The following is a 288,358-nucleotide window of genomic DNA, read 5'->3' as shown; positions in this document are numbered from 1 at the left end:
CCCTCTTCATTTAGTTGCGATAACACTGCCCCAATGCCATGTTCTGATGCATCTGTCTGGACAATGAACTCCTTGGAGAAGTCTGGGGCCCTCAGGACCGGTGCTGCACACATTGCCTGCTTCAGTTTCTCAAAAGCTTGCTGACAAGCTTTCGTCCAAACTACCCGTCGAGGTTGTTTCTTTGAGGTGAGCTCTGTGAGGGGCGCTACAATAGTGCCATATCCCTTCACAAAGCGACGGTAGTAGCCTGTGAGGCCCAGGAAAGCTCGGACCTCAGTCTGTGTCTTGGGGGGTTCCCAGGCCATGATCGCCTCAATCTTTGCCTGCAGGGGCTGCACTGACCCCCTACCCACCAAGTGTCCAAGGTACACAACCGACCCCTGCCCAATCTGGCATTTGCTGGCCTTGATTGTCAATCCAGCTTGTTTCAGGGCCTGGAGAACTGCTTGCAAATGTTGCAAATGGTCCTCCCAACTGCTACTGAAGACAGCAATGTCATCCAGGTAAGCAGCAGAGAAACTCTCCATTCCAGAGAGGACCTGGTTCACCAGCCGCTGAAATGTGGCAGGGGCATTCTTGAGCCCAAAGGGCATCACACAAAACTGGAAGTGTCCCTCAGGCGTGGAGAAGGCTGACCTTTCCTTTGCTCCATCTGTCAAGGAGATCTGCCAGTACCCCGAAGTAAGGTCAAAGGTACTCAGATATTGGGCAGCTCCTAGCCGGTCAATTAATTCATCCGCCCTGGGGATCGGATGAGCATCAGTCTTTGTCACTGAGTTCAGTCCCCGGTAATCCACACAGAACCTCAGTTCTGGTGTGGTGCTTGGTGGAGCGGCTTTTGGCACTAGCACCACCGGACTGGACCAAGGGCTGTTGGAAGGTTCTATGACTCCCAGCTCTAGCATCTTGGTAACCTCTCCATGGATGCTAGCCTTCACCTTGTCGGACAGCCGGTAGGTCTTCGACTTCACTGGTGGGCTGTCCCCTGTGTCCACATCATGGGTACACAGGTGAGTCCTTCCCGGGACAAGGGAGAACAACGTAGAGTACTGCTCCAGTATCTGGCGGCAGTCCTCCCGCTGCTCAGGAGTTAGAGTGGGAGAGAGAATCACTCCCTCCACTGACCCATCCTTCTCTTGAGACGAGAATAAGTCTGGGAGAGGTTCGCTTTCCGCTTCCTCTTCCCCATCAGTCACCATCATCAACATGACTTCGGGCCTCTCATGGTGGGGTTTGAGTCGGTTGGCATGCAGCACCCGTAGGGGCTGTCGAGGGGTCTTAAGGTCCACCAGGTATGTGGCCTTACCCTTCTTCTCCAACACTTCAAATGGGCCTGTCCAGCGATCCTGGAGGGCACTAAGCTCTCCAGGTTCCATCACCCACACTTTCTGGCCAGGCTCCAATTCCACCTGGTGAGCATTGTGGTCATACCACTCTTTCATGACTGCCCGGCTGGCCTCCAAGTTGTCAGAAGCTTGCTTCCACAACTTCGCCATTTGGCTCCTGAAGGCCAGCATGTAGCACACCACATCCTGGGGGGGTTTCCTGGGAGACTTCTCCCAACCATCCTTCACCAGGCTGAGAGGATCGCGTACAGGGTTCCCATACAGAAGTTCAAAGGGGCTGAAGCCCACTCCCTTCTGTGGCACTTCCCTGTAAGAGAATAGCAAACAGGGTAGGAGGACGTCCCATTTCCTCCGCAGGCTTTCGGGCAGACTTCTGATCATGCCCTTCAAGGTCTTGTTGAACCTCTCAACCAGTCCATTCGACTGGGGGTGATAAGGAGTGGTGAACCGGTAGGTCACTCCACACTCCTTCCACATCGCCCGCATATAAGCTGACATGAAGTTGGTCCCCCTGTCGGACACAGCTTCCTTGGGGAATCCCACTCGGGTAAAGATCCCCATCAGGGCTCTAGCCACCACAGGTGCAGTGACTGTCCTCAGAGGAATTGCCTCTGGGTACCGTGTGGCATGATCCACCAGAACCAGGATGAACCTGTGACCAGCTGTTGTTGGTGGATCTAAGGGCCCTACAATGTCGAGGCCCACCCTCTCAAAGGGTGTGCTAACGACTGGAAGTGGTTGCAGGGGAGCCTTCAGCTTCACCCCTGTTTTCCCACTGGCCTGGCAGGATACACATGTCCGACAGTAAGTGTTGGACGCCACTTTCATCTGAGGCCAGTAAAAGTGGAGGACAAGCCGAGCAAAGGTCTTGTCCTGACCTAAGTGTCCTGCCAAGGGTATAGCATGAGCCAATTCCATCAGAAAGGCTCGGTATTGTTGCGGGACTACCAAGGCCCTTGATGAACCAGGTAAGGGTACCTTGGGTTCACTGTAGAGGAGTCCATCCTCCCAGTAAATATGGTAGTGTCCCGTAACATCACCTGCTGCCTGGGCTTCAGCCTGACGCCTCAGTCCCTCAAGGGTAGGGCACTCCCTCTGCCCCTTACAGAATTCCTCTCTGGTAGGACCTCCCTCCACATGCCACTCAGCAGGGATGGGTAAATCCTCCAGAGAGTCTCCTTCCCCCTCCACGGACTCCTGGTCCACCACCGCAGGTGGCCGATCTGTCACATGGGGTGTGGAAGCCGAAGCAGGCTCTTCCTGTCTCCGGGTCTGTCCCTTTTTGGCAGCGGGTTGGGCCATTGTTCCAGGCTCCAACCCAGGCGAACTCCCTCTCCGGGCAGTCGCAGACCGTGTGCTCGCACAGGCCCAGTCAGGTGCACCCAGCATCGCAGTGTGCGTCCGGTATTCCACCTCTCTCCAAGTGTTGTGCTCCATGTCATTCCCCAGCAGACAATCAACTGGCACGGCAGGGCTTACAGCAACTCGAAGTGAACCTGTAACCCCCTCCCACTCAAAGGGAACCTCAGCCACTGGATAGTGGCCCATTCTGCCGTCAGCCATCGCGGCGGGGTGGAGTACATGGGGAACCACCTGCTCTGGAGACACCAGTTGACTTCTCACCATAGTCATACTGGCTCCTGTATCTCTCAGAGCCTCCCCTCTCTGGCCATTGATGGTGACCCACTGCCCATACTTTGTAGTATTTGGGGGCACCTGTATCTTTGGAACCATCTCCCGCTCTCCCAGGGACACTAAGGTGACACCCGCCCACTCACCCCCCTTATCTAAGGGCAACTCCTCCCCGAGCGCTACACTAGCTACTCCCGGTGGTTTTCCTCCGGTGGGAGGGGGTGGTCTCTTTGGGCATCTGACATCTCCCTTATAATGTCCAACACCACCACACTCAAAACAGTGGAGAACCCTTGGCTGCTGGCTTTGGCCAGGATTAGGGTTTCTGGGCGGGTTTACCTTAGGGGTGAATCCTGTTCCCTTTCCTTGGAAATTATTTTGGGGACCTTTAAAGAACTCCCTCCTTTTATCTCCCCCCCTCCTTCTTCTGGGGGGCGCCCTGTCCGGCCTTTTGGGAATCCCCTCCAGTCCCCTTTGAGGACACCCGGGTACTTGCCCAGATGTCCGCCTCCTCTGCAAGCTTCCGGGGATTGGTCAGCTTGCTGTCCACCAGGTGTTGGCGCAGCTCGGGAAAACATTTCTCGAGGAGGTGCTCTTTCAAAAATAGATCATACAACCCCTCATAGTCCTTCACCTCACTGCCCTTGACCCAGCCCTCCAATGCCTTATGTGCGTAGTCAAGGAAGTCCACCCAGTTCTGGGTACCCAACTTGTGGCTCCCCCTGAACTTCTGACGGTACCTTTCTGGGGTAAGCCCAAACTTCCTTACTAATGCTAGCTTCATGATGGGGTAGTTGGTTTGCTCCTCTGGTTCCAGGGCCAGCAAGGTGTCCCGACCAGCAGGAGGCATGTATCTATACAAACCACCCCCCCAGTGCTTCTCCTGCACCCCATGGGCTCTTAAGGAGACCTCATAGGCAGCCAACCACTTGGCTATGTCATCTCCCTGACTAAAGCTAGCAATAAGGTCTTTTGGCAAATAGGGTCAGGACTCCCTAGCTGTTTCTTTGGATTCGCTGCCACCATTTATTACAGGAGAGGGCCCCCGTTGCAGGGCCTGGAGTTCCAACTCTTTCAACCTGAACTCATGAACCATCCTCTTCTCTTCCTTCTCCTGCTCCAGCTTAGCCAACTCCCATTTTAATTGCCTCTTTTCCCTCCTGTCAGCGAGCTCTGCTTCGGTTAAGCCTCCCCCGGAAACACTACTGCCTTTCCTGGAGTAGGACCCTGGTCCTGGGAGTAGGTTTTCCCCCTCCGAGTGGAATAATCCATTTATCTCCACAGCCGGGTCCCTGTCTGTCCCTTCATCCTCCTCCTTCCCTTCTTTGTGTGCCTCCACCCAAGCCCTTAGACTGGTCTGGAGTTCCCCCTTCTTGGCACCATGCTTAAAAAATACCCCCATTTTCTGGCAGAAATCTTTCAGCTGAGCCACAGAATAGGTATCTAGATTTTCTAATGCAAACTCCATTTTGAAATAGGCAAAACCAGATTATACACACCAGGAAATTAGAGTTGCAAGGGCAATCTAAAGCTACCTCCACCCCACCACCAGGAACAAATTTGGAAAAACAAAAGGACAAATTAGGAGGGCCGCTAGGAGAAAACTCCTGGTGTAGGCTAGTGTATTACGTTTAATTACTACTGAGTAGCTGCAACCACAGTCAGTATCCCACCGCTAGACACCAATCTGTTGGAACCTGGGATGACAGGTCACCTAGGGTAGCCTGGCCTAGGGTAAGACATAAATACTAGAGGCACAAGTGTGAAGGTTGCAAACCACCCAGCAGTAAATTCACGCAATAGCACACAAAAATGACGCTACACCAATGTTGGAAAAATAAGTACTTGTTTATAAAAATAGAATTTGCTCTCTTATTCTTAGTATTCCCGGTTTAGTAATATACATTCCATCAGGAGAAATAGCATTAGTCTTAAGTCTTTGGAAAGCTACAGCTCAGTATATGCAGTTGACATGAAATCAGTAGTATTATTTTCAACAGGGTTAACTTGTATCAGTAATCAACATCAATAGTACATTTCATCACATTAGACTCCAAACTTTGATGACACTCAACTTCTATGAAGTGCTCTTTAACTCTCCCTCTCAGCCACTCTAACTACCACCATGGGACACTGCTACAGAAAGGTTTCAGTTGTACAGTACTGAGCAGCAGCAGTCCCTTTTAGACACCTACTTTCCTACTTAACTAGCAGGTACTCTTAGAACAGCCTCACTGGCCACTGTTTAATCCCTCAGTATCCACTTCCCAGCCTAGACTGGCTCCTCTGGAGTAATGACCTGCTATAAGCAATGAGCCAGTCTGGGGATTCCAGGTAACCAACTGTCAGTGTAGCCCCTTGCAGATATTCCTTATGGATGCTGTACACTTTAGTTTAAATTCTCAGCTATAGTGCTGACTATGTCTCACTTCCCCTGTTTAATCCTCCTTACTTGTGGTACATTTGTGAGTTGCAATCTTGAGTCACCAACGGCAGGGCAAAGGAGCTGAACGCTGAAGAGGCTCACCAACCTCCAGGGCCCCTCAGCTTCCCCCTCCTACTCGAGCCAGCTCCTCCGTGTGGCTTCTGAGCAAGGAAAGGGAGTTTTCCGCGATTCCTCTGAGCCGCTGCTGGGCTCCTCAACTCTCCCCTCCCGCTCGCGCCAGCTCCTTCGTGAGGCGCTCGAGCGGGGGAAAGACGATGCAATTCGCTTCAGGCGCTGTTGAGCTCTCGGCGCCTTCCCGCCTGGTCCCGCCTCCGCCTTCCTGAAGGGAAGCGGTGCGACCGGGCATGCGCGAGCGAGCGGCGGCTTCACTTGGAGACTGCTCGGTTCTACCTTCTCCGGCCCCGCCCACAAGCACCGGCTTACTCGCTCCTTGTGCCGGGTTAGCGCTGACAGGAGACAGCGCAGGAAAAGACGATCCTCTCCAGCAGCGACCGCCGCAGCCACCACAGAGCACACAGGCGGCCCGAACCAGCGACCGGGGCACTTTGTGGCGCCTCGTGAAAAACGCGCTACCAGCCCCACTACAATCACTAGGAGATCACTTCAGCAAAGGCAGCCCCAGGTAACAGGGAAAAGGGGGAAATAATCTTGTGACTTATGGCGATTGACTCCTCACCAGCTCACAACCCTTATAGCCACTGAAATAGTATCCTGGGGTCACTTCCCTTAAGTTCCTTTACTGGGCAGAGGACTGCACTCCGCAGCGCTGCAGTCTCCTTCTCCTTTTAACACCCCCTGTTGCTAGACTAGGGGCAACTAGGCGCCCAGGGTCTCCAATCATCCAACGCAGCAGGGATAGGACAAATAACCCAAGGGAGGAAGGGTGGTGAATCAATAGGCCAAACCTCTGACTATCCTACCCCCACCTTAAGCTACAGCCTGTCCTCTAGCTGACTCTCTCTGGAAGACAAAATGGCTGTCCAGCATTCCGCCTTTTATAGGCTGACCCTCAGGAGTCCAGAAGGGACCAGAAGGTTCTGGAACGCCCTATTCTATTCTATGGGACAGGTTCTGGGTTTGGCAGTTGGGACAGTTGGTAGCCACCATTTTGTGACTCCAACTTTATTCCTGTCAGAAAAGGCCTCTAGGCCTGAGGTGAAAAACTATGAGGGGGGAAAAGAATACCTATCCCCTTCACTAACACATAGAAAAGCTAGTGGACACAAAAATTAGTAAAAGTATGGGGGGCAAAAAGGGGACAAAATAAATAATAAATTGGAGGGACTACGCAAAAAGCCAGACAGGTCTAACACGCGTCCCCCCCAGCTGAAAGTGGGGAAAACTACCCAACCCCTTGGGAGTCCTCATCACTAAGGCGGAAATACCTGGAGAGACTGTCTGCATTGGCGTGGTCCACTCCAGGCCGATGTTCCACCCGGAAGTCCATTCCCTGTAGGGAGATGGACCACCTCAACAGCTTGGGATTCTCCCCCTTCATCTGCATTAGCCAACGAAGGGGGCGATGGTCAGTCTGAACCAGGAAGTGCGAGCCAAACAGGTATGGCCGCAGCTTCTTCAGAGCCCACACCACCGCAAAAGCTTCCCGCTCAATTGCACTCCACTTCTGTTCCCGGGGAAGCAGTCTTCTGGATAAGAAGACCACAGGCTGATCCAGGCCCTCTTCATTTAGTTGCGATAACACTGCCCCAATGCCATGTTCTGATGCATCTGTCTGGACAATGAACTCCTTGGAGAAGTCTGGGGCCCTCAGGACCGGTGCTGCACACATTGCCTGCTTCAGTTTCTCAAAAGCTTGCTGACAAGCTTTCGTCCAAACTACCCGTCGAGGTTGTTTCTTTGAGGTGAGCTCTGTGAGGGGCGCTACAATAGTGCCATATCCCTTCACAAAGCGACGGTAGTAGCCTGTGAGGCCCAGGAAAGCTCAGACCTCAGTCTGTGTCTTGGGGGGTTCCCAGGCCATGATCGCCTCAATCTTTGCCTGCAGGGGCTGCACTGACCCCCTACCCACCAAGTGTCCACGGTACACAACCGACCCCTGCCCAATCTGGCATTTGCTGGCCTTGATTGTCAATCCAGCTTGTTTCAGGGCCTGGAGAACTGCTTGCAAATGTTGCAAATGGTCCTCCCAACTGCTACTGAAGACAGCAATGTCATCCAGGTAAGCAGCAGAGAAACTCTCCATTCCAGAGAGGACCTGGTTCACCAGCCGCTGAAATGTGGCAGGGGCATTCTTGAGCCCAAAGGGCATCACACAAAACTGGAAGTGTCCCTCAGGCGTGGAGAAGGCTGACCTTTCCTTTGCTCCATCTGTCAAGGAGATCTGCCAGTACCCCGAAGTAAGGCCAAAGGTACTCAGATATTGGGCAGCTCCTAGCCGGTCAATTAATTCATCCGCCCTGGGGATCGGATGAGCATCAGTCTTTGTCACTGAGTTCAGTCCCCGGTAATCCACACAGAACCTCAGTTCTGGTGTGGTGCCTGGTGGAGCGGCTTTTGGCACTAGCACCACCGGACTGGACCAAGGGCTGTTGGAAGGTTCTATGACTCCCAGCTCTAGCATCTTGGTAACCTCTCCATGGATGCTAGCCTTTACCTTGTCGGACAGCCGGTAGGTCTTCGACTTCACTGGTGGGCTGTCCCCTGTGTCCACATCATGGGTACACAGGTGAGTCCTTCCCGGGACAAGGGAGAACAACGTAGAGTACTGCTCCAGTATCTGGCGGCAGTCCTCCCGCTGCTCAGGAGTTAGAGTGGGAGAGAGAATCACTCCCTCCACTGACCCATCCTTCTCTTGAGACGAGAATAAGTCTGGGAGAGGTTCGCTTTCCGCTTCCTCTTCCCCATCAGTCACCATCATCAACATGACTTCGGGCCTCTCATGGTGGGGTTTGAGTCGGTTGGCATGCAGCACCCGTAGGGGCTGTCGAGGGGTCTTAAGGTCCACCAGGTATGTGGCCTTACCCTTCTTCTCCAACACTTCAAATGGGCCTGTCCAGCGATCCTGGAGGGCACTAAGCTCTCCAGGTTCCATCACCCACACTTTCTGGCCAGGCTCCAATTCCACCTGGTGAGCATTGTGGTCATACCACTCTTTCATGACTGCCTGGCTGGCCTCCAAGTTGTCAGAAGCTTGCTTCCACAACTTCGCCATTTGGCTCCTGAAGGCCAGCATGTAGCTCACCACATCCTGGGGGGGTTTCCTGGGAGACTTCTCCCAACCATCCTTCACCAGGCTGAGAGGACCGCGTACAGGGTGCCCATACAGAAGCTCAAAGGGGCTGAAGCCCACTCCCTTCTGTGGCACTTCCCTGTAAGAGAATAGCAAACAGGGTAGGAGGACGTCCCATTTCCTCCGCAGGCTTTCGGGCAGACTTCTGATCATGCCCTTCAAGGTCTTGTTGAACCTCTCAACCAGTCCATTCGACTGGGGGTGATAAGGAGTGGTGAACCGGTAGGTCACTCCACACTCCTTCCACATCGCCCGCATATAAGCTGACATGAAGTTGGTCCCCCTGTCGGACACAGCTTCCTTGGGGAATCCCACTCGGGTAAAGATCCCCATCAGGGCTCTAGCCACCACAGGTGCAGTGACTGCCCTCAGAGGAATTGCCTCTGGGTACCGTGTGGCATGATCCACCAGAACCAGGATGAACCTGTGACCAGCTGTTGTTGGTGGATCTAAGGGCCCTACAATGTCGATGCCCACCCTCTCAAAGGGTGTGCTAACGACTGGAAGTGGTTGCAGGGGAGCCTTCAGCTTCACCCCTGTTTTCCCACTGGCCTGGCAGGATACACATGTCCGACAGTAAGTGTTGGACGCCACTTTCATCTGAGGCCAGTAAAAGTGGAGGACAAGCCGAGCAAAGGTCTTGTCCTGACCTAAGTGTCCTGCCAAGGGTATAGCATGAGCCAATTCCATCAGAAAGGCTCGGTATTGTTGCGGGACTACCAAGGCCCTTGATGAACCAGGTAAGGGTACCTTGGGTTCACTGTAGAGGAGTCCATCCTCCCAGTAAATATGGTAGTGTCCCGTAACATCACCTGCTGCCTGGGCTTCAGCCTGACGCCTCAGTCCCTCAAGGGTAGGGCACTCCCTCTGCCCCTTACAGAATTCCTCTCTGGTAGGACCTCCCTCCACATGCCACTCAGCAGGGATGGGTAAATCCTCCAGAGAGTCTCCTTCCCCCTCCACGGACTCCTGGTCCACCACCGCAGGTGGCCGATCTGTCACATGGGGTGTGGAAGCCGAAGCAGGCTCTTCCTGTCTCCGGGTCTGTCCCTTTTTGGCAGGGGGTTGGGCCATTGTTCCAGGCTCCAACCCAGGCGAACTCCCTCTCCGGGCAGTCGCAGACCGTGTGCTCGCACAGGCCCAGTCAGGTGCACCCAGCATCGCAGTGTGCGTCCGGTATTCCACCTCTCTCCAAGTGTTGTGCTCCATGTCATTCCCCAGCAGACAATCAACTGGCACGGCAGGGCTTACAGCAACTCGAAGTGAACCTGTAACCCCCTCCCACTCAAAGGGAACCTCAGCCACTGGATAGTGGCCCATTCTGCCGTCAGCCATCGCGGCGGGGTGGAGTACATGGGGAACCACCTGCTCTGGAGACACCAGTTGACTTCTCACCATAGTCATACTGGCTCCTGTATCTCTCAGAGCCTCCCCTCTCTGGCCATTGATGGTGACCCACTGCCCATACTTTGTAGTATTTGGGGGCACCTGTATCTTTGGAACCATCTCCCGCTCTCCCAGGGACACTAAGGTGACACCCGCCCACTCACCCCCCTTATGTAAGGGCAACTCCTCCCTGAGCGCTACACTAGCTACTCCCGGTGGTTTTCCTCCGGTGGGAGGGGGTGGTCTCTTTGGGCATCTGACATCTCCCTTATAATGTCCAACACCACCACACTCAAAACAGTGGAGAACCCTTGGCTGCTGGCTTTGGCCAGGATTAGGGTTTCTGGGCGGGTTTACCTTAGGGGTGAATCCTGTTCCCTTTCCTTGGAAATTATTTTGGGGACCTTTAAAGAACTCCCTCCTTTTATCTCCCCCCCTCCTTCTTCTGGGGGGCGCCCTGTCCGGCCTTTTGGGAATCCCCTCCAGTCCCCTTTGAGGACACCCGGGTACTTGCCCAGATGTCCGCCTCCTCTGCAAGCTTCCGGGGATTGGTCAGCTTGCTGTCCACCAGGTGTTGGCGCAGCTCGGGAAAACATTTCTCGAGGAGGTGCTCTTTCAAAAATAGATCATACAACCCCTCATAGTCCTTCACCTCACTGCCCTTGACCCAGCCCTCCAATGCCTTACGTGCGTAGTCAAGGAAGTCCACCCAGTTCTGGGTACCCAACTTGTGGCTCCCCCTGAACTTCTGACGGTACCTTTCTGGGGTAAGCCCAAACTTCCTTACTAATGCTAGCTTCATGATGGGGTAGTTGGTTTGCTCCTCTGGTTCCAGGGCCAGCAAGGTGTCCCGACCAGCAGGAGGCATGTATCTATACAAACCACCCCCCAGTGCTTCTCCTGCACCCCATGGGCTCTTAAGGAGACCTCATAGGCAGCCAACCACTTGGCTATGTCATCTCCCTGACTAAAGCTAGCAATAAGGTCTTTTGGCAAATAGGGTCTGGACTCCCTAGCTGTTTCTTTGGATTCGCTGCCACCATTTATTACAGGAGAGGGCCCCCGTTGCAGGGCCTGGAGTTCCAACTCTTTCAACCTGAACTCATGAACCATCCTCTTCTCTTCCTTCTCCTGCTCCAGCTTAGCCAACTCCCATTTTAATTGCCTCTTTTCCCTCCTGTCAGCGAGCTCTGCTTCGGTTAAGCCTCCCCCGGAAACACTACTGCCTTTCCTGGAGTAGGACCCTGGTCCTGGGAGTAGGTTTTCCCCCTCCGAGTGGAATAATCTATTTATCTCCACAACCGGGTCCCTGTCTGTCCCTTCATACTCCTCTTTCCCTTCTTTGTGTGCCTCCACCCAAGCCCTTAGACTGGTCTGGAGTTCCCCCTTCTTGGCACCATGCTTAAAAAATACCCCCATTTTCTGGCAGAAATCTTTCAGCTGAGCCACAGAATAGGTATCGAGGTTTTCTAATGCAAACTCCATTTTGAAATAGGCAAAACCAGATTATACACACCAGGAAATTAGAGTTGCAAGGGCAATCTAAAGCTACCTCCACCCCACCACCAGGAACAAATTTGGAAAAACAAAAGGACAAATTAGGAGGGCCGCTAGGAGAAAACTCCTGGTGTAGGCTAGTGTATTACGTTTAATTACTACTGAGTAGCTGCAACCACAGTCAGTATCCCACCGCTAGACACCAATCTGTTGGAACCTGGGATGACAGGTCACCTAGGGTAGCCTGGCCTAGGGTAAGACATAAATACTAGAGGCACAAGTGTGAAGGTTGCAAACCACCCAGCAGTAAATTCACGCAATAGCACACAAAAATGACGCTACACCAATGTTGGAAAAATAAGTACTTGTTTATAAAAATAGAATTTGCTCTCTTATTCTTAGTATTCCCGGTTTAGTAATATACATTCCATCAGGAGAAATAGCATTAGTCTTAAGTCTTTGGAAAGCTACAGATCAGTATATGCAGTTGACATGAAATCAGTAGTATTATTTTCAACAGGGTTAACTTGTATCAGTAATCAACATCAATAGTACATTTCATCACATTAGACTCCAAACTTTGATGACACTCAACTTCTATGAAGTGCTCTTTAACTCTCCCTCTCAGCCACTCTAACTACCACCATGGGACACTGCTACAGAAAGGTTTCAGTTGTACAGTACTGAGCAGCAGCAGTCCCTTTTAGACACCTACTTTCCTACTTAACTAGCAGGTACTCTTAGAACAGCCTCACTGGCCACTGTTTAATCCCTCAGTATCCACTTCCCAGCCTAGACTGGCTCCTCTGGAGTAATGACCTGCTATAAGCAATGAGCCAGTCTGGGGATTCCAGGTAACCAACTGTCAGTGTAGCCCCTTGCAGAGATTCCTTATGGATGCTGTACACTTTAGTTTAAATTCTCAGCTATAGTGCTGACTATGTCTCACTTCCCCTGTTTAATCCTCCTTACTTGTGGTACATTTGTGAGTTGCAATCTTGAGTCACCAACGGCAGGGCAAAGGAGCTGAACGCTGAAGAGGCTCACCAACCTCCAGGGCCCCTCAGCTTCCCCCTCCTACTCGAGCCAGCTCCTCCGTGTGGCTTCTGAGCAAGGAAAGGGAGTTTTCCGCGATTCCTCTGAGCCGCTGCTGGGCTCCTCAACTCTCCCCTCCCGCTCGCGCCAGCTCCTTCGTGAGGCGCTCGAGCGGGGGAAAGACGATGCAATTCGCTTCAGGCGCTGTTGAGCTCTCGGCGCCTTCCCGCCTGGTCCCGCCTCCGCCTTCCTGAAGGGAAGCGGTGCGACCGGGCATGCGCGAGCGAGCGGCGGCTTCACTTGGAGACTGCTCGGTTCTACCTTCTCCGGCCCCGCCCACAAGCACCGGCTTACTCGCTCCTTGTGCCGGGTTAGCGCTGACAGGAGACAGCGCAGGAAAAGACGATCCTCTCCAGCAGCGACCGCCGCAGCCACCACAGAGCACACAGGCGACCGGGGCACTATGTGGCGCCTCGTGAAAAACGCGCTACCAGCCCCACTACAGTCACTAGGAGATCACTTCAGCAAGGGCAGCCCCAAGTAACAGGGAAAAGGGGGAAATAATCTTGTGACTTATGGCGATTGACTCCTCACCAGCTCACAACCCTTATAGCCACTGAAATAGTATCCTGGGGTCACTTCCCTTAAGTTCCTTTACTGGGCAGAGGACTGCGCTCCGCAGCGCTGCAGTCTCCTTCTCCTTTTAACACCCCCTGTTGCTAGACTAGGGGCAACTAGGCGCCCAGGGTCTCCAATCATCCAACGCAGCAGGGATAGGACAAATAACCCAATGGAGGAAGGGTGGTGAATCAATAGGCCAAACCTCTGACTATCCTACCCCCACCTTAAGCTACAGCCTGTCCTCTAGCTGACTCTCTCTGGAAGACAAAATGGCTGTCCAGCATTCCGCCTTTTATAGGCTGACCCTCAGGAGTCCAGAAGGGACCAGAAGGTACTGGAACGCCCTATTCTATTCTATGGGACAGGTTCTGGGTTTGGCAGTTGGGACAGTTGGTAGCCACCATTTTGTGACTCCAACTTTATTCCTGTCAGAAAAGGCCTCTAGGCCTGAGGTGAAAAACTATGAGGGGGGAAAAGAACACCTATCCCCTTCACCAACACCTAGAAAAGCTAGTGGACACAAAAATTAGTAAAAGTATGGGGGGCAAAAAGGGGACAAAATAAATAATAAATTGGAGGGACTACGCAAAAAGCCAGACAGGTCTAACAGTGGGCTGTTACTTTCTAGTGTATCTTGATGAGGCTGTCCTCTACTCCTTCTCATTAGAGCATTTTTATTTTGCCCTTCCTTTAGACTTCTTTCCTCACACCTCATTAGTAGCTTAGTTCCCAAGTTTCCTACCCCATCCTCGCTTTCTAGGGGATTCTAAGATTCTTAATGTATAAGCTCAATTTGGTTTTCTGTGCAATTAACTGTTTTCGTTGAATTTTTCTCATGTTGTCCCTATTTCTAGTTCCCTTTTTTCCATCTTTGGAGGTTGTAGGGCTAGTTTCACTGTTGGCATTTCAAGACGGACCATCTCAGCCCCATTTGACCCAATTTTTTCGGCCATTATTGCTCCTGACCAGTTGTTTTTTTAAAAATCTGTTACCATTTTTGTGAGCACTTCTGGTAGGGTAGATAGTTTTTCTACAATTTGAGAGCAGTGACATTGATTAGTTGTAAGCCTTTTGTCAATTTTGTCTAACTTCTCGGTCATGATTACAATTCTGATGGCTATTATTTGTATTGTGTTAATTTGAATTTCACATTTATATGACTGCTAAGTGAATTTGTTTATCACAGTGGTCAAGGTAGAATTTATAGAAGTCAATACTTTATCATGATTTATTGTAAAATTGCAGTTCAATGAGTTGTTACTGTCATGCAGATTATCATGTTGTGTATCATTTGATTGTCCCTTTTTAGAGTGTACGTGGTTGAGATGATCCACCCCTTTACTGCCTGCTTTAGCAATGAGCTTCCCAAGAATCTTTCTTGTTGGCAATCCTGTATTTCTGCTAGTTGTTTTTCTATTGTTGCTTCCTCTAAGTGTTCTGTATAACTTGCACAATTGTCAAGCCCGCCTGGGAGGGCCTACTTCATTATTGAAATCATTCATTCTTAGGCCCTTTTGGGTCTGTTTCTGTTGATCTACAGATCCTGTAAGCTCCATTGAAGTTGAGGAGAGCTCAATGATTGTAGTTACTTCAACCATATTTGGGCATAATTGGGTCTGCCTCTTTTAATCCCAGTTTGGGAGCTGTTTCAAGAGCTATTTAAGTTGTTTAAATTAAGTGTTTTTATTGTTGAAGGGATAGGTGAGCTTGATGCAAATTTAATACAGTCCATGAATTGATTTCCCTTGGCTACTATGGGAAAGTACTTGGTCATGATTTTGATTTCCTGTTTAGTCCCCTGTTTGTTTTTCACTGATTGTAGTGATTTCCCTGTTCTTCTGACTTTATAAGTAGAAGCGATGGGGCTGCCCCCAGAATTTCGCTGTCTCCTTCTAATTGCTGGTTGTCATCTTCTCCACCTTTTTCGTTATCCCATTGTTCCTCATGCGAGCTTTGCTTTTGGCATCGCTGCTGTTCTTCTCTTAACAAAAATTCTGTGTGCATTTTTCCAATTTGCAGCCAAGCTATTCCCTGTCTTGCTCCGATTATATGGAGGCTTCCATCAGAGGGCCCCCATATCTCCAATGTTTTTCATCAGCCTTCCTGGTCCTAGGATATTTGATTCCGGTCCAGGGAAGAAATGGCTTGAAAGTTCCCATGAGGCACATGATCAAGACTGATTTGCATATGGCCATGTCTGAACTGGGGTGGCGTGGTGAGCAAAATAACAATGGATTAAACCCAGATCTCTGACTGGGGGTGAATGTTTTGCCAATGTGCAATATTCCGTCCATCACCTTGTGTGTTTTGCTGTTCGCCCTATGTGGGAAGGGTATGCCCAGACGTGGGTCCCATGCTCACTACGCCACTGGAGTCAAGCTATCCTGGCTGATGACGGCTGATAGCCATAAACCAGTCCTAGGATGCTTGATTCCGGTCCAGGGAAGACATGGCTTGGCAGTAGTTCGGGCTGGACTGTTCCCATGAGGCACATGGTCAAGACTAATTTGCATATGGCCATGTCTGAACTGGAGTGGCGTGGTGAGCAAAATAACGATGGATTAAGCCCAGATCTGTGACTGGGTGTGATTGTTTTGCCAATGTGCAACATTCCATCCATCACCTTGTGTGTTTAGCTGTTCACCCTATGTAAGAAGGGTATGCCCAGACCTGGGTCCTGTGCTTACTACACCACTGGAGTCAAGCTATCCTGGCTGATGACGGCTGATAGCCAGAAACCGCTCCTAGGATGCTTGATTGCGGTCCAGGGAAGACATGACTTGGCAGTTCGGGCTAGACTGTTCCCATGAGGCACAGGGTCAAGACTGATTTGCATATGGCCATGTCTGAACTAGGGTGGCGTGGTGAGCAAAATAACGATGGATTAAACCCAGATCTGTGACTGGGGGTGAATGTTTTGCCAATGTGCAACATTCCGTACATCACCTTGTGTGTTTTGCTGTTCACCCTATGTGGGAAGGGTATGCCCAGACGTGGGTCCCATGCTCACTACGCCACTGGAGTCAAGCTATCCTGGCTGATGACGCTGATAGCCAGAAACCGGTCCTAGGATGCTTGATTCCGGTCCAGGGAAGACATGGTTTGGCAGTTTGGGCTGGACTGTTCCCATGAGGCACAGGGTCAAGACTGATTTGCATATGACCTTGTCTGAACGGATGTATGACGTTACAACGCGGTCTTTACACCGCGCTACCATTACAACGCTGGTTTTACAAAGCAAGTCGTTACCACGACTTGCGCTGTAGGGTGCTGGACTTAGGAATAGTAAGATTTACTATTCCAACACCAGCCTACGTACAGTAGGGAAGGTGTTAGAAAAGTAAATCTACTATTCCTTAGCCTAGAGCGCCCTCCAGCGCAAGTTGTGGTAACGACTTGCGTTGTAAAAGCAGCGTTGTAATGGTAGTGCGGTGTAAAGACCGTGTAGTAATGGATGTTCCCCGTCTGAACTGGGGTGGCGTGGTGAGCAAAATAACGATGGATTAAACCCAGATCTGTGACTAGGGGTGAATGTTTTGCCAATGTGCAACATTCCATCCATCACCTGGTGTGTTTTGTTGTGGGGTTTAGCCATGCTATGGCAAGACGGCGCTTTGCCAATATCAGTCCCACCATTACAAACTTCCTAGTTAATTTCTTTTCTTTGGGGGTGGGTAGCAATCCTTGTAACACTGTCCGGGCCTCTCTTTTCACTCTTCATCCCATGGCACCATCTAGTTTTTCTATCACTATTTTCCAGCATTCTATTATATCTGTGCGCTCCAACACCATATGCATGAAGTCAGTGTCTTGTTCCTTACATAGGCGGAAGTCACTAAAGCGGTCTGCGTATATTTTGTTAAGAATTTTGGGGGTAAGGTAAGCTTGATGTATAAAGTTATATTGGGTCCATTTAATTTGCACATTCGAGCTCACTTTCTGAACCATTTCCCAAATTTTAATCCAATCCCGCTCTGTCAAGGGGTCCCCTAATGCTTCTTTCCATCTTGCCTGCACTTGGAGGGTCTCCCATGGAGGTCATCCCGGAGAGCCCGATATAGGTGAGATATAAATCACCTACCCTGTGCCATGTGTAACAACACTTGAGACCTTACTGGTAGGGGGCTCCTCTGGAAAGGAAGATCACCCCTCTCGAGCCACCCAGGTGATCATTTCATACTGTAGGTATTGCCCTCTATCCAGTGCAAAGGCGGTTACCGATGTTTCCCGGGTTATAAATTGCCCATTGATATCTAGATCCCCAATTGTTTAAAAAAAACCTGCTCTTCATCGCTGTATTGACATGGATTCTGCAATTTTGCAAAAGGGCTGTATAGCCCACAATGGCATGTCTGGGGCATAGGGAACACGTTGTACCACCCTCCGCACTATGGTGTCCCAGATTTGTGCCACCCGCTGTATAATGTATGGATAGGAGGATGGGACCCTGACACCAAGCATCAAGAGTTTTGACAATGTTTTTCCCTCGTGCATGCCTGCCAGTAGCTGTTTTTCCTAGTTGTCCTGGTCATCCAGCCAATAAATTGCAGGCTGGAGTTGAGCGGCCATATGGTAGTACTGCAGACATGGCACCTCTAGGCCTCCTTATTTCCATCCTCTCTGCATCATTTCAAGCTGAACCTTTTTATGTTTTGCACACCAGAGGAGGTCAATCATTAGGCCCTTCAGGATTAAAAAATAATTGCAGGGAATTTTATACAATGAGTGGTGTAGCCTATAGACGCATCGTGGTAGGATAATCATTTTGGTAATAGCAATCCTGCCCATAAGGGATAGAGGCAATTCTCTCCAGAATCGTACAGATACCAGGATCCCCTGCATCACCCATTCTATGTTGAGTTCTTTGTATAAGGCGGGCGTATGCGCTAGCCTAATCCCCAAATATCTAAGGCTCGAGGTCAAGCATGGGAACCCTACGACCGTCAGTCTGTCTTCTGGTTTCTCTGCCAATCGTCCCACCAGAACTAATTTGGACTTACCAGGATTTGCCGGATACCTCTCCAAACTGTTGTAATACCTTGAGCAAGGTGGGTATTGACTGTGCCGGTTGTCGAACATAAACTAATGCATCATCAGCATACAAGGAGATCACGTGGTTAGTAGCTCCCAATCGTACCCCCAGGTATTCAGCTGGTCCCATAGGGCCATCGCCAGCAGTTCCATGGCTATTTCAAATATCAGTGGTGATAAAGGGCACCCCTGACTGGTACCCCTTTCCATCCCGAACACTACACTAGACCCACCGAACAGACCTGAAAATGCAGGTCTGTATACAGTAATTGCTCACTTTCAGGAATCCCTGTGCCACGCCCATCTGCTGGAGGACAGACCATATATAGGGCCAGTCCAAGAATGCCAAAGCATAGTCATCCTCTTCGAGCTTCGGTGAGTGCCATACATGTGATAGACGGTGTAGATTAAGCATGGTACTTTGTTTGGGTATGAAGCCGCCTGGTCCGGGTGAATCAGGTAGGACATGTGCGGGACAAATCGGGCTGCCAGGATCCCGCTCAACAGTTTCCCATCTGGATTTAAAAGTAAGGTTGGTCAATAGGAGCTCGGTAGTAAGGGATCTCTATCCTGCTTGGGTTTCATGATTACCACTGCCTCTCTCATAGAAGTCGGCAGTGATAGGGCCTCGTTAAATACTTCTAAAAGTCGATCTACCAATAATGCCGCAAATCGTTGGTAAAATTCAGCCGGGATACCTTCGCTTCCTGGGCTTTTGCCTGTTTTAAGTCAGCTGATAGCTGCTAGTAGTTCATCTTTAGTAATGGGTGCTCTATCATGCACTGTGACTTGGGGCACTGATTCTCATAGACATTTTCTAAGTTTTGGGCTAGTATTTCAAGGATTGCTTTCTGGCTATGTACAACCTGCCCTCTGGTATCCTGTAACTGTAATTTCGGTACCCTGGCTGTCTCTCTATGCACCTATCTGGCTAGCAGAGATCCTTATTGATCTCCTTCTATATGCAAGATTCTAATAACTCTGTGCATACCACACACCACTCCTCCATGGCATGTGTGGATTTGTGGAGGTCCGCCTCTAATTTATTCAGCTTTCTTTCTTGTCTATGGATATCCTGTTCTAGCTGGTGTTTAACCCAATACGTTGTCTGCATGCACACACCTCTGAGTACTACCTTCATGGGTTTCCATTCACATGCCCTACTGGAGGCCGACTCCCAGTTTTCCTCAAAGTTTTGGGTCATCGCTTTAGAGACTGCCATAGCAAAAGGGGGATCTGATAGCACCCCCTCCTGCAACCTCCACCTCGGGATTGCCTGCCGCGGTCCTTGACCCCCAACACAAAGCAGAACCAGAGAGTGGTCTGAGAGATCTCTAGTCAGGTAGATTATTCTTTCCACTTCTGCCCCCATCTCTTCGATACAAGCCAGTAATCTAGTCGGCTAAAAGTATTTGTTGCTGGGGTTTGGCATGAAAATTACCTTTGAGTCGGGTGACGTACGCTCCAGACATCGCATAGCTGTATGTCCTGTATAGTATTCTTCAGGGACCCTGTCATCTTAGGTTTTGTGTTCAATTGAGGGACTCATGGTTTAGCCTACTGTCAAGAACACAATTTCCGTGCCCCATCATGATTGCTGCTGCTCCTAGATAGGGTGTTGCTGCCATCATAACATTTGGGAATAAATTGGCGAAGTCCACGTTTAGGGCATAAACGTTATTTATACACATTTGCTGACCCTGGAGCTTGCTGTGTAATATCACATATATATCTTCAGAGTTTACCACATGATGCAAGTATTGGAAGGGTAGCCACCCATACGAGCATCTCCCCAAGCAAATACAGAATAGGAAGTTGCATAGAACTAGCCCCTCCATCTTCGCCTGACAAACGGAAGGGCACTACCCCACAGATGTATCTCCTGCAGACAGACAATGGAGATTCTATATCTTTTAAAATATGCATATACTCTCCTACGTTTCTATATCTTTTAAAATATGCATATACTCTCCTACGTTTCTCAAGAGTGGCCACACCCTGAACATTCTAAGTGAGCATTTTCGTTATGGTAGATGCCATATCCGCCAGATTGCATGCAGTTTGATTCGACCTCCCCCTTCATCTACTGTACCCCCCGTCCAACTCCCCGATCCACCCAAGACACTGGTATGTCAGTAATGTCCATAGACATCATGTACCATCCCCCGCCATAACTCAATACAGAGAACTTTAGAAACTCCCTTGGCCTCCCACCCCTTGGGCAGTAGTGCAGGTCTCAACCCCTTCTATGGATGGGGAGTCAGGAACGGCCACTGCCGCCCCATTCCCCAGTAAACCCATAAACTGTACAACATCAGTATCTAGTGCACCATGCTCCACACTTTGTTGCATTGGTTTTGTGGCTTAGGTTGGTGCCTAGTATCCCATACTCCAATGTTTAACACCATGCAAGTGGTCGAGCAGACAGGGGAGTGTGAGGCAAAAGCCTCCAGCTCTCGTGCCTCGGCCTCTGAGAAGGAGAGGGCGAGGCCTCCCGCCGACAGCAATTTGTTTGATATCGCAGTTCCCACCTTCCCACCCAACAGTAGCTTATATAGTTTACAGTTTTAAACTTATCTTTCTCCCAGCGGAATGTTCATTGTTCCCATCTCGAGGACCCCGTGAGGGGCACCCAGTTGGAGTCTGGCTGATTAGTTTCATCCAGCCATTCACTCACCTCCACCGCTGAAAAGAAAAACAAGACCTGCCCTTTGCGTGCCATTTGAAGTTTAGCTGGATATAGGAACCAGTATTTTATTCTGATGTCTCGTAATCTTCTCTTGACTGCTAGGAAGGATTTCCTGTGCTCTTGCACTCTCTGTGTGTAATCGGGGTAGACCGCGATAGGTTAGCCTTCGTAGAATCGCGGTCATCCACTCCGGGTGGCCTGTAGAATAGTGTTCCTGTCCCTGTAGTAGAAGAGGTGGGCTACGGTCTCCATCGGTGGCGTGCCGGGTCGAGGCTGGGGAACCAGTGCTCTGTGCGCCCTTCCAACGTGAACATTTTTTAAAGGCATTTGGGGGCTAGGTTCTTAACAATCCAATTCTCCAAGAGCAGCTCTGTGGAGGGGTCTTCGGCCCGTTCTGGAAAACCAATGAATCGTAGATTATTTCTTCTGGAATGGCCCTTGCATCCTCTACTCTTTCATCCAGTTGCCCCACATGTGTTCAGCTCAAGACCTGTGTCTCTAAGAGCTTGGCCTCTTTTTGAACTATGTCCACCTTCCACTCATTTTGGTCACTCGCTCAGACACCTTGTGCAGGTCGCATCTTAACAAGTTAATGTCGATTGCCAACAAGTCGATCCTATGCACCATGTCCTCCTTCGTGGATTGGATTGCGGCCAGAATATCCGACATTGAAGGGTCTTAATAGGCAGGGTCTTGTATTACCTTCCCCTGTTTATCTGCAGGTGCTTCTTGCTGGTCTAGACCTTGCGGGCAAGGCTGTGCATAATTCAGGATTTTGTTAGTCTGTACTTTGTTATCCTTGTTCGTCACCATTGTTGGGTCCTGTAGCTCAGTTGCCTCCTATTAACTGGATGCTGCTGAGCCCTGCGAGGATCCTCACTTTCTGCCAATGATTCGTAGACCTCTCCTGGGCTCCCCTGGTGGTCACGGTCGCCCGGCTGGCCTTCTGTCTGATTTCCCAGTCCAGCTTACTTATAGGGGACAGTCCCTCAGACTTTTCCTCCGGTAGCTTTCTGTGTCCTTTTTTTGTGTCCAACACTATTAATAGTATTGCATATTCCCTCTGTCTGGCTAAGGGTTGTCTATTGGGATGTTTCTCTCTTTCTGGCTATGGGACGGCTATTAGGACAATTCCTTCTCCCTGTTTTGTTCTCCCGTTCCCCTAGATCAGTGTGCCTAGTCGCTAGTATGCACCTCACCTCCACTTTCTTGTTTTTTTATTATTCCATCCACCTTGAATGGCTTTATGGGCTCAATCCTGCTGTCCTAGGCCAGTGTGATCTCTCACTCTGGGCCTCCCGAGCAGCCTTCCCTCCACTGAGCATCGGCCACGGCCAGGCGGTCAGGCCTGTTTACCAGTAGCAGCCTCGCTATCTCAAAGTACTGCACAGGGGGCTGTGCGATCCTCACCTGATCATGCAGGTCAGCTCCACAGTCTGGGGGCCCTTGGTCTGATGCTGCCTTTGGGGGCCGCTCCCCCAATCCCTTCCAGTCTGCTCCTTCCTCTGTGGACAGTCGCACCACCTGGCCTCAGGACACATCCTGCTGGTAATCAATCGGTCCAGGTCTGAATTTACATGTTGCTCCAGGCCCTCGTGCAGCTCCAGGGCAGCCGCAAGTCTTCCGGATGTCTTCTCTGTCTGCCACTGCCGACTTTCGCTCAGAGGATAAAAGCTCTCTGCTTTTCCCTCTAGGAGCTAGTTTGTTGGTTTAGGCTCACGGCTCCTTATTCATACCCCACCAGGAAAGTCCACTGCTTGTTCCGCTACTGCCAGAGAGGTCGGCGACTCGAGTATACCTCAGGATTATGGCGTATTCAGTTTCCGTCTGCGGGGACACAAAAGGATGCATCAATCCGGCCATGTTAGTTGTGCCATGCCCACGATAGGTGAGGCTTATTTCTCCAGAAAAATTGGGTCTGGTTTCATAGCCTAGGGTAGCCAACACAGAACATCACTTTGCCCTAAATAATTGTGTTTGGTTGGGTTAACTATTGTTGTGGTAAGTCACCTGTTCCTCTATATCTCTCACTTTGATTATATAAGAATGACAAAGGTCACAAACCTAGAGTTCCGCCCATGACAGTGATAAAGTATGGGACAGGGTATAAATTGACTTTGTAGGACCATTCCAATCCCTTCCTGTACATCACATATTTGCAAATGTTCTTTTGGATTGTATGTCTAAGGGGTTAGAAGTAAGATTTGTGCAAGAACATGGCACGAGAAGTGTTATCACATTTATGATGTATTTGATAGCGAGGCTTTTCCCTCTGAATAGATATTGAACAATAGAGTGCGATTTATTTTGTTAGAGATGATGGAATTATTGGATGAAACAGCTATTAAACACAAACATTGTGGTTATACCACCATCAAAGTAATGGCCTTGTTGAAAGTTTGAACAGAGTACTGGGTGAATGCATCAGAGGTGCTCTTTTGGGTGGCGCAGATGTGGCAGATGCTGTGAGAGCTATGCTGAGGGTTCACCACAATACACCACATAATTTCACAGGAATTAGTTCTTTCAGTGTGTTGAGAGGTAGGAAATGTGTGTCCAGCATGGTTATGTAGGTTGAAGGGAGTGTTTGGTGCCTAGTGTGAGAGTCATCATGAGGTGAGAAATGCAGAAGAAAGGATTCTTAAGAGTCAACACAAAAGTAAAATCTGATTCGATTCAATGAAAATAATGTAGTGTTATGGAGTTTAATAAAGGGGATCTGGTGCATGAGAAGTTACCTAAAACAAAAGTGAGAAAAGGAGAAGTGAGATTGAGGGCCTGATTACAAGTGGCTCGGTGAATTCCGACCTATTTGTAAAACCCTGTTTATGCTTGAGCCAGAATTACTAGTTTGGTTTTATTTAACGCATCTAATACTCATCGGACGCATTAAAAAACTCAACATTCGTTAAATTTCCACAGGTCAAACCTATTGAAATTTAAAGGGGGAAAGTATATGACATTTACTGTCTCATACGGATTTTGATGCATTAAACACCAAAATCCACATACTATTCACCAGAAACTCATATTAGGTGCTATTTACCACACTTGATAAATAAAGACCCAGTGGTTTCATTATTTACAAGGTGTGATAAATAGCACCTACGCTTTTAATCAGGTCCTTTGTCTTCCACAGATGGCGAGAGAAGTGAGTGGGAAGCAAATACAGTCAAGTTGTCGGTTGTCCAGTGGTGGAATTGTCTGAGGCTGGTGAAAGTGACAGATTTTGACAAAAAGAAGGACATGGATGATGACTTCCAGTCATGTTCAAGCAAGGTGACATGATTGAGGTGAGACAATGTATACATCTAAAGTATGGATGGAACAGGTTGCTGCCTTCAAGATTTAAATATTTTACCATAACATAAATAGTCATGTTTACCCTCTGTTCTTAGTTATTTACAAAAATGTTTTAAAATTTCGACTGTATTGATGTATCTTTCTATTTTGGTTATGTGTTAGAATTATGTCTGTTTACTTGTTCGCTCTTGTTGTTGAAAGGTAGAAGATGTGTTATGTCCCAGGAGTTCTAGAAGCTTCTGGTCTACAAATTGAGCAAAATGTGCATTGTACCTATCGGCCAGAAGCTTCTGGAATAGTGGACAGAACAATGGCACTATAAAATCTTGACTGAGAAAAGTATGTGCAAATACATTACTGAAATGGACAGATGCTTTACCTCTAGTATTGATGGGTCTTAGAACCATTCCTGATAAAAAAAAAGACTGGATTGAGTCCTCATGAAGTCCTAATGGGAAGAACAATGAGACAAGCAATTGTACCAGCAGACAAACTGATTAATATTTCTGATAATCTAGTGCTTGATTATTGCAAAGGATTGGCTGATCTGGTACATGCGTGTCTCATCAGGTTGTAGAAATTGCAACCACAACACAGCCGAAACAAGATCATACTTTTGACTCCTTGTGAGTGGGTTCTCATCAAGAAACACGTGAGGAAGTCGTGTTTAGAACCCAGGTGGCACAGTCCATGTCGGTTTATTCTGTGACTACCCCAGCAGTGAAGTGTGGTGGCTTGCCAAAGTGGACTCATGCGAGCCATACAAGAAGAGTCCCATGTCCACTTGAAGAAGGTGAGCAGCAACTGGTGAACAAAAGCAAGAAACCAGAAGCTAGAAGTTGCAAAGCTAAAGAATCTAGAGTGACAAATTTGGATGCGCCTGTGAATGATGAACAACCTAGCACAAGCCAAGTAAAGTCGGCACCAGCTACTGGGTCTCGAAAGACTGCTGTTGAGCAAGAAAAAGAGAAATTTACAGAAAACAAAGAAAAAGTACAAGAAAGAGAAGGGCCGGATAAAAGAACTTCTCGGAAGGTGAAGAAGAGGTTCAAACAAAGAGAGCAAGAAAAGGAGACAATTGGCCAAATGGAGTGAAAAGATTTGAATACACTCTTGAAAAGAGAAGGCCAGAGCAAATATATGAAGTCACAAGTCAAACTGAACAAGAAGAATCAGAAAAAGAATTAGTGAGAAAAACAAAAAGAATAAGAATTCCAAGCAAGAGATATACAGCCCCAGAATGGATTTACGTGATATTGGAAGGGATTGAGAGCATTGATCAAATAAAGAGAGAACCTGGCAATGGCACTGAGAAAGTTGAAGCAAGCAAATTGAAACCTCCTTAAAGAGAACTGTAAAAAGATTAAGGTGAATCAACTCCAGTTGAAATAAGCTGAAAAATAAAGAAGAATTGAAGACTTGAAAAAGACTTGAAAAGACTCTGATAAAAAAAGGGGGGAAAGAAGAAAGCCTTGAAGTGTTTGGATACACTAGAAGAGGGATTTTGGTTTGGATACAGTAGAACAGTTTTTTTTAATTTTTCCAGACATTTTTGAGCTTTTTAGAAAGTTATTAGAGATTTTTCGAGATTTTTTCTTGTTTTTATTTTGTTATAGTATATACAATGGCAGCAGCTACAGTGACTGGACATCCAAAATCTAGTCTAAATCGTAGGTGTATTAAAGCTTGCTTATGTAGTGTCTTATTACCAATGTTGACGTGGTTAATATTAACTGTTATCGTGCCTGTCCTAATGGTGACTAATAATAAAAATAATACTAATAATGTAATAAGTGAAATAGTGAATACTGTGACTAAAGAAACACATAATACTAATATAGAACAGAAAGATGAATTATTTCATTGGTACTAGCGAATGTGAACATACTTTCTTAATAACCGGAGGATGGGGATTAAAAGGGGGAACTGATCCAGTTTTCCAGGAATTTATTATGTGTGTGGGAAAAGTGCCTACTATAGGTTGCCTGCACACTGGCAGGGCAGTTGCTATTTTGGGAATGTTTTTCCTAAAGTCTATCATGTTGATAGACATAACAAAATTAATTAAATAAAACATGGGCTAATACGCAAAAGGAGAGAACGTTTTTCAGAAATAGTAGGTGATATTTTTGGTGTACTGATACCTTCATTTGGGGTCGTTCTAAATTCACATAAAAATTCGAAAATTGTCTACAGTGGTTGATCGTTTATCTACAGATACCGCTTACGGGTTCTTAATGATAAATCTGAAATGGTTGCAATTAGATCAATGGTTTTTCTAAATCAACCTGCTCTTGATATTTTATTGGCAAAAGAGGGTGGAATCTGTGGCATGTTGAAAATTCAACACTGCAGTACTTATATCCCTCATGAGAGTAAAAGTCTTGAGCGGTCTATTAAGAATATTACGGAATTACATGAAGATTTAACCCAACTCGAGGTTGATGGTGCTTGGGAGAAACTTGGTAAAAGTGTTTCCTCTATAAGTAAATGGTTTTCTACATTTGGAAATAGTTTACTAGGAAAATTACCAATACCAGTTGTTTCAATAGCTATAGTCACCTTAATAATAATGATGACATATAAATGTTGCAAGTGTAAATGTGGGAAGAAAATGACAGAGTCAGATAATAAACATAGAATTAGAAGACATGAAGAGAAACAATTATGAAATAATGAAAGATTTGCATGAAAGAATGATGAAGAGAAAAAAGACTACAGACCTTTAGATATAATAAAGGTGGCAATTGGTATGATGGGTATTTTGTGATGGCTCAAAAATGCCATAAAAGGGGGGAATTGATGGAGCAGGGTTTTCAGATAATAAAACCTGCATGAATTAACGCCCCAGTTACATTTGCTAACAGTGTGCTGTATGTTTAATATGCACCAACACGAACACAATAGGAAAATGCTTTGCACATGCGTGCAATAATACGAGACTAATGCATGTCAGACTAGGCTGCACTTTTGTGTTCTGCTTCTAAAGGAAAATAAAATAATGCTGCTTGTGCACCTTAATGCTTTTGTTAGAGATTCAACATGGGATAGTGCAATGGTGGGTAGTAAACAGTGAAAAATAAATTTTGTGAAATGAATAAATGTCTGCGTTCTATTCATTATAGAGAAACGCATGGGCCTATAATTCTGCATGATAATAACGGGTTACGGGAGAAATACATTACAATGCAGAAAATCGAGTTTTGAGAACAAAATCTCGGTGGCTGAAGCTAGTAACCTTCGCAAGGCTTTTGTATGACTGCCAAGAGACAGAAGAATGGCCATGAGAAGCAAAATAAATGTACAAACCTCTTCCGTAAAATGCGTCTACAGAGAACAATTAATGTGTATTACACTGAAACATGTTGTTTTCTAAGAGGAAATATGAAATCATCGGAAATGGATAAAGTAGTGTAACTTGTGTAAAACAAAGAACGTTAGAAAAATATGATTGTGACTATGGTGGTGTGATAGAAACCCCCCCAAATCAACCAATGAGACACAGAGTTTTTGCAAATTTGGGTTGGACATGTAGGTTTTAGGGTATAACTGGGGTGCTCTAGAGAGTGTGGTTAGATGGCGTTGGGAGATTGTCGTTGATTTGCTGCGGCCTACCTGTTTTCCTGTTCCAATCCTGCGTCAGTATTCCTTTTATCTTTGTTCCCTGAATCTATCTCGAGGAACCTCCTACTATCCCCGTGGCCAGGGGGTGGTATTTCATTATTTCCTTAGGTTAGTATTTAGCTAAATGATCTGAATTATTTGCAAATGTATTTTGTCTCTGAAACTTTTGTCTCTTCGCCTATCCACTCCTTCACATGCATTTTGTTCATTTGATATACGATTGATACTGTTTGCATTGATAAATGTTTTCTCTCTCTCTCTGTGATTAATGCACTATTTGCTTTGTAAATCTGTACATGTCGGGTTCTTATTCACTGCATTATTTGGTGATAAACTTTATTAACTTTACATCTAGATTCAGTGGTTATTTAGTAATAAGGATAGTTAAACAGTTAGTTATTATTATTACCATCAACTTCTCAACCTTTGGTCCCTCGACCAGAGGAAAGAAGTTGGTATGCAGACTCAGTTATGTATTTAGTGCGTAAGATACGAGTCTGTATAATGAACAGCTGATTTGAGTGTTCATTGATCTTGAAAGTCATCCCAGCGTCAATTCAGTGGATGTTGTGTTGAGTAAGTTTGTTTTATGGGCATGTGTGTATTATGTTTATCGATTATCGATCCCTGATTGGCGTTGGATCAGAACATGGCTGAAGTGTGAGGTCATAGGCAGGGAGAAGGGCAGAGGAGGGAGATGACATTTGGTGTAGCAGCAATGTTTGTACAGCTGTCCCCTTTATTGTGACTTATTTCGAATACTGTTTTGAACAAAACAGCAGCGTTCCTCCACACTTACCTGAGCTCACAGCATCGATCCCTGACCAAACAGCCGCCTTTCCTGCCAGTTGCCCAACTCCTATCACCAGCAGAACCCTCCATTAACATTTGACATTCGACATTCCCTAGCATGAGCTGAAGCTAGAGCAGGCGGCAATGACCCCACGTAACAATCTCATACCCAAGAATATAACAAGATCAGCTTCTACTCCCAGACAGTTAAGAAGGAAGCTGAAGAGACACCACTTCAAACAGCACTATACCTGATTCAACAGCCTACTTTTGACCTTCCTCAGTTATTGTAGCTCCATGGGGCCACTCTTCCTGTTCAGCACTCATTAGCTCTCGAGCTAGGTTTGTGTTGTCCAAATGCAAACACATACATACATACACCCATACATACACACATACATACACATGCATGCAGAGAAACATACATTCATACATGCATACATCCATGCATACATACATACACATGCATGCATGCAGAGAAACACAAACATACATACATGCATTCATACATGCATACATACACATGCATGCAGAGAAACACACACACACATACATACACACATACATACACATGCATGCAGAGAAATACATACATACATGCATACATACACATGCATGTAGAGAAACACACACATACATACATGTCTGCATACACATGCATGCAGAGAAACACACACACATACATACATATGCATGCAGAGAAACCCACACATACATACATACATGCATACATACACACATACATACAAATGCATGCAGAGAAACACACACAAACATATATGCATACATACATACATACATATATCAAAAGTCAGCAAGGACTTGCAGAAGTCTTTTCCAGAGGTAAGTTGTTTTGAGCTCCTTTAACTGACTTCTCGAAGACCTTGTGCAGTGATTCCATTTTATGGCGTCGGCAGTGCCCTCTAAAATATGTCTTAAAGTTTTAAACAATTACCGAGATGTATTAGCCTATCTTTAAATTTAATTACTAGAGGGTCTGAATTATTTTTCTTCAATTTCTCTTCAGACATTTTATTTTAAATGGTTTGCTTCAAAGTTGCTGTTAAACCATGAATTGGTTTCCCTGCCTGACATTTTTAATTAAAGTGACTCTAACGTTATCAAATGATTCCATCACTTTGTTGTATATGCTATTAATGAACGCATGAACACACTCACTGCAGGCTGTTTGTTATCATGTTTTCCTTCAGAAAGGGTGCAGTTAAATTCCGAAAACTGCTCTAGTCAGCTACTTACATTAAATGAATCAGTTAAGCACCTGCTACTTTGGAAAACGATAATCATATGAGCCAAGCAACCCAAACACTGGACACTAAAATTAAGCTTACAGTTTTCTGATCTAGAATCCAATCTAGCATGTTTTCCCTTGGCGTTGGTGGGTGGGCGCAAGTTAAATCGGACTAAACCCGAGACCATCCATTAGAGTCAAAATTGGTTCAGCATGCACCGCGAACAACATGACGAAACCACCTAAAACTTAACTCATTGTGCAAGGTCACAGTAATTAGGTCGTGTTGCCTCAAGCAGGTCAGCGGTAAATGAGCATGGGGCTTTTGGTGGACTGTATGCCACAGCAAAGCATTCGACTTTAACACTTTTTTAAATCAAGGCTGTCTTTTAAATATCCAGTTTTTTAAATTCAAATGGCACCATGAATATTAGACACTGTAGTGTACTTAACTTTTTGATCTTGGAACTTTAATATCTCGTGTCATACAGTGCCAAACTATGCCAGGAAAGCTGAATCTCAGCTGTGTTGTATCAGACACGTCTGTTGTGTTAGTGTTTTTCTCAGTTTGAAGTATATGGTGGCCCTTACAGCAGGAATATAAATACATTGCACTACCATACCCACCCATGCCTTCCATCCTGGCAGTCTGACACTCTCCTTTGTATGGCATACTACCAATAAAGGTCTCTTTGCAATGAGTTGCTATAAATAAAGATGTCTGGAATATAGTGCTTCCTAAACACAACACAGATTAAAAAATAAATACATAAATAAATAAATAAGTACCACTTCTCTCATAAATATTTAAGAAAAATCTGAGAAACTCTTTTAAGAACACTCTGCAGCAAGAGACTCTGCCACACAACGTGACAGCAAGCACAGAACTTTCCTATAAATAGATAAGTGATATCAAAGACTCAAGTATAGGTTATTCACAGAAAATTACACGAACAAATTAACAACTCATCTAGGCTAGTATAGGGCTGACTCAGTTATGCTTTACGTGACAGGACAGTGCCATTCCACTGGACTACTAACAAACCCTGGAGTTTGTTTTCTTGCTCTGGAATGGCACTACCCATGAAAAACTTTGCTCATGATTGTGAAGCAGAAATAGTACAAAATTCTACTTCATTTGCTCCAGTCCCTTTCTGCCGACTGAAGAGGCAGCCCACATTCTCCGGCCCTTCTCTCAGTAACTCGCTGTATTCTTAAAAGAAGACCTGTGAGCAAGTCATTCGTTTGAAAATTGGGCGTAAAAACTTATGTCGCAGATTATTAAATTTTGGGCAGAGCATGACAATGTGTAATGTGTTCACTGCAAGGTGTAGTGGGCCCCTACCCTAGAACAGCAGACAGGACACCAGAACCCAAAGAAGCCTGTAAGTTAGCCCCTTCACCTACCAGTGAAGATATAAGAGGCGAAAAGCGGAACTGTCTTGCTGCCGACTGGCATTTAATAACTTCCCAAGACTCCTCTTTCAGCTTGGCTTTGCAATCCTTGTAGGCCTTTCTAAGTGCAGCCCTTGCCCTTTTGACCTTCTCTTGGCCGCGAGGCCTCGCATGGAGAATGTTCCAGAGGTCCTTGTGGGTTTTAGAACACAGTACGTCAAACCATCTTTCTACAAGTGTTACGGGGGATGGGGCATTTCTACAAAGCGCGGATTTGATAAATCTCCTAATGTTAAAAAAGTATGCCAGGATTCTCTGTGGTGACACTTCTTCAGACACACAAGAAAGAAAATCAGATTGACAAGAGATAATCAAGTTTTGGACATAAACTGAGGCAACAATACTTGTTCAGCAATCATCAAACCATGAAAGGACTGACTGTTTAATATGCGCTAACAGAGATTAAATCAACACCCAAATCTGAAAAAATATTTTTTCCTCGCATTAAAATCAATGTCAACTTTCACTGCCATTCCGCATACTTTCAGATATCAAGGATGACATGCTAGGATTATTAATGCAGTTGTCACACATCTTTTATTTCAGCAGAAAACTGTAATGAGGTCTCATTCCACTACTAAGGGCCTTATTATGATGTCAGCCAGCCTGACCCCGTCACGGATATGAGTCCGCCCGACCTGCATTAAGTGGCAGTCCAGACCACTTAATTTTTGATGCAACTGCACATGGTGCAGTCACAAGCTCCCTTTTCTGCATGGGAGATTGTGCTGCAGTCAGAAACCTGCTGCAGCACAAGCTCCTATACAGAAAAGGGAGTTAGTGTTCATTCCTGCACCGCGTGGTAGGCACCTCAGGTGCCTGTCCACGGTGCAGGGATCAACACCAGAGGCCGCAGTAAGAAGGGGGCCCTGCTAGGGGGCCCTAAACTTGCTTTCTGTCAGGCTTTCCATGTCAGAGAGCCCAGTATGGAAAGCCTGTCGGAAACTGAGCTTCGTAATCCAGATGGTGTGAAACGGCGTCCATGTGGATTAAATACCAGTTCCACCCAACCGGAATGTCTGGCCGGTTTCATAACTGACAGCCTCCATTGTAATGAGGCTGTTGGTTTTGAAACTGTGATGAGGCTCGGAAAGCCTCCAAACTGTGTTCAGAGGCTGCCCGAGCCTCATCGTAATCAGCCCCTTAGCATTAGGAGGTACGTTCCTGTGGCGCATTAATCCATGGAGTCTTTTGTAGTTTAATGTTTTAGATAGAAAAGACTTTGGCTGTCATACCAAACATTACCTATATTTGATCATGTCTCCTTATGAAAGCAAAATGCTTCTGAGGAAATATAAATATACAGATGTGTTTGGTAGAACAATAATGCACAGTAGAGGTGCTGGATATGGAGAGTATTAAATGCATTTAAATTGTTGGTAGCAGATCTGCCTTTAAAACAGTCCCTGATAGGTCGTGAAAAGCAAGTAGGTAAGGGGTGTCATCTAGATAAGACTCTCAGGGGTATTTTAACTACAACGTAGCAAAGTAACCAAAGTTGCTTATTGCATTGCTTTAGAAAGCAGGATATTGCCATATCTATAGAGATATAGCACTGTGCTGCTCTCTCCGAACTGGCGAACATTCAGGCAGTCTACTGACATGCACATACCTTTGCACCATATTGCAAGGGTGTCTGTGCCATGTCTACCATAGGTTTTGTAGTGGAAGGGTACCCTTCCAGTAGAAAATACTATGATTTCCAAACTTTTAAACTTTTTCAAATTTGGATGTGTGCCGTAGAGTGGAGCAGGCATGCAAAGTCTGAAAATATCACAGACATAAAAGCAGTTTTGCTCAATAACGTCCCAGTCACAACTCCCACGTACCACCCATGGTATGACCCCAATGCAATAAATGCAAAGCAGAACTAGATTTCTTTGTGTATTAATTTCAGGTGACTTTCCAATTTTTGTGCTCGAAGTAAATTTAAAATGAAGATTTTGCGCTAATTTGCCTCAGTTTCTTTACTCAAAGCTGGCGTAAAATGTTAGAAAAATATCTGAGATGGCTGACCTGTAATTGTTTCTGATGATTTATTATCAACACCAAGCCATAATTTCAGTTCAGATAGTACTCATTACAAATGAGCATACACCATTATACCAGCACATTTTAACCACATATTTAAGAACATTGCTTCATAATGCTTATTTGAACCTCATTTTACTATAAAGTTACATACAGAACCAGTTCATCTACTCCCTTCCCTCCCACACACACAAATGCAAGCTACACACGTGTTTGTTTTTTACACAATTGCTGCATATGCTCATTCAGTAATATCTGGATTTATTAGAGCACCTATCATTTTAGTAAGGTAAATGTCGATGTAAATAAAATGTAAAATGTAAATAGGTAAAGCCAGTGGTCAGCAACGCACCAGAAAATTGTTCCTGCACCAGTGATCTGGGCTGTTTAATTCTGAACTCTTTGCCGAAATATATTTTTATTGTGGCTTTTAGTTAAATCCTTGTCTAAACGTTACTTGTGAGTAATATACCCATGTAATTTACTCTTACACGTTTGAATAACTTTACTACTTTTGGCCATTGCCAAATTAACTTAGCAAGGCTATTTGTTCTACATTTTAGATAAATATATACAATTAACTTACATTCATATTTAACATAGAAATATTAGTATCAATTTATCATAAAAATTAATGAAAAAAATTATTTCCCCCTATGCTGTACTATAGGGCGATCTCCATCCCGACTGTAGAGTCTCCCTATGGTAATAATAGGGAAAAAAATGTTACAGCACTATTAACTTAATATAGAATTAATTTACATATGCTAAATTAAATACAAATTATTTTTGCTGAAGTTTAAATTAAAAAATCTAGTTTCTACCTGAAGTAAAAGAAAATTTTATGTATTAATAATGACTAAAACTGATGTATAGAAACTATTTAAAATAGTTTATTTTTAATAAAATATACTGTTGTTAAATAGTTTCTAATTAAATAATAAATATATTTTGTCTTTAGATATTTTTGACATTTATTTATATTTATTTATATTTGTAACTATTTGAAGTACTTTGTATTTAATATTTTTTCCTATGGGGTTTTATTTTAATTACCTACCTCCGTTATTTAATATGGGAAGGTGTTGCAGTACCAATGGTTAGCTATGTGTGAAGCTGGACCTACTCCAGCTTTGAGATTGAGCTCTTTACCACTGTTGTGGGTCGTTTTGTGGCTATAGTAACTTTAGAAGTGCTGTTTGTTAACAGCAATAAGCTTAGTCTTTTGTGGGTTGGTTAATCTCCCTCCCTTAGCCCCTCCCTACAGCTCCCTAAACCCCTCCCTAAAGTTCCCTAAACATCACCTTACTTCTCCCTAAACCCCATCCTTTTAGTAATAAGTACAACCCCTTTCCATCCACTCGCCTTGGTCCCTCCCACATTTACTACTAAGGGCCCGATTACAAGTATAGGTGCTATTTTTATTGAACCTGATAAATAACGATAACACGGCTACGTTATTTATCAACTCTGATGACTGGCATCTATTGCGAGTTTGTCGGGAATAACATACAAATTTTGATTTTTAAAGCACCAAAATCTGAATGATATGTTAAATACTGTATGCTTTTCCCCCATTAATGTTTGCCAGACTTGACAGGCCTAAATTTAACGATGGTAGAGTTATTTAACACATTCGATAATTATAAGATGTGTTAAATATCGTTAAACTCTTAATACCAACCCCTGCATAAACAAAAGTTTATGAATGGGTTAGAATTAACCGATTCACTTGTGGTCAGGCCCTCAGTAGTAAACTTACATGTGTGAGGATCTCCCAATAGAAAAGCTAGGAGAGGTGGAAATGTACTGTCATAGGTTTGTGAATAGTACTACTAAATGGGCTAAATACACTGAAGCAGATCGTCAACACCTCCACTCACAGAGCAGGACACACCATTGACCCCATCTTTGCAGGAGGGACCAACATCCACGTTAGCCACAACTTCCAGTCCCTCTGGACGGACCACCACTGTGTACACTTCACCTTCAACACCACCACCGCACCCAAAAACGCCTTGCGCAAGCCATGAAGGAACTGGAGCAAGATCACAGAGGAGCACTTGAACACCACCCTCCTCCTAGACCCCCATACCACGACTGACGCTAACTCCACAGCCAAAGAACTTCACCGCTGGATCTCCAACTGCGCCAACAAACTCGCACCCTTCTGCCCCGGCAAATAACGCCCCCTGAAGGCTGCCTGGTTCACCACCGAACTCCAAGAAGCAAGGCGGTCCTGCAGACACCTTGAGAAAACCTGGCGAAATCGGAAAACCACAGATGACCTTAACAGCTATAGGAGCGCCTTGAAGGAATACCACCAGATCATAAGAAACACCAAGCGGACTTTCATAAAGAACAAGATCCACAATAACGCAACCAAGACTAAAGAGCTTTTCAACGTCATACAGCAACTCACCAAACCACCCAGGGAAGCCACGGACGTCACACCATCCCAGGGACTCTGCAACAAGCTCAACTCCTACTTCCATCTGAAAATCAAGGCCCTCTATGACAACTTCAGTGACCGACGCCAGACAACACCCCCCCACCACCACCAACAACGAGCCGATCATCGTAACCTGGAATCCCGCCACCACCGAACACACCACCGCGACAATGAAGAACACCCACTCAGGAACCCCCACGGACCCCTGCCCTCGCACATCTACCACAGGGCCACCACCGCCATTGCACCCAAATTGGGACTGACCATCATTAAGAAACCCACGGCTGACCCGACCGGACCTGAAGAACTACCAGCCCATCTCTTTCCTCCTTTTCCCCACCAAAGTCACAGAGAGACTCGTAAACGCTCAGCTGTCCACCTTCATCGAAGAGAACTCCATCCTAGACCCCTCCTTGTCCGGATTCTGCAGAAATCACAGCACCGAGACATCCACATGTTACTCGACCAGGGCCACTTTGCAGCCCACATCCTACTAGACCACTCTGCACCCAGCAACACCGTCTCACATCGCACTCTCACAGCCAGACTCCACTATACCAGGATATGAGGAACCGCCCTCAACTGGATCCAATCCTTTCTCTCCAGCAGAATCCAGAGGATCAGACTCCCTCCCTTCCTCTCTGAACCCACTGAGATCAACTGCGGAGTACCCCAGGGATCATCACTCAGCCCCAAGCTCTTCAACATCTACATGGCCCCCCTCGCCGCCAGGCAACATGGGCTCAGCATAGCGTCATATGCCCACGATACCCAGCTCATCCTCTCCCTCACGAAGAACCCCCAGGACACCAGACTCTGCTTCCAGGAAGGAATGAAGGACATTGCTGCCTGGATGAAAAATAGCTGCCTGAAGGTCAACTCTGAGAAGACTGAGGCCCTCATCCTCGCCTGGAACAACAACTGGTGGCCCTCTGCCCTCAGGAGTCCACCCACCCCTACAGACCACGCACGAAACCTCAGCATCATCCTTGACTCCTCCCTCACCATGACCCGCCAGATCAACTCCGTCGCCTCCACCAGTTTCAACTGCTTTCGCATCCTCCGCAAGACTTTCAAATGGATACCCCCCGAATGCTGAAAAAACGTCACTCACGCACTCATAACCAGCAGACTGGACTACGGCAACGCCCTCTATGCCGGAATCAACAGAACCCTCCTACACAAGCTCCAAACCATCCATAACTCCGCAGCCAGACTCATTCTCGGGACCCCACGGCACAAACATGTGACCCACCACCTACGTGCCCTGCACTGGCTCCCCGCCGAGAAGAGTGTAACCTTCAGAAGCAGAGCAGGCGGAAGAGCCTGCTCCTACATCGCAGCCAAGGCCTGGAATGAGCTCCCAGTCAGCATCAGATGCTCCCCTACCCTGCGCACCTTCAGGAAGAATCTTAAGACCTGGCTCTTCTACTGACCTGAGCTGCTCTACCCCCTCCCCCCAGCACCTTGAGACCCTCGCGGGTGAGTAGCGCACTCTATAAATTCCCTGATTGATTGACTATAAAATGAAGAGTGAAAATAGGCCCCTATGTTTTTGGTTCTCTTCACTCAGCCCAATTTGTGAATATTGATTGCAACTTTGCCCTTTAGGCTGGGCAGTCATGTCTGTTAATTTTGGACGTCTTAACTTTTCACTGCTTATACTTTTCTGCTAGGTCAAGTGCTTTAGTTCTTTTTTCTGTGTTCTGCTTAATCAGGTAGAACCTCTGGAGATTAAGTGTTACTGGTGGCATTAGTATTTTGATTCTCATTTGTAACTCTACTTGTACATCTGGTAAGGCCACATGTTAACTGTAGTCAGCAATTCCATCTGCACCTTTCAATTTGTGAATACGTTTCTCCATTTTCACCCATTGTCTCTGTACTTCTGCTGTTATTCTTTTATGTTGCACAAAGCTATTTGTCTCTGTTTTGCTTTCTTACCCTACCTCCATAGTGTGTGAAAGAAGATAATCGTTCAAGATTGTTTAATCACTTCTATCTTATGTTTCTTTACATCATTTTGGGTTCTCGTCCTTTGTATGTGTCAGAAATATTATTTGCGATTCAAAGTTTTTGCTTGTGATACTTCCAACTCTCAGGTTTATTTCTGTTGAGAAATCCCCTCATCATCTGTCCAGTAACCTGTGTATAATACCACAAACGGTCAGGTGTAACTTGCTCAATCAACTGTTGAATTCGCCGCAATCATGCAAGACATTCTTTTTATATTCTTGTACAAAATCAAATGCCACATCAGCAGCTATGTTGGAAGTCTGATCCTGGACCTCAACCATGGTGCAGATTAATGCTACACATATTTCTGTGACAGGTTCTATACACAACCGACTTGAATTTTATGACATTCATCATAGCAGAGCTCCCATCACCTCTGGTTCAATTTGCTCAGATCAGTTGAAACAATGGCTGGGGAGACAAATCATGAGAACAAATATGACAGAACGCGTAATGCAGAGGTGGAGAAGGGTGCACTTCCTCTAACAAAAAAAAAACACTTTATATGAAAAATGCCCTGAAATTCATATGTAATAAAATCAAGGCCCTGTAGACATTCTCTAGGTATCATAACAGATGCTTACTCAGTCTTGCAGAGTCAAAGGGAAAGGGCTATTTATCAAAAGATTTTTCACTGATCATTTTCCATCAGTATCCATAGTACAGACGTTTCCTCGTAGTCTTGCATTGAGGCCACCCCCACAGTTTCTCCAAGACCTATCACTGCATGTCTTCTAAATTCTGAGATTATGACACCATTCCTCAGTTGCCAGGAAAAAACGAGATGTACAATTTCCAGGAATCAAAATATCCTTTTACGCTGACTTCACTCCCATAGTGCAGGCTGACAATAATGTGCTCAATGCAACGTTATATATTGCCTCACTGAAAGAGCTCTGGGAGGAGCACCTTTGGGACACCAGATGAGGACATGAAATACTTTTAAAAAAGTATATCAAGAGGGGCAGGAGGTGAGGCCTGCCAGGAAAGACAAAGAATTGCAAGATGAGCCCACCAGTTGAAATGCCAGATCAGTGATAATAAAAGAAAAGGCCTAGCTACCATGCCCAGAACTGAACAAACAGCTTACCCAGGTGTTTGATCTGTCAGCCTTAGGGGGTCTTCCCCCAATCTTTTTCATGTTTGCCTCCATGTTTTGCTGAATCTTTTTGTTGGCCCTAGGACTCTGAGCCCTTTAACACTGCTAATCAGAGCTAAAGTGCATGTGCTTCTTCTCTAAACATGTGTGTATACTTGACTGACTTAATTAATTTACTTGTAAGTCCTTTGTAAGGTGGCTTACCATATTCCCCCGGGCCTTTAAATTAAATGCTACTAGTGGGCCTGCAGCATTGATTATATCACCACCAGAAGTAGTCTTTCAAACCTGCCTCAGGCTGTCACTGCAGGGCCTGTGTGTGCAGTTTGCTGCCACCATGACTCGGCATTTCAAACTACTTGCCAAGCTTAAAACTCCTCTTTTATTACACATACGTCACCCCTAAGGTAGGCCCAAGTAACCCTAAGAGTAGGATCCCATGTAAGTAAAAGGTAGGACATGTGTGTTTAATCTTTACATATCCTGGTAGTGACAAACCTCCAAATTCGTATTTCACTACTGTGAGGCCTACTCCTCTCATAGGTTAACATTGTGAATTTATTAATACACTTTTAAGCTGTACTTTCCGATCAGAGAGGAGTAGCTCTTTCATGTTTCACATTTCATATCTTTGGAACAGTAATGTTAAATCCTTCTTACTAGTGAAGTTGGATTTAACATTATTGCTTTAGAAATGTGACTTATAGCACTTGGACATTTACCTGCACTTACTGCTCTGCATACCTGACAGTCTGTTTCCAATACACATCAGGGTTGGATGACAGCTGCACTTTGTGCATTCCCTCTAGACAGCCACCACACAGGAAGAAAAGGTGTGTCTAAGTACTCATCTACATACATCTGCATTCTGCTGGCCTTGCCTGGGCGGAATGGAAGGGAGGGGCTAACACTTCTCTTAAATAGGTAGTGTCCTTTCCTCACACAAAGGGCTGACTTACCCTCCATAGATAGCCGGGCAGACAGAACTGGGCTGAAAGGGGAACCTGTGCACTTCAGAGAGCTGTTTTGAAGTCACCCCTATATCAAAGGCACTGTTTGGTAGAAGTACTGGGTCTCTGACACTTTAAAATCATACTGTTCTGGATCTTGAATCCCTCTGTCAGAAGGATTGCTGTGCTGCTTAAAGAACTCATCTTTGGACTGCAGACTTGAAAGGCTTGCTTTTCTCTTGTGTTGCCCTGCTGCCTGCTGCTCTCTGATTCTGCTGAAGGATAGCTGAACTCTGCCTTCTCTCCATGTGATCTCAAAGGGCTTTTTGGCTTTCCTCCTGTTGCTTGAGACTCTGGAAAATCGAAGTCTATACTCCTGCTCATGTGCCGGGCTCCCTGGAAGTGGCCCAGATACTTGCAACCTGGATTTCAATAAATCTCCTGTCTGCGTGCAGCAGAATTGGTGCATCAACCCGGTTGCAGAAGTAAAATAATCGAATCATGACCTCGCTTTGCCTCCCAAGATCGACACATCGGACATTGGATGGCCACCGCTGCAACTTGGTGAGATCAACACATCCCCTCAACTGTGAGGCAAAATCCAGCATATTGCTCAACGCCTCTCGACTCTGGCACCCGTCTTCGGAACTGATGCATTGCCTTTACTGCATGAAGAAGATCGACGCATTTAGCTGCTTGCAACCAGGAAAGGTACTTTGCTCAAAGGGCCCTGCGTGGGTCCTGTAGGCAGCCTATGCTTCCACAAGGTCAGCCTGAACTTTGACTTTGCCCAGGTCCAGCGTGACCTATTGTAACCTTTTTGACGCTACTTGCTTTTAAGCACTTTATTGCATTTCAACTTCTATACATTGGATTTTTGTCATTTTGATCTTCTTTTCTTTCTTTATAATCATTGTAAACTGATCGACCCATTGTCTTGGAACGTGAGGGGATTAAATACTCCCCAAAATCCAAACTGGTCATGTCATACCTGGTCAGGCATGAGGGGGGCATGTTTTTACGGCAAGAAACCCACAAACCACAAGACAAACCCCATGCAAATTGCTGCTAAATGGGTAGTAATACATAATTTGCATCTACAGTTTATATTTATGCTGAACGACTATCATTATTTGCAAATCCATAGATTTTTTGGTGTAGAAAAGTTGTATCCATCGCAGCAGGGAAGTATCTGGTGGTTGGCCACATATTATTTGACATTCCCATCACATTGATCAACGCTAATGATCATAACTCTTAATCTCTTGAAACATTTGAAGATTTACATGATGCATGTAGTCACCTATAAGAGTAAAACATCCAAAGAAGAAGCAACTTAAACCTAGGGGCATATTTACAAGCCCCTAACGCCACCACAATGTCCCTTCATGTGACATTGTGATAGCGATAGGGGCTTCACCTTATTTACAAGGCAGCATTAAGCCACTTAACATGGCTTAACGCTGCCTTGTAAATAGGACACCCTTTCACGCTGTACTTAACGTGAATGGAGAGGGCAATTGGTGTTGTGGTGGGTGTTCCACTGCAACACCCATTGATTTTTACGCTGCCCCCTATGTACATGGGTGGTGTAAATAGGAGGCAGCACCAAAATCAAGATCAGGGAAAACCGAGGGGCATATTATCAAGGCAGGCAAAATGAAATTATCGCCGCTTTAGCAGCCGTTTTCGGCCGCTAAGCGGCAATAATTTCATCGCCCTATTAGCAAGCTGTCGCTAACATCAGTTAGCGACAGCTTTCAGGTGATAGCAAGCGGTTTGGGGCCCGCTTTGCATGTCTGCAATATTTATCGCTGATGACATGCAAAGTGGGCGTACCCAACCTGTTAGCAACTAAAAATAGTCGCTAACATCGCTATCGCCTATTATCAACTCAGGCGTAGCGATGGAAATATTCACGCTAGGCGCGAATATCTCCAAAAGCTAATGCCTGCTCAGACTAGTTCTTAGCCATTATATCCAATAGAAGGTGGATATTATGGCTAAGATCTATTGGCGTTAATGTGTGAATATCGCTGTATTCTCAGCGATATTCACGCATTTCGCCACCCTCTCCGGATATTTTATCGCTTTAGAGATAAACGTTGCTAACAGCACGTTATCTCTGCAATAATATCCGGCGATGCTTGGCGATAAAAAAAAACTTGCTAAGCCCATTTAGAGATAAATATCGCTAGTTGTTTGTAATATGCCCCCTAATTTTTGCTGTTTCCATGTGTGCTTCGTTTTTCAGCACACATAGAAACAGCAAATTGCCATTTATTGTTTATGAGCAGGAAGGTGTCCCTTCCTGCACATAAACAATAAAAAAAAAGAAATTACATTTTGCAATTCCTATGTGTGCTGCATTAAGCAGCACACATCAAAGTTACAAAACGTCATTTAAAGATTGTTTATATGCAGGAAGGAAGCCCTTCCTGCATATAAAGAATCTTTCTCTGAATGCAGATACCCTTGCACTATGGTGCAAGGGTGCCTGCGTTGGTGCTTAGCTGCTACATTTAGTGCCAGCGCGGGGCAAACGCAGAGCTGTACCATATTGTTGTAAATATGGTGCAGCCCTGCGTTTCTGAAGTGGCGTTTCAGAAAGGCTAACGCCCCACTCTGTTACTTCATTGTAATAATGCCTCATAATGCTTAACTCTACAAAAGACAGAATGCATCAATCCCACATTCCCCCAACCAAAGTGTAAAGGATGTAAAATATTATTATCTATGAAAAGGTAAACATGACATGGAGCAAACATCTTTTTATTATTCTACTGTGCACAGCCGATGATCTGCTCCAAGAATAAAAATTCAGCTGTGCTCTAGAAGCGTGTTGCCCTTGGGATCTGAGATGCAACATCTGATTTGCACACTATCCGACCATTTCTCAATTAAACTTCACCTTGTTCTCCCTACCACAGCCCCGAACCAATGGCTCTTGGAGGTATCCAATAGAGGCCCAGTGACACTTGGTAGGCATAGGATGCCTGCTGCTGGCAAAGAATACTTTGATATTAAGGAGGTTTCGGTTCCATATTACTCTTATGGTTGGCATTTATGGTTGTCCTTTTGGCTGTGGGAATCTCCAAGCAGCCCAGCATACCAAAATCATTGCAAGGTCAGATTGAGCAGGCAAGAAAGTAAATCACTGAATTAAAAAAGAAAATCACAACCGGCGGGGAAGGACAGACTCTTGAGGAATCAAATCTTCCCATTATGGAATTCAGGGAAATGGCTAACACAGAGGTGGCCTTTTTCGGTTAAGATGCCCAGGCAAGTTGATATGAGGTGTAGATCCTATTGGCTCATGTGGGAGCCGAGTAAACTTGATACAGAAGTTGCTATCAATAATGAGATAGAGCAAAGTAACCATCTCTGAAGATATACTGACTACATGCACAGGATAATATTAAAGACTAGGCAGTTTTCAAACAAAGGCTACTTGCTCACAAATCTCTTAATACCTTGAGGAGCTGGCCATGACATGGGTGGAAAATAATGACCGACAGGTCCTGTGATACACCTTAATATAGAGGAAATTAGCAAAGCCGTAGATGGCATGGCTACAAATATGGCCCCATGACAGATGGGGTCACTTCTGAGTTCTACAAAGCATATACTTAATAGAGCGCCATGGAATGTTTGACGGTACAACGCGTGCTTTCACAGCGCGTACCGTTACCACGCAGGTTTTACAACGCAAGTCGTTACAACGACTTGCATTAGGGGGCGCTGGATAGTGAATAGTTTAATTTACTATTCCAACTCCAGTCCCCGTGGATAGTAGGGAAGGTGTTGAATAGTAAATTAAACTATTCCCTATCCTACAGCGCCCTCCAGCGCAAGTCGTTGTAACGACTTGCATTGTAAAACCTGCGTGGTAATGGTACCGCGTTGTGAAAGTTTTGTTCTAAAGGATGTTTCCCGCACCATGTTATTCTGAAAATTGTAGGGGTGTGTCATAATCATGGGTAGTCTGCACCCGCATATTTAGAGGACTGTATTAACGTGTGAATATTAGAAATGTAGTACTAAATCGAGTTATAGTGCAATATGTAGGAGTGTGTTTATATCATTTACAGACAAATGTAGTGCTTTAGCCGAGAAAATGCCTTAAGTAACACAGAAATTATTGCTTCACGCATAAAATGATGCATTAGGATTAAACGGGCACCATATAAAAATTGCACATGTAGGTTGCTTATTAATTAAATGAATTGTAATGCTTTAAACGATATTCAATGTAATGCTCATAGTGTAGTGTTAGAAATGTGTTTAATTGTGTAAAGGCCTAGTCATATGAAACTGTCAGTAGAGGCCTAACTGTGTTTTAGGTTGTCTGAAAATTGTAGGCCCGAAATGTAGTTTCCTTGGGAAGGCTCCTTTTCCCTGTCGAATATTGGATTGTAGACCTGTGTGTGTGCAAGGTTGATTTGTTCACAGGCTTTCTGTTGCAGGTGCAAGGACGCACATCTCATTAGGCAGAATAACCTTTTGTTTTAGGAGTTAGGATGGTAGAAGCGAGCACCAGGGGAGTGAACAAGAATTTTAAAACGATACTTTTAGCGGAGAAGGTGCATGGGACACAAGGACACAGCAACAGTTTTTGGATGAAGTTGAAGTTTCAACGGAAAAGTACAGGAGAGAAGACTTGCCTGAAGGGGTGTGTTTAGGGCGTGTTTACTGTTTTGGGGATTTTGTATTAGGGACAGTACCCCCGAGGGTGGAGCAGAAGAGGAGCAGATGAGGACTAGGGCAGAGAGAGAGAGGAGGACTAGAGGGGAAGCAGGAAGGAGCATCTTAGAATGAGCTCTGTAGCTTAGGCTACTTACCTATGCAAAGTGAGTGTACTTCTTAGGAAGTCTTCACTGCTGACACCTTTTCTCTTGCCTGGGAGGGAGGCTAAGTAGGAATGCCACTTTAGAGTTAGTGTAGGGACAGACTAACATTCTTTTCCCTTTGGAGTAGATGCGGTCCACTTTTCAAGTAGGGACTGTCATTGTTTGCCTGATGCTTTTAGAAATCGTTTTGATAATAGTCTTGAGTCGTTTGAGACTTCTGCGTAGGATTATGTTTGTTCTAGTGCCCATTTATTTTCTTAACCTCTTGCTGAGGAGCCTGTATGTTCAGTTATTTTTGACTTTGTAATAAACCTTTAAAATGTATTCCGTAGTCAGTGGTCCTTTAAGTTGGATTGATTTGGTCAATTGAAAAGTTATTATGAATTTGGTGTTCTTCCCTTTACACTTCTTAGCAGACAAAAAAGATTGGTAAGGTAAAATCATGATAAGAATCCAGCTCCAACAATTGCAATTTGCATTTGCAACAAATGGTATCTACCGAGGATGGTTTGTCTCTAGAGTAAGGGGAGATCGAGGATGGTTGTCTCTAGAGTAAGGGGAGATCTAGATTAGGATAAGCATTTCGCGAGCCCCATAGAATTCAGTTGATGATTGCCCAGCAGATTGGCAGCGGAAGACAGCGTTTCATGGAAACTGACGGAGAGTGACGGTGCGGCGAAAGCAGCAGTTCGTGGGAGAGTGAGTATGAACAGGATTATGTGTTGTTAGATTGCAGTGTTGTTTAATGTTGTAATGTCTTGCGGAGTTGGAGTGACTGTTGTGTGATTGTGAGATCATGCTGTGAGCACGCGCAGCCCGGGAAAATCTTATGGTCGACGAGTAGCTTAAGTGGTTTGGGTGGTTAGAGTAATTGTCGACAATTGTGAAGGGACTCGTGAGGTACCAACGACTGCCTGGACCGAGATAGGGGGAGCAAATGTGTGAGTGTGTGAGTAACTGACGCTGGTCGTGGGTTGCTGTATGTGGGACATCGAGCAATTGTAACCTATCAGCTGAGGTGATTGTCCATTCATTTCGTGGACAGACAGTTGCCAGATTGAGGTAGACAATTACATGAGACTGTGGACGTACAGTCAGAGAAGTGATTGCTTGGACGTACAAGCAATTATTTCAGCGTATGAATGGGACGTGTGAATGGGTGAGAGAGAACTGTAAAGGAGGGGAACTGCTGCGAGTGGAGGAAAAGTGACATCAGAAGTGCCGCGCTGTGATAGGGCGGTTGGTGTGAAGGCGCGCTGGTATTGGTGGATTATCATCAGGAAGCAAAAGAGCGCTGCGAAAAGTTGGTTTCATCTTGAAATGTTTTAACGTTTTGTGAGATTTGTGTAGGAGAGAAAAGAAGGTGGCTACTCGGGGAGGAGAAGAGGCTCCTCCCGAGGATACCCAAGCTCATTACATGACCACAAATGTGGGTTTGCATACTATACTGTGGCTTGAAAACTGGTGCAAAATGACAGAAGGAAATGAGGAGTTTACCTTTCCCCGATATGGGACCTTTAGATTGGAAGTGTTATATCAGTTGAAAACGATTATGGCTTCTTTGTAACCTTTTCCCAGACCAACACAGTTTGAAGCGTTACATGCATGAATTAGGGCAGCACACGAACGAAATCAAGAAAGGAGTCAGGAAAGAGTGAAAAGGTTGGTTAGGGCATTCCAAGATGCAATGTGGGATGCATTGGAGAAGAGATGGAGAGTATAGACATTTGAGGGAGATAAGTTGTTCCCATTGATAGTCAAGGAAGGGAGCACCCAAAAGAAGAATGAAGAGGAAGATGACAGTGATACCGATGATAGCTTGATAGAAAGGCTGCTATCTGAAAGACCACCTCCATACAACCCAGAGTCAGAGGGGGATAAATCAGCTCCAACTGAGGGAGCTATAGAACCGCAGGAATAGTGGGAAAACTCTCGACAGAAGGGATGGGAATGCAGGGCCCAGAGAACACAGATACTAGGAGCTTACCAGATGCCCTTTCGGTGTGGTTACCATTGGTTCTATAGTGTTGATGTATGATCCAGATCAGGTGAGGAGTGGAAATTCACCACAGGCAGGAGCGGAAGGGAGAACTAGCTTCGGAGGAAATGGTGTAGTGAGCAGATTGGTTCACATGCCGAGGCCTGTGGAATTGAGCACGCCGTTGCCAGCTACGGCAGACTCGTCGAGAGGACCGATGGATTTGAGGGGGCCGAGACCAAAATCCTTTGCAGAGTTAAGGTCAGATTTCAGGACATGAGACCAGTCAGAGGAAAATCGGAGTGTCAGGATGACAGGAGATTGGGACAATGGGAGTACCGAGAACAGGATGGTTGTCAGGGATACACCTGAAGCGAATAGGTGTACAGAACAGGACAGTGATTCCAGGGAGATCTTGAAAAAGAACCTTGAGAGTCTTGTACTGCCGCAGAACTCCGTTCTCGTACAGTATATAGACGACCTCCTTGTAGCGTCTAGAACTGAGGATGCGTGCAGGATTTACACCATTGCCTTATTGAATCATTTGGCAGAGAATGGACACAGGGTGTCACCAAATAAGCTACAGTATTGCTTGAGTGAGGTGCAATACTTGGGTCACTGAATTGAAAAAGGCAAGAAGGTGTCACCTGACAGGATTGGGGCAATCATGAGCATGACTGTACCTTACACACAGAGGGAAGTCAGAATGTTCCTAGGGATGGTTGGCTACTGTCGTCAGTGGGTTCCCAACTTTTAATTAAAGGCGAAACCTTTACAGAGACTGATGCACAAGGATGTGAGTGATCAGGTACCATGGGACAATAACTGTATGAAGGCGCTCCTGTAGTTGCGAGATGACCTTTGTTGTGCTCCGGCACTGGGGTTGCCTGACTACAACAAGCCTGTTTTATTATTCTTTAGTGAACGAGAAGGTTGTGCATTATCAGTCATAACTCACGATCATGGAGATGTCCGTATACCAGTTGCCTACTTCTCAGCTACTTTAGATCCAGTAGCTTCAGCGTTGCCCAGATGTCTCAAATCCGGTGCTACAACGGGTGTCAGCATTGAGAGACGTGAAAGTATTGTCATGGGTCATTCTTTGATTGCATTCTGTTGAACTGTTGATGACAAGGACCAAGACACAGCATCTGACCAACAATAGGCTCACACGGTACGAGCAAGTTATTCTTGCTGCGGAGAATGTGACCCTTAGAAGGTGTTCTGTTTTGAATCCTGCCACCTTGATGCCGTTACCAAACACCCTTGATGAAGATTGTGAGGACCATGACTGTCTCGATGTGACTGAGCTTTGCACCAAGCCAAGACCTGACATTGTTGATGAACCATTGTCAGACCCTGATGAGATTTTCTTTGTTGATGATTCATGCTTAAGAGACAGTGTCGGTCAGTTGAGAGCAGCGTTTGCTGTATGCACCATTACGGGAGTGGTTGAAGCGGCTTGCCTAGAAGGAGTATACTCCACTCAGGTAGCTGAAATCATTGCTTTGACTCGTGCCTGTTTGGCAGCTGACCAGATTCGAATCACCATTTACAACGACAGCCAGTACGGATTTGTTGTGGTTCATGACTTCGGACAGCTATGGTCCCAGAGAGGTTACATGACATCGTCCGGATCACCAATTCGGAATGGGGAGTTCGTAAGGTTGTTCTTAGAGGCCTTACAGTGTCCAAAGGATATTGCTGTCATCAAATGCACCGCTCACATGCAGGGGACAGATTTTGTCTCACTCGGAAACAGATACGCAGATGAAGTTGCGCGTTTCTGTGCCGAACAAGGTTGCACTTTTAGTGAGCGACATATAGGAGAGAGCCAAGAAAGAATCGCGTTCAACATGATGTTGTCAATGGCAGATACTTGGAACGAACTCAAGTGCCTGCAGGAACAGGTTTCGGAACAAGAGAAAAGTGTGTGGATCAAGTCAGGTTGTGTAAAAGGAGATGTCGACATTTGGGTTTCAAGTGATGGGAGAGTGGTGTTGCCAGATGACTTGTTGAGCCCGATGGCAAGACAAATTCATGGTGCGGTGCATCTGGGAAGAGATGCGATGTTGCAAGTGTTCAGACAGATGTGGTATAATCCACAAGTGCATGCAGTGGCTGAGGCTGTGTGTCAGAGGTGTGTTACTTGTCAACAGATACATGCTGGAAAGAAGACTGTGGTTACATTGAGTCACATTGGGAGGTCGGGGGACCTTTCAATAGGATGCAGTTGGATTTCAATGAGATGCCAAGGTGCAACAGGTTGAGGTACATCTTGGTAGTGGTATGTGTGTTCTCAAGGTGGGTGGAGGATTACCCCACACGAACGTTTGACACACTTACAGTAGCTAAGTTGCTGTTGAGGGAACTTATACCTAGATTTGGCATTCGGAGCTCTTTGGAATTGGACAGAGGAACACATTTCCATAGTGAAATCATGAAGATGCTTTGCACAGCATTGAATGTTGACCAGAGACTCCATTGTAGGTACGGTCCAGAGGCTTCTGGAAAAGTGGAGCAGGTTAATGGCACTCTGAAAGCTCGAATGGCAAAGGTGTGTTCGTCCACGTCTCTGAAGTGGCCTGATGATCTGCCTCTGGTGTTGATAAGTATCCGCAGAACCCCAGATAGGAGAACAGGTCTTTCACCTCATGAAGTATTGATGGGGAGGGCTATGAGATTACCAGCAGTGCCATCAACAGCCTCGATAAACATCACAGATGATCTGTTCCTTGATTATTGCAAGGGATTCACTGATGTAGTCCGTTCTGTGTCTCATCGCGTGCAGGCTGCAGTGGTTCCAGCTTCAAGTGATCTCTGTCACGACCTGAGCGTGGGGCACTGGGTGCTGGTGCGGAAGCACGTGAGAAAGAGCTGCTTGGAAGTTCGTTGGAGGGGCCCTTATCAAGTCATACTAGTGACGAACACTGCCGTGAAGTGCGGAGGATTGCCAAACTGGGTACATGCTTCAGTTCTCACATCCGAAGAGTCTCAGCACCCTAGGAAGAAACAGCTCCTCTCCCGAATGAAAATCCAGCTGTGGTAGCAAGGCCACAGGAGGGGACAAGCCAAGTTGTGAGGGTGGCTGACGAAGCTGGTTGCTCACCAGATCGAGCTGAGGAGGGTCACAACAACAGCGACACTGAGACTGCATCAGAAATCGGAAGTTGCTGTGAAAGTGGTCCATAATCAGACTCGGTAGAGAGAGGTTGTGAGCAGGGTGAGCAAGAAGAGAGCAGGAGAGCAGGCAGAGCAGAAGAACCGTGGCCTGAGAGACAGAGGCAGTTGAATCTGCGACTGGTCTCCGAGAGGGATCTTGCTCCAGTGTTTGAAAACTCTGAATCAGAAGAAGGTGAAGAAGGGCAAGCTTGTGGAGGTCTGAGAAGATCAAGACGAATGAGAGTGCCTTGCAAGAAATACGCATCACCAGAGTGGTCATACGTTGTGACTGATGCCAGGATAGCTGAGATCGGGGAGGCTAAGCGCAGTGACATTGGTCAGTAACAGCCCAAACGTGAAATTGGACGTGGTGTTGTTGGTGCCAGGACTTGAAATAGAAGGAGTACTGACCATCACAGTTCCGAATCCCCGATACTGAGCAGAGTTCGAGATTTGATCCTAAATAGACTGATATTTCCTACGTTTGGAGTTGAGGTGCCATCTCATGTCCTTCGTCTTGAACTTTTGCAGCATGTTTTAGAGGCGATTGGAGCAAATCTTTTTCTGGATTAAAGAGACTTTGTTGTAAATAGGCTGAAATAGATAACCTAGGTCCGAGTGGAAGAAGAAGAAATTTAGGGACTGTCCACAGAGGACAGAGAAGGGTTAAAGTTTTATTTTGCATGGTGTAAATAAGGAACTGAAATCAACAAGTGGACTTCCAGCTTTCCGAGATGTTGTCGAGTTGGCTCACAAGCAACTGAAAGTGGAGAAAAAAGACTCTTGAGCATTTATTGCCGAACAAAGAATTTGAAGACCTTCCTGAGACCATGGAGGCTGGAAATCCAAATCGTAGGTATATGTGTATAGTGGGTACACTTGTAGGTGGAGTGATACTCTTCATAATTCTAGTAGTTGTAGTTTCATATTTAGCACCACATCAGCAGACAGTGGCGGTACAGGAAACACCTACACCTACCACTCCTAGCAAGAAAGAGGTCAAAATAGGAGATGAAAGAGCTTGATGCGTATGCTAACTTTTTGTATGAGTATATTGATGCTATGGATGCGAAGGATTGCTATGTGTGCATGCGGTTACCCGCTTCAGTGGATGAGGGTATTAGATATCACCACCTTCCACTAACGTATAATATTTCGTGTAGTTTGTTGCTTAGCATTTATTATGGACGAAATCACTTTGAGTATTTCTTTTCCAATTATGATGCAGTGCTTCCTGAAGTGCCAGCTTACAAGCATATGAATAAGTATGATTATTTCAGAAGATAGACTTAGAAAATATTTCATACCTACTTTAGAGTTAGATACAGCTCATGATGATCACCATAATTTGACGTGTTTGTTGTCATATGTAGAGAAAAAGTTCATAGATCAAGTAGAAGGTAGATACAGAAAACAATTACGAGATTTAGGAGAAGTTAGAGTGGCTTGGACGGATGAGGACAAGTTGCACAAGTCGAAAGGGAGTTATGGTTCGATAGCACTAGATGAAGAACAGAAAGGAAAGCAATGCATAAGGCGTCACCAGACATATTATGAGAATGTGGCAGTGGGACAGACCACGTGTGATCATGTCTTCACTTTAGAAGATTCAGCAAAGGACTTTCTGCAAGGTACGGTGCAAATGATACCGACTGTGCATTATGTCTGCGGAAGGAATGCCTATGTGAGGTTGCCTGCGAAATGGTATGGTACATGTTATTTAGTGATCATTTTCCCTAAGATTTATCATGCGGAAGATTTTGAGTTTTTGGAAGGAGGACAGCATGTAGGAGTAAAATGGGGTGAAAGTGCAGCAGCAATAGTTGGAGATATTTTTGGACCAGTGATACCAGGATTGGGAGTGATTTTGAATGATGTGAAGATCAGAAGGTTGGTGATTGTTGTTGATGAATTGTCGATGAATACAGCTAAATCGTTGGTGTTGGTTGAAGGAGATATGTTGTCGATAAGGACCATGGTTTTATAGAATCGCCTTGCTTTAGATATCCTTTTGGCAAAAGAGGGAGGAGTCTGTAAACTTTTGACGGTCCAAGAGTGCTGTACTTATATACCAGACAATAGCAAGAAAGTGTTTGGGAGAAAGTGGGTAAAGGATTTAGTAAGGTGGGAAGTTGGTTTGCGAACCTGGGAAAAGAGTTCATTGGCTATGTTTTAAAATCTCCCATTATAGTTGTGGCATGTGTGATTGGATTGTGGGGTTTGATTAGGGCTTACAAGTGGTATAAGTCCAACAGGATTGAGAGATCACTGAGAGTGCAAGAGAAGCGAATGGAAAGGCTGCAGGGCAGTCAATATCAGAATCTTCAGAACATGGAGTTGCTCAGAAGAGGGAGAATGGCAACAAGTTCTATTTAAGTTGGTTCTTTCCCCAAGGATGGTGTAGTTGGTGATGACACAGGTCATCAAAGGGGGGGACTGATAGAGCGCCATGTTATTCTGAAAATTCTACGGGTGCGTCATAATCATGGGTAGTCTGCACCCGCATATTTAGAGGACTGTAATAACGTGTGAACATTAGAAATGTAGTACTAAATGGAGTTATATTGCAATATGTAGGAGTGTGTTTATATCATTTACAGACTAATGTAGTGCTTTAGACGAGAAAATGCCTTAAGTAACACAGAAATTATTTCTTCACATACAAAATGATGCATTAGGTTTAAACGTGCACCATATAAAAGTTGCACATGTAGGTTGCTTATTAATTAAATGAATAGTAATGCTTTAAACGATATTGAATGTAATGCTCATGATGTAGTGTTAGAAATGTGTTTAATTGTGTAAAGGCCTAGTCATATGAAACTGTCAGTAGAGGCCTAGCTGTGTTTTAGGTTGTCTGAAAATTGTAGGCCTGAAATGTATTTTCCTTGGGAAGGCTTCTTTTCTCAGTCGAAATTTGGATTGTAGACCTGTGTGCGTGCAAGGTTGATTTGTTTGCAGGCTTTCTGTTGCAGGTGCAAGGATGCACGTCTCGTTAGGCAGAATAACCTTTTGTTTTAGGAGTTAGGATGGTAGAAGCGAGCACCGTGGGAGTGAACAAGAATTTTAAAATGATACTTTTAGCAGAGAAGGTGCCTTGGACCCAAGGACACAGCAACGGTTTTTGGATGAAGTTGAAGTTTAAACGGAAAAGTACAGGAGAGAAGACCTGCCTAAAGGGGTGTGTTTAGGGCGTGTTTACTGTTTTTGGGATTTTGTATTAGGGACAGTACCCCTGAGGGTGGAGCAGAAGAGGAGCAGTCGAGGACTAGGGCAGAGAGAGAGAGAGGAGGACTAGAGGGGAAGCAGGAAGGAGCATCTTAGAACGAGCTCTGTAGCTTAGGCTACTTACCTATGCAAAGTGAGTGTACTTCTTAGATAGTCTTCACTGCTGACACCTTTTCTCTTGCCTGGGAGGGATGCTAAGAAGGGATGCCACTTTATAGTTAGTGTAGGGCAGACTAACATTCTTTTTCCTTTGTTGTAGATGCGGTATACTCTTCAAGTAGGGACCGTGATTGTTTGCCTGATGCTTTTGGAAATCGTTTTGATAATAATCTTGAGTCGCTTGAGACTTCTGCGTAGGATTAAGTTTGTATTAGTGCTCATTTATTTTTTTTAACTCTTGCTGAGGTGCCTGTATGTTCAGTTATTTTTTGCTTTGTAATAAACCTTTAAAATGTATTCCGTAGTCAGTGGTCCTTTAAATTGGATTGATTTGGTCAATTGTAAAGTTATTATGAATTTGGTGTTCTTCCCTTTACACTTCTTAGCAGACAAAAACGGTCCAGTTGACCAAGGATTCTAAAGATTGCTAAGGTAGAAATCGTGATAGAATCCAGCTGCAACATACTGAATTGCTTAGCCCACATCTGGTAGCTATGTTTAATGAGTCACTGAAAAGGTGCTCCCTGCTCCCTTCCTCTTGGAATAGGATATTAATAAACTTTTTGATTACCACCCATGCTGGCATTTCAACCACTATACCTCATGACTCTGAACAGTAAAATCCTTGCCCAAGATTTTCCTTCTCGGCTCAACCCCTTGAGGAGTTTGCCTGCCCAACTAAACAAATTTTGTCCAAAGCTGAATTGTGTTACACAGCTACTGCTCCCCCATCTCAATTATAAATCATATAAAGACAAATCTACCCATGATTTCTGTTTCTGGAGGCAGAGAAAACATTTGATTCCTCCACTAGCTCTATATGAAGGTAGTTCTTGAAAGACTGGGGATAAAAACTACCTGATCAGTCTCATACATTTATTATGCTCTTCACAGATGTGCAAGTAAGAATTATTGGTCACCCATCTAATCTCTATATATAACAAAATAGTTCTCAGAGACAACTTTGAGTATGCAGTTGAAATACTCTAACCCCTGTTGTGAAGCATTTTAGAATCATGCTTAAGTTACAGATTCATGTCCTTATATAGGTACAATTCACATTGCCCTTATATAGACATATAAATGCTGCCCATATTTAGACATAATCCATCCAGTCCAAATACAGGCATGGCTACTTCCACTAGTTCCAAAAGGCCACACCGATTTCTTGGAAAACTCTGCTTTAGCAGTCAGGGACATCCCCTTACTTGAATGTTGATTTGTCCTAGAAATCATGGCGTTTTCAAAGAACTACCATTCCCTTGGGGTTCGTTGGTGGCGTTATTATGTCCGACTTTACGTCAAACTAGACACCTTCAAGGTATAAATATGCCTACACTTGCCCTAGCAAACACATGGTGGTTCGGAGCGGCTCGACTATCTACTTGCCCGACGCAGCAAGTGCCGAAGGAAGCCGACCCTCCAGCTGACGCACTGACAGAGAGGCTGCCTCTCTCTCGTGTAGAATACAGCTCCAGTATTTTCAAGCTCCCCTCGCGGGGTGTTGGGAAATCGAGTCCCGAGTTAGAGATACCAGACCTCCTTCATACAGAGATGATTAGACCCTAAGAGAAATCTTGGTTAGATTCTTGGCAAAAACAGACTAAACCTATGCTACAACTCACTTACTTCTTCCCTCGTACTAGACTTAAGTTAGGTGCATTTGGAGTAGGCGTATTTTAGAAGCACCAGTTGAGTACTTATACCCTTTGTTATTTATGTATGTATTTATCTATGGTCTAGGAGCCATACCATGCTTTTACAGTATTATTTTATAATACTCTTCTTACTGTACGCATTATACATTGCAACCAGTATATCAATTGTAGCAGTTCATTTCTTTTGCATGAGAAAGAAGACTGTTCAATAAATCTTTTATTGAAAACGCCCGTCTCTCTATTTCTCTGCACCTCTGATGAAACAAAGCATGTACGATTGACTGAGTGAAATATCTATCTATTGTTTCCATGACTCTGAAGATCAGTTTTATTCTTGGGGAAACAAAGTTGTCATGTTGATGTGGTTGTCAGAAACAAATCCCTTTTTGTGTATTCGAGAAAGTTTCTAGTGACCTCTGAGCTAACTGGCACTCACAATTAAGTCTAATATATTCGATAGAGACCTAGTCGACTTAAGTCCTACGTCAAATCTATAGGATATATTATTCCAATGCGCAGAGCCTATTGGAAAAATAGGAACTACACTACACCCCAATTTGACAGATAGATACGCGCACCCCTATTGATAGCTGTCAGAATTGCCATAATTCAATTCCTTTATTTATTCATGAATACAGCAATGCCTCGCTCAAAAACCTACTCAGTCTGTTCCAACAAACAAATTCCAAATGAGTCTAACTCAATTAATGTGGGCTAGGGAAAAAGTGAGATTAAAGTGGGATTTTATGTCATTACCTTATGAAAATGGGGACTTCCAGCAATAGACCTGGAATGTTATGTCCTCGCTGCTCGTGTTACCTTTGAAATATACAATTCTCTCCACTGTCCCTCGTGCCTCATATTATAGCAGAAACGTATTTGATCGCTTAGGGCTCCCTATGCACTACACTATCCACATGACTACCCAACCCCAAAGATTACTTCAATACAATCATCTTCACCAACAAGGCTTGATATATGTCCTGGGCAAATATTCAGGTGTTACTCATCTATGTTTACCCCTTACCCATCTTCTAGACTGGCCTTCAATCCTGCTATCATTGAGTGATACTCCTTGGAGTGAAAGAAGCGCTATAGAAGTGTTCCTTACATTACATTACATTAGAAACACTGAACTGCTGGGGATTGACACAGATGGGACACATGTACCATAGCACAATCTTCTTGTATCTGGAACAATTCAAGGAGAAGGAGGCATTTCCAACTAGTCGTCTTTATTTATTTTAGATTAAATTAAAATACACCATTGAGTCTCAATGTTAATTAATTTTTCATGCAGAACCTCCCAAACTCGTCGACTAAAGTCGTCCAATTTAAAAAAAATTGGGGTCGATTAGCTCAACTTTACAATGCATTTAATACCACTGGGACGGATTCCAGCCAGGAGACACTGGTAGACGCATGTCAGGGACCAGTGAACAGAAGAAAGATGGGCATTGCTGTTCTGAAACGGCCACAATATCTTTAAACTGTAGCCAAGCTTATACATAGTAAATGTTTACACAGATTATACTTTTCACCAGCACTACTGCTTTGATTGGATTCTTGTGCCGGCCAAACCTGTTGCAGCTGTAAGGCTCCATATGCAGATGTTATCCAACTTGCATGGTCCTGTCCAGACATCTACAACTAATAGAAGAAATCCGAAACAATGATATCTAAGATCATAGATTTAATATTCAGACTACCCAGCTGGTGGCTTCACTAGAATGCGTCGCAGAGCTCCTTACAACGATAAGGTGATTGGCCGCTATCTCAATATTAAAAGGCAAGCGCTCTGTGGCAACGCCCTAGTTGAACGCCCGACCTCTAAAATGACTGGATGGCTTCACAATGTAAAATATGAATACTGGAACATATACACACGACAACCTGATGTGGCTAGTACCTCTCACATATGGGTCCATACTTACATAACAGGGCAGACTGGTCAATATATCAGTGAATCACACCTAAGGTAGCGCAACTGAGAATGGAGGTGGCAGGTAGACAGGTGAGAGGAGAGGAGGGATAATCTGACTGATCATACCATAAACAGCTGTAATCGATTACAGGTGCTTGAGCTAAACCTTTTTCCTGTGCTGTGGTTTCTCCATGATCATCCATATGTACAAGCATCAAGGCTGATGTTACTGCCGTCTGTTCATGTTGTTATGTTACAGTATCCTGCTGGAATGTGCTGAAACTGATGGGTTTTTTTAATAGTTAGGGTAAGCATATCAACGATGATTTTCCTTGCTCATAGCAGGCACGAAACCTATTGGGACCCTATAGAAATGTAAATGTCTGTGAGTTGAAGGGGGAAAATTCCTTGCACATCGGAGGCATTTGTTTATTGTGTTGTTTGGGGAGGTTCTTCTTGTTGATAACCTAGCAACAACCCCAGCATTACAGATCAGTAGTGAACTCCCACTTTGGTGGTTAGACTGCGACTGTGCTGGTGGGCGCTAGCATCTGCTGCCATAGAGTTTGTCGTTTTCATGTTGCAAAAAATCATCTTCGTACCCAGTGCAAACATGAGGACTATCTGTTTGGAATCCGATTCCTTCAATCAAGTCGAGTTAGTACTGAAATATATGCTTAAAACAACAGAAGTGAAATTCCAGAGAAGGTATATATATCTAAAAATGGATATGTCTACAAGTTGGTTGCAGAATTCTTTTGACATTATGCAATTAAAAAACGTGTGCCCTTTTTCCCACCACTTTGTTGCAATTCCAGCAAATACTTTGCCCCATAAACTGCAATTTCTGTAAACAACTAGCTGTCCAGAATGCTCTCCGTAAAATAATAAGTTTATTCTGTACTAGGAAGAGGGTTATTTATTTTTAAACAACGTTTTCTTAATCGGAAACCAATCAATATGTGAAACATTTCCTAAATAAGCAGAGGATCTGTCGGTGTAATAGTCAGAAGTTTTGCAGTTTTGAGTTTGAACATCTATATATATAAAAAAATATATTATATGATATTTGATAGCCAGTCACCGGTTTGGTAAAAATATGGATCTTCCTAATTACTATTATTTAGGCAGGTCGCTCTGTGACTTTCTGAGAATGGGAATGTTGTGATGCAATCTATTAGTACATAGGTTTCTTTAAAAAAAATAAAAAAGGTTTTCTGTTTATGAATGCAAGTGCAAGGATTGTGCTCTGTTGATCCTTGACGGCCCACTTCCCGGTGTTCATAGCCAAACACGGGAAACTGAAAATAGCTATCTGCAATTCTATGACAATGGGAATTATTAGCATATCGGATGGACAGTAAAATTACTGGCAGCTTGCAAAAAGTTGATGCGCTGTTTGCACCCACCATTTGCGACAGGCAGAAGCAGGTATTTGAGTCTCATTTATCAATTTCCTCTTGAATTTCGGTTGGTGCAGGTCAAAGTCATACTGTATGCCATGTGGAAGTAACAGCAGACCATCATTTTTTATATATTTATTATTTAACTGTTTATTTCACTTAACATGACATAAGACAAGTCAAATTAAATGAAGATTTTTAAAAAACAGTTTGCATCACTTTTCTATGGTTCAAGTATTTAACCCTTCTGATTTAATTGTGACGGCGTAGTCAGAAACGGTATGGAAGTCACAGAACACAATAATATACCATAGAGCAAAATAACAACAGAATGAAAACATAACAGGAAGTGAACAACAAAACTGTCAAAATAGGACAGACCCAACAACCACAGTAACACAATCCAATAATGCGTCACAAAAATATATCAGCACAAAAACAAGGCAACACACCACCACCAAATCAAAATGCAACAAAACAAGTGTGCAAAAATACTTTTATCAGCATTATCACCACCACAAATCTGCTTCATATCAGAGTGGCAATAGGTGTTTGCACCAAGCACTGTCTCACTTACCAACATGGAAATGTAACTGCGCCAGTCGAAAGGTTTTGTAATCCATCCTAATATCTTTAATTTTAGTGCAACTTTTTACTGTCCGGTGTCCATATTTAGAGATTATATTATATTTTAAAGGACTGCTTTTCAGCATTTTTGAAAATATTATTTCCTGGCAAAGTATGTTCATCTTATAATTCGCCAGCAGGTGTACAAAGGAATATATGCTTGTGCCTGAATGCTGTTATGTCTGCAGTGTATCAATGAGTCTTCTCTTGGTTCTTACTTGTTCGGAGATCATTAATCAATCACCCCTATATATTTCCCAGAAAACCTAAATGTAGTTGGCACATTGTCTATATGTATATTTAGCAAATTTGCCTTTTCTGCATTGTTGTCTCAGATTTCATACCTTTTCATGGGCCATATTTATGCTTTTATTGGACTCAGTTCAACACAGCTAATCAGTACCACAGTGTGTGTTCTGTGTCACAAAAATTGGTATTGGTAAAATTGGTTTCATCTATGTGATCCATTTAACTTGACTGTGTTAGATTCATACCAAAAGCACCAGTGGCATGGGAGCTAAATGTAGTAGTAATGGCTGCAGTTTGGGTTTACCGCACTCACATATATGCAAAAAATATATCGTTGCCTCATATATAAGACAAAAATATATGGAGGCTAGGAAGACCACTGTACTCTAACTGGCCTGCAGTTTAAAGCAATACAGTACTGCATGGCAGGGTAAAGTGTCTTTGTCATGGAGGAAAACCTTTTTGTACATTAATACGTCAACCCTAAACTGTACCTTGCAAACACAGAAGGCAGGGTAACTATTATCTAAAAAAGTGTCACTCCATATTTAAAAAGTGGGACCTCACAGTGACTTAAGGTGAAAAAGTTATTTCACTGTGTATGTCCAGCTGTATTTTCTATAAGATCAGCCTAGGCTTGATTAAAATATTTCATTTTGTATTTTTGACTAGGAAAATGCTAGTAAAGTGCTGTAAATTAAGTTCAGTTTTCAAAATCTGATTTAATGGTGAAATCAGATGTTTGATAACTGGCGGGGAAAAGTACAATTATAAAAACTGGCTTAAAACCAGTTCTGCTACACATCTTACCACCAGATCTAGAATACACTTCATTGGCTGGGAGAGGTTACAATCATGGCTTAGAAGACATTGGCATGTCTCTGAGCCCAGGAAGGACAGGGAGGTGTTAACTTCTGACAGCTTAGTAGGGATAGTTAGAAGTGGACAGGATGAGTTGGCAGAACAAAGGACCAACCTAGCACTACCTCTTTTGACTTAGAGGTGGTAGGGATGGCTTCTCATATTAATTCCTAGAACCCACTTAAACAGCCAGGCTCCAGTCCCAGTGGGCAAGATAATCAGTTTCGACCCTGTCAAATGGGAGGAGAGTTCATTGTAAAAAGGGGAGTTGCCAACAAGCTAGAGTCAGACCTGCCTAGTGGCAGAAGGGTTCCGTAGTTTTGAAAATGGAGCCCCTAGGCATTTTTATAGTACGGAAAAGAGGAAGTGCTGCAGAAGGAGGTGGAGGGATGCAAGGTAATAGTTCGGATTGAGTTTAAGAATTTCTCCAGTCACCGGCTAGTGCACAGGATAAATCTGGAACCACAACCAACATTCCTGACCTGGGCAGTCTCCACCTGAAGAAGATGGCCCTGCAGAAAGAAGGCCTCTGTTCGCTGCTGGAAAAAGAGGTCTCACTCATTGACTCAAGGACTCCTGTAAGTACCCATGTTATGCATGAAATTCTGCTTTGCCATGCTCGTAGCTTCTGGTGACAAACCCTAAGCTTCAGCAAGAGCTCGAAGACAATGTATACAACTTTGAGGGACCTCCATTTTAGAGATTATGTCTGATGGTAAGGGGCGACCCCTTGGTGTAGGTGACCCTTGCTCCATCATAGACAACTAGCGTAAGAAATTAGACTACCCCTCAAATGAAATTAACCTGAGTTCAATCCCCTGGTAGCTATGGGGCTTTCTGGGACATGCAGAGTCCTCTTTCTTGTGCGCCAACTTTCATAACACCAGGGCTGGTGAACGGGTCCTTGGGCTTCAGCTCATTAAAACCTTTCTGGCCTTAATTATGAAGGCCTTGCAACACTTTTACACCACCGTTGTGTTACTTTTCATGATGCAGCGACGGTGTAAACAATGTGCTACATTGTGCCATATTTACAAGGTAACGAATCTTGGCAGATGAGTCACCTTGTTAAGCCCTGTGCCACATTATATCTGCATCAGGGTGGGCATTCCCATGTAAAAAGGGTCATAGAAGTGTCACAGTGAATCACAGTGAAATCTATGAGATTTCACTGCAACACTTCTAGGATGCCACTGCGTCAAAACCTTATGGCTGCCTCATGGTAGGCATGAGGGTGGTACAGTGCCATAGGCACAGGCCTATGCCATGGATTGCTGGAGTTGCGTCATGCATGCGACACAACTACAGCTATGCGTGATTTTTGAGCCGACAGGTACGTCAGGATTCCTGACGTATCTGTCGTTCCTTGTGGCATGGAGCGCAGTACATTAAATATGGTGCATGCATCGTGTTGCAAGGAGGGCACAGTGAAAACTGTTGCATCACTGTTTTAGCGCAGCGATGCAACAGTTTTCATAAATGAGGCCATTCATCCTTTGCTTTGAATATGAATGGGTATCCTTCCCTTTAGAACCCTTTAGGGCCTTGCCCTTCCCTCTGTGGAAGGAAACTTAAGACACGCCCTCTGTGGTCACTCCAGGGTAACTTATTGGACACTCTAGTGCAGATCCAGAGTTCAGCTTCCTCCCCAAGTTCAATGGGCATAGGGAACTTGGGGGGATATTTACAACAAAATGTCTGAGCATGGTGTTACGCCAAAATTGATAACACTGAGCTACGACATTTTTAAAATGCAGGGATGTGCCCTATTTACAAAAATACGGCGCACCCTGTGTATCCCCTAGAGCTGGCGCTAATAAAGCCGTCTAGTTGCAGTGCATGGAGGCACTCTTGCGCCATGTTGCATGGGGTGCCTGCGCCAATCGGGTGCTTGTTTATGTGCAGGAAGGGAAGGGAAAGGAAAGGCGATTTGCGATTGCAAAATGCAGCGCACATGGAAAGAGCAAAACATGGGGAGAAATGAATAATTTCAACTGATATCACTAGTTTAAGACCAAGTATTCCCTGGTCTTCATTTCTGGCGCTGCCCCAGCCTTGTAAATATGAGGCAGCATCAAAAAGCAATCTGTGTTACTGCGAAACGCCCAAATGCAATCCCCATTGCACTCCCCTTTCATGCTAAGTGAAGTGTGAAAAAGGGCTTCATTTACAAGGTGGCGTTAACACTGCTTTGTAAATAAAGAGAAGGGGATATCCCCACCAGAACGTCGCTAAAAGTGATGATCAGCTGGCGATGTCCCCTTGTAAATATGCCCCTTGGTATCTATCAAGTGCTGACACAACACTGTAAAACAATTGTTTACTTTGCTGCCCTTCACCGAATGAGTGAAAGAATCCATAGATCATGACCATTACTGGCACAACTGCTTCTGACAATCTCTGAACTTCAGGCACTACTTCTCATGGGTCAGACCAAACTTAGCGAGAAGCGCTTCCTTCATGAAGGCATACTTCATTTGGTCAGCTACTTCTGGAATCAATATGGTATCCCTTCCCCAGTGGGCACGTGCTTCCAATGATGGCCCCACTCTCCCCTCCAGTCCGCCTCTGGGATTATATGCATAAATATGGCACCTCGTATGACATAAAACTCTCATCTCAGTCGCCCTCAACACAGTGCCATGCACCAGCTTTTTGGGGATGCGGACTGGTTTACCTCCCCTAAGCCCTCTTCTGTCGCTGCCACCATCTTCACTGGACTCAAAGGCACTCTTGGCTCTCAGGTCCATATGTTGCTGGCATCTCTCAGGGGCCAGCAGCATTTTCTTTGCTTCCAGAGCTAACTTGTTATTCTCCTGGCCCAAGGCTCCTGCTGCCATTTTATCCTTAATGGCAAGAGAAGCCAACTGCAATTTCTGAGCCCCCTCTGCTTGTCTGTCCCTCAGTTCTGATTAGGGCAAACTATGGACTGACAATCTGCACCCTGCTCTGAACAATGCAGGTGAGGCTACTTTTTGGGACACACACTACGTTGGCACTGAAACCGCCTCAATGTCATGTTCCTTTTCCTCCTTCATCTTCATGCTCCTGTAAGGTGGATTGTAAAATGCGTGCCTCCTCCTAAGCTCTGAGTGCAGTGTGGTAGTCCTCCTTCCTGGACTCCCTGCTCAGCCTTAACCTTCTGTACTTGCACATCTACCTCATGTCTGCCATGCTGAGGCTCTCAATTTTACACAGGTCTACCTCCATGCTTGCAGACAGCATAGGTGCAAAAATTAAGGACAGGAATGAATTTAGGAAAAATCAAAAATGCCCATTGACAAACCAAAATCCCAAAAAAAATCCCAAAAGTATATTTTTGCTGTCAATTTAAAAAGGGATTTTTAATTTCAACTTAAACCACTGCTTGGTTCAGTGAAACACACGTCCTGGATCCCACTGCTAAACACAATTGCAAGAAATAATATTACTATTTGGGGTGGGTGACTACTGACCTCAAGGAACAATCACAACCCTTGTCAGGTTTAAGTCTCAAAGTCACCAAATTAACCTCAGATCAACCCCCTGATTGCTGTGGCACAGAGCAGAGAGGCTTAACTTATTAGGTAATGTATAAAATATTAGTGGTTGTTTAAAAAAATGAAAAATGGTTGTTTCATGACCAAGGTAAACACTGATTTACAATGATGCTAGAGGGATCATTCTGTTGTGGCTTCTTATCCCAGTCATATTTCCTCTTAGTGATATCTTGAACAGGTTCTCCACTTACCCTACGAGAGGTTCCACCCAACCCTAAATGAAAAATTTACAGCCACGTGCTGGCTCTCCTTATCTGAGAATGCAACTGAAGCGTTAGGCATCCCTTTGGGGTCTGCAATGGCCTTGCCCAGGGTAGACAATGCAACTCAAGTCTTTAGATAATAACCTCAGGGAAAAACATGGTAATGTTTCAGAGGCAAGAGACCATGGACACCTTATGCTAACACTGATTAGTCACTTATCAGCATCAGCATTCCTAATATCCACACAGCCCGGCACTAGTTCCTTTGACCTGTGTGAAAGACCGCATAGTAGAGAAACTTCCCACATTTGAAAGTACCATATTTAAAAAGGTTCTTCACTTACGACAAAAACGAATTATATAGTTTCTCCTGGCCCTCTGTAGAAACTTCTCCCTTAACATATATTTTGCTCACTTTGTTTCACCCGAAAGCACGTTTTGAAAGCATATCTGCTTGTTGCTTATTCAGTTTAATGAGAGAACTGGTTAAGAAAAATGGCTTCGGCTCAGTCATATGCTCAAACTTGTCACCTTTTTAGGGAAAACCTATTTAGTATACCTCTTTCTAAGCATGCCATTTACCCTATGTCAAATGATTTTTCACTGAATGCAGATGTAAAAACAAAAACTATAAACGTTTAGGCATTTTGATGTAGCCAGAAGTTTTTATTTTATTTTCTGCCTTTTTCGTACTTGCATGCTTAAAAGGAAACGTCATTCACATTTGCAATTAAATCTAAGACATGCATTATTCTTTTGTAATAATAAAAAAAAATACGTTTGAAATGAGAAGCCAAAGATCCCTATTGTGCTTCAGATATCATTAGCACACTGCCCTGAGCTTTATTAGTGCAATTACAACTTTTCAATGTCTCTACAAGAAATAGGAATGCATATATTATTTATATAAACAACTCAAACGTTTAAGAACACTTTTATCTAAAGGATGTGGAAGCTCTGGGCACTGACCATGAAGATGAATCGATTATTTTGCAGACTAGCTGACCGCATATTGTTTGCTATCTGTAGACTGTATGGATTCCTTTATTTCTTGTACGAAGCACCACTTGCGGCCATTGCGCCCACTGTTGGCCGCAAGGGAGGCATGCATACATGATGAGATGGAGTAGAAAGAGACGGAAGCACAATTGGGACACAGAGAAAACACCCATGAATTGAGTGCTAGCCTTTACTTTAACTGGATGTTCTACTTCAACCCACAGCAGCTTTGTAAGCAGCGGCTTTTAGTCCAATGTAGAGCAATTGTGTTATGTGGCTTATTCTTATGTACAGTGCGTATTGTAATCAAATATACATTTCAGGGTCTGCAACAAAACAGATGCTGTTTCTAAATCTCCTAGCCATTGAAGCTTATTGACTTACACAACCTGCAAGGGCAATCTCCAGCTTGGGACTTGTCTAGGAACGCGACGCGCGACCTCACCGCTGTTCTTGGACGAAGATGTGGCCTATGTTTTGTTGATCCTTGGAACGCCCCATTGGCAATGCATCTGGTCATCATCCGCCTACATGTGAACGAAACCTGAAACCTGTCCCCTACATGACGCCATCCAAATGTTAATACTGCAGATACTCTTTCTTTTTAATACCACCTGACGTTATAATGAAGTCTCACTCTATTGTTGTGTTTAGTTTTAATATGTGTGACCTATCTACATATATCCATTGTCTGCACTTATATATATTTATGCCTATTTATTTTGCGTACTCTGAAAAGCAGAAGTTGTAGCTAGTATTTTTCCCAATTAATTTAAGTGCTGCAGGTACACTTGTTCTTCTATGTCTGTTGGGTTTCAATGCTGAAGCATAGTGTTACAATGCTACAAGCAGGATTACAAAATAGACACAAAGCGTCAGCTATATAAATGTCATACTCTCCCATACTTTGTTTTAACTCTTTTCTGTCAATCTGCACTGCTTCTGGCCGGGGAGTCATGGGAAGAGAGACTGGGTAGCAGTAAAATACAAGGGGGCAGATTTACAATAAACTAACGCAGCGCAGTGCAGCACATCATTTTGCTGCGCACAATATGTCACATCTCTGTGCTCCCCCCTGCACTGGTGCACAAACTGCTGCCATGCGCTGACGCAGGCAACCTTGCACTAAATTTTCAGATTTTGGAATTGGTCTGATATCGACCTTTAAAGAATGAATGTTGATACTAAATATGTTGGGCGCAATTCAAAAACATTTTGCTTTGACTTACTCTTTTAGTAATCAAGGCATTCAGATTTAAGCCAAGTGTTAACCATACCAATATCTTTGAAAAAGAAAATGAGGCTTTCAAGGAAATGTCATGCTGATTGGTGTGAGGGCACACCTATTGTATGTGTGTGGCAACAATTACGCAGTCATCTAATGTTATTGCCCCAGGGAAACATTTCATTCGGTTTCTGCTTTTTTGCTAACTTACTTTACCATAAGCAAGTGCTCCATAGGAGAAACATTGTCACTTTTAGCAAAGCTACTTGACATTGAATACCAAATGATGGCATCCCCTTTGAAAATAGGTTGTTGGAACCCAAGCTCAAAAACTTGTGATAGAGCTGAGGTGCTAGAGAGCAAGTACTTCCACTGAGAATTTATTAAAGCCACCTAAGAAATACACAACTGTCCATGGCTGAATTAGCAATGGCGTGGGGATATATTTTTGCTGGACCTCCTACAGTGTAGGGAATGTAGGGGCCCACGCTGAAGCCAAATACAGCCCACATTTTTGTAAGTGTAATGGGGAACAGTGCCCATTCCACTGTATGTTTGTTTCCTCTAAATATCCTCTTCAAACAAGCATTGGAAATGCAATAGGTCTCGCAGCATTAGAGTTAGTGCTTTTAGAATTGTTTATGGGTTTTTTTTGTAAATCTTTAGCATTTTTGTTTCCTGTAGCCAATGCTAAAGAATTACAAATAAAAAAAGCCATAAACAATTCTAAAAGCTCTAACTCAAATGCTCCGAGACCTATTGCACTGTGTGAGGGTGAGTGAGGGTGAGTGAGGGTGGGTGAGGATGAGTGAGGGTGAGGATGAGTGAGGGTGAGGATGAGGAGTTGAGGGTGAGGAGTTGAGGGTGAGGATGAGTTGAGGGTGAGGATGAGTGAGGGTGAGGATGAGTGAGGGTGAGGGTGAGGAGTTGAGGGTGAGGATGAGTGAAGGTGAGGATGAGTGAGGGTGAGGATGAGGAGTTGAGGGTGAGGATGAGTGAGGGTGAGGATGAGTGAGGGTGAGGGTGAGGAGTTGAGGGTGAGGATGAGTGAGGGTGAGGATGAGTGAGGGTGAGGGTGAGGAGTTGAGGGTGAGGATGAGTGAGGGTGAGGATGAGTGAGGGTGAGGATGAGTGAGGGTGAGGATGAGTGAGGGTGAGGGTGAGTGAGGGTGAGTGAGGGTGGGTGAGGATGAGTGAGGGTGAGGATGAGGAGTTGAGGGTGAGGATGAGTGAGGGTGAGGATGAGTGAGGGTGAGTGAGGGTGGGTGAGGATGAGTGAGGGTGAGGATGAGGAGTTGAGGGTGAGGATGAGTGAGGGTGAGGATGAGTGAGGGTGAGGAGAGGAGTGGAGGGTGAGGAGTGGAGGGTGAGGAGTGGAGGGTGAGGATGAGTGAGGGTGAGGAGAGGAGTGGAGGGTGAGGAGTGGAGGGTGAGGAGTGGAGGGTGAGGAGTGGAGGGTGAGGATGAGTGAGGGTGAGGAGAGGAGTGGAGGGTGAGGAGTGGAGGGTGAGGAGTGGAGGGTGAGGAGTGGAGGGTGAGGAGTGGAGGGTGAGGATGGATTCGCCATTGGTGTGACGGTCAAGAAGGGTTGCCCTAAATTCAATCAAGAAATTGTACTTGCATACCTCAGATGTGCCAGGGCGCAGGTAGCTTGAAGTACACGCAGCCGCCAGGGCCTAGTAACACCACACACGCAGGAGATATAAACACAGAAACAGACGGATTCGGGAAGGGCTTGTGCTGACACCAGTCACGCAGGGGCACTTCCAGGGCTAGATGATTGCGAGCGTCAGTCACAAACACGTGCTTACGTTCAAATGCAAAATGCGCACTCACAAATAAAGTATATTGAGACGCCCGCGCATAAGGAGCGCACGCACAGATTGGGGCACAGCCAACATGTACAAGTGCACTTAATGCACACCCAGAACACACCATTCGAGTCAAAAACTGACAAGCACACACAATGTACACGGACGGGGTCTGACAGGCATCTATGCACAGTTCCTCCACAGTGGCACCTACTGATACCTATGTGGAGTAAACGCACGCACTGAAAGAGAAAGCTCAGTTTTATGCAATTTACAAAGAATAGCCTCGTTCAATAGCATAGGGTGACCAGGCGTCGCGGATTTGCCCGGACAGTCCCGGTTTTTCTCCAGCCTTCCCTGCAGATTTCAGGAAATTAAGGTCATGTCCCGGTTTTTAGAGACGGTCGGCTGAACTAACAGTGGGAGGTACCTTTTAATGTTTTGCAAAGCATGGATAGTTAGCAGCTGTTATAAGAAAGCAATCTAATTAACAGGCAAGCTGCTGTGTTTATGGCTTTTTATGAATGTTCTTACTGTCTCTTCTGTAATTCTCTGCTGAGGAGCGCTGTCATCGGTGCGCTGGGTTGAATTACAATACTATTACGAATGGTTGTTCTTCTTTAAGGCACTTGTAGCGTACGATACACTCCGGGCGGTGTCAGGGTGCTAGTCCGGGCTTTGCCTTGCTTTGCTCCGTTCTTCTGTCATGTACCAGTTTGTCCGACATGGAGTATGTTTATTTAGGCATTAATACATAGTGCGAGTTGTTTATAAGTTTATGCATGTATGCATTTTTATATAGTGCGGACATTAGCCAAAGGTTCCAAAGCGCTTTACAGAAGACATACATATTACATATTCCTAAAATGTTCCTACATATAAATAAAGTAAAGACAGTAGAGTGTGGTATAAATTGCAGCAGTCATAATATTTGTAGAATGTACCATGTACCTGGATGCAGGGGCTATATGTGTAACACAGAGATCAATAGTTCCACAGCCATTAAACACAGGACGTGTTCAGCCGGTTGGGGATGCTCTACAGCCATTAAACACAGGACGGGTCAGCAAGTTGGGGATGCGCAATATTATATTTGAATGAATGAATAAATGAGATTGCTTGTATTACCCACGCTAACAGCAATAGATACCTTGGCATACATTTACAATTCCAAAGGTCACTAAGAAAGAGGAGAAGCTACTATTAAAAGGAAAGAATCGTACAAAACAATTACAGCTCAAACAGAAGATGAATGAGCGCGTTTTACAGAAAGATAAAGCGGGTCCTTTAAACCTCGCAGCTCCCCTCGAGATTTCACACGGGTTTGTGAAGATTAGGCCATGGGGAGAGAATGTGACATCAGTCTGGGCTAACCACTTCTGAGCGGGGGAACCAGGTTCTAATCTTGGGGTTGGCTCGACATCCAGTGATCCTGGGGAAATCGCATCATTATCCGTACCTACAAAAACCAAATTTGTCCTTGTGCAATGTAACGGGTACCATGTTAACCGTTCCAATCAATAGCTTAGAGTTGAATTTGCGCTATATCAAAACTGCAACAAAAAAAAAACCTGCAAAATACAAGTGTGCAAGATAGGATCCTTCGGTTTGCTGAGCAGCTGAACTGCAGTATAGTCCGGAAAACGGGAACGCTTCAAGACTTGTATGTTAGTTTGTTGCGTTAGGGCCCGGACAGAGTAAGTCACGTCAGTCTCATGTCTCCATGGGGCTTGAGGGGCTGTGGGGAAGGTAGTCTCATGACTGACATCTCAATGGAGGTTCTGGCCTGGAGCATAAACAGTCACGGGTCAGGTTGGTGTCTCTATGAGGCTTAATGGACTGGGGCAGAGGCTCTGCCGCAGAGCCAGTCACATTTCTTGATGCTGAAGGGCTGCATGTAGTTAAGTATACTGCCGGATGTAAATTGCTACAATAACTCCTCAAGTGTATTAAGTGTCACATAAACGTTGCTGAGCACCGCGCTGAGAGTAAAAGTGTGTTTGAAGGCAAGCCTCGATGTCCATGACAAAAGAAAGGCGCGCTGCCATACTTGAAGAAGGTGGGCCTCTTCCAGCAGAGAATGGACCCCGGGGCGGGCCAAGTACGCCTCTCATAAAAGAAATGGCGGGGATGGTGGAGAGTCAACCGCACAGCATTTTTATATAGCGCGGACATTAGCCAAAGGTTCCAAAGCGCTTTACAGAAGACATACATATTACATATTCCTAAAATGTTCCTACATATAAATAAAGTAAAGACAGTAGAGTGTGGTATAAATTGCAGCAGTCATAATATTTGTAGAACAGGACGAGGACTGGCGCCAAATTTAAGACATGAGGTAGAGAGGGGCGCCTCGAAGCATGATCAGTGTAAAGACTAATCCAGCGAGGTAACATCCTAAAAGAGACGCCAGGGCCGCGAGGGCAGAGACCAGTTTAGGCACACCGTGTGTGTGCGCCCTTCTCTTCTGACAGTCACTTTAATTAAACCAATACACTGCAAATTAAATTAAATATAACTCGCATTCAATCAAGGTTCATTTAACAAATGCGTCACGCGTTGGGCAGCAGCCTCAGCATTAAGCCGGAATCAAAGTGACAACAAGCTCTCGGCATTGCGTGGCGGGAGGGGGCGGGGGGAACGTCGAGGGCAGGCAGGATGACTCAGGGGAGGGGGCGGAGCGGGGCAGAGCGGCATGTGGGTGTGAACAAGCCGGGCCTTTGAAGTGAAGCTAAGCTTCACTTCAAAGGTGTCGGAGGAATGCGGGCGGCTGTGCACGCGCTTTTAAGCTCAATGCACATGCGCATTGAGCTTAAAAGTCACGGGCACTGCAAGGAATCGCCACGATTCCTTGCAAGTTAGATAAAGTGTGGATGAGCCCCTATAGTCTCGCTTGCTCGATGCGCATGCGCATCGACAGGCGAGACCTAAAAATTAAATGGGCCTCAAAGTATTCTCAGTAATACTGCTTAGAGAGATTCTCCTTCTCTTGTCCACCTAACTTTCAGATTTTGTTAAATTTGGAGCCTATTACTTCAAAAAACCTGAGCTTTACAACACCTTATGGTGTTCATTGCATGGACATGGAATATAGTCTCAACCCCCATTATAGTTACATTTGAAGGAATGCTTTTTCTTCAAAAAAATTAATGATAATTTTTGTGACTTAATTTAGTCAAGAATCCTTGACTGCTCCTATTAACATTAATGATCATTTTTGTGAATGTATGTAGTTAAGAACCTTTAACTACTCTTTTTAACCTAAAAGTGTTTTGGTTTTCTTATTTGATAGGTTACCATGTTTTAAAATGCACCATTGTGCTTGATTTTGTATGTTTTACTTTAAAAACAACTGTCTTCTGTGACCCATATCCCACCTCCTCGAGTCTTATTTTGTTAGACTGCCCACATTGCTATTCGTACGGTGTGAGCTCTCCACAGCCATACTGTAAAAATATGAAAATGTGGTCCACAGATTCAGAATACAATGTTTTGTTTTACATAAGATATCATTTAGATGTTACGATTTGGTTTATTAGTTGAAAAGAAGGAGAAGTGGAGAAGTGTGGCTCACTGGTTAGAGGAGGCAGACCTGGAAGCAGAGGTCAGCCCGGGACCAGGGTTCAATTCCCGGCGCGGTGGGGTCTTGAGTCCTAAAATGTCCATGGACTCGACAATGCTCGCTCTGGTGCCTACTCGATTCACAGGTTCACACTCTGCGACTCTGGGCAATAGCTTGCTTAATCTCCACAAAGGCCCCTCGCGGCGGGATGCCTGGCTTTCACCTTGCGGATACCCTGCCGGGGTTATCTCACAGGGGAATACCAGGACGGGTTCCCTAAGCAAGCGCTTAGAAACCGCTTGGTGATTACCGCTATATAAATTCATTTACATTTACAAAAAAGAGGTTTAATATGGGTTTGAATTGCATCACTGCTCCTTCACTGGCTTTCATAACCAATATTGTGGTTTGGAATGGAGGACAGTCAACAGCAAGAAGTCAAACTATGCACAGTAACTCCTAAAAACAGTATTTTTGTTGGACATGGAATAAAATGCATAGTTTGCTGGCTAAAATGTAAATTAATGTTGTCAGCATTAATATATTATTTATCACATATCAGTTTGGAAAGTGTATTCATACATTAAATAGCTGCATCCGTGGGCATGTAAAAATCCCAGAAGATACATTGAGAGGCATTTCAAAAGTTGATACCCCTGAAGTTTGACCAATGACCACAAATAATAGTTCAACAAACAGTGAAGCATCGATGATCCTCACTGTTTCGTACTCTTTTGATCTTTGTTTGCTTTTAGGAAGTCATGGATGGCTGTTGTAAGACCCCATGTCACACAGGATCTCAGGATTATGAGGGAGCCCCCCTGGTAAAGGAGTGATATCTTCCTTCCTCTTGACTCCCAAATGGTCTTCATACACTGGCGTAGGCTGACGGAATACTGCCCAGTCTGTGACTGCATGTTAGCAATGAGCACACTAAGAGGGTATAGCATCAAACAGGTCACCATACCATTGATGCTGCCAGACACAAATGCAGGCAGCCAGCTAGGTAAGCCTCTTTCTGATAGGCTATCACGTAATGGGTCCTTGAAAGAGAAATACAGGGCGCTTCCCAGACCATTTCTTAGAAGAACTGGAAATAACCCGCGATAGTAGCCCATGGTCAAGCTTTCTTTCAGACCATAGGAATTAAATTCTCGTAAAATACTGTGGATATTTGGAAAACTGGTAACCTTCCTCCCATCTTGCATAATATTTTGGACTCGTTCAAAAGGGCTGAGGACGAAAGCCTCGACAGATCCAGAAAAGAAGCCTGCAGTCCAACGGTCTTTGAGTGTGTAAGGCCCAGAGGGATTTCCTGAGAACAAGTTTAGGAAGCTATCATGTGTGCCAAATAGCAAGGTCCCTTGGATTGTCTTTGCCACTAGTGGTGGGTATATCCCCCTGTAGAAATTGCGAAGGCCTTCCTGTCGGAGCTGTCGCATGGCCGCCCTCATGGCAAATGCATGGATCTGCTGTCGAAAGATGGTTTTGTAGATGGGAAAGGTCACAATGGTTGACAAGAAGCTGGAGACAGCTCCAATAGTGTAGCTCCTTTTGCTCCATGTCAAATGTGTCCTGTTTGAGTTACCACTTACATCTGCCTTCATTATTTATACAGCCTGAGTCTGAAATAAAAAAAAGATATGGATGTATAAAACAGTTTCCACGTTTTAAAACACATATTTTAACTAATTAAGCACACAGTTGTAGACTAACGAAAAATAACCTATCTTTCACCTTTATAAATATTTCAGTTATAGAATTAGCCCACCATTTGAACAGAAAAACATCATAAAAACAAATGATGGTTAGTAACAGTTTGACCAGAGGATAGGCATTACATTTCTTTTCATTTAATTTAATTAGCAAATATAAATATGGCAAGGCTCCTAAAATCTAATCAAGCAACCAATGTGAAATATTCATTTGCAGCTTTATACCAAAAGCCATTTTCCTTTGTAAACCTTCTTTACATACACAAACGGCGTGATTAGTTCGTAATATAGACTCTTTCATAAAGCCTTTAACTCATGAGTCACATTACTCCACTCTGGTGTTATATGAATTTAAGAAATATGTTTATTGGTTGAGTGGTTTGGAAGCCACACTCAGGCAACAACCACAATCCTTGTCAAGGTGAACCACAAAAGTCACTAAATTAATCTGTACTTAACCCTCTGCTAGCTGGCCACAAATAAGTCAGGCAATGTGTTAAGTATTTACAAAATACAACAGGTATTAAAGTGAAAACACAACACAAGAAAAATCCAAATTAAACTTTAATAAATAAAATGCAATCAGACCAACAAAAATCCAATTAAGAGAACCAGAGCTATTCAGTTTATAGTCTTTGGTAAAAATTAGCAAATAAATTTACAATGCACCACTCGCAGTCATCTAGTTGCACTAGACCAGGGGAAAGTCAAGGGTTCAGGCTGACAGGAATGTAGCGTGGGTCAGATACAAGGGCCAGGTGAGTCAGGCTGAAAAGTTACCCTAAAAGTCCAGCACGTAGAATTCCTTTCACGGTAGTCGTCGCTACAGTAGGGGAATTGAAGTTCGGGGGGGGGGTTACATTTTTTTCCCCGGAGTTTTATATAGCGCATACTTAACCCAAAGATATCAGGTATCAGAGTGCTTTACATGAGCACCATTTGCGTTACACAAGGACACATTAATTTTTGTTACACACAGGGAGATTAAGTGATTTGCCCAGAATCACAGGATGTTGATCAACTACTCTAGCCGTTAGACCACAACCTCTCCCCATTTACTATTCTCACTCCAAACGGGACAACAGTAGGGAAAGCGTTGGATTTCGGAGGGGAAGAATTTACACTATTCTCATTTCAAACACTGCAACAGTAGGGAAAGTGTTGGATTGTGCAGCTTGAGTGACTATATGAAACCCCAAATACCCCAACCAGAAGAAACTGAGATACAGCCACAAGTAACGACACAGATTACACGGAGTCATTTTGCACTGAAGATAATCCCTTGATAATACAGGGATTTTAAACGCGTCTGCGCTTTTCTATATAAGATCCCATGAGGGCCATACAAGAAAAGTAGCCCTAGGGCAAGATAGGATAATGTACTAAAATGATATCCCATAAAGACCTTGAGCTTAGCCCCATGGTACAAGGAACTCTAATGAAGCCAGTCAAATAGTTGTTAAAAATAGAGTTCCTGTAAGACATGGATCTTGACAAATTGTAGGTGTAATGTGATTATTGCACTTTAGATTAATGTAATTCATGCACTTGTTTACAATCTCTCCTGTTAGCAATGCACTTATTGTTAAGCCTTAAAAATAATTATTTTTTAAAATAATTGTTTTCACTTCATTTGATGTGTTATGACTATCAAGTGTATCGTTCTATGTTTTGGAATGCATTTAAATGTTATGAAACATGTGCAAAAAAAATGTAAGTAATGGCAAAGTAATAGCCAGGACCAAGAGAAGGAAATATTTCAATTGGTCCTCAATCTGCTAAAATAAATAGCAGGAACCAAAATAAGGTGGTCAAATCTTTTTTCAAAAAAAGTTTAGAAAGTTGGCATTTACTTGCCTTAGCCATTTGGTGCCTGCAGCCGGTCTCTGGGTCACATCACTGTGTTTGGGTGACAGTTGGGCTTTATGTACTCCTCCTAGACAGCCACACACAATGGGAGTTTAAGTGTGACTGCATGGGCCATCACTGGCAGGATGGAAGGGAGGAGCTGGGCACAGCCCCATTAACACTTGAATGGGCTGTGTCCTGTCTCCACACACAAGGATATGAACCCCACTGTAGTTGGTCTGGAGCCAAGGCAGGTAAGGCAGGGAATAGGTGCACTTCCAAGGCATGCCTCTAGAAGCTACTTCCTACTTCAAAGGCACAACTGTGTATATAAGAAGGACCTCAGACTCCACCACTTCACTACACTTCTGGAACCGTGGAAGCTCTGCCAGGAAGAAGGACTGCTGTGCTACTAGAAGGTCTGCCACGCTATTGGACTGCTGCGCCAAAGGAACTGCTGCCCTGCTGTGCTGACCTGCTGCATGCTGCATTCTTGCCTATGTAAGAAGAACTGGACACTTAACTTTATCTTGAACCCAGGACCTCAGAGTGACTCAAAGGGCTAGTCTGCTGGCCTCCTTGTCTGAGCCTCAAGGACACAAAAGGCTCCACAACAGCCCATGGACCTGTCTTCAGTGAGATCCTGACCCTAAGTGGTGCCTCCCAACTCCTGGACCCTTGCTGTGGCTCTCGAGCTCTTGAAATCAAGCTTTTGAGCTCTTCGCAACCACAAATGGGCCCATTCACACTGAAACTACACCACTCCCTCGGATAATCAGCATGCACTGGTGCTAGCCATCTCTTCCCATAGCAGCATCGATACCTCACGAGGGACCTCCAACGCAAAGCTCCAGCTTGGCCATCTGCGATGTCTAATCTGTTCTTCGTATGCAATGCTTTCAGTGCTTAGAAGAAGGGCTGACAAAAAGCTCCCAGGAAGGCCCCCAGGACATGGGGAACTACATGCATGCACTTCACAACTAGATGAAACACTTCTGGAAGAAAGCGCAGAAAAATCTAGAAGGCAGCCAGGAGGACATGAAATGGCAGTATGACCAGAATACAACTCTGGTTGAGTTTCAGTCTGGCTCAAATGTTCGGGTTATGAAGCCTATGGAGCACAGAGCCATAAAGACTGCTGGTCTGGGCCTTATGAGGTGTAAAATCCCAACAGTGATGTTACCTACTTGGTGGACCTCAAGACGGGTTCCTACATGTCAGTGCCTCAAACCCCACTTCAGAGGTCCTAGTCACAGATGATGAGATAGAAGAGGAGAGTTAACCTCTCCCCAACCTCTTTTCGTCTAAGGAGCAGGATAGGTCAGTGGAAGGAGTCAGCCGCTCCCCTAATCTGACCATAGACAAAGTGAGAGACTGCAGCTAGTTTTTGGTTCTCCCTTAACCTAGGACTTACTCCATGGTGTACCCATTATTTTGATACTGGGGACAGCACACCTGTGAAGAGCAACATTTACAGGTGGTCTGATAAGGTGAGAGCCAGCATTAAAGAGGAGGTCTCCAAGATGCTGGTGTTAGGGGTTACTGGATCCTCAAACAGCCCTTCGTCCAGTCCAGTGTTGCTGGTTCCCAAGGCTGCCCCTCCTGGTTTCACTCCAGAATTTAGGTTCTATGTAGATTACCGAGGCTCATTGCACTAACCAAGACTGACGCACACCGCTTCCCCAGGGCCGAAGAGCTCATAGATCAGCTGGGGGCTGGGAAATTCCTCAGCACATTTGATGTAATGCCTGGGTACTCACAGATTGCCTTGACTGAGGGGACCAAAGAGAGCTCTGGGTTCTCTACCACCGATAGGCACGTCCAGTTCAAAGTAATGCCCTTTGGGTTGAAGAAAGCCTCTGCCACCTTCAAGAGGTTGGTCAACCAGGTCCTGAATGGGTTGGAGTAATTCAGTACCACCTATTTGTACAACACTGGGGTCTTCAGTTATAACTGGGAGCACCACCTGTGCCACCTCAGTGAAGTCCTTCAGACTCTGCAGAGGGCATCCTGACTCTCAAGGCCAATAAGGGTTTAGTGGTAGACTTGGGTCATCAAGTGGGAGGAGGCAAGGTGCACCCCCTCCAGGCCAAGATTGAAACCATTCTGGCTTGAGATCCCCCAGGACCCACACAGAGGTGAGAGTCTTCTTAGGGCTCACTAGCTACTACAGGAGATTTGTCAAAGGGTATGGCACCTTTATTCCCCCCTTGACAGAGCTGAATTCCTATACGCAGCCATGTCAGGTGATCTGGATGGAGGAGTGCCAGAAAACGTTTGACACCCTAAAGGAGACCATGTGCAGAGCACCCATGCTCAAGGCTCTTGACTTCCCCAAAAATTTAATTGTGCAGACAGACACTTCAGAGCATGGCATAGGGGGCAGTGCTCTCACAGCTAAACAAAGAGGGCCTGGATCAACCTGTTACTTCCCTGGGAACAGAGATGGAGAGCCTTTGCTGTGGTCCGGGCACTGGAGAAGCTGAGACCATACCTGTTTGGTGCTCACTTCCTGGTTCAGACAGAGCAAAGACTCCCTTAGATGGTTTTTGCAGATAAGGGTTGAGAATCCCAATCTGTCGGGGTAGTCCATCACCCTACAGGGAATGGAATTTACGGTGGAACGCCTTCCTAGAACAGACCACACCAATTCTGATGATCTCTCCAGGTTTGTTCGCCTTAGTGAAGAGAGGGTTTAGGTAGGTCTCCCCCCTTTTCAGCTGGGAGAGGACACATGTTAGACCTGGTATCCTTGGCACCTTTCCCCAAAACTTTTTTCCTACAGATGACCTGTTTTTGCTTACTTCATTTTTGCTGGCCTTAGGACTACTACAGATTTTTTGCCAGTTCCCAACCTTCCTTTTTATATACGCGAAACGCGTCAGGGAGGGCAGCTGCCCGTAATTGCACTGAATAAAGAACAATGACTGCTTGCACTCTACGGTGTTGGATGGCCTGTTATTGAGCACTTTGCATTTTCTTGGGGAAGAGGTCGTTACCTGCTTGAGTGCCGCCTGGGATTTAGCGGCTCAGGATTTCTCTTGGATATATATGTATATATATATGTTCCAACAAAGGCCCGAAAGCATTCGAGCTCGCACTCCCAGCCAATGTTACCTTCCGGCATTAACATAGAGAAACCAGCTTCTGCATACCAGGAAATCCTTTATTACTTATGCCGACGCGTTTCAAGGCAACAGCCTCTTTTTCTCAGGCAACTGCAAAAACGTCAAAACGGGTTTCCTCTTTGCTTGCACTATTGTATACTGCCCCCAGTGGGCCACACCCATTGCGGTGAATTTGTGTTGCATGCAGGGACTTGTGTTGCAGGAATATATTAGTTACCCACAGTGGGTTCTGTCTTTCACATTAAAAGTTCATGCAGCATTGTCTTTATATTTAAAAAGCCCACAGTGGGCCCCACGATGCCTAGCTGGTTGAATTGATCCCCATTAGCTGTGCTAGTCGCAATGTGACTCAGTTCGTTATTGCGCAGCTTCTCTTCAAGTCCCTGCATGCAACACAAATTCACCGCAATGGGTGTGGCCCACTGGGGGCGGTATAAAATAGTGCAAGCAAAGAGGAAGCCCGTTTTCAAGTTTTTGCAGTTGCCTGAAAAAAGAGGCTGTTGCCTTGAAACGCGTCTGCATAAGTAATAAAGGATTTCCTGGTATGCAGAGGCTGGTTTCTCTATGTTAATGCCGGAAGGTAACATTGGCTGGGAGTGCGAGCTCGAATGCTTTCGGGCCTTTGTTGAACTATATATATATATATATATATATATATATATATATATATTACCTACTGGCGGTCGCCAGTAGGTATATATAGTTAGGATTTTTTCTCTATGGGTTTTTTGAAAATTCTATGTCTAATAACTTTGGCGTTTGTGGACGGAATCGGCTGAAATTTTCAGGAAAATGGCACGTTTTGTTTCTGAGCAGCCCTTGAAAATTTGGGGGGGGTTCGTCCAGTGGGGGCCGAGAAAAAAGGGGGGTCCCAAAACGTGTTTTTAACATTGAGTTTTCCATAGGGCGGTTGGCCTCACTTTTAGCCCGAACGGCTGAATGGATTTGCACGAAACTTGGCAAAATTGTAGGGACTGGTAGCCCGATGTGCCTTTTGTAGGTCTCAATATATGTGCTCCAGTGGATTTTGAGAAATTAACGTTTAAAAAAAGATATATATCTGTAACAGCGGACCGGTTAGCGCTCTGGTTCGCGGACTTTTCGCGCAACGGAGCTTTGTGAAGCGAAGCTGATTGGTTCTCCGGCGTCTGTCAACATTCCAAACAGTCCGTAGCAGCCGCCATCTTGTCTCTCGGTAGGATCGAGAGACAAGAGGAGGTCAAAACAAAGGGGGAAATAACTATAAGGGGGCATAGTAGATCCTCGCTGACCCCCTAGGTTTGATGTGGAGGTTTTAAAAGGGCCCCGCGGGGCAAAAAAAAATAATAATAATAATAATCGAACGGCTGAATGGATTTGCACGAAACTTGGCAAAATTGTAGGGACTGGTAGCCCGATGTGCCTTTGCTAGGTCTCAATATATGTGCTTCAGTGGATTTTGAGAAATTAACGTTCAAAAAAAGATATATATCTGTAACAGCGCACCGCTTCGCGTACTTTTCGCGTTACGGAGCTTTGCGAAGCGAAGCTGATTGGCTCTCCGGTGTCTGTAAACATTCCAAACAGTACGTAGCGGCCGCCATCTTGTCTCTCGGTAGGATCGAGAGACAAGAGGAGGCCAAAGCGAAGGGGCAAATGACCATAAGGGGGCATAGTAGATCCTCGCTGACCCCCTAGGTTTGATGTGGAGGTTTTAAAAGGGCCCCGCGGGGCAAAAAAAAAAAATAATAATAATAATCGAACGGCTGATGACCATAAGGGGGCATAGTAGATCCTCGCTGACCCCCTAGGTTTGATGTGGAGGTTTTAAAAGGGCCCCGCGGGGCAAAAAAAAAAAATAATAATAATAATCGAACGGCTGAATGGATTTGCACGAAACTTGGTAAAATATTAGGGACTGGTAGCCCGATGTGCCTTTGCTATGTCTCAATATATGTGCTTCAGTGCATTTTGAGAAATTAACGTTCAAAAACAAGATATATATCTGTAACAGCGCTCCGCTTCGCGGAGATAAAATTATATCTGTATTACCTAGCTGTTGCTAACACCAGTTAGCGACGGCTAGTAGGAGATAGCGACCATCTTGGGTCCCACTTTGCATGTGAGTGATATTTATCACTAATGACATGCAAAGTGGGCATGCCAAGATGTTAGCGACTGGAAACAGTCGCTAACATCGCTATCTCCTATTATCAACTTTTGGAAATATTCGAGATAAGCGCGAATATCTCCAAAAAGTAACAGCTGCCCTGAGCAGTTCTTAGCCATGTTATCCAATGGGAGGTGGATAACATGGCTAAGAGCATTAGCTCGGTAATGCATGAATATCGCGGAGTTTTCAGCGATATTAATGCATTGCGCTCGTTTTTTATCGTATTTGCGATAAACCTTGATAATAGCAAGGTTTATCTGCGATAATTTCTGACGGTAAAAAAATCTTTGCAATGCATCGTTAGGGATAAATATCGCTTAACTTTGGTAATATGCCCCAACGTCTGTTAACGTTCGATTCGAAGGAAATCAGGAATTGTTGAAAAACATTGTGTGCGCCATCTTGTCTTTTTTCAAATGCCACACTTTTGTCGTGCACGGCAGCCATTTTAGATGCCTTGACCAGATCCACTCTGTGCACGCTGTCGATCCTTAGCATGGCTCCCCACCCTCGCAAGCATCTCCCCCAGGCAGTGGTCACCCCCGCTCTCTGTTTTATGCATGGGTAATAAACCTCCCCCCATCTGCGCTGTTCTTCCCTGAGAATCACACCCTGTGCCCGCCCGACACCTCCCTTTCGCCCTATTCACTACCGCACCCTCTGACACTCCTTTTCCTCTGTGTCCGATTGTCCAGGCCGGTCCTAGGCTATCAGCTAGCCCTGCAGATGTAGTTTATGGCCACAGCTGTAAAGAATCACCCGTCTTCAAAGGAGTTATAGTAGATCAAGGCCCACACTCGATGAGATCCGTCACAGCAGAAGCGTTGCTATTATCTGAAAACCATCCTGTATTGTGATTGGGGAGGGGACCGAGCGTGAAGCGGAAGATTCCAGGGATGACTCTTTGTACATCAAAGTTTTTACAATTATGTGTCACATTAAAAATATATAGCACTCCGACAAAGTAGTAAGATTATAAAACTTTAATAATTTATAAATATATACAAGAAAACAAAAATAGTAATAACATATAAACATTTTTAGAGAAAAACAACGAAGTAGCGGTCGGCTGTGCGAATAGTCCCAACGCAGCACAACGTCCAGATTTCCGGCGTGGGGCGTCGCGGGGGGTGGGTCATCAGTAGCAAACTGTTGTGCGAATAGTTCCAAGGCAGCAGAACGCGCCGAAATCTAGATGACACGAAAGTGATGTCTAGTAAGTTGCCACCCAGCAAATAACGGCGTGGGGCGTCGCGGGGGGTGGGTCATCAGTAGCAAACTGTTGTGCGAATAGTTCCAAGGCAGCAGAACGATGGCACCAAGGTGATGTCCAGTAAGTTGCCGCACTGGTTTTGGTATCCTACAATGCTGCTCCGAATAACGGCGTGGAGCGCCCCGGGGGAGGCGGCGTGAACGGGCCTCTCCAGGTGGAGTCTCATCTGTTTTAGTGGGGCGCCCCTTTACCGTTTCAGTTGCCATTCCGTCCGCTTTTGGTCCACTGTGTCAAAATCCGCCATTCAGCTGAGTTGCGCCCACTCTTGCGGTGCAGCGATAGGCGGCTGTCACAGGACTCTCAAAATGGCGGCAGGCTGTTTCCTTTTTGGGCCTGGTCCACTGAAATGGCCCTGGGACACCTTGGAAATCGGACGCTTGTCTGCTAGGTCTTGGACCCCATTCTCGAAAGCGTCCCCTCCGCCTTGAGAATTCATCAAAAGTTTTGGGGGCTCCGACTCCTGCAGGCTTCTGGTGGGGAGCGGCTGCCATGATTGCTCGCGGAATGACCACGACTGAGCTACGAGATGGTGGTGCTTTCATGCTGACGCCAGCTTCAGTCTGAAACATCCAGAAACAAGGTGGGGCTTTCATCGTTTGGGGGAAAAAAAAAGTTTTCATCCAATGAAAAGTGTTGTTTTTAGGTCATATGATCAAGCCTTCCATCATTAGGAAACCAAAAGTAAAATGAACCAATGAAAAGTTTTATAAACAAGTCACATGACCTGTTATGCGGCATAGGGTATAAAATGCGGAGAAAATACGTTGGCACGTGAGGCGGCGTCAGTAGCGGACCGATGTGCGAATAGGCCGAAGGCAATACAACGCGCCAAGATCCGGATGGCACCGAGGTGGTGTCATAGTTGAGAGTTCTGAGCAGCGGTTGTAACACTGTCTGAAGCTTATTTGCAGCTGCTGCAGCTTCACTACGCGCCAAGATCCGGATGGCACCGAGGTGGTGTGTAGGAAGTTGCCGCACTGGTGTGGCCATCCTACAATGCTGAAAGTCGGCGTGGGGCGCCCCGTTGGCCTGTGAGTTTGCGTCAGTAGCGGACCGATGTGCGAATAGGCCGAAGGCAGCACAACGCGCCAAGATCCGGATGGCACCGAGGTGGTGTCTAGTAAGTTGTCGCACTTCTGTGGCCATCCTACAATGTTGAAAGTCGGCGTGGGGCGCCCCGTTGGCCTGTGAGATGGTGTCAGTAGCGGACTGATGTGTGAATGGGGCCAAAGGCAGCGCAACAATATTTTCTACTATATTTCCGGTGTAGAAGACACCACAAGGCGCTGAGATGCCAAGATCCGGATGGCACCGAGGTGGTGTGTAGCAAGTTGCCGCACTGGTGTGGCCATCCTACAATGCTGAAAGTCGGCGTGGGGCGCCCCGTTGGCCTGTGAGATGGCGTCAGTAGCGGACCGATGTGCGAATAGGCCGAAGGCAGCACAACAATATTTTCTGACTGACACCACAAGGCGCTGAGATGCCAAGATCCGGATGGCACCGAGGTGATGTCTAAGTTGCGGACTGATGTGCGAATGGGGCCAAAGGCAGCGTAACAATATTTTTTGTATGGAAGATACCACTAGGCGTTGAGATGCCAAGATTCGGATGGCACTGAGGTGATGTCTAGCAAGTTGGTGTGGTCATCCTACAATGCTGAAACTCGGCGTGGGTCACCCCATTAGCCTGTGAGATGGCGTCAGTAGCGGACCGATGTGCGAATAGGCCGAAGGCAGCACAACGCGCCAAGATCCGGATGTCACCGTGGTGGTTTCATAGTTGAGAGGCACTTCATCTGCAGTGGGGCGCCGAGATCCGGATGGCACCGAGGTGATGTCTAGCAAGTTGCTGTACTGGTGTGGTCATCCTACAATGCTGAAACTCGGCGTGGGTCGCCCCATTAGCCTGTGAGATGGCGTCAGTAGCGGACCGATGTGCGAATAGGCCGAAGGCAGCACAACGCGCCAAGATCCGGATGTCACCGTGGTGGTTTCATAGTTGAGAGGCACTTCATCTGCAGTGGGGCGCCGAGATCCGGATGGCACCGAGGTGATGTCTAGCAAGTTGCTGTACTGGTGTGGTCATCCTACAATGCTGAAACTCGGCGTGGGTCGCCCCATTAGCCTGTGAGATGGCGTCAGTAGCGGACCGATGTGCGAATAGGCCGAAGGCAGCACAACGCGCCAAGATCCGGATGTCACCGTGGTGGTTTCATAGTTGAGAGGCACTTCATCTGCAGTGGGGCGCCGAGATCCGGATGGCACCGAGGTGATGTCTAGCAAGTTGTTGTACTTGTGTGGTCATCCTACAATGCTGAAACTCGGCGTGGGTCGCCCCATTAGCCTGTGAGATAGCTGTTCTTTGGATTTGGGCCTGGTCCACCAAAATGGCCCTGGGACACCTTAGAACTCGGACGCTCGATTTTTTTTTCCTTTCCTGTACATGCAAAAAAAGGTAAATGCCCGGTACGTTACACGCTTCATCTGCCACGATGAACTCTCCAGAGGAACCGAAAAAAAATATAGTTGTGGTAACTATACCATGCATCGTCATATGGAGAGGTGGCACCAATTAATTATAGTGCTGCATAAAAGAGAGATTTGGAGGAGAACCCCTGACCTGCTAGTACATTCATCAAAGAAGTGGCACTGAGAGCTTCAGAGGCAAGGGAAACGGTCCCAAATATTTAGAAGAACTTTGGAAAGATTAAAATGACATGTTTAGATTGTGGCAAATTAATTTCATGTGGACAGATGAGTGTTACTCTAATAAATACAGCATATGAACATCATCATAGTCGATGGTTGGTAGAGACATTTTGACTATATCCTGGACCTGCCCGTCCTCGCCCAAAATGGCGCCAGAATAAATGGGACTCGTAACTCCTTGTTGTGTACTGGTTGCAGAACCTTGAAATCACGAGATACGTATGCAGTTTTGAAGCACATGGCGGGCGGGGACGAGAATTGATTGAATATTTCGACATCCCTATTGATATTAAGTTCTGATGTGTTATTGATTACTGTACTGTTGAAAGTTCGAATTAACGTCACCCATGGTACTTGCCCGCAAATGTATATCTAGATAATTTTATTGTAACTGGCCCTGTCGTATTTTAATTATAAAATGTACGTCCACCGATTCCGTAACTGTTAGACACCTTAGTTCTTGCAACCTAATGGCCCGCCCGTTACGTTCCTCTACAGTGTAAATGTCTATTCATCATATACGATTACAGTTTGCTCCGTGGCCGGCCCACGTGGTTATAGGCTCGTATTTGTATAATGAAATTTTCACAATAAAGGTTTTTAAAAGAAAACATGGTAGTAGTATATACATTGGTAAAGTTTTTAATAATAGTCACTGTTTTAGAATCATTAAAAGGCAAGTGAAATAAAGCAGACCAATTACATGAAGGGTAAAAGGTATAATACGAAGGAACGCAGTAAAGATAAATGGTCAAGGGCTGTTGTGTTTTCTATTCCTGCAACATAAAGTGATCGATAAGAATCTCATATTCAGGCGTATCGGCGACTAAGACAGCAGGTCGACCCTCTTTTGCTCAACGGCTCCGTCATGGGACGAAGAAACGCTCTTTTTCTCGAAAAAAGAATATATTTTACTTGCAGGACAGTTGTAAAATTTCCGGGAAAGTACATTAGCCTGGAACATTATAACATATATTTAAGAAAAAATAATGTTCGGAAGTAATGAAAAGCGTAATTTTTAGGTCATATGACCAAGCCTTTCATCATTACAATAAGAAAAGTAAAATGAACCAATGAAAAGTTTTATTAACAAGTCACATGACTTGTTATGCTTACGTTACGCGCTGCGCGCCCCGGATGACTTCCGGATGCGCTAACGCGGCGCGTCATATGACGCATTACGCGACAACGCAGGTACAGAATATAGTCAAAATGTCTCCACCAACCAGCGGTCGGAACACAACCCCTTTCAGCAGGCTAAATAGTTCTGTTAAATGACAACAGAAGGGACAGGCAACAAGAACCATCAGTCAAAGAGGGGAGGGCTAGTTCTTCTCTACCGGGTTACATTGGGGCGCTACCGGAACTGATCGAATTGGTAGTCTACAGTGTTTCTGGATGTTTCAGACTGAAGCTGGGGTTAGCATGAGAGCAGCACCATTTCGTAGCTCCGTCGTGGTCATTCCGCAACCAATCATGGCAGCCGTTCTTTATCGTTATTTTGGGCGGGGTGGGTGGCGGAGCCGAGCTGTTTTGCAGCCATCATTGTGTGGAGTTCAGTTCATCTCACTAGTTTTGTATTTGTCATGAGGGGTTGTTCCTAATGTTTCTATTTTAGCGAGGTCAAAAAGAGATCCCATTAGTGGCCTACTGATTTTGCTCGATTCCTTTTCTTTTTTTTTACACGATTTTTCGTTATCTGCAAAGACTAAACAGAGTATTGCGACTCTGTGTTTGTTTGTAAATAGAGAATGAACCAAAGAGAACTAATTCTAAAACAGTAAATACTTGGATAACAATGAATCAAATGGAGAGAGAAGCAGGCACGACGGATTACAATGGGGGCAAAGACCTGCGTTAACTACCTTTCACTATCTGCAAAGAGAGAGTACTCCTAATAGAAATGAGGGGGGGGGGCACCATTCAAAGCAGATCAGTGTGCATAAACACGAAAATGTTTTCACTTACCACGTACTTGACATTCGACAGCTTATGATATTTGCTATTAAAAAACCATTGAAATTCACTGAAAAAACCATAGGTTATAGACCATATATAGTTAGGAATTAGCATTTACAAAACCTTGAAAATTCACTGAAAAAACCATAGGTTATAGACCATATATAGTTAGGAATTAGCATTTAAAAAACCTTATTTTACTCACACAAAACCATTGAAATTCCATATATAGTTAGTTGCACTAACTATATATCGCGCACCTGCAATCCACTGCTGATGATGTCACATATTACATCATTCATGACATGGTCAGTGACATCACTGATGACATCACTGATGACATCTCAAATGACATCACTGATGACATCACTAATGACATCTCATTTGACATCATTCTTGTGCTAATACGATAAACCTCTTCAGACTCTAATATAATCTTAGATACACTCAGTGTATACAGACACTCACACACTTCCACTCATCCATGGAGTTACTCACACACCCAGTCAGTCATGCAAAGAAACAATCTCATCTCCATTTCTTCAACTATACAGTTAAACACACCTTACTTATTGAAACATATACTAACACATATTTACTCTCTTATACAATCCCTGATACAAGTTCACAATGATCGATACAACCACTCACTCATTCGGTGGCTCTCATGCACAGTTATTTATATATGCCAACTCTCACATGTACTGTGTTTTACATATGTACTTACTATGACATGTAGCATTGAGATATCCATTTACTCATCAATACACTCATGCACACAGTCAACTGCCCATGTAGCTGTTTCCACATGCACTCTTGAACTCATACACCTAGTGAATAAACTGTTCACACATCTATGCATAGAGTCACACACCTTTCAGCCACCCCCACACAAACTCAATCTCCCATAGAAATACTTGGGCAAGCAATTAATAACACATATAGCCTCTCGTATAGCTAATGATCAACACATGCAGCAGTTTACAGAACAACAGACATAATGATGCACAAATTAAGACAGTTTAGTCACTAACCCATGCATTCAGTGAGACACATTTAATCACTCACTCATACAGTCAGTCACGCACCTACTAAATCCTTCATCCAGACACTTATACATCCACTCATTCTTCAATATGTAAGATATATTTTAACTTTACAGAAACATACAGTCACTGGATGTTGTCATCAGTGATGTCATCAGTGATGTCATTTGAGATGTCATCAGTGATGTCATCAGTGATGTCACTGACCATGTCATGAATGATGTAATATGTGACATCATCAGCAGTGGATTGCAGGTGCGCGATATATAGTTAGTGCAACTAACTATATATGGAATTTCAATGGTTTTGTGTGAGTAAAATAAGGTTTTTTAAATGCTAATTCCTAACTATATATGGTCTATAACCTATGTTTTTTTCAGTGAATTTTCAAGGTTTTGTAAATGCTAATTCCTAACTATATATGGTCTATAACCTATGGTTTTTTCAGTGAATATATATATATATATATATATAGATATGTCACCCATAGGCTAATCCCTTAAAAGCCCAGAGGGCAGGTTGCAATGCATTAAAAAAAATTGGACATGTGCTTTTAAGTTTTACATGTCCAGGTAGTGAAAACTCCTGAATTTGTTCTTCACTACTACAGGGCCTTTCTCTCCCATGGAATAACATTGGTGCTGCTGTATTACATTTTATAAGTGTAATGTTCAATTGGGAAGAGATAACTGGTTCATGTTTGGTGTCTCTGGGTCCCTAATTTGAAGTCCTAATTCATAGTGAAGTCGGATATTAAATTACAGTTCTGAAAGTGCCACTTTTAGAAGGTTAAAAAAAAATTGGTGAAAAATTCACCTCCATTCACGAATCTAGATTTAATCCATTGTTTCTTTTCTCACCATACCACCCCAGTTTGGACCCAACCGTATGCAAATCAGTCTTGAACCTGCTCCACATTGTAACAGTCCATCCCAAACTGCCTGGACTGGAAACAATCATCCACGGACTGGTTTCGAGGTATCACCCCTCATCAGGCTAACTTGAATAAGCTGACATAGTAAGCACAGGACCCACATCTGGCCATACCCTTCCCACTTAGGGCGACAAAAGCAAAAAGAAATAACTGATGGACGAAATTCTGAACAAATCAAACATTCACCCCGAGTCACAGATCTGGGCTTAATCGATCATTTGTTTTCTCACCAAGCCAACCCAGTTTGGACCCAGCCAAATTAACCTTGACCCTGCTCCCCATGGAAACAGCCCAGCCCCAACTGCCAAGCCAGGTCCTCCCTGGACCAGAAAGAAGCATCCCAAGACCAGTTTGAAGGTATCACTCTTCATCAGCCATGCTACCTTGAACCACAATAGGTCCCATTTGCACAGGAACCGCGCCGCTTGCTCTGAAAATCATAGTGAGCTGCGACCAGCCCATCTCTTTGCACAGCAGCACCGACAGCCCATGGGGGACCGCCAATGCGAAGGTCTAGCCCCCTATCCACAATGCCTAGCCTGCTCTCCGCACCACACTGACTTACCGCCCACAATGCTCTCCGTGCTCCCTGTGACCCACTCCAATGCGAACAGGACTCTCAGCACAAAACTTGAGAAGGTAAACCTTCAGGGCAACTAATCTGGGACTGTATCCGACCCGTGCTTCATCATGGTCTGCCTGAACATTTGGCTTTGAGCTAGTGCGGGACGGCCAGATATCCCCAATTGGCACTTTATGCTTTTAGGTGCTATTTTTTTACTTAATCCTTCAAAAATGTGCTCTATTCTTTAAACCTGGTGTGGGTTATTTTTGTTTGTTTGTTTCACAGTTTTACTGTTTGGAATATTGCACAAAGACATCATACATTGCTTTTACGTTAAGCCTGACTGCTTTGTGCCAGGCTACCAGAAAGTTGAGCACAGGTTAATTAAGGGGTTTGAGGCCTTACCCTGACTAGGATTGTGGTTGCTGCTTTACCAGGGTTCATACCCCAGGCAACCAGTAACAAAAGAGTGTTGAACTGCAAAATTATTACATTTACTATTCCTACTGCAGTCTTAAGAAGAGCAGGGAAAGTAATTCAATTCAAATACATTACATTTATAAGCAACACCATGAATGTAGAAAAACTCAATATAAAAACAAGCATTTGCAATGCAATAGGTCTCGCATTTACGCATGTTTTAGCTATTGGCATTGTAAATGACAATGCCTTTTTTTTTTGTTTTCGTTTTTAAAACATAAATAAAAGGCACTGTTATTTACAATGCTAATAGCTTAAACTTGCGTAAATGCGAGACCTACTGCATTGCAAATGCTTGTTCTATTGTATCTTCGTACCTGTTTCCACATTTAAGTTTCAAGCTTCAATGTTTCCATATGTTTTTAATAATCTATCATATATATATAATGTGTCAATATCAACATCAGAATGATACATAGATTGAGATTACACTTTATGATAGATGAAGGGGCCTGTTATTGTTTCGCCCTTCGTGTATTAGTATATGGGACTATCCCTTTTGTGGACTGCTTTGCCTTAGGAATTTTTGCAGCCAAATTGACAAACCTCATGTCAGAAGATTAATGTAATATTAATTGATGTTACTTGAGAAGATCTATTTTTGTAGAATATATGTTATGTCTGTCTTGTGAAAGTTTATTCGCCAGATAAAACTATCTACAATGTTTCGAAGTGGTGCCTGCTTGTATTTTAGAATGAAGAAAGACATTTTGGTGGGTATAATGTCATTCAAACAACAATGACCGGGTCCTCATAGGCAATTGTACATAAATTCAAACGTGTAACTCTTATTGTAATTTCACAATATTCTCCCCTTCCCTTAATTGCATTGGGGTAGAGAGTACCACGTTTCTTGCCAATTTAAAAAGCCCATATCCCTATTGTGACAGTCTGAAAGAAACAATAGTGTGTACTGCTGTGAAAAAAGTGTGCAAAGGCAAGATGACCCCTCACGGGCGAACCACCGTCGCGATACCTGATAGGTACTCACCAGATATGCCCTGTTCTCATCATCGGCGGTCATCAAGCCAAGAGTGAATGTGTTCAAAACCAAAGGATAAGTGCAGTGAGAGACAAACAAAAAAATGTGTGTAGTTAAAAAGCATAGGTGGACACGATTACTACTTGTATAATGTCATGCCAGGAGAAAGATTATTTAATATTTTCTCTCACTAATATTTCCAGTGTATTTTTTCCTACACTTACACGTGTTTTGATTGTGTTTTCTGCCCAGCTTGTGGTGGGATAACTTGGGCAAATTCCTAGATCGTGATCCTGCTATATTTATAATGGCACAGTTCCATAACTTCACAGCAGTGCTGTCAGCAGTGATGTATGTGCAAGTGTACAGAAGCATTCCTCGGTGGTGCCTCTACATATGCAATGACACGCTATGTGTCACTTCTCAGCCTCTGTGCCAGTGCTTCCCAATCACAGAGGAGCTGCTGTACTTAATGACACAAACGCTGTACATACACTTCTCTTTAGGAAGTGGACTCCGTAAAGACACACTTGTTCTCACCACTTCAAACACTGGTTGTAAATCACTCAAACCTCGCTGCCTCATATCTCATTGGCCAAACTGCTAAGGCCAGATCACAACACCCCAACAGATCCCTAATGGAAACACAATAGCTGTTGTCATGAAGGACAGAATGCGTTGCCCACCAACCTGCAGCAAAACAACAAGCAAGTGGAATGACTGAAGCACATTAGTCTCCGAATGCTTCAGGACTGAACTCCTCCTGTGAAGAGCGCTGGAGGCAGGGGTGTGATAACGGACCTCTATCACGCGCTTAATCACCTCCGTGGAGATCGCATAAGGGGGGCTTGGGGGAGGGAGCTGACCGAAGGGAGGTCTCCTCCCCCGGGCATTTTGGGAGGGCTGCGAGGGGCTTCTCGAAACAAGTAGATCCTTCGAGAATTTGGGCTGGTCTAGTAGGTTTTGACCAGCCCAAATATAAATCCAGGTGTCCCCGCCCCCTAGCCACCATTTTAGGTTTGGTGACCTGGTGGCTAGGAGGGCTGTTAGCGTTTTTTGTGGAGGTTAGTGGTAGAGTATTAGTTTCCCCCTGTGGTGTTCATTGTTCCTACTTGGTGATAATGGAGGATTCTCGCATTCGTGAAGCCATGAGGCTTTTGGCGGAAGCAGGTCGCATGGACTTGCTGGTGGGAGGGGGGCCGGCGCGCCCCCAGCGCCAGGCCTCTGCTGGCGTGTCCGCTGCGGTCATGGCGTGCTCCTCGCCGAAGAAACGTCGTTCGTCCCAGGTAAGCGAAAGGGGCCGGTCCCGTACGAGGAAACCGGCCCCTCCTGGGCAGGCGCGTTTGGCGGTTGGGGAGGGAGAGGCTCCGGCGGTGTCTGGCGCTTCTAGTATGGGCGGGAGAGAGACGCTTGTGGCTCCGGTGTCTGAAGTGAGAATGGCGGTGGGGGCGGGGGGAGCTCCGGTCATGTCCGGCGCTCCGGCGGGGCAGGCGCGTGAGTCGGGAGGCGCGCTGCTTCCTTCCCCAGCGGTGCGGGCGGGCGGTGCGGCCCGTAATGAAGCATTGGCTTCAGGTTTCTCCGTGGCTGGGAGGCGGGGAAGAGGTGGTCGGGGAGGAAGCAAGAAGCGCTCCTCTTCGGACCCGCTGCTTGAGCGGCGGTCACAGCCTACGGAGGTGGTCCCTGCGCGAGGAGCGTGCAGGGGCTCTGTTCCATGCGTTTTGCAAGGGACATTTCAGGGACAAGTGGAGCCCAATGTACATACTTCTGAGATGGTGGTAGCTGAGAACCAGCTTGCGCATGAGGCACGCTCCAGATTTGTGTTATCCCCTTTTCAACAGTTAGTGCCAGAACAGCATGCTGTGGAGAGTGGGGGTTCGGGTAGGTTTATTTCAGGCGTGGGGGGGGGGGCTCTGGGGGCTTTGATCCTCATGATGGTCGGGTTTTTTCTTACCATGATTCTGGTACTGATATGGTAGAGGTGGAAGGCAATGTGGGAAGCCCTTTATTATTTTCTACTCCTGGTTCTTCGGTGGGTGCTGCTTTGTCTGTGGGGGGTGGTTCCAAGGGAGAGGGAGAGTGGGCCCAGATGGGTGAGGGGGGTTCTGTTTCTGGTTTTGTTTCGGGGCAGGAGGTTGCCCGGACAGGTGGTTTTGGGTCTTCTGGTTTCCTGGAGTTGGATGACCGCTTTCAGAGGGAGGGGAGGAGTGTGTCACAGGTGCGCCATGGAGCCTTTTCTTCTGATATCAATGTGGCAGGGCATACACTTGGTGCAGGGATTTCAGGGCTTGGGAGGACGGTGGTGGGCAACGCTGCAGGGGTTTGTCAACCTGTTGTGAGTGGTGTTGAGGGTGTTGGTTTGCATGGCATGATGATGGGGCATAAAGAGGGTTTTAGGCAAGTGAGTGGTGGGCCTGTGCAGGGGCATGGGGATGCGGTCCCATGTTGGTCAAGTGATGCAAGAGGCCCATATTTCATGTTTGGTTCTCCTGGGTGGGAACATTTTGGTCCAGCCGGCCTGGCGCAGCGTGGTTTACAGACGGAGGGTGAGGGTCACGGTTGGTGTGCAGGGGCCTGTTCGGGCTTCTTCTTCAGCGGTGGCGGTGGATAATTTGGATTGTAGTGAGGATGAAGAGATGATAGGTGACTCTCCGGTTAGGGAGGTGCCTTTGAGAGGGGGTGTTAGCAGACGTTCTGTGGATAAGTACCAAAGGTTGGTTGTTGGTTCTAATTTGCAAGGGACGGGTTCTGTGTCCGGTGTTGTAATCAGGGATCCTAGCACACCAGTCCAAACTTTTTCTTTACAGGATAGGGATAGGTGCGGCGGTCCAGACTTGGCAGGGCGCGGTCCAGTCCAACTGCGCCGAGGTGAAGTGAGGAGAATGCCTAGCGCGGCCCTCTCTGTTCCAACGAGGGAACCCGACGCGGTCAGCACACGAGGGCCCGGCGTGGCCCCGCTGGCCCCGACGAATAGCAGGTATAGGTGGTCCACCTTACCGTCGGCTATGGAGCACCAGAGTCAGCGCAAGGGGAGGTACGGGCGTGTACAGTCTGCTCCCCCTCATGGAGGCTCTTCACAACACTTAAAATGTAATATTGCTGATGCCGGGTTAGGTAAGACCCGTAGTGTGGTGTTTCCTGCTGAACTTGAGTCAGTGGTCCTGGATTATGATGAAGATAGTCCCGAAGAAGGCGAGTTGCGGGACGTGGAGGGGGGGTACCCTCTCATGTTTCTGGTAGTGTTTTGCAGGCTCCAGCGGTGCAAAGACAAGTAAAGGAGAGACGAGAACGCGGCCCGTCAGTCAGAGCGCCTCCAAGACGAGATACATTGGTATCGGCACCACAGGCTGGGCCTGCGAGAGTGGTCTCTTTGTTACCAGGTGAGCAGTTAGCTACACAGGCCAGATCAACTATGGTGTCTGTGGGCACAGGTGGGATCGAGGAGGTTGGGGTTGGGGAAGGGCGGTTGTTGAAGGGACGTTATGTTAAGGACACTGCTGTGGGCACTGATGAGGTTCTGGACATTACAGGTAAAGTGGAGAGTAGTACTGGCACAGAGGCCTCAGGTGGTGGAAAAGAGCCATTGCCTAGCAAGGAATTGAAAATCAAAAAATTGCCCTATATGGGAGTCACGAAGCCTTTGGGTGCCCATTTAATGTTGAGTACAAAAGAAAGAATTTGGAAGGGTGAATATGTGGAACTTCTTAAGTTGCTACACAGAGAAGTCCGGTCTAAGGAAGGGTCCAAAGAAGAAGAATTTGAGCTTGCAAAACGACCTAGAGTTCCCTTAACCATTGAGAATTGGACAGCTGCATTCCTTATATATGCAAGTGTGTATTGTGAGAAATTCCCAGAGCGCAGCGTGTCTCTTTTTAAATACATGGATGTTATACGCAAGGCGCAGCTTACTGGGGGGGGTTTGCTTGGTCCCAATATGATGAGGAGTTCAGGGCCAGGATGGCTTGGGACCCGGAGGCCAAGTGGGGGGAGCTGGACACTGATTTATGGCAGCACACCATGGGGTCAGCATCGGGGGGTAAGACGATTTTTACTGCTAGTGGTCTCCCCTTAATTTACCGTCCCTTTCAGGGCAAACCCACCAGGGGAGGGGTGGGAAGTAGCTCAAACACACAATCTGGAGTTGGCACGTGCTGGGAGTTTAACAAAGGGTCCTGTAGTAGGGAGTATTGTAAATTCAGACATGAATGCTCCGGTTGTGGTAAGCGGCACCCCTTGGCTAGATGCTGGGATAACAAGGCAGCGGGTGGGCAACAGGGGAAACAGTCAGGTGCAGGTGGTTCGGGGTCATCCCAACAGTTTTCAGGGGGTAGGGGATCTAGAGGTAATCAGGGTGTTGGGCCCAAGGGCTCATACACCGGTTAAGTTGGAAAAGTTGCGCCTTGCACTTCAGGATTATGATGATGAAGCTGTGAAATGGACATTGTTGGAAGGTTTTGAATTTGGATTTCGTTTGGGTTACATGGGTTCCAGGCAAAGGAGATGGTCTGCTAATTTGAAATCAGCGTCTGAGCATAGCGCAGTGGTACAAGAAAAATTAAACAAGGAAGTGCATGAAGGAAGGATGGCAGGCCCCTTTTCATGATTGGCCGATCCATAATTTGATAATATCACCTGGTGGAGTAGTCCCTTAAAAAGATCCGGGACAATTCAGGCTTATTCAGCACTTGTCATGGCCGGAAGGGTCGTCTGTGAACGATTTTATTGACCCTGATTCTACTTCGGTCTCTTATTCCTCAGTTGACGTGGCCATGTCACTTGTTGTGACTGCGGGCGCAGCTGCTGAGATGTCTAAGTGTGACATTAAGTCTGCCTTCCGGCTGCTGCCGGTACATCCTGATGACTGGTGTCTCCTGGGCATAGAATTTTCAGGAAAGTGGTATGTGGATAAGGCATTGCCGATGGGTTGCTCCATCTCCTGTGCACTTTTTGAGCGTTTCAGCACTTTTCTGCAATGGTATTTTACTCATCAGTCTGGTCACTCACTGGTAACGCACTACCTAGATGACTTTTTCTTTGTCGGGTCCCCGGGCTCCACGGAGTGCCAGTCTGCTCTGGACACCTTCCAAGGGCTTATGGAGGATCTGGGAGTTCCTTTAGCTCCCGAGAAAACTGTAGGTCCTGCTACTGTCTTGTCCTTCCTGGGAATTTAAATTGATTCGGTGGCAATGCGGGCTCGCTTGCCAGAGGACAAGAAAATAAAGATGCTGGAGTTGCTTGAAAACATGTTGTCAAAACGAAAAGTGATGGTGAGAGATATTCAGGTGTTACTAGGTCACCTCAACTTTGCGTGCAGGGTGGTGAGAGCAGGACGAACTTTTTGTCTTAGGTTGGGCAGGGCTCTTGCAGGCCAGCATTTGCCTCACCACCGTGTGCGCTTGTCTGCTGGTGTCAAGGAAGATTTGAGAATGTGGAAATTTTTTCTATCTTCTTTTAATGGTGTACCTTTGGTTCAGGATGTTGACTTCCAGTGGGACGTGCAAATGTTTTCTGATGCAGCAGGCAGTGAGGGATTTGGCTTGTATTGGAATGGGAGGTGGTGTGCGGAACGATGGCCGGATGAATGGTTGAATGGTGATCGCAGCATAACCTTTTTGGAGCTTTTCCCTTTACTGGTGGCTTTGACTCTGTGGGGGGAGGTCTTGGCGCACAAGAAGGTTCTTTTTCGTGTGGACAACATGGCTGTGGTGGAGATTGTTAATCATCAGTCTGCCAGGGATGAACAGGTTTTGAAGCTCATGAGAGTCTTTGTGCTGGGCTGTTTGAAACACGACATTCACTTTCGTGCTTTGCACATTCCTGGTGTAGACAATGACATTGCGGATGCTTTGTCTCGTTCACAGTGGGGGAGATTCCGTGGACTGGCCAGGGAAGCGGACAGATCACCAACCCCGATGCCGATTCATCTGTGGCACGTAGGCAACGTCGGGTCTTACAACTGGTGGTAGGTTCTTTATCTGTGTCTACGCGTTCAGCATATTCTCTAGCTTGGAGGGAGTTTCTGGAGTCCGGCGCTTGCAGGCGTGAGGAGGTTTGGCGTCGCTCTGAAGACGTGGTGAAATTCATTTTAGATCTTATGGATAAAGGTCTGACTAGAGTAACTATTGCTGGAAAACTTGCAGGAATAGCTTTCATGGGTAAGTTGGTTTGGGGTTATTCTCCTTCAGCAGGCGAGATTGGCAGGAGAATGCTTGAGGGCTGGGCTAGAGAGCAAGGCCATTCTAGTAGATTACGGGCCCCATTATCCTGGCAGATGCTGGCTCGGTTGATAGCTATCTTGCCTTCGGTTTGTTCAGATGACTTTGAGTCTTGCTTGTTCTCCATGTTAATGGCATTTATGTTCTTTGGAGCTTTTAGGGTATCGGAGTTGTTGGGTTCCAAGCGTAAGTGTGGAATTTTTTGGCGTGATGTGTTTTGTTCTGATGAGGGGGTACATGTTTGGTTAGCTAGTTCCAAAACTGATCAGAGACAGTTGGGGAAAGGAGTGTGGTTGGAAGCACGATCCCCTAAAATTACTTGCCCTTTATTGTTGGCCCGGCGCTGGCGTTCTTTATCGGGGGGTGGGGATGATGCTCTAGTCTTCCAGCATATTAATAGCACTCCGGTTACAGCTTACCAATTACGCATGGTTTTGCGCAAGGCGTTACAACACTTGGGGCTGGATGGGAATTTATATGGTACACATTCTTTCAGGATTGGTGCTGCAACTGAAGCATTTAAAAGAGGATGGACGCAAAGGGATATCATGAGGTTGGGTCATTGGTCTTCCAATTGCTTTCAGCGTTACGTGAGAAACCAGGCGGAGGAGGCGCATGCGTCATCTTCCTTTCCATAAGCTTTAACTATGTTTTCTTTTATAGAATCTGTCGCTGGGCCCCGTTCTCCAGTGGTGACGGTCTGGATAGTTGGGCATTCCTTCGTGAAATGGGCCCGGGTCCAGGCGGCGCAGAGTTACTTCGGAGAGCTGTTGGGTTTTAATGCTCACATGTTTAACATTGTTTGGAAGGGGAAAGGTGGTATGCTATGGAAAGAGTTAATTCCATGTCTCAACAACTGTATGGTGGGTGGGCTCTGCCCTGACATTCTGGTGATTAATTTGGGGGAGAACGATCTCTGTACCACGAAGGGTGTTGTCTTGTTGCGAGCTATCAAAAAAAGATTTGGGCCTCATTAAAGAGTCTTGGGCTGGTTGCCATGTTTTCTGGACTGAACTAGTTCCGCGTAGGATTTGGAGAGGAGCGGTAAACCCCAGAGCTGTGGACAGAGCCAGGAAAAAGGTGAATTCCGAAGTTTCTAGATGTTGCCGGTTGCTTGGTTTCAGCAGGATTTCCCATAGGGAGATACGCTTCGAGACAGTGGAATTTTTCAGGGACGATGGGGTTCATCTTTCCAGAATAGGGATGGACCTATACTTGTTGGATCTGCGTGAGGTTTTGGCACGATCACTGTCGATGCAGCGTTGACTTTTGTTAGTTTCTGCTTCTGTTTTTCTAGTTGGGGGGGCAGAAAGGGGGGTGTTGTAGTTTTCCTTCCCCCCCCCTACCTTTCTGGGTGGCGGGGTTTTTGTTGTTTCGCTGCTGTTTAGTGTAAAGTTTTTGGTGAGTATTGGTCTGATTCATTGATTGACAGGTAATTGGGGAAGTTGGTCATTGCTTGACCGTTCAGGTTTTTGGGGGTATTGACAGGGGTGAAGGGTCAGGCAGGCTTTTGGTTATAGAGGGCCTGGTTTTCATTATGTGATGGGGATTGTTGATGACGTAATATGTTAAGTGATGACGTCATAATTTAATGGATGATGTAATGCTTTATTCATGATATTATGTTTATAATGTTATTGTAATGTTTTAATGCTGTATTGTTGGGTGGGGGAGGGGCCAAAGAAATTTAGGGGAGGGGGTGGGGGCGGGGGGTTGAAGTTAATTATTTATTTAGTGAGGTCTAGTTTTGTCAGGCTTTGCCAGGTTTAAATATTGTAATGTGCACCTGTTTCCTAATAAAGCGGCCTTTTTCACACTCAAATACTTTGGTCTACTTTTCTCCCTCACCCCTCGCCCTCCCTCCCAAGGGGGGCTTGGGGGAGGGAGCTGACCGAAGGGAGGTCTCCTCCCCCGGGCATTTTGGGAGGGCTGCGAGGGGCTTCTCGAAACAAGTAGATCCTTCGAGAATTTGGGCTGGTCTAGTAGGTTTTGACCAGCCCAAATATAAATCCAGGTGTCCCCGCCCCCTAGCCACCATTTTAGGTTTGGTGACCTGGTGGCTAGGAGGGCTGTTAGCGTTTTTTGTCCCTCCCTCCCTCCCCTCAAGGAAGTTGTTACTGGCTTTTGGTGTATTTTTTCTATCTCCATTTAATTTTTGAGAGTTTTTAATAAAATTCCTTAATTTTTATAATTTCTGCTTTTTGTCCACAGGCTGTTTTTCTTGGTAACAGGTGTACAGGGGGTTCTGATTTGTATTGTCGCTAGGAACAGGTGCGGTGCGGGGTTTTTTGTATTTCGCTGCTGTTTAGTGTAAAGTTTTTGGTGAGTATTGGTCTGATTCATTGATTGACAGGTAATTGGGGAAGTTGGTCATTGCTTGACCGTTCAGGTTTTTGGGGGTATTGACAGGGGTGAAGGGTCAGGCAGGCTTTTGGTTATAGAGGGCCTGGTTTTTATTATGTGATGGGGATTGTTGATGACGTAATATGTTAAGTGATGACGTCATAATTTAATGGATGATGTAATGCTTTATTCATGATATTATGTTTATAATGTTATTGTAATGTTTTAATGCTGTATTGTTGGGTGGAGGAGGGGCCAAAGAAATTTAGGGGAGGGGGTGGGGGCGGGGGGTTGAAGTTAATTATTTATTTAGTGAGGTCTAGTTTTGTCAGGCTTTGCCAGGTTTAAATATTGTAATGTGCACCTGTTTCCTAATAAAGCGGCCTTTTTCACACTCAAATACTTTGGTCTACTTTTCTCCCTCACCCCTCGCCCTCCCTCCCAAGCTGATATGCTGAGAAGCAATGCATGCCTACCTCGCACAGTGCAGTCCCCGGGATTGGGCGCTGCCTGCGGGTCTGGAAAAGTAATGGCATCCCAGGGCCTCGTTGGAAACCTAGCCTAGTGCGGAGGACGCACAGCTGTCCAAGGGACAGTCCAAGAGCTAGGGTTATTGTCAGGTTGGGAAGGGTAATGGCGTGAAGCACCGAAAAATGAACACAAAAAAGCTTGAGAAGCTCTTCAAAGCACTAACGCTGCTTTTGTGTGGGAGGAGTATCTTACTTGTTTGCACCCAGAAGCTGGGGACGACCAAACCTCGTGCTCATGCTTTTGATAATAAGCAAGCGCACAAACAAGGGGGGAGCACATACAGACGGGGAGCTGCAAACCGGGGTGCAATTAAGCGACAGCAAAGCTCACAGCCATGTGTGAATGAAATTTGAGTTAAAACGCAGAATGCCTCGGATGCTTTAACAAATGAAAAGTGAAGGAGTGCGTCGCACTTAATAATTAAAAGTGAAGGCGGCTGGGACGCTTAGAAATAAAAGTGAATGTGGACTAAGTGAAGGCGCCGTCGAGCTTAGATGTAGAAGTGAAGGCGACCTCAGACTTAGTGTTTTAAATTAAAGGCTGCCCTCGTGCTGAATATTTAAAAGTGAAAGGGGGCGTCGTGAGGAGTAATTAAAAGTTACAAATTACCAGGTACCAGTGCGTGTGCCTTTTAAGCATGCTACTTGTACACAGAGCGCGCTGCAGCAGCAGCAGCTTTCACAAGAGGAACAAGGCCAATCCTCCTTTAAACAAAGCCCAAAACTAACTACCATCCTACCAAAAATAGGCCCAAATGACGCTCAACTGTGAAAATTGCTAAAAGCTTAAAAAATATACGCACAAAGAGGGCGGCATGGTGGAAAAAGTACCCCCAATAAAACTGTGGAATTAGGAGGAGGTGGGAGGATGAAAAACTATATTAAAATGTAATCAGCTATGGTGCCGAAACTACAAACAGGCAAACAGCAGAGGACACAAAGAAATAAAGTAGTCCCCCAGAGAACAGACAAAGAACTGTAGTGTGATGAGACGGTACTTAGTCCCAGCTGCATGGGAGGAACGGAAGAGAGAAAGGAGGGACAAAGGGGCAGGACTGACCACTGGCAAGCAAGGATTTTTGAAGGACACTGAAACAAACAAATCAAAAGCTGGGGGATGGCTTTAACTCAACATAAGAAATGACAATAGGCCTCGAATGTTCGACATAATTATGAATGAACATGGCAAGTATATAAATTTATACGTACCTAAACACAATGAATCAATATACATCATTACTATTAAATAAAATAATCAACTATAATTTAATAAATCATTGTTATTTAATTATTAATGAATGAACTCCCCCATACCTCTACAAACCAAGCAACCCCACCTAAACTATAACTAAAAAATCATTATTCCATTGTTTACATATTTAAATTACATTAAATAATTAACAATTAATACATTATTGTCAATTCATTATTTCTTAATTAACTTCCCAGCTTAAACCCCTAGAAACCTAGCAGCCAGCAACTAAAATATAATTAAAATGCAGTATTCCATAGTTTACATACCTAAAAGTCAATTAAATAAGCAATTAACAATAATAATCAATTGTTAATTATTAGAACCTATTTAACATCCCATCCCACAAATAACATATGCAAAAACAACAATTGATGGACGGAATGTTGCACAATGGCAAAACATTCACCCCCAGTCACAGATCTGGGTTTAATCCATTGTTATTTTGCTCACCACAACACCCCAGTTCAGACATGGCCATATGCAAATCAGTCTTGACCCTGTGCCTCATGGGAACAGTCCAGCCCGAACTGCCAAGCCATGTCTTCCCTGGACCGGAATCAAGCATCCTAGGACCGGTTTCTGGCTATCAGCCGTCATCAGCCAGGATAGCTTGATTCCAGTGGCATGGAGAGCACGGGACTCAGGTCTGAGCATACCCGTCCCACTCGGGGTGACAAATGCAAAAACAACAATTGATGGACGGAATGTTGCACAATGGCAAAACATTATCCCCCAGTCACAGACCTGGGTTTAATCCATCGCTAATTTGCTCACCACACCACCCCAGTTCAGACATGGCCATATGCAAATAAGACTTGACCCTGTGCCTCATGGGAACAGTCCAGCTCGAACTGCCAAGCCATGTCTTCCCTGAACCGGAATCAAGCATCCTAGGACCAGGGTCTGGCTATCAGCTGTCATCAGCCAGGATAGCTTGATTCCAGTGGCATGGAGAGCACGTGACTGACGTCTGACCATACCCGTCCCACTCTGGGTGACAAATGCAAAAACAACAATTGATGGTCGGAATGTTGCACAAAGGCAAAACATTCACCCCCGCTGTAGGGCCCTCAAGAGTGGGTCACCATTTGTGTGCTAGGCAGAACTCTGGCCAGGATGGCCCCTGTCAGCTTGCCAGCCGACCTGCTTGGGTAGGTCTTCCAGGGCAGCAATCACCCCCCTCACCATCTAGGTTCTTGTGTCTCACCCTTATGTTCAGCTTCCTCTGAACCATGGGAGTTTTAGGAGTGGGTTTCCCATGCCTCCTGCCCTTCCTCTTTTTGGCAGGTACCTTGACCATTTGTCCAGGCTTCAGGTCCTTTCAACTTCCCTCTCAGGCAGCCATGGATGCCATGGATTGTGTATTCAGACACACCTACTCAGACAACCCTAACATCCCCAGTTGGGACCAGAGTTCCGCCTCCTTCTAGATAGTGTGCTTCATGGCATTGCCATGCAGACAATCCACAGGCATGGCTGGACTCAAGCTAATTAGATTTAATGGTTAGAGTTAATAGAGTTAATGGTTTCCAAGGCCATGGATAAAGCCATGGACTCATTTAATGAAACCATTTATAAAAAATGTAATGACACCAGTAACAAAAAAATTTGAAATGCTCACAAGGTCATGGTCCTCTACTAGTGGTGCGCACACCTTTGTCGCAAAAGAAGGGGCAGTTAAGGTCCCAAAGGAAAGAGCGACAGCAGAGCACCCTAGCTTAACTTCCAAAAAGACAAAAATGTCAACGAAAACGGCTCGATCTAGCTTCCTAGGTGGAGACCAGAACAAAGCCCCGGGCATCACAGAGAGGAAACAGACAGGTCCACAACCCCCTATACATATCGATAGCGATGAACAAGAAGAGGCAGAGATAGATCTCTCCTGTTCTTCACCTTTTGATTCAGACATTGAGCTCCAAGGAGACAATTCAATCAAAAACTTTGAAGAGGCAAGTAAGGCCTCAGGATCAAAAATGGGTATCACTGACCCTTTCGGAGACGATCTGTTTGATCCATTGTTAATCAAACATCCCCTATCTCCCGAATGGCTACCGTCCCAACATGTAGCAGATTATATTAGCTTCTGGCTAAGAAGGGAGATCCCAGAAGAAGTAAGATCCAGATTGAGATCGGAATGCCCTCATCCATCCCTTCCAGACAAAATCACTTCCACCCTTGAACTTGACCCCAAGGTTGTCGCTTTTATAGCCAAATGTGCAAAGGACCCAAGAAAGGGCATAGACAAAGGTCTAAGGTGATGTCAAGACCGTCTGCTTGATATAATTGGTCCCCTAACCAAAATTTTTGACCTGGCCGAAAAAACACATATGTTGATGCTACTCCTATTGATCCCAACGAGTTACATGAGTGGGTCCAAAGATCCATCTGCCTCCTTGGCAATTTAAACACTGCCATATCAAGTGAACGCAGGAATGGGATCCTAAGCTAAAAGAATTGGCTAACAAGGAGGCAGGACCCACCTCAAAAGGGCTCCTTTTTGGAGAAGATTTTATCCGTGATATGGCCAAATATGTAGGGGCGTTCAGCTCGATACAAAAATCCCAGCGCGAAATTAAAAAAGTCTTCCAAGACAACATTTTTGGAGGGGCCGGGAGAATGCGGGGTCGATTCCCCGACCGTGGCCAATACATCTCAAGACCCTTTCTGGGACGAGGATCTAGGTTCCAACAGACATCATTCTACGGGAACCAAACCTTCTACGCTCAGAGGCAACGCAACAGGGGAAGATCATTTTGTGGCGAGAGAAGAAGTAGAGGTTTCTCAACAGGTATGAGTATCGAAAGACCATTCAGATACCCCTATAAAAGTAGGAGGGAGACTAGCCCTTTTCTCTGGGAACTGGACATTGATAACTCAAGACCCGTGGGTCCTACAAACCGTCAAAGGTTACAAAATAGATTTTGTAGACATTTCCTTTCAATCAAAAACACCCCGCAAGAGTTAATAGAGTTAATAGAGTTAATGGTTTCCAAGGCCATGGATAAAGCCATGGACTCATTTAATGAAACCATTTATAAAAAATGTAATGACACCATTAACAAAACAAAATTGAAATGCTCACAAGGGCATGGCCCTCTACTAGTGGTGCGCACACCTTTGGCACAAAAGAAGGTGCAGTTAAGGTCCCAAAGAAAAGAGCCGCAGCAGAGCACCCTAGCTTAACTTCCAAAAAGGCAAAAATGTCAATGAAAACGGCTCGATCTACCTTCCTAGGTGGAGACCAGAACGATGCCCCGGGCATCACAGAGAGGCAACAGACAGGCCCACAACCCCCTATACATATCAATAGCGATGAACAAGAAGAGGTAGAGATAAATTTTTCCTGTTCTTCACCTTTTGATTCAGACATTGAGGCCCAAGGAGACAATTCAATCAAAAACTTTGAAGAGGCAAGTAAGGCCTCAGGATCAAAAATGGGTATCACTGACCCTTTCGGAGACGATCTGTTTGATCCATTGTTAATCAAACATCCCCTATCTCCCGAATGGTTACTGTCCCAACATGTAGCAGATTATATTAGCTTATGGCTAAGAAGAGAGATCCCAGAAGAAGTAAGATCCAGATTGAGATCAGAATGCCCTTATCCATACCTTCAAGACAAAATCACTTTCACCCCTGAACTTGACCCTAAGGTTGTCGCTTTTATAGCCAAAGGTGCAAAGGACCCAAGAAAGGGCATAGACAAAGGTCTTAGGTGATGTCAAGACCATCTGCTTGATATTATTGGTCCCCTAACCAAATATTTTGACCTGGCTGAAAAAACACATATGTTGATGGTACTCCTTTTTTTTTTTTTTTTTTTAAATATATTTATTACGTTTTTCCAGAAAATTTTTCCACATATTCCAGCATATGTTTACAGCACATTCCAGTTTCACAGGTGATTATACACATTACAGTACAGTATGGCGTAAAGAATTCATCAAACAGACATACGTGTGGTACATGCTACCCATTTTAACACAACAACCAAAAATAACTATAAAGAAAGAGACATGCAGCTGCAGTGGTTTTATAACGATCTTTCTTACGCTATTCCGGGTTTATCCTACTGTTTTTCCACCTCATAATGGGTTGCCATATTCTTTTACCTAGTACCTTAGCCCTCCTACCTTTCCTCTCATATATTGCCTTTTCTAGATTGTATATAGAGAGAAGGCTTGCAATCCATTCTTGAAATGGGGGAGGAGCCTTGTTCAGCCAATTTCTTGCTATGCAAATGCGGTACACTGCGATTGAAACAAAAATAAACTCTACTGGCATAGCTTCTGCCGTGTCTGCCACCCCCAAAATAATTAATTCGTCTATAAGTTTAATCTTGATCCTAAGTGATTTATCAAAAAATTCTTCAATGGCAATTTTCAAAGTAACAAAGTAACAAAAAAGATCAGGCAAGTCTTTATTCGGCTTGACTCCTTGGGCGCAAGTTCAGGCTGGATCCCCAGCAAATAAATCTCTTCAATTCGATTCCTTTGTTTCAAAAAAGTTTTTTTATTTGTTATAATCCTTGTTTTATATAACAATCTTTCACATGAGTTTCTATCACTCGTGTAGTCATGATTACGATAACTTCATCCTTCTATGCATTTTTTATAGTTTTACGTTAGAGTGGCCTCCCAATGCATTTCGGCGCAATAGCGCCTTTGTCAAGGGGTCTGCAAATCGAAAAATGAGGTTCATTAGTACCACTGTACTATCGCCCACAACATACTGCTAATAAATAGCTTCTAACATGATCATTTGTTCAAACATAAAAATTCACCTTTTGTACAAAACATTATACACTGTAATTCCTGTTTAAACCACTTAAACAGGAATTACAGTGTATAATGTCATGTGAAAGATTGTTATATAAAACAAGGATTATAACAAATAAAAAAACTTTTTTGAAACGAAGGAATCGAATTGAAGAGATTTATTTGCTGGGGATCCAGCCTGAACTTGTGCCCAAGGAGTCAAGCCGAATAAAGACTTGCCTGATCTTTTTTGTTACTTGTTTCTCCTGAGTGGGGAGAAAACCGTGGAGCACAGTAAAATACATTTAAAACACTTTCTAATTTAGCAGTGCTCAGACTAAGCTTCATTTTTTGGAATTTTCAAAGTAAACAATTGTGGGCACTGCGAAAACATATGTACAATATCTGCCACGTTTGAGTTGCAGCGGGGGCATGTTATTCCCGCCGTACCGCCCCACTGGGCGATTCTGGCCGGGGTATGGTAAAGTGAGAACACTGTCTTAAAATGCTGTGATTGGAGGGTTGCAGAGCATAGCACTGTTCTGCCCAAATCCAAGGATAACTGAAAGGTTTCTAACCCTGACCCCAGTTTTTCTAGCCATTTTTGGGAATATTTCGCCCTCTCATCTACTTTGTTGTCTTTCAGTTCCGCATATAGTTGTCTTATCGTGCATTTATCGGTAATTTCTATATATTCCATAATTTTACATTGCCCCATCCCTGCCGGGCCGCCTTGTTTTTGTGCTAGGAAACTCCTGATTTGAAGATATTTATAGAAACTATTGCGCTCTAGCCCAAATTTCATTTTTAGCGACTCAAACTGTAACATGTTGCCCTGACTATCCAGCAAATTCCCTATTTTCACTATACCCTTATTATACCAATCTCTCATAGTGACATCCTTAAAAATCTCCCTTGGTAGTGAACAATTTGTGTACAGCCTCGTATAATTGTTAAATCTCCCCAGACCAAATTTTTTTGCACTACTTTCCATACCCTATATGCTGCCTTTAAGGTCTTAAATCTTGTATGTTTAAAATAGGTAAATTCAGTTGTATTTAAAAACCCATTCTCAGCCTCCTCACCCAATAGTGTAGCATAGACATTAGGTAATCCTATCTCAGTTTCCATTATATGGTCTGTACCTCCCCCACCTATTAACCCCCTACTATATTGCAATACAGCAGCCCAATAATAGAGCCTAAAATCCGGTGCCCCCCCAGCCCCCTTTTTCTCTATCTACTGTTAGGTGTCTGTAGGCTCTCCTTGTCTTCCCTTTGACCCAAATAAATTTGTTCAAAATCGCTTCCAGTTTGTTAAACCATATGTTGTCAAAAAATAAAGGGATAGATCTAAATAAATACAAAACTTTTGGGAATGTTACCATTTTAATTACATTAATTCGACCCATCAAGGTCAGGTGTAGATTATTCATTCTTTCTGTATTTGTTTTTATTTTTGCCAGTAGGGGGCTCATATTAATTTCAACTAGCCTATCTAGATCAGCTGTGATCTTCACCCCTAAGTATGTAATTTCAGGTGCTACTCTTATGTCCTGAAAGTTCACCCAATTGTTTTGTATTATTTGTGTTTTTCCTTTATTCAGTGAGTAGCCTGCAATTGCACCAAAGAGTACAGCCTCATGTTCTATTTCTGAAATGGCCGACCCTGGTTCTGGGGTGACCACCGCCACATCATCCGCGTATGCAAGTGTCTTATACTCATGTGCATATAATCTAATCGGGAGAATATTTGGATTCCCTTCTAATCTTCGCAAAAGAGGGTCAAGATATAAGGCAAATAGCAGTGGTGAAGCCGGGCAGCCCTGTCTTGTACCGCGTTTTATACGTATTCCCTCAGTATACCCTCTGTTTATCTTCACCTTAGCTATGGGTTTTAGGTATAATGCCTTTATAGCCTTTATATAGCCTGTGCCTATCCCAAACCACTCCAAAATCTTCCACAGGTAGCCCCAGGAGACCCTGTCAAAAGCCTTCTCTGCATCCAAGAAGATGGCCGAGGCAGGGTCTCCTGCAGCACCTGCAGCGTCCAATATGGTAACCATCCTCCTTGTATGCTGAGTGGTCCCCTTACCAGGTATAAATCCATGCTGTGTTGTATATACCAGCCCCTCAATTACCCTACTTAATCTTTGTGAGAGAGCTTTGGAATAGATTTTTGCATCTGCATTCATGAGCGTAATAGGCCTGTATGAGCCGGGATCCAAATGCGGTTTATTCTTCTTCAAGATCACAATAATATTTGCTCCGGCCCATGATTGTGGTATATTTTCCCCCCTCTGTGCATAACTTAAGATTTCCAGCATATCAATCCCCAAAGTGTCCCAAAAAGTCCTATAAAATTCCGCCGAAATTTGGTCAGGCCCGCGGCCTTCCCCGAGGGGAGTTTCATTACTGCATTGTGTACTTCTCCCAATGTTAGTGGTAGTTCCAGTGCCTCTTTATCCTCCTCATTCAATTCCTTATGAGGAATGTCTGCTAAGTAGTCCTCTATCTCATCTTCCCCAGCTCTCAAGTCTTGATCATATAACTCTGAGTAGAACTCCCTAAACACCTCCCTCACATCTTCTACCTTCGTCACAACATTCCCCCCTTTATTCTTAATTTCTTTAATTTCTCCTGCTGCCAAGTCTTGTCTAATGCGGACTGCTAGCATACGACCTACCCGCTCATTAAATTCATAGCATTTTTCCTTTTTTGTTAAATAATTGCTTGCCGCTTTATTTGCCAATTTTTCACTGGTCTCTGCCCTTTTCAACTCTATCTCTAATAGGATCTCCTCGAGGGGTTCTTGGTTTATGACTGACTGTATAAGCTGTTGTTCTAGCTTCATTAGATCCTTTAGCCTATTGGTTAATTCCAGTTTTTCTTTCTTGCTCCTATGTAAGGTATAAGCCAATGTTTCCCCCCTTATCCCTGCCTTGAATGTATCCCAGACCACTCCTGTAGATGCCGTCCCTCTATTTACCTCCCAGAATTGTCTAATCCATGCCTTCATTCTATTGACATAGTCATCTTCTTTAAGTAGCCCTCTTTCAAATGTCCAATTATATTCTTTGTAAATAGAATTACAGTTCTGAGGAATAGTCAGTACCAGTGGATTGTGGTCTGAAAACACCCGCGGTAACTTTTCTATTTTCAAGTCTGGTACTAAAGGGCTAGAGACTAAGAAGTAATCCAGTCTGGCTATAGCTTTGTGGGGAGCAGAGTAAAAGGTACTGCCTGTTCCCATGGGATTATGTGCTGACCAAGCATCTACCAGCGCATTGTTAGCCATTAAATTAGAAATAGCCCTTCTTGTTTTCCTCTTGCGGTCTCCCTTCATCCCCCCTCCCAACATACCCAACCCTGATAACCCATTGATATTAAGGTCCCCACATAGGATTACTGGTTCTGACCATAGTGCCAACTCGACATCTAGAAACTCAAATAGATCAGGTTCATCTTCATTAGAGCCGTATACAGAAACAATTGTGTATCGACCCCCAGCAATTTCCCCTTCCACCACCACCCATCTCCCTTCATCGTCTTCCCTCTTTCTCTTTACTGTCATAAATCCTTTTTTTGCAAATATGGCCACTCCTTTCGTTTTTACATCTTGCTGCGTATGTGCTAAGACTTCATACCCTAACTGATCCATAAGGTATTTATCTTTCCCTCTCACATGTGTCTCCTGAAGGCATATAATATCCAGATTTAATAGTCTACACATAGCCGCAACTTTCTGCCTTTTCCCACCGTCATTCAGACCACAAATATTTATGGTAGCAAGTCTTATCGCCATCTGCCCTTTGAAAATGAGCACGCAATCATTTTCCTCAAAATATTTACTGTCACCTGATTATTCCTAGACACCTTCATAACTTGTGCTGTGCATTCACTTAATTCTTCACCGTCCCCGTCTCCTTCTCGCCCCCCCCCTCCCCCAACCCCCCCTTGTCCCCCCCCCTTGCTAACCCCCCCCTGTTACAGGCAAATAGGTCAATCTTGACCTATGTGTGGCTGCTCACTGCTGTAGTGTCGCCTCCTTCTCCCGCCCACCCATCCTACCCGTGTATTACCATACTCAATACTTCCTTAGCTTTTCAATATAGATCTTATGCTGGTACAGAATCCTTACTCCTTTTGCCTTTTTGCATCTCTGTAATTTCTGTGAGATATTCACCTGCCTTTATCTCCGAGAAAAACATTCTGATGCGTCCCCCTGTAATAACTTTCAACTTTGCTGGATACATCAAATAGGCTTCAGAGCCCTGGCGTTGGAATGGAGTAATTAGCTGCCTGAGTTTCCATCTCCTTTCCACAGTCGTGTGGCAGAAATCTGGCCTAGCAAAGAATGTAATCCCTTCAACTGACCTTTTTTTATCTGGTCTAGCAGTCTCCATAACTTCCTGCCTAGCCAGGAAATTTCCAAAGAAAACTAACATCGCCCTAGGTAAGACATTCTGATTAGCGCCTCTTGTTTTCTTCTGCGTCAGTGGGAATCTGTGCGCTCTCTGAATTTCATGCTCCCACTGCCACTGCGCCTCTGGGTATGCACCTTTCAGCAATTTAATCATAAAGCCCCTTGGGTCCTTCCCTTCCACTCCTTCCTCTAGGCCCAAAAATCGTAGGTTGTTCCGCCGCTGGCGATTCTCGAAATCCTGTTGATGGTACTCCTATTGATCCCAACGAGTTACGTGAGTGGGTTCAAAGATCCATCTGCCTCCTTGGCAATGTAAACACTGCCATATCAAGTGAACGCAGGAAGGAGATCATAAGCTAAAATAATTGGCTAACAAGGAGGCAGGACCCACCTCAAAAGGGATCCTTTTGGGAGAAGATTTTGGAGAAGATTTTTTGATATAGCCAAATATGTAGGGGCGTCCAGCTCGATACAAAAATCCCAGCACGAAATTAAAAAAGTCTTCCAAGACAACATTATTGGAGGGGCCTGGAGAATGTGGGGTTGATTCCCCGGCCGTGGGCAATCCATCTCAAGACCCTTTCTGGGACGAGGATCTAGGTTCCAACCGACATCATTCTACGGGAACCAAACCTTCTACACTCAGAGGCAACGCAACAGGGGAAGATCATTTTGTGGCAAGAGAAGAAGCAGAGGTTTCTCAACAGGTATGTGTATCGAAAGACCATTCAGATACCCCTAGAAAAGTGGGAGGGAGACTAGCCCTTTTCTCTGGGAATTGAACATTGATAAATCAAGACCCATGGGTCCTACAAACCATCAAAGGTTACAAAATAGATTTTGTAGACATTTCCTTTCAATCAAAAACACCCCGCAAGATCATTTTTTTCCCGAGAACAGAAAAAACTAGTATCTCAGGAGGTAATGGATCTTTTCGCCAAAGAAGCTATAATAGAGAGCTCACAGACAGGTTTCATCAGCAATATTTTCGTGGTAGAAAAGAAAGACAAGACACAGAGACCTGTCATAAACTTAAAAAGTCTAAACGGGTGGGTATCTTACCACCACTTCAAAATGGAGGGTATACACCTACTGAGAGATGTCTTGAGAAAAGGCAACTGGCTAATTTGCCTAGACTTAAAGGACGTCTATTTGACCATTCCAGACGCCTATTTGACCATTCCAATTTGGCCCCCACACAGGAAGTTCCTCCAGTTCACCTGGGAGGGAAAACTCTGGGAATTTTGTAGTCTTCCATTCGGACTATCCTCAGCCCCTTGGTGCTTCACCAAGGTCTTTCGTCTGGTAGTAGCATGGCTGAGGGAAAGGGGTGAAGACTAATAATCTATCTAGATGATATCCTTATCATGTGTTAGTCCAAGGCGACAATTTCGCACCACACGGACCTTACAATGCTCCTTCCAGAACATCTAGGCTTTGTCATAAATACAAAGAAATCTTGTACTACCCCAACCCAGGAAACCCAATTCCTGGGGTTCATGGTAAACACAGTATCGGGAGAATTGAAATTACCAAGGGAAAAGATAAAGAAACTCAGAAAGGAATTAAAAAAGATACTTTCTCTGGAAGTCTTCCCTTTGAGACATTTAGCCAGAATCCTGGGTCTCCTCTCCTCAACCATTCAGGTGATCTTTCTGGGCCCTCCACACTACAGGGCACTCCAGAGACTCTAGACAAAATCTCTGATGACTTCTTTAGACAAAGATTCAAGTAAAGAACTATCTTTGAGGCTGAAAACTGCAGAAGCCTGGAATGGCAAAGCCATCTTCATGGAAAGCCCAGATTTGATAATAGAATCGAATGTGAGTCTAGAGGGTTGGGGAATCGCATGTGTCAACTCTTCCACCGGAGGGCGGTGGACATGCGAGGAGAAGAAATTACATATCAACTGCCTGGAAATTTTAGCAGGTTCCTTTGCGGTTGGAAGCTACAGCCAGAATTCATTGAAATGCTGTATAATGCTGCGCATGGACAATGTCTCTGCGGTGAAATACATTAACTAGATGGGGGGACCATGTTCGAAGAGTCTGACCGAAATAGCGAAGGTTTTCTGGGACTATTGTTTGAACAAGGGACTGTCAGTCATGGCCGAACACATTCTCGGTTTGAACAATGGTGTAGCGGACTGGTTCTCCAGGAATTTCAGGGACTCCAGCAACTGGAAGTTAATCAGGGAGATATTCTTGATTATCAAAGACTGATGGGGCCCCTGCCGGACGAACCTCTTCGCAGACAGATTAAACACTCAGATGGCGAAGTTTTGCAGTTGGAGGCCGGACCCTCAGGCAGCAGGGGTGGATGCCTTCCTCCAGAACTGGCAAGGCTTAAGGCCATATGCCTTCCCGACGTTTGTAATGCTTACGCGACTTCTCTTACATGCTCGGCGATGCCTTCTGAGTATGCTAGTGATAAACCCCCTCTGGAGGTCTCAAGCATGGTTTCCTGTCATCTTCATGATGACTATGGACTTCCTAATCCTAATACCACTTTTCAGTCGACTACTCCTCAGGGCGACTCTTATCCTCTCTTAGACCAAGGCCTCTTAGTCCTGATGGCCTGGAAGATTTCAGGTGATAGTGGCAAATCCTTGGACTTTTGCACGATGTTTTCCAACTCATATCTGAATCTTGGGCAAGACATATCGACTTGCATGGAATAAATGGGTTCACTGGTGTCTTCAACGACATTACGATACTGTTTCAACTGATTTAGTTCATGTAGTCAATTTCCTATCGGAACTCTTTGCTTCTGGCCTTAGCTAAAGAATGGTTAATGTCTATAGGTCAACAGTAGCTGCAGGTCATTGCTTAATCAATGGTGTGTCAGGTGAACAAAGCCTATTAACAAAAAAGATTATGAGAAGCATGCGAGTTCTCAATCCTCCAACTCCCAAATATTCAGCCTTATGGGACGGAAGAAACATATTACAACTTATTTCCTCCTGGGGAGATAACGCTAATCTCTCCCTCAAATGCATTTCTTATACGCTTACTGTGTTACTTTGCTTGGTCTCCTTCAGACGAACATCGGATGTTATGGCTTTAGACATTACTAGCAGGGCTTATCAGCCTGAGGGAGTTTGTTTTTACATTAAGAAAAGGACCAAGACTATGTTGTCCTCTATCTTCTATCTTCTATCGCAGGGGTACTCATAGTACGGCCCGCGGGGCGCTGGCGGCCCACCCGGCCTTAATTGGCAGCCCGCGGACCTTGCTTCCATACCAGTCCTTCATGTAAAGTTTAAACTAAGAAGATGGCCGCAGGCGCATACGTATTCAATACGTATTCAATATGTATTCACAGCATTTGCTCCTGCGACCAACTTCTCTGCATATACTTGCCTCTGATTGGCCTGAGCCTCTGGGACATCACACCCAGCACCTGGCGCGAAGCACAGGCCCTTTAAAAGTCAGCTGTAACTAATGCTTTCACAGCTGACTTTTAAAGGTCCTGTTAAGAAGCATCCTGTGGCCGTGGTGAAGATGTCCTCGCAGCCCACAGCCCCGGAGAATCTTCACTGCAGCCGGAAAACCTTTGTTGTTGTTTACGTGCCTTGGTCCTGGCTGGGGTGCCCGCTGTCCTTCTCTGAAGCTGCGCCTCCTCTCCCCCCTGGCCCCCCCCCTTGTGTGATCTCTCCGGGGCTGCAGCTGGTTCACGAATTTCTGAAGCCGAGCCCCTAGCTGTGCGCAGTTAATATCATTAGGCCCCGACTTTGAAAACTCATTCAACTCCTCCAGCAATGGATTTTAAATTCTTATGGTCATCTGGGGCGTAATGTGTATTAGCAGCGTGCCTGGCGAGAAAGGAAGAAATGCAACAGATAGCAAAGACCTCGGTTGACGTGTGTGCCGCTTTAGACTGTCATTCATTACCGCAACTCGCAGGCTGTCACCACTGCTTTTGTTAATTGTTACTCGGGGTGTCATTTACTGTGTGAAATACGGGTGGACAAAAGAAGAGGAAGAAACCTGTATTTTCACCACCCCTGTAAATCCGAAGGTACGTTATTTACGTTATTCCACAGAGTGGCATACTTGTGATTGAAATTGATCCGAGTAGCCAAATATGCAATATGTTAGGGAAAGTTGCACCGGGCCACGGCAGGAGATAGCACATGTATGCGCACAGGAGGAGATATTAAAATATGTTGCAGACCAGCTTTCTGTTTCCAGTCCGGTATATTCACCCCTTCCATGAACTTTAAATGTTTTACATTTCTATTTGTCAGACTGAGACCTTGCCACCCCCGTAAACACTTATCTGGATAGGGGGGGGGACATCCTTTACAACGCAACTTTTACAACGCACTACCATTATGACGCAACTTTTACAACGCAAGTTATTACAACGCATTGCGCTGGGGGGCGCTCTAGGATAGGGAATAGTTTTAATTTACTATCCAACACCTTCCCTACTGTCCACGGGGACTGGAGTTGGAATAGTAAATTAAACTATTTCCTATCCAGCACCCCCCAAAGCAAGTCGTTGTAACGACTTGCGTTGTAAAACCTGCGTCGTAATGGCATGCGTTGTAAAAGCATGCGTTGAAACGTCATACATCCGGATAGGGGGCTTTGTTAAATAGTTATTACATGAGTGTGTAGAACTGATTAAGTTGTGCATTGTGTGATATAATAACAAAGTTGATGTGGCCTAACGGCTAGAGCTGTCGACCTCCAGGCTAAGCAACCAGGTTCGAGTCTCGGCTGAGAAGCTCAACATATTGTGATTCTGGGCAAATTACTTAATCTACCGTGCCTAACATAATGAATGTGTCCCTCTGTGAGGCAACTGGTGTTTGTGTAAAGCGCTCTGATATCTTCGGGTCGAGTTTGCGCTATATAAAACTCCCTAAAAAAAAAAGCTATCTCTCGCTCTCCTTTGCTGCACTTAATGCACAAGTGCTGCTATAAGAGTGATGTGATACAATATGAACAGCCAATCACACACAACCCAAAAATACTCCCCATATAGGTCAAACCATACATCCTCGCCCTTTCAAACAAACATATAAATGCCTTATATTTTCTACCTTTCACATCAAATCTCATTGACATATAATAACATAACATATATATATATAGTGTAATACTACCAATGCTATGGAGGGACAGGCTTGTGCCGGTGCAAGATTAATTCTTACTTTTTGCCCACATACATTGGGGCTGTAAAGACCGTTCCCATAAATGTTCCAATTAACACTAATGATGCTGACCTGTCTTTAGTGAGGTGAAAGGATGGTCATTGGGATCGAGAGATCCCCACCCCGTCACCAGGCCTGAACAAATAAGTGATTGAAAATGCGGCCAGACCAGTCAAAGGAACCAAGAGGGAAACATCTCATGAACCTTGGCTCCAGTCCAATCCTTCTTTTCTGTTGAACACATTTCTTTAAAGGGGGTGGGGTTAGATAGCATACGTGGATTACCTGATGACTTCCTTAAGAATCCAGGTACTGTAAAGAGCAACTGTGTGCTATAAAATAGACCCAGAGTGGAGATTTGAAAAGCCCCGCTGTTGAAAATGGCAATGTATATGTACATAAGCGGCGTTCATTTGTGTTCACTGTACCCCTTGTTGTAAGCAGAACGGATATCGCTAAACACTGACTGTGTTATCCCGCCAGCATAGACCCATGCACACACGTACACGACAGCCATTTTAGACACCATGGCCTCTCTGCCCATCTGTTCCCGGCACCCCTCCCCGCGCGCACTGCTCATGCATCGGCCACAAGACCCTCTCCCTCTGCGTGACCCTGCTCTAAAAGTAGCCCTCCTACTTGACCCACACCCCCCATTTCCTCCCAAGAACACCCTTCCCCTCAGCTGACAACCCCCCCCGGCTGCACTTGGCCTCTCGACCCGGTCCCAAGTCCTAAGACCAAGCCTCGTGGATGTACATCCCCTTTTCCCTGCCCAGCATAACAAAACCGTGATACACCAACCGAAGTGTCCGACCTTATCACCTGACCAACCTTTGACCTGATCATCCCCTCCTGCCCTCGTGTCCTGTAGGAATGTCCGGCTGAGAGATCACAATCTCTCTTGTTACATTCAGGAGGGGAGGATGACATCTGAGCGACTGGTATGGGAATAGGCCTGAAGCTGGGATTCCAAGCATGCCTTTTTCTACTTCAAAGCGTCTTTATTGTAATAAGGAATGTTTGTGCATCATAAACATGTGTATAAAAGACGAAGCCTCAGAGAACTTGTTAAAGCACCTCCTGAAGACACTATGCGAGTGTCCGAAATGACAGGCTCTCCTCATGAGAAATAAAACTCTATTCTTGTCTTCCTGCTTCCAGCGCCCGTCTCTTTATTTGGTAATTGTTCAAGATGGTAACTAAGAGGCGTCCTGCGCCAGCAGCCTGGGCATCAGGTGCGTTATGGGCTGACTTTTCCTCAATTGGCGCCCAACGCGGGGCCCATCAGCGACATAAAGGTCCGGTAAGAGAGGTCCAGACGATGGGGTGAACATCTAAACGATTGGAGTATACCTGCCTTGAGAGGGCCCTCGTCCGGCTGCCGATTGAATGAACTTCACCAATTCTGAACGGACCTCTCTCAAGTGACCTACTGTCCTGACTGGAATCCCACAGGAATGCTGCGGTAAAAACATGGAGAAAGAGAACGATGGGGCGCTGGAAAAAGGAAGGCGAAGAATTGCCCACATGGTCCGGTCCGGGTAAGGTTAAGTAGGACGTCTTTACGTCCGATTGGTAGGATGGCTTTATCCATCTGATTGATTGATTGATTGTTTTGGAATCAGTATTTAAAATACTGGTATTGTTCATTGATTGGTTCATTTAGCCTCGGTTGCTACTTGAAGTATTGGTTCTCTTTGAGACATTCTCTGTTTGCAAACAGCGACGAATAGGAACGTTCCTCTCTCTTTGCAAATAGTGAAGGATAGGTAATGCGGACTTTTGTCCCCCGTTGTAATCCGTCATGCCTATTTTTCTCCCCACTGATTGATTGGTTGCTCTGTTGCTCTTTGAGACATTCGCTGTCTACAAACGGGGAAGAATAGGAATATTCTGCCTCCCTTTGCAGATAGTGAAGGGTAGGTAATGCAGACTTTTGTCCCCGCAGTAATCCGTCATGCCTATCTTTCTCCCCATTGATTGTTTGTTATCGATTTTTATCGATTATTGCTCTTTGAGATATTCCCTGTCTACAAACAGGGAGGAATAGAAATATTCTGCCACCCCCTTTGCAGATAGTGAAGGATAGGTAATGCAGACTTTTGTCCCCGTTGTAATCCATCATGCCTGTTTTTCTCCCCACTGATTGATTGATTGTCTGGACATTTATTGTTCAAGGAATAGTTCTTTTGAGGCATTCTCTGTTTGCAAATAACGTGGAATAGAAATGTTCTGTCTAGTCTTTGCAAGTAATGAAGGGTAGGTAATGCGGACCTTTGTCCCCCGTTGTAATCTGTCATGCCTATCTACTCCCCACTGATTGGTAAACTAGTTCCACCCGGACCATTTATTAGAGGTAGGTCATCTGGCTCGGCCAGGAGGGCACCCCTAATACAAAAGGACAAATATAAAGAAAAAAAAATGCGGATTAGCCGCTGCATCGTGCTAGCAAATAAAAAAAAAAGGAAGAGAGAAAAAATATATATATATAAAAATCGTTAGGGAAAAGAAAAGGAATCGAGTGAAATCAGTAGGCCGCTGATGAGATCTCTTTTCAACCTCGCTGAAATGGAAACATAGGGAACAACCCCTCAGGAAATATGAAACTGGTGAGGAAAGCCGAACTCAACGCTATGACTTCGAGACAGCTTGGCTCCACCACCCACCCCGCCCAATTAACGACAAACCTTAGGCGAATATTAGAAAATATACAACACTATAGCGAAGTAACAGGTGAACACGTTTTATTTTTTTTAACAAACAAAAAAACATTTAAGCAACTATTTACATGACACGGCTGCATCGACAAACGAAACCCACAATGCATTTCGCCGTCTGCCTGACGCCGTTCCAGTCCTTCCTTCCCCAAAGTAGCAATGTTGGGCTACTTTGGGCTACTTTCTAGTAGTTTTTGGGCGTTTTAAAGTCTACAAAAACCGTCAGGGGCGGCCTGGGGTGGAAGGACCACTACGCGAATAGCCCGAAGGCGGCACCACGTGCCAAGGCCTGTCCCCCGGATGAACCAAGGGACCCGTTCCTGGGGCCAGGGCGAAGAAGCGTCCGGCCGCCATCGGCTGTAGGCCCGGCCCGAAACGTGCCAGACGTCCCCACTTCTTCAATAATGGCTGCGACAACACTGGGGGGGGGATGTCTTGCACATGCCTCCGACCCCCCCCTCGTTCTCATCGCCTGGTCCGGCCATAACAAATGTCAAGCGAGACGCCGTGGGGTGCACCGGAAGGGAGAGGCGGCGCGAACGAGCCTCTCCCACCTCCCCAGGTGAAGGCTCCCCAGCTGCACCCCCAACGCTCCTCGCACCCGGCAAAGAGTTCGTCCACTCTTACGGTGCAGCGACGCTCCACTCACCCAGCAGGGTCTCGTCCACTGTGGCGGTGCTGCGACACCTCGCCCGACAGGTTGAAGCCCGTCTGCTCATTTGACCCCGCGATTGCCGGTGGCTGCCGAACTCCCAAAATGGCGGTCGATCCTGCAAGAGCGGGCCCAGCATGAAGGAATGGCCTGGTTGCTTGTTGATTAAGAAACGAGTCCCACCATCATAAAAGTTCTCCTCGACCTTGAAGATTCTATAGGAACCGCGGGGGGTCCCCGACCCCCGTAGATACCCCCGATGGGGAATGACTGCCATGATTGCCCGCGGAACGATGAAAATGTAGCCGCAGGACGTCGGCGCTCCCATGCTGACGCCAGCCTCAATTTGAATGACTAAAATCCTGCAGACTACAGTTCGGATCAGTTCCGGTGAAAAACCCAGTATGACCCGGTAGGGAAAAATGTTGCCTCCCTCCCCCCTTTTTTTTGACTGATGGTTCATACTGCCGATCCCTTTCTGTTGCCCTTTAACGGAACTTTTTGGACTGCCGAAAGAGGCTCTGGGCCAACCACGAGTTGGTAGAGGTTTTGACTATGCCTGGGTCTGCCTGGCTGCACCCAAAATGGCGCTGGTACAAATGAAACTTTCAACTCCTTGTTGTACCCCGATTGCTCAGCCTTGATGTCATGAAATATGTATACAGTTTTTAAAAACAATGAATTGATATGGGATGGGTATTGATTATGTGTTCGGACAATGAATTGAAGTGAGATGGGTGCTGATTGAACATTCGGACAATGAATTGTTGATAAGTTTGGCGCATCATGATTATTGAAAGTTCAAATTTCAACACTTATGATACTTGCTCACACTGAAGTTTCGATATGATTTTGTTGCACTTGTCGCACTTTTAGTATGAAATCAACGACCACCGACACCATTAGGTTTTCCACTAATAAGTATTCCCCCATGTACAGTTCTGGCCGGCCCACGGGGTTATAGGCCCGTATTTATGCACCGACATTTTTTATTAAAGATTTTTGGAGAAAAACGTACGTAGTTGTCACGTGTAAATTGGTAAGTTTTGAATAAATGACCACTGTTTCCGATATAACTGAATTACAAGTGAAATGGCTCAGCTCGATTAGTTAAGGCTTAAAAAGTATAGTACGCAGAAATACTGCAAATATGAATGGTCCAGGTTTTTGTTGTGTGTACTTTGCACATTTTTGTACAGCCTAAAGCAACCGCTAAAAGACCCTGGAATTCAGCCTATACTTTATATGCTGCCTGTATCAGGAAAATTGTGCTAAAAATACCCCTAAGTCGCCCCGAAGGAGTGCCACCTGGCCTCCCTACATACGATCCGTAATACCACACTTGGGTGACCTATGCTATCCATCGGCTTCCGATAATCATCTCTCCCACACTAAAAGGTCCATGTGGGCTTAAATGCCAAGTTGGCAAGGACTGCGTTCCGTGGAGATAGGCCGAGTATGTAGTAAGTAAAAGCCTTTTCGGGTTTATGCGCGCTGATGTGTTTTTAAATGCTGCCCCCACTCCCTTCTTTTCCCTCTTTCTGCAGGTCACATTGAAACGTCGATTAAAATACGAAAAAGAAAATGGTGATCTAGCGGACGAAGAGACGGGAAAAAGGCGTTCGATTATGGTACCTACACACGATGAGCGAACAATACCCTGAACTTAGCGCTTGAGAGGACAGCCTGAAGCGGAAAATACAAAATGTGACTTCGCTTGGCACCCCGAATAATACAACCAAAAATGACGTGCACTTATAATTAAGCATTCTACACTTAACTAAATAGGGAAGGTTTAAAAGAATATTCTGAGGTGAGGTTTACTCTAGTACCCTCCGTTTGGAGGACTAGGAATGTTGTCAGTGTTTAGAAATTACTACATCCTTTCCACACCCTCATGGACCGGAAACTTAGAGCTGCCCTATTGTTTTCCCAACTGACACCCACTGTTGCCTCCGCCTGGAAACACATTAGCCCGACCAGGTTAGTTCTTGACCGGTTGCCAAAGGCGTAAGTGTGTAAAACCACAAAGACCAGTAAAGGCAGCCAACAATAAAAGGAAAGAAAAGGGTAAAAAGAGCTTAGGATGCTAAGGATGCGCAGCATACAGGAAGAGATCATTATGGCCAATAACGGTTATATGTCTTGTCTTGGATTTTTGTATATAATACATGTACTGTCTCCCTCACCTGAGTATGTGTGTACGTAATGTATGGATCTACGTCATCCCTCTGCCTGTGTTTCCGTATTACTTAACCCCTGTTGTTCTGTGTTGTGCGCGCACTGAATGACCCATTATTGTACACGTCTCTCTCTCTCTCTCTCTCTTTCTCTCTCCATGTCATACGTGTACCAAATGGACCATTTAGAGTGCGGTCTCTCTCTCTCTCTCTATCTCTCTCTCTCTCTCTCTCTCTCTCTCTCTCTCTCTCTCTCTCTCTCTCTCTCTCTCTCTCAAAGCCCCCCTGGTCCCTCCTCCCTTGTATGGTAGCGTTGTGCCCCCCGGCACAAACGTAATTGGGTCTCCTCGAACACAACGTGTTCGGCAAAATTAACAGGAACTAAAGCGATTGTGACTTGCCATATTACTACCTCTCCTTTCTGCAAAACTATAGAACCCGAGTTGGTAATGAAGGAAAGGACAGGTAAGACGACTGATGTCCCCTAATCTGGCTTTTTATAGGGGGACTATAACGTCAATGGCCTTCTGTTTTCCAGTTCGTTAGAAATACAATTCCCACTGCCCAGGTTACCTCACCCTCTGCACTTAAGTGCGGATGTCCACAACGTCCCCGCTTCTCCCGATTGACCCCAGCTCCCTGTCCAAAGCGTCCCCGCTTCCCCCGATTAACCCCAGCTTCATGTCAGCTACCCTCGAAGCGTAATTGATGACCTAGATTAACGGTCATTCCCCAAGAAAGGCATGTTTAACATCTGCCCCCCCCCTCCCCCTTCTTCATGACGATAACGCCCCTGCTTGCAAGAATTAGCCGACCCCGAAGGGAAATGTAAGATTGTCGATACTTGGGTTAAAAAGAAAAAGGGCGAGTCTCTACATAAGGACTCGATTTTGAGTTTGATATAATACACTGTGTATAAAAGTCCAATTTCTCTCCACATACGTCACGAATGAACGCCAAACAGGTTTATGAATTCAATGGTAATGCCCTCCTACATACTCCATAAGTGATGACCTCTGACTGTGACCGATGAACTTATCCCCCACCTACATAGGATTGGGGATGGAATTGAGATGTATAAATGTCTTCTCCTGCCAGTTTTTCTAAAACTTGTTTTGTACCCATTCAAAGATACAATCACCGGAGGAGAGGAGCTGGACGTGACGCACAGCCTGGCCACAGATCATGAAGCACGTGTGACCGCGAACAAAGGCGGAGTCACAGAGCAACGAGACGCGGGACGAGGCACCACTCTCAAACTCGGCAGATTAAGGAATGAAGGGCTACCTTGAAGCCCTCGGTTTGCTGACCCACTCGTGCCTGAAGTCCCCGTCCTTTTTGAGCCCGACTGATGGGCCTGCCTGCTCGTCGTCCTTTGCTCCTTTGGTCCCTTGGTGTGCTCAGAGATCTGATCCCACTCCTCCATCTCTTCCCTTGATTATTCAACAACATCACCCTTTTCGCATAAACTTTTGACTATAGAATAAGGTTTTGCCACGGAAAAAGAAAGACACGCAGGTGCCCAGCATGAGGCACCCCTAAGAAAATCAGTTAGGAAACAGGACTGTGATCTAACAGCAGAGGACTGATCGCACCCTGCAACGCGTAAGGATGAATCCGAGCTGGACCTATAGCTCCACCGCCGGTGCTCAACAGCGCCAACAAAAGAAGACGGACTCTGTTAAAAAGACATTGTGACGAAAACCCCCCTTCCTGAACTTTCTACCCACCCCTTGACTAAGTGCTTGTATCGAATTGAATTCCTCCCTCAACCATTTTTTTGTATTGCTTTCTAAAATGTTTCATCGGTCACTCATGTATCTAGTTTTCCAAAAGTTTCTTATAGCACTGATAAGTCCCGAAGGTATCAGAGTACTCTTACTGTATGTTGATGTCACCGGAGAGAAAGTCTGAACTTGATTCTATAATGTTTCGGAACCTCTTTTCTTGATTGACTCCGACTAAGTATTATGCCGATCTCTAGACTTGTATAAATAACCCAACAAATGTAAAATCATATGTACCGCATTCCGCCTATCGCATCGACTGTATAGAACTGAACTTGCTTATGTAAAAAAAGCGGCGACTGTTGAAAATGGCAATGTATATGTACATAAGCGGCGTTCATTTGTGTTCACTGTACCCCTTGTTGTAAGCAGAACGGATATCGCTAAACACTGACTGTGTTATCCCGCCAGCATAGACCCATGCACACACGTACACGACAGCCATTTTAGACACCATGGCCTCTCTGCCCATCTGTTCCCGGCACCCCTCCACGCGCGCACTGCTCATGCATCGGCCACAAGACCCTCTCCCTCTGCGTGACCCTGCTCTAAAAGTAGCCCTCCTACTTGACCCACACCCCCCATTTCCTCCCAAGAACACCCTTCCCCTCAGCTGACAACCCCCCCCGGCTGCACTTGGCCTCTCGACCCGGTCCCAAGTCCTAAGACCAAGCCTCGTGGATGTACATCCCCTTTTTCCCTGCCCAGCATAACAAAACCGTGATACACCAACCGAAGTGTCCGACCTTATCACCTGACCAACCTTTGACCTGATCATCCCCTCCTGCCCTCGTGTCCTGTAGGAATGTCCGGCTGAGAGATCACAATCTCTCTTGTTACATTCAGGAGGGGAGGATGACATCTGAGCGACTGGTATGGGAATAGGCCTGAAGCTGGGATTCCAAGCATGCCTTTTTCTACTTCAAAGCGTCTTTATTGTAATAAGGAATGTTTGTGCATCATAAACATGTGTATAAAAGACGAAGCCTCAGAGAACTTGTTAGAGCACCTCCTGAAGACACTATGCGAGTGTCCGAAATGACAGGCTCTCCTCATGAGAAATAAAACTCTATTCTTGTCTTCCTGCTTCCAGCGCCCGTCTCTTTATTTGGTAATTGTTCAAGATGGTAACTAAGAGGCGTCCTGCGCCAGCAGCCTGGGCATCAGGTGCGTTATGGGCTGACTTTTCCTCACCGCAGAACTCATTGCCCATTAGGGCTAGGGTATCATCTCTCTTTCTCCCCACCAGTCTCACATGCCATTGTAATAATGTTAGATCAAAACAAGAACTCACATATGACAAATGGGAATGGTGTCACAGACATTGCTTGCAGTAATATTAGTGAGCTACTGCTGTGTTACAATATTGAAAACACTGTTACTAGCCATGATTATAAAATGTAAATACATTGAGAATTTAGGCAAGTGCACCTGTGCACTTTCAGTGACTGGGCCAAAGACGTCAGCAAGCTCTCAATTCATTGCAATCTTGCCACGGCTGGGGAACATCCTTTACAACGCAACTTTTACAACACACTACCATTACGACGCAACTTTTACAACGCAAGTTATTACAACGCATTGCGCTGGGGGGCTCTCTAGGATAGGGAATAGTTTTAATTTACTATCCAACACCTTCCCTACTGTCCACGGGGACTGGAGTTGGAATAGTAAATTAAACTATTCACTATCCAGCACCCCCCAACGCAAGTCGTTGTAACGACTTGCGTTGTAAAACCTGCGTCGTAAAGGCATGCGTTGTAAAAGCATGCGTTGAAACGTCATACATCCGCCAAAGCTAGACATTTTGGCTTTGCTAATGCTTGCTTCCTTGTTTGTACTTTCAGCTAGCTGGAGATATTTAAGAAACTGCATTGGTTGAATTATATAACATAATAAGCTGTAACTGTGCAATGAAATGCCAAACATTGGGATGTTTTGCTCTTTTTGGCCACACCTGACTCTGCCCACTGGCCCAATCTTCTCGTTAATCCCGCCCTCTGATTCTCTGCCCACTTTACTAACCCCTATAGCCCTGCCCCAATGACCCCGCCCCCTAATTACCCACCCCCACTGGTGCGGCCCTCGGCCTCAAACAACACTTTAAATTTGTCCCCGAGAGAAAGTTTGTGAGTACCCATGTTCTATCCTTTCTTTCCTCTGAATGTAAATGTAAATGTACATGTATTTATATAGCGCAAATCACCGACCCGGTATCTAAGCGCTTGCTTAGGGAACCCGTCCTGGTATTCCCCTGTGAGATACCCCAGCAGGGTATCCACAAGGTGAAAGCCAGGCATCCCGCCGCGAGGGGCCGTAGTGGAGATTAAGCAAGCTATTGCCCAGAGTCGCAGAGTGTGACCCCGTGAGTCGAGTAGGCACCGGAGCGAGAATTGTCGAGTCCGTGGAATTTTTTGAGCCCGAGACCCGCCGAGGAGGGGAATCGAACCCTGGTCCACGGCCGATCTCAGCTTCCGGGTCTGCCGCCTCTAACCACTGAGCCACGCTTCTCCACACATGAAAGTTTGTGTGTTGTCAAATGTCTTAAAGAATATGAAAAGAGAACTGTAAGTCTAAGGGGAACTGAAACTCAACTGTTGATCTCTCACAGATCTCCTCATAAAGCAGTTTCATCTCTCACACTCACGAGATGGGTTAAAGAAGTGATGAGTGAAAGTGGTGTTGATATTTCAATTTTCGATGCACACTCCCTTAGGGGTGCATCAGCTTCTAAAGCTTTAATGCTCGGTGGAGGGCTCCAAGTTATTCTAAGAGCCGCTGACTGGTCAAATGAGAGTATGTTTAAAAAGTGTTACTTTAGACAAATCAATAATGTGATTGACAATGTACCTAATTCACTTTAAACTTGCATAATGTTGGCCTCCGTGTCATGCCATAAAATTTAGATTTTTCACAGCCTGCTGGGCAGAAAATCTGGATTTTATTAAAGACACGGAGGCTAATATTATCCCTCCAATATTTGACCCTCCTTAGGGGTTTTATCTTTTGACACCTTGTATCTCTTTTCTTTTTCAGAATAGAATTCCTACATTTGATTAATGGAATTGACTTGTTCAACGTCATAATTGAAGTTTTTTGTTTTTGCTGAGTTTATCCTTTTGGTTCGCAGCATCGGACAAAGAAGGAAGATGGCCGTGTGCTCATGGACTATATACTATATCTAGAATGTTTCGAAGTTCTATATTCTCTTCATTGTTACTGCTGAGGTTTGGCAATAAAGGAGTTTTGAATAATATTAGCCTCTGTGTCTTTAATAAAATCCAGGATTTCTGCCCAGCAGGCTGTAAAAAATCTAACTTGTCCTGGGAGTGTTGGAGGCGCTGACGGAGTGATCAAGTAGGACAATGTCATTGGCAAATTGTAGGAATAGCCGTGGCTGTCTCTTTAGATTTGGTGGACATGCTCTCTGATTTGTTATTGTTGCCTCCATATCGGCAAAGAATAGGTCAAACAAAGTGGAGGCTGACATGCATATCTGCTTCAACCCTTTATTAATAAACACCTTTTTGGACACAGTTTCAACTACACCTAACTTGACTTGTTTACAATTGTTGGAAAAGTGGGCTATTATTGCATTCAGTGGTTTGGTGGGGTTCCTCTGTTTGCTCAGTTTGGATCATAACAGCTTCCTGGTAATGCTGTCAAGTGCTTTCTTGAAATCAGTGAGGTACAAATGGAGGGGTCTTTTGTTGTAAATGTAGGTGTGGACAGGCAGAGCAAGGGCCACAATGTTGACATTAGTTACGCTATTTCTCCTGATTCCCATTTGAAACCAGAGTATCACATTACATATTTCCATACATTCTTCCAAATTTAGGGAGGCAAAGTATGTGGCCTCAAGGTCTAGGAGGGCAAGTAGCCTATAGTTTAATGAAACATCCCTTTTCCCCTTTTTGTGTATGTGATAAATATAGAATGCCTGCCAGGGAGATGGTATTGTATAAGAAAGGTAGCAGTTTTCAAAGACATTAATTGGTGATTTAACTTGAAGGTGGGATGTGTCGTAAAGAGGAGTTATGGAATCCTGTTTGGCCCCGGGTGCACCGTTGTTCTAACTTTTCACAATTAACCATCTCTTTACATGCCCAGTCTAGGGATTTTATTTGCGGCTTGGCAGGGAGACTTGTTACACATTGTTCCTTATTGTCAGTCTTTTTGGTTATTACTGCTGTCGTAATGAGTGTCTCCTGATGAGTTTTTTAAAGGAAGACAAAGTCAATGGCGGTATTCCCTTTGAGGTCTTGTTTGTGGTGTACAAGATGCTATACCGCAGCATTTAAACTATTTACTGGAGGACAGTTGGTTGGTAGCAACAGCTTGTTAATCCATCACCAAATGGTACTTGAGGTGTTGGAAGAACATGCTGTATGTAAGACACCCTCCTGCCCAGAAACAATCAATGGTGTTTTGCTATTTCCATGTGTGCTGCACAATGCAGCACACATGAAAAAAGCAAAAATGGGGAGAAAATAAACATTTCTCCTCTTTGCGTTAGGGTAAGACCAGGTTTTGCCTGGTCTTAATTTTGGTGCTGCCCCATATTTACTCCACCCTTATAAATATGGGCAGCGTCAAAATCAACGGGTGCTGCAGTGGAATGCCCATTGCAACACCGATTTCCCTCCCATTTCACGCAATGTATAATGTGAAAGGGTGCCTGATTTATAAGGTAGTATTAATCCATGTTAAATGGCTTAACACTGTCTTTTAAGTAAGGTGAAGCCCATATTGCCACCACAACGTCGTGAAAAGTGACGTTGTGGTGGCGATAGGGGCTTGTAAATATGTCCCCAGGAGTTTAGCCAATAGTCTGGAGTGGATGCATGTGTTTTATGCATTGGGATGTCCTTGGACATTAGGATGCCTAACTGTTTCATAGCTTCCTCCCATATGCTGTGGCTGTAGAGGCAATTATCTGAGGAGATTATGAATAAAGAAATTGTGGAGTGCCCTGGGAACATGTGCCTCTATTGTTCTTCCACCTTTGATGACCATTTAACTCGCTTTGCCTTGGGGGCCTCAATTCCATTCTCTATAAACCTGGACCTCGGTAGATTGCAACTGGTGGTGGCAAGAACTCCCTTCTGTGGAGAGTGATCCGTTTCCAGGCGATGTGCTATTGTAAATTCCTTCAGTTGGCTTATGAGATGAAGAGAGATTAAAGTGTAGTTGGAACACGAAAAGATGATGGGCGGAATGTTGAACATTGTCAAACAGTCACCCCAGTCACAGGTCTGGGTTGAATCCATCTTTATTTTGCTCGGAACGCCATTCCAGTTTAGACCCAGCAGTATGCAAATCAGTCTTGACCCTGCTCCCAATGGGAACAGTCCAGCCCGAACTGCCAGGCCGCATCCTCCCTGGACCGGAAAACAAGCATCCTGGGACTGATTGCGGGTATTGCCCCTCATCAGCCAGGCTAGCTTGAAACCGGTGGCGTAGTGAGCACGGGACCCACGCCTGGGCATACCCTTTCCACTTAAGGCAAAGTGAGCTAAATAACTGTGATGGATTCAACCCAGATCTGTGACTGGGGGTGAGGGTCTGAAACATTTCACCCCTCTGTCCATCATCTCCTTGTGTTTCCTTTGTTCACCCTAAGTTGGCAGGGTATGCCCAGACGTGGGTCCCTTGCTCACGTTGCCACAGGATTCAAGCTAGCCAGGCTCATGAGGGGTGTTACACCAAACCCGGCGCCAGGATGCTTTTTTCCAGTCCAGGGAAGACTTGGGTTGGCAGTTCGGGCTGGACTGTTCCCATGAGGCACAGGGTCAAGAGTGATTTGCATAAAGCTGGGTCTGAACTGGGGTGGCAAGTGACCTAAAGAACGGTGATAGATTCGACCCAGATCTGTGACTGGGTGTGAATTTCAGAAAAGTTTTGGCGCTCTGTCCATCATCTCCTTGTGTTTGCTTTGATTATAGTGTAGCCAAGCACAGCATAGCATTTTAGGTTTACATAGTGAAGTTTGCTAATTGATTGGATTTGTTGCTCTTAGGCTTGGCAGGGAATGGAGGGCTTCTATTAGTTGTTTGGCAAGAGAGGCTCATCTCTGTGGGTGGTAGCATGGGGTAGAAGTTGCCAGATTAGGTCTTGCTCTTTAGTTGCTTTGGCATCAAAATTTGACTATAACAGATTAACGTTGATTATATATCCTATATCTAAATTTGCTGTGCGAAAATCCAGATGGTAGTTCTACTGGTAATCCACCATTGGGCGGAGGGATAAAGGTATTTTTCTAAATATATGTCTAGTACTATTCATTTACACAGTTTCCCATTATGATGGTCAAGTGCCATGGTTTTCCGGTGTTGAGATTTTGTGTTTGAATGTGAAGGGCAGGTTTTTTCAAAAATTGCAAAACCACCTGCTGAATTTCCCTTTCCTTATACTTTTAGGGAAGGATTATGATGGACTTTGTTGCTCGTGAGAAGTGGTGCTTATAGTATCTATGTTTCATGAAGGCATACAATGTCAAACGTAGTCAGGTACTTGACTACATCCTCTTGGTTGGTGAGTTGACTCCATCTTGATATGTTCCACAAGCATAGACAGCAGCGGACCTTTAGATGTCAAAACATTTGTGCAAACAACCCCTGCGTCAGCTGCTGGGTGACGTCACTGTGCTCCAGATCACAAGATACTTCTGAATATTGATGGGGTGCACAATTTCAAATCGTAGACCGCAGCGGGTCCTACACGCTACACCACGCTGCGGTCTACAATTCCTTGGTCCGGACTACGGAATAGGGCGAGACAATACGCCCATGAGAAATTGGCCTTTCCGTGGACTGAGAGCGGAATGTTCGCTAGCTGTGCCTCTTACAAGTAGCAGTATATACATATACTGTTTGGATCGTATACTAGAATAATCGTGGGATTCCTTATGTGACATCTCCCAAGGCGATACTACCTTGGGGCTCGCTCACTCCTCCTTGAAGTGGATTTCCTGCTCTTGCACTTTAAGGTTATAATCTGAGGTTTTGAAATTAATGATTACAGGATCCTTGTCTCGGCGAATACATGCCTTAAGAATATGAACTGATGGCACATGGCAAATAGCAATTTTGCAGGACCCTTGGAATAATTTTGATCTCTACTTCTATCGGCGCTAATATCTGTCCACCACATTTCTCAACCATACAACTGGATACAATTATTTCCTAAATTGATTGAATTCTAATTTGATATTGCCCTGAGGAAGCTCCCAGTGAGGGAGAGAAACGCGTTGGCTGATCTGTTTGACAAAAGTAAAAAAACAAAAAAACATTTTATCCAAAAGAACTTTAAAGAATAAAGAAGAGTTATTTTCATACACCTTTGCCTCTTTGGACTTCTTTGAAATTGTGCACCCCCATCAATATTCAGAAGTATGTTCCACAAGCATATTTGCATCTCCTCAATTTGATGGGTTTGAGACCCATTTAATTTTTCATCTAATTATGGTTAGGAATGTTGGTTTGCAAACCTGTAGCTTGTATGAGGGAGATTGTTCTTGGATAATGCTCCTGGTAGCTAGGATCAGCCCTGGAGCAATTGATCCACCTTTTTTAGCCTGCAAACCCTGTTCCAGTAATTGCTGATGTTAATTATACTTGCATTAGCCTCCTGGAAATAGGAGAAATGTTCTGTGGAGTTTATCTGAGTGTTGGTTATGACAGATCCTCCATACAAGACATTAAATCCATGTGAATGGCAATCTTGAGATGTAGGTTTTCGTGGATGGGTGGGATTTGCCAAGTTTCCCTAAAATCTTGAACGCTATATTTAATTAATGGGTCAGGTCTTGAAAACAGTTGGAAAGTGTTTAGGTTCTGGCATGGAAATATGTATTACCCAATTATTGAAATTTTGTTCTGGGATATGATAGATTCAAGTTCATCTTTGCTCCTTAGCATACATTTTTTTGTTTTGTTGATTTCTCCTTTTTGGCAGGGCATACATGCATTGCTGATTGTCAGAAAATGCTAGGGTGTGATTTTAATAACTTGAGTATATTACTGCGAATTAGATCATCTTGTGGCCCCCATGAGATGTACAACAGCTTTAGTAGTATGGCGGTCTCTTGGTGTGTCAGATAGTTTTCCCAAGATTTCCACAAATTTGCTTGGAGAGATTGAGCTAGGATTTGCAATTTGATGTGTGCTTCACAGTCACCCTTTTCCTCTATTGGAGTTGATAGATGAGGTTCACTGTTGTCTCTACCAAGGGCGTCCAGTTGTCCCGATGTGTTCCTCGAGTTGATTCGATTGTAATTCATTTATAAGTGAGATTTTCCCATGATGGGTTGGTTATGGACTGTAGAGACAGCTCACTGTAAAAAAATGTTGTTGCTTGAATCCTGTGAAAGGGAATCTGTTTGTAGTTAATTTAGTCTGGATTACTGTTCTTTGATTTTCATCCTGGTCTCACTTGAGGTGGTGTTTATTGGACTAGTTGGTCGCGAAGTTGTTTTGGAAGTGATTAGTTGGACTTTGTCTTCCTTCATCATGGAGGGGTAGTTGGGTGGTTTAGGAGAAAATTAGAGAATTTCGGTGGATTTCAAAAATAACAAAGGGTATAATTTTGGCTTGAGAAGTTCAATTGGCCCTGCATGTTGTTTAGTTGGGAGGCCTGCTGCTCTTGTTTTTTGTTTTTATTAAATTACCTTAGTCTCTTGCAGTTTTTTGGTGTTTGAAGGGAACAAACTCATCCTTTCTGTCATAATTACATGGGCAAAGTTTGCCTTCTGATTTGTAGTTTTCATCCTTTGAAGCGGCTCCTTTGGTAATGCTCTTGGGTATTGGATCATCTGAGGTGTGATCCTTGCTTGGAGCTTAATGAAGAACAGTGTCGAAGAAATTTGCATCGTGGCCTCTAGGATAGGTGAACTGGAGAAATGAAAAGTTGCGGGTCATGAGTGCTTGTTTCTTCATCTCTTCCTGCCAACTGCAAAATTTTTCTGTTTGCTGTCCAATTGGCTGATCTAAAGTTAGTGGAAGTTAGTTCTGATCTATGGTTGCCTTGCCATGTACAGATGGTGATGTTTTCTTGGTTTACAGTGGATCTCCACCATGAACAGCTTTACCATTGTCTATGTTGATTTACTGGTCAGTTTACTAATAGGAACAGGTAAGTAATTTTGATTGACGGGAGTGTCGGTTCTAAAATCATACACTATGGACTGGAAAATAACTGGAACTTCAGTAAGTTAAGATAATAATGAGCATAGACAGGTAGTAGATGACATAGCAGTTTCTTTTTATACACAAATTATTAGTGGGCACAGCTTTTTGGAGGCTCATTTCAATTGATCCTATTGGTCCTTCCATTTGTAAATCTATGGTTAGGTGATCTTCTAAAATCGTTTTTTTTAAATTTGGTAAGAAATACTCTCCACCTATTGCTTCCCAGAAACCAAGGACACTGGATTCTGAAAAATCCTTATCAGTTGTCGGGTAGACACTCTGATCATCATCCTAAGTGAACCCCTGCAAGTTAAACTGCTCCTTGTGGTCCTTATCTTAGGTTGTTTCCTCAGTGGTTGGCGCATCATAGTCATCACTAGATGTTTTTGTAGTGTGCAATGTGCTCAGTTTTGGATAAGGGCCGACAGCGTTCAGATGATTTAGGTAACTATTGTTGAACTAGATGATGAATGGGGTGGAAATCTTGGGTTCTGCTTTGGTAGTTTTAGGGATGCTGCACAATCAAGTTCATGGCACCTTGGCTTTATAGAAGGTATCATATTTTGGGGCCTGCAGTTGCTTATAAGTGGAGGACCTCATTTATGGGTTTTATGAAATAGGCAGCGCAGCAGCAAGGCCTGTAGCAAAATTAAAGGGCAGATATGTGCTGTATCTAAGAGCTATGGCGCATTCCTGTCCTTTTCCCCAGCGCAGGCACACAATGGGTTGCCTTGCACCAAAGCAAGCACCTTTGCACCATGGTGCAAGAGTGCCTGTGTTGTGGGGATTATTATTTTTGTGCAGGAAGGGAAACCTTCCTGCACAAAAACAATCACAAGAGGCTTTTTTCTCTTTCTATGTGGGCTGCAGAATGTAGCACACACTGAAAGAGGAAAAATGAGGAGAAATAAAGATATTTCTCCTTGTTGTGTCTCCCTTACGCCTCATTTGTTTATGGCGCTGCCTCAGACTTACGATTCTTCGTAAATCTGGGGCAGTGTCAAAAAGCCATGGATGTTGCTGAGAACGCCCTCATGCCGTTCATGCTATTTTTTGCGTGAAAGTGGTGCATATTTATAAGGCAGTGAAAAGCCATGTAACATGGCTTTACGTGGCCTTATAAATATGCCAGTGGCACATTGTGCCACCAGAACGTCCAAAAACTGACGTTCAAGTGGCGGAAAAGTGCCGGTAGGGCCTCATAAATGAAGCGCGAAATGTTTAGTGTGTTTTCTGCTTCACACCTGTATACATGTTTTTATTTTTGAATTATTTTTGGGGGATGGTTGCTTATTGGTTTTGGAAGTTTGGTCATGACCTTGGTCCTTTTCAATTAGCTTTGGAAGAAACTAAATTCCTCGTGCAATGGACGGGGGGTGGAAAGGGATTCCACTGATTCCCCGATTAATTCATCCGTCTTTCCGCTAGTATGAATTATCTTGGGTACCCCAGTGACAAAAGCAGGAGCTTGCAGCCTATGTTTTGTAGCTTTGATTCTTTCTGCCAATTACAGCGAAGGTTGGGGGCTTGAGGATGATGATGCACTTGTATTGGGTTTTATATCTACACGTGGGTCCAATTGGGCTTGGTTTTACATGTGATCCTTTGTGGTTTTGAGAATTTGACTCTGCTAGCTAAGCGCTGAAGTGGTCAAAATCAATGTGTTGGTGTATTTGGAGTTGAAGAAGTGGACTCTTGCTGGTCGTTGTGGTCTGGCCTTTGTGGCTACTCATGTGGAGGAAAGACAAGCAGCAACAATAACCATGATGTTGGGGCTGAAATGACCAAACCATAAGCCACACTGAGGCTACCTTTTTTATAGGCACGCATGAGCATCAACACCCACAAACCCCTGTACACCCCCAGCACCAATTTCCCTCCTCTAGGGGCATGGGGGAATATGGAGCAGTCAGAGTGCAAGTGTCAGTCAGGGGTTAGTGTGGGGGTGGGACCTTGGGTAACCACACAGGGGCATGAGCAAACCTCGCCCCTTCCAAGGCTTACCTGCTTGGTGGTTGTAGATGGTGGCTTCTGCTCCTCAGCGTTTCACTCAGGTGGTTGTGGGGTGCGGTAGCTTTGTGGGGTAGGATGCACTCCCTAGCCATTAGCTGCTATTAATGCTGTTGGTGCTCTCGTCCCAAACCTCCCCTCCCCCGCCTTTGCTTTAGTGAATGGTGCAAAATGGGGTGTACTTAGGAGCACTCCACCTTATTTTCTGAAGCTGTCGACTGATGAACTAGCTGACTGGCAGTTGAAGGGGGGACTCCAGGTGCACTCCCCTGTTTTTGATCCTTTTAATGTGCTGTAGCTGCTGCAGGCCTATGGTCCACCTGCCCATCGGTCTCAGACTCTGCCACTGAATGTAGGCAGCAAATGGCAAGAGGGTTGTGCCCCAGTGATTCCTGGCTCAGTTCGACCTTCCCATGGTTCCCTGAGGCTGCCACTGAGGAGTTGTGCTGCCTCTCCAAAGCGTCACATGTGACCCTGCACAACTTTCATCTTCACTGCTTCCACAGCAGATAGATTCGACCAATTGAAGGTTCTGAATGCTGGCTTGTCTTTTGTCCAGCAATAGAATTCAATTGGAATCTTATATTAATGATAAAGGATGGCATTGAGTATTTTCTCATATCAACCTAAGGACATATGATTCTGACAGTCATACAAATGAAAGGCTTTAATTAGCAATCTAGGAGTCGTCCTACAGAAAATTGGGTGCTTTCCATTTACGATACGTTTAAAAGGATTTATGATCTCTTTTCTAGCCATTGTTCTTTGTGTTGAGGTCCGTGTTGAGGTCCAACTGTAAGGGTCATACACAGCACTCTCATTATTGAGTGGCCATAGCATTTTATTAGCTTAAAACGTTTGTGATGCCTAATTTGATTGTGTTATAGCTTACATCTGAGCCTGTCCTTTTTGTAAAAGACTGAAGTCTTCCTTAAGAAGATTGAAAGCGTATTAAACTATAATGGAAATGATGTACACTCGTTTTGAGAGAGTCTGGAAGTCATTATCGATAACCTCAAATGTGGTCTGCATTATTTGTCTGTCAATTTCCCTAATTCTTCTGAAGTTTCCCTTTCTAATCAAACTTGCTCTTCTTTAATAATGGCATACATTAAAATGGACACAAAATTGTTTTCTTTTTGCAGGATGTGAACCCAGGAGGAAGTTATTTAAGTCCAAGTCTTCACTTAGGGGCCGATTAGGATTGCGGTGAATCCGCATCCCCCAGGCCGGCGGAAGCCACCGCCGGCCCGGAGGATGCAGATTCACCGCTGCGGTGATTGAAAAGACCCCCCGCCAGATTAGGATGGCAGGGGGGGTCATCTGCGGACGGTAAGACCGCCCGCCGCTTTTCCGCCCGGGTCGCCTTCCGACCGTGGCGGAAAAGCTCTAATATGGTGGCGGTGTCTATCAGACACCGCCAGCCATATTAGGATGCATGCGGAAACATGCTTTTCCACGGCGGGTTTTCCGCCGTGGAAAAGCATGTGGTTTTTTGTGTTTGGGGGCCCGTTGCTGGCCCCCAGGGGTGATGGGGGGTGCACATGGGGGGTACCCCCCTGCCTTTGCATGCACAAAGCGGCAGGCACCGCGTGGTGCCTGCCACTTTGTGCATGCAAAGGGGAAACATGCATATTTAACATTGCGAAGGGTGCTGCTTCAAGCAGCACCCGCCGCAATGTTAACTATACGGGATGTGACCGCCAGGGAGGCGCTCACATCCTAATTCCGAGGGAGGGAACGCCGCTGGCCCTGCGGACAGTCCCTCCACCTCGGGGGTGGCAGACGGACGCAGGTCCGTCTGCCATCCTAATAGGCCCCTAAATTTGGACAGGTGGTCTTTTACAACCTTCAAACTGGAATGAGCCAGCCATCACTGACACAGCTTACAAACACTATATGATGTCACTGTTACGCTGAACTATTTCTTAACTTGAGGGTATTTTCTGTTTACTTAGGGATCAGCAGCTTTAGAAAGAAATCTGTTCATACATATATTAGAATCTATCGGCCATAAGACAATTCCATTGTAATCAATGTATTCAAATTAGTACTGTTTTAAATCATATCATCAAGTTCTGAATCTATAATGCTTTTTTTCCAGTTCCAGTTTAGGAATTGTATAAAATTTCCTTTGGCAATGGATAGTGTCTTTGGATAGCCGGTAAATGCACATCTCATATATGTAGTCTGCTGAGCAGTGTTGTTCAAACACATCATTTCTCTGGGAATCATGCATGTACTACATAAAGCTTCAGTGTCTCTCATTTGCCAAAAAAATGTATCCCTAAATGCTCTTTTTATTTATACTTTATTTCCAATACTGATAACGTTGTACAGCAAGTGATTCAAAAAATTGTGCAGTGAATGTATGATCTGTGATTAGTGATCAGAATCTTTTTGGTTTTTGGACATAATTAAAGGCAGATGGTTTACAGGGTGATTTTTGTATAAATGGAAGGAGATCTATAATGATGAAAACAAAAAACAATCTTGATGATTTTTAGCATTCAAATAATGATCTTCATTATCTAGTGTAGCATACAAAGACAAAGCATACATTCGTTTTTTAACAGCATTTATTCCCATGAGTTTGCAGGGAGAATTTTCTCAGGTGAGAGTTTAACATTCCCCAGTAGAGTAATACAGAAAAGATTTGTACATTATGGGAGTAGCCAGTCCCTTATTATAAACTTTGGGCCATATGTACTAACATTTTGCGTCATGGTTGCACCACTTTTGTGGCATATCCAAGAGGCAAAATGCTATTAGATATTTACAAAGTCATGTAAGGGGCGATTTGCTCCGCCTTACGTGGCTTTGTAAAAAACAAATTACGCAATGCAGTGGCTTGTACTGCATTGTGTCACATTTCATTCTGCGAGGCGTTCCATGGATGGAATCACGAGCGTTCCCATGCTTCCACCAATGGATTTCATGCGATTTACAAAGTTTTGTAAACCTGGGATTGCGTGAAATCTCAAGGAGAATTTTGTTTTCTCCTCGTTATTTGCTCTTTTTATGTGTGATGCAGTCTGCAGCACACAGAGAAATGGGAAAACGCCTCGAGAGATTGTTTTGTGCAGGAATGTATCCCTTCCTGCACAAAATCAACTCTCCTTGCAACGCAGGCAATCTTGCACCGTGGTACAAGGGTGCCTGCAGTGGTGCTAGGCTGCCTAAAGGGGGCTATTATAAGGAGAGAGCAGAATTGCTCCACATCTTGTAAATATGGAGCATTTCTGCCCTCTCCCTTTCATGCAACACAACACAGCAGCTTTGCTTGCTGCCCTGCATTGTGTGAACGTTTAGTAAATGTGGCCCTATGTGTCTATAGCTTAAGGTGCTGAGAACAACCCTAATTACTAGGTTTGTTGTATTATCTGAAGCTCGTAAATATTTAGGGCCATATTTACAATGAACTAACGCTGCGTGGTGCCACAAGCCATACTTCCGAAGCAAAGGGATGGGTCATATTTACAACAATATAACTTAAAGGGCGCCTGCGTTGTGGGGATGATTATTTTAGGAAGGAAGACCTTCCTGCACAAAAACAATCACAAAAGGTGTTTTCCTCTTTCTATGTGTGCTGCAGAATGCTGCACGTGTAGAAAGAGGAAACAATGAGGAGAAATATTGGTATTTCTCCTCATTGCACCTCCTTATGCCACCCCTTGGGAGGCGTAGGATTCTGACGGATTCCCAGGTTTACGAAACGTTGTAGATCTGGGAATGCAGCAGAATCCATAGGTGTTGCATGGATTCTGCTGCATCACAAAAAAAGTAATGCCCCGGCGGCGCAAAGGAGTTGTAAATATGCACCTTGGTCTCTAACATGCATGTTAGCTGTAAGATAGCTGTATGTGTTTGTGTCCAATGTTTTTTTAGAAAACCTGGCAGTGAATAAATTGTAAAAGTACTTCACTCTGTCAGCATAATGAGGGAAGTAAGCCCACCTGAAGTTCAGAAATCTGATCAGGACATGTAACTTCCTCAATGTGTTCAGAGGTTATAAAGTACCACATTTCTGTAGAAAGTCGGGTGCCAATTCTTTACCCTCACTGGATAGCTCACACCCATGAAAACTCACATTCAAATATGGCACTGAACATTGATTCTGCACCCATGTCGGGTCAAAAGAGTCACTATTAGGTCCACCCTTTCCATGTGTTCAGTCAGGGCATTGTATGTAACATATATATTATCAATGTATGATAGCGCCAAAGAATCCTCTTGTAAGAGCTCCATAATTCTTGCTGCAAAGAGCCCAGAGCTATTTTTATACCCAAAAGGCAAACATGTATAATCATACTAAAAATCACTGAAGTAAAAAGCAGTTAGAAAGTAATATTCAGGCTCTATATTTCGACTAAAGAATCCACTAGGTATATCCAAATCTGTTTTATATTTTCATCACTAAGTTCATCATTAGTCCGGCACCACAAATGTCTTATACAGCATGTATGCACGCATGTTCATTTTCATTTCTATAATCCAAATTCAAAATGAGACATGGTGTTTCAATACCAGAAAAAGAAGGGTGTTCATTGTAGAACTGCATGGGACTATTACACCTTGATATTGTAGCTGATCGACTATAGCTTTCATATTACATTTGCTCCTGGCTTCAAAGGAACCTGGGCTGACTCCTTAAAGGAACTGCATGTGGAACAGATTTTTGTCCCACTCCACTTGGTTTCTATAGAACACAGGAGCCTGCTTCAATGTGCACTGATGTGCATATTTTTCCATGATTTCTTCAAATACTAAAGAGGAAAATGCCTGCAGTTTCACCTCCTCACCTTGATGTACGTCCCTTATGAAAGGCAGAGGCTAGCCACCCTTTTCAAGAAGTATATCATAAGCATCCAATAAATGTAGCCAGAATACAGCTTTTATTCTGTACAGAATGTCCCTCTCAATCTGTAGTGCTACCTTATGTATTTTTTAGTTGGGGTTAACATCAGATACTCTTTGAGAGACTGGCAAACTATAGTCGCTTCTGCTGTGATGTCCAGAAATGCTACCATCTAAGTCCTGTTCCAGAAGTATTCGTAGTTTACAGGGCATGTTTTGCTGCTAGACCCTGTGCTGCAAGAAAGGGAGAGGAGGAATGTGCCATATTTAACATTATATACACAATAGGCTGCCTTGCGCCAATGCAGGCAGCCCTGCTCTGTGGTGCAAGGGTAACTCCATTATAGGCAGAATCTGAATCAGGAAGTGCAGGACATGGGCCCCTTGTTCACTATGCCACTGGATTCTAACTAGCCTGACTGATGAGGGGTGCTACTCCGAAACCAGTCCCAGGATGCTTGCTTCCGGTTCAGGGAACACCCGGCTTGGCAGTTCGGTCTGGACTGTTCCCATGAGGGACAGGTTCAAGACTGATTTGCGTATAGTTGGGTCTGTAATGAGGTGGCGAAGTGAGCTAAAGAACAATGATGGATTCAAACCAGATCTGTGACTGGGGGTAAGTGTCTGAAAAGTTTCAGCGCTCCATCCATCATCTTTTTGTGTTTGCTTTGTTCGCCTCTAAGTTGGCAGAGTATGCCCAGACGTGGGTCCCTTGTTCACTTTGCCACTGGATTCAAACTATCCTGGCTTATGAGGGGTGTTACCCCGAATCCGGTGCCAGGATGCTTGTTTCCGGTCGGGAAAGACCTGGCTTGGCAGTACAGTATGGACTGTTCCCATTAGGCACAGGGTCAAGACTGATTTGATTATGTCTGGGTCTGTAATGAGGTGGTGAAGTGAGCTAAAGAACGATGATGGCTTTAACCGAGATCTGTGATTGGGAGTGCCATTAGGCACAGGGTCAAGACTGATTTGATTATGTCTGGGTCTGTAATGAGGTGGTGAAGTGAGCTAAAGAACGATGATGGCTTTAACCGAGATCTGTGATTGGGAGTGAGTGTCTGAAATATTTCAGTGCTACCTCAATCATCTCTTTGTGTTTGCTTTGTTCGCCTCTAAGTTGGCAGAGTATGCCCAGACGTGGGTCCCTTGTTCACTTTGCCAATGGGTTCAAACTAGCCTGACTTATGAGGGATGTTACCCCGAAACTGGTCCCAGGATACTTTTTCCTGTCCACGAAAGACCTGGCTTGGCAATTCGAGATGGACTGTTCCCATGAGGCACAGGGTCAAGACTTATTTGCATATGGCTGGGTCTGAAATGGGGTGGCAAAGTGAGCTAAAGAACAATGGAGGATTTAACCCAGATCTGTGACTGGGGGTGAGTGTCGGAAAAGTTCCAGTGCTCCGTCTATCACCTCTTTGTGTTTGCAGTGCAGAAAGGGACACCTTCCTGCACAAAAACAATCCTCAGAGGCTTTTTAAAGATATTTGTCCTTGTTACGCCTCCCCTGAGAACGCATAGCATTTTGATACATTTCCAGTTTTTGCCAGTCCAAGTAAATCAGGGAATGTGCCAAAATCCATGGGTGGATGTATGGGAACACACACGCTCCACCCATGGGAGCCTTGCTTGGCTTGGTAAATCTCATTATAGGATTTGCGTTGCCCTACGTTCACTTGCTCGATGCAAGGACAGCGCAAAACACAAATAAATATGGGCCTCAGTCTGCCCACTTCTTTCTGCCCATTTACTGTCCTCAAAGTGCTATAAATAGCAGAAAGAATGGCTATCAGAGTACTGCTACTGGTCTGGGATTTTGACTTTTTCATGGTCCCTTAAATTATATTCTCCCCTATTAGACCCCTGCCTTGAGGGAGATCAGGTCGTGTTTTTTTGTTTTTTTTTGCTTGCTGCTTTTTTTTAGTCTCTGGCATGACTTTCTCCTTCCCAGAACCCTCACACTCTTTCTTTACTTTGAGGTGCAATTTACTAGCCCCGAACCTTACATATCAGAGCCCACAGAGGTGTAAACTTTTATATAATCCTTGGAAGTTCCTGTTCATTATCCTTATGAGGAAATGGCTGCTGACCGCTGGCGTTCTTCCAGACCTGCGGTTGCCCGGCAAACATTACTCAGAACTATGAAAGAGACTGTCTTAAAATTTCAAATCAATTTCATCCCTTAATCAAGCAGCTTCATGCTGATTAGGTTTCGCCTGGCGTTAGCAGCACGCATGTGCTGCTCTCTCCCTGAAAGGGCTTCTTGGAATCAATACGGTTCCAGAAGTCGTGTGTCCGCATCTACAATTGTCATTGGCGTGCGTCGGTTTTCATCACTAATTATGCCAAACATGCTTCCTTGATTGCACTGGATGGTTTTTAGTACCTCCTGGTTGCCACCCAGTCCGCTTTAGGCCACGCCCACCGGGATTGGATGTTTTACTGGCAGAGTGAGACGACGGCTTTAATATTTACTCGTGGCACTTTTTTTTTTACTATTGCATGCGTCTGTGTGTGGGGTGCATTTACCACTATTAGGTAATGTTTAACTGAATGTTTTGTTTGATATCGGCTTTGTTATTGGCAATCTTCTTTTTATACGCTTCAGTCGTGATGTGTTGCGTGTGGAATGCATTTTATTCATTACACGCTATCTTTTGAGTATACTCTTGAGGCGCGGTGTCTTGCGTGTGGCTGCATTTTGTTACTTGCAACATTGTTCTCTGCTATCTTGTTACTATACGTTGTCGTTGTTACTATACGTTGTTGTTGTCTTGCATGTGGGAAGCATTTTGTTATTTAAAACATTGTTGTTACATGCTTGAGGCGCGTGGTGCTTGCTGGGTTTTTTTTTTACGATTTCACGCGATGTTGCGTATGTGATGCATTTATAACTATTAGCATGACTAAACAAAGTGGTTATACTTGCAAGAAAACATCTGTTGTGCTCAAGTTTTGGAGATTGGCTGCATACAACGACGGGAGTTTAGAATGGTATTTGTCCTAACATCCTGCACTGTAGTTGGTGGATCTCACAAGCTTCAAAGAGACCAGCCTGCCCCGGGGTTGTTTTAACATCCTGCGCTGTGGTTGCTGGATCTCACAAGCTTAAAAGAAACCAACCTGCTCCTTGGTTGGTTGGTGTATTTCACTGTGTTCAGAGATATCACCCTGCCCTGCGGCCAGTGTTATTTGCTCACCCACTCCCATTTTCTTTGCATTCCGGTACTCTGAGTGACAGAGAATGCGAACCCACAAGAGGCTGCATGTAAAGTAACGCACGGAGCTGAGTGCGCATTTTAGGCCTGGCGAGGGGCATGTTGAGGTCTCGGGATTGTGGGCAGCATAGCGCTGAGAGGCGTTCTCCGTCAAGTCAAGTCACCCAGTCTTCAGAGCGGCCCCCGTAAACTTCCTCCTCCCAGTTGCTCCCGGACATCTTCGGTGTTTCTTGTCCCCCGGGGTGGGACAGTTAGCCTGAAAAGTGCGCCTTAATAGACGGCAGACAGCCCCCTTTATATTTCGAAGACGTGTCGCAAACGCGGACACAGGAGAGCCAATGTAAATAACAAGCATTAAAATGCAATAGGTGTCGCCTTTTATAAAGTTGCAGCCATTTGCTTTGCTATACAACACCATTTGCAAAGCAATTGGCTTTCACTTAATCAAAGGCGAGACCTATTTCATTTTCAATGCTTGTTTCGTACCTGTCTCAACACCACCGGCAGCATCTCCAATGAGCCTGTGCCATGCATAGCAGTATAAATATTCACAAATGCACTGGAATACATGTTGAACTCTTCTGTGGGTAGTACCATCGCAGAGGGAAGCAACATGGTTAGGATTCTATGCTTATCCTAGGTGCCGTACGAAGATAGACCTCTTCCAATTGACTGATTATGGGAGCAATTCAGAATGGAATTTCATCTCACTTTGTGGGTGCTTTGCTCACAATAGCGTTAATAGTCTGTGGACTGATTAACTGTACTGTGGCATGCATAGTGTGTGCTGATTAAGGAGCACATGCTTCCATAGCAGTGATTCGTAAGATATACTGTTGAAGTTGTCTGTAGAGAGCCATTACATGTGTTAGTAACTGTATTACTTCTGCAAGTGTCAGGCTCACTGAATCAAAATATGGCGTATACCCAGCCAATACAGACTAGGTGACCCCATCATTGCTTATGGGGCCCATTCTAATGTTCTGCACTACATGCGGAAGTTGACTACCAAATCATGCTTGGTGTTCTTGATTTTCTAGCAGGACATTTACGTCTCAATAATGTTTATAATTAGCTGTTATTGTGCAGGTCTGTATGTAAGAAAATTCTCAGTATTGAGATCTACAGCATCAAACTCCACCAATGAATAAAATATTTCTAAGGGGTAGGAACCATATGTATTTACAACAAATGTTACCCCACCCCAGTGTTGGGGACACCCCTAACAAGGAGACGTGCCTGGTGACTGTGACTGGTACCCTGGAATTTTCCACTATCAAAACAGGAGCTTGTGCATTTTTCAACAAATGGATTAAATTAATATGATTCAAACAACACAAATGACAAATGGAGAATAACTTTCTATAAGAGCCTAACAAACCTATGGCAAATAGGAAGCACCTAGCTCACCATAAGGTGGTACCCAATATTATAACAGACATTTTCACTAATTGTAATACTTATTTTCTTGACTGTTCCCTCCACAATTGCTCAAGGAACTAGAAAACGTGTGCACGGAGTTCAGGCACCAAACTATACGTTTTCCAGATCACTTTAGAATACAGGGTTTGCTTTTCTAGACCCTCTGGCACAAAGGACTCAGTTAAAATGCCAACCCAAAACAGTAAACCAGCTGGGCTGCAACCATTCTACTGAGCAATATTTGAATGAGTTGGTTTTTTCAGGTAACGGTGAATCCCATGAGAGATTACAAAGATAGTTAGTGGAACTCCAAACCCATTTCATTAAAGAATATTATACTCACAAACACTAGAAAATGAGGAATACTTTTTAAAGATTTCTTTTCAAATCAAAACCCTATTCTAGTGCACACGATATGAATTGCAACTAGAATTAAGACAAATAAAATGGCTGCAGCAATGTTTACTAAAACATGAATTAAAGGAAAAACCTCAACATAATTGTTGTATGCTTTTATAGCAATTCTACCTTAGTTCTGCTACTCCTAAGCACTATGCTAATTCTAGCACAGCAGAAACTTAAAAGCTATTTTGAGTTTCAGAGATGATTCAAACCCACATCCCTGTTTGAATGAGAAGGCTGGTGTTCAGTTTGATAGCAAAGCCTGCTATTCTTTTTGCACATGAGCTACTGAGCTTGATAATCACAACAATCGAAAGCCAGCTGCCTCCTTCCGGGGCACCCTTCAGTTAAAATTAGAGATATGCTTCTGCACTGCCTGCACCATTTTCCCCTAGAATGAAGGTTCCTCTCTTAACACCTCACTTTTTTCTGCTCAGCTGTTATAGCATTACTTCACTGTCGTTCGAACTCGGAGATTAAACAATTAGCAGAGAGTGGCCTGGTGCCCTTTTACTCTTTTTCATTCCACGTGACTGCGTTCTGTTGAATAATAACAATAAATGAAACACATAGATATCAACCTTCAACAACTCATGTAAAATCAATAACACATAATGCAGTACATAACAGTCACCTTTTAGATTAAATATTGTGACTATATTTAAACAAACTTAATTATCACGTTACACAAAGAAATAATATAAACTAAATATACATTCTGTACTAACCATATGTATTCACGTTTAATTAACTAACACATGTCACTCGAGAGGGGGAGTATTCTGAAGAGAACAGTCATAATATTTGTGACAGCTAGAATGCCAGAAGTGATAGGAGTTGGGAGAGAAGAGCCCTAGTTTTCCTTTTGGGCCACACAATATGTATGGTGTCCATTAGACCCCATATCCTCACACTTCAGGTCATGGGCCCAGCATTCTATGCAGGCCCTAAAATAGGAGGTGTCATGAGATCTGTTGCTAATTCAGGTGTGCAAGCCTGCGTGACACATCAAGAGCTGAAGCTTACGTGTGGGTATATGGTCCAGGTCAGCTGGGCTGCAGGTCCTCATGCCTCCTGGGCTGGTTCTTCTTTCAGTCAATTCTCCTTGCAGTTTAAAGGCTCACCCAAGCCTCTGCTCTTCTCTTCAAGTTGTGGGTCGTACTAGTAGCAGCAGATTCACTTCTCTTCTTCCTACATTGCACCACAGCCTAAGGTTCCACAAGTCCAGGTCCCAACTTCTAGTAGAACTGCACTAGAGGGCCAACAGACCTGCTTCTCTTCGCTTTTCAGGGCACTGCGGGTGAAGGTTCCTCAAGCCTTAGTGTCAGACTTGAGGGGAATGTGATAGAATCCAAAATATCCAGGTTTTTGGCAGACTCTAAAATCAAGGTTATGACAAAATCTTTCAGCTGAATAGAAAAGTCTGTTCTAAACGAGTACAAAATCTGGATTTGGCGGGTCAATGCTGGTCCAATACTGGTCACAACAAATGCAAATCCTGGTTCTCCAACATTGGTACTTATCCCCTACTGGCAGAAAGCAGAGTAAGAACAAGTACTAAAACTGGTTCTGGAGGGTCAACAGGAAGCCACGTCCCAATAAGTCCATGAGCCACATTTGACTTTAAAAGGTGCAGTGAATCAGCTACCTCTGCAGTCTTCTTCTGGCTCTTTTCATTTTGGCAGGAGTGAGGGACACTCTAGATACCTGCAAAACAAGTAAGGAAGTCTCTTGTGATGCTGTCAGGGGCTTGGCTCAGTCACACCTTCCATACTGGGGCCCTCTCCACAGATAATTGTCCATCATAACCATGTGCTAGAAATCTTATAAAGTGAAATAACCAAAACCCAATCGGCATTTTATAAATAAACCGCACTCTCCAAAAAAGTAATGCCATCACAAGCACACAGGAACTGCATGTCTCTCTATCCTGCAAATATGACAAAGGCAGGAGCCACAGCACACTGCAGTGCTTAATTTGTAAAAAAAAAAAAAAAAAAGAAAGTTTTGTTCAGAAGCCTGTAGCCTGCGCTATCAAAGGTCAGGGTGCCAAATACCAAGGCTGGGTAGTCTTGATTTCATCTAATGCCTCGTTAATCCACCACCAGACACTACCTGTTTCCATATCTATCTCTTTCAGCTTCTTTTTCACCCCTGCCTTCTTTCTTTGTCAGTCTTTTGTCCATTGTTGTCTTCCTCCTTCCTTTCCCATTTTGTGCTTTTCTTTCTCTTGCTGTGGATAAAAGTATTCCAGTCCCCAAAACATGAGTGCTGATAGGCTCTACCTTTCATCACCGGGTCACATTATGTACTGATACTACCGATGCAAGGGAAATGTATTAACATATAACAAGCCAGGTAAATGATGTAAGAAGAATTCAGTGCATTACATCAAATACAGATCTTCAGATAACAAAGATCAGGGAAAGTAGAGGAAGGAAATATCAAAGGAAACAAAGATTAGTGATATTCATTGGGCAAGGGACACAAGTGAGTCAAGAAATATAAATGTATCATTGGAAAGACCAACAGATCTGGCTCTAATTAAAAGTGCCTCCCCACTGATTGGTATGTTTTGTGCACTTTAGGAAGGGGCAAGTGCCTGAATGCAAGAGTGGGTCAATAGGTAGATGAGTTGATGCATGAATGCAAGATTGAGTGACAAGCTGCATTGAGGGATGGATGACTGAGACCGATGAAATGGTACTTTCAGTTAGATGCCCAACCTTTTGGCTTTGCCAGTAATTCAGTTGGAAACCCGTGTCAGTTTATTAAGATTATGGTCCTGAAGAAATGTGAAGCTGTTTACAAAAATATGGTTAACGATGTGATATATGCCAATATTGCTGCAAGCAGAAGCACATTCTAAAAATTTAGCATTCTGCTATCTTTTCATTTATTCTGGAATTCGAACATTGTTAATAAATACAGCGATTGTTGGGAATCATATAAAAAATATGTGCACGGAACATGAGCTGCTAAAGATGTGAACTCGCTCCGCCCCCAAAGAACAATGTCAGTATGTCCACTGACACAAACTGTGTAAATGAGTCCACCATGACAACCCACTGCTAGCAGAGTTATTCCATTGGCTTTTCCAGTTTGGTAGGAAGGGACTGCACAGTTTTGTGCTACATTCACGGCAATTTGTGCACAGACCAAGTTTAACTCAGATCAGAATCAAAGCTTTACACTTTGGCGGGAGATGGAATAAGGGGCACACCATAGTGCATCTGGGCTCACTTATACTTCTGGGTCCTGCCAATGCATACCCCTACTTCAACAAATATCTTGCACTGTAGCTCATTGGAAACAAACATGGAGATGTACCAGGCAAACTGCCATCAGATTCACACCACTAAAAAAAGAGCTTTCATTATAACATTCAGTTTTATTACAAGCACGTTTAGTGTGTAGGACTGACAAAGATTTTTTTCTATTCCACAACCAGAAGACGAAAATGTGAGTTAGGTGTACCCATTCATTTTGTGTTTTTACAAAAACAGGAAGTGTTGTTTTGATAAAAGTTACTTCTACTTTCCCTAGTTTCATTATTGCTGTACTCAGAGTATACTGTGCTGTACACTTCACTGAATAATACATGTTCATGCAAAGGCATTGGGTACATCTGTGACAGTCTACCATGTGAGGAGTCCACGATAAACCGTGAGCTGAAAAAGGATGCAGCAACTTGCACTGACAGTGGTGCAGCCAGTCTCTGTTTCTCTCTCTCTCGCTCTCTTTCTCTCTCTCTCTCTCTCTCTCTCTCTCTCTTTCTCTCTCTCTTCTCTCTCCCTCTCTCCCTCTCTCCCCTCTCTCTCTCTCTCTCTCTCTCTCTCTCTCTCTCTCTCTCTCTCTCTCTCTCTCCCTCCCTCCCTCCCGCCTGCTCTCCCTCCCTCCCTCCCTCCCTTGAATGCAGCCTGTGGTACTGCAAGGCCAACCTGTGAGGCACAGTAACAGTAGGGCAAGCCATGGAGATTGAGGCGCCTCTTTTGAAAAACAAAGAGGTGCAGAGGCAGGTCCCTCAGTGGTTTGGGAGCACCTTGGAACAAAAGGAAGCAAAGGCAGAGGACATACCATTGACAAAAATGTGGAACAAACCGCAACACGTCCACAACAGAACACAGGACACAACTAGTGCCGCTTGTATGTAGAAACTGGCCTTTCACATTTGGCATTGCAGGGAAATGTGAGTTGATAGTGTACAAGTACAAACATACATCCGTTATGTTGTCGAAATGTCCACTGTCCCCCATCAAATAGGCTGCTCCTCCCGAACAGCCACAATGTACACAGTCATGCAGTCTGTATGAAAACATGTACAGTGTGACAACAGACATGTGAACACATTGTTAAACTGCATCTCCCCTTCACATTGCAGAGGGAGAATCAACACCTCCTGCAGACCACCCCAAACCTCTCTTCTCTGATGACGAAGAGGACCACTACAGCCTCGACTCTGACGCCCTCCAACAGTTCATAGAGAGCATCCGCGGCCCACCTCCAGGAGCAGGGCAGCCCAGCTGCTACGAGGAGACCCCACCCTCTGCACAGACTACAAAGCAGGCAGCACCCACCACCACGGCTGCTTCCCAGGACCCCCACGAAGAACACATGGCCTTCCAATGCCGTGTGTTCGGGTACCAGGAGAATCTGACTGAACAGGTGTGGGTGGGCTTCGACCGCATGGCAGCCAAACTAGATGCCATACGTGGGTGTCTAAGTCCCATCAGGGACCACTCATGGTCCCTACTAGACACCCACAGTCTGCTCTATGCTCTCCAATGGACCATGGCTGACATCGCTGGAGCCCTGACTCAGAGACTAGAACAATTGTCCAGTCAGAGTGGCTCTAGCGATGTCACACGGGAGTTGAGACACATGCGGAGGTTAATGGAGACCATGGGGCGGACACAGGTGGAAAGAGCGGCTGCCATGGCTGTACACCAGCGAGAGGTAACTGGATTTCTCAATGACCTCAGGACCATCCTCATGGCATTGCTGCCACAAGGCCTGGTCTGATGCATGCTGCTGCTACCACTACATCCACATCTCCGCACCCTGAAGTGTCAGTGCCACACAGAGTGGCAGACATTCCACCTCCAACCCATGAGTTATCACTGCCACACAGTGCTGGAGACAGAACACCACCACCCACACGTGAGGCACATGAGACAGCAGAGGATGAAGATGTAGATAAAAACTGCCTTACTGGTAAGAAGAAAACTGTAGCAGTCATCTCCGCCATATGGCCTGTTTCTGCTTGGTTCTGCCCTCTGCATCATCACCTTCCACTGTCCCCCGATACACTCTGCGACACTCACCTTGGACCTCGACATGGACTGCCATATTCTGTTTGATCGCCAATGACACAGCAAACGGACTGCAGAGTGAACTCTTCCTCTTGCTTTTGACTTGTCATTCCCTGAAGGACTCTGGCTGGCCCTCCACGGGCCATTATTGTAAAGTGGGGTTTGCGTGGCCCTCTACTGCTCCAGCTGCAACACTCCACTGAATGTGCATTAAACATTCAGAATCACACAGATGTCTCATGTCTTTGATCAAGTGTTGAAGTATGGATGAATATAGGCTCATTCATCCATATGTGATTCCCCTTTAAGTCCATGTTACTCGTGTCGTTGGACTTGGGTCACAGGGTGATACATTGCCGAATGCGGTCCGGGTGGCGCTGACACAACAACAGGGACACACACATTAGTTACTTCCTTGTCCAGCCCAGTAGAGAACCACTCCCAGAGCCCTGGGGTCATTGTTCAAACCCTTACGCTGGACTGGCATACGCCAGGCCAGGCCAGCCCACTCCACTCACGCTCACAGGGGGGGAGACGACAATGCTACATGTGCCAGGTCTTCCCTGTAGTGAGCTGCAGATCACAGGTCTAGTTGTCAGCATGCCACAGCCACTCCCTCACGGCTTGTTTACACCCACACCACACCCATCCAGCACACACGTCACAGGACATGTGACTCTGCCAATATAAAGGGATGGGCGCACGTGCTCGATGCCATTTCTACTCTCTATCTGGGTGTATCCGTGTGGTGTTAATGTAGGCATGAGGGCCCTGAAACATCACATTCCCCAGGGCCGGAGGTGACATGCTGTCGTCCGCACCACAATACCCAATCATAGATGGTCCATGACTTGCGGGGCACAGACTTGGTGGCACCGTATATACTGTAGCCAGCACATGCACACCGCCACTGGACGGTGCCTTTCGGTGCATTGATGTAGGGGCACCTTAAGTGCTGAGCGGGTGTGCAGCCTGCGATGATGCCCTGTCCTTGCGTGTCAGGACTGGTGATGATCGTTTTGAGCCCTGATAGACCACAGTGTAGGTCTGAGCCAGCGGGCAGTGCGTGCATACCGCCATGTGGCGTTGCCTCGCGGGTCACAGAGTTAGTGGCACCTCAAGGGCTGAGTGTGTAGTGGTATGTCCTCTGCCATAGCGAAATCAAGACCCAGAATCAAGTGTGAGACCTGGTGGCCTGCATAATGGGGCTGCATGATGTGGAGGGTGCCATGTTCGCGGGCCCCAGTCTTGGGGCCCACTTTGTGACACGCCGGTGGTGGAGGGTGAGCAATGAGGCCTGGGTGCACAGGGGCGGGCATGCAACGCTGGGCGGCGGGAGGGGCTGAGATGCAGCTGCCTGGGTGCGCAGGGGCGGGCATGCACCGCTGGGCAGTAGGAGGGCTGAGGTGCAGCTGCCTGGGTGCGCAAAGGCGGACAGAAGATGATGGTGTGTGCAATTGTATGTACTTTGCTATTCATGTACCTGGACTCTATTTCAGATGAGGGATCTGTTTCAGATGAGGGACCTGGTGAACTGCACTACCTACCGGCAGGTGGTTGGAGACACACCGGTGGCAGCAGGTGAGCAGCGAGGCCTGGGTGCGCAGTGTCGGCACTCTCTCTCCCCGTCACTCTCTTCTTATCACTGTGTCTCTCTCCCCCTCTCTTTCCGTCTTACTCTCTCTCCCTCACTTTCCGTCTTTCTCTCTCCTTCCCTCTCTTTCCGTCTTTCTCTCTCCCGCCCTCTCTTTCCGTCTTTCTCTCTCCCTCCCTCTCTTTCCGTCTTCCTCTCTCTCTCCCTCCCTCTCTTTCTCTCTCTCAGTATCTCTCTATCCTTCGCTCTCTCTCTGTCTTTTGATTAGCGCATGACATACCTTCTTATCTGGATTTTTGTCTTGCAGGCAGTGACCTATAGATTGTGCCACCATGTGTCTTCTAAGGATTTTTGTAATACATTTTTGTTTGGTAATTCAAAGATGAATGTGTAATGGTCATTTTTGTGACGACACATGCATGTTACCTGTTGTGATTGTGCGACATCAGGCGGATTCTTTGGTACATGAAGTTGATGTGACATGTCTTTCCCGGGTTTGGGGGGCCAGTGGTTGGGGGTCATGGGGGTGGTAGTGGTGGATGTTGTGGCCCTGTTGGGGCTCCGAGCTGCATGATTAGTGGCTCCATGGCATCTGTTGTTCTTCAGGTGTATCTCTGGGCTGGGCTCCCTTTCTGGTGCAGGCTGTCGTCCGACTTTACAGCGGGTCAGAGCAGGTGTTAATATCTGGCTGCTAACACGCCTTATTGCCTGTTTTGGGTTCTTATCGCCGATCTGGCTGGTCGTAGAGAATGTTGCGGAGTGGTGTTGTCGTGGCTTTTTGCACGGGAACTCCTACTCTGCATCTCATTAGCGATAGTTGCCAGGGTCATCTGTGGCGATTTTTTAAGCGGCTGCTATCGCTGGTAAACTGGTGATATGGGCTGTTAGCACCAGCTTGCGAATGGAGCGATAAATGTATCACACTTTGGCTGCGATAAAGTGGTGTTAACTCAGCAATAAATCCTTAAGAATATGCTCCTTAGTTCCTATTCAAATGTGTTTGTTATAAACTGGTGGATGTGTGCTTGAGTGATACACAACTACAGATCAAACCTTTGTCCAAACAAACACAGAGACATCAGAGCACGCTCCATGTACAAATTGGAAGCATTCACATGAGATTAGTGTGACATTTCGAAACAAGCATTGGCAAAGTCAATACTACTGGTCTTGGCAAACGCATGCACATTTTTATAACTTTTTGGGTCAAACATATGCAAAATAAACATATAAAAAAATTATATAAAACTTGATGAGTGGCCCAGCAGTCTAGGAAGACCTCTGAAGTGAGCTAGGGGTCTAGAGCTGCATCGCTTCGAGGACGTTGACGGCAGCACGTCCCCCCTGTATATTACGGGACACACCACACCCCTCCGGCATCTTCCGAGCCACAGGCGAACGTGTAATCCCACAACGAGGGAGTAGCCTTGACAGAGTAAGTCCTACCATGACAATTTTAGAAGTCGAAAACTTAAGGTTTAGAGGACCTCTCTGTCTAATGATAGGAGGTTTTCCAACCTTTTTGTTGTATCTAACTATCCCGTTTTGAATACTGTTTCCCTACAGAGTATGACTACAGGCACCCCTTCTTCCCAGCATGGACTCATGAGGCCTCACTAAGACATATTTACATGTATGTAATGTATTGTGTGTAGTATTGTTCCACTTGGGGGCAAGTTGTGTGTGTGTCTATGTATTGTGTGTCTAACAACAAATTTCATTGAAACAACATTTTGTTCACTGTATTTTCACATATTCAGGATATGAGAAAAATATATCACTGTCCACTCACTTTAGTGCATGTTGGACAACACATAATGCATTTATGATGCCCATGGTCTGTGCATATTTTTAATGTGTTTTTTTCTTTCCCAACCTTCGTAGAAAAACAAAAGAACAGCCCAAATAGGTGTTGTATACCTTTATTACATTTACTTTCATTAAATTCATTTCTTCACTTATTAAGAGATTTGATGACTGTAGGAGTGGTAACAGGGAGTAACCCCCTTAGGTCCTGATGAAAAGCCTTGGGTTAGGGCTTGACACTAGTCGCCCAGAGAACCTAAGAGTCACTTACCCTTGAAGTTTCTCTTTATCCCACATTTTTAACCATATCTACTAGGGGATTGAATAAAATATAGACCTTGCACAAAGAGAAGGACAGTTAAAATACTGTATCAGACAGACAGCTGCAAAATGGATCTTATCCAAATGAAAGATTTATTTTAAGTGAAATGCATCATAGGTTAGAGAACCAAATGGGAGTGAGTTCAAACAAAAACCAGAACCTAACAGATAAGCCCAAGGGTTTTCCTAAGACTGCCCTCACCCACTATGTAGTGGCATGCTTCATAATTGGGCCGCTACAAACACCCTGGTGCAGACCAACACTCGGAGTGGAGCACTGATTTTTTTAGAGAGAAGAGAAGAGAAAAGGAGACAGTTCTCCAAATGAGGGATCCCAAATACAGAAAGAAATAGTGTTAAGACTGCCTAAGTGAGTGCCTATCTACTAATTTATTAATGGTCTCACTTGACAGGGTTAAAAAGTAAGTTTTGGGTCTATAGGAGGACTTACATCTCCATCACCCTGTCTGCTCCTACCGACATGTTTCAGCCAATCACTACAGCCCTTATGGGTCTGTGGCCTTCCTCAGGGTCCAGATCCCTCTCGGCTATTGTGAATCTTAAAGGTTACAATTTAACTTGTAGTACAAAAAGTGTTTAGGTGTTACTTGATTCTTTATAAGTAACCACACTCGCCTTTCATGCCAGAGTTGCATTGCTTTTTCTCCCAACTCAGTGCCAAAGTAGGAACACCGCCCTGAGGTCAAACATTCATCAAGGGTCGGTATCTCCAACCTGTCTGTGCCACTTTTGCGCTCCAATAAATAAAATATTATTTTTCCCACTAGGCAGATATTTTTAACTTTGGTTTTACACAATAAAACACTCAGTGTGGGTGTATAGGCAAAACATACTATCAGTGCTGCCACGCAACCATCAGTCATAGCACACCCCTTTCCGTAGCAGGTAGGGATGAACCCTATGATGAAGTATGCCACCAAGGGGTAACCCTGGTGGGTGAGGGTTACATATAAAAAAGGATTTTTTTTTCCTTTCCTCTACGAGGTTAACATTGTTACTTTTTTTGGTTATTCGTTATTTGTTCTAAAACTAGACATGCAACCCCCACACCTTTGCCAACTGCTGGAAATAAATCGAAGATGTCGCATTATAAAAACTCCTCCATGACATGCTTTGTGTGTGATCTGAATGCTAAGATCACGGTAACTTTATAAAAACACAAATTCTGACATGTTATTCAATACTGCTGTTTAAACATTAAACAGACTGAGACCTTTAAATGCTTCGATTGGTCTTTCGTAATTGAATTTCTTTTTTAAAAAAATGTTTTATCTTAATAAGACATTGTTAAGACACGCCTTTCCAAAAGACACACTACATCAATGAAGATGCTTTCTTGTGTACATACTGTGTTCAGTGTTAAACATAAAACATACATTATATACAAAATATAACCAAATTAAATCATGAACAAATTAAATCAGAATGTACCAGTCAAGATAATTTAGACCACAACAGCCAATTGAGTAACGCTGAATACACAATTTCTCACAAACACTGCAAAGGCTGTTGGACTACTGGGTATTCATTTAGAAGTTTAGGGGGCATACATCATTTACAGTACAATGCTCAACATAGACAATTATTATTAGAACTGGGGGGTCTGTAGTTGGCAGTAGGAGGTACAATTGTCCAAATAGGGACCCTTGCTTCTAGTCAGGATAAGGAGTATACACTCTTGAGATAACCCCTGCTCACCCCCTTGGTAGCTTGGCATGAGTCAGGCTTATCAAAGGCAATGTGCAAAGTATCTGTACCAACAGTCACAGTAACACAGTGAAAACACCACAAACAGACTCCACAACAGTTTAGAAAAATAAAGGTATTTAATCTAAACTACACAAGACCAAAACAACAAAAATCCAACATACACAGTTCAAGAATATGGTTTCAAATGAGTTCTCAAGGTTGCGTTAAAATAATCCACAGTTGCATCACGTTTTAGCCAACAGTACCTTTAGATGCAACAAAAGTTCCAAGTGAAAGCTGTAGTGTTGAAAAGCAAGCGATGTCACTCCTGAGACCATGGGGAGGCGATGCGACCACCCCGCTGAACGCAGCGGGCATGTTGCGGTGACTCCGGTCTGTATGGGGAGGGATGCGATACCTTGCGTGGATTCCGGTGCACAGGTTTCGGTGGAAGCGGTTAGCAAAAGTTACAATGCGACGATCTTCGGGGCGGCGACGATCTCTGGTGCGGCGACGATGCGCAGCTCAGCGTCGATCTTCTCCTCTCGCAGCCCCTCAATGCTTTGGCTCTGCGACGACTCTCGCAGCGACGTGATGCGGTGTGCAAGCAAGCGGTGCGACAATCTCACCCAGTGACGACAGGCTCTGCGACAATACTCGCAGCGATGGTAATCTTCCCGTACCGGACGGGTGCGTCCCGCAAACGAAAGATGCAACGACTCTGGCAGCAGCAATAGGCACTGCGACGATCTCGGCCTTCGTAGCAGCGGGAATTTCCTCGCACCGACGGGGATGCGCTCTGCAAGCGAGCAATGCGTTAAAACTTGCAGAAAGTCTTTAAAATCTTGGTTTCCAGCTTCCCAACACAGGTACAGCTTCCAGAGGTACCACAACTGGCTCAAGCACTCTAGGAAGGACAGAACTCTCTCAGCAGAGTTCAGTGAAGCTGGGGGTGAAGTCCTTTTGTTCCTGGGACTTCTTAACAGGGACCCAGCTCTTCTTCAGGCCCTTGGAGATTCCTTCAAGCAAGGGAACACAGTACAAAGCAAAGTCCTTCCCCTCTCCTTGGCAAAAGCAACTGCAGGTCAGTCTAGCAAAGAAATAGCAGGGCAGTCTTCCTTCTTCAGTCTTCCATCTTTCTCCTTGGCAGAGGTTCCAGGATGATCTAATTTTCTGTAGTCTGGGGTCCTGTACTTATTCCCCTAAAAGTCTTTGTTCCCTTTGTGCAGGAGGGCTCTGAGCCCGGCATGAACCAGTTCTGGGTGTTCCTTGAGCACTTTGTTTTCCTGGCCTCTCCTTTCCATTCAGAGAGAGGGTCGTCAGCCGCCCAGCAGGAGGTGGCGCCAGCATTGTGGAGGGAAAGCACAGCCCTGGAGCACTTTGTTGACATGATTCCTTCTCTCCTTTCACAGTGAGGGCAGAGACATCAGACGCGCCACAATGGGTGGAGCCAGCACTGTGGGGGGCAGGCAAAGTCCTATTCAGGTCCCAGGTGCAACTCCTCCCTCCCATCTAGATGCAGATCTCTCTATTCACCACTGGCGGACTAATTCTGTCTCCTGGAATCCCCCAGCCCTGTCACTCACAAACCAGACAGTCAATTCACAAACAGCCAAAGCACACAGAAAGGTCAGACAAGAGAACAGCCATTTTCTAAAAAGTGCTGTTCTCAAACACAGGATTTAAAAACCACCTTTTCTAAAAGATGTGTTATTAAATTCTGAGTTCAGGGATACCAGACGTCTATGTCCTAACTTGCTCCTATGGGAAGATATGCAGGTAACCACTGTACACAGCATTCCCCATTATAGCCTATGGGCAAGATAGCCTTACAATAGTGAAAAACTAAAATGGCTGTAATTCACTACCAGAGCATGTCACCTGCACTAGTACATGCTCTACCTTTCACATGCACTGCATCCTGCCCAGGGGGGTACCTTGGGCCTTCCATGTGTACAGAAAGGGAAGGGTTAGCCCTGGTCAGTGGGGACACTGGCCAGGTTGACATGGCAGTCTACAGACTGCACACAGGCACTGCGGTGGCAGGCCTGAGACACCATTTTAAGGCTACTCGTGTGGGTGGCACAATCAGTGCTGCAGGCCCACAAGTAGCATTTGAATCACCAACCCTGGCACATTTAGTGCACTTTACTAGGGACCTACTGGTAAAACAAATATGCCAATAATGGCTAACCGATCACAATGACAATTTATACAGAGAGCATATGCACTTTAGCATTGAACAGCAGTGGTAAAGTGCCCAGAGTCCTATTGCCAACAACCACAGGTCAGGAAAAACAAGGGAGGAAGCAGCAAAAAGTTTGGGAATAACCCTGCAAAAAGGGCCATTTCCAACAATTATCATTCAATTATCCCAGTAGGGGGTAAATGCAGACACTTTTCAAGTTCCTATACAATGTTCAGGGTTCTCTTCAGGGCTTGAGACTGGATATGATCTGTAAATGTATAAATTCCAGAAACATTTCGTTAGAATTACACAAAGCTCTCTCAATGATATTTATACTACATTCTGACTCTCAATAATGAGAAGAGGTACCTAGATTTTGAATCTGTGAAGTCAAGTCTTCTTTTTAGGTTTCGCCTGGAGAACGGAGCGTAAGCTCCGCCTCCAGAGAAATCTCTTGATTTCAGTAAGGACTCTGGAATACGCCCCCCTGTCCCATTGGCTAGCTCCATAAATGGAGGCTAGCCATTGGAACAGAGATCTGTCCGTCATTCACGGACCAGATTCGGGGGCGTTCCCGAGATTTTTTCCATCTCCACCCTTTTTGGCTCGTCATCGGGCGGTGGGCGTGTTTATTTTTTTTTTCTTTCTGCAGCATCCTTCCTCACACCAGCTGGATGGCTTTCCATGTGAGGACGTAGACCTGACCGGCTCTCTACTCCGAGCCGACACAATGGAAGGTGATTTGTTGCCAGTGCCCATTCCCGCCCCTGCCCCCCCCTCCCGCTCTCCGTGTGTTCGTTCCCGCCCCCCCTCCCGCTCTCCGTATGCCCCCAGGAGGGGCATGGGAGGTGAATCTGTCCGTCAACGCGGACCCGTTTTCGTGTTTTCTTCCGTGCTCCAGCTGGGCGTTTTTTTGCTGTCTGTTTCTTCCGGCCGGCCAATCCCTGCGCGGCCGGCCGGAAGTCCCGCCCCCGCAGCCCGTGAGACAGGAGAACAACCATGGCGGGCGCTCTGCCGGGCTCCCGTGAGCTGAGGGAGCCCGGCGGCATCAGAGGCGGGAGAGCCCTGCAGCGTTATCCACTTCCCTGGTTTTGTGTAATCTGGCGGAGGTTCGCTTGCTGTGTAATTACTGATGCTCCCGCTCGGATGCATTGGATCCCGGCGCACCCTTTGCCTCCCGCTGTGCACTAATGCACCGCCCGGACGCGGCCACCGCGCCATGCTTTGCAGGGTGATGCTTCATATGAGCCCCTCGAACGTGCAGACCTGCCCACCGCTCCGTGCCACCCACTGAGGCGGGGCAGGGTCTGCACAGAGCCGGGTGCCGGGGATGGGATAGCGCCCCCGACGCTTTGCCGTGCTCCGGGCTTTGAAAGGTAAATGAGCATTTCGGATTATAAACCTTCAATTCGACCTTGCCCTGTGTGTTTTCGTTTCTGCCTGGAAGCGTCGCAGCTGCTTTATATGCTGCTGCGATGCCAATGCCGTCTATTTCTAGTTGCTTTCTAAAAGATATCCTGGGCATTAAACATGGATATTTTTCTCAAGGTCAATTGTGTGATTGGTATGGTAAAGGTCATGTGCCACGCGGGTACATCTGTTGCCACATAATGCATTATACATATAAGTGCGTGCATCCGAATTATTTTATGGCTATTTATTACCTGGACTCCCGTGCTTTCTTTCTTTTGATAATCGATTGGTGTTCATACATGCATATTTTATGCCATTGACTCGATGTCCTATTTGAGCACGTCCCAAGGCTTCGTCTTTTGTTTCTATAATTGTATACATTCATTTAATAAACACTGTTCAGTTAATGCTGGATTCGGTCTTTGAGGTTTGAAATGTTCATCCTGTTAGGATCACGTAGCAAAATGTATGGTGCTGATTTGTAATCGAGTGAATCATTTCCTAAATAGGCCACTCTGGCAGTGTCTTTTTTTTTTCTGGTCGGTTTAACCCTGGCGTACTGGCCTCGGGAGGTAATTGCTGCCAGTCCAACTGAACAGAACTGAAAATGTGACCAATAAAAATTCTTTTAGTAAAAACCTGCCATCTCAACGTTTTTATAAAAAACGGGTTTAATTTAATAATTTACCTTCAGCTGTATTGAATGAAAACATTTTCTTTGCATGCCGCATACGTTTAAATTAGTCATAATGTGCCAAAAATCATCCTCCGAAATTCACATTTAATCTCTGCCTCTTTTATATGACGTTGATATTTGTAGATTTCTCTGGATGAGTAACTTTAACATTTGGCCTGTGATCGAGTTGAAATGTCCTCCTTCAACAAAAATTCTGCCCTTTGCTTGCCCTGGTCAGTGTGACACAAAAATATGTGTTTCTGGGTTGTAGGGCCAACGTGTAGAGTGGTCGACGGTGCAAGTCCGGAATATGGAGGTCGGTGGGATTTCCCTCCACTGTGAACAAAGATTCCAAGTTGACATTGTGATTCTAAGGAGGCTGCTGTCTGGGTTGTAGGTTCAGTGTAGGATTGGGAGAGGTGTGGCGCCGCGGCCAGGGCAAATGATACTGGAATCTGGGGTTCACGGTTCGATCGCCAGCAGCAGATTAGCCCAGCACCATGTGACCCTGGGCATTAGCTTGCTTAATATTCCCTATGGTCCCCAGCGCCTGGAGACCCTTAAGGGTGATTGTTCGCGCTTTAAAAATATGGATTATTATATTATATCCCAGACGTATCCCCCTCATGGCAACAGTGAAGGCGTCTGCATGGCCAGCAGAGTGAGGCATGCACTGTGTATCGCTCTCATGGTTGGGTGATCATTGTGTGGTGGCACTTGTCCTGGCACTTACATTTGTTTCCCAGAGTATTCTTTTGATTGGGGATTGTCGGCAATAACATCCTCGGATCAGATTGTGAATGTGGAACCTGGCGCTTCAGACTCGACTCCTGTCCGCGGCCGTCGGTTCTGCGCAAGACTTTAAAGGAGAGACGCCCTGGGCCGTGCCAGCTAATTCTTTGTAGAATACAACCCACAGATTGTATTGGGGCAGTGGGGTATGATCACACAAAAATCTCGGAGCGCGCTTCTCATCGATAATTACTTATCGGCTTTGGCCGGCACTGTCATATTTGTATTTATTTTAGATTTTTGTACAGGGCAAATCTATTAATATAGGTGTCTGTGAGATTTACATTTAGGCAATTATGGGCATGCATGTATCGAGAACAGAACATGCATTATAATGGATTGATAAACTTCAGTGTACAGAATGTTGAGAGCTCCGCTGAGGACAGGGGGGCGGGGGGATCAGGGCACATGATGAGTGACATACGCCTCCTACGTCAGCATTTGAGTACTGGAATGTATAGCCCGCCTCTACCCTCAGTGGTTGGAGTGTTTTAATAGCATTTTATGGACTCTGCCTCGGACTCTATCGGTCGTTAAAGCCCACTGCCTCGTTTTTGAGTTCAGGGCTTTTAACAACCAATATATGCCTCGGCAGCGGGCCATAATGTTATATAGCAGCCCGGACCAGCAGCCTGGGTACCGCGATAGGCAGTAGCCGTTTCTTCAGTCTAGGCCGCCTTCAAGCTGCCATGCTGTTCGTGTTCTCTCCTCCAGACACTGTTGGCACCCCAGCCATAATTTCGTCCTTCCTGGATCAATCAACACCAACTTTTCTAAAGAGGTAAAAAAAAAAAATACAACACTGCAGAGGCCCCGCCATAATTATGTTTTTCACACACAAACACCGTCTCGAAGAGTGGCTGGCGAACGCGGCGGGGTCTTTACACCGGAATCACACGTTATGATGTTTAATCCTGCTGTCCCCTCCAAAAAGACTCCAAGGCTGCAGAGATTAGCAGGAAAGAAAGAGAAAATGTTTTCTTTGAGCCGAGAAACTTTAGAAGATGTATTTTCCCCTCTAGTATCAGAGCCCGGGCTGCGGTGAAACCCGATCGAGGCCGGGGCTTGAATGAACATTTGGCCCTGTTTTATGCCAATTGCTCCAAGCTGTTTTTGATGCAAATCTTGGGATTTAAGTTAAAGGCCCCACTCGCCCAGGGCAGGCCAGTCCTGCCTTTTGAAGAGAGCGGCCATGGCTGGGCCACGAAGTGGGGTGGGTCACCTCCCTGTGCCGCGCCGACTGGAGAGACCAGCGCGACGCCAGCGCCCTGAAAACTAGGACCGGCTTCAAGGCTCTGAATTAGGTTCACCTCGGCCCGCTTCTTTGCTATGAATCAGTACTGACTTCTATTTTCTTGCCATACTTTCTTTCATTGGACACATTATAGTACTTCCTTTATGGGTTCTTAGTCATTTTTTTCTCTCCTCTGTCTTTACGTATTCAATGTGACTTTGGTTTTCCCTATGGTGTATGTCTTTCTTTCTGTCTTTCTTTCCTTCGTTCTTTTTCTTTCTTTCTTCTTTCCTTTCTTTTCTTATTACTTTCTTTCCGGCTTTCTTTCTTTCTTCCAATTCGTCTATGTCCTTCTCTCTCGCTCTCACTCATTCATAAGGTCTTGTGTGCAATAAACTCCAGAACACACCGGCACGGAAGGTTACACACCAGGAGGACACAGGGGATAGGCTGGAATCCAGACCACGGAGTAAACGCTATAATCCATAATCCGGAACATACACCAGAGCACTATATATATATATATATATATATATATATATATATATATATATATATATATATATATGTGCAGACTCCGGAAGAAACTAAGCACAGAGTTTTTTTATTTAGTGCATTTTTATATAGCGCGGACATTACCCAAAGGTGTCAGAGCGCTGTACTATAGGACCAGTTACTTTACATGAGAAACGTGTTACTCAATAGAACGTTTCAAAAACTAAACAGGAGACTAAACAAGGTAGGGTACTCGCAGTGTGGGGGGGGGCTCTGGGTGGGTGTGTGTGTGCGGCTGGCTCTGTGTGCGGCTGGCTCTCTCTGTGTGTGGGTGTGTGTGTATGTGGGTGCAAATGCAATAGGTCTCACATTTGCGAGAGATTAAGCTAATGGCAATGTAAATGACAATGCCATTTATTTATCTGTTTTCAAAACCAACACATAAATACAAATTTTGTCATTTACAATGCCAATAGCTCTAACTTTTCCAAAGGCGAAACCATTGCATTGTAAATGCTTGTATTAAGGTGGTGTGGAATGTCCTGAGAAAATACATTAGGAACTCCAGGGACAACCCAGAGCAATGTCACCAGCCTTGGAAAGATTTTGTAGAGGCATCTTTGAAAGAAACAGTGCAAACTAAGCAATGCACAGCCGTTTGTCTCGGTAAAATCAAAGAAATCAGCAAGTCCTTTGGACATTTGTCCTAACATACTACATGCTACATACTACTATACTGCCAGTCGGGTATTGCAGCGCCGACCCGATGAGGAGCAGTCCCGAGGATAAAGCATAACACCTAGCTGGCTGGGTGTGTGATGGCACTAGTTCTAAAAGGAGGATTTCCCCCTCCTCCTCTTCCAATTATTTTCCCCGGAGGCCACCTTTTCCTAAAGGGAATTGAACACTTTATTTTGGGCATTTGTAGAGCGCCTGGTTACGCCACTGGCGTGTCCCCGCGCTATGATAAGTGGAGTGGCTGCCCTCCCCCTCCCACAGAAAGCTACCTGCTGAACAGGTGGGTTTTGAGTTTCTTCCTAAACAGGGTTTCAGATGGTTCTAATCGCAATTCTAAAGGCAGGGCATTCCAGCATCTGGGAACGAGGTATCTGAAAGATCTTCCTCCTATGCGCGCCTTCCTTACTCTGGGAACCTTTAGCAGTCCAGTCTGTGAGGACCGTAGATTGCGTGTGGGCTCGTAACAGGTCACCAGACTCTGGAGCGGAACCGGAGATTTACCGCTCAGAATACGGTGACATGTGGAAAGGGCTTTAAACTCTACCCTCTTTTCCACAGGGAGCCAGTGGAGGGTTTGGAGGGCTGGTTTAGAGGGTGACCTCCTTGGGAGCCTGAGTACAAGCCGCGCCGCGGCATTTTGGAGCACTTGCAGGCGGCCCATGACCCTACCCGTGGCCCCCAGATATAGCAGGTTCCCATAGTCAAGACGCGAGGTGACCAGGGCGTGCACCAGCGTCCTTCGAGCAGCAATAGGGAGTAGGTCTAATACTTTCCTTAAGGCTCTTAGAACACCAAAACACACCCCCGTCACCCGGCTGACCTGGGGACCATAGGCAAGATCCATATCCAGCCACACACCAAGGTTCCTGGCCTCCCGGCAGGGGACGGGGACTTCACCCAGACAGGGCGGCCACCATGCCGATGACCAAGCAGACGGCCCTCCCCCCACCACGAGCACCTCGGTCTTGCTGCCGTTCAGCTTTAAACAGTTTGCGGACATCCAGGTTGCCAGGTCTTGCATGCAATCCCTGAAGATGTCCGCTGCGAGGCCGGGTGCACGTGATAGGGAGATGATCAGCTGCGTGTCATCGGCGTAAGACACCAGGCGTAGACCGTGTCCCTCCACAATCCCTCTTGTTGATGAACATTATGCACAGGAGACCCCCGTGGGATATAATTTTACATAGGTTACCAGAAAAGCCTAATTGAGCTTTCTAGACCATTTCTCGCTCTGCCTGCCTCTCTCTCTCTCGTCCCCGCTCCCACTCACTTTATTTTGAGAACTTTGGCCTGTGCAAAATGGAACAGAACCAGGGTTTGAGTTTTGATGACGAAGCAATAGCAGAAATCTTGAGGGCACTCTCTCTCTTAGGGGCAGACGGTAGCTCAGCCCCAGGTACACAATCAGAGGATTGGACATCACTAACCAACTTGAATAGGGAATGGCTAAAAACCACCCTTCATGGAGCCCTAATGACGGAATATCTAAGAGAAAACATCGCCCAAACGGCCTGATTGAAAGCAACTTCCCCAGATTTTTTCTGGAGGATGTGACATTCAAAAAGGAGTGGTCAATAGTAGCATGGAAATGCACTAGGGGCTGGCTCGTTTTGATCATTAATACTGCTAAGAGGATAGCGGATGCCCTGCTTATTAGGATCCAAATAGCAGAAGGCGCTTTAAAAGCCTCTGTGCAGATCACAGCTTACAAATCTAAATTGGCCGAAATCAATACTGAAATCACTGACAATAGAGAGTTCCTTATGAAGCAGAAAATAAATAAACTACAGAAGGACATACAGAAATTTAACAAAGAGAAAGTCTACCCTTATTTAACCACTTCGGCGTTGATGACAAGCTCAGCTCGTCATCAGTTGTGCCGCTCGCACGCTGATGACGAGCTGAGCTCGTCATGTAACGCGGCTTTTTGGGAAAAAACGCGCAGCGCGAAAATAGCCGCAGCGCGCATGCGGTTAAGAGCAGACTACACCTCCGCTAAAAATAGTTACTTGTCCAATGACAACACTGATTCCAGTCGGCGAGACTCTTCTAGTAGTGGTTCAAGCACAGGAAGTTGGGGTGGTAATAATCAGAGGAGGATACCGCAATACCCCGCTTTCCCTAACTACACAGGCCCTCCATTTCCTGGACAACAAATGTGGCAATTTCCAATGTAACCACAAGGCCCACCACAGTTTTTCCCTGGCAATAACCCCCCTTTTTAGGTTTTGCCAGCGTAGGCTGCACATGCGCCGGCTCGCTGGCGAGATCTAATGATTTAGAGGGAGATTCACTAGGGGGCTTTAAGCCTCGCCCCTCTTTCCCATTGGCCGGCATCACCGTTTACGCTAAACGGTGGCCAGCCATTGGGAAAGAGGTCATGGTGACGTACTCTTTTCTCTTTTTCGTCCGTCCCACTTGGATGGACTGCCCTGACTTCCTGCTGGTGTAAAAGGTATGTTATCTTTATGGGGCCAAACAGATGGCCCCATAAAGAAGATAATAAACCTTTTTACGCCAGAAGGAAAACAGGCCGTCCAAGTGGATCGGCAGAAAAACAGAAAAGTCGCATGCCAAGCAAATACAAATGAAAACTTGAGCATATGCAAATCACGAGCTTAACTATAAATAAATAATAAAAGAATACAACAGACTTCATGGGGGTATGGATTATGTTTGATATTACGACATGCTCAAAGTATATAAATTCTGAATAAATATTGTTGGATTAATTATTTAAGGTTCAGCCCAAAATACACAATTTTCACACATTTATAGGAAAATATAACGCAGTATATTTTGAGCCGCTGCTCACTTTATCCACTCACATTCTCGTTTCAAGTGGACTTTGCCACTTTCATTGCAATTTACCAGTATCGTCTTTCTTTCCTTTTCCTGGGAGGCTGGGACCCTAAGTTCAGTCCCCTTTCTAGGTCCATGCGTCTCCTCTGCCCCGCGTGCTGTTGAGCTGGGGCTTCCTCCTCCCGTTCGCCCTGCATTGTGGGACCTCGAGAGCTCTCAAGAGAGGCAAGATAGACGCGGGCTTCTTCCGCGTAAGTAAATCTATTGGGATTAAGAGGGTTCGCGCGCTGGGACTACAGTGGGTGCCAGACAGACGGGGCACCCTCAGCTACATATTCCTCAGCTTATTTGTCCCCTCCCCGTCCTGCTGTGTGAATGAAAGAACTGGATTTGGGGCCTGGAATGGGCCCTGCGTGTTTGCGTGCAGGAGAGATCATGCTGCGTGCAGGGGACATCATGCTGCGTGCACTGCCCTGTCCGCTGCTGGGCCCGTGCTGTGTCCACGGTACAGACCTCAGTGGGAGGCTTGGCCTTAAGTGAAAGGCCTAAGCCAGTGGCAGTTTACTGAGGCTGAGCAAAGGCTTGTTGTTGCATGAAGGTGATCCTGGTCCCAGACATTGCGCACATCGCTGGCAGTTCATAACTTTAAAGCCCAGACTAGCTGCCCATATGTTAGCTTCCAGCTCTTATTTAGTTTTCTCTCCCTCTTGTATCTATTACCTATAGTCCTAATTGTTATAGAAACTATGCAAACCTAAATCTAACCCAGGCTTTATCAACTACTGGCTTGTTGATTGGAAGTCTCCAAGGAACTGGAACTCCGCTCCTGTCACTTGGATTGCACAGACACTTCTTTTCTCTGCTGTTTGTGTTTCTGTTGTTACTGACCATCTCTGCTAAAGTTGTCATGGGTCCATCATTCTCACTTTGGTTTTATTATACTTTTCACCACAGTAGTTTTAATGTTGTTTTACCACTGTAACTCGTGAAAACTTTACATAGCTAGACGTAGAATTGCCCACCAGACCCCTTGTCATAAAGTCATCTTCATTCAGTCCATTTTTTTTCCAGTTCAGCTGACAATTATACTGTTGCTTTTATTTATTTATTTATTTACTTATATAGCGCAGGAATTCGACCCCCGAAGGGGTATCTCCGCGCTTGCGTTCTTACCAAAACTATATATAGGAAGAGAAACCATCAGGCAGTGAAAGGTGTCTACATGGTCAGGAACAGGTGAGTTTTTAAGCATTTCCTAAAGGTGGCCAAATTGCGATTTTGCCTAAGGGTAAGAGGCAGGGAGTTCCAGAGGGTAGGGCCTCGGTAGGAGAGGGCTCGGCCTCCCTGTCTTTCCTTTTTAATCCGTGGCACTTGGAGCAGAGATTGGGTCTGAGAACGCAGAGAGCGACCAGCTTATAGGGTCTGAAAATTTCTGATAAGTACTTAGGACCTGCGCCAGACAGGCATTTATGAATTGTGCAACATATCTTGAACTTCATCCTCTGGCGAATAGGCAGCCAGTGTAATTTGTTCAATAAAGGGCGTGAGGGGGATCTGGATGGAACATTCAGGATCAGTCTGGCCGCTGTATTTTGGGCTACCTGTAGTCTACCTAGTTGTTCCTCATTGGCAGAGATGAGCAGCCCATTACAGTAGTCCAGTCTACTGATTACCAATGTCTAGACTAAAGTTTTCCTATGGCAGTCCGCTAGATAAGGGAAAACCCTTCTCAGAAGTCCAATGACTCTAAAACAGGATCCAGTCAGGGATTGATCAAGTCGAACCCCCACATTTTTTACTACCTCTTTGGGAGTAGGGACAGAGCCTAGTTCGGGAGGCCACCACTCAGGTGACCAAAGGAGCGGGGCCTCTCCAAAGAGCATGACCTCCGTCTTGCCTACGTTGCATTGCAGGCAATTAGAGGTCATCCAGCGGGATACAGCTCTCATCCCAGCAGCAAAGGAGTTTTTGACTGCTGGCGTCATTGTCTGAAAGGGAAACAGCAGCTGAGTATCATTTGCATATGATATGGGTGTGAACCCATATTCTCTCACAATTTCAGCCAAGGGGGCCACATACACATTAAACAATGTGGGGCTTAGACATGAGCCCTGTGGAACCCCCTTGGTGAGCTCCCTAGAGATGGAAAAATGGGAGCCCAAACGAACACTTTGTGAGCGGCCAGTGATGAAACTTTCTAGCCATGCTAGCGCAGTTCCGCCTATCCCTACCCTCTTCACACGACTGATAAGAATAGCATGAGACACCGTGTCGAAGGCAGCAGACAAATCCAACAGCACCAGAACCAAAGATCCTCCTCTATCCTGTGTCATCCGGATGGTGTCGGTCACGGAGAAGAGAGCTGATTCGGTGCTGTGATTTGGCCTGAACCCAGATTGAGAAGGGTCCAGACCGTCTGCTGCCTCGATGTATTTAGACAGGTGTGTATTGACATGTTTCTCAGTCATCTTACTCAGATGGGGTAAGAGGGAGATCGGGCGGAGGTTGTTCAGGTCTGACCATGGCAGCGCAGCATTTTTACGAATAGGGCTCACAATCGCCTTTTTCCAGACACTGGGCACTTGTCCTTCCTTAAGAGAAAGATTAATTAATGTACAGAAGCTTTGGGTAAGCAGGCTCCCTAGAGAAACAATCATCTTCGCGGGCAGAAGATCGTTAGGGGATCCTGATTTGATATTACTATACAAAGCAGTGATCTCAGGCAAGCTGACCTCCGGAATAGTAGTAAATCCACTGCTTTCACGCTCTGGTTTCCTGGGAGAAGAGGGGTCAACATTGTCTATACAATTTGAAGATAGTATTATTTTCTGGTAGATAGATTCAATTTTGTTTTCAAAGAATGCGGAGATATCATCGCATAAAGTTTGCGTACACCGTTGGTATGAATTTGTTCTTGCGTGCTGTTTTTATTCACCTGGCCGAGAATCTTATTGTTCGTGCACATTCATGAATAAAATGTGGTCCGTGTGATATAGAAGAAATCCACCATCCTTCACCTTTTTTGGGGGGTTTGTTTTCTGAGGCACATTATGCACTGAAACTGTCACACATGGAGAAGAAGTACTTAAACCATGGTTAGAGTCCAATCTATTGTTGTATTTTATTTTGCTTCATTTTACTTTCTGCATTTCTCTGGTAAATCCAATGGGTCTGGCACCACTGCATATGCCTTATAGCTTTGTTAATGCTCGTTTTGGCATGGGGTTTTGTAAAAGTTTATTTTCGTGGTGCTTATAAACAGTATAAAAAGTTATTGCAAAAAAACAATTATTCTTGTGAACGCAAAAGGCATTCATTCCATTGTAGCCCCCAGTACTGAAGGAGGCTATGATCTTTGTGAAATAGCACAATGCCATTACTCTGAATGAGGTTATCTTATTTCTGGAAGTAGGCTGACCTATTGCCCATGTTGGACTTTGGGAGTCTGGGGGGGGGGGGGGGGGGTGTGAATGACACAACAGACCAATGGAAGAAGAGATAAGCCTGTTAGTGTGTGTATGTATATGTGTATATGTATGCTTGTCAGCAGCATGACAATTTACATTATTTGTATGTGCTTGAATTACACACTGCATATCAACTAAATGGGTGGTCATACTATCAGCAGTTAAAGGGCAAGACCTGCTATAATTCCCACATTAGCCCTGCGGAATTTGAATGGGCTCTCTGTCCCATGCACTACTGAAGTTGCCGGTAGGCTCAGATGGGGAGAGAACAGTAAAAAAAGACACAAAGAAATAAAAATGGCGCAAACAGAACAAAAGAAAGGGAGGAAATGGACAGAAGGGGAGTGATCGGTATTAAACAGAGAGAAGGAAAACAAGAAGAGCAAACAACAGTACAAAAAAGATAAGATGATAGAGACGAAAGAAAACCAGTTTAAAAATGCAATAGGTCTCGCCTTTCATTAAGTTAAAACCATTTGCTTTGCTATACAATACCATTAGCAAAGCAAATGACTAACTTAATTAAAGGCGAAACCTGTTGCATTTTCAATGCTTGTTTAAAAATGGGGGAGGACATTTAGTAGTTTTGCTGTTCTGTTTGAGGACAAAAAAATGTTTTGCTATAATTTTATAAAGCGGGCTTTACAATTTTGAGTGCTTCCTATTGCATCAAAGTATGTAAATTCGTGCACTTTGGAGGAGGTTGCACTTACGTTCTGAGTGACTCAGGTCCACCCCTCTTTCGAATAATCCTTTCAGGCTTTCCCAACCATCAATATGTTTTTAAAGTTCTGCCAAGGGACGAAAGGCTTTTATTTAAAAATACTCCTGTTTTGTTACATTTTCTTATGCAGAAATGTGCGATATCGAACACTTACATGACAAGGTATTTTAGTCATTTTCTCCCAATGGGACAACAAGGCTGCACGCCGTAACTGTTTGTTTAAGAGAGGCACTTTGAATGAAACAATGTTGCCATTCTACGGTCAGGGTTAATCACCACTTTGTTCAACCGCGCTGCAAAACAAGTGGATAAACGATTAGTAATACAATATTTCTGTGTGGCAGTTCATTCTAAGAGCCATTCCGCGGCAGCATTTTTCCTGTATCCCAATTCGGTTGTTCAGTTGAGTTATCAAATAGCTTCCTCTTGCCCAACAAAATTCTGTGCTTTGTAGTATGTATTTCCCAGTAGAAGCCCATCGCCCTGGTGCTATAGTGAAACGCCATCCCTTTGTTTTCTTAATGAAATGGCACTCATTCGCAAACATTTTGATCAATATTGGGATTGGTTGGGCCACACCAAGGGGCATATTATCAAGGGAGTTTATCTCCGCTTTTTTGGCTTTAAAAGCCAAGCAAGCGGAGATAAAATTATCTCCCTATTACCTAGCTGCCGCTAACACCAGTTAGCGACAGCTAGTAGGAGATAGCGACCATCTTGGGCCCCACTTTGCATGTCAGTGATATTTATCACTAATGACATGCAAAGTGGGCGTGCCAAGATGTTAGCGACTATCGCTATCTCCTATTACCAACTTTTGGAGATATTCGCGCTAAGCGCGAATATCTCCAAAAGCTAACACCTGCCCTGAGCAGTTCTTAGCCATGTTATCCAATGGGAGGTGGATAACAAGGCTAAGAGCATTAGCTCGGTAATGCATGAATATCGCTGACTTTTCAGTGATATTCATGCATTGCGGCCGTTTTTTATCGCATTTGCGATAAACCTTGGTAATACCAAGGTTTATCTGCGATAAAAATCGCCGCAGCTTAGCGGTAAATTTTTATCTCTAACCAAGCAATAGCGATAATTAATCGCTATTGCTTGGTAATATGCCCCCAAGTTTTACCATTATGTCAGAAATATCACTATATGTATATTTATGTTCTTCCTATTTTCGACATTTCGTTAAGACCATTTATTGTACTGTTGAATCTCGAAATTAAATAGGCTTCTTTTTCTTCGGAGTATTGTTTCAGTGTCGCCTCCTCTAGGATCGTGATTGATGACACATAGTACTGTCCATCTGAAATCTCATGCCCTATGATTAACTTCCATGAAATGGTTGACCATAGGGGCAGTGACTACTTTTGTTTTAATCCGTGATCTTTGTTGCACTAGCCTCTTTCTTATTTCCTGATTAGTTTTTCCAATGTACAATTTTTGACAAGGGCAAACAATTGCATATACCACATTTTTGTTTTGCAGTTAGAGAAATCTTTCTCCATCCATTTGATGTTACGATGTATAAATTCTGATCCTTCAATTGTTGTGTCGCACACAGAACAATTGCCGCATTTGTGGTGTCCTACTATAGGTGTCAAGTTCCATTGGGATAACAAATCTCTTTTCTTAGTGGTGGAAGCGATTCTCAGCACACACAATTTGTTGACCTATGCTAGTGTTTTTTCTTATAGCAAACGGAGGAGGTTGTAATGTGTGGTCCATGTTGTTTAGCAAATGCCAGTTTCTCAATATATTCTGGAGGAATTTGTTTGTTTGAGGACCAAATGTGGAAAACGCAGACCAGTGTATCATCTCTTGTTTTTTGTCTTTCTTGAGTAGTAAGCATTCCCTTGGAGTGTAGTGGGCTCGTTTGATAGCATGTTTTAGCAACTTTATGGGATATCCACGATCCTTTAGTTGAGTTTGAAAGGCTTCTGCATGGACAATATAGTCTTCAAGACATGTACAATTTATTTGTATCTATCATGGAAATAGCATACAGAAACAGAGAAAGGGAAAGGGCCTAGAACATACCGCAATATGTCCACACACAACTTCTGACCGTCCTGCAGAAAATAATGTGTGTCGTACTAAACAGGAAAATGAAAGAAGACATTCTGGCAGGCACCACATGTCACAAAACGCATACCTGTTCCACAATCGACTCTCTGATTACTTCTTACACACTTTCAATAATGTAACACATATGAGGCTATTGGCAAATCAACTAAGCAACCATTCGGCATAACTGGCTCAGTAATCCTGACCAACTCCCCCCCCCCCCGCAACCCCCGTGGAATCTAAGAGATGGTAACATCTAAGTACCCCACAACTGGAAAAAGCAAAAATAGTTTCCTCAATCACAGCTCGCCTAAAACCACCTGGTTCAAGTTTAAGAACATGCAGAAGACAACCCTCCGACTAATATTCAAATGGTTTGAGCACCTCATGTGAAAACCACCTTGTGTACGATATGAAAACACTTGTTCTTTGTTAAAGTCTGTCCCAAATTTACCAAGCCAAGCTAAGAGAAGACATTGAATTAATGTAAACAAGGCTGCCCGTTTGCATGTTAAAAGTTCAACTTAACACTAGAAAGAACTATATTTTCAATGAAAAACCTACTGAATAGAGGTAGAACTCTGCTCAAGAAAACAAAATGTGGTTCACTCTAAAATAAGTATCTCTAAGTAAAATCCCACTAAGAGACGTTTTAATGCATGTGCAAAGTGAGCAATTGCCCAGAGCCCCCACATTCTGAGCCCCTCACCCCATGAATGTGGACTTTCTCTCTGGTTGGCCTCTGTCTATTCTATTTCTCTTTCTCTATAAACTTCTCTTCCACTGCCTGCCTGTACCCCTGACTCAGCCTCTCTACCCAGTGTAATCTTTAGGATTTTTGGGGTCCCAGAAAATAATTATTTCAACTGTTGTATGACCCTGTTAAAGTTTATCATGTAATGTATGTAATCTTGTAAAGCGCACTGTTACCTCGTTACGTGGCGTCCTGGCGCTGTATACCGCTGGGGAACCCGTCCTGGCTTTCCCTGTGAGAGGGCACCCCAAGGTGAAGCCAGGCATCCCCGGCGTTGCTAGGGCTGTTGTGGAGATTAAGCACGCTATTGCCCAGAGTTGCAGAGTGGGACCCATGGTTAGCGTAGGCACCTAAGCGAGAATTATCGAGTCCGCGGACATTGAACCAAGACCCTGCCGCGTCGGGAATTGAACCCTGGTCCCGGGCCGACCTCTGCTTCAGGGTCTGCCGCTTCTAACCAGTGAGCCACACTTCTCATATAATCCAGTATAGTTTGGCATCACAGAGAGCATGAATTATAGAAAATGCGTAATAAAATTCAAATGGGTTACACACGGTCCCCCAAAATATGTCTTGCTGGGGCCCCTAGAGACCTTAAGATGACACTTATCCACTTAGATACTGGCACGTTATTAGAAAACTCGCTGTCTCTCACATTATTAGATGTGAAGTCTCCATTGCTGAGAAAACCTCGCAGCAGGGCTGGCACTAGGGTGGTGCGACCGGTGCAGTGGTACCTGGCGCTGACTTCGAGGGTGGGGCCGTGTTTAGAAATGACACAAATATAAATAGCACCTGCTGCAGCGTTCCTTATGCGTCTTGCAGTTTTCGAGGCAACAATAAAAATGTCAATATAACTGGTGACTAATGTTCCTGAGGGAGAAAAAACGAGTTTTGGCTGGTGGCAGTTTCCATTCATGATAAATTAGCACAGAGGGTTAATATGCCTGCTGCAAAGAATGTGTACAGTCATACTGTGTTTTATGTGGCTAGATCAGTCATTTCTGCTTTTGCCACAGAGATCATTTTCCAGTTCATAAATTATAATCCTAATATAGCACATTGAGATATGAACCGTCATGAAAGAGCTGCACATAAGCTGCATGGTATAAGTGAGAAAGTTGTTTTTTCCCCAGTCTTTCATTATCCAATGTTGCTAAAAGGGGTAAAGCCAATCACTGTTGTACTTTTTAAATCTTGAGTTTGTGCTTCATCAAAGGCCCAAATCCTTAAAATATACTGCATACTAGTATCTGTCACTCCTACACCTTGTAGTATTCATTGTCTTATATAGCATTTCCTATGGACTAATTTACATAAGTATGATTCATTGGCTCTATATAATGTGTATGTGATGTAATGTGCTCTGACTGGTATCAGTAGCGCTATAAAACAAATCAAATGCATGTGAGAGAGGAGCTAGTGGAGCGTGGGAGTGAATGCATTTCCGGAGGAGGTTTTAAGAGGGGGGGGGCAACAAAGTTTGCGGCACTGGGCGCTACTGGCGCTAATGCCGGCCAAGCATGGCAGCATTATGCCACTCACCTGTATGCCGCTAATGCCAGCATATTGAATGGATTTATCAACTTTACCAAACAGTATTGACCTCCCAAGACATTTTTATATAGTAAAATACGTCAAACTCTCAACCCTTTCCCCAGCACAGGGCCAGGATGGCATTACAATATCCCTTTTGGAAAGGGATCCGTGTGGGGAAGGTTTCCCTTCCTGCTATTTAGTGAATGATTTTGCACTGGTGTGATTCCCTCTTCTTAAAGAGAAAGCACCCTCCTCCCAATCTGCAAGAACAAGACTACAGATAGCCCACAAAACTATTACCAAATTGCCCTCCTTTACCCTCTGGAAATGTAGTTGCCCAATGCCTTAGAGCACCTACAAACTGGGTAAATGACAATAGAATCCTACCTAAGGAGCAAGCCGACTCACGAAAAACGTTTTCCAACATCATGAAGTTAAACCTAATCGTCGAAACAATACACATGATTAAAACATCAACCTATTTTTGCGCCATTTATAGAATTCTCTGCCGCCTTTGACAAGATCAGCCGTATAGTAATATGGCATAAATGAATTGTTCTAGGCATCGCTAAAGCCCTTTTCAAACTACTCACAGCTCATCATACCGACCACTGGTTCAAAGTTTTGTTGGATACTGACAGGGTGCTGAGTGCTCAAATATCGAACAAAATGGCCCCAAAAAAAAGATATTGCCCCCCCCCTATTATTTTGGTTATACCATCATGCTTTTCCATCTACACTCCAGCAAGTAAGCACGCCTCCCCCAGGACAGAATCTGAACACAAATATAAGATTCACACCCTGTTTGATGCAGACGATCCTGTCATCTGCAACAGCGACTGCAATATTATCCGACTACACAAATAATAATTTCTTGAAAATAAATGTAAATAAAGGTAAAATTATGCGTTTTTCAAAATTCAATAAAAAAATTTGCTGTTTACATGGTCAATCGGCTGCAAACAGTTCTGGGGTAAAAAGTTACAACTACTTGGGGTAACTATAGTCCAAAATAATTCAAAATTGCTTCATATAAAACATTTACAGTGTAAAGCCAGAGCCGACAGAGTAGGGATCCGCAGATTTTACAATGCCGCTGGGGGGCGCCACCTTGATCTCCTGTTAAAGATCTATGAAGTCAAAGTTCCTGCTAAGCTGTTAAAGCTGAATGCTTCGCACGTAGCTGTCCAATAGGACAAAGGGGAAAATATTAAAATATGCTTTCTAAGTACCTCAATTTCCCCCATACAAGCAATTCCGTTGGAAGCAGAAATGACCAGTGGGGGCAAGAGATCTCGGCACCACTCTGAGCTGGGATTAGCATATATTCTGCAGGCCCGCGTTGGCTCTCTAGGAGAGCTAATCCGCAAATAAATCGATTTTTCTACAGCAGGAACATACATTTTTCAAAGAACATGAAAGATGCTGCCTCCATTCTTGGACTATTACAATATTTTAACTGTTTATCAATCTAAGTGTTAGACTTGGCTTCCTTGGTGTGGTTTCCCCTGACTTTTTGCCTCTACCTCCTAGATTTTTATGCTAAACTGGATTTCATTTTTGCTGGCTTACACTCTTTGGGCACTTTGCCACTGCTGATCAGTGTCAAAGTGCAAGTGCTCCCTGTATAAAGTGTTAGTGTGATTGGTTAGTAATTGGCACATTTGATTTACTGGTAAGTCCCTAGCAAAGTGCACTAAGTGTGCCAGGGCCTGTACATAAAATGCCACTTGTGGGTCTGCAGCACTTCCCACATGAGTAGCTCTGTAATTGTAACTCAGACGTGTCACTGTAGTTTCTGTGTGCAGTTTTAAAACTGCCATGTCGACTTGGCAAGTGCATCTACTTGCCAGGCCCCAACCTTCCCTTTTCTTACAAGTAAGGCATCCCTCAGGTAGGCCCAAGGTACCCCCTTGGGCAGGGTGCAGTGAATGTGAAAGGTAGGACATGTACCGTTGTGTTTTACACGTCCTGATTGTGAAATGCTGCCAATTTTGTTTTTCACTATTTGAAAGTCTATCTGTCCAATAGGCTAACATGGGTGTTGTTTTGTAACATCTTACAAGTATAACTTTCCATTGGGACAAGATGGAGGGATTGAGTTTAGGCTCTCTGAACTCACAATTTATTAAATTGTGTGTTTGAAAATGCCACTTTTAAAGAAAGTAACAAGAGAAAAGATGAAAGAATGCACTCATTCCCTTTTCATTCTAGCAATTTGTCAAACTTGGTGGAGAAATTATTATAAATTAATGCGTTGTCAAAGGCTCCAGATGCTTCGCAGAGGCTGAACTGCTGCTAGTCCCAAACTCCCACTCACTGGTGTCGCAGCGAATTTATCTACTAGACCAGCAAGGGAGGGAAAGGGGAAGTGGAGTGAGAAAGAAGAGACACTCTGTTGCTGGCACCCCGGTCAGATTCTGGAATCTTCTACTGCTTCTCCTGACATCTTTAGTGGGGTGTCTAATGCACACAAAAAGGAGTGGGGGTTTGAGAACACTACACTCAGAGTCATTTAACATTCAATACTCTACATAGCCTTTATCCTACCAGCTCACTGCAGAGTCTTCGCCTCTCTTCTATATTAAGTAAGTGTAGGGTTTGAAGATTCTATCTAAAAGAGAAATAACTACATTAATAACATTTTCCCATGCAGCAGAAGGATTCTAGGAATGCTCCACTCAGAACTATCCTACCTGTTGAATCTCCAGAATAGACTTTCTATTGTCTGTACCTTTATTGTCTTTTTATTCCGCTGAACTTATATACAAGCTGTGCAAATCTTCGAACATCCGTAGCGCGCAAAAAGGAAACAAGGAAGGAGAGAAAGGAAGGATAAGGATAAGCGCACGAAGGGAGGTTCTGCACAGCAACCGTACCTTTACGTCAAACAGTCTGAAGTCCTCAAGTATACGAGATTACTGGCTTGTCTCCAATGTCTCTGAACAGCTAGCACTGATGAAAGTTTCAGAACTGGCTCATGCGAACTGCTTACTGCTTCGAAGGTCCACCAATCGCCTTCCTGACGATGTAGGGAAAGTTTATAAAGGAGTTCCGTTTTTTCACCCAACGGACTAAGAACTCACTCTGACGTTTCACACTGGAACTATTAGATAAAGAGGCTTCTTTTATCTCCTGACTGAAACTACTCTGAAATACTAATTCCGTTTCCTCCCGCTATGAAGACAAACGCGGAGGAACGGACACAGACTTCTCCTCAGGGAACGTTCAAAATTGAAGTGCGCAGCTCACCAGGCTCGCGCGCCCCACATCAACTAAACCGTCTAGCCAAGCAACTACTTACAGCTACCTGGCGCCTTTGGCGGCCATCTTAGGAAGGACGTTAAAGTTACAGATACTGCCATACGTTGACAGTTCTAGGTTTGATCAGGAATCGAGAGTGCCTAACCCTTCTAGAACTACGAACTGCAGCCACGACATGCCTCCTGACAGTACCCCCTCTCAACGACCGATTCATCGGTCCTGGCTTGGATGGTTTCTGTGCATGAAATTTTTTAATCAGGGAGGGGGCATGAATATTATCCGCTGGCTCCCAGGATCTGTCTGCAGGACCATACCCCTTCCAGTCAATCAGATATTGTAATTTCCCTCTTCGGAATTTAGAGTCCAAAATATCTTTCACCACATGTTCCGGATGACCAGCAACAAGTATAGGATCAGGTGGCTTAGACAATCGCAACTTAGGAGCAACTGGTTTTAGAAGAGAGACATGGAACACCGGGTGAATTCCTAGCGTAGCCGGTAATTTTAATCGGACATTGACTGGGCCCAATACCTCCTCAATTACATAAGGACCTACAAATCTTGGTTGAAACTTCCTGTTACCTTTCAAATGTAAATTTTTTGAAGATAACCAAACCTGATCTCCTGCTTTGTATGGGGGAGCTAATTTCCTGTGTTTATCTGCACCTTTCTTGTAAGACTGTTTAGCTCTGATCAGATTAGTCTCAGCAGATTTGTGTAAAGAATCCATGTCTTTCAGTAAGGTTCCAACTGCAGGAACCTCAGAATCAGCATTTATCAAAAATGGATTAGGATGACGACCAAAATTCAAATAAAACGGAGAGTACCCAGTCGAAGCACTCTTCGCATTATTGTTAGCGAATTCAGCCATCCACAGCACGTCCGCCCAATCACCTCCTGCTTCAACCAGAAACAAGCGCAAATATTGCTCCAGTTCCTGATTTATGCGCTCTGTCTGCCCATCTGGTTCGGGATGATAGCTAGTGGTCAGTCTTCTCTCCACTCCCAATCCCTGTAAAAAGGCCTTCCAAAAATGAGACACAAATTGAGGACCCCTATCAGAGACTACCACTTGTGGAATCCCATGAATCTTGACGATATGTTTACCAAACACTCTAGCTAACTCCGGGGCAGAAGGGGACCCCTTCAAAGGAAGGAAGTGACTCATCTTAGAAAAAGTATCCACCACCACCAAGATAGTATCATAACCCTTGCTCTTAGGAAGTTCCACAATAAAGTCCATTGAAATAGTATGCCAGGGATGAGTGGGGGTGGGCAAAGGTTGCAACAACCCGGAAGGTGCCTGTCTGCTAGGTTTACTTCGAGCACATAACTCACAGGATAAGACATAACTTTTGACATGAGAGGATAACCCAGGCCACCAGAAGTACCGCTGCACCAAATCCAAAGTCTTCGCGATTCCTTTGTGACCAGCCAACGGATGGTCGTGACATTTCTGAAGGGCCTTCACTTGTAAAGCTGTAGTCGGCAGATACAAGGCGTCTTTGTGATACGGCAACTGCTGGTGTACTCTTCGATCACTATCCTGAGCTACCCAATCCTGTATTTCTTCGACGGACAAGCTTTTCCCTACTTCCTCTTGAAAATTGTCTATGGCAATGGTACAAATTATTTTGGAGGCAGGAATAATAGGCTGAGCTTCCACAAGATGTTCTCTTTCTTGCGTGTCTATGCATGACAAGGCATCCGCTTTTCCGTTCTTGGGACGTGGACGATACGTGATCACGAAGTTGAAGTCAGCAAAATAAAGAGACCACCGCAACTGTCGAGGCGTCAAGGTTTTGGCAGATTTGAGGAATTGCAAATTCTTATGATCAGAATACACGGTAACAATGTGCTTAGCCCCTAGCAAATAGTGTCTCCAGTCCTCAAAAGAATCCTTCACCGCCAATAATTCTTTCTCGGCAATTGTATAATTCAACTCTGCAGCACTTAACTTCCGTGAGCGGTAGGCCACTGGATGAAGTTGCCCAGTGCTCCGATGCCTTTGAGAAAGTACCCCTCCAATCGCCTGATCCGAAGCGTCTGCTTCCACATAAAAAGGTTCAGAAGGGTCAGCATGAAGGAGAATAGGAGCCGACCTAAATCTTCTCTTTAACAGACGAAAAACTTGCTCAGCATCAGTTGTCCATTCAAATCTCACTCCTTTCTTAAGTAGACGAGTAATGGGCACGATGAGCTGAGAGAATCCTTGAATAAAACGTCGATAGAAGTTAGCAAAACCCAGAAATCTCTGAATTTCCTTCACATCCTGAGGTGATGGCCAATCTTCCACAGCACGCACTTTCTTAGGATCCATGACCACACCTGAGGGAGACAAGATGAATCCCAAGAACTCCACTCGTGTAGTATTGAAGACACACTTTTCCAACTTTACATACAGGCGATATTGTTGTAAACGTTCCAAAACTCTTCGAACATGCTCGGGATGATCTTTGGGATCTTTGGAAAATACCAATATGTCATCCAAGTAGATGATGGCAATTTTATCAAGGAGATCTCCCATCACATCGTTGATAAAATGTTGGAACACTGCTGGAGCATTGCAAAGACCAAAGGGCATTACCCTATATTCGAATAGACCAAATTTCGTATGAAACGCTGTCTTCCACTCGTGTCCCTCCTTCATACGAACCAGATGATAAGCACCTCGTAAATCCAATTTTGTAAAGATCTGCGCCTCCTTTACCTGATCTAGGAGAACCGAAATCAAAGGTAATGGGTAACGATTCTTAATCGTTACCTGATTCAAGGCGCGGTAATCAATACAAGTCCTTAATTTTCCTTCTTCCTTCTTTGGTATGAAAAACAAAGGAGAGGACACAGGAGACTGAGAAGGTCTAATAAATCCGTTTGCGAGGTAGCGATCTAAATACTCCTTCAAATGTTGATTTTCCGCTTCTGTTAACGCATAGATCCTACTGCAAGGAAGAACTGCTCCAGGTTCTAGTTCTATGGTACAGTCATATGGACGATGTGGTGGCAAGTGTTCAGCTTCCACCTCACTGAAGACGTCTTGAAACTCTTGATACTCCTCTGGGATATCGACAGAATTGATGACTCCAATGGACTGCCCTCCAAACGATAACAGATTGGCTAGCGAGGGAACCTCGATCCTTTTCGAATCCTGATAACAATGTTCCTGACAAAAGGAAGACTGCATCCTCACAGTCCGATTTTCCCAATCGATAGTCGGATTATGCTGGGACAACCAAGGCAAACCTAAAATGAATTGAAACTGCGGGGCATCGATAAGGTTGAACTGGAGGATTTCTCGATGCCCATCAGCTTGAATTAACTCCAGACATTCTGTGTGACTTGTAATAGGACCAGACGACAAGTTGGTACCATCCACTGCTCGTACCGGTTCACTTTTCTCTTTTCGAATTGCCTGAATGCCCATCCTTTTAGCATACTTTAGATCGCAAAAATTGCCTGTAGCACCAGAGTCCAACATAATAGCCACATTAGGAAACTCATATTCTCGGAATTTTAACGTCATATGAAGAATAACGTGTGGTGACATTGTCTGCAAAGTATTAATGATCAAATGAACTTCAGGAGTCGTCTTAACTTCCTCGACCACCAGAGCGACTCCGTCTACTGGTGGCTGGAGTTGTTTCCCTTCATGGGAGTCTTCGGACGCTTGGTACATTCTCTTACGAAATGACCCGGACTTCCACAATAAAGGCATCATTTCTTCTGCCGTTTTTGCTCTTTTTCTTCTTTACTCAGAGGGCCACGGACAGCTCCGATCTGCATCGGCTCTGCTTCATTACTACCTTTTCCACTGTCAATTTTCATTCTATCCAGACGAGGAAAATTTATTCTCCAATCCTTCCTCTTTTCTCCTTTCCTCTCAGAATTTCTAAAATCTAATTCCAAAACAAGATCCACTAAAGCAGATAATTCTTTAGGTCTATTGGGTATCTGCGACAGAATGTCTTTGAGCTCATCACGCAATCCTCGGTAGAACAAAGCAGCTCGTTTCTCTTCAGGCCAATTGGTTTCAATAATAAGCTTATTAAACTGCGTTAAATATGTCAGCAAATCCTTAGTTCCTTGACGCAACTCCAACAGTTCATTGTCGGTGGCCTGAGAAACCCGTCTCCTGTCAAAAATCCTCAAAAAAATTCCCTCTCAAACTGGACAAAATCATAAAGAAAGGGGTCGTCTCGGGATACCAAAGGCATAGCCCAATTTGCCGCATCTCCACCCAAATAGGAAAGAACAAAAGCTACCTTTGCTTTGGCATCAGGAAATAAATTTGGGCGGCACATAAAATGTAAGGAACATTGGGTCAAAAATAACTGAGCCTTTTGGGGATCCCCCTGAAACCTTTCTGGGGCCGCTAAAGGAATAAGAGGAGAGACTGAATGGATAACCTGAGCCACTGTCTTTGGGTCCATACTGTGAGCGGGAACCTGTGTGGACGAAGACCCACCCGCAGGATTCCCCATGGCCAACCCATCCACCTTCTGAGCCAATACTTGAGTCTCCTGTCGGGACGCCCCTAATTCTTGTTTCAAAATCTTATTTTCCTCTCGGACTGCTCTTATCTCTTGCTGGATTCCCCCCAACATCTCTCCCAAGGCCTTCAAATCAAATCCCTCAGCCATTCTGCCCAGGCGAAGCAAACTTCTTGGGCACTTCAATCTGCCAAAGGCTCCAGATGCTTCGCAGAGGCTGAACTGCTGCTAGTCCCAAACTCCCACTCACTGGTGTCGCAGCGAATTTATCTACTAGACCAGCAAGGGGGGGAAAGGGGAAGTGGAGTGAGAAAGAAGAGACACTCTGTTGCTGGCACCCCGGTCAGATTCTGGAATCTTCTACTGCTTCTCCTGACATCTTTAGTGGGGTGTCTAATGCACACAAAAAGGAGTGGGGGTTTGAGAACACTACACTCAGAGTCATTTAACATTCAATACTCTACATAGCCTTTATCCTACCAGCTCACTGCAGAGTCTTCGCCTCTCTTCTATATTAAGTAAGTGTAGGGTTTGAAGATTCTATCTAAAAGAGAAATAACTACATTAATAACATTTTCCCATGCAGCAGAAGGATTCTAGGAATGCTCCACTCAGAACTATCCTACCTGTTGAATCTCCAGAATAGACTTTCTATTGTCTGTACCTTTATTGTCTTTTTATTCCGCTGAACTTATATACAAACTGTGCAAATCTTCGACCATCCGTAGCGCGCAAAAAGGAAACAAGGAAGGAGAGAAAGGAAGGGAAGGACAAGGATAAGCGCACGAAGGGAGGTTCTGCACAGCAACCGTACCTTTACGTCAAGCAGTCTGAAGTCCTCAAGTATACGAGATTACTGGCTTGTCTCCAATGTCTCTGAACAGCTAGCACTGATGAAAGTCTCAGAACTGGCTCATGCGAACTGCTTACTGCTTCGAAGGTCCACCAATCGCCTTCCTGACGATGTAGGGAAAGTTTATAAAGGAGTTCCGTTTTTTCACCCAACGGACTAAGAACTCACTCTGACGTTTCACACTGGAACTATTAGATAAAGAGGCTTCTTTTATCTCCTGACTGAAACTACTCTGAAATACTAATTCCGTTTCCTCCCGCTATGAAGACAAACGCGGAGGAACGGACACAGACTTCTCCTCAGGGAACGTTCAAAATTGAAGTGCGCAGCTCACCAGGCTCGCGCGCCCCACATCAACTAAACCGCCTAGCCAAGCAACTACTTACAGCTACCTGGCGCCTTTGGCGGCCATCTTAGGAAGGACGTTAAAGTTACAGATACTGCCATACGTTGACAGTTCTAGGTTTGATCAGGAATCGAGAGTGCCTAACCCTTCTAGAACTACGAACTGCAGCCACGACATGCCTCCTGACATGCATGTGAACAGTGATCTGTCCCAACGATCACAATTCTATTAAAGAATATCTTAGAGGGCACGCAATTGCGTGCCTAACTGTCGCACTGCAAGAACAGGAATATTTCCATATCGTAAACAACTTTTTTTTCTTTCTTTTAGCCATAATCCTCGTATTCAAAGTAAACAGAGCTGTAATCACAAAGTCTTCATCCACAGTTCATCCATACTTCCAGCATCACGGTGAGAACAGCGTAATTCCAGCATGATTCATTAACTTTACTTTTTCAAATGTCTCCTGTATGCCCTCCGGGCCTTCAACAGCGACACGTTGGAATGAATCATACACGACAAGTTGGCTCATCAAAGGTATTTCTTTATTATCACCCAATGCATTTCAGGCCGCAAGGGCCCTTCGTCAGGGGTTACTAAAATGGATAATGAAACAGACATCTCAACCATCTGAACAAAACAAGCTCTCTACATTAAAAATAAAATAGAGATGTAAATGAAACTCCACACCACGATCATTTTGCCCTCTATTCACCCCTTGCTAACAATCATGAACCAGAAATTCCAAGTGCTGATTCTATCCCTCCACCCCATTATCCCTTCCCCAAACGCAAAAGTTAAAAATAATCCAGTGCGTGAAAACTTAATAATAATCCCGAAACCTTGCCCATACTAGCATAAGCAACATCCTACCGTAAACCCATCCGTAAAAGCTCCCACTTAGACTAGTACCAACCCCTTTAGTGCAATGTGACTTGTAAACTAATGCATCACCTTCACAGCTGAAACCGGCAGCCTCATCATAACGTGCAAATCCATTCGCCACTGCCAGCATTCAGTTTGACTCAAGCCTTTCGGAACGTAGTTTTATAAGCATGTGCACTCCAAGAAACAGGTGTGGTTCTAACCCCATGACCTGATTCAATTGAAATTCAAACGCTTAAAGACACAGCTTTAGAAAGAAGGCGTTTTCTTGTTTAACCATTCTGTGTGCCTCTGCTGTTTGTGTATTGGCTGTCTGGTTTTGGAGTGAGTGGATGTGCACTCACTGTAGATAGCCACAAGGGGGGTTGAGGTGTGTTTTGCAGTTCCTGGGTGACACATAGCTGAGCTGAATAGACCTTGGTTGCATTTATAGTTGGGGGAGGAGTTTCACTTGCACCTGAATAGGATGTGTCTCCTTTGTACAATGCTGTGTCCACCCCGTGGTCCTGCTGCCCCAGAAAGGATGGAACTGGTTTGGACTGGGCTCAGAGACCCTAGCCACAAAGAGAACAAAGAGAAAATAGGGTATAAGTATTGGACCCTAAACCCAAGAGAATTAGATCACTTCTGGACTCAAGAGAAACCTCTCCCAAGGAGAAAAGCTGGAGAGCTGTACGGAGGAGCACTGCCCCTTTGCTGTGTCTGCTTTCTAGGTTGACCTGAAGTTGCAGTTTGGGCCGAGGAGTGAACAAAGACTGGAACTTTGCTATGAACCTGCTTGAAGAAGAATCTCCAAGGGCCTGTGTGTGCTGGCCTCCTGTTCTGAAGTCTCAAGGCCACAAAGACTTCACCTGCAACCCACTGACAAGAACACAGACTCGTCTGTGAACTCCTGTGTTCAAAAGGGCATCAATTCCAGTTCCTGGGCCCTGAGTATTGTTGTTGGTGCTACAAAGCAAGAAAAATAACTTTGTCGCCATCAGCAATACTACCACTTACGACGTGACCTGCACCGAGGGGGGCTGCCGCTCGTGAAGTGCATGACGCACCACCCCGTCTGCACCACAGCTCTGATGCCTACTGATACCTGCAATTATTGGCCTTCCCGACGCCAGTGTTTGCACCAATGTTATCACTGCCAGCATCTCGCTATAGCGAGTCCGATAACCGACGAAGGTGACTCACTAACTCTTCGACTGTGTATCCAAACCGCCACCTCACCGCCGATACCGCCTAACTTCCCCTGCCCTGGATTCGACACCTCACCTCCTCATGGACTCAATGCACTGCCTCCCCCATGGAAACCAGGGAACCAACCTTGACGCCAAAGCCTCACCTTCTCGATGCTGTGTATTGTCCATAGACTTCCATTTCCAAGGTACTGTTGTTTGGGGGTCCGTGTGACTCCGTTCCCGGCACTGCGCACCTTGTGGTCGGATCTGTACTTTGAATTTATGTCTGTCACGACGTCGGTATAGCTCCATGTGGAGCTATGTGTTTCTGTAAGTGCTATTTTCGAAGTAACTGTTCTAAAAGTGATATTTTGATACATGTATGTATAATTGTTGTCATTTTGGTTTTGTTTGGTTTAGATAAAGATACTTTATTTTTCTAAACTGGTGTAGTGTCCGTTTGTGGGGTATTCACTGTGTTATTGTGTGTTTTGAGTACAAATACTTTACACCTTGCCTTTGGGAAAAGCCAGTTTGCTCGTGCCACGCTACCAAGGGGGTGAGCAGGGGGTATCTAAAGTGTGTAATACCTTACCCTGACTAGAAGGAAGGGTCCCTACTTGGAGAAACATGCATACCTCTGCTAACTAGAGACCCCCTTTTCTAACACTAAGAAATGGGTCAACGATGCAGTATCTCAGTTTAGTTTTTCTCAAAGACGAAATCCATTGCTCTTCAACCATATCACTACAAATCATGGAAAAATTGTTATTTTATATCAAAAGAAGCGGTATTTACTAAATCCAATTAAGCGTGAACTATGCAGAATCTTCTTATTCACAAATACCCCAGCCATAAGATCATGCATGGGTTACTGGACCATCAGGAAAGTATCAGGAAAGAACTTGTCCGCATGGTAGTGGTCAGTATATTTATTTAGGGGTATTGTACAGTGCCAGATTACCCATATTCTCCCAGACCATTCATGGCCGCATACGTGGAAGTCCATGTACCTGTTTTATGCTCAGGCTTCCATTGTCACAGTACCGTTCATCAGTCAATCAATCCATCAATCAATGAGGATTTGTGAAGCGCGGCTGCTTCACCTGTGAGGGTCTCGAGGCGCTGTGGGCTGATGCTGCGGGATCACGCTACCTGTTCCTATTGATTGGACATCCAGGTCTTGAGGTCCTTCCTGAACTGCTGGAGTAATGGTGAGGCTCTGAGGTGCAGGGGGACTGCTGACTCTGCTATCATGTTTGTTTGGAAATCCAAGTAGATCTGCTGCAGACCTTAGCAGTGTATACGTCAGTGATTGATATGAAACTAGAAAGGTTAAACAAATTAATAGACTGTGTCAAAGAGGAAGCTGTAAAAGCAGAAGGAAACTGTACTTGCACCTCTTTAATAGATGATCTGACATCAGTTCTGGAGGAGATGAGTTCATTAATAGAACATTTTAAGAGAGTGGCATTAGACACCAACACCCAAGCAAGAACATGGGACAAGGAGGTTCCTGACAATATTAAACTAATAAAAGAACCAACAACAGAACCTGTAGTACGGCATGTTACAAGATAGACTTACATTTTCCAGAAATTAACCCAAACAAGGGCTACAACTGACAAGTCATTTGAAGCATGGAAACTCATTGCATCCATAAGTGGAAGATGAAGCAAATCCCATTTTGTAATTGCCTGTTTTAGCTATGGAAAACTAGAAAAAACAAAAAAGCAGACTGAAAACCAAAACAAGAATAAGTAACCATCAATACTATGGCAAGGGAAGAATCAATCTTCTCTTAGAAATTCCTTCCCAATCTATGTTACACTGTGAAACAAAATTATCTAATGAGTTTCCGAATTATGATCAGCAGAATTACATTTAAAGGGGACTCAATCTGCATTAATACATTGGACCACAAGGACCCTCCTTGTACATAAATTTCGAATGAAGTAAAGCTGACCAACTCAATAGTCAGTAAATTGATGGAACAACCCAAAAAGGGACCCGGTGTAGGGAAAAAAATACCAAATTAAGCAAAAACAAACAGGCTGAACAGTTTCATGAACATAGTTAGCCAAAACCGAGATGCACCTGACATAGCAAAACACGATCTCCCCTATTTAACACTTCAGCTAAAGCACCTAAAACAACTTTGAGGAAAAATTATTTTGCACCTTATCCACAAGCCAGCTCACTGCTATTATGGCTTGAGATCATATAAAACAAACCTCTAAGTACCCTTTCTGCCACTATAATGAGATGAGAAACAATAAGTGAAAATGTAAAACTCCTCTTTCAACTAGGATACAAATTTCAAGGGAAAGATAACAAATTGAATTGTTGCAATAGTGTAAGGCTCTTAGATGCGTTGCAAGCATTGGAAGGCTTTGAAACTAAAGATATCATGGCGTTAGCTTTTAAACCATCAAAGAATGGGGAACAAAAGGAACTCATAGAGGTACCTTTTGTAAACAAAGTGACTTTATGTTTCACATGGGCCTACCAACAGCAATCCTTAATTGGGGAATTAAGATTCTGCTCCCAGAACTGGACAAAAATCCCTACCTTTGTTAATGTAATCTAGCTTCGCAATGACCACGATCACAAGTGAATATCAAGGTAAAGGGATCCCTTTTACATGGAGCTCTAGGAACTGGTGGCTGTTTCGATACCACTGATACAAAATTAATAATAAAATATAAAAGGCAAAACTAGAAAAGGATGGTGCTAAATCCAGATAACCAACAGAGCTTGGAATTATCTCCATCAAATCACTACAACTAGCAAGAAAGCAGTCAACAATAACAACTTGTTCATAGAACATCAGAGTAATTACCCAGAGCACTACCTTCCGAGTGCTGCACACAACCAACGGTCGACGCAGCCCCGCCCACTGCATAGAATGCCCGCACCGCAGCAGAATGTCCGCCGCGGTAAACAGGTTAAAACAGTCCTCTGATTGTAGACATTCACAGCGGGTTGCAAATTGCAACCTGCCTAGTGAATATTAATTAAGCTAGTCATTTTGTGATCCCCTGCGACTCGTTATTTTGTGGACTGACCTGTTAGTACAGAGGCTGGTTCACAAAATAAAATACAGGTTGCAAAAAGTTGGTGCCTAATTTGCAACTGCTTTTTTGAAGCAGTTGCTACGTACATCTGACCCAAAGTTATGTACTATGATGGGCTGAAGAGATTGGATTGTGCTGTTTTCAATTAACCTGTTTTATCTTCTGAGAAGTAGGCCCACCAGACTTGAAGAAGTGTTCATCGATATAGGTTTCCCAGCCAACTCTCCCACTTATCCTGCATGAAATTCTGAAATCCATGCAGGTGTACAAAGCGCCTTGCAATTCTCTTGTAAATTGACGATATTGCCTTCAGGAGATGCAACAATTGGGTATCTCATAACCCACAAATTCTCCAATACCCAACATAAATGTCTATCAGTAATGTTAAAAAATAACTTTGGCCTTGGAAAATAAGACTATGTTTGACAATCCATCTGGATAATTGTTTATTATTTAGCCGTACGCGAAAAGAGTAAAGAGAGAAGACACATAGAGCCCTGACCACAAATTGTTTACTGTGACTTACTCTTGTAGTACTCCTGCCTTACACTTTAATTCCAGAAGCCAGCCTGGAGTAAACCTAAAGTACTCCTAGCTTTTTTATTTTTTTTTGTAAAGTATTTTTATAGATTTTTCAAACTATACGGTACAGCCATAAACAAAATAAACACCACCAAATACAGACAAGCATCAGCGATCTCTGTGCATAAAACAGTATAAGGATTTACATCACAATCCCAGAAGCCCAAAATGGTCCCACCAAACCCCATGTTTTATGATGCTTCTGAGGGCAGCCACATACAGCATACACAGGCTCCTCCATCTTTGAATACCAGTCCATGACTCTCTGCCATGCAAGCAAGTCAGGGGCAGATGCAGAAATCCAATATCAAGTTTTCCCGGCAAGGTTCACAAGCCCACCAAATACCGCTCAGACCTCCTGCCTCCCAGCTCCTCCAGCAGCCCCAGAACCACGATCTGAGGAGAACAATCTATCGGTCAACTCAAAGACATCAGAGAAGAACCCCTAAAACCTGGGACCCCTGCTGCTGTATGAAGGGGCACAACCAAATCACATGATAGAAATCTGTGGTGTCAGCACCGCAGCGATGGCATGCAAGCGCAGTAAGCCTAACAGCCCTCCACAGCTGCTCCGGCATCAAGTAAGGAGGAGATGGCCAGCTCCCGTGGCACCATAAGTGCCTCCCGCCATTCCCCATAATCCATGGCCCCCAACTAGGCATCTCAATACATGCGAAGAGGTAGGGTCAAGTCCCTGGAGTTAATGATCAGGGACCGATAAATCTGCAAAACTCTCCCTTGTCCCAAGGGGGACTTAAGGACCTTAACCTCCGTAGGGCTATATTCAGGGACCTCCACCAAAGTGAACTGAAGATAACTTAAGGCATGTCAAATCTGAAAGAAACAGAAAGAACTAAGGGGCAGATTTACGAGCCGGTGCGTCACATTTGCGCCGCCGTTGCGTCACTTCTGTGATGCAGCGGTGGCGTAAACAATGCACCATATTGCGCCCTATTTAGAACGTGACAGATCTAGGGAGATGTATCACATTGGAAAGCCCTGCACCAAATGAAACCTGCGTCAGGTTTCATGTGGGTGTTCCGGCACAGGGGGGGGGGGGGCGTTCCGTAGTAGGAACGCCTCGAAAAAGTGCCTGAGTGAACTCTACAAGATTTCACTCTGTCACATTTCCGACGCCGCTGCGTCAAAACCTTGCGCCTGCTTGAGGCAGGCGTAAAGCGTGACGCACCATGTTGAGGATAGGCCAGGTTGGAACAGTGCTAGAGTTACGTCGCGCCCCGACATAACTCCAGCACTGCACCAACCTTACACTGGCAGATGCAACACACATCTGTTTATCCTTGCGCCATGATGTGCCGCATTGTAAATGCGAAGCATCTGTGGAGGCGCAAGGGTAAACTTGAATCACGCATCTTTCCTGGCGCATCCCTGCTGATTTGTAGGGATGTGCCAGGAAACATAAATCTGCCCCTAAGTGTGGTGCAAGTGAAAATCTTCTTGTAAGTCAGAAAATGGGCATGTAGTGGATCCCTGCCATACATATCCAGTCCCAACTGAGAGATGTCATTCAGGTCCCATCATAAGAGCCCATTTAGACCTGCCACATATCAGAGCAGCTTGCTCCTCCAGAGGGGAGTCTGCAGTTTGATCCTACCCCTCCACCCCACCCAGACCAGTCAATCTGGAGGTGGCCCACAAATCCGTAACACTACCCCATTAGGATCCAGTAAAGTGCGAGGGTTCGGTAACCCATATAAGCAGTCAGTAATCTTCTCCCACGACTTGAGGGAAAGTTCCACGCGATACACCGGATCTTCTCGTTCCCTGTGGAGCCAGTCATTCAAGACCACAGGGTGGGAGGTCCAGAAATAAAGCGGACTATAAATACTGGTAACAAGGTATACGATTGGGCGCTCTACTGTATGTAAGGGCGAGTTATAAGGAACATGTAATATGTGAGTGCTCCTAAGGGAGATGGATAGGTTACCAATCTATCCCACAAGTCCCCATAAAACAGGGCACACTTAGATTAACAATAAATTCCCCCTGAGCACTTCAAAATAAATAATAACTGAAGTACATATACAAAATTCCGTACATTGTTAGACAAGGAATGAGAACACGTTCATGGAAGGAATGGACGTCGTGATGGCATGAGGATATTTATTTGAGTTTGGAATTACTAAATCTTGAGAGACTGAGAGTCATTATATAGAGAAAACTTTACTTTTGGATCTTTAAAAACATTCGAACAAACTTGGAGGGATTTTACGGTCTTTTGGACTCATGCAGATATTTTGATTTGGAAATTGAGTTTTTTTTCAATTTGCGATTATTCGTTATACATCTACAAATTAACTTGAGTTTGAGCCCTGATGAAGTCAAGGATGCATTTGATTTTGCATGACGAAACACGTGTTGGCTGCGTATGCTGCTTTCTGTGTCGACAACAATTAAAGTCTTGGAACTACTGAATGGACATACTCACTTCTTGATGAATACTTTTTGATTCTGGAACTTTACAATTGATAATGTTGTTAAGTGAAGACTCCTCTGAACTTTAAGAGGATTACGGTGTGAAGTGAAGATTCCTCTGGACTTTAAGAGGATTACTTTTGGAATTTGCAAACGAATCGTCAATACTTGGACATTGTAGTTAATACATCTGTACTGTTTGCACTTTTATTGATATACTTTTAAATGTGAATTTTGTATAAGTACTTCAGTTATTATTTATTTTGAAGTGCTCAGGGGGAATTTATTGTGAATCCAGAAATAAAGCTGCATGTCAGCTCCTGTCAGACACCCATCAAAGGTGGACTGTACAAATGTACCAAACGTTATACACGGAACCAGATGGGCCCACAAGAAAAGACATATAAGGGCCTTAACTGAGCAGAACCAGGATGAAGGGATAAAGTACTCCTAGCTTAACCTATCTGCCCTGTTAAGTATCCATTTACGCATTGCTGACTTGATCCAATAAAATCCTTTTGGCAAGGTGCAGGTGCAGCACAGAAGGGCGTATAGAAAGCTCTCCGTCACTACGTCTTTGAGGGGCGTGCAAACTGGTGCATTCTCATTTTAGGTGTGAAGCAATCGGACCCTTGAACTATTTGCTGGCAACACAATTGACATGAAACACCTGCACTGCAAACAATTTAAACATGAGAAATATAATTTCAGCCCTAATGTGATTATGTGAATCTAATAAAGTCAAACTATATTGTTTATTAGGCACAGTTATCCGAGATACCCGGAATCCCCCTCCCTGTGATTACATTAGGCACAGTAATCTAGCTTGCATTGTGTACATCAGCATGAAGTGAGAAGGAAGCAATGAACTGTCTACGGCAGATAAGATAACACAATGCATTCAATGAACAATGAATCGGTGCCGAACTGGCCCGTCGTTGTAGAGAGAAGGCGGCACGGCCAGTCATTGTTACCGTGTATTGTTGTCGGAGGTTTCGCTTCTCTCTCCTCCTTTGTGGTCCTCTCCACAGCGATGCTATAAAAGGGAAGCGTTGCGTGGGAAGGCTGCAGTCTGTCGGCTCTGTGATAGGGCGAGGTGCATGGTGTGGTGCTGCCGGAAATAACGGGGTCCGCTGTAGTGCTGGCCTCACACACCCTGTGCTTCGCATCGGCACAGACAGGGAGACAGGCCTCGCCCATCGACCGTGCCGGGATTGGCTGCCTCGCCCTCGCTGGTCCTCCGCAGACTGATGGATGCTGAAGGGCTGCCCTGCACACTTTAGACTGCACGCTGCTACACTAAAGGCAGCGAGCGTGCAGAGATGCTGCCTGCCTCCGCCTCTTCACAAACCGAGGCAGAGGTGGGGACGGTATCACTTCCGAGCTCCCTAAACCACAGCGCTCATTTAAAAACACACAGTACGGGCGTGTTTCCGTCATTTCTCAGCTCCAGTGTGAAGTCTAATAGCGGGTGCGTAAGCGGGATGCTGGGAGGTGCCTTGGTCGGAGAAGACCCAGCAGTGGCGTCACTGGGGTTGGTGTCACCCGGTGCGGGTAACTCATGGTGTCACCCCCTCACGACTTACCGCATGGACCACCTCTGTCGGAAATGTACGGTGCTAGGTACTGTCTTACTCCCTCTAGCTCCCTCTCTCTGTCTAGCTCCCTCTCTCTGTCTTACTCCCTCTAGCTCCCTCTGTCTCCCTCTCTCCCTGTCTTACTCCGTCTAGCTCCCTCTCTCTCTGCCTTACTCCCTCTAGCTCCCTCTCTCTCTGTCTTACTCCCTCTAGCTCCCTCTCTCTGTCTTGCTCCTTCTAGCTCCCGCTCTTTCTGTCTTACTCCCTCTTGCTCCCTCTCTCTCTGTCTTACTCCCTCTAGCTCCCTCTCTCTGTCTTACTCTCTCTAGCTCCCACTCTCTCTCTTACTCCCTCTAGCTCCCGCTCTCTCTCTTACTCCCTCTAGCTCCCTCTCTCTCTCGTACTCCCTCTAGCTCCCTCTCTCTCTGTCTTGCTGCCTTAGCTCCCTCTCTCTGTCTTACTCCCTCTAGCTTCCTCTCTCTCTGCCTTACTCCCTCTAGCCCCCTCTCTCTTACTCCCTCTAGCTCCCTCTCTCTCTCTTACTCCCTCTAGCCCCCTCTCTCTCTTTCTTGCTCCCTCTAGCTCTCTCTCTCTCTGTCTTACTCCCTCTAGCTCCCTCTCACTCTGTCTTGCTCCCTCTAGCTCCCTCTCTCTCTTACTCCCTCTAGCTCCCTCTCGCTGTCAAGAGCCCTCTAGCTCACTCTCTCTCTGTCTTACTCCCTCTCTCTGTCTAGCTCCCTCTCTCTCTGTCTTGCTCCCTCTAGCTCCCCTCTGTCTCCCTCTCTCTGTCTTACTCCCTCTAGCTCCCTCTCTCTCTGTCTTACTCCCTCTAGCTCCATCTCTCTGTCTAGCTCCCTCTCTCTCTCTTACTCCCTCTAGCTCCCTCTCCCTCTGTCTTGCTCCCTCTCTCTCTATCTTAATCCCTCTGGCTCCCTCTCTCTGTCTAGCTCCCTCTCTCCCTGTCTTACTCCCTCTGTCTCCCTCTCTGTCTTACTCCCTCTAGCTCCCTCACTCTCTGTCTTACTCCCTATAGCTCCCTCTCTCTCTGTCTTACTCCCTCTAGCTCCCTCTCTCTCTGTCTTACTCCCTATAGCTCCCTCTCTCTCTGTCTTGCTCCCTCTAGCTCCCTCTCTATCTGTCTTGCTCCGCCTAGCTCCCTCTCTCTCTGTCTTACTCCCTCTAGCTCCCTCTAGCTCCCTCTCTCTCCGGCTTGGTCCCTCTAGCTCCCTCTCTCTGTCTTGCTCCCTCTAGCTCCCTCTCTCTCTCTTACTCCCTCTAGCTCCCTCTCCCTCTGTCTTGCTCGCTCTAGCTCCCTGTAGCTCCCTCTCTCTCTATCTTACTCCCTCTAGCTCCATCTCTCTGTCTAGCTCCCTCTCTCGCTGTCTTACTCTCTCTAGCTCCCTCTCTCTCTGTCTTACTCCCTCTAGCTCCCTCTCTCTGTCTAGCTCTCTCTAGCTCCCTCTCTCTTGCTCCCTCTAGCTCCCTCTGTCTCCCTCTCTCTCGGTCTTACTCCCTCTCTCTCTGTCTTACTCCCTCTAGCTCCCTCTCTCTCTGTCGTACTCCCTCTAGCTCCTCTCTCTGTCTTCCTCCCTCTAGCTACCTCTCTCTCTCTTACTCCCTCTAGCTCCCTCTCTCTCTGTCTTACTCCCTTTAGCTCCATCTCTCTCTATCTTACTCCCTCTAGCTCGCTCTCTCTGTCTAGCTCCCCCTCTCTCTGTCTTGCTCCCTCCAGCTCCCTCTGACTCCCTCACTCTCTGTCTTACTTCCTCTAGCCCCCTCTCTCTGTCTAGCTCCCTCTAGCTCCCTCTCTCTCTGTCTTACTCCCTCTAGCTCCCTCTCTCTGTCTAGCTCCCTCGAGCTCCCTCTCTCTCGGTCTTACTCCCTCTAGCTCCCTCTGTCTCCCTCTCTCTCTCTGTCTTGCTCCCTCTAGCTCCCTCTCTCTTATTCCCTCTAGCTCCCTCTCTCTGTCTAGCTCCCTCTCTCTCTCTCTCTGTCTTATTTCCTCTAACTACCTCTGTCTCCCTCTCTCTGTCTTACTCCCTCTAGCTCCCTCTCTCTCTGTCTTTCTCACTCTAGCTCCCTCTCTCTCTGTCTTTCTCACTCTAACTCTCGCACATTAAACACCGGGGGGGGGGGGGGGGCAGGATCCCCCCCTTATACACTCTCTACCGCTTTCATGTGGTTTCTCTTTTAAAGCTTTTCAAGATGCAAAAAGAAATCTGTGTACAAGGCACCAGCGAGTTTGTAGACGTGAGAATTTTTTTCGATATGAAACAGCAAAGTAAAAGCTAATTTCCAAGCGGTTAATACCCCCCTCCCCGCCGCCCCTCTTTAGCACCGTGTCTTTTTCCAGATAAATGGCGGGGGCCCCCCATTACTACACTTTTCAAACTTTAACTAATGAGAACATTTTAATTCGAATAGGTGAGAAAATATCTCTGTTCGCTTTTGTTTTTAAAGCGGATCGAGTCTCTCCGAGGCCTTCGGGTGCGGTGCAGGGGGTGCCATGTACAGAGGCCTGCTGGGGGGGGGGGCGCAACCAGATGGTGTCACCCCCATGTGAGGGTGTCACCCGGTGCGGTCCGCACCCCCCGCACCCCCCTAGTGACGCCTCTGAGACCCAGCGCGGTGTTCTTGATGTCACGGGCACGCTTGCCTGCCTTGATGAATCCTGACGTGTCCTCGCCCGGGGACGAAGCATCTTCTAGCGGGCTATGTATCCATTGGCTCCGCCAGCGCGGAGTGTCTATGTGACTAGAGTCCCTCTCAGCGCCAGCAGCGGAGGAACACAGTCACAATCATAGATTTTAGAATTACGATCTCATTTAAAAACGTACTGACATATAATGTATTAGTCTAAAACTGGTTCCACCACAGATGTTCCTTCCATCTTTTACATGCATATGTTCAGCCAGGGGCGCAACTAGGTCTTAATTTCGGGGGTGGCTAACATAGCAAATAAGGGGCGTGGCTAAAGTTAATCAAGGGGGGCGGAGCTAAAATGGCAGACAATCAGGATCAGGTAATGCTCAGGCCAAGCTGAGAAACAGAAGTGGCGATTCTGCATTACAAAACTGCACCTTGGTATTCATCATGCACCGCATGGAGACGCTTTCCACAGAGGCTCAAAGCAAAGACAACACTCTTCCAACCACACACGCATAAGGTGTAACCTGCTACACGCATGGAAAAGTGCTTCGGCATCGCACACAGGGGTAGTAAGTGCTCTACAAATACAATATAATACGCCCTGCATGGTGTGTCTCTCTTGGAACACAATGACTATGTGAGGACTGTGCCTGCCCTCTGCATTAACTTATCTCAACTATTGATGAAAAGTGTCAGAATTGGTAGGACTGATCTGTCCGGTCGAAAGAGAATTCCAAACAGGCTATGGCTGAAGGGTGCACTGGTTGACAGTATAGATTGGGGTCACAAAGATGGAAACACTCATGGCACAGATTTGGTAGAACACTGGTTATGGGAGCACACCCAGGAAGGGAGGAGCAGCGTTAGAATAAGAGCCACAGTCCCCTGAGTATTCTCACCTGCGACAGCAGTTGGTGAGTTACCTTCACTCCACGATGCTCTATCACATGTTTGTGTCACTACAGTTTTATTTTGTTCCGTATGGGGTTGGCTCTGTGGTCCTGAATCTGGAGCTTGCAGCTACTTCACTTCTTTCTATGGGGTTGACAGTGTCTTCCACCTCAGCAAAGTATCCTGCCTTTCTTCTCTTATGTTCTCTGGCTGGATTCAGGCAGCTGGGAGACTGGTCAGACTCTTGTTCTGAATGTTAGCAGTAAAATTCTCTGTGCTAATGTAGAGATCTTTTGGTTCACATTTCTTACTTTGTATTTGATCATATTTTCTCTAACCTACTCCAGACTTTCCCTCTGATAGAGAGACCATGGCAATGAATTGATTGGCGCGTCCTTGTGGTGATCTTTTGGGGGGTCTCCCTTTTCTCTCCTCCTTATCCCTTTTTCCTCCCAAGGGTCAGTGACAGACCTCACCTCAACCACTGTTGATATTCACCATCATAGGAGACTGAGTGAATTTGACAGCAATTATGCAGTCTCGTCCATACTGAATCTCGATCCTAACACCATGCCCATGATGTCCCAGGTGCCTTGACGCTCATGTACCATTTCTCTTAAAACAACCGTTGACATGTGCCCAAAACAACATGCACCACCTATCTTCAAGTATAGTTCTCCGTCTGGGGCCAATGTTCCCCTCAAAGCAGCTAATGCCTTGCCTTGTTAAAACAACTGAATACAAATTCAACACACCAAAAGTGCTTAGGTGAAATCCCTGCATTCAGGCAAGGATATCACGTCGGTGGCAGCCCTCTCAAACAAAACAAGAGGTGTGGGGCAGGGAGGGTTGTTGAAACCTTTCAGAGGCGGGCTGGCAGGGGTTGATTCTGGGCCTCTCAGAAAGGGTAATTAAAATCACATTCTCGGATGCTAAAGCATCCGATGCTACACGCAGCCTAAATAGAAATTTAACTGGGGAAGAAAGATTTCCATGCTTTAACTATTAGTGCAGCTTTGAGAACACCCACTTTTTCACAACTGCTCGTGAACGTGGATTGTCTACAAACAGCAGAAGTTCTGCAAATAAAAGAGTACGCTTCCTTTATTCCCTTCTTTGAACCTCAGCAATTTACACAACGTTCAAGCAGGTTTCAGGCCTCCTGTTTCTGTGCGCGAATAGCTTTTCCAGTTGAGGTTTTTCTGTAAATTCAGGCACTTATAGAAGTGTTCATCCCGTTACAAATTTAGGACTAAAAGAACCAGAATGCAGAGAAAACGTTAACTGGACATTTCTAGCGCAAGGAATGGGGAAACGTGAGAATACTGCATAATTTCCTTATTCACGTAACGCCTATTGCCTATTTACGGACTTCATTGCAGACAGCTTTCAGGACATTCACGATTCTGGGTAGTCAATTTTTTTTTCTTTCCATTGTCAGGTTAAAACCTTCACACCTCCCAGCAAATAAAGTCTCACTTCACGCCATCAGGCTGGGTTTACAATGCACCAGAGAATACCGAATCCCAGCCAATCCCACTTTAAACAATCAACAGAGGTGTGTGGGTGGAGGTGACGACAGGAGGCAGGCGGGCAACTAGAGTCAAATTTCGGGGGGGGCTGAACATTTTTTTTTTGGGGGGGGGCTAATTCTTCCAGCCGTAACCAGAGTGGCTGTAAGAAGGGATAACAACATAACAAAAGCCTTATTTAAATTTAAATGGTTATTTACAGACCTGTGAAGTACTCGGGTGCGACTGCAATTAAAACGTCGCCAGCCGCGAAGCTGTGTCAGCCCGGGCTGACACACACGACGGGGGGGGGGCTGAAGCCCGGTGAGCCCAATGGGTGTTGCGCGCCTGTGTTCAGCAGAACGTCCATCCAGTGCGCACCACGTTGATGGAGCCTGCCCAAAGCCCATGCTTACTGCTGGACGTGTGATGAAGCAGGGGAGAGACAAAAAAAACATACCCGAGTACCATGGGCGTCCTCAGAATTTTTTTCAGTGGGGGGCTAACCTGGCAAATGAAGGGGCATGACTAATGTTAATCAATAGGGGCAGGGCTTAAATGGCAGACAATCAGGATCGGGTAATGCTCAGGTCAAGCTGAGAAAAGAAAGTGTTGAATTCTGCATTTGAAACTGGACAACAATTAGAACTCACATGAACCCTAAAATTACCCCCTGGCCCCTTAAAACTCATACATTCTCTGATCCCTAAAATTAGCCCCCTGGTACCCCAAAACCCATACATACTCTGACCCTTAAAATTGTTCCCCTAGAACCCCAAAACCCATACCCTCCCTGAACCCTAAAATTTCCCCCCTGGCACCCCAAAACCCATACCCACACTGAACCCTAAAATTAACCCCTGGCACACCAACACCCATACCGGCCTGGAACCCTAAAATTACCCCCTGGCACCCCAAAACCCATACCCACTCGGAACCCTAAAATTACCCCATTGCACTTCAAAACCCATACCAACCCTGAACCCTAAAATTACCCCTGTCCCCCAAAACTCATACCCACCCTGAACCATAAAATCACCCCCCTGGCCCCTTAAAACTCATACCCGCCCTGAACCCTAAAATTACCCCCCTGGAACACCAACACCCATACCCACCTTGAACCCTAAAATGATCCCCCTGGCACCCCAAAACTCATACCCACACTGAACCCTAAAATTATCCCCTGGCACACCACACCCATAACCACCTGTAACCCTAAAATTACCCCCTGGCACCCCGATCCCTAACTCACCCTGAACCCTAAAATTACTCCCTGGCACCCTAAAACACACCCCCAACCTGAATCCTAAAGGTACCCCCTGGCACCCCAAAAGCTGAACACTACGAGCATACACTACATTTGCATATTCGGAGGGGACTGTCCTCCTTGACATGTCCATACATGTAAGTCTAGAACACTGTTCACTTAGAGCATGGGTACTCACAAACTTTCTCTCGGGGGCCACATTTACAGTGTGGTTTGTGGCCCAGGGCCGCACTGGTGGGGGCGGGGTCAGTGGGGGAGGGGGACTGGGCTAGAGCCACAAAAAAACTGTGACCATGAGTTTGAACACAGATCCCTGCAGCGGACGCCTTCGCCCACTGAGCCACCAGACCCAGCATACACACATATCTCGCTCTCTCTCTCTCTTTCTCTCTCTATCTCTCTCTGTCTCTCTATGTCTCTCTCTCTCTCTCTCTCTCTCTCCCTCGCTCTCTCCCTCCCTTTCTCCCTCTCTCCCTCTGTCTCCCTCACTCTGACTGTCTCACTCTCTCTCCCTCTCTCTCTCTCTCTCTCTCTCTGTCTCTGTCTCTCTCTCTCTCTCTCTCTCTCTGTCTCCCTCCCTCTCTCTCAATCTGTCTCCCTCACTCTGTCTCCCTCTGCCTGTCTGTCTGTCTCCCTCCCTCTGTCTCCCTCCCTTTGTCGCCCTCCTCCCTCTGTCTGTCTCCCTCCCTCTGTCTGTCTCCTTCTGTCTCCCTGTGTCTCCATCCCTCTGTTTCCCTCCCTCTGTCTCACTCCCTCTGTCTCCCTCTCTGTCTCCATCTCTCTGTCTCCCTCTCCCTTCCTCTGCCTCCCCCTGACTCCCTCTCTGTCTTCTTCTGTCTTCCTCTCTATGTCTTCTTCTATCTCCCTCTCTCTGTCTCCCTCTCTCTCCCTGTCTCCCCCTGTCTCCCTCACTCTGACTGTCTCACCCCCTCCCTCTTTCTGTCTCTGTGTCTCCCTCCCTCTCTCTCACTTTGTCCCCCTCACTCTGTCTCCCTCTGTCTGTCTCCCTCCCTCTGTCTCCTTCCCTCTGTCACCCTCTCTCTCACTCCCTCTGTCTCCTTCTCCCTCCCTCCTTCTTCTTCTCCCTCTCTCTCCCTGTCTCCCTCCTTCTCCCTCCATCTGTCACCCCCTCCCTCTGTCTCCCTTTCTCTGTTTCCCTCTCTGATTCCCTCTCCCTCTGTCTCTCTGTCTCCCTCCTTTCCCTCCCTCTGTCACCCTCTCTCTCACTCCCTCTGTCTCCCTCTTCCTCCCTCCTTCACCCTCCCTCTCCCTCTTTCTCCCTCCCTCTGTCTCCATCTGTCTCCCTCCCACTCTCTCCCTCTGTCTTTCACCCTCTGTATCCCTCTGTCTCCCTTCCTCTGTCATCCTCTGTCTGTCACCCTCTCTCTCCCTCCCTCTGTCTCCCTCTGCCTCGGTCTCCCTTTCTCTGTCTCCCTCCCTCTCCCTCTGTCTCCCTCCCTCTGTCTCTCTCCCTCTGTCTGTCACCCTCTCTCTCACTCCCTCTGTCTCCCTCTCCCTTGCTCCTTCGCCTTGCCTCTTCCTCTGTCTCCCTCCCTCTGTCTCCCTCTGTCTGTCACCCTCCCTCTCACTCAGTCTCCCTTCCTCTGTCTCCATCTGTCTGTCTCCCTCCCTCTGTCTGTCACCCTCTGTCTCCCTCCCTCTGTCACCCTCCTTCCTCTGTCTGTCTCCCTCTGTCTGTCTCCAACCCTCTGTCTGTCACCCTCTGTCTCCCTCCCTCTGACTTTCTCTGTCTCCCTCTCTCTATCTCCCTCTCCCTCTGTCTCTCTCCCCCTCTGTCCCTCTGTCCCTCTGTCCCTCTCTCTCTGTCTCCCTCTCCCTCCGTCTCCCTCTCCGTCCTTCCATTTCCCTCCCTCTCCCTCTGTCTCCCTCCCTCTACCTCCCTCTGTCACCCTCTGTCATCTCATCCCGTGTGTGTGTCAGCCCGGGCTGAGACAGCTTCCCGGGCACACACACAGCCGCACCGAGCACTTCACAGGTCTTTAAAAGACCATTTGCATGTTAATGAGGCTTTGTTGTATTTCACCTCTTCTTAGGCTCCTGCAGCTCCACTCTGACTATCCCTGTAATCACCTTGCCCCCACAGAGCTAAGTCTCTCAGAATCACGCTGGTGCAACGGGCAGTGTTCAGGAACACTTTTTTTTTTTTTTTAAACACAGGTACGATGGGGGGGCGTGGTTTGGACGGCATGGATCCAGCCTGCTATCTTCTCCCAAGACAGCCATTCCATACAAAGGTGAGCGCGTGCAGCACAACACTGCGGCGACGCTGGCTCAGGCTCCGCGAGGGTGTAAGAAACACTCTAAAGGAACTTTTTAAACTCGAACTATGATTGCCTGGCCTTAAAATGGCGTGGAAAAGAACATGCGGGGACAGGGAGCTCCTTCCTGCAGCCTGTCTCTTCACACTACAGTGCAAAGCAGAATTTACTTTCAGAGGTGACGTTCACAGCCACACAGTTCTACCTTTCGGGATAGAGAACGCAACCCATGGATGCGGAGTGGTCCCACAATCTCTCGTTGTTGCCTGGTGCCAAGATGGCGGTCCGCGTACCAGATTAGATCGGTCCTAGGTGCGAAACTGGCTTGACAGCGCTTTCGAGGCAAGTGCAAGTGCATGCAAAACAACCCAAACATCCCAAAATCACCCACAGGGCACGTTCATACAGCTGCCTACAGTGCCCCACCGAGGGTCCCATAAGTTCAGGAGCACGTGCATGGTCCCTGATGGCAGCCCAGTTATACATTTGAGTCTTGTCTCGTTGGTGCCCAGCCGATATCAGAGTGCTAGAGTTGCCTAACTGAGGACTAATTAACCAAGAGACGGACTGTCAAGGAAGCCAGCCTAAACCGCTTCGTTGTGTTCTAATGCGGTAGCACATCTTAACGGAAGACCTGCGCTATTACCTGCTGCCCGGTCGCCTAATACAGCTGCTCCGCCTCCTTGGCGCTAGGGGTTCTAAGTGTTCCACTAAATCCTGCACCCTGCATCCTACCAGGGGCGACTCATCCAGTCAAGGATCCGCCTGAACACTGTGGGCTGGGAAGCGCAGGGGTGCCAGTAAGGGAGCTCCAGCCCTGAGTCCAAGTCTGATTCTGCAGCCGGCTCCGGCTCAACCAGGTTCTCCTAACTACAGTGTACCACCCAATCTTCGATAATGCCGGATAGAGACTCCAAAAACACTAAGAAGGTGCGGTCAGATGCTTCCATCTCAGACTCGCCTATTAAGAGCAGAGGTGACGTTGCTGGCACTTTAAACATGATTCTGAAGAAGTTGGCGGACGTGCACAACTTAGCCAAGTCAACAAAAAGTAACACCGACGCGATGCAACTTGAATTAACCGCGATCAGGGCTGATATGAATTCCTTAACTCTCCGCCTCGACGAAGCTGAGCAAAGAATTAGTGATGTTGAAGACAGATCCACAAACAATGCCAAAATATCACAACGTCTCCCAACTGCCACCAGCGACCTCAGACGCCAAATCTCAGAGTTGGAAGATCGCAACAGGAGGGGTAATGTGCGAATCTTTGGGATCCCAGAAAACTCAGAAAAAGACGCTGATTCTTGTATATCCTTTCTGGAAGCTTGGATACCATCTGTAACGGGGATAAAGTTCCAACATGGGCTGGAGTTGGACAGAGCCCATAGAGTGCCGACCTTCCCACAACGCTCGTCGAGAGGCCCTCGACCTCTCCTATGCAAACCACTTAGATACCAACACGCGAAAGCCATACTAAAGTTTGCCAGAAAAAACCACCATATTACATGGGAAGGTAACCGAATCACATTTACCCAGGATTACTCCAGAGAAACGGTGGAAATACGGAAAGGTTTCCTATCACTTTGTGAGAAGCTACGGTCGAAAGATATCCAGTTTTCTTTTGCACAGCCGGCGAAATTCAGGATCTCCGACCATGGTCGATCTCAAATCTTCACTAACTCACATGACTTCTCATGTTACCTGAGTGACAAACCACAACAGGAAATGGACACATCCGGAGGCCAATCCAATAAAAGTAAAACGGACACTCGCGAAAAAGGCAGTCAGGATTGACTCTAGATTATCTTCGCCCACGATCTTTCAAACAGGTATGTCTAGGTGCTGATCTGTAAAATGTGAATGTGACTGATTCTGCCTCCTTACGGGTTTTGCCCAATCGGACTGCCATTCCAGTACTATCGGCCTGGCTTAAGACTCTCACTGACCTTCAGAGACTTGACATTCCCTCGGCGATTGAACTCTGTAACATGATACATGTCAGCTTTGGTATGTCTTAGGAAAATCTTGCACCATTTGCAGGAGAGGTCCAGCACTGCATGGCATTGCACTGCATTGCTCAACTGGCTCAACTGCCTCGCGCTTTTCACTATCTATTAGTTCTTGAGAGTTCTGGAGAATACTAGTCGTCACTGTTAGTTCACTTGCGCTACTTTGTCTGCACGTAGAAGTTTCTCTTTCTCGCAAGACTCTAATTGTTATATGTAGGTTATCAGAATGTTGAAAAAAGTCCCACCTGTTGTACACAAAAAATGAGGGGCTCTTTAATTAAGAGGTTACGTCGCTCATCCCTCGGCGAGGTTATAGCAATTAGTTGAGGGTTTGCGGCCTTTTCCATTTCTGCCAAATGGGGGGCAAGGGCCGCCCCTCTGGAGGCCTATCTACCTGGATGGCATCCCACTTGGGCTGCCAGGCGGTCCGTCTCCCTCTGGCCTCAGACGATATATTAGTTGTGTTGCTGGAATGGCCAAACCACCATAGACTTGCGGTGATAAATGTTTATTCAAGACCAGTAAACATATCACGGGAATCTCCTACCATCGAGGAACTGTCAGCATTCCTTAGCTTAATTCCCAAGGGGATCCCATTTGTGGTGGGTGGGGACCTGAATTCACATTTTGAGCCCCTTACAGGTCTCTTGGACGGGTCTTCCACAGAAGAGGACGCAAGGTGGGCAGTACCCTCTGTGATGGCTCCCCCGCCCAGAGCCTGGACTCCACTTGCATTACAGATTACCGCCCTTACCCTTAAATATAGGATTAGGGCTTGCAATGGACGAATCAAATCTGATATGCCGAGCAAACACACTTTTAATAGAAGAGGCAGGGAGTCAAGACTGGATTATGTCCTAGTACAAATGTCTTCTTGGCCGCATATCATCGATTTTAGGGTGATAGACAGAGTGGACAGCGACCACAACGCCCTAGCATTGGATTACCATACCCTGGCCTAGAGGGCAGGAATGAGGCCACTGCAGTGGCATTCCCAGGCCTTCTCCTCAAATAAAATAGAAGGAGAATAAGGTGGGAGAAAATAGTCACCAACAAAGAGAAGCTACCTAGGCTTTATGATAGACTCATCCCAATACTGGAAAAAGTGGGCAGGTTATGTGAGGAACCGAGCACCCAGGTCACCGACAACTCACTGTTTTTGTTACATGAGGACCTAGTCAGGACCTTGGGAATAGATTTCTTTTCCGAGGGATCTAGTAGAGCTGGCGGGTCTCATCGCAACACATGGTACAATTCCGCATGTCGCAAGGCAAAGGGAGATCTCCTGCCCTCCATCAAGGAGGGCAAAAATAGACAGGAGATCCAGACCAGAAGAAGGGAATACAAAAAACTGGTTACCCAAGCCAAAATGGAATGGGATCAAGCCAAATGGGAGGAACTCTCTAGCTCCTAGCTGCCAGGGATTACCGTAAGTTTTGGAGTATTGTCAACATGGGAACCGAGGACTTAGCATCAGCCATAGAACCGAACATCGCATCTGGGGTATGGCAAGAGCACTTTCAGTCCCTCTACACAGAGGAGCCGGGGGCCACTTGTTATTCAACCCCACTTACATCGAGCCATCAAGAGGTTGACCCCTTTACTGAAAAGGAGGTGAGAGCTGCTATCGCGGGCCTCTCATCAGGTAAAGCACCTGGGCTGGATGGCCTACCAGGTGACTTTTTCAAGCAAGAGCCTGATGTATGGGCCCCCTATTTGCTGAAAGTTTTCAATGCAGTTTTGAAGGGCATTTGTGGTGCCCTGTACTTGGCTGGGCGCAGAGGTTGTCCATATATACAAGAAGGGCTCGCGTCTGCTCCCAGCCTTATAGATGTTTCCCAGAAGCTGTTTGGTAGACTTGTACTAGATCGGCTCCAGATTTGGCTCGAAGAATCCGACACTTTGAGCCCATATCAGGCGGGATTTAGAAGGGGGTGTCCACAACGGACCAGATATTCCGTCTGAATCGTATTTACTGGAGGACTGAGCTAATCGAGGGCGGCAGCTTGTACACGGTTTTCGTGGGCTTGCGAGCCGCCTTCGATTTGGTGCCAAGATCCAAACTATGGAGCGTGATTGCTGACGTAGGCGTCCCGGCAGGCATTCTCACTATTCTCATGAGATTACATCGGAACAACTTTGCACGAGTCAGGTGTGGTAGAAATGGGAATCTGACGGAGAGATTCCCCGTTGACAGAGGGGTTAGACAGGGCTGTGTTATTCCACCGACCCTGTTCTGCCTCTTTGTGAACGGGGTAATCACCCACCTGACTCGGACAGCCGACATAGACGGCCCTAAACTGAATGGCAGCAGGGTGCCCGCTATCATGTTTGCGGACGACACCCTGCTGTTATCGAAATCCCCCATGGGAATCCAACGGGTGCTTGATGGGTTTCTAGAGTTTTGTATGGAGAGGGGCCTTGAGATCAATGCCTCCAAAACGAAATACATGATCTTGAATCCCATGCCTTCAACACGCCCCAATCCCTTGCTAGGTTCAGTCCGATTAGAGAGAGTTTCCACCTTCGAGTATCTAGGGCTAACCCTAAACGAGCATATGACATGGGGGACTCAACAGATCAAGGCCAGCATGAAACTGGTGCAGATAGCAGGTGGCATCTCCAGGATGGTGAAGAACTCAACATACTGTCCACTCGCCCCAGTCATTCAAATTTACAAATCACAGGCATGGGGGGCAGTTACCTATGGGGGAGAAATGTGGGGCCACATTTCCGCCCAAAATTTGACGACTGTGGAAAGCAAATTCATCAGGCAGTTGACAGCCCTCCCCTTAAGTACCCCGCTGCTCCCAATAGCTGATGAACTGGGTCTTAAACCACTAACGTTTTGGAGACGATTATGGAGCAGCCAAGATCTTACAAACTATAGGGCAGAGCTCCAGGACCTCCTAATCTCACATAATGCTACCCATATTCCATGGTTAAGTTACATAAAAAGGACATGTGCCAGCTTAGGCTTAACTGAACTCTGGACTGACCCGGCAAATGCAAGTAGAAAGATCTCTCGCAAAGCATTGTCTAAAGCTTACTACGATCTAAAGCTAACCATTGCTTTGAACAGCATTCGCGAGGGATCTTTAACGAGCTCTTTCATCCAAAGTAAAGACTCTTACTTCATGGAACGTGTTTTGGACGGCATGACCCCTGTGCTAACCAGGAAGCTATTTCTCCAGTCGAGAGATGGCACATTACCCTTGAGGTAATTTACCAGTTCCTGGTCTTCGCCACCAACCACACAGCATTGCCCGGTGTGTGCGCACCCCAAAGAAGATGACTCTCATGTGGTATTCTTTTGTAAAGCCTACCAAGCAAGCAGGAAACACTGGCTTGTCCCCCTTCTTAATAATCTGGGTCTTAAACAGTATCTTCCTGCGTACAGAATGTTAAAGACTGAGGTGTCCCCCCCAATTGTGTTCGCAGTAGCAAAATATTTAACAGCGATGTGGCACACTCGCACTCGCCTCATGAGGGTGGAGGCAGTTTCGTAACAATTTTATTTGACTAATGATTTTAAATCTTGTATGCAATGAACTGATTTATATATTCAATATTCAACTTTTTTATAACTCATGTTTTTATCGATCTGTAAAATTACTTGAATGTTTGTATATCTTTTATGGTCAAACAGATCGAAATAAAGATTGAAACTGGAAACTGGATTGTATGTAGAAGATGCTTCCTATTGCGATGTTACCAAAAGTTATCAGAATGTTATCACACGATGTTCATCTATCATTTTACTAGATATGTCCCTGTGCAAGCGTAGACAGCACTGCCGTTGCAGCTCTTCAGTTCGAGTTTCAGGGAGGGAGGGGGGCCTGAGGAGGGTGGAGGGGGGCTCAGGGGGGCTTGGTGGGGGGCTGAGTAAGCTGGGGGGCTTGGGGGGTGGCGGGGTGGTAAATGCGGAGGTTTCTGGATTATTGATGCTATGTACTACATTTTTTCCTATTCTCTTTTCTCTTTCCTTCCTTTTCCTTCTCCTCTCACCCTCTCTCGTCTATCTCTCACCACGATGTGGGCCACTCATATAGGGTTCACCTACTGCTTGCACCACGAACTACTGGGGTAATGTGCAAATATAGCCTGCCTTTGAGGGGGATGCAACTCTCACAGCTATGGCCACATACACTAAGATGTCGGGGCGACTCCCTACCACATTGAACCCAACCCATGCCCATGGCTACAGATAACAGTTTAGCAGCCTCTCTGCATATAGTCTGGCTAAACGTTAAGGGGCTTAATCACCCAGTCAAGCGCAACATTTTTTTGGATTATCTGGCTAAAACTAAAGGGGATATGTGAGAAGTTGGCCTGATGTGCAGTGCTCACTATTCTAGTGATCACTATATATCAGTCCAAACAACCCTTATTGATGATTGGTTGTAAGTCAACCTTATAGACCAGCTATCCTAGTAGCATGGATACGAGCAGTCTAAGGCTAAGACTCTAGAGGGCGTGTTAAGCCAGCTGTTTTACCATCACATTACCCCTTGAACACCCAGTGAAAGGACACCACACAAGTGTTATGAAAATAAACAATGTATTTATTAGAATCACAACAGCCCTGTACTCTTTATGAGGACAGGGTGCTAGGCACACAACAAAACTCTTACGAAAATACTTAAGTTAGCACAGTATATACAAATGCCCGAGGGGCACGGAAAACCATATACTCTAAAAGTGGAATGCGAAATTACTAGCAGGTAAGTACAGTACTAATAGGCTTTGGAATCGCTAGGACTTGACTATGGAATCGTTAGATTACTTCTAGGAGGCCTAGGGGACTCGGGTGCAGAGTGTGCACTCTCACGCGGGATGCGGGACAAAGTCTATGGAATCTAGTAAAGTTAAAGTTAGTGTTTACGGGCGAACCCGACCTGGTAGGAGAAAAACGACAGTGGATCCTGACCCTTGGATAGTGAGGCTATGCTGGGGCACCGAAATGCCGAAGTTACCTAGCCCAGGGGCTGCAGCTGCATAGGTCTCAAAAGACGTCAGGAATCCTCGTTGCCGGACCAGGAGCCTGAAGAAGAAGTTGCTGGCAGGCGGCCAGTGAAGAAAAGTTCGAAGAGATCCAAGCCTGGATCGGGGGGGAAGAAACCTGAAAGCAGAGGGGACCAAGTTCTTGAATCACTAGCCAGTGATTAAGTGGGCACCAGGATGGCACCGGGCGAAGTCACCGCAGTCAGGTGAGTGGGCGCTGCTGGGCTCTGTAGTCTCACGGACCAGGAGGCGTTGTCGGCGACCAGGATGGAGGTACGAGCTGTCCCATGATGGATGATGCTCTCGACGTCGCTGGACCCAGGATTGGGGCAACACGTCTTGGCAAATTCAAGTCCACGCGGTGGACCTAAAATGGCGTCTGGAGTGGACCAGGAGGGTCCGGGGTGCTCCTCTTTTAGAAGGGAGCGAGGGCCAGTGTGGAGCAACCAGACCAGCAGCAGTGATGTCGTCGGGCGTCGTCAGGAAGGCCACAAGCCAGCGGGCTAGTAGCCAAACAACGCGGTGAGCAGAAAAAAGCAGAAGGGCCCCACGCAGATCGTGGAGATGCTGGGAGGCTGGACTTCGGTGCTGGAGCTGCTCAGGGTCGGGGCTTCTCGTCCCCAAAGCACTCACCAGAGGATCCCTCGGCGGTCGTGCTGGAAAGAAGTCGTGCAGTCTTGAAGATGGCCAGTCCCTCGAGGTCTCGTCGCACCCACGGTTCTCAGCTTGGCTGTAGAGGTGGGTAGAGGTCAGAGGTGCCAGGGAAGCCGGTTCTCGTCGAGCTGGGCAGTCGGATTCCGGAGGAAGGACTTGCAGCAGACCGCAGTGTTCTTAAGATGGTGCCTGCGGATGCAGGGTGACAACTCCTTAGCCACAAGGGAGAAATCTTAGGAAGAGTCTTGAGTTCCTTCTTGTAGAAAGTAGTTTCAGGATTCAAAGATGATCTGATTTGGAAGGGGGCCAGTTCCTACCTTTATCCTGAAAAAGGGGGCTGGCACGCGACTAAGTCCTGCCCTATGGGTGGGACTAGGAGGGGGTGGTTACACCCCTCTCCTTCGGCGGGCTTTCCCCAGGCCAGGGGCTGGAGTGCCCCTGGAACTGGTTTCAGCCGGCCTATGCACAGTGAGCACCGGGGTGCCACTTGCAGTCACCTTCCTCTGTAGCCCTGCCTACCTAGAATACACAAAACCCTGTCTGGGACGGTGCTGGCACCGCCCCTGGCAGGAAACCCTTTGTCCTTGCCTCCTGCTCTGGGAGGACCCCCAGCAGCAGGAGGGCAGACTTGTGTCTCGGTGGCAGCATCCATTTTGTGGAGCTGAGGCTATGTCTGACTTTAACCGGGGTTACAGGTTACATACATGTCGTGTCCCTCTAGAAGGGTGGAATGCTAACCCCGTCACCAGAATTGGCGAGGGGTTAGTATTCCAATTCGTATGACACCTTACTCGACATGTTTTGATAAAGCGATACCAGAGTTGGCATATAACCGCGAGGATTATAATGCACTTAAGAGTATATGGTATGCGATATCATGGAAACGGCTAAGGGATGGATCCCGAAAGCCGCAGACAGGCTCAGCTCATGCCAGAGCACCATCTCACACGATTCCAAGCACTCTGCCTTCAGGATTGTTAAGGCCTGCCATAGGAGTGACTGATAGGAGATCTGTGTGTCCATTTTTAGGGTTAGATATAGGTATACTATATCTAAAGCAAAGGGTGATTACACCACCTTGCCCCAACTGTCAAGCAGCCAGTTGTGTCAGATTTGGATGGCCAGCCAGGGGTGGCATAATACATGCTGCAGCCCCTGGTAGGCCCTGGGTACACCTATGCCCTGGGTACCTAAGGTACACTGTACAGGGACTGATAAGGTGACTCAGTATCCAATTTAGATATGTACCTAAGGTACATGGAATCCATTTTACAGAGAGAGCAGTAGGCCTGGGGCCCTGAATAGCAGGGCCCCAGGTCAACTAAGTCAGAAAACCTGCAAAACACCAGGCAAAAAGTTGGGGGCAACCATAGTCAGGGATCTACCTTCCTACATAACCCCCCCCCAAACGAAAGGAGATAAGGCTATCCTTGCCAGGTAAGCCTATATTGCCTGAGTGGCCATATAAGGAAGTACCAGCACTGGCATGGTTACCCCCTATCTCATGGTCCACTATGCAATCCCTCACCCTAAGGGTATCTGAGGGTCTCCACCATAGGGAATCTCTACCTGTGGTGTGTTTTGGCAAAGGAAAAGGCTGGTGCTGAAATGGAGTACTGAAGTGAGGCTCCACTAATTTTGGGCTCAGCTTCCTCCAATCATTTTCCACCATAGAGGCCTTTCTTTCCAAGACTGAGTTGTTTTGGGCTCTCAGGGTCAACCTCTGGCTACCTACAGCTGGAGGTTGGGTCCCTCTGTTTGGCTTACTGGAGGGACAGGTCAGGTTTGGGGCCCTCAGGTCCCAGGTTTGGCTGTGCCCAACAGTGTCCATCTGTGGGAGGTCCCTAACTAAATTTAAGGGGATCCCTCAGGAGTTGATTTTATTTTCACTTGGCTAGGACTACTAGCTTCAGTGCCCTTAATCTGCTGATTGGGGAATTCTTTTGGACAGGGGGCCCTTTGGGGTCCAACACTGGCCTCCCTGACCTCTACAGCCCTGGGCTGACTGAGGCAGGGTAGAGAGGGGCAGGTTACCTGCTCCAGACTGGGTCCCACCTTGGAAGGCTCCACTGACATCAGGGGTTCTGCCAGGCTAGGCCTGACTACCTCTGTGGCAGTTTCTTCACAAGGGGTCAGATCAGTTCCCTGAGGAGGCTGACCCTTTCCTAAAGTCTGGTGGGAGGGAGATTTCTCTTCCTCCTCAATGCTCTCTGTCTGAGTGGAGTGATCCATAGTTTCAGGCTTCACAACACTATCATCTGTCTGAGTTTGAGCTGTGGCCATCACAACTCTCCCAACCTTTTCAGGAGGGGGCTCAGTTTGGGTGTGGGCTGTGACCATCACAGCCTTGACAACCTGTTCTGGGAAGGAAGTTGTCTGAGATTGGGCTGTGACTGGCACAGCCCTCCTGACCTGTTCAGGGAGGATATCTTGGACTGGGGCTGTGGCTATCACTGCCCCACTAACCTTACCATGGATGTTTACCATTTTAGAATAGGTTTCTTGCTCTACTTCAGCCCAGGCTGAGAGCTCTAAATCATTCCCCAGTATGCAATCTACAGGCAAGTTTGGTGACACTGCCACTCTCTTGTGGCCAGTGACACCTCCCCAGCTGAGATTTACCACTGCCATGGGATGATTTCTCTGCACTCCATCAATATTGGTCACCTGGTATGTGGCACCAGGTAAAAGTTGCCTTGAGGGGACTAGACTCTCAGTCACCATGGTGATGCTAGCCCCTGTATCTCTATAGGCCTCAACTTTTATACCATTGATGAGGGGCTCCTGTCTGTACTTGCCCAAAGTGTTGGGACAAGTTGTGAAGTTGGCAAACCCCATGCCAGTCTCACAGACAAGAGTATCTAAGTTTGGGGACCTGGTTAGGCCAGAGTCCCCAGGGACTCCCAAAGTAAATGCACCCAAATTCTTGGGGGCACTCCCACCACCTGGGGGATTACTACTAGTAGTAACAGGAGGTTTGGGAATGTTACTTGGGGGTATGTTCTCCTTATTGTTATTCTTTGGGCAACTGCTGTCAGTTTTCAAATGACCCACCTGTTTACAGGGATAACAATAAGGTTTCTTCTGGTTATTAGAAGGATTCTGGGACCCACCCCCCTCAGAGGATTTTTGGGGCCCTGATGTGGTTTGATCTGGAGATTTATTCCCACCCTTCTCGTGAGGCTTGGTTGATTCCTTTTTCTGGTCACCACCTTGGTTCTTGGGCCTAATCCTGGTTCTGACCCATTTGTCTGCCCTCTTACCCAATTCTTGTGGAGAGGTCAGATCAGAGTCTACCAGGTGCTGGTGTAATAACTGGTTCTGACAATTATTTAAGACTTGCTCTCTCATAATAAGATTATACAATCCTGTGAAGTCAGTAACCTTGCTACCCAGTAGCCAGCCTTCCAAAGCCTTAGTGGCACAATCAACAAAGTCAGACCAGTCCTGAGACTGAGTTTTCTGGGTGTCTCTGAACAGCAACCTGTACTGCTCAGTGGTTAAGCCAAACCCATCAACCAGTGCATTTTTCAGGACCTGGTAATTGTTAGCATCCTCAACTCTAGTAGTGAGGAGCTTATCTCTACCTTTGCCATCAAAGGAGAGCCACAGTATAGCTGCCCACTGACTTTGGGGGATGCACTGTACAGTGCAGGCCCTCTCCAAAGCAGCCACCCATTTCTGGATGTCATCCCCTTGCTTAAAGGGGGGCACTATTTTTGTCAGGTGTTTAGTGTCTAAACCCTTCTCTCTATCTCTTGGGAGATTGCTGCCACCAGTGGGAGCTAACCCACTCATCTGCTGCTCTCTAGCCAAGGCAAGCTTCTCTTTGGCCAGGGCAATTTCTTCCCTTTCAATCCTCAGAGTAGCCTGTCTCATCCTAGCTTCATGCTCCATTCTCTGAGGGGAAGTCAATCTCCTCTGGGGAGAGTTCCTTCTCCTCTGAGAAGAGGCATTAGAGTGAAGAGATCTATTGGAGTCCCTAGAAAGAGATCTATCTCTCCTAACTCCAAGGTTAGGCCTACTTAGGGTCAGTACTGGGGGTCCCCCAGATCCTAGCCCAAGCAAGTCTAAGTTGGCCCTGGTTAGCCTTCTGACTACCTCAAGACCTTTGTCTACCTCATCCCCAGAGAGTTCCTCCTGATCCTCCTCCTCCTCAACTGCATTTACAGTGTTGTGGAGGTCTGGATCCCCAGTGGTACCCTCTAAGGCTGGCATATTCCCATCTAGCTGAGAAAGCTTTCTCGCATCATAAGTCTCTAGGAGACCTATTAAAAAGGGAATGGTGGGGTTAGACCCCTGCTTCAGTTTCCTGGAGGTACAGACTTGTCTCATCTCCTGGAAACTGAGAGCTGCATATCTGGAAGTGACCTGTGGAGGGTCAACACTTACCAGGGGAGTCTCAGTGGACTCTCCATGGTTAGACATGCTTTTCTAGTGAGGTGTAAGTGGTGCACTTACCTACACAATATGTTTGCCTACTGATCCCTTGCTAGAGTTGTAGTTTAGGGTGTGCTAGGCCCTAGGAGCTACAACAGCTGGTTCAGTAGAACTCAGAGTATTCTAAGCTAAGTTATATGTACCTTTAGTACTTATGTGATCTTTCACAAGATATTCTTAGGATATGTGTGGTAAAACAACAGCAAGCTCAAATCCCACCCGCTGCTCACCAATGTGAGAAGTTGGCCTGATGTGCAGTGCTCACTATTCTAGTGATCACTATATATCAGTCCAAACAACCCTTATTGATGATTGGTTGTAAGTCAACCTTATAGACCAGCTATCCTAGTAGCATGGATACGAGCAGTCTAAGGCTAAGACTCTAGAGGGCGTGTTAAGCCAGCTGTTTTACCATCACATTACCCCTTGAACACCCAGTGAAAGGACACCACACAAGTGTTATGAAAATAAACAATGTATTTATTAGAATCACAACAGCCCTGTACTCTTTATGAGGACAGGGTGCTAGGCACACAACAAAACTCTTACGAAAATACTTAAGTTAGCACAGTATATACAAATGCCCGAGGGGCACGGAAAACCATATACTCTAAAAGTGGAATGCGAAATTACTAGCAGGTAAGTACAGTACTAATAGGCTTTGGAATCGCTAGGACTTGACTATGGAATCGTTAGATTACTTCTAGGAGGCCTAGGGGACTCGGGTGCAGAGTGTGCACTCTCACGCGGGATGCGGGACAAAGTCTATGGAAGCTAGTAAAGTTAAAGTTAGTGTTTACGGGCGAACCCGACCTGGTAGGAGAAAAACGACAGTGGATCCTGACCCTTGGATAGTGAGGCTATGCTGGGGCACCGAAATGCCGAAGTTACCTAGCCCAGGGGCTGCAGCTGCATAGGTCTCAAAAGACGTCGGGAATCCTCGTTGCCGGACCAGGAGCCTGAAGAAGAAGTTGCTGGCAGGCGGCCAGTGAAGAAAAGTTCGAAGAGATCCAAGCCTGGATCGGGGAAGAAGAAACCTGAAAGCAGAGGGGACCAAGTTCTTGAATCACTAGCCAGTGATTAAGTGGGCACCAGGATGGCACCGGGCGAAGTCACCGCAGTCAGGTGAGTGGGCGCTGCTGGGCTCTGTAGTCTCACGGACCAGGAGGCGTTGTCGGCGACCAGGATGGAGGTACGAGCTGTCCCACGATGGATGATGCTCTCGACGTCGCTGGACCCAGGATTGGGGCAACACGTCTTGGCAAATTCAAGTCCACGCGGTGGACCTAAAATGGCGTCTGGAGTGGACCAGGAGGGTCCGGGGTGCTCCTCTTTTAGAAGGGAGCGAGGGCCAGTCTGGAGCAACCAGACCAGCAGCAGTGATGTCGTCGGGCGTCGTCAGGAAGGCCACAAGCCAGCGGGCTAGTAGCCAAACAACGCGGTGAGCAGAAAAAAGCAGAAGGGCCCCACGCAGATCGTGGAGATGCTGGGAGGCTGGACTTCGGTGCTGGAGCTGCTCAGGGTCGGGGCTTCTCGGTCCCCAAAGCACTCACCAGAGGATCCCTCGGCGGTCGTGCTGGAAAGAAGTCGTGCAGTCTTGAAGATGGCCGGTCCCTCGAGGTCTCGTCGTACCCACGGTTCTCAGCTTGGCTGTAGAGGTGGGTAGAGGTCAGAGGTGCCAGGGAAGCCGGTTCTCGTCGAGCTGGGCAGTCGGATTTCGGAGGAAGGACTTGCAGCAGACCGCAGTGTTCTTAAGATGGTGCCTGCGAATGCAGGGTGACTACTCCTTAGCCACAAGGGAGAAATCTTAGGAAGAGTCTTGAGTTCCTTCTTGTAGAAAGTAGTTTCAGGATTCAAAGATGATCTGATTTGGAAGGGGGCCAGTTCCTACCTTTATCCTGAAAAAGGGGGCTGGCACGCGACTAAGTCCTGCCCTATGGGTGGGACTAGGAGGGGGGTGGTTACACCCCTCTCCTTCGGCGGGCTTTCCCCAGGCCAGGGGCTGGAGTGCCCCTGGAACTGGTTTCAGCCGGCCTATGCACAGTGAGCACCGGGGTGCCACTTGCAGTCACCTTCCTCTGTAGCCCTGCCTACCTAGAATACACAAAACCCTGTCTGGGACGGTGCTGGCACCGCCCCTGGCAGGAAACCCTTTGTCCTTGCCTCCTGCTCTGGGAGGACCCCCAGCAGCAGGAGGGCAGACTTGTGTCTCGGTGGCAGCATCCATTTTGTGGAGCTGAGGCTATGTCTGACTTTAACCGGGGTTACAGGTTACATACATGTCGTGTCCCTCTAGAAGGGTGGAATGCTAACCCCGTCGCCAGAATTGGCGAGGGGTTAGTATTCCAATTCGTATGACACCTTACTCGACATGTTTTGATAAAGCGATACCAGAGTTGGCATATAACCGCGAGGATTATAATGCACTTAAGAGTATATGGTATGCGATATCATGGAAACGGCTAAGGGATGGATCCCGAAAGCCGCAGACAGGCTCAGCTCATGCCAGAGCACCATCTCACACGATTCCAAGCACTCTGCCTTCAGGATCGTTAAGGCCTGCCATAGGAGTGACTGATAGGAGATCTGTGTGTCCATTTTTAGGGTTAGATATAGGTATACTATATCTAAAGCAAAGGGTGATTACACCACCTTGCCCCAGCTGTCAAGCAGCCAGTTGTGTCAGATTTGGATGGCCAGCCAGGGGTGGCATAATACATGCTGCAGCCCCTGGTAGGCCCTGGGTACACCTATGCCCTGGGTACCTAAGGTACACTGTACAGGGACTGATAAGGTGACTCAGTATCCAATTTAGATATGTACCTAAGGTACATGGAATCCATTTTACAGAGAGAGCAGTAGGCCTGGGGCCCTGAATAGCAGGGCCCCAGGTCAACTAAGTCAGAAAACCAGCAAAACACCAGGCAAAAAGTTGGGGGCAACCATAGTCAGGGATCTACCTTCCTACAGGATATAATCCTCATGCAGGAAACCAAATTATCTCAGACTGATGCTGATAATCTTAAACAACACTGGATCTCACTTACACTCTGTTTCCCTGCAACTCAAAAGAAAAGAGGGGTGATCACCTTGATTGCTAAAAAAAATCAAACTGAGCTCTGGAATCTCATTTGGTAGATTCAGAGGGTAGACTAAGCCTCGCACACCTACAAAGAGACGGAGACCACATTTATGTGGCAAGCATTTATGGCCCTAATACAGACCTCCCTGAATTCTGGGAATATGTTTCAGAAGAACTTCAAAATGTACCGCAAGATGAGCTCCTGGTGGTTGGTGGGGATCTTAATCTACCATTGGATCCCTTGCTAGATAGGCAATCCAAAAGTGTGTACCACCCCCTCGCTCTCATGAGGCACTGAAACGACTGTGTGCTAAATTCCACCTACATGACTCGTGGCGCCTCCAGCACCCGGATGGTCGTGATTATTCTTTCTACTCCCCTCCTCATAATTCTTATTCCAGAATAGATTACTTATTAATATCAGACTCATATACACACCTTATTGATGACACTGATATTGCCCCTATACTGGTGTCTGACCATGCAGGTATTGATATGAAACTGGCAGGCTCACAGTCGCTTATTCCCCCGAGACGATGGCGCTTTAACGAAGAGATATTGTCGATACAAGAGAACAAGAAAATCATAGAACGATCCATACGAGAATATTTTCAGATAAATTCGCAGCCAGAAACTGATCCCGCATTAATTTGGGACGCATTTAAGGCTACACTAATGGGTAAGTTGATAGGTATCAGGGCTCGTATGAACAAAGAATTAAACTCCGAACTAGACTCTTTGGAAAAAACAATCAAGCAGCTAGAGACACAACACTCCCTCGACTTGAATAATAATGCAACCATTGACCGCTTGACTAACTTGAATTATAAATAGAACGCTGTACTTAGTAAACGTGCAGGAGTATAGATGAATACATTTAAGGCCTTAAGACTTTGTGAGGGCAACAAAGCAGGGAAGCTCCTGGCTTCAGATCTTAAACACAAAAGGAAGCAATTCCATATAACATCTATTAAAGACCAGTCCAATACCACCCACACCAAACAGGAAGACATTCTCCGCACATTCCAATCCTTCTATGAGGACCTTTATAAGAACAACAACCCATTCAACATGGAAGAATGCAATGAATATCTAAACTCGATCCAACTCCCACGTTTATCCGAGACTGACAAAGCCAAATTGGGGGCCCCTTTGACACTGGCAGAAATTTCTTCCGCCATAAAAACACTAAAGAATAATAAAGCTCCAGGCCCTGACGGCTTCACGGCCACTTTCTATAAGACCTTAGAGGATCAACTCAACCCACGACTTCTCAAACTGTTCCACTCCTTCTCACTATCAAACAGAATCACCTCCACGATGAGTGAGGCAACAATAATAGTGATACCTAAAGATGGGAAGGACCCCTTGCTTCCTAAGAATTACAGACCGATATCCCTCATAAATTTGGACTGCGAGATTTATGCGAAGGCTCTAGCTTACAGATTAAACGCCGTTTTACTGTCCTTAATCAATAACTCACAGGTGGGGTTCCTCAAACACCGTCTATCTAATGACAACACGAGACTCCTGTGTCATGTGCTGGAGAAATCGAAAATCTCAAATGCCCCCGCAGTAGCGATCACCCTGGACGCGGAAAAGGCATTTGATAGGGTGTAGTGGCCATTTCTGCGCCAATGCATGCACATATTTAACATGGGAGAAGCATTTATTGATATGGTCATGGCATTATACGCCTCCCCTTCGGCTAGAATTGCCATTAACAGTTCGGTTTCAGAACCATTCCCCCTGAAACAAGGAACTAGACAGGGTTGTCCCTTATCTCCCGCTTTATTCCTTCTAGCGTTGGAACCTCTCCTCCGCGACATACTACAAAATATCGACATTAGTGGCATTACCTTCGGTGATAAGAATCTAAAAATCGCTGCTTACGCAGACGATATACTGATAGTTACTGAGAGACCTGATACATCTATAGCCACACTGATGGACTCTATAGAATCCTACTCTAAACATTCAGGCTACAAACTGAACCGTGATAAATCGGAAGTCAAACCTCTCAACATTTTCACTAATAAGAATTCATTAGGCACATCTGGTTTGGTCTGGCAAAAAAACTACATCAAGTATTTAGGAATAGAATTTGGCAATTCCATTATCGAGACCTTACAACACAACGAAACCCTGACTCTTAGCAAAATAAAAACTCTCCTGAACGGCTGGTCACCCCGCTTCATCACTTGGTGGGGCAGGCTCAAGACGATCAGGAGGATGATCACACCGCTAGTAAATTACCTAAGCACCATGCTCCCCTTGATGCTGTCCCAAGAGTTGCATAATACATTGGATAAAATTATTAACAATTTCATCTGGAAAGGAAAAAAAGCGCGTATCAGTCTTCAGAAACTGAGATTAGATAAATCCATTGGTGGAGTCAACCTTCCAGACTTTAAGAGATATCAAATAGCTTTTTTGGCGAAACAAGGATCTTATTGGCTGTCTCCCCCAGTGGACTACTCACCGGTGTGGCTAGACATGGAAAAAGCTCTCCTTGAGGGCATCCCTCCCATCTCAGTCCTATCAATGAAGGCGAATCAGATCCCCTGTTCGAAATCCATATTTACCAACACCAAAATAGCTTTACTCAGAGTAGATAAACTGCTGGACACGTCGATAAGAGGATCTAGATGGGAAGCGATTTGGAGAAACCCCACAATTACATATAAAAGTAAACCACTATTCAATCCAGTCTGGATTAAGAAGGGGATTTTTTTCCCCCACCAACTTTACGATAACGGCTACCCTTTACCCTTTACAAGTATCCGGTCGAACTTTGGAATCGACAAGTCCGACTTCTACATATTCCTTAATGTAAAAGCAGCCATCACAAAAGCGGGTTTAGAATCCAAACAACCGGCTCTTCCAACATTCCTCTCCTCCTTAAATAAAGTAGGTCAACAGGTCTCTAGGCTATACAAATTACTGAGTCCGCAGTCCTCCAAATTGAATGTCAATACAACGCAATTCTGGTCATCATTCGCCTCATTCTCCATCTCTGAGCTGGAGTGGTCCATGGTGTGGAGATCCTGCATGAGCCGTAAAATAAGCCCTACATTATCACAAGCCAAGTTCTGGCTCATGCATAGAGTCTTCTGGACACCAGCTCGACTATACGCACACAAACTCTGCCCTGACGCATTCTGTTGGAACTGCAAGCGTGCGGAAGGGGATCTAGACCATCTCATACTCCAATGCGACTGCGTCGCAGTCTTTTGGGATAGGGTATTTGACTTCATGCACAAAGTATTTAACATCTCGCCTACCAAAGAACTTCCCTATCTTATTTTTGGATTTGCGAAGGAAACCCAAATCCCTGAAGTGGACAGGGCCCTTCTAGACCTTCTCCTCACGGCGGCTGTGAAGGTTGTCCTAAACAATTGGAAATATACCAAAAAGGCAAGTTATGCTTGCTGGTTAAACTGGGTGATTAACCTCCGAGCGGCCGATAACATCACTCTACAAAACACCCCAGGGCGACCCTCGCAAAGGAAACTTTGGAACTCACTAGATATCTACTTTAAAACCCATAAACCTCCGTGAACCGTTCCACTCTACACACTTTTCCATAGCTTCCAGATGCCCGATATATCTTGAACAGCACGTCACCCCCGACCTGAACGGTTCTACCACATCGTGGTGCACTACCTTGCCTCCTCTTCATCTTGTACAACCTTTGCTTTCTCTCTTCTGCTCTCCTCTTCTTCCCCCTATCTGGTTCTATCCTCTCTTCCCCCTCCTCTCGATCCCTATCCTCTCAGAAGGCTTCAGGGATGAATGTAGTATTGTCCTCATGACCCACCCGTATGTTGTAACACCATCGTGGGACCTTACTGATCGTGGGTCCTTCCTAATGCCTTTCTTGTCAACTTCTTTGAATATTGTATTGCATTGTACTCTTTGAATACCGTATACTCACATGCACTGATACTTTGTAGAGAGCGACTCCTGATATGTTTGCTATACAACCCTGAAATTTCCAATAAAAACTTTGGAAAAAAACCCACAGGTACGATGCCTGCAAGGTCCGCGGGCCACCAAAGAAGGCTTGCCAGGCCGCAGGCGGCCCGCGGGCCGTACTATGAGTGCCCGTGACTTAAAGTAACCTAGATATGCAACCAGTAGATAATGCTGATGCTGATGCTGTAGAATGCATTAAAGCTACTTAAAAACTGCTGCCTGCTCTTCTGATACTATTCAGTGGAGTCGGGCTGATCAGCAGCACTGTCGTCCTGGCATCCAGCCCCTCCTGAAGGTCTCACTGTGTAGATAGATGTGGGTCAAATGTCTCCTGGTTTCTCCTTGCCAGGGCCTCCTCTACTTCTTCGTCAGTGCTCGTCAATGCAAAAAGAGACAGATCCATGACCCTGTTCACCATTGATCTGGTGATCAGCGGCGTGGATGTGTATTCCATACAAGTGCACAGACAGCATGGGGAAAAGGATGGCAGTGCAGGTGACGCTTTTCCTTTGTAAAGTAATTCCTGCTGGCGTCATAGTCATGGGTTTGCTGTCTGTGCACTTGTATGGAAAACTCATCTATACAAGTGCACAGGCAGCTAACCCTGGGCTTTGATGCGTCAACTACACTGGCCTTCCCTTTCCCCATGCTGTGCACATCTTCCCACTACCACCCCATGCTCACATTCACAACACATCAAGTGCTTAGGTGAAATCCCTGCCTTCAGGCAAGGATATCACCTCGCTGGCACCAGTCTAAAAGAAAACAAAGGGTGGGGGCAGGGAGGGTCGCTGAAACCGTTCAGAGGCGGGCTTGCTCGGGCTGGTTCTGGGCCTCTCAGAAGGGGTCATAAAAATCACATTCTCAGATGCTTAACATTCAACCATGGCTCGTTCTTAGCACCTGGTGGTGTTCAGATCAAAGTAGGCGCTTTACAAGCGTAATATGCTACCATGGAAAAAATACAGAAACACAACATATGGGAAATCGTTTACACTCTCAGGGAATGAAATATTAAGTAAAACGTCAAACACAAACAGGAACTAAATCGCTTACATTAATTGCCTTTTTACATTCATTATTTAGAAATCGATCAGTGTTTATGTCAGAATAAAGGGCATGACGTTAGACCCGTTGGACCCGTTGCAATGTCCTCTGCGGCCCGGGGAGCCCAGCCCATTTAAAGTCCTGGCTGAGGGGTCACTTCAATGTGAGATGAAGATCGGCAACAAAAGGGCCCCCCCACATGCAGAGGTTTCTTGAGAAATTCCTGTTCTGGAATGGGGGCTGAGCAGGACGTTTGTGGCGGGGAAGGAGGCTCATGGTTATTATGCAGCTTGTAGTGTATCTTTTCCCTGCTAGTAGAGGTGCGTGCTTCAGTCATGCTTCTGGGCTTCAATCCTGTCTAGATCTGCGCATCCGAGCGTTTCACATTGTAAGCACCATGGATGCTTTGGTGAAGGCTTTGCAGACACGTTCGGGTGAACTCTGTACTTTTGGTGACGTCATATGTGAACACTGCGCCCCGAAGTGAACTCACCAGTTAATGTGGGTGACCAACTGACATGGTTGCAAATTCAGGATGGTACGTGTAAAAATTCAGGACAAAGGGTCAAAATTCAGGATGAAAATTCAGGACAGAAGGTCAAAATTCAGGACAAATCTTCGGAACAAAAGGTACGTTTTACAGACACATCAGAGGAAGTTGCGCGATAGTATAAAAGTAATTAAACAGACAACCACTTAAGTACAAGTCAAAATAAGTTTACATTAGGTTGAGACAATCGTGCACTTCACGGTTTTTTGGTATGCGCACAGCTTTGAGTAACTGTGCAGGTCTTTTTGAGGTATTTCATATGATCATAAGCTAGTTATATAGTTACTGCACTGGGTTAGCCAGTCTGATATTTTGTTTACAACTCATGGTCTTGAGCAGACATGTATGGTGAGAGAAGTGCTCAGGAAGATCTGCTCGGATATACTTTGTTACTAGCATCTCATATCTGAGTGCCATTGTGAGATGTAACGTGGCAAGCATAGGTGAACTAAAGGGAGGATTGCTGTGATGAACCCACTACAGGGAACGCATTATGGGTGTTTCAGCAAGTGGAACTTAAAATTTGGAATCTGACTTTGCTTATGGGGGCTTCTTAGTGAGTTGCACTAGTTGATGGAAGTCACAAAGGTGCTTTTCCCTGAAGCTTTCTTAAAGAAGGCACGGTCAATACAGTATTACATAGTTTATTTTTGACACCTGGCCTATTGTTACAAACACAATACACATCTCAAGCACAGCTTATGGCACTGTGAGGCACTACCTAAAAACTTACACCTAAAACAAAGCATGCAAACATTTACAATTACTAGTGTAACATTCAAGTAGCAGTTGGGTGTCACTCAAAATGTTGTATGCATGATGCATGGATCCCACACATAAGCACACAGCAAATACAGAATAGTAATACATAGGCAAGGAAGTAGCCAGAAAATTGAAATACCTCCCATATTGAACTAAAGCTCTCATGGTACTAAGAAAGCAAAGTAAGTCATCACAACCCACCCCAGAAGAGCTCTCTCGTCCAGGGATCTAGCCATTCATCTTTCTATCAAAGCCCTGACAACCTCAATTTCAAATGTACTTTATGTTATCTATTAAATTTTTCATCCGCCATTCATTCTGTCCTTCCATCTGTGTTCCCTTCCATATCCAAACCATTTGCAAACCTATCCAACATCTATTCTTCCATCCATCATTTCACTCAACCATTCCTCTATCCACCCTTTCACCCAATCCACCCATCTACCCATCTACCCTTTCACCAAATCCATCCTTTCCCTCATCCATCCACTCTTCCACCAATCCATCCATTCACTCATCCATCCAACCATTTACCCTTTCACCCAAGCCATCCTTTCACTCATCCACCCATCCATCCACTCCTCCATCCAACCATTTACCCTTTCACCCAAGCCATCCTTTCACTCATCCACCCATCCATCCACTCCTCCATCCAACACTTACCCTTTCACCCATCCAGCCACCCTTTCACTTATCGATCCATCATCCATCCACCCTTTCACCCAATCCATCCTCTCACTCACCCACCCACTCTTCCACTCATGAATTCCATTCACTCATCCATCCAACCATTTACCATTTCACCCAAGCCACCCTTTCACTCATACATCCACTCTTCCACCCATCCAGTGATCCATCCATCCATTCATTCACGCTTTCACTTATTAAATAATCAATCCATCCATCATTTCTCTCATTCATCCACCCATTCACTAGTCCATCATCCACCCTTACACTCATCAATCCATCCTTTTACTGATCTATCTTTCATAATTGGTGGTGTGAAGGGTGGGAACCCCCAAGACAGTGCACACATGTGCACACCACTGTTCTCTCACATCCCCTACTGCTCACCTTTCCAATCCAGGTGAACAGATCACAGAACATGAGGGGCTGCACAATACAGTGAAGACAGCTTATGTTGCATCTCATAAAATCAAGTGCTTCATCTGTAATGAACGTACCACAATCACCCTCTGGGCCCATACCTCTGGGCCCGTACCTTGGAGATGAGATTGGCAGTGTTACTCAGGGACTCTGGGGCTCGACTGTGGTATTGAAATGCAGCCTTTCGAGGTTGCAGTACAGCAGTGGAGATCGCGCTGCTCCTCCTTTACAGTACCTTGAAGGTAAACCGAGTTGATCTCCTTCATGCCCGAGTTCCTGTGCTCACACACCAGTATTGTGCATGCATGCAGGAGTGTGAGCTCTTTAAGCGCTCGTCACGATCGGCAGGATCGGCCCACACACTTAGACATAGAGCAAGTTGTTCGCAAGGCAGCTTAATTTGGAGCGGCCTTGCAAGGGGGGGTTCTTTAGTGACTGATGGCAATTTTGCATACAGAGGGATTGTGCCTCCGAGTGGCACTCAACTCTAGGACTGTTGCACGCTGTGGTGCCCCTGCCTGGGGGGCGCACTGAAGGACACACACACTGTCACTCCGTTTATATGGGAGGGGGGAACACTCTGTTGTGCTAACTTGAAATCAGGTTCTCGCAAGCAAAGCTCTCCACACACTTTGTGAAAAATATCAACTAGTTGAAGACGCATTCACGCCCCCCTGGGAATGCAGCCACGGACCCCAGGGGGGTGCACCCCACCATTTGAATACCTCTGTTTTAAGCTAAGGCGCTATAGAGGTTCCATGGTGGGAAGTATGCTTTAGCAGCTCAAACTGGCCATTGTCATTCTGTATGTGATAATCAGCCACAGACAGAATGACAATGGGCGGGAGGGGCTGCGAGGAGGAGTGTGAGGCGCCCCATCAGAGAGTTGAGGCCTCTGGCAGGGAACAGTTCTGCTCCCTGCAGAGCCCAGAATTACAGACAAACGACATCCGCAAAAGCATGGGCGTCCTCAGGGGGGGCAGGGAGGCGCACTCCAGAGGGGAGCAACCACACCTCCTTGCCCCCCCTGCAGACGCTCATGCCGAGTACCCCGAAAAAAAGTGACCCAGATTTGTGAAATTGCAACCTTTTGTGAAGCACAGCTATTTTAGGTGTCACCTAGGCCTTGCTTGCGCTGTCTCTTCGAGACATGCTGTATTCAGGTATGGACTTAAAGCTCCGCCCACTCTCTGCCCATATTTTTAATTGGCTTGTATCATCGTCCTTTGTAAATGTTGGCTTCTGAAAGAGAGTATGCAGTTCCTAACAGTCACCAAAGAAAGAGGAAGAAGAAGTTGGCTATATGTGGGACAATGGCCACTGTATGGCGGAAGGAAAAGGGGGGAATTCCTCCTTTCGGAATAAGTGCTCTCACACACCCAGCGAGCTAGATGCAATGCTTCTTCATAGGGCACCCTCCTCTTCAGGTCGGCGCTGCAATACCTGACTGGAACCCTATGAGGGGCTCTTTGGCGGAGATATTTTATTCCATGCATTTGGTGCAGTGGGTATGAGGGACCTAAAAAGTGTAGATGTGTGGAATGTAGGTCAATAGACCATGTGAGGATTAAAACAGGAATAGAAGTCCGATCAAGACAATTTTAATGAAACTGGCTTCTATCCTGATTAAAAATAACAATGTGGCGTATCCCTGTTGTAATGCTACAGGATATTACACACTAAGATGTGGTCGACATGTTTCTTGCCATCGTGTCAAGTTGACGGCAATTCTTCAGGACCAAAACAATATTTCTACACTGTTGGTGGTTGTCTAGTTAAGTAACAATGAGGAACCACAAACGGCACCCTAAGTGTGGTACCTGTAAACTTGTTCAGCCAACCTGGTAAGACAAAACACAGTGGTTAGGCGGAAGTGGACGCTGTAAAATCTCAAAATTCCAGTCCACTGCCGAATTTCATCCTACTCTGTGCATATGATATTACAATGGTGAGACAATAATGGTGTCTAAAAAAACATGCATAAGGCACTTGTGAAATGCTCGTGCAAAGAGACGGCGAGGAGAAATGGGTAAAAACAGTTGTTAAGGAGCCCGGACTCCTATGGTAGCTAGAGAAATAGAGAACTCACCCCACTTGGGTTACTGACTCAAAACATCGACCCCTGGCATGTAAAGACACCTTGTCGTATAGTGTCCTAAAGGAGGTGGGAGTACAAGGGGTACATAAACAGAGGAAGTAATTGGATCACAATCCCTCATCCATGGATGTGGTTGTCAGGCTGAATTGCGGATACAAAACGGGCTGCCCCAACGGTATCCATGAATGCGACACACAAACCAAGGATGTGATATTTTCTCACTGTCCTCAGCGTAGTGACAAACTGCACTTAAATACAAGCACCCATTGTCTGTGCACCGTGGGGTCTCGGTAATCACATCATCCATCTGCTAATATCACAAAGATGTCAAACCCATCATAGTCATGCCCGGTGTGTCCATTATCTTGTGGTTCAACAGACAAAACACACCCAAAAGAGGGATTCCAGGATTAAAGAATGTGTGTACTCTGAGCAGGCATAAATACTCATGTGCTCTCACCGCAAGACCGTTGGTGGACCTACCCCAAATACTGCCGGGAGGTAACCGCCATCCTACTTGTTGCTCAGTTATGTTCCCGGCCGTTGGAAGTGAAGGGGCGTGGCTATACCGCGGGACGGGCTGGTGCACTATAGCGTCAGCTCACTTCGTTGCGTTCTGCATGACCTCCATGTTGGTGGTCTAAACTAAAGTAACACATGTATGTTCTCGTGGTCAATATTAATTCTTGGGCAGTTTCACATAAGCACTTTTTCCACACACAAAACACAAATTTAGTACTATGGTTAATTTATCATATACCGCTTTTCTTATTGCCTCCTCAATTAAGAAAATGTGTTGGCAATCACTTTCACCCACAAATATTTTGTCATAATAAGTGGACGAGTGTCTAATACATACCTTTCCTTTTTGCTGGAAGTCTAAAGCTATTGGACCAGAACCTCCCTTTCCCTATGATCGAATTCTTCCTGTGTCCATGGGATAACCTTATGCTTTGGGTCCAGTCTAAATAAGGTCTGTCTATGTCGATCTTCTATCTGATCCACAAATTTCTTTTCTATGTCAGTTAACTTGAAAGTTAAATTGTGTCTATGAGCATATGATGTATCTAAAGTAATAGTAGGCACAAAATATGTAGACATCCTCTCTACACCCTTATAGTAATCATACTTATTCATGTACTTCAGGACGGGAACTTCTGGGAGTACCACATCATAATTTGAGAAATAGTACTCAAAATGAGCCTTACCATAAAACATGCTCAGCAACACACTACATGTGATGCCATAAGTCAACAGTAAGTGATGATATTGGATGCCCTCTTCTACTGATGCTGGTAATTGCATAAACACATAACAATCTTTCGCTTCCATTGTATCCACATATTCATAAAACCAACAAGCATATGCATTCAGCGTGAAATCTCCTTTTGACAAATCTACGTCTAGCATCTGACTAGTTTCTTTAATCAGGTCTCTACCCTTGGCAGATGCACCCTCTCCTACGTCTACGGGAGATGGGGTAGATGTCATTTCATTCTTTTCAGCATCGTGAGACTCAACCAAAGACGTAACAATCACCACAGCTATGACAATAAGCGCCACAACAATAAGGGTACCAATTATGAATTTCTGCTTGCGTCGTGACTTCTCAGACTACATTTTGAATCACTGTTTTGATTTGTACCATAACTGAATTCGACAAAGTCTCTGTTCTGCTTTACCTTGCTCAATTCGGTTATTACAATATCTTTTTATTTTTATTTTTCCATTTGATTTTGGCAATGTTTAGTTCAACAATACTAAGCCAATTGAAGAGACGTAGCCAACCAAAACCCTCAATTCTTCTTTCTATCGAAAGTGTCAAGACTCCGAGGTTGCAGATAGGGTTAATAGCACATGGAAGGATCAAGAATAGCAAGTCCCATGCTATCAAGAACACCTGGTCTGAGCTAACTCGAAAATGTCTCCTGAAAAGGTCACCAGGATCGAGTTACAGTGAACGTTCTAGTGCCCAGCAGAGAACGCGGCAGAGTCCAAAGGCTCGCGCTGTCTGAGAACTGCGCACTTCACCAAGGATTCGACCGTGTTAGGAAGTGTAGTCAGGAGTGTCTTCGTTAATTAATAGTTTCGTTTTCAGTCAGAGAGTCCATAGCCACAGAATTTGTTAGGAAATAATATCGGAGCATTAAGCAGCATTTCTAGCCGTCGCGAAGAAGAGTAAACAAACGGAGAACGTGGAGAGCGGCAGGTCTCCGTTTCTGTGAGGCAATCCTTACAGCGTTGAAGGAGACGCTGCTGCGCTGTCATCGGAGCTCCTGGAAGTAAAAGAAGAAAAGACGAGAGCTAAGTGTCAAAAGATAATTTATGCTAGAGAACGAAAGTACTAATGTTTAATTGAGAATAAATACTTACAAAGTCAAAAACTATAGTCCAGTCAGTCAGAATAGCACGAGTGAAGTCAGGACCCTAAAAAAGAGAAGAAGTATCAGTATATATGACAGAAATACAAACGAGAACTGTAAATAGTTATTTGAACAAGGAACAATACTTACCAAGGAAAATAAGCAACGTTCTTGTCATCCAGCTTAAAAAGTATAAAAGCAGAAGAGGCAGGACCTGAAAAGATAATAAGAGAAGTTACAGAGGAACAAAAACCAATAGGAAAAGACACAAAAACACAGTAAGTGAATTCCAGATAGAAAATTAATAAACAGAGAGTCATTAAGCGAGCAAGGTGTTAATCAACCAATGTAAATATCTTACAGGTGTGCTAGAGAGGAAATACTGCGAGAAAAGGCAGAGAGCAAGGGAAATTTAAGGAAGAGAATAACAGAAAATAGAAAAGTAAGTGAGACTAACGAAGAGAGGAGGTTAAAAAATAATTAGAAGGTTAACAGTGATTAAAAGGGTATTTTCTAATTACAGGAGAGAGTCTCATCCTAGAATAACAGCACACAACATAAGAACACCAATAGAATACAGAAGAGAAGCTGAGTTCTGGAAGTCGTAGGGTAAGGAAGTGAGACAGAGAGAGTTTAAGGAGGGAGAACAGGATAGAGTAGAAGTAAATACATGTTGATGTAATTCTTGCCCGCAGGTTTCAGCAACAGTAGAAGTCTGCAGGACGGACTGAAGAAGAAACCAACCAGAACAGTCTCTTCTCGCTTTTGTTATTTTATCCACTTTCCCCCTTCCCCCATGATGGCCTCTTTTGAGACTTGTCACACCAAGCTCTAAGTTGCTGTCGGGTGGATTTGGGAACTAGCATCTCTGTTCCTGTGTAGTAATAAACAGTAATTAAGGTTCTGACAGAGTGAAGTGCCCAAGTTGCATTTTACACCCGAACAGAGATGGCAGAAGGAATAGACATACAAGGGTTAGGAACTATATTAGATACCATACAAAAAGAGTGGTATGCAGTCCGAGAGGAGAACCAGAGCCTAAGAATGGAAGTAGTTAAATCTAGAAAAGAAACCGCAGAATTGGCACAAAGACTTAGACAACCTTTGGGTTCGGGGTCGGGCACTCAAGCTTCAATATCTGAGGGGGCTAATAGAATGACTACTCAGGTAATTCACTCCCTGTCGCCCGTCATTCCCTTGGCGGCTCCAGAGCATTTTAGCAGGGATCCACAGAAGGCTCAGATATTCATTACACAGTGTTCATTGTATTTTATGTGCCGCCCTTCCATTTTTCCAGATGCGCAATCTCGAGTCGCCTTTGTGTTGTCATACCTAAGTGGGGATGCAGCCTCTTGGTCTTTGCTTTGATTACAAAAAAGGATCCAATACTGCAAAATTATGAGAACTTCAAGGAAGAGTTTCTTCGAATATTCGACAGAAGGCGGATATCCCAAGCTGTCGACAATGAGTTGCTTGACCTGAAATAGGGGAATCGTGATGTGGTCTCTTATTTGGCTCAATTCAATAAGCTTGTGGGGGAAACCAACTGGCCAGAGAGTAAGAGAGCAGCGGTATTCTATCGTGGATTGAAGGATGATTTAAAAGATGTGTTGGCTGGAATACCTAACAGGCCCACGGAAATCTCTGCCTTGGTAGACTTGGTTTTGGAAATCGATTTCCGTCAAGGAGAAAGAAAAGGTGAAAAGAAAAAAGAATTCAGATCGGTAGTTCCAAGATTTGATCGAGTCAGATCTGAAGGAGGACGAAGTTATGAAGGACAACAGGGTATCAAACCTATGTAGATTGGAACAATTCGGGGTCCTCTCTCCAAAGAAGAGAAGGAAAAAAGAAGAGCCAGCAATCTTTGCTTGTACAGTGGATCTGGAGGCCATTTTGTGCGTAATTGTCCGAAGAAACCCAAAGTGAGTTTCAGACCGAAGGAAAACGAGCGGCACCACCTGTTGGAGGAGTTGAACAGGTGGATGCGACTTTAGATCAGACTCCAGGAGAACATAGGGTGGCCAATACCCTGCATTCCGCCGCACCACATTTAATGTTATCAATGGAAATCAGATTCCGACATGTGATGCTGATGGAAGTCTCGGTGATGATAGACTCAGGAGCCACCGGAAATTTTTGTGACTTAAAGTTTGCGAGCAAGGTGGGAATCAGAGCCATCAAGAAGTTTAAAAGCGAGCCCGTTAGAGCAGTGGATGGAATTAATTTGTCTTCAGGTCCAATACTCAGCCACACAGAATTAATACATCTGATCTTTAATGACGGACATGAAGAGAAGATCCAGTTTAACTTAATTGATGCCCCCCAATTCCAATTGATCCATGGACTTCCCTGGCTCACCGAACATAACCCAACCATTAACTGGAGTACAAGGACCATTAAGATGGAGTCAGGTTATTGTTTAGAAAATTGTTTTGAAGGTCAGCAAACGGAGCAAGAGGTCAATCCTGCACATTTGTTATGTCAGACTGGAGGATCAATCTGTGTGATCCACGTACAAGAAATACCTGAGGAATACCAAGATTTTGAAGATGTCTTCAATGAAGTGGAAGCTGAGCAGCTACTACCACACAGACCTTACGATTGTAAGATTGAAATAGAACCAGGTTTGAACTTGCCTTGTAGTCGAGTATATGCCCTTACGGAGAAAGAACATCGTGATCTAAGGGAATATTTGGATAAATATTTAGCAAATGGCTTCATCCGTCCCTCGCAGTCCCCAGTCTCCTCGCCTCTATTTTTCGTGCCCAAGAAGGAAGGGGATATGAGGACTTGCTTCGACTACAGAGCTATCAATAAAATCACAAAGAAAAATCGCTATCCATTGCCACTGATATCAGTTTTGCTAGACCAAGTGAAAGGAGCAAAAATCTACACAAAGTTAAATTTAAGAGGAGCGTACCATCTGGTGAGAATGAAGGAGGGAGATGAGTGGAAGACAGCCTTCAGGACAAGATTCGGTCTATTTGAATATCAGGTTATGCCCTATGGTTTGTGCAACGCACCTGCAGCCTTTAAACATTTCATAAACGACGTACTGAAGGAATTCATTGATCAGTGTGCAATTGTGTACAGCGACGACATCCTTATATACTCCATGGATGAGGGAAAGCACCAGGACCAGGTTAGAGGGGTTTTACAGAAGTTGAGAGAAAACAAACTGTTTGTAAAACTAGAAAAATGCTCCTTCAATGTTTCTCAGGTAGAATTTTTGGGCTGTGTAATTTCACCAACTGGCATACTTATGGACCGAAAGAAGATCGAAGCAGTAATCAACTGGAAGTCTCCTGAGAGTGTCAAGGAGGTACAAAGTTTTATTGGCTTTGCCAATTTCTACCGGAGGTTCATTAGTGAGTTTTCATATAAGATCTTGCCACTCACCCGTTTATTGAAGAAGGGGCTCAAATTTGAATGGACAACTAATGCAGAAGAAGCCTTCCAATCCCTGTAGGAAAGTTTTACATCAGCCCCTATCCTACAGCATGCAGATCCGACCGAACCCTTCTACGTGGAAACTGATGCCTCTGATCAAGCAGTGGGAGGAGTCTTATCCCAACAAAGTAAGTTAACTGGGCAGCTACATCCAGTTGCTTATAGGTCAAGGAAATTAACTCCGGCGGAAGTTAACTATACGATCACAGAGAAGGAGTTATTGGCCATAAAGGACGCATTCAAGGATTGGAGACATCACTTGATGGGGGCACAGCATCAAGTCACTGTATACACGGACCATAGACATTTGAAATTTCTGAAGACAGCTAGAACTTTAACCCCAAGGCAGTTGCGATGGTCACTATATTTTGCTGACTATGATTTCGTCATCACTTATCAACCAGGGGCCCAAAATGGAAAAGCAGATGCCTTATCCAGGATTGACACAGAGAATCAAAAGACTCCTATAGGAAATCAGTCAATTATTCCAAGTGAAAGAATTATTGGAGCAATCACTTCAGTTGATCTAGAACATAGTATCTCGGAAGCAATGGATGAAAAGACCATGGAAGAATGGGTGAAGAAAGAAGGAAGAGAGATTCGTAATCAGTTGCCCTACTACCAAGGAGCCTTGTATATACCCACTAAAGAATTGCAGCAACAGATCATTAAGGAATGCCATGATGCGAAGTTGGCGGGACATAAGGGTGAAGCAAAGACCAGAGAACTGATCCAGCGACACTATTGGTGGCCTGAAATGTCTAAAAATATTGAGCAGTATGTCAAGGCTTGCGAGATTTGCGCTCAGGGAAAATCCGAAAGGCAGGCCCCAAAAGGGTTGCTTTTACCCTTGCCCACTCCACCTTATCCCTGGCACACCGTCACATTAGACCTCATTACCGATTTACCCCTTAGTCAGGGTTACAATACCATCTTAGTAGTGGTAGATTCCTTTTCTAAAATGGCTCACTTCACAGCTCTGAAAGGAGTGTCGACGGCTTAACAGTTGGCGACTCATTTTAGCGCTCAGATAGTGAAAATTCATGGAATCCCTAAAATAGTGATAACTGACAGGGGCCCACAGTTCATTTCCCATTTTTGGAAGTCATTTATGGAAGGGTTGGGTACGGAAGTCCGGTTTTCCACCAGTTATCACCCAGAGACTGATGGTCAAACCGAGAGGGTGAATCAGGAACTAGAACAGTACTTGAGATTGTTTCTTTTGAAACAAGAAGGAAAGTGGTCGGACTATCTCTGGGCTTCAGAATTTGCCCATAACAATGCAAGAAATGTTTCCACCGGTTTTTCCCCTTTCTTCATGAATTATGGGAGACATCCAAATTCAACACTCAGACAAACTGAAATCTCAGTTCCAGCAGTAGAGGAAGTTGTGACAGAATTAGAACAGGTGCATAAGAGTGCAATTGAAAATCTAAAACAAGCTAAAGAAAAATATAAGACTTATGCAGACAGAAAGAGACGGGTAGGGCCTCTATTGGAAATAGGAGATAAGGTTTGGTTAAGTACCAAAAATCTGAGACTTAAAGGGAATCGGAAGTTCCAACCGAGATTTATTGGTCCGTATTTTGTAGAAGAAAAGATAAATCAGGTGACTTATCGAATCCAATTACCACCAAAGCTGAAGATCCACCCAGTTTTCCACATATCCTTGTTGAAGAAGACCCCAGAGAACTTGCGGAAAAACTTGCCACCAAGGCCTCTTCAACTAGAGACTGGTACCGAGTTTAAAGTCAAAGAAATCCTGGACTCCAAAATACTAAAAGGGGAGTTATATTACTTGGTAGACTAAAAAGGTTATGGCTCGGAAGAAAGATCTTGGGAACGAGATGAAGATGTTCACGCTTCAAGATTGGTTAAAGCCTTTCATCGACGGTTCCCAACCAAACCCCGGAGCGGAGAATCTACCTTGTTGGAGGGTACTGTCAGGACTCCGAGGTTGCGGATAGGGTTAATAGCACATGGAAGGATCAAGAATAGCAAGTCCATGCTATCAAGAACACCTGGTCTGAGCTAACTCGAAAATGGCGCCTGAAACGGTCACCAGGATCGAGTTACAGTGAACGTTCTCGTGCCCAGCAGAGAACGCGGCAGAGTCCAGGTGAGGCTCGCGCTGTCTGAGAACTGCGCACTTCACCAAGGATTCAACCACGTTAGGAAGTGTAGTCAGGAGTGTCTTCGTTAATTAATAGTTTTGTTTTTAGTCCATAGCCACAGAATTTGTTAGGAAATAATATCGGAGCATTGAGCAGCATTTCTTGCCGTCGCAAAGAAGAGTAAACAAACGGAGAACGTGGAGAGCAGCAGGTCTCAGTTTCTGTGAGGCAATCCTTACCGCGTTGAAGGAGACGCTGCTGCGCTGTCATCGGAGCTCCTGGAAGTAAAAGAAGAAAAGACGAGAGCTAAGTGTCAAAAGATAATTTATGCTAGAGAACGAAAGTACTAATGTTTAATTGAGAATAAATACTTACAAAGTCGAACACTATAGTCCAGTCAGTCAGAATAGCACGAGTGAAGTCAGGACCCTAAAAAAGAGAAGAAGTATCAGTATGTATGACATAAATACAAACGAGAACTGTAACTAGTTATTTGAACAAGGAATAATACTTACCAAGGAAAAGAAGCAACGTTCTTGTCAGCCAGCTTAAAAAGTATAAAAGCAGAAGAGGCAGGACCTGGAAAGATAATAAGAGAAGTTACAGAGGAATAAATACCAATAGGAAAAGACACAAAAACACAGTAAGTGAATTCCAGATAGAAAATTAATAAACAGAGAGTCATTAAGCGAGCAAGGTGTTAATCAACCAATGTAAATATCCTACAGGTGTGCTAGAGAGGAAATACTGCGAGAAAAGGCAGAGAGCAAGGGAAATTTAAAAGAAGAGAATAACAGAAAATAAAAAAGTAAGTGAGACTAACATAGAGAGGAGGTTAAAAAACAATTAGAAGGTTAACAGTGATTAAAAGGGTATTTTCTAATTACAGGAGAGAGTCTCATCCTAGAATATCAGCACACAACATAAGAACACCAATAGAATACAGAAGAGAAGCTGAGTTCTGGAAGTCGTAGGGTAAGGAAGTGAGACAGAGAGAGTTTAAGGAGGGAGAACAGGATAGAGTAGAAGTAAATACATGTTGATGTAATTCTTGCCCGCAGGTTTCAGCAACAGTAGAAGTCTGCAGGACGGACTGAAGAAGAAACCAACCAGAACAGTCTCTTCTCTCTTTTGTTATTTTATGCACTTTCCCCCTTCCCCCATGATGGCCTCTTTTGAGACTTGTCACACCAAGCTCTAAGTTGCTGTCGGGGTGGATTTGGGAACTAGCATCTCTGTTCCTGTGTAGTAATAAACAGTAATTAAGGTTCTGACAGAAAGTCTCTAATTTTAAATCTTCTCCTCTTGGAGCTGGGTTATCTTCTTTCTAAGACTAATACGATTTCTTTTACAGTTAAATCTTCATCATTTATGATATTTGATCCAAGCATAGCCAGAACGAGCTGTAGTATTTCAGCACATATTTCTCCCATTTCTTGTGTGGTTGGCTGTTGACCAAACGTAGGGAAAGCAACTTGCTTAAGGATCAAAAGCGTAACCCACTCAGCCTTGGTGGATCGGGAACTGTCAAAGTCAGAATTCCAAAGGCATCCACTCCAGCAACTTTTTAACTGAATGTCAATTGTCAGAGTGCTCTCTCAGTGGCTCTCTGTGCAGGTCCCCATCCTCTCGGATCTCTCCGTCTCTGCATCTGCAGCCAGATATGTCCACTCAGGAGATGCATACTTTCGAGACGGTACTCTCTCCCTTTTGGATTGTCTTAGACCATCTGGTCTTTCTTCAGTTTCACTTTGATCAGATTCAGATGTTTCAGGAAACCGAGCGAGATTTTTCTCAGATACAAGCCTTATGTTCAGCCTTTCCTTCTTTATTGGCCACCTTGCTGCTGCAGCATCTTCTCTCCTCTCTTCTTCTGATCCTCCGGCACCAGGCTGTTCCCTCTGCTCTGGTTCAAAGTTCACATCCACAATGTCATCTATCTCTAAGTCTGCATTCTCTTCAAAAGCTGTTTGGTTTATTCTTTCTTGCTTAGTTGATTGTTGTGCCTCATCAAGAGTTCTCACAATCTGACTTGTTCTTTCTGTTACTGTTGCACTCTCGATTGCATTTCGGGGAACAAGAGGAGTCGTGTCCTCTGCAGGTTCTGGGACTCTGCGAGTATGTGAGGCGTGGATCCAGTTTGGCAATCCTCCACACTTCACCGATGTACTTGTGACCAGAAGCACCTGATATGGTCCTCGCCAGTGAGCATCAAGGCAGCTCTTTATTTAGACAAAATCATACCTCACTTGTGTGGGTGGGCCAAAGGCATGTGACTAAGGTGGGGTGCTTAATTTGTCAAACCTAAATACAAAATTTTTTAAAAATTCATTTTTAGCCTGTTCTGCTTTGGGGCACCCACACAAGTGAGGTATCATTTTACTCGGGAGCACAAGGGGAACGCTGGGTGGTAGGACATTTTTGCCGGTACGGAGATCCCACGCAAACAAGTTTCGAAAAGTGATTTCTTTTACCTAATTTTAAGGTTTGCAAGGAATTCTGAGTAGGAAAACATTGGGGGACCCACGCATGCCATACCTCCCTGGACTCCCCCCGGTGTCTTGTTTTCAGAACTGTTTGGGTTTGGTAGTTTCCAAAGATGTCCGCCGAGCCCTGTGCCAAAAACTCAGGTGCCCCCCCCCCCCAAAATCAAGGTAGTTTTGCTGTAGGGTATTTTAAATTCTCCACCGTACGATTTCGACCTTTTCCTGTTGCAGCCACTATGCCTACCCACGCAAGTGAGGTACCATTTTTTTGGGGAGACCTGGGGAACGCTGGGTGGGTGGAAATTTGTTGATCCACGCAGATTCCAGAACTTTCCACCACAGAAATGTGAGGAAAATGCGTTTTTTTGTCAATTTCTTAGCTTTGCAAGGGATTCTGGGTAACAGAACCTGGTGGTAGGCAGTCAATTCACCCCATCCTGAATTCCCCTGGGTGTCTAGTTTTCAAAAATGTATAGGTTTGCTAGGTTTCTCTAGGTGCCGGCAGAGCTAGGGTTCAAAAACAAAAGGTAGTCTCTTTGCCCAAAAAGGGCACGATTTCACTGCGAAATTGAGGTGCGACCACGTTGCGTTTTGCGCTGTTTCCTGTCGCAGGCACTAGGCAGACCCAGGCAAGTGAGGTACCATTTTTTTTTGGAGACCCGGGGGAACGCTGGGTGGGTGGAAATTCGTTGATCCAGGTAGATTCCAGAACTTTCCAGCACAGAAATGTGAGGAAAATGCGTTTTTTGTCAATTTCTTAGCTTTGCAAGGGATTCTGGGTAGCAGAACCTGGTAGTAGGCAGTCAAGTCACCCCATCCTGAATTTCCCTGGGTGTCTAGTTTTAAAAAATATATAGGTTTGCTAGGTTTCCCTAGTTGCCAGCAGAGCTAGGGTTCAAAAACCAAAGGTAGTCTCTTTGTCCAAAAAGGGCACGATTTCACTGCGAAATTGAGGTGCGACCACGTTGCGTTTTGCGCTGTTTCCTGTCGCAGGCACTAGGCAGACCCAGGCAAGTGAGGTACCATTTTTTTCGGGAGACCTGGGGGAACGCTGGGTGGGTGGAAATTTGTTGATCCACGCAGATTTCAGAACTTTTCAGCACAGAAATGTGAGGAAAATGCGTTTTGTTTGTCAATTTCTTAGATTTGCAAGGGATTCTGGGTAACAGAACCTGGTGGTAGGCAGTCGAGTCACCCCATCCTGAATTCCCCTGGGTGTCTAGTTTTCAAAAATGTATAGGTTTGCTAGGTTTCCCTAGCTGCCGGCAGAGCTAGGGTTCAAAAACAAAAGGTAGTCTCTTTGCCCAAAAGGGGCACAATTTCACTGCGAAATTGAGGTGTGACCATGTTGCGTTTTGCGCTGTTTCCTGTCGCAGGCACTAGGCGGACCCAGGCAAGTGAGGTACCATTTTTTTCGGGAGACCCGGGGAAACGCTGGGTGGGTGGAAATTTGTTGATCCACGCAGATTCCAGAACTTTCCAGCACAGAAATGTGAGGAAAATGTGTTTTTTTGTCAATTTCTTAGCTTTGCAAGGGATTCTGGGTAACAGAACCTGGTGGTAGGCAGTCGAGTCACCCCATCCTGAATTCCCCTGGGTGTCTAGTGTTCAAAATTTTATAGGTTTGCTAGGTTTCCCTAGGTGCCAGCAGAGATAGGGTTCAAAAACAAAAGGTAGTCTCTTTGCCCAAAAAGGGCACGATTTCACTGCGAAATTGAGGTGCAACCACGTTGCGTTTTGTGCTGTTTCCTGTCGCAGGCGCTAGGCAGACCCAGGCAAGTGAGGTACCATTGTTTTCGGGAGACCCGGGGAACGCTGGGTGGGTGGAAATTTGTTGATCCAGGTAGATTCCAGAACTTTCCAGCACAGAAATGTGAGGAAAATGCGTTTTTTTGTCAATTTCTTAGCTTTGCAAGGGATTCTGGGTAACAGAACGTGGTGGTAGGCAGTCGAGTCACCCCATCCTGAATTCCCCTGGGTGTCTAGTTTTCAAAAATGTATAGGTTTGCTAGGTTTCCCTAGCTGCCGGCAGAGCTAGGGTTCAAAAACAAAAGGTAGTCTCTTTGCCCAAAAGGGGCACAATTTCACTGCGAAATTGAGGTGTGACCATGTTGCGTTTTGCGCTGTTTCCTGTCGCAGGCACTAGGCGGACCCAGGCAAGTGAGGTACCATTTTTTTCGGGAGACCCGGGGAAACGCTGGGTGGGTGGAAATTTGTTGATCCACGCAGATTCCAGAACTTTCCAGCACAGAAATGTGAGGAAAATGTGTTTTTTTTGTCAATTTCTTAGCTTTGCAAGGGATTCTGGGTAACAGAACCTGGTGGTAGGCAGTCGAGTCACCCCATCCTGAATTCCCCTGGGTGTCTAGTGTTCAAAATTTTATAGGTTTGCTAGGTTTCCCTAGGTGCCAGCAGAGATAGGGTTCAAAAACAAAAGGTAGTCTCTTTGCCCAAAAAGGGCACGATTTCACTGCGAAATTGAGGTGCAACCACGTTGCGTTTTGTGCTGTTTCCTGTCGCAGGTGCTAGGCAGACCCAGGCAAGTGAGGTACCATTGTTTTCGGGAGACCCGGGGAACGCTGGGTGGGTGGAAATTTGTTGATCCAGGTAGATTCCAGAACTTTCCAGCACAGAAATGTGAGGAAAATGCGTTTTTTTGTCAATTTCTTAGCTTTGCAAGGGATTCTGGGTAACAGAACCTGGTGGTAGGCAGTCGAGTCACCCCATCCTGAATTCCCCTGGGTGTCTAGTTTTCAAAAATGTATAGGTTTGCTAGGTTTCCCTAGGTGCCGGTAGAGCTAGGGTACAAAAACTACAGCTAGGCACTTTGCCATAAAAGGGTCAATTTTTAACTGCAAAATTGGGGTGTGACCACGTTGCATTTTGCGCCGTTTCCTGTCGCACCCAATTCAGAAATACATAGGTGTCTTTCATACAGATTTTTCCATGTATACATTTTCCAAGAAAAAGTGCTCTATACCCAGTAAATAAAAAAAATACCATTGCAAGTTGCTGCTCAGTTTTTGAATCTGGGTTCGTCGGGTTCTTGGTGAAACTACAAGTCCTATATATCCCCACAACCAGGAAGGTCTAACGGATGTAATGGTATATTGCTTTCCAAGAGCTGGCAAAATTACAAGAAGTTATAGGTGAAAACGTTGAGACAAAAGGCTGTTTTTTTTCAACAAATGTTCAATTATTCCAATATTTAACTGTTAGTTTCTATGGATAAACCTTCATGGATTTAGACAAATGACCCCTTTCTGAATTCAAAATGTTGTCTACTTTTCGAAAATGTATAGCTTTCCAGGATCCATTATTGCTTCCAAACTCATTTCTACCATTAACTGGAAGGAGGTGGAAAGCTCTAAAAACAGCAAAAATAGGCTATGTCCCAGAAAAATGCCAAAACTGTGTGGAAAATGTTGGTTCTCTGACAAAAGACTGCCATTCCCTAAAAGCTGAGAAAATGGAGATTTCATCCCCACAAACCCTTTTTTGATAGCATTTGCAGGGAAAAACCCAGAGGCTTTCATTTGTAGCCCGTTTTTCCCATTTTTCTAAAAAAAAAACATTTCACTATATTTTGGTTAATTTCTGCGACCCCTCCAAGGGAATCCACAAACCCTGGGCACCTTTAGAATCCATATGATGTTGGAAGAAAAGGACGCAAATTTTGCGTGGATACCTTATGTGGTCAAAAAGTTACTGGGCCTAAGCGCGCACTACCCCAAATCGCCAAAAAAAGGCTTAGCACCGGAGGGGAAAAGGCCTAGCAGCGAAGGGGTTAACATCCAACAATTTCAGTGTGTTTATCCATTAACTTCTTACTTCTTGTTTCTTAACCGTAAATGCGCAATCAGTTTCATTTCCAAACTGCCAGCATTAGACTCAGGCTGCCTCCTTGTGCTTCACTTCTAATCTTCCCAGCTCTCCCTGGTCTTACTCTGAACTCTCTCTTTCAGTTTACGTACAGCGACAACACACATTTACATACCACAAATTGTACAAATTGCTTCGAAAAATGACTGGATGTCTTGTACCAGGGAGAGTGAAGAGTTTACCTTTGTACCATGGGATTAAATAATCACTCTGACGCATGCATGGTACAGTGACAATGTGGCATGCGAACGGCTGCTGACAGCTGACGTCTCCACATACTAACCGACCCTCCCAATTTCCAAACGAGGAGCGAGTGGTTTCTTCCACTCTGCCTGGTGCTCACTTTGAGAGACGGACTACTCTTGATGTTTCTTTTGGAAAATGACACTTTATTGTACGCAAGCAGAGCTCACAATCACTGACAATGCTTTGGCTTAGTGGTACACACTAAATTCCCTAAACAAAGTTGTGAGCAATTGGGCTATTGGGTGAGGAGGGTGTGAGCCCTTCTCAAGCAACAGCCACATTCCCTGTCAGGCTGAACCACTAAAGTCACTAAATTAGCCTGTACCCTCTGGTAGCTTGGCACAATCAGCCATTCTGTACTGAGAATGGGAGGCCAGACAACTAGCCCTTAGAGTCACTTCTCAACATCTTGCGTTCAAGGAGAAAAGCAGGGCTCAAGCAGCAGGCAGACCACTGGGGCTCAGAGCAGACATCAGACAGCATAGCATTCCTTCCTCATGCAGCAAAGCCTCTGAAGTATCCAGCAGGCCACAACAGTGGAGAGCCCTTTCACAGGTCCGGGAGTGAACTGAAGAGTGATTTAGGGATCCCCTTTTCATCCCTGGTGCCCTCTTTGAAGTGGAAGAAAAGTCTGGAGGCATCCCCCACAAAAAGTGTTTGGAATTTCTTGCCTCTCTGCCCTGGCTCCAGCCTGGTTACAGGCACAAAAGGGTAATGTGAAGTTCTTTCAGTGTGAGCAAGGCCCAGCCTATTGATATATGGGTGGCGCTGTGCATAGCTTGGTCCTCCTATCCTGCCTGTGATTGCCCATTCAGGCAAAGCTAGTCCCTCTAGTGTGTGACTGTCTGGAAGGAATATACAAAGGCCAACTGCAAAAGCACACCTACTCATGAGACCCAGGAAATAGCTGCAGGCACCAAAGGGTTGGAACAAGAGAATGGCAACTTTCTAAAAAGTGGCATTTTCAGAATGCTGACAAAATCTGACTTTACCATTAAAGAGGATTTTAAATTACAATTCCCAAGATACCAAACACGAGTTTCCCACCTGCTCCCAATCAGAAGTTAGCACCAATCTTATCCTACAGGAGAGGTAACCCTCACAATAGTGAAAAACTAATATGTGAGTTTTTCACTACCGCAACATGTAAAACTGAAAAGTACATGTACAATTTTTGCCCTATGGACTGTTTAGGGTTTACTTTAGGGGTGACATATGTAATAAAAAGCGAGTTTTAGAATGGGCAAGGGGGTTATATTCCCAAGTTGAACCAGCAGTTTACAACTGATGGCAGGCTGCAGTGGCAGGCCTGAGACATATTTCACTAGGCTGATTAAGGGGGTGAGACAATAAGTGCTGCGGGTCCACAAGTAATATTTAATTTTCAGGCTCTGGGTATATTTCAGATACCACTTTACTTGGGACTTGTAAGTAAATTAAATACGCCAATCAGGTGCAGGCCAATTTTACCGTGTTGTAGGGAGTGAGCACAAGAAATTTATCACTGGTTAGCAGTGGTAAAGTGTACCAAGTTCTAAGGCAAACAAAATCAAGTTCAGAAAAATAGGAGGGTGAAAGCAAAATATTTTGGGAAGATCCTCCTAAGGCTGACAGGTTCTCACAATAAACTCTAACCCATCACCCACTCTTAAATATTACCCAAACCTTCCCCTGTTTAACATCCAACACTTTCAACATGTCTATATATTAACTTCATTGCTATCAACTTCATTTCCAGCCTTTCTGCACTAGACCCTCGCTTCCCCTATTCCCTACTTGATCAGGTCTTTATTGTACTCCTCCTAACCTTGCCGGCTCTCTCCAACATTACTGTGAGCTCCCTCTTTTTATTACAAGAAAAACTTCCTGCTTGGTGTTTTTTCTGTTCACATTTGACTTAACATCTCTTTCCACACCATTATTTCAAAACTTGCATCACCATCAATAAATCCATCCTGTTACTTAAGACGGGTAAGTGTGCCCCATCTTTCATATGCTACGTGGACCATTTATACCGTTTTACATGGCTCACTATCCCGATTTTTCTTGCAAAAAAACTGACACCTCCCTGTTGACTTCTCTGCCTTCACTAATTATGGCTGCCGGGTTAGATGCCATGGTCTTTCCCTCCATGCGGAAGTTGGGTCCAGAATAGGTCTGTCCGATCCCACCTGCCCAGGATCGCTTTTAATTCCTTATTCAACATTTTCAGAAACTTTAGACCTGTAAGTTGTACCAGTTAATTTTCTCCTAGGCGAACAATGATCATGTCAGGCCTAGGCCCTCACCTCCTCAATTCCCAATGCGTGGATAGCAACTGGCCTCAAATCATGCCCTCTGACCCATGCAACCACATCACTACTCAATACAATGAGGTCAATTGGTATGCAGAACTAGAGGATGCCAGTGGTCTGAACACTTTAGCAGACACTGTGCTTGTCTCTCTCCATAGTCTTGCAACTGAGTAAAGCACCTCATTTGCTATAGTAATAAGTCAGGATGCAGAATGAAAGAATGAATGAATGAATGAATATTAGTCTTGTAGAGCACGAACTTTGCCCAAGGGCGCAAGGCACTATGGATAGAGCGAGAGGTTGGAAGAAGCACAGAAAAGGCCTTGCAAATAAGAGTGAAGAGCCATGTTTTTAATGCCTTGCAAAACGAAAGGTGAGAGTCCTGCCCAGAGATCGATAGGGGGAGAGAATTCTAGAGCTTGGTGACAGTAACAGAAAAAGCTCTACCCCCCCCCCCACCCAACCTGGCTCTCCTGAACCTGGGAACTACCAACCAATTTTTGTTGGCAGACCGCAGATGTTTGGTAGGGTCATACCGTAGGAAGAGCCGTTTAAGGCCTTCGGGTCCATGTTGTAAAAGCTTTATAGACAAGGCAGAGTTTCTTGATATGCAGCTTCCTACAATGGAGGTCATAACCAACGACTTGATGGAGGTTCTTGAGCCTGGCAAGGCACCTAATGAAACTGTATTGCCATTTAATGAGGGCCTAACAGATACCCTCTTAGGTATTTTGGTGAAGCCATGTTATAGGCCCCCAGTTGACAGACAGGTAACTCATTGCCACAGACTGGAAATGGGCGATCCTTGTTTTTTTTACACAAAACCCTCCGGCTGAGACGTTAGTGATCCAGGCGCTCACAAGCAGAGTCCCACAACTCCTCCAGACCATGAGGTCCAAGTGTATGGAAACTTTTGGCAAGTACGTTTTCATAGGCCAGCCTTGCCTTGTGCTCAGTCAATGCCAACTGCCTTCTAGGCTGCCAAGGTCGTGCTTTATGGGATGCAGTTGGTCAAATCCGGCTGGCAGTTCCAGAGGACCTACCAGCATCTTTAGTACAAACCATATAGGACAGCCGGGATACGGCAACATTTGTGTTACAGTCTGGCCTCAACACAACTGATTGCTTGGGTAATAGGAACGAGGGTGGTGCTTTAGCTCCACACCTGAATGATGTCTACTGGCTTCTCTGGGTTCAGGAATCTTTGATGATCATGGCATTTGATAGCTCTCACCTCATCTGTGGAAAAGCAGATCAGGCCCTGGAATGCTAAGAGGAAATTCATGCTACAGCACATTCCCTAGGGTTGTCTGTCCCTACAAAACAATTTTTTCAGCATTTTCACCCCTTTCATAGCTACGCTGGGGATAATCAATGCCACCAATCCCAGACCCTAGCACCAAAATGACAACCTGTTCAGCCATTTTATAACCAAGTCCAAAGCACACATTTAGGGACAATGTGCAGCTCAGTCACCCATCCCTTCAGGAAACACAAAACTGTTTTGATTGTGTCCTTTTTACACACACACCCTGAGGGTGGCAGGTTTAAACATTTCCACCAATGGTGGCAAGACATAACTTTAGATGCAATGATCCTCCAACTTGTCAAGCGGGGCTATGCCCTCCCATTCCTTTCTACTCTGCCACACTTTCCACCCCCATCAACACAGCTGACGGATGAACACATTAATTTAGCAGCAGAATGTGCTGGCTCTTCTGGCCAAAGGACCCATAGACTGAGTTCCAGCTCCAGAAGTAGGAACTTGGTGTAACTCCTACTTCTTCTTTGTGCCAAAAAGGGATAAAGGCCTTCGTCCTATTTTAGATCGTTGCCCTCTTAAAGCCTTCTGATGGAAGGACAAATTCAAGATGCTCACGCTGGGCCAGTTTTGCCAGCCCTGGATCTCAGATACTAGATGGTAATATTGGACCTCTAGGACAGGGATTTTCATATTCTCACCTTGCAAGCCTACATGCGTTTCTGTTAAGTCTCAGTGGACCAGTTTGCTGTGCTCCCCTTTGGCCTGACAAGTGCCCCTCAGGAGTACACAAAAGTAATGAAGGTGGTCGCAGCCATCTCTAGAGGTCAGGTGTACCCGCCTTCCAGTACATTGATGACTGGCTGTTAAAGGAAGGCTCACCCTAAGCAGTCGTACACCACCTCTAGATAACCGCAACCACCTAACATCCTTGGGCTTCACTATCAATGTGCCGAAGTCACACTTGACTCCTTTGCAGATGCTCCCACTCATTGGAGCTATGCGTCATAAAGTGCAGAGTTGTGCTTTCTCCTCGGAGCAGAGAGTCTAGGTCATTTGGGACTATGATCCAGATATTTCAGCCTCTGTCTGGATTCCAGTGAGGATGATAATGTAGCAGCTGGGACTCTTGACCTCCTACATCCTGCTTGACCAGCATGCTAGATGGCACATGCGGGCTCTGAATTGGTATATGAAATCTAAGTGGGCACTTCACCGGCTGAATGTATTGTATTACATTTTGGCTTCAGAGGTGGCTGAAAGACAGCAATTGGGACAGTGGCAGACCGGTCTCATTACCCCACCCAGAGCCAACGGTGGTCACAAATACTATTGGGTTAGAAAGTGTTAGAAATTGGGTTTTTGTGGTTCGCAAAGGTATTCATCCAAGCCAAGCAGAAACCACCACTCTAAACAGGGTAAGCTAGATAGACAACTGAGATAACCTGTGCTCACCCTCTGGTAGTTTGGCTCAGAGCAGGCAGGCTTATCAAAAGAAGCAATGTGTAAAGTATTTGTACAAAAAACACGCACACACACATGCATGCACGCACACACACAAACACACACAGTAATACACACAGTAATACAGTAAATGAATCAATAAAAAGACTCCACGCATGTTTAATCATGTAGCTTATTATACTCTGAACAGTACAAGTCCAAAACAACACAAATCACATATGTTTTTCTTATGTTATGCTTTTTCAAAGTATCACATTAAATGCATCAAGAAAACATTGTGTGCAGAAGCACCTACGCTTCTGTTAAATTCTTCACAGCAAATTTTTAGTGCAATTGGAATGATCCAGGTCAGGGATCAGGGAAGCAGGGAATTAAACAATGACTCATAGGTCTCTACCATGCCAGGTATGCGGTCAGCCCTACGAGACCGAGGGAAATCAATAAAGGCAAACTGCCCACAAACTGTCAACAAACAGTACCTCAGGCAGCCGTGAGGGACTGTCCTCACTCAGTGGAAACAGTACTAGCAATCTGTCGGCCAAGGAGGAACCGCAGGACTCTGCAGCTCAGGGTTGCGGCGGCGTACACCACTGGTTACCGGCTTCCTCAAAGGTGGCTAGGGCAATTCTGACATCATTGCTGCACTCCACGTTCCCTGAGCAACACGTCGAAAAGGAATGTGACTGTTCTCTCAACACACTGCCCGAGGCGCTGCTCTTGTGTAAGGCTCCATAACAGAGCATTGACGTGGAGGGAAGCACAAAGCGATTTAGCAGTTGTCAGAGCGCTGTGCTTGGCTTCCCAGGGTGGAACTCTTATCTTGTGAGGAAGGAAGTGTTTATTGGTGGTAATTGAGCTGCCAAACTCATATGTCTCAGAGTCCCATAGCTTCCAGAGTCTTTGATGGTCATGAGAATCCAAAACAGGGGCAGGCCAACAAGCCCTTGGAGAACACTTGTAAGTTTCATACACCAAAGGTAGCAGGCCATCAATCAATCAGGGAGTTGTAAGCTCGCTACTCAGCCGTGAGGGTCTCAAGGTGCTCAAGGCCATCAGAACAAGGCAGGTAGCAAAGTGGCAGTCCCTCCTGTAGCACAGCAATCAGCAGGCCAACACAGCAGAGCTGTTAGCATAGTGGCAGTGTCTCCTGGCAAAGTGTGAATGTAGATCCAGTAGTGTCAGGTTACAGGTCAAAGAAGTGTCTGATTAGAAGGGGTCAGAGACCCAAAGCCTCCTTTAGGAGGCATTTGTGTAGGGCAGCGCCACAAGTCTTCTTGGTGAACAGCTGAACACCAATGTGAAAGGGCAGGAATGTACCGTATTTATGAAATACAATGAATTCCAGTCCTGTACCCCTGTGCTGGCGCACAATTTGCTGCCTAGTGTCAACATAGGCACCCTCCGTTGCAAGCAGGATTGTTTTTCTGTAGGAAGGGGCACCTTCCTGCACAAACACAATCCAGAGGGGTGCTTTCCTTTTTGTATGTGTGCTGCAGAATGCAGCACACATGGAAAGAGGAAAAAAACAATAAGAAATTCAAATATTTCTCGTTGTTACACCTGCTCTGAGAGGCGTAAGATTTTGACGTTGCCCATGGTGTATGTGATTAACTAAATCTGGGGCAGCATCAAACTTCATGTATGCTGCGTGGGAAAACCCATGAGAGCGCCAATGGAATGCCTTCTTGACGCAGAGTAAGACAAGGCAGGAACTAAAGCTGCTTTGTCTTACTCCATATCTATGAGGACATGCAAAACCACCTCATAGATTTGATTGATAGGCTTGCGCCGCCGGAGGATAAAGAAAAAAGTGACGTTCCATAAATAAGTGCAATAGTACTTATACCCAAAAGTGCATTTGAAATGGAGGTGACTTCAAAGCAAAGTCTTTGAAGTGCACAGGTCCCGTTTCAGCCCATTCCTGAATGCCAAGCTAACTCTAGGAGATTGGTAAGTGCTTTCTTTGAGGGCAGGAGACTACCTATTGAAGTGCAAGTGTTAGTCCCTCCCCTTCCCTCTGCCCAGGAAGACTCATCAGTATGCAGATGAATGCAGATGCGGCTGAGTCTCCTGTGTTTGTAGCTGTCTAGAGGGAATGCACAAAGTGTAGCTGTCACTCAAACCTAGACATGTATTGGAGACAGGCTGGAAGGGACACAAAGAGCTAAGAGCAGAGAAATTCCTACTTTCTAAAAGGCACTCCTAAACTAGCAGTGCCAAATCCAACTTTACCAGTAAAGAGGATAATCATTACTAATCCATAGGTATAAAACAAAGCAGCTGCTCGTCTGCAATCAGTAATTACAGCTTAAAGGGTGTATTAAGGAATTCCCAAGGGTCACCTGCGAGAGGAGTGGGCCTCATAGTAGTGAAAAACAAATCTGTGTGTTTGTCACTACCGTGACATGTAAAATACACTGGTACATGTCATACCTTTTAGTTAAACAGCACCCTGCCCTTAGAGTCCCTTAGGGCCTACATTAGGGGTGACTGATGTGTATTAAAAGGGGAGTTTGAGGCTTGGCAAGTGGTTTTAACTGCCAAGTCAAAGTGGCAATAAACTGTGCACACCGGCCATGCAATGCCAGGCATGAGACAGGTTTGAAAGGCTACTTATGTTGGTGGCACAATCAGTGCTGCAGGCCCATTAGAAGCATTTGAAATACAGGCCCTGGGTATATGGGATACAACTTTACAAGGGACTTGATAGTAAACTAAATATGTCAATCATGTTTAGGGAGAAGCACATACACTTTAGTACTGGTTAGCGGTGGTAAATTGCTCAAAGTCTTAAGGCCAACAGAAAGACCCAACAAAACAAGAGGTAAAAAACAGAATGTCTGAGAAAACACAACACTAAGGATGCCAGGTCTAACTAGGCGGCCATCTGTGAGGGTTGGAGATCAGGGTTCTCTGACAGAAAGCCACCTCCAGATTAGTTTGTTGCAGTTGCGGGTGATCCACTTGTCATGGAAGGCACTCCAACAATCCATAAAGTAGAGGTTAGAAACAGAAACTCATGGACAGCACCACTGCTATGTGGTACTACACAAGAAGGCTGAAAAGAATGTTTGGTTCTGTGCCAGAAGGCTCTGTGCCTCTGGAAGTGTCTGGCTCACCAGGGCATTTCTCTGGCTGCAAATCACTTGGTGCAATCTCTAAATGAGAGGGCGGACAAACTCAGTAGCCTATGCCTATCGGATCACAGTTGATAGTTACACACAGAGGTGGCGCAGGGCATTTTCCAACAATGGGGAAAACCCTGGCTAGACCTTTTTTCACTGTCCGAAATACAGAATGTCACAATTTCTGCGCATTAATCGTACCAAGACTGCTTTCTCATGGAAATGCATTCTGCATAGGGTGGAGCTCAGGACTTATATATGCCTTTCTGCCTCCAACCCTCTATACTTGGGTTGTGAAGTAAATAAGACCAACCAAACCCAAGTCATCCTTGTGGCTCTGGAGTGGGCCAAGAGGGTGTGTTATCCAGAACTCCGGGGCATAAACATCTGTCCTCCAATGAAGCTGCCACTTCGGGAGGATTGACATTTGCAGCAATAAGGCAGGATTCTTCATTCATACCTCTGAACACTGCATTCCATGCATGGAGATTAAGTGCCAGCGGCTAGTCTGCTTTGAGCTTCCTTCTGAAGTTTCTGATGTTATTCTGGCAAGCAGACATCAATCTACGAAACCAGTGTATGCTGAGCAATGGGACAAGTTTATGATTTGGTTCGGCACCCATACTACTACCAGCTAAGTTGTCTGAAGTACTGTTATTTGTTTGCTTATTGGGCCGCAAGGATTTGCGTTGGGAACTGTTAAAGATTATTTGTCAGCTCGTTTAACTGTTTGGGGTTAATGAATTAGCCTTTGTTTAAATCACCTGTTGTGATGTGATTTCTTAAAGGTTTACAACATATTTCCACCAAAGTCATTTGTGATGCCACTGTGGGACTATAATTTGGTTTTCACTTTTCTAATGTGTAACCAATTTGAGCTAATGCAAAAGGGTCCACGATTTCCCTTGAGCTGCAAATGTTTTTCTGGTTGGTATCACATCAGCTTTTGAGCTGCAGGCTCTTTCAGTCCAGCCACATTATGCAGCATTCTTTCAGACAAGCTGGTGTTGAGAAATTGACCTGCATTCCTGCTGATGGTATTAACACCTTTCCTCTTTGGGCAGGCTAACATGCTTCTAACTTTCTTTGACCCATCTCAGCCCTCGAAAGAGAAGAGACTCCATGGTTTCTACCCTAAGAGAGCCCTCAGTTTCTACGTTGATCGTACTAAGGATTAGGGGCATGTGAAATTTGCATAATTTGGTATAGCGTAACTATGCAAAATGACGTGTACTGAAGCATATTTACTCAAAATGCAAATCCTTCATTTAACACTATATTTTAGCACAAATTGCATCCTCATGTCAGTTATTGGCATGAGGATGCATTGAATAGTACCACAAAATGCAGTTGCTCATGTTTGGTTGTTCCCGTGCATTTGCTGTAAATTGTTAGAGAAAATTGCACTATTCAATAGTGCATAATTATGCAAAGTGTAATGTGAAATTCCTGAAATAATGTATATTACGCCAGTCTAATTTCAGTCTCATCCGGGCCTTCCAAGGATAATCGCCTGGATGACCAACTCTTTGTGAGATTCTCGGGGCAAAGGAGGGCAATGCAGTGCAGAAAAGAACCATTTCTAGGTGGATAGAACTCTGCATAAAAATCTGACTGATTAGCGAAGCAGCCGCCAGAAAGATTGAGGGCTCATTTCACTCGAGCAAAAGTTGTTACTACTGAGCTGGTTCAGGGAGGTCCTGTCCTGGATATTGGTCAGGCTGCTACATGGGCATAAGTGAACACGTTCATGAAGGACTATTGTCTTGATAGTCAGGTTCATCGAAATAGGCATATTGCCCATTCTGTACTGCAGGAATGTTTCATTTGAGCCATATCACAGACCTTCCACTTAGAAAGGTACTGCTTTGGTATCTATTCACAAGGTGAAGAATCTGCAGTTAGGAGTATCCGTCAGTAGAACCTATGGTAACGCTCTTTCTGGTGGATAATCTATCTAACCACAGATTCCTCATCGACCCTCCCATCTCCCCAATCTGTGGAATGGACTCTTTTCCCAGCTACAAAGGTCTCAAACTAGAGATCTGTGAAATGGTAATCTGCTGATGGGCTCTGTGTCTGAGGATGTGGATCAGTTTTAGAAAGCAACAAACGTCCGTGAACCTAAGTGACGTTTCTATGCGGCCATGCTCGACACTTCCAGAGCAGAACAACATTGGCGCGGATCCGCACGCCACTTACCTGCCCACAGGTATACTACTTTTAAGCTTCTGGATGCACTACGACACCCTGGGGAATATTCACAAGATGAGGGACCTGGGGTTATTTAGAGCATCCATCAGAAAGAGAGTTGCAGATGGCAACTCAACTGTACACAAAGGGTGTGTCTGAAGAACAGCATGGAAAGGACACTTGATAGAAGATCTCCCCAGCCAGCTACCCAAATTCTCGATCTAGAAGGTGTATATAAAAGTGAGGCCCAAACCACTCCATCTTGTTCCATTTCCAAGTCCATAAGCAAGGATGAGAGTGCGCCACAGATTATTTACAGGACTGCTTGCAAAACTAGGGCTGGTGTCTCACTAACAGCCAGGTCCCAGAAGTAAAGAGACATCACCTACATTCTTGCCTTTCTGCCTAAGAAGCTGTGGACCGGCTCTGAATCAACTAGTAGCCTGTCCGTTTAGAGACAGACAGAGTCTTCGTGACCCTGCATGATGAGGAGAGGCTGTCAAGAAGGAGCTAAGCCCAATCCGTCCCAGGTGACTGTGGGATGCCCAGGTAGAAGCAGACTAGTCATGAGGGATCTAGAAGCAACTCTAGGCAGTGTGAGCACCACTAGTCCCTCACCTTGGTTCCAGTCACAAACCATAACACTCTTCTCCTTGAAGAGCTAGTCAGAACTGCAACTGCGTGATTCCTGTAGGCATGGCCATAGGGCTAGATGGGGGCTGCAGCTACCTGACTGACAAAGGCCCGAACAAGGGCTGCATCTGTGTGATTGCCAAAGCCACATGTCAACCTCCTCCCACCAACTCCCTAATACACCCCCTGTGACGGAACCTACTTTCAGTCTTCCTGGGATCACATCCTTCAAAGAATGTCAACCACCCAAATCTCAGGCTGTACTTATTTCAGCAGAGCCACTGTGCCGAAGACCACTGTGGCCAGACCTATGCCTACACCTGCATAGGAACCGATGTTGCAACACCAAATGACTTGCCAGTTCTCCATGCCTCCTGTTGATTGTATGAGAAGACTGGCTTAGTACAAGACCGTACCAGGCAGCACCAGAAGGAATGAAGATGGTTCACCTATCCAGAGGAAGAGTAAGCAAAGTCAAAAACTGATCAGACACTGTGTGCACGTAACAACTGGCATAAGTGCCTGCTTCATGCTACTCTTGACTTACCAGTGAGAAGGGTAACCCAGAACCAGGGGGGGTACCTGGGAGTTAGCAGACAGGGAGCAGTCAGGTGTAAAGCCTCTAAGGGTTTGCACTAAGGATCACTGACGTGTGCTCATTGAAGTTTGTAGTATTTAGTGCTGTGTGATTAAAGTACTTTGTTTCTTGTCAAAATAAGCACTGGGCTGGACATTAAGATTATTTTGTCTTTTGGTTGGTTGTGGAGTGCTGAACTTGAGCACCCACACACTACTTCCTGAGAAGCTTGTCTTTGCTTGCTCTCACTACCCTGAGAGTCAAGTGAGGAAAGGGTTGCACTGTTAAGGCCCAGTAGCCCCTGCCTGATCCCTGCTCCCCTGAACAGGGCATGACTCATTCACATTCAATTTTGCAGGGTTCACTAAAAAGAGTCCATGTATAATCCACTGCTGCAGCCGCAAATTGTAGCATCTAATGGTCACACAATGGTGCTCAAAACCTCAGGGTGCTATCACGAGCAGCAACATGCTCACTGTGATACCATCAAGGTTGTAAGGCAAATGTTTGAGGGGTGAGCTGATAAAGGGAGAGGAGGAAAGTCACAGGAATCTGTATCTTTTGCAAAAAGCAGTGTTTAGGAGGATCCAAGAGAAGTAAATTCTTTGAACTGTAGCTCCTACCAATGTACATTGCAAAACAGAGATGACTCAGCGGCTGATGACGCCTGACAGAGGAAATCAAAATGGATCCACGTGTGTAAAACACCCCATCCAAGTTGGGTTTACTCAATAAACCACTATGTTAAGAAAAAGCTGGGCAGGCATGCTTCCAACAAAGTGAGGGTAGTGAAAGAAAGTATTATGAAAAATAGCCTGGTCAGAGCAGAAAGACTGACATTTCAAATACAATCAGAGAGCTACAACACCTCGTGCCCACTGACTCTCCCTGTGGAGTTGCCCAGACCAGCTGATACATGGAGAAGCAAACAGAGCCATGGCTCGAAACCAGCTCTGGTACTCCCACCTTAGCATCCCCCTCCTACATCCTAGGTCAACAATTCCCTTCAACTCAGAGAAAATTCCACCCACCCATCTCCACTTCACCCAGTGCCTCACTTCCCTCCAACACCTCTCACAAGGAGTAGGCCTCCTTCTCCATTGCTCGGGCCTCCAATTCAGGGACCAGCCCACCACTTCAGACATCATGCCTGATTGCAGCCATGATTGCGTTGGGAATCCAATAGGGTCTAAACTACCAAACAGGTTCAGCACTCTGTCTCTAAATTATTTCTCAATGTTTTTCCACCCTCCACCACTGACCCGACCAGAAAGTATGGCATTGTGAGCTATAACTCATTTGTCATTACATCATTCCAGGGCCCAGGGTCCAGACAACCCAAGAGTACCCACACAAACATCAGCCCCAGCTTGGAACTAGGAAAAGGCCCCTGCTTTATTGCACTTAACGTCAGCTGATATTAGTTCAATGTAATATAAATCAATGGGTAGTTCTGATAACTGAAATAACATGGTCACCTGGACAAACAAGCGGGCTGACTCTTGCATTTGAAATCTGAAAGAAGTGTTTCCTTCCCGGGGCAATAATGCTAGTATGGTCCCACAGCATTGCACCCGTAGCACTTACTCACTCTCCACATGCACAATAATTGGGAATGGTTAATAATGAGAATGTAAATATGTGGGATGATTATGTCTCTCCAACTGTGCCTCTCTTTGGGGCTCGAAGTGTATCCACTTTGCTTGTATGGCATTGAATTATCCCTAAAATCACCGGTTCATGTTTGAGGAAACCAATATTAGACACTAAACAAGCTCAGGGGCGTTCCATTAGTCAGAAGAAAGACTGGAGCAGACTTGACTCCTCCCTGAACCAGGGATGGTAAAATCCATGTGAACTATGTTAGACACAAGGTCAGTGGCTGCATTAACCTCGAAATTGTTTGCGTTTCTTTCATTGAATGTCTGCGGTTGGTCCTGTTTGCTAAAAGATAATGGAGTAATCGGATTTCTATTCAAATAATTGATTTTAAAGAAACTTAGGATCAGATGTACAAACATTAGGTAAACCAGTTTCCTAATAGAGATTCTCTCTTAATCGGAATTAGAAAATCAGTATTCCTAATATATGAAACTCTTTGTGTTTCATTTAGGGATTCCTTGTGGGTCACATATCGACCTGCCTCATGAATATTGATGAGGTAGCTTGCAGTTTGCGACCCATTAGGAATCACAGCCATCACAGTGATGGTGGCCTGCGAAGGTCAGGAGACCACCATGTCTGTGATTGCTTTATTAATAAAAAAAATGTTTAATTGCATCCCATTTTCTATAAAGGAAAACAAGATCTGTTTAAAAAATAAATAAATAAAGGTTTGAAGTTTCATTTTTTAAGAGTAGGCAACGGTCTCTGGGACCACAGCCTTCTTTTAAAAAATATTATCATTTACATTCTCGAAGAGATCCCCTGGGGACTTCTTGGCCCCTTCTCTTTTGCAAATCTTTTACCACTAGTTTTAAACTGGTGGTAAAGTATTACTGTTTTGCGACTGGAATTCAGTCACATAACAGTATTAAATACCGTACTGATTCAGTATTTGGAAGGGATGCCCTAAACACACCCCTTCCAAATACTGAATGTTGGACCTCGCACCTTGGCGTGGATCTCCCTTCCATTTTTTGCTATTGCCTCATGTGTTTTTGCTGGTTACAGATGCTTTGGGCACTGTGCCACTGCTATCCAGTGCCACAGTGCAAGTACTCCCTATGGTAAATTGATGTATGGGTTAGTGATTCCATGATTGGTCGGTTTGGTTTACTTGTCAGACCCTAGTACAGTGCACTGAGTGTGCCCAGGGCTTCTAAACCAAATGCTGCTGGTGGGCTTGCAGCACTGGTTGTGCCACCCACAGAAGCAGCCTGTGAAAGTGTGTCTCAGGTCTGCTATTGCAGAGCCTGTGCGCAGTCTGGTACTGCCATGTTGACAGGGCTAGTGCACCCACTTGCCAGTCCCTAAACCTTCCCTTTTCTGCATATTAGTCACCCCTATGGTAGGCCCAAGGGCAGGGTGCATTGTAGGTAAAAGGTAGGACAAGCCCTGATGTGCGTGGTATGTCCTAATAGTGAATTACTGCCATTTTCGTTTTTCACTATTGCAAGGCTACCTGTTCCCCGGAGGCCAGAATGGGCAGTTTGATTATTACATCTTATAATCCTAACTGACTCTGGGAACTAGGTAGAAATTCGAGTTTAGTATGCCTGAACTCAGAATGATAAAATGCATCTTTTAGTGAAGTTGGTTTTAACATTCTGTGTTTGAAAATACCACTTTTAGAAAGTAGGTATTTTCTTGTCTAACTATTCAAGCCTGCCTCTGCTAGGTTGTGTATTCCTTGTTTGGATTTTGAGTGATAGGGGCTGGGGGATTCCAGGAGACAGGGTGAGTCAGCACATGGCTGAATAGAGAGATCTGCATGCAGATGGGAGGGAGGAGTTGCACCTTGGACCTGAATAGGGCTAGCCTTCTTCTCCACAATGCTGGCTCCACCACCTGTGGTCCGTCTGATGTCCCTGGCCTAGCCTGAGAAACGCAAGAAGGAGTCTTGTCAACAAAGTGCTCCAGGACTGACCAGAACAGGTTTGGACTAGCCAAAGGCCTCTCTGCCTTCAGAGAACAAAGGGAACATGAGTATAAAAGAGGGGACCCAAACCCCATAACTTTAGATCACTTTTGGTAAATTGAAGAAACCTTTGCTGAGGAGAGGACTGAGGAGAGACTATCCCTAAGCGTGAGGGATTGGCCTGCAGTGGTTGCCTGACTCCCAAAGAGAGGAGAAAGGACTTTGTGCTACTTTCATTCAACTTGTGAAGTATATCCAAGGGCTTGAGATAGAGCTTGCCTCCTGCTGAAGTCTCAGGGACAACAGACGTCACCCACCAGCTCCCCAAGAGTTCTTTGGAAGTGCCTGCAGTTGTGTTGGGCTTTCTGAGGGACTGCGTGACGCAAATAAGCTGGAAGCGCGACTTACGAAGAAGAAGCTTGTCGCTGCCGCTGCCACTTCACAACGCTGAAGCACCTCTCATTGCCAGAGAAGAGGATCGACATCGCACCAGACGCCGCCACATTATCGGAGAAGCGTGTCGCCTCAGCTGTTGCATTGCTGGGAAAGCGTGTTTCCGCTGCAGCTGTCGCATAGTTGCCGAAGGGCCACGTATCGCCGGAGAAGAGGATCGACGTCGCATCAGACGCCGCTGCATCATCGGGAAGCGGGTCGCAGGGCCTGTCGCGCCTCAGAAGAATCGTGGAGTACGGCAGTGCACGCATCGTGTTGCATCAAGGAGAAGACGCCATCTTTGTTAATTGCACCGGATCTTCATCGCATCACGGCGCTGCTGGTCGCATCGCCACGGATGCGCAGTAAGAAACTAATGCATCACCTCTCCACGACGAGAAGAACGGACGCATCCCCAACACATCAGTAGGGATCTGACGCATCACCGTTCTTGCGTGTAAGGAACCGATGCATCACTTTTCCTGCAACACTTTCGTCGTATAGCGTTACGCATCCAAAGGTACATTGAACTCAAAGTGTTGCATTTAACATCTTAAGAGAACTAAGCTAATTCTACTATTTCTGAAGTACAGTATTGTGGATATTTGTGGTCTTGTGTTAAGTCTATATAAAAAGACTTATTTTTATACTACAACTTGTGTGGTGTCCATCTGTAGTGTTTTCACTGGGATACTGTATGTGTTCACAAATGCTTTACACATTGCCTCTGAGATAAGCCTGTCTGCTCGTGCTAAGCTACCAAGGGGGTGAGCAGGGATTATTTTAGGAGTGTACCCCCTTACCCTGACTAGACGCAAGGGTCCCTATTTGGTCAAAGGTACCTACCTCTGCCAAGTAGAGACCCCCAAATCTAACACTGAATCACAAACGCAAAATGTGATTCAAGAACAAGTTACCAAATCACATTTTGCATTTTGAACATTTGAAAAAGCATTTTTTCATTCACAAACAGCCCAATTCTGTGAATCGGTCATTTGTGACTCACAAAAATCTTTGTACATCTGGTCCTTAGTCTTTGCAGGCCAACCATATTATGGGGTACAACTGTTTTTTCATAACAACAATTCATTCCGTCAGGTGTGGTGGGAGGGTACTGCTAGGGCAAGTCTGTGTGTTTACATTGCAAACAGTCAACTGCTTATTTAAAGAAGCAATAGTTACATTTAATCAATCCATTTAGTAGATAAAAAAAGGCTGCGCCCCACTCCTAGCTTTGAGCCTGATTAATTTATATATTCACCCCTACTCCCCTCCCCCTTCCCGTCAAGGAAGTGTGTGCAGTTCATGAATGGTTTGAAAAACAGTTGTGCTCAGATGTGGGGGAGGATGGGATAAATTATGTGTGTGATGACTCAATTTAAACCTTAATATGGCCCATAATATAGAACATGAAATGGTGAGGGAAGATGGTTTGCTGCACTATGGGGTCACTTTCAGTTCTAATTCAATGAAATGAGTAGCATGAAGTGTCCTTGTAATCATTTTTCAACTCTGATCCTATGTGCACTTAATGGAAATGTGCCTCTCAATATTGTGTGGTGCCTACAGGCCCACTTTCATAAAGTACCACTGGTATGCATTGAACGCGCCTTGGCCTACATAGTTAATGTGTAGCACCTTACAGCATGTGACTCCATGGGTATGCTGTGTTGTGTGTGAGTGTGCCAGGGTGTGGTACATAACATGGAATCTTCTATGTTCCATTTTGGGAAGCCTAGCAGAGCTAAGTTAGAGGTGCAGAATGCAGACAGGAGATGTGCATTGCTGATATTCCTGCGGGCTGAGAAAGAGATACAGTGCAGGGAGGGGAGTAGAGCATCCTCTTGGCACATCAAAGGCTTTCATGATTCAGGAAGGGTGCTGAATCATGCTAAAAGAAAACAAAATGGATTAAACCCAGATCTTTGATGGGGGTGAGTGCTTGATTTGTTCAGCCTTCCATCCATTGTTTGTTCTTTTTGCTTTTGTTGCTCTAAGTGGGAAGGGTATGCCCAGATGTGGGCCCCATGCTCACTGTGCCACTGGTTTCAAGCTTGTCTGGCTGACGAGGGGTGATGAACAAGTTACTTACCTTCGGTAATGCTTTTTCTGGTGGAATACAGTATCTGCCTGTGGATTCCTCACCTTGTGACTATCCCCTGCGCTAGCAGCATTCAGAAATTGTTTGTAGCTCTCCACGCCGACGAGGACGACATCACAATAGCATGGCACCGCTCGCGGCTCCGCTGATGTCACTGGAGCCATAAGAGAGCCTCATCGGCGTGATGACGTCAGTTCCGCCTTTTTTTTTCCATGCCTTCGAGGCATACGGACAGACGGACACAAATATATATAGTATACACAGTACACAGTATTCAAACCAACACACACAGTGTGAAATCAATGCAGGAAAGCAAAAAGAATAAGACACTATCTTTGAAAGTAACAGATAGAAATGATCACATTTTCACTATTGCAGATATACAAGCGTGGACAACGGGGAGGCGGGTGTACCAGTGAGCAATCCACAGGCAGAGACTGTATCCACCAGAAAAAGCGTTACCGAAGTTAATTAACTTGTTCTTCTGATGGATACATCTGCCAGTGGATTCCTCACCTTGTGAATAGAACCCCACAGCGGTCCCCACTCCCAGAGGAGAATGTCCACCCTTCTGTACCAAAAAGTCCTGCAGGATGGAGCGCGCAAAGCGTCCGTCCCTCCTCACTTTGGAATCTAAGCAGTAATACTTCGCGAAAGTGTGGAGGGAGGCCCAAGTTGCCGCTGTACAAATGTCCTCCACCAGAACAGCTCTAGACAATGCAGATGTAGAAGACTTTGCTCTGGTAGAGTGAGATCTAATACCCTCTGGGGGTTCCTTACCAGCCAAAGAGAAACAGATCTTTATGCACAAGATAATCCACCTGGAAAGAGTGCGCTTGTGCACCGCTCTGCCTTTCCTGCGACCAATGAAGCTCACGAACAGCTGGTCATCCACACGATAGTCTTTAGTCCTATCAAGGTAAAAACTCACCGCCCTCTTAGGGTCCCGATTGAGAATCCGCTCCTCCTCCTTGGAAGTGTGAAGGGAAGATAGAAGGTAGGAAGGGTAATGGACTGCCGCAGATGAAAGAGAGTTACCACCTTAGGCAGAAAAGCAGCCCTGGTCCTGAGTACCATTCTATCAGCATGAATGGTCAAGAACGGGGGTTTCGAACTCAGAGCTTGAAGCTCACTTACCCTCCTTGCCGAGGTAATGGCAACAAGAAATACTGTTATAAAAGACAATAGTGCAAGGGCTTCAAAGGAGAACCCATCAAGTAGGCTAAGACAAGATTTAAGTCTCATTGAGGCACAATAAAGGGAGTGGGCGGAAATTTGTTGGCAAGTCCCTTAATGAACAATAACATAATGGGTGATTTAAACAAGAACGGCTGATCTGGCAAGCAAAGGAACGCCGGCAAAGCCGATAAATAGCCCTTCACAGTAGCCACAGCAAAGCCCTGCTCAGCTAGAAAGAGAGCAAACTGAAGGATGTTGGATAAACAAGCCCTCAAAGGATCAATAGACTTCTCTCCACACCATTGGACAAATTTGGACCACCTGTAGGAATAGATAGACTTGGTGGAGTGTTGCCTGGCTGATAAAGTAACGTCCACCACATCAGTCAGGGAGAGAGAATGAGTTCAGTTTGCCCTGTTCAATCTCCAGGCATAAAGGTGCAAACTCTGGAGGTGGGGGTGTAGAACCTGCCCATGCGACTGCGAGAGGAGGTCTGCCCTGAGAAGGAGACGGAGGGGAGGATGTGATGAGAGATGGATTAGATCTATGTACCACACCCTTCTTGGCCAATCTGGGGTAATCAATATGACTTGGGCCCGGTCTTAGCGAATTTTTCTCAGAACTTGAGGAATCAAGGGTATGGGAGGACCCGCGTAAAGGATTTGTGAGCCCCAACTCAACTGAAATGCGCCCCCCAAAGCTCCCTGCATCGGATACTGGAGACTGCAGAATGACGGGCAGTGAGCATTCTCGTGAGTGGCAAACAGGTCCACCTAAGGAATTCCCCATGTCTGAAAGACATAATGAACCACCTCCGGATGGAGTCTCCACTCGTGGTCGGCAGAGAACTGTCGACTGAGACTGTCTGCATGAACGTTTAGAACTCCGGCCAGAGCCTCTCTGCAGAGATGACGTGACCCTACTCCTCCCTGCTTGTTGACATACCACATCACGGTACTGTTGTCTGTCAGGACCGGAACTGACTGACCGCGAAGGGAAGGGAGGAAGGCCTTGCGCACCAAACGAATCGCCCACAATTTTAGGAGGTTGATGTGAAGCAACCTTTCCTCTGGAGACCAAAGCCCTTTGATCTCCAGATCCCCCAGATGAGCACCCCACCCTAGAGTGGATGCATCCGTTATCACTGTGGCCACCGATGGAGGAAGAAGGAAGGGCTTTCCCTGAGAGAGATTGCCTTCCACGCTCCACCAAGACAGATCCGCTGCAGTGTCTCTGGAGATCTTGATCGACTCCCTGAGATCCCCGGTGTGCTGATACCACTGCCTGTGGAGGCACCACTGGAGTGCCCTCGTGTGCCAGCGTGCATGATTGACCAGCAGAATGCAGGAAGCAAACAGACCGCGCTGATGAAGGACCTTCAGGACTGGAACGACCGCTCCATTGTAAAACAAAGGAATCAATTCCTGTATATCGAGAATCCTTTGAGTAGGTGGGAATGCTTGACACACAGTAGTGTCCAGTCCCGCCCCTATGAACAGGTTGCGGCAGGGCACCAGGTGATATTTGGGCACGTTTATCGAGAAACCCAATTTGTACAACAGCTGGGTTGTCACCTGCAGATGATGGAGCACCGTCTCTGGCGACTCTGCCTTGAGCAGCCAGTAGTCCAGATAGGGGAAAACTGGAATCCCCGATCTTCTGAGATGGGCTGCCATCACCTTGGTGAAGACTCGAGTTGCAGTAGTACGTCCAAACATGAGAACCGCAAACTGATAATGTTGCGACCCTACCGTAAAACGGAGATACTTCCTGTGCGACTTTAGGATTGGAACATGAAAATACGCATCCTGCAAGTCGATCAACACCATGCAGTCCTCCTGTTGCAATGCTTGAAGGACCTGCGCTAGGGTGAGCATCTTGAACTTTTTCTGCTTCAGAAAAAGATTAAAGATCCTGAGATCCAGGATTGGACGTAACCTGCCATCCTTCTTGGGAATCAGGAAATACCGGGAGTAGTATCCCTGACCCCTTTCCCGCTCTGGAACCACCTCTATTGCACCTTTCTTTAGTAATGTAAGGACTTCTTCCTGCAGAAGAAGAAGGTGGTCCTCTGAACATGCCCCTTGGCAAGGAGGGTAATTTGGAGGGAATTCCCGAAAGTGAAGAGCATACCCATTTTCCACAAGATCTAGAACACAAAGGTCCGTAGTGACCGATTCCCAATTTTGCAGAAAATGGGTAAGCCGACCCTCCCCCCCCACAGGACCCACATTATCCAGATTGGTGGATCTAGGGCTCCTTTGCTGTGGCAAGAGGGGGGGGAGCTAAAAGAGGAGGAGGAGGACTGACGACCTCGTGACGTCCTCTATTCTTGCCTCTATATGATTTATACAGAGTATTTTGCTGCTGCTGCTGCTGATGCTGCTGCTGCTGCTGAGGCTGCCTGTAGGCCCAAAAGGACGACCTCTCAAAACCTCTGTATCTTCTGTAAATGGAACCTCTAGTCTGCACCTGCAGGCCTAAAGACTTAGCGGTGGCTTTGCTGTCTTTTAATCTTTGCAAAGCTGCATCTGCTTTTTTCCCAAACAGTCCAGAACCATCAAAAGGGAGGTCTAGAAGAGTTGCCTGGACATCCGGAGAGAACTCCGATGATCTGAGCGAAGCACTTCTCCTCGTGGCAACTGAAGAACCCATAATTCTAGCTACAGAGTCCAGACCACTCTGTATAACCTGGCATGCAGCTGGCTGAGTGTCCGCCAAGACTTCGTTAAAACATTTTCTGTCCTCAGATAATTTAGGAGAAAGTTGTTTTGCACAATCCATAAGAGCATGTATGTAACAGCCCAAAAGACAGGTGGCGTTTGTAGACTTCAAGGCCATACGTGCTGATGAAAAGATCTTTTTAGCCGATTGATCAAGTCTCTTAGAATCTCTGTCTCCAGGGACTTGAGGAAAAGCCCCAGATGATTTCTTAGAACAAGCAGCTTGAACCACCAGGCTCTCATGAGAAGGATGTAAGGAAATCCGGGTCTCCTGGAGCCGCCCTGTACCTTCTAGCGACAGACTTTGACACTGCTGGAGCTGAAAAGGGCTTACGCCAGACTTCCAAAACTGTTTCAGTTATAGTATCATTAAAAGGCAATAATGGCTCTATCACAGTGGAGGGAGAATGTAGAACCTCAGTTAAAATATTAGACTTATAGTCAGCTGTTGGAAGCTGAAGGTGTAAAAGTTCTGCCGCCTTCTTAATAACTGTGTGGTAAGGAGCCACATCCTTAGAAGGAATATCTGTAGAGGGAGAAAGTTAACACTCTGGGGATGTATCCAGTCCACTTACTTCCTTCAATCCCTCAAATAAGTCTTCTGACTCTTCAAGTTCACCTTCCTCCATTTCTACTTCTGCTTGATAGCACTGTTTTTCCAAAACTCTCTGTGCCTCTCGCCTCGACCTTATCCTCGGCGGCGCCAGACACAACTCTGACAGGTCCGGTACCGGCGTCGAACTGTGATCCAGTGGCACAGCCTGAGTTGAACGAGGTCGAGCTGACGGTGCCGGAGATGAAGGATACATCGTTGATATCCTCGGCGCCAGGAAATGCCAGGACGGAGCGGCTGGAAGAAAGCACATAAAGGGAGCCTCAGCGTAAGCCTGAGGAACTCCCAGATTAAAGGCCATCGGACCCATGGGACTCAAAGGTGCTCCAGAGGGGTACACAGCTCTCGTAAAGACTCCATACATTGCATTCAAGTAATAAGATGGATCAGTACCCGGGCCAGGAAAAGGTGGGTAGGGCCCCGGGACATTCTCAGGCTGAGGCATTACCGGAGTCGGGCCAGCCGGCGCCGACGGTGGAGCCAATAGAGCCACTGTTTCATCTGGAACCTGAGCTTCATCCACCGGAACAGGAGACTGAGCTGGCGTCGGAGAATGCACAGGAGAAGCTTCAAGCGTAGCTGAACGAACAGGAGTACCTTGAATTGAGTCTCAAGGTGATGGAGAGACGAAGTCCTTACGATGTCGAGGTGCTGGTGAAGCTGTCTTCAGAGCAAATCCTTGTCTGATCAGCGTCGAGAGCTATGCCTCTTCTTTTTATTGTGCTTCTTTGACTTCGAAGCATGACCCGACGTTGACTTCGACCTCGATCTTGACCTGGACCTCGATCTTGATCTTCTTCGACCTCTCTTCTCCTTTTCTCATCTTGGCCATGAATAATTTGGCCTCTCTCCCCTTTAATGCCTTAGGGATCATCTTGCGACAGCAAGAGCAACCCTCGACATCGTGATCCGATGAAAGGCACCAAACACAATCCTCGTGGGGGTTTGTGATGGACATATGTCCCTCACATTCTCTACAGGGCTTGAAACCCAATTTCCTTGAAGACATCTTCAAAAAAGATACAAGAAAAGCAAGCCAGGAACACCATGTAACAACAAAACCATGGAGAATCCCAGAAAACCATTAGCGTCGACAGCGCGGAAAAAAGGGAACTGACGTCATCACGCTGACAAGGCTCTCTTATGGCAGAGCAATGCTATTGTGACGTCGTCCTCGTCGACGTGGAGAGCTATAAACAATTTCGGAATGCTGCTGGTGCAAGGGATATTCACAAGATGAGGAATCCACTTGCGGATGTATCCATCAGAAACCCCGAAACCGGTCCCAGGATGCTTGTTTCTGGTACAGGGATGACCAGGCTTGGCAGTTTGGGCTGGACTGTTCCCATGGGGAGCAGGGTCAAGACTGATTTGCATATGGCGGGGTCCAAACTGGGGTGTCATTGTGAGCAAAATAAATGGATTTATCACAGATCTGTGACTGGGGGGGTGAATGTTTGATTTGTTCAGCATTCCGAACACCATTTGTTCTTTTTGCTTTTGTCGCTCTAAGTGGAGCAGGAACACAAAATCATAAAAGAAGGCTGCTTTAAGCCTTTGAACCGTTGTGAGGCATGTATCAGTTAGGCCTGACATCCAGGTGGGATTCTGAAGCAGCATCCATGGCCAGTGTTGTGGTTTGATCAATTCTGGTGCCAACACTGCTAGGGCAAACTTCTGTAGTAAGTCCTCATGAACAAACAAAAAGCCAGGCAAGAATATGAGATCCAGTGTTACAAATGTACTCTCCAAAAAAGATACCCACTGCACAAGCCTCCCTAGTGAAGCTCCCTTCAGCTCTCTCCAATTCCTCTCCAAGTACAACCTATACATTCTAAATGGAATATGAGTAGAAGGATCAGCTTAAAGATACATGCCACATTATGCTATACTACCACACACCTCCCTCCCAACACGCCACAGATACAGAGAACACCAAGTACAACACAAATACAAAAAACATTATAAAAAAGAAAAACAAGTATTAAACCTTTCTTCCAATACCAGCATTGTGAATAACAAATAAGAATAGTGGAAACCTCAAATAGCAGATCATTTCCATGTAGGAACTTTTAATCAGTACATCTTTCAATTTTCACAGTTGACCATTCTCTAGTTTGACAGCACATGGATTAACTCTTACAAGCCTTTGAGGTTCACTGTATTTTTCTTCCATACTTTCCTGTACTCTTTCTTGGTAGCTTCACAAACACAGGACCCCTCTCTCTGACAGACATATTTTCCACTCTTCATTTGATCAAAATGCTCTTTTGCCTTTGTTGTTCTCTTGTTCCTCTTGATTTAACCTGATTAGCATTTTCCTCTACTGATACATTTAAGAAATGTAATTGACAATTTACTCATGGGGGACAAATCATTGTGCCAGTTCTACTTTTGCCGAATAATTCAAAATGAGTTATCCCAGTAGTAGAATGAGGAGTAAATTGGAACTGCTCAACGTGTTCTACAACAGCACGCTTCCAGAATCAACCCATGACAGTTTATAATGAAATTACTTCCTTCAGTGTCCTATTACATCTTTCAATCATGCCATTCATTTGAGGGTGATACAAAGCACATTTTTTGTGAGTTATACCTCTGGCCAACAAAAAACTCAAACGTAGCTTCAGAAGGCAACTGCATCTGACTATCAGTTAAAATACATATGGGATTATGTTGGGGGCTATGTGATGGGTCACCTCTTTTTATCTTTTGTGTTCACTTCGGAAACCGCTATGTTGGGGGGTTTAAAAGTGCTGACTTCCTGAGTAACTCAAAGGCCCTTCACTTCAAGACCTTCTCTAGTCTATGAACAGAAAGGTAGGACACTTCACTGGCTAGTATGTGGGTGGCCATCTAGGATCTGTCAAGCTGCTTTAAGGCACTACTAGTCTGGTGTATTCACAACATGGTATCAGAGCTTCCTAGTATATAGCTCTCTCGATCTGATTACGCAAGTGAAGTATATTGCACTTTACGCGGCTGACTCTGCAACTCAAGAGTGCAGTCCTTTTCTCCATACCATGGCGCAACTTTCTACTCTCTACTCTAACTGCCTGACAAGGGTAGGCATTAATGCCTGTAAGATTGTTTACCCTCCTAACCTCTCGAAGAAAGCAGCTAAGACTTTTAAACACAATCTACTCAAACGCTATCCTGAAACTCTCATCTCTGATACTTTCCTATGTGTATCCAAGGGCATAGTGGTGACAGACCATATCTTCTACACAACCAGAACAGCCCAGTGAAGAAGAGCTTTTACTGATACGCTGCGTTCCAAAGCTCTATGTAAAACCCCACACAGGTTCCGTATTAACGTAACTCTGTCTCATTTAGTTAATGCGGATTTGACCACCTCTCTCTACAATAACGGCAACATCCTTATTCAAGCTCCTGACTTGTATTTGAATCGGTTTGTCAGTATTTTTAATAAGATTAAAAATTCACCTACTAACCCTAATCCTGACAATTTAGCTCATTCTAAATCACCCCATTACAACTGTGCCATCCAGCGCCCTCCATTCCTGTCTCCCCTCCAAGCATCCTGAGCATCAACACTAAACTTACCAGGCCAAAACCTATTAGTCTCCCAATTACTACGGAACTGACTGCTACCTCACACTTTGTGGGCACCCCCTTCACCTCCACCTCTCTCATGATGACCCGTTCCGTTGCCGCCCTCAACTTGACTGAGTGTAATACTCCCAATTCCAACCTCGACACTACATGCTTCCCATCTCCTAGTACCAGTAACACTTATCTGACTGCTTCTCCTGGTATCAGTAACTCTAATCTGATTGTTTCTCCTACCTTGCACTCAACTTTAAACCACAGCACCCTTCCTTTGAACCCTTTCCATCCTACCTACTCCTCTACATCTACACCCATTGCACAGGATACTACCTCAGGGCCCCCCTCCACTTTTGTGATGTATTCCTATAGGTTCTGTATCGATCCCCCTATTCCTGACCCTATTCTGGTTAACAAGTTAACTAGCAGCCATCCCATGAGGCAGAAAACCCCCATGATGCAGGAACCGTTATCTGATTAAGCCACACTACGGCACAGGAACGTGTTATCTGATTAGGTCATAACGCTTGCCATCTAATTAGACAAGCGATATTCCTCCAGCCCCTGATAAGGCATACGGAGTTCTCAAAACAAATCAAACCTATGACAACCTAGGAAAAACCCTGCGGCCATTGTTTTGATTTCACCGAGAACTGCAGCAAAAGAATGTGCTAACGACCAGGTCGTATGACATCCTTATTGACGTATCTATGTCCATCCTTACGTCAATCTCGGCACCTTAAAGGTATAAATATTACCGATATTGCCCTATGCAAACACACGCGGTGGTGACGAGATCGGAGCAGCCAGACTTGCCGAAGCCCAGAGCAGAGCAGACCCCGCTGGCGCAGCCCCGCCTTCCTGACGCGCTGAGAACGAGACGCTGCTTTCTCCTGCCGAGAAATCCAGCTCCGGCGCTTCCGGGTAGCCCTCGCAGGCAGCCTGGAATATCGAGACCAGAGACGAGAGATACCATCCCTCATTCATCCTAGATTCCAGGTACAGAACTGAATAACCCCTTGCAGAGAATTCTTTAGTCAGTCACTTGGCAAAACAAACTTAACTTAAACTGCTACTTTCTACTCCCGCCCACGTATTAGGCTTAGGTCAGGTACATCTGGGGTAGGCGTAGTTAGAAACACCAGTTGAGTACGATTAGTCAAATGTATATGTGCATGTATCTATTTTATCCATTTTAAACCATCATATGGCTTAGAAACCATATCAATGTTTTTACAGTATTATTTTATACTTCTGCTTCTAATGTATGCACTTTACTTAACCATAAGTATTGCAATAATATCGATCCATTTCTCTTGTATGAGAAAAGAGACTGATCAATAAATAACATCTTTTATTGAACACGCCCGTCTCTTCCTTTTCTCTACAATCTGGTGAGACTAAGAATGCACGTACTGACTGAGTAAAATAAGTCGTCTTTTGTTTTCACACGACTCTAGAGATACACTCTTGATTAGGGGAGAGCAAAGTTGTCATGTTCTATGGTTGCCAGAAACGAAATCCCTTCTTGTCTATCCAGGGAGGTTCAACTCCTCCTTGCCTATTCGAGAAAGTTTCTAGTGAACTCTGAGCTAGCTGGCAAACCCAAAACTTTAAGTCTAATATCGACAGTAGTAGACCTAGTTAACGTCTGGTCTAGGCCTATACTATTGAAGGTATTATTCCAATGCGCAGAGCCTATTGGGATAATAGGAACTACACTACATGGCGCCCAACGCGTTTGGATAGGCGATAAAACTAACGTAAGACATTTAGAGTAACTCAGTCGTGCTTTTTCACTCAGACCCCTTTTTTCCCCATAATACTCCAAAGACGTCTGGAGTGGGTGAAAGGTAATATCCGCCAGACCTCGCAGGAGGAAACTCCTATGTATGGTCCTTGGTTTAGTCAACGTTGAAGGATACACTGTTCCAAAATATTGTGCATCTAATCTTTGTTTCCATAAGAACCTGATCTGCAAACAAACAAAATAACCTTCTGGACAGTACAATGTCAGACAATGAAGGAGAAAGAGAGGCAGTTAGAATAGCAACTGAACTCGCAGCAGCTGATACTGCTATGCAAGAAGCAGACCCGGGTATAATAATCATCCCGGTCAACACAAGAAAATCTATAACTTTAAAACTTATAGAAAATGGACTGACACCTAGAGGTGGCACAGTCATATTCGTAATTGAGGCACACGAATATCGGCAGACAGAGGTATTCTACACATGGATAAACTTTCCAGCAGCTAATGCTGTAACAAAGGTCTTCCACTATTACAAAACAGAGGAACCTCCTAATGAGTACACTCCTTTCGAGGAGGTGGAAGTACCACTTAAATTTCAAGAGCATCTGCTCTTATTTAATGGCGCCCTAAAACATAATAATCACATCACCAGGCTCGGTCCATTAGGTAGACCAGGAGCAACGTGGCCGGTTCTAGCCGGATACACACCACATCCAGACATCGATGGGATGTCTGCAGCAGAGCTTTTAACACAGCTAAAACAATTAATAAAATTACATAGACAATTAGTCCAATATGTGATGCGGACTTCAACAATTCAACCAGCAATTAAAAATCCACAGCTGACCCCTCATCAGGGGAACACAAATAAAATTACACCACAGAACATACAATCCTGCCTAGGTAAGGTACCAGCTAAACGGGAACAAATACCATTCTGGTTAGCACAAAAAATCACCCAAATAGAGGCGGTGTTTCCAGACACCACCCCTGTGGATAAACACAGGATTCTGACTATCTGTCTTCCAATGGGAATCGCACCACACGTGGAGGACTGTGACACTTGGGGTACAGTCTTTGCTTCCATCTACACAAAAACGCACGGTGTTCCATCCATTTCGGTAATACCAGATGTGCTAAAACAAATTCAAGACGAATACGGTCCAGAACCCGCTTTAACTCTTGGTATGAAATTACTAAAAGACTTCAAGCAGGTCTCGGCTATATTATTAGCCAACATAAAGGGAGAAGCAGCAAACGTGGCGATCCGCCAGAGGTTAAAGGAGACAGATATAGCAGACCAACCAGCTGAAATTGCCAGAATTATAGAAAAATCCTATGAGGAACTAGGTAGAGATAGTTTAGGTGGAATACCAGTAAAACCACAACTGATTGAAAGTCCTGGAAAAATATTTTTTAATAATAATTCAACATCACAAAAAAAGAGCTGGGATGGAAACAAAGAATCCAATCCTAAAGAAAAGAAGTTCCAGTCCAGAGGAAGGTCTCCTCGGCGGAGAGAAAAATCTCCGAACCAAAGAAACAGGTCACCCCAAAGTGACCCCTCTGGGAAAAGATATAACCTTAGAAATAGGGATAATATAAAGAAACCTGATAGATATCAAGACATTGATACACGTCCCTCTCAATCTTTTCAGACTTCCTCGCAGAAATCGGAAAGAAGAGGACGATCAGAACAAAGAGAAGAGCACGCCAAGTCCAAAGACAAGGAATCTGCTCATCTAAAAAAGAAACTACAATTTCCAAAAAAGAAGGTAGCCAGTATCAAGGTAGTAAACAATGCCGAGAATACTGAGGACACAACTGAAAAACGGAGAATGGGCTCAGACAATGCTAGACAGCGCAGCAGAAGTGAGCATAGCTCGCAAAGTCCTTATGAATCATCTGGAGACAGTGGACACAAATGAATATCTTCAAGTGGAAACTGCAGACACCAGAGTTAGCAAACCTCACAAAATATATGAAATAACTTTACGTATAGAAGGGGATAAGACTAGAAAAATAAGGGGACTATTTTGGGATAATCTCTCCAAGGGCTATGACATCCTTCTAGCTGAAAAAGACTGGCCACCAGAGTTTGTCAGGGAGTGCCCTCATGGCGAAGAAATAATTATGCCTGCCTTCTCAAATCATATCCCAATTCATAAAAAATACACACTTGCCAGAAAGTGGGCAGTAGCTCAAGCTCCTGCTTTATATAAAAATCATGTAGGATGGGATGAGGACTCTCCTCCCCACAAAATCCAGTTAAAATCACAACCTACTGCACAAAGGCAGTATCCAATCAAGCAAGAAGCTAAAAAACAGGTAAAAGAAAATCTAGATCAATTAGAATACCAGGGGGTGATTGAAACTTGCACCTCACAAATGAACAACCCTTTGTTTCCTGTCTCCAAACCAGACAATTCATATCGTCTAGTTTTGGATTACAGACACCTTAACTCATGTTGCAAAACTTTTGCAGTGCAAAACTCGCATAGTGCTGCACTAATGAATAACATAGTGCGCAAAAAATACAAAACAACATTAGACATCTCTAATGGATTCTTTTGTCAAAATATAGCACCAGAGAGCAGATATTTGTCTGCGTTCTCAATAAATGGCACTCAAAAACAATTCTGTCGGTTAGCCCAGGGGTACAAGAATAGCCCAGGGGTATTCTCAGCGAGAGTAACAGAGTTACTACAGACATATGATGACGAAGCACTATCTTATGTCGATGACATATACCTAACAGATGATGACTTGGATACTCACTTGAAGAGAGTGAACACCATAATACTTGGGTTCGCAGCAGAGGGTTACAAATTCAACTTTAAAAAATCGAGAATTGCCCATCTAACAGTCCTGTTCTTAGGATATGAATTATCAAGTGAAGGCAAATGCCTGGCTGACAATTTCCTAGAGAAATGTGCCGTACTCCAAGCACCTAGAACACTAAAAAACCTACAGTCAATTCTAGGCTTCCTAAATTTCGGAAGAACATACATTGCAAATTACGCAGAAAGGGTCAAACCCCTTTATGATCTAATAAAACCAGATTTTAAAAGAACCAATTGGACTCAAATACACACAGAAATTCTGAGATCCTTACAAACAGACATGTTAATTAAAACAAAATTAGAAACACGTGATAACACACGCAATCTTGTGATTCGAGTCATCCCAGGAAGATGCGGATTCACATACCTGACCTCTAGTGAGGGAGAAAAGGTACCAATTGCATTCAAATCACACTTGTACACTAAGGCTGAAATGAAATTTAGCCCAACGGAAAAAAATCTTACTGCAACACAGACAGCTATAGCAAAAGAACGAGCCCTGGCACAAGGTAAACGAATAATAATCGTGACACCGATACCTGCCCTAGAGGCTGTAACAAAAGCAAGCATTCCAAATGCTAAAGCGCTCCATCCGAGATGGATACAATGGGCTAATTCTCTTGCTGCAACAGACGTGGCATACGAATTTGATCCTAACTTAAAAACACAAGAATTTCTCCAATATGAATTTGAATGTCCTCCACCGACCGAAATTCTGCCTCTAGAACATTACGGCTGTATAATATATACAGACGGATCAGCACAACCCGCAGTAGGGGGTAAACAAGCTTACAGTGCTGCGTGCGCGATTGTTAAAGGTCGCTGGCACGAAGGAAAATTCAAACCAGCTATCACTAAGACACAATCCCTAGGAGATTGTACAGCTCAGCGAGCTGAACTACTGGCGTTCAAGATGGCGCTTGAAAATACCGATCGAGAATTCCCCACACTCATAGTGTGCGATTCGTATTACTGCGTTCAGTCTTACAATGAATACTTGCAGATCTGGCTTCAGAATGGCTTTAAGGATGCAAAAGGAGGCACAATCAAGCATAAGATGCTCTGGGAACAAGTAGTTCTATTACAAAAAGAACTACCAAAGACTCACGTGATACATACACTGAGTCATCAACGTGATGGCGTTCACGTTGCAGGGAATTCATTGGCTGATGAGGCCGCGAAGGCAGCTGTGCAAACGGCTTCCGTAGCTGCCATCACACGGTCAAAAACAAAAATAGACAGCGAAATATTACAGGCTGTCAGCGCTACAGAAAAGGATTCGATAGAAACACTCCCGAAAGGCTTTCCAGTAAAATACTCATACATAACTGATGCAAACAATGTTCCTTTTGCTCGAATCCCTGGAGTGGGGGATAGGGCAATTCCAAACATGGAACATAGGTTAGGACTGATAATAGCGGCACACGAAGGGCTTGCTTCTATACATGCTGGCGTCTCAGCCACAGTATCATTATTAAAACAGAGATACTGGTGGCCACAAATGAGAAGACAAACAAGGAACTATGTTTTAGAATGTGAAATATGTCAAAGAATGAAAGTATCAACGGTGAGACGTCCAGCGCAGACGCCCCTTCTAATCTCGGATAAACCATTAGCCTGTGTTTACCTAGACCACTGTGGTCCCTTACAAAGGGATGGTAACTATAAATACATCTTGGTTGCAGTGGACTCATGCACGAGATTCATATGGATGTGGCCCCAGCGAACGGCTGACGCCAGAACTGTTATAAAAGATTTGCGAGTCTTTATCGGCACATACGCAATTGGCACGCTGCATTCGGACCATGGTCCTGCTTTTAGCTCTAGAGCTTATAAGGAGGCCATGGTCAGCATGGGCGTTACATTGCGGTACTCTTGTCCATTTCACCCTGAGGGGAACGGAATTGTTGAAAGAAAAAACCGTGACATAAAGCAATCTATAACGGCAAAGGTATTAGGTTCGGGAGCTGGGTGGGTCAAACATCTAATAAGTGTCCAACGTAGTCTAAATAACCTGCCAAGAAATTCTCTGAAGGGATTCAGTCCGTACGAATTATTGTTTGGAACTAGGATGTTAGTCTTAGACCTCGACAGTCGGACTTCAGTGGTGAAGGGAAAAAGCTTTGATATCAAAGATCGTTTGGCTATTTTGCAGGACTTAAACGAAACAAGAAAAGACCTGAGCAACATAAAGTTAAAACAGCAGCCAACAACCACTGAAGAACCACCACCTGTCCCAGCAAGACCTGTCTGGATTCCAAAAGTCGGGGATCTAGTCAGAGAAAAGATCGCGGTAAAGAAGGAATTTGGGCCTTCTTACAGAAAAGCAGTTCCTGTCTTGTCTATCAACGGGACAAGATCAGTTGTACTACCGCCGCTTGCTGGTAAAAAGGAGAACCGAGTTGTATCCATCGACCTGGTAAAACCACAATCATGTGGCCGATAACAAATAGTAGGCCAAGTGGACTCCCGAAAAGTAGTAGAACACCAAGATTTGCTACAAACACAGAGGTTCAATCTAAGAGGCTAATCACATTCGAAACGCCTACAGAACTACAACAAGGACTATGCAACAATGCAATGGAACTTAGACCTCTGAAAACCCAAATAAAAACATTTAGCAGAGACACACCAATCTATAATGAAGTAACAAACGACTATGCAAGAAACAGTAATCCTGAAGCAATTGGAACAATTGACAGAACTGCATCCGGCTACTTCATAAACTTCGATGATTCCTCTGAAGGCTTCACTGAATCAAAAACACAGCCATCAACAAAAACCTTTAAAGATAAAGTTAAAGTACTTTTGAAACAACTGAAAGAAACATATCTGATTTCTCCATGGATTGAATTTTGGGTGGGTTTTGGTGCATTTATCCTCATACTTTGGCTCATCATGGTACTAACTTTGGGACGCTTCATTGAGGGAAAATATGCTAAAATGGACACAGCAAGTCAGAAAATCAACTTGATCCTCAAACCACACACATCTTCACACGTCGAGAAAAGAGAACTTTCTTCAGTCAACTTCACAGCCAATCCTATACCGGGTGGGGTAGCATGGGACAACACTGACTATGAAATTTATGGTCCGGTTGAAATCCTGAAATATCCACACCAAATTAAGATCTCGTTGAGTGACTTTGTAAAACCAAGCTCATTTGCTGATGATTGGGACTTTGAAAGTATAAATAATATGATGTCTGACTTAGTGATGTCTGCTAAATTTACCAAACATGATTATTTGCAGGGTTCGACAAATTATGATAGTATGTACTGTTATAACCACTATGGTAACCATTTTCTACATAGATCTGCACAACCTAGACATGTTTTAAATTATAATCAATGGGAACATTGTGCAACCCCTCCAAAAGGAAGCTCAAGAACCATTTATGACAAATATTCATACTTTTCAGGTTTTAACACAAGTAATGCTGAAACATTTTATTTCAAATTGTCAAATAAGACAGGGACAAAGACCATGATAACAAACACGAAATTGATATATTCAGACTCATTCTTTGAACAAATGAATACTTTTGGTTTTGATTATTGGGACAAAAATGTTGAAGTAAAGAGTGTTTGGGGTACAAAAGAATGGCAGGTACAGGGTATAGAATCTTTGTTTAGAGCCTGCATGATCCCAGAACAAATTATATTTTTAAATGACACTGTTCAACAAACTAGCTGTCTTGGCCTAGCCAAAATCAAAGACTTAAATAAACCGTCTATTCCAAAACCAACAATGAACAGCAATAGCTCTACAGATGAAGAGATAGACGTAAATTATGTATTAAACCAAAACAGAACACATCCTGATTGGAAAAAGTGGTTGATCTGGCCCACAGATACTAATAACTGTCAAGACAGATTCCTGAACAAAACACAGGGGTTCAAAATGACCAGGCCAGACCCTAGATATTCCCAAAGACAACACCCAGGGATAATAACCACCTACAGTGTGGGCAAATTATGCCTTCAATGGCTACAAACTTCCACACTGGCAGAAATTAAGCAACACCTAACTTTACTTACTGATGGTGCTGACTTGCGTGATTTCATTATGGGACCGCGCAAACAGCGTCAGAAACGTTTCATAGCAGCCTCTGTATATGCAGCATACAACGAGGCCTGGAAGGTGACTCAAATTGAGACAGCAGAAAGTATACGGGAAATTGACCGTATTAATTTGGAAAAATCACTTTCTGTAGTGGACAATGGGTTAATGACTGTCCTCCAGAATGTTTTCTCTGGACAGCATTGTGTCTTCAGCAATTGACATATTATCGCAAGACTTACTGTTGTTACAACACGGTCAGTCCCAATTGCGTTCTATTGTACATCTTGGCTGGACGTTACAAAATCTGCGTTCAGGCTATGTGCCTTGGCGTTTAATCAACACAACGTCACTATTCAATATCTTTAACCTCACTGATAAACAAATCAGTATGGCACAAAAGGGTGCTGATTATACAATCCTGAGCATTGAGAAACTCGAGAGATTACCAGTGACAATGTCAGAACGACCTGTCAGTGAATGGATAATACATGGGATAATTAATATTCCAATATCTACCTTCAGGTTTCAATACTGCCAAAAATATATACAGGCTGGCATGTACGAAAAATTGGGAAAAGGGTACATTAAAACAACATGGAACTTGCCCTATTCACATGCATGTGTCAGTAATAAAGGACAGAAAGTGTTTCTTAGTGGCAATAATTGTGCGATGTCACTGAGCGGTACACTTCTGTGTAATGGAATTAGTTTGCATGGAGCCTGTGAAGGGAACTCAAATAACCTTTCATGTCACCAACTAGGCGCACCTGCAACAGAGATAGAACCATTCTTTCAAAGACTCCATAATGGGAGTTACGTTCTAATTGTGGACCGCAGATGTTGTAGTCTTATGCCCGGGACTCCTTATCTCGTAACTACGACTGCGAAGGTCAAGTGCTGTGGACGCTTATTGTTCCCCAACTCCCTTCCAGACAGGGAGGCAAGGGCATGGCCCAACTTGAAAATTACTTCTATTCGAATAGATACTTTAAGCAGAATGAAAACAGTGCTTCTTCAGACGCCGACCAGGCTCACGTCATCAAAAGAAACGTATGATCTCCTAGTCGCAAGGACGACTGCAGAGATTCACTCATTGTTATCAACTAATTCCCCCATACATTTCGCAGAAATCCTGAATGAAATCTTAAATATTTCTGATACCAGTGGAGTCTCAAGAGTATTTAAGACAGTATTTTCAATGGCATTAACACCATTCAAAGCCATACTGGGTATTTTTCTAGATTTCGTCCATTCGATTTTTGGCGGACTTCCCCTCATTTTGGGACTAATTGCAGGAATCCTATTCCTAGTCCTTATATTTCGTTATGGCAAACCATGTCACAGACAAAACACCTGCGACAAGGGAAGAAACAATCCTAGCCATTGGATACCGGAACCGGATATCAAAAATCCTGGGACTATCCCGGCTTAGAGACCTGAACATGACTTGGTTTCTTTCATTTCGACCAATGTGGCAACGATGTGTTTTACCTGTATTAAGGTGCTTGCTATGCGGAGAAGAATGCGTGTTGGACACCTGTCTGACGCTACAATCGGATGCGCCAATGGATGCAGAAACATTGTTGAGTCCAATAAAGGCTCATGCTTTGTGCTGCCCTCAACGGCTACCAATCCTGATGACGGCATTCGTGGAAGCTTCACCACTACGATTAAGGGGTAGTGAAGTTCAAGATGAAAGCAGCATTGATCAGGTACGACCTCCTGTCAGCAATTCTAATCAAAACGTCAATGGAGACAATCATGCGCACGAATGCATGGTTACATCTTTTTCCGAGTTAGTGGAACTCTCCCAGGAAGCTGTTGACAGCTTTTTCGACAGTCTAAATGATATGATGTTCTCACCAGAGCAGAAATAGAGACTTTTGAGCAAGCTCGCACACGGCGTTCCCTGAATTTGGCCTTCAACTAGAATAGCAAAATACCATGAACAATTTTCCCTCCAGTTCACGGACAGCAATTTTTTTTCAGCAGCCCCAAAATATTTTTACGAATTTTTCGGGACACTTACTTTCTGCTTAAAGTAAGAACTATTCTTAGAGAACTAAAATTTCTATTTTTAGATACTTTATAGACATTAGCTGCCCGCTGGTATGTTCATAATTATTTTATTCTGTGATGGAATGGTCTCGAACCTTTTTTCTGTATTAAGAGCCATTTCATGTGTAAATTCTCATATACAAATTAGTGATAATGTATAGATATGCGTGATTACTTTAGCATTATTTTACAGCTTGAGTGCATAAAATACATGTGACTGTTTTTTACGTATGTTTGATAATTTCAAAATGCATTTATGTATTTTGGGGTGGTAAGGTATACATGATACTCTACAGTATGTTTTCCTATGCATAGATTCGTAAATATGTCCATAGTTAGCGTGGAGTGGGTGTGATGTATTCCTATAGGTTCTGTATCGATCCCCCTATTCCTGACCCTATTCTGGTTAACACGTTAACTAGCAGCCATCCCATGAGGCAGAAAACCCCCATGATGCAGGAACCGTTATCTGATTAAGCCACACTACGGCACAGGAACGTGTTATCTGATTAGGTCATAACGCTTGCCATCTAATTAGACAAGCGATATTCCTCCAGCCCCTGATAAGGCATACGGAGTTCTCAAAACAAATCAAACCTATGACAACCTAGGAAAAACCCTGCGGCCATTGTTTTGATTTCACCGAGAACTTCAGCAAAAGAATGTGCTAATGACCAGGTCGTATGACATCCTTATTGACCTATCTATGTCCATCCTTACGTCAATCTCGGCACCTTAAAGGTATAAATATTACCGGTATTGCCCTATGCAAACACACGCGGTGGTGACGAGATCGGAGCAGCCAGACTTGCCGAAGCCCAGAGCAGAGCAGACCCCGCTGGCGCAGCCCCGCCTTCCTGACGCGCTGAGAACGAGACGCTGCTTTCTCCTGCCGAGAAATCCAGCTGCGGCGCTTCCGGGTAGCCCTCGCAGGCAGCCTGGAATATCGAGACCAGAGACGAGAGATACCATCCCTCATTCATCCTAGATTCCAGGTACAGAACTGAATAACCCCTTGCAGAGAATTCTTTAGTCAGTCACTTGGCAAAACAAACTTAACTTAAACTGCTACTTTCTACTCCCGCCCACGTATTAGGCTTAGGTCAGGTACATCTGGGGTAGGCGTAGTTAGAAACACCAGTTGAGTACGATTAGTCAAATGTATATGTGTATGTATCTATTTTATCCATTTTAAACCATCATATGGCTTAGAAACCATATCAATGTTTTTACAGTATTATTTTATACTTCTGCTTCTAATGTATGCACTTTACTTAACCATAAGTATTGCAATAATATCGATCCATTTCTCTTGTATGAGAAAAGAGACTGATCAATAAATAACATCTTTTATTGAACACGCCCGTCTCTTCCTTTTCTCTACAATCTGGTGAGACTAAGCATGCACGTACTGACTGAGTAAAATAAGTCGTCTTTTGTTTTCACACGACTCTAGAGATACACTCTTGATTAGGGGAGAGCAAAGTTGTCATGTTCTATGGTTGTCAGAAACTAAATCCCTTCTTGTCTATCCAGGGAGGTTCAACTCCTCCTTGCCTATTCGAGAAAGTTTCTAGTGAACTCTGAGCTAGCTGGCAAACCCAAAACTTTAAGTCTAATATCGACAGTAGTAGACCTAGTTAACGTCTGGTCTAGGCCTATACTATTGAAGGTATTATTCCAATGCGCAGAGCCTATTGGGATAATAGGAACTACACTACACTTTGAACCCTCCTCGTCCTTCCGCCTCTGATACCATAGCCTCCCCTTTGCATCCTCAAAGGCTTTCTCCTCAACCTACTGCTCAGAACCCTGACACTATCTTTGCCAATCCTACCCCACCTTTTGATCCCATAACTGTGCTCAAGCAGGGGGCCATCTCCCCGTGCAAGCGCTGTGAGGAGAAGGGGCATCTCCCTTCATCTTAATCTGTGTTGGTACCTGACTGTGACAGCCTTCTCCTGATTGAGGAGAAACTGGCTGAACTGAAGCTGGACCTCCTTACTGTAAAGTATAACCTCATGACCCTCCTTAACTGCTCATTGAAGAATGAGAAGTTGTGCAAACTCCCCCCCCTCCCCAGGACTGAACTTCCTACTCCTCCAGCAAGTACTATAAGTGGTGGAATGGAGTGGTCCTCCGGAACTTACCCTAGCAACCTATGCTGGCCCTCGCGACCCCTTCCCAACCTCCAATGTGGACCACTTAGGTTCCAGCCTCAGATGACTATGCAGTCTCTCCTAGAAGCATACCCACTATCTCATCTGATCCAGATGGAGAACCTAGCATTAACTTTAGATCCATGAATAAGGATAACTTACTTCAGGTCACCACATCTCATCTAGTTGAAGCAACCACAAACTCTCATATAAAAGTGATGCTTTTCAACTGCAGATCAGCAGTGACACACACAGCGGATATCTCCGAACTCTTCCTATCACAATAATTGGACCTCCTGATTCTTATGGAAACGTGGCTTAATGAATCCTTCTCCCCAATACTCGACATCCTAATTCCTCCCGGCTTGCTTGAATCCAGTGGCAAAGTGAGCAAGGGACTCACGTCTGAGCATACCCTGCCTACGTATGGCGAACAAAGTGGTACAAAAGGGGATTCAAGCAAGCCGGGCTGAAGACGGCTGAAATGCCAGAAACCGGTCCTCGGAAGCTTGTTTCCGGTCCAGGGAAGGCATGGCTTGGCAGTTGGGGCTGGAATGTTCCCATGAGGCACAGGGTCAGACTGATTTGCATATGGCCATGTCTGAACTGGGGTGGCAGAGGGGATAAAGAACGGTGGTGGATTAAACTCAGATCTGTTGACTGGGTGTGAGTGTTTGATTGGTTCAGATGCTCCGTCCATCACCACCCCCTTTTGTACGAAGATGTGTGCCAGCATTGGGAAGATGTTTTCGGGCAGCAGCTGTGTACAACCGGAGCAGGGCCAGCAGGACTTTTGAGACTTTCATGAACTCTAAATATTAGTGCAACAGCAAGCTGATCTTTAACGGCCAAAGTAAGAACTTGGGGACAGTTGTATGTCAGCTGTTAATGGTCGCAAATGGAAAATCCGTCCGTTTGTGACCACTAAATAACCTTCTCACATGTACTAACCCTGTTTTGCAAGTCCATAAACTATTACCGACTCACAAAATAGGATTCTTGAGTCACTGTTAGGAAAGGGTGTGACAAGGCCACCCTAATAGTGAGGCACAGGCGGATGTATGATTGTTTTGAGACAAGAATGCAGTCGCAAAACAATCACAGTTTACCATCTACTTGAAGTAGGTAGTAAGCCAGTTTCAAACAGAAAAGGGTCCACAGTGGAGCCATTCCCCTTTGTGAATGGTAGTGAATCCATTTTCATGTCTCGGTTTGCGTAGGTTGCGCTTGCACAGTCACGCTGGCGAGATTTTATGGTTTTAGTTGACTTTCACTAGCGGGCTTTAAGCCCCGCCCCTCTTTTCCATTTGCTGGCGTCACCGTTTGGGGTAATCGGTGGCCAGCCATTGGAAAAGAGCATACTCTGACGTACACTTTTCTCTTTGACATCTGTCCCATTCGGACGGACTTCCCCGACTTACTGCTGGCGTAAAAGGTTTGTTATCTTCTTTATGGGTCCAAACAGATGGCCCCATAAAGAAGATAAGAAACCTTTTATGCCAGCAGTAAGTCGGGGAAGTCTGTCCGAATGGGACGGACTACAAAGAGAAAAGGCTGTGTCATGGCGAGCGCTTGTTCTACGCCGACAGCCCTTAAAGGCCTTCCGACGAAGCAAGTCCCTTTTCCATTTCTTTGCTTCAAAGAGCTGTTGTCTCTGGTGACCTCGTGACGCAGGGTGTTTACCTCAGCAATCAAAAACAAACAGGGAGAATAGGGTCAAAGGGAAAAAGTTTAAAGACCTACTACTGGTTCGCTTCCCCAGTAACAACAATTGAATAACACACAAGAACCTGGGAGGTCTATAAGCCGAGCAAATCGCTGGCAAAACTGGCAGGTCTATATCTATGTCAGTTGGTGCTGCAGTCACCATGTAACAATGTATAAAGAGAAAGAGGAGAAAACAAGGGAGTAGTGATATCTAGTAATCAATTGGAAAACTGATCAAACCAGATCCAGTACGTGTGTATTTTGTGGATAACCATCAAACAAACCAAATGATCAGTCCTATCACTTGGTCGTCCACACTGTGACCTGGCGGGTCCTTAGATCATCTAGACCACATGCCACACAGTCGTAGTAGGTACTGGATGCGGTCCACAGTGTACTTCCAATTGTTGGTCTGATTGTGATGGTCAGTAGAGAGTGGTGAAAATACAGTGCAACATACAAAAAAGTGGTGAGTCTAAAATAGGATGATATGTCTAAACAAATACTTTAATAGAAATCAGGCACATCCCCTAATTAAAAGATAGGAACAACGCAAACGACAGTATGGAACAAATGACTGTCGCAATTAGGGCCAACATGTTTCTGCCTACCGGGCAACAAGTCCCTTGGCTTTCGTCAGGGCCACTGCTCTAAGAAGTTGCTACTGTTGTAAGTGTTGAAAACAATAATATATCTGATAAATCAGTGAAAAAGAATGCAAGAGTAGGGACGATACAACCTGTACTTACAGTTGTTTACTCATCCTCCTTGTCAGTAAGTGCTCAACGCGATCTAGAAAAACATGTGTTACACTCAAATTAGTGACACAGCTTATCACACTCGAGCTCTCATCTTCTCTTACATTTACGGAAAACCATACGACAAAAGAATATGTTAAAAATATTGTTTGCTCACCAAACATGACAGGGGACTGGACCTCACCTCACCTGGACCGTGCTCAGGTATACGAGGCCCCGCACTGTGGAACAGATAGATGCGGACAGGGAAAGGCATCAAAAACACAATACTTAATGTAGAGTCTAAAAATGTCTAACTTTATACCCTGTAGCAATACGTCACATCTACCCAAACATAAACTTAATGATGGGATAACACCCTAGGAATACAGCAGGTACCCATTAGACAAGTGTAGAATAATTGACTATCATGTTGATAATATCATGTTTATCATACATGACTTATCATGTTGATAATATGTAATCCACTATAAGACAGTACAAAATGAACTGGATAAAGGCTGCTAAATGGCAAGAGTCATGCAGTCCTTCACAGATGTAAAATAAATGCTGATGGTATGAAAACTACTATTAGACAGTACAAATGATCTAAATTATGGCTTCTAAGTTGCCAGAAAATGGCAGGAATGGTGCAGTCCTGCATAGTAATCTACTTATACCAGCCTACCCAACACACAACAACAGATGCTGAGATTACCTCTCCGTCGGTGCCACCAAACTCGCCTGAGGCTTGGGGGAGGCACCGAAACGGAAGAGGTGTGGAGTTAAATGATGTAACAGCATAGGGAACTACTTTTCCTTTGTGTCGGGACTGGTCCTACACGTCTTTAATCTGTATTAAAACTGTGTTTAAAGTCCATGATAGTGATTCTTTTTTGATGCAAACCCCTCGAGCTAACCACATAGCGGCAAAAATATTCCAAAGGATACCGCATCTCGTTATGGAGCCTGCGTGGCCATCCGCACTGTCATATAAACGCCGGGCACCCGTATCCATCCGCGGAACTACAGAATGACGTCAAAACGTCCATTACTGTAGTTCCGGCGGCGCGAGTGCTCCGGACAACAAACCTTACGTTCATGAACTATCAACAACTAGTAGATTGTTGATGCTAAGAGGACAACATTTGATGTTAACTATGTAGCAAATAGTGCCATTGCAGTTACTCAAGGTGATAGTAATAGAAGGGTGAAAGGGGAAAATCACAAGAACTACAAAATGACCTCGAATCGGCCATTATAGTAGTTCAGAACATGTATATGGTAGAGTAATGGATATATTGCTCCTGTGGGATTAAAATATACACGGACTTAGACTTGATCAGACAAAGCACCATTCAGAGGTACTATATATGTCTCAGAAGGCCTGGCAATATCATAGCACTTAGAAGAGCCACAGGTGTAAATCTAATACTGTAAATAAAGTTGGATGAATTACACAAGGAACATAGGGGCATATTATCAAGTAAGGGCGTTACATTATCGCTGCTTTTATCGGCAGGAAACGGCCGATAAAGCGGCGATAATGGGCTTGATAATATGCTCTATGAATTCCAATCGAAGCCCATGTTAGATGTGAAGACATCTAACATGGGCTTCGATTGGAATTCATAGAGCATATTATCAAGCCCATTATCGCCACTTTATCGGCCGTTTCCTGCCGATAAAAGCGGCGATAATGTAACGCCCTTACTTGATAATATGCCCCATAGTGTATTTACCTCAGGTCCCAGTGATGGAGCCCCGGGCGCACGTAAGCAAATGACCGTGCACGTAAAGGCTGTTTCCCGAGACTCCTAACGCTAAAGCGCCTGCAGAATCTTCCGTTTGCAATGAGCGCTACAACATGTTCATTATTGCAGTGTGGTTTTTCATAAACCTGTATCCTCTTGCTACCGAATAGTAAATGGTAAGAGCACACCTTTGTATTTTAAATTAATAACTGCTTCAGACATACCTGAGAAAAGCAACGATTTAAGGAGACAGTCTCTATATATGATAAACATTTAAGTAAGCTTTTACCCAAAAATGCTAAGAAGGTTTGGATGTTTAAAATACAAGCAGTTATTTGCACGATCACCGTCACTGTCTAACAAATATTTGTATTTTTTGCATATTAAATTACATGTAGTTATTTACAATAACATTACGTGGTCTTGCAACGTTCTATTGAAATTAGCTTCCATACACAAATTGGTACTTACCAATACCTGGTGGCGGGACTGTATTTAAAACTCACCTCACAGATCTTCGTGTGCAGTGTACAGCGCCTCGCTCCTCAATGTCCTGCAGCAGAGGAAATGTCACTCGGTCTTCAAGGCGCTGTTGGACTCCTAGTAAGGACTGCGGCCACACAGAAAGGGGAAGGCGTGCCCTAGTCTCCCTTTGTCACGTTTTCCCCTTTCTTCTTACCTCCACAACCACACATTGTTACCTCGCCCTTGTCCTGTCTCCTCATCTACCGTGTTTCCTCCCGCCTCTCTTGTGCTCTTTTTCTCCCTAGTCTACCATGTCTTTCTCTACCGTCAGAAGCCTCTTCTTTTCACCATTTATTAGCTTAAATCGCCCGCTCCTTTGCCCGCGGTCCTTATTCCTATATTTTCAGCCCTGATTAACCCCCATCTATAACCTGGCATCTCCCTGCTTCCTTCACCCCCTGTGCAAACCCCTTCCCTCTCAGACAGCCACTACCTCGTGTGCGCCTCCTCCCCTCTTCCCTTACATTTACCCCTTCATCCCCTTCTCTCCTCCTCTTGCCTCTATTGTCCTCCCTCCCTCACACACATACTCTGCTCCTCGAGGTTGTCTTGGGGCACCCTGATGGTCCACCCGATCATGGGCTAAGATAGTAAGCGCCAGGTCGGGGCTCGGTTGCACCAGATGAACAATAAATATCCCACTTCGGCACTTCCAGGTGTTTCCCCAGAGTGTGTCACTTGTTTGTATACCAATCCCGTAGCTCCGATCTGCCAGCTCGGATCATACCATTCTGATGTGCGGGGTTCGTGGCACGTTTTAAGTATCCAAACACAGTGCCAGTTACAAACACGCAAAAATTGCCAAGTAATCCAAAGGAGGCAGCAAGTGATGTATATATGTGTTTGCCCACCGAGCTCGAACTCGTCGCCACCTGTAGTTTTTTTAGGTCTCTGGCGGCCTCGTGACGCAGGGTGTTTACCTCGGCACCCAGTGATGGAGCCCCGGGCGCACGTAAGCAAATGAGCTGTCAGCGCCTCCACGGTGTCCCAGATGCTTCTTCACAAGTAATTCTTTAACTACATTGGCTCTTGGAATTTTGCTCTGTGTATGTGTGGCTCTGTGTATGTGTGGCTCTGTGTGTGTGTGTGTGTGTGTGTGTGTGTGTGTGTGTGTGTGTGTGGGTGTGGGGGTGTGTGTGCGTGTGGATCTGTGTGTGTGGATCTGTGTCTGGCTCTGTGTGTGTGTGGCCCTGCGTGTGTTTGTGTGGCTCTGTGTGTGTATGTGTGGCTCTGTGTGTGTGTGGCTGTGTGTGTGTGTGTGGCTCTGTGTATGTGTGGCTCTGTGTGTGTGCATGTATGTGTGTGTGTGTGTGTGTTTGCGTGTGTGTGTGTGTGTGTGTGTGTGTGTTTGTGTGTGTGTGTGTGTGTGTGTGTGTGTGTTTGTGTGTGTGGCTCTGTGTGTGTGTGTGTGTGTGTGTGTGCAAATGCAATAGGTCTCACATTTGCAAGAGTTTAAGCTATTGGCATTGTAAATGACAATGCCATTTATTTATCTGTTTTCAAAACCAACCCATAAATAAAAAGTTTGTCATTTACAATTCCACTAGCTCTAACTTTTTCGAAGGCGAGACCTATTGCATTGTAAATGCTTGTTTAAGAGCAAGCAGTGGTCCCACAGACCACTGCCTATCCTATAGAAACGTTTCATATTTCTTTTTGAAACGCATCCCGTTTCCCTTTAAGGAAAACAGGTGCATTTAAAAAAAAAAGTTGCTTTATTTAACAGCTAACAAAGACGTGGTGGTCTGCTGTCCCCACCAGGCCACCATCCCAGTGTTATTGCCCATTCTCAATAGGTCACAAATTGCGACCTGCCTCATGAATATTGATGAGGCAGGTCAATTGCGCATCCCATTGGGAATTGCTAATATGTTCTGAGACTCATTAGTAGATTTCATTGTGTGAGTCTCTAATTGTGAGTTTCAGAAAATTGCAATTAGAGACTCGCAAAAATAAACGGTTGTACATCTGGCCCTTGGTGCGCAATAATAGAGGGGCACCTGTGCGTTCGCCTCAAGTAAACCACCAGGAACATGTTTGTTAGCATGGAGGAGGAAGGTGGAGGACCCAGAGGACACTGCTTAGGAAAGTGCTAGTGCGCTCACCATGCAAGTATTTAGTGTGTATTATTTAGTGTGCTGCATTATTGTTTGCATTTGTGATAAAAACTTCTGTTGTTACCAAATGTATAGGACTGGACAATCAGATTATTGGGGTCACTGATTATATTGAACATTTCGCCTTCTTTCTTACAAAAAGTAAGTATGGACTTGACCATCTGATTATAAAACTTTGAAACAAGCCATTGTCCTCCCCATGCTGAAGAAACTATCAGTGGACAGTTCGACACTCAGCAACTACAGACATATGTCTCTGCTTTCATACCTTGCCGAAGTCCTCGAGAAACTCATCAACAAATGCCTCACCAACCATCTCACAGCCAGGGCCAGACTTGTCTTTTCGGGCACAGGGCGTTTTTCCGGTGGGCCGGAAGGGTGGTAGCCATTTTTTTTTTACTTAAGTGGGTTTTGCAACAGGGCAGCAATATCGGCCCCCTGTAACAAAAGCAGCAGCAATGTTTCCCACTGCCTTTGCCTCCCATTTTTGCTGTATCTTTTTGTTGGTGTTTGGACTCTGTGCACTTTACCACTGCTAACGAGTGCTAAAGTGCATGTGTTTTCTCTGCTAAACTTAGTAACATTGGTATGTACATAATGGGCATATTTAACTTACTGGTAAGTCTTTCGGACAGTGGTATATACCCAGGACCTGAAAGTTAAATGCTGCTATTGGGACTGCAGCTCTGATTGTGCCACCCACACAAGTAGCCTTTTCAAACCTGTCTCGGCCTGCCATTGCAGGTCCTGTGTGTGCAGTTTACTGCCATTGCAAATTGGCATTTAAAACCACTTACCAAGCATCATACTCCCCTTTTAGTACACATCAGTCACCCCTAAGGTAGGCCCTATATAACCCTAAGGGCAGGGTGCTATGTAACTAAAAGGCAGGACATTAACTTTTATGCTTTACATGTTCTGGCAGTGACAAACAGTTACATCCACGTGTTACTGCTGTGAAGGCTACTACTCTCAAAGACTAGCTTTGGGGATGTCCTTATACTTCCTTAAGTGGTAATTTCTGATCAGAGAGGAGGAGCTTTATTATGTTTGGAATAGTAATGATAAATCCTCTTTAATGATACAGTTAGATTTATCACTATTATTTTAGAAATGCCACTTTTAGAAGTGGACATTTCTCTGCTCTTAATTTTGCCCTGTGTGCCTGCAGCCTGTCTCCAATCCACGTCTGACCTGGGTGACAGCTACACTTTGTGCATACGCTCTAGACAGCCACAACACAGGAAGCGCTGCGTGTGACAGACGATACATCGACATACTGATAGCCTCCTTGAGCAGGGAGCGGGAGAGGTGATTCACACTTGCATCTGAATAAGCTTTATCATGCCCTCACACAAAGGGCTGATTAACCCCCCTACTGCTAGTCTGGAGTGAGGGCTGTGCTGAAAGGGATCGTAGTGCACTTCAGAAGACTCTTTTGAAATCACACCCTACATCAAAGGCACCTTTGAGTATAAGTCTGAGGGCTCTGACCCTATCAAAAGAGTACACTATTGGACATGGAAGAAACTATGCTGGATTAAAGGTTGCTGTGCTGAAGGATTGCCATATTGCTTCGTTTGACTGTTCCAACGAACACACAAGAGTGAGTCCAACGGCTTGCACGCTCACGCCCTGTTCTCTCATGATGTCTCAGAGACATCAAAGACCTCGCATCACCCATAGCTGCATCTGTGAAGCTGACAACCCTGCCTGACGTAGACCCTGAACCTGCCTTGTCACGCTGTGAGTGCTCCAAGGACTTGCGCTCCTCCCTAAACATAGTGCGGTGCACCCTAATTTGCCGCTGCTTGCTTTAAGTGCTCTGGAACTTTGCACTATTCAGTATATCCTGCATGGTACGCTCTGAGGTTTATCCTTTGGGATGAATCTCATTTCTCCACTGGGAAATTGTTTGTCTGTCCTTTTGCTAACAGGCACTCTTGATTTTTAAATTTTCCCTGATTGGCATCTTTGATTTTTCCAAAAGTCTTTTTTCCCCATATTCAACATTTCTACAATTTCTGTGGTCCTTCCTGGCAAAGTGGAATTTGAGCTGGCCAACCTGGAACAGTGAAACAGCTCAAGGGGTTCTGCCAGGTGTGAGGGAGGTTTTACAAAAAAGGCTGCGCTACGGAGAGCCTCAAGTGCATGGGTGGAGCCCCACCCACACAAAGAGGAGGAGGAGGAGGAGGAGGATTTGGAGCAGGAACAAAATTGAGTTCTTTCCTTGTAGCCTCATCACATCATTGGGGGTAACATGCTTACAGGACTGAAAGGCCGCTCTAGAGCAGGCAGAAGTGTTTCATCCAGGAACCTGTCCTCAGAGGAGCTGGAGGACAGGCGGGAGAAGATAAAATTGAGATTGGAGCTTACCAAGATTGAACAGGAGCAGGCTCTGGCCAGAATTGAAAACGAGAAGCCCATGCCAAGCTATCAATGGAACAGGAGCTTGCTAGATTGAAGAAAGAGCATGTCCTTGAGGAATAGAGGCTGGCCATGGAGGAAAGGAAGATGGCCCATGAGCTCAGCCTCAAAGAGCTAGATGTCAGAGCCCTTGAAGTGGAGGCCAGCAACAACAACAATGGTGGCGGCATACCTGCAGTGTCCTCACATGAGCCCAGAGTTCACCTTCTAAAGAATGTGGTGCCCAATTTCAGTGTGGGGGATGATGTAGATGAATGGTTGGCAGCGTATGAAGTGTCTTTGGAGGTACAAGCCCCCATTTGGGAGGGACACACTCCTTACACTAGAGGTGAAAGACCAGGAAAACTACCCTGCCAGGGAGGCAATTGTACTCAGAACATTTGGTTTGACACCTGAAATGTACAGGCAATGGTTCAGGGGTAGTCTCAAGCTCACCACACAAACGTGGGCATATTTTCTGGATTATGAGAGCAAAGCTCTGAAGAGCTGGGTGATGGGTTACAAAGTTGAAAACTATGAAGGGTTGTATAGTTTGTTCTTAAAGGAGTAGTTCCTTGATGGTTGTTCTATGGAGCTGCACCAATATCTAGTGGATAGCAAGCTGACTGACTCCAGGAAGCTTGTTGGCCAGGCGGACACCTGGGCAGCATCAGAGTGTCCAAAAAGTATCTGGTGGGTCCTCCTGAAAGGGTGGTCATGGTTCCCACCAGATGTGAGAAATAAAAAGGAATTAATTAAAGGCCACTAAAACAATTCACAAGGGAAAGGGTCTGGGGCCAGTCTCAATCTGGCAACTAGAAGTCAACTTACCCTCACAAAAGTCAGCAGCCCAAAACTCCCAAAACTGTACTGGCTATGGATACTACAAATTGGACCCCAGTGGTGGCTAACATGGTGCTGGGGAGGAGTTTGTCCCCGTTGATATGGAAGAGCCGGGGTGGACAGGGCTTACCTTAGTGTCCCTGGGAGACAGTGAGATGAATCCTAAGATACAGGTGCCTTCAAATACTACAAAGTATAGGTAG

At 45.3% G+C, this 288,358-nt stretch overlaps 1 protein-coding gene across 3 annotated transcripts; it reads right to left on the bottom strand.

The window, feature by feature from the left end:
* Positions 1 to 70,715: 70,715 nt before the first annotated feature.
* Positions 70,716 to 280,564, bottom strand: SLC25A53 (solute carrier family 25 member 53). Of its 3 annotated transcripts, none has more exons than XM_078685903.1 (2): positions 280,523 to 280,564; positions 70,716 to 72,967 (listed from the first exon to the last, which is right to left on the bottom strand). In XM_078685903.1, the coding sequence occupies exon 2, from the start codon at positions 72,947 to 72,949 to the stop codon at positions 72,059 to 72,061; it is 891 nt and encodes a 296-aa protein (XP_078542029.1). In that variant the 5' UTR covers positions 72,950 to 72,967; positions 280,523 to 280,564; the 3' UTR covers positions 70,716 to 72,058. The 3 variants fall into 3 exon arrangements, with proteins under 3 accessions (XP_078542029.1, XP_078542028.1, XP_078542027.1); XM_078685902.1 differs by lacking the exon at positions 280,523 to 280,564 and adding an exon at positions 190,969 to 190,980; XM_078685901.1 differs by lacking the exon at positions 280,523 to 280,564 and adding an exon at positions 144,284 to 144,394.
* Between the last annotated feature and the right edge of the window lie 7,794 nt (positions 280,565 to 288,358).

Source organism: Lissotriton helveticus, chromosome 4_1, assembly GCF_964261635.1.
Source record: "Lissotriton helveticus chromosome 4_1, aLisHel1.1, whole genome shotgun sequence".
Classification (NCBI taxonomy): domain Eukaryota; kingdom Metazoa; phylum Chordata; class Amphibia; order Caudata; family Salamandridae; genus Lissotriton; species Lissotriton helveticus.
Note: the sequence above shows the minus strand (reverse complement) of the source record. Positions and strands in the feature narration are given on the sequence as shown.

Bases quoted from the DNA above. Each gene is read 5' to 3' on its own strand.
- SLC25A53 (XM_078685903.1), bottom strand. From the start codon at position 72,949: ATGAAGGCAGATGTAAGTGGTAACTCAAACAGGACACATTTGACATGG.